Below are 287,402 nucleotides of genomic sequence, written 5' to 3' on the forward strand. Positions count from 1 at the left end.
ATAAATTTAGCCAATCTTGAGAAGGTAACTAGAGATCTTTAAGTAATAGTGATTATCTCAGACTTTTTTAGCTTTCTGTAGTAACTTAAAATGGATCAAATTATTCTTGGTGAAAATAGTTGGTTTTGTATTGAGCTTAAAGTACAATCGGTTCCATTATTTTGTGTCCAAGCCCCTTGCTCTATCTCTTGGAAAATGTACTTTTTTTTTTGCTTGCTCTTTCCACAGTAAATATTATTACATTTACAGTGTCAGAGTTTCTTTCCAGTCACGGAACATTACATCTGCTCGAGAACTCAGTAGCTCAATTTCTAGCATGCCAAGGACACCTCAAAGTAACATTTAACAGGTCTTATTACTCCAAAAACAAATCTTCATTTTAACATACAGTATAAGGCCTTTAAGTTCTTCCTTGGCCTCATCAACAGGGGGGTTACATTTCCGAAGTCAACGAATATGTTTAGGCAATTGTTTTTTTATTTTTTTTATTGACACAGGCTGACTTTTCCTTTTCTCAGAGTCTCTCATTGGCTAATTTGACCCACAAAGTGAGTCTCATAATTAATTATATGAAATGATAAGCATCTTATATTTTTCCAGTGTGTTTCAATCTGATAAAAAAATAAATAAAACAAAGCATTGATAATTCAATGCAAGAGTACTCTAATATTTAAGAAATGAAATTGCACTACACTATACCTTTGCAGAGTTCTTTCTGATGGAATCGGCGTTAAGTTACTGTGGCCTGCTGGCACTTCCATGTCACATGTAAAAGGATAGAAAGTGGAGCTGAAAATACAAAACAATGTACAGATTGTTGCAAAGAAGCCTGAGAAAGGACTCCCCACCTATATGCAAAGTCCACCAAAACCGGTTCCCTGTGTAGTACATTAACAATGGCAGCTTGTGGCTTAAACCTAAAACCATATACAGTACGTCTCGGGCATCATGTCACACCTTTTCACATCCTGAAGGCAGGTGCTTTTCTCTCTAGAAGCCCCCTGGATTCTGTTTTGATTGACATAGTGTTCTTATCTGGCTGGTTTCACCACAGGCCACTTTGCTCAGTAAGTACAGTGCATCACATGAACATACTGTAGAGCTGAGTGAAGTCTAGTCACATTAACAGCTAACATTTCTGCTGAACAGAATGTTTTATCAATCAACAGTGACTATTTGGTCTTCTAGGAGGGTCCATGTTTCGGTTGTAGAAAATAAACAGAAGTTTCTCTTTTTTTTTGTTGCTTACGGAGTCCTTGATGGTACAAGTGTGTATACCTGTGGGACAGTTCCCAGGACATTCAAGAAGTAGTGTGTTCTGGTGCTGCATGGTTAAAATTATTTTTCGAGAGGAAATATGTTCTTCAGATTCCTGTATGAGGTTTTCCCCTAAGAAACCGCCTAGTCTAAAGCAACTTTTTTAAATTTAATACACTCGACAATTGTAAAAGATGGACACCATTTAGACTTTAAACATTTGGAGGGCAAGTGACTCTGTCTGCTTCATTCCCACAGTACACGATAAAATAACCTTACCATATCTAGATTGCTAAAAGGATCAGATGTAATTTCCTCAGTATACTAGGAAAGAGAGGAAGGAAAATCAGTGTGCTCCCACGAGAAAACAGAAAAAGTCAATGACAAACTGCTCACTTTTACTTAACCAGTGTTTTATTTCTAAACAATACATAACAGGAAAAGTAACATTTTATTCCTTTTGCTAATCATTTTGAGGAACCTAAGAAAATATACAGTACACCAGATGTCTGTTTTGTGAAAAACCAGAGCACCAAAAATAACATATGCAGCTGTGAAAATAATAAAACAACATAATAATAAAAATAATAAAGTTAAAGTAAAAATACAAACACAAAACACGATTGTGGTAAGTGCCCAACACAGTGCATTGTGGGTATGGATTGAACAGAGTGGATTCCACAAGTTTAAACAGTGCGTGTGAATACCTTAACAGTGTAAAGGACAGATCTAACCCCCTGCCCAATCAAAAAGCAGGAATATTCCAGGACTGGAAACTTGTGTTATAAGGGGGATGTGGTGCTTGGAGGGAGTTGAGGCCTGGGTTGTGTACATTCAGTGCAGTTTCACAAAGCAAAAGGGGGAAAGACCATTTTAAAAAAGCAAAATATAACAGTTACTGTCAACAGCACAAAAGCAAAACGGGACAGCACAAAGATTCTAGAACATTCTACCAACACGTCCGGGGGAGGTAACTTTTTTTCAGTAACAATAAAGTGTTGACACTTTTCAGTACAATAAAAATCTTACCTTTCTGTTAAGGAAACTTCTTTTTTTAAAAATGGGAAATGCCTTTAATGGCTTGAAATAGCACGAACAATGGATGCATCAGTTCTGATGAGAGATCCATTAAATCGTAAACAAAAGGCCTCTGTGATTTTCTACAAAATATAACTATATTGAATTAAGATGACTAATTTGATACTTTTAAACTATTTTAATGTAATGAGAAATAATTTAAGTTAAATTCTTATTATTATGTTGGTGACCCATGTACAGTAAAATGTTGAACATGAAAATATTTATTTCTGAATAAATTACCAGAATTAACAGTGTTTTTATTCCAGTGATAAACAGAGCTTCTCCAATTTTGCTGTTACTTTGAAAGACAAGTTACACTGAACTGTTGTAATTATTTTTAATTTGTGTTTTTGTGCTAATCCAAGCAAAACATATGTGACTGCACTTTCATTTTTTAAAATAAAAACTGAGAGGCAAAACCTTTGAGACCACATAAACTGTTACATTTTACTAAGCTTGTTTAGTCTTATTTGATAGATTTAATTGTATTGACTGGTAGTGTGAAGTAACATTCTTAGGAAAAACACAAGAGACAATACATTCAAAAAGCATATTTTAAACTTTGTTCTGTGGAATTTCAATATTTTGCCATTGTTGTGAGAAGCCATTGCTCCTTCAGAGTACCTTTTTATCTTTACTGCCACAGCTCATCCAAGATAAGAACTTTCTGAGCAGCGAGTAGATTGAAATAATTTTTTGCTTGAATGGACAGAAATGAAGGAAATTAAAATCAATTGTCTGATTTGGGAAAATCTGTAATTGTACAATAACTTACAAATAAGCATTATCCTGTCTCCCTTTTCTACTCTAATTTTGAATGTATATATGTTTATGCTGTTACATTCGGATTTCGTATCTCAAGCAAATCGAATACTCGTATATTGCAAAGATCTTGACACATTAGAAACTGAAAACATCTAAATTGGCGCTAGGACTAGTACGTCGTATGAAAGTCAAATTAGGCAACCAGTTAAACAGATTGGTAGCATCTCTTTTTTTTCACAGAACAGGTGACTCCTCCAATGTCACTGAATCCAAACCATGAGGGGAAAAGCCTAGTAATTATGTCCTTCCTCTTCTGGGTTTCCCCTCAAAGAAAGCCCAGTTTAGTTAAATTAGTTTAGTGATGCCCAATTGCATTCCTCAGAGGGCAAAGGTGAGACCTCCAAACTCCTTTATTCTTTTGATTTCGGCTGCTTCAGAAGGTCTCCAAAACTTGACAAGCACTCTGAGACTCTGCAACTATTAAGCTAACACTACAGTAAGATAAATCTTTATAAAGCTTTTGCAATTAAGCAGAGGAACACCGTTTCACAACTGAAGAGACTGTGAATTTGGGCACTGAAACAGATGGATTCCTAGCTTGGAAACTATATTTTAGAATATATATATAATAAGACAGACCCTCCTAGGGGAACTTGAATTCCTAAATACTTGTTAAGATAATTATCAGGTTATGAAAAGTTAATTCAAATCTAAATCTGTTTTAAAAGCATAACACCTAATGTCATCAGAACAATAACTGCCTTGAAATACAATTATAATTTCTCAGACCACTAGTTTTAAATGTAGTCCTAATACAATTGTTCATGACCTTTTATTTCACCAAAAAAGACCTACATTTTGAGTACCATTAGTTTAACACTAATGGAAAAGCATGTAGCAATAGTTGTTACCTATTCAGTGAGACTATGCAGATCTACAGAGCTGGAAACAAAACACAGAGCTGTAAAATGGACTTGGGTTAGGGATATTGAGATGTGTGGACAAATATCCACATGGCCTCTGTGGGAGACAAGTCTATCCAGAAGACATCTGTAAACACAAAACACCGAAGACCTTTTTGGACAGAGTAAAAAAATGGGAAACTCCATCAGGAACAATATTAACAATCCATGAACACTGATCAACAACAGAAGAGATACAAGTGCCCCTACCTCTTTGCAATCTGCAGAAATTGAGAAACTTCCTAATTGGGAAGACATCTCACAGCACTTACTATTACACAAACTGTGTCATGTGTAAATAGAAATTAGTTCCGTCACAAACTTTGCATTTAAAGTATCATTCTCATGTACTTTTAACATAAATTTACAAGAAACTTAGGGTTTATATTGAGCGATTCTGTCAAGACCAAACCAATTTAATTTTTTGAACTGATTTTCTTGAAATAAATTGCACAGCATTTTTTATGAATTACTGTTTTTGCATAGATGCTGACATATGTTCTGATGTAGCCTGTGTATATATCAGATACTGTATTTTTTACATATGTGGAAAAGCTTTATATGGCTAAATAAGGAAAGAAATGATGGTTACACTCAAATACAAGTTCTAAAAGATATATATTTCTTTACTAATCTAAAACATAAACAGATACTGCTACATTCCATTAGGCCTCCATAAGATGAGGGGGCTGAGTGCTTTTAAACTTCATTTTAGGAAAGAGCAGTACACAACAGTGGCAAAACATTATGTTCTAATGTTAAAAATCCCATTTTTTGCAGTAAGGTTAGACCTGGAGTTTATGAGAAGAAAAAGCGAGGGAGATATGTCCAAAGAGAAACAGAAAGGATGGTTCTGAAATGCTCTCACACCAAGTAAGTCTGTTAACAAAGGCATTGTAAAAATAACTTAGATGAACATTGTGTAAATATAAATAAAAAAAACAACAAAAAGGATGACATTCTCAATAAATAATTCTACTATTTACACCATTATATATTGCTAGGAGACTTAAATTACTAAAATAGCTAAAACAGAAGCAGCACAAATTACAGGCATGAGGTACAGCAAAAAGGATACTGTGGTGATACAGTAGACTGTTACATTTTTTAAAACATTTAATCAGAACTTCATTTGATTTTAATTTGTTTTTCATGGCTTCTGTAAGGTGCCCCAAGTAGGATAAAAATAATAACAACAACATCAACAATAATGCTAATCATTAAAAAAAGCATTCTGATCAACAAAGTACAATGTGTTGTGTTTCACAAGAGCAGTCACATAGTGAGTACATTTCCACTCTGACAGATCACAGTTTTGGTTTGTAGATTTGCAGACAAGTTAAAGAACAGGGATCCTTGAAAAGACTGGACACCAAGAGGAAAACAAAGAGCTTGTTAGCAGACTGGTCCAGAATTAACACTTCTTCATGCGCATTCATGAAGGAATCCTGTATTTGCTGTCTCTTAAAACACTAAAAAAAGAATTTGATTTCCATCACTTAAAGAAAGAGCAGGTTGGTTGTGTGGCTGTTGTCCCAGAGTCCTTTCATTATTAAAAATGAGAATGCCTTTTGAATGCTTCTGTTCCAATGTAATGCAGCTGGTACTGTATAATGGTTATAGTTTATGTACTCCCTCCCCATTAATACTCGAGTAGAAAGCAGCAATAGTTTTGCATACAATTACATATAATTTGACAATATTAACAAAAAAGCACATATGGATTAACTATCACATAATACATTATTTTCAGAGCTAAATAACAAAAAAATAAGTTATTTGCAATTATTTGCCAAAGCTCTTGACCTACCAGTTTTACACAGTGTGAGAATCATGCATGAAAGAGATTTTTTGTTTGGGAAGTACTCCGTTTCAGATTTGAATTTTTACCCAAAGAGATAATGCATTTGTTGTATGTTGTCTTTTCATCTAGCCATCCATTTTCAGTCCACATGTCCTCGTTTTGCTGGCTTTCATTTGAAAAAAGCAGCTATTCCCATCTGATTGTTTCTTCTTTCTTTTATTGAGGTGGGGGGGAGGCACTACTCTTTTCTCCAAGTTTGATTGGTTTTTTCTCTCTAAACTATATTTTACGAGTGCAAAGCTTAGGGAAATAAAAGCAACATCAAAAGAAAAAAAATAAGTGAAAAAAAAATATAAAAAACTGTTTTTTCGTTTTAAAATTACCTGTCTGACTATAGCAGCTTTTTGTAAAGAATTTTTTTTTTCATTTTTTATGACTGTACAAAGAAAACAAGTGCAGTAACTGAGGTCATTACAAATACTGATTAAATATAAGTACAGTTTATAACAAAAAAACACTTCTGAAAACACATTTCACCTCATTTCTTCTGTCTGGACCTAATACTATGCACAAAACTGACATTACAAAATGTCTTTTACACCTATAGAAAACCACAAGTTTTCTGCCTACTCTCTATATTTTGTATTATTTTTTGCTTTCTTTATATTATTTATGAAGCATTTCTTAAAGATTCTCTCACTGGTCTATGCATCTCCTGCACAGCCTTGTTTTCAATGATAATATGTTGCAGCAAGAAGTTTTCTTAATAACACAGGTAAAAACCTACAAGAACCGACAGTTATAACCAGATTATAGAGAAGAGAGGAAGAGAGGTCGGAGGAGGCCAGCAATACTTGAAATTGTCCTGTTTGAAGCTTGTGGAAGGTGTGTAACAGCCCAAGAAGTGACACTGTTGAAAGAATTAGTTTCTGGTGGTCTCAAAGTGCATACAGCTGTGGTGCTGCAATTAACTACAAGTATAGCTCTGCAAACAGGGTGGGAGACCTTTGAGCGCATAAAAAAAAATAATACTCAACTAACTTCTAAAGTATGCTAGGCAGCAAAGCTCCGCAATGTAAAAAGCTGATCAATGGTTCTGTGTTGAGCAGTCCAACAGGTTCTTTACAAGAATGAATGTGGTGGGAGAGAGTCTTGAGGCTCTATGTGAATAATATAAGAGATGGCTGTTTCTTTTCAGAAACCTCTTAATCATCCTGCGATTCCTAAAAAAAAAACAACCAAACTGCATACCTTGCATCTACCAGCAATGAAGTACCCTAAAAAGCATTCACACTTGCCAGACGTCCGCAGAGCAATTGCTCAACGCCAAAGGATGGAGTACAGGCAAAGGGAAAGATCACATTCGCTGACACTACAGTAGCCTGTGAACAATGCATAGATGCTTTTTGATGACATTTCAGACTTGCTACAGTGCATAATTTGGAGGCTGAAACGAGGAATAGGAGTGTTTCTGCTTAACCAAAGTGAACGCATGTTAAGCCTGGCATAATAAAGATAATGGGGCTGATGCATAACATAATAACATGAAAATTCAGCCAGAAATACGGGAAATGTAGGATAAGTCAAAGGAAAAACTCAGAACTGCCATTGGGAAGCTGTGTTGCTATGTGCTACTGTGCTACAGGTTGGTGGCTCTGCTTTTTCCACACAACTGTATCTTCCTTCTTCTATCAAAGGTGCAGGTTCTGTCCGCTGCAATGATATAGTCTCCTTACTGCTGGATGTTGTCATCGCCTCATTTGCACACTTTTGATTTTCAATGCAGAAATGGAAGGGAAGTCAAAGTCGAGAAAGATGAAGAGAAGTATTGTTAACTGAGCAATAGATGCCATGTAAGAATTTGCTGCCTGACACATTCTCTAAACAGCATGTATGGTACCATAATGCACATAAGGACCCTTTCAACACTGCAGAGGGTTAGAAGGATGGCTTTCAGATATTGTGAATTGATTCCCCACAACTTTGAGGGATGTGGTTCTAAAACGTCAAGGCATTGTTGAAGCAGGAGCTATATTAATAGATTCATTACATGACAACAAGATGCAGTGCATTATTGAGCCAAGTACAAGAGTGACTGGAATACAACTTGTCTGAAATTCACGGTCACTTCATACAAGCATGAATGAGAGGAGAGATCATAGGCAGTATGAATTGCCCCAGGCTGTAAAGGAAACCTTTGCTGACATACACAGACACTGTTGAGAGAATCTGCTGCCTTTCCCCAATGAACCACTCATTAACAAGTGGGGGTGTGCCGAAACAAAAACGAAGCCAGAATCAGCGCGTAAAGTTTATATTACACTATCTACATTGAAGAGGTTACTGGTGTGCGTTGCAATTACATTCTTGAGGTCACAACGAATACGCAGACAAAAAAAAAAAGATGAAACCAATTTTAGCACCAAAGAAACAATGGTTTTTGGATATGCAATGTGATTAAACTAAAAAAATAGAAACAATAATAACAGCAATTATACAAAATAGAGATACAAACAGAATAACACTGATAAATGAGATGAGAAAACTCAAATGCTGAGGTGAAGGTCCACAATGCAGTTATCAGTGAGAGTCCAGCACTGTAAAATATGAGTTTGGATTCATATATGACTTTGGCTGCCATTAACCAAAGTAACCGTGGAATATGAAGATCCAGTAGCCCATTCTAAAAGGGATGATATAGCTCCCCCCCACACACACTACTTCCAGAACACTGCATCTGTTATCTTTTATGAGTCCCCTACGATCACTGAAATTCCCTCTGAGGCACCTTTCTACAGTCAAAAAGTTGAGTTATTGAATTTGAAGTTGTGACAGAACAATCTTCTGTTCTGTTTTCAAAATGATACCCTCAAAGCCATCTTGTTAATATGTTTCAGGTTTAAAAACTGCTCTATTTTTCAAAAATTTTGCATTTGTCATCAGAGTTGTAGTGACTGTATTGCCGTACTCTTTCAGTGTGTTCACTGGGAACATGGTTTTGGGGCCATTGTTTTATGGCTAACTCAATACTTGAGAGGAACTCAAGAGGGAACTCTTTTTAAGTATATACAGTATATTATTGAACTACACTCATCCATCAATTATCGATTTTCAAAGTTTAGTGAACACTTCATTCTATTCAGCAGAAGAAAAGGCTCCAGATGAATAAAAAGCTTCAAATAGAGCAAGCCACAACGTCACAATGCCACACACCCCTTGTTTGAACTTGGTTAATTCTCTTTGACGCTATACAGCTGTTGAAGCAGGTGAATCAGTGTTCAATAAACTTTGAGAAGATGTCTTCAATAAATGTTAGTAGTTTCATATAAAGGAATAACTGTCTCAAGTGAAGGGTGCCAATACTTTTGTATTATTTACATACACACTGTGTGTGCATATGAGAGGTTAGAGGTAAGCTTTAAGGCAGATCGTTCTGCAGTCTGGCGTTGTCGTCACCCTGTCCTAAAACGACCTGTAAAGTCAGAAGAGTTGGTCATATGGCAGATAGCAGCAAAGGTAGCAGCAGTAGCAGCAGCCATGCTTACACAGCTATTTCTCTTTTACAACCCCTATAATTCACTTTTTTAGCCTTTTATCCATTTCTTATTCTCATTCTTGACTATCATGATACCTTTCCTTTTTTTGTGTGTGTGTGGTTTCTGTTTTTTTCAGCTCAGCCAGACCAGACCGTGAGTCAGCTTTCCAGTGCCAGCAAAGGTGCCCTCTGACCCCACGGGCTCACACCCCTGACTTCCATCCCTGTTGGTGGGCCCCATGCAAGGCCAAGGGTCAAGGCAAAGTCCTTAAGAGGTAAGAGGCTGAACAAAATCACCCAAAGCAGCTCCCCTGCTATTAATCTTCTTGTGCTGAATTACATCTAGTGCCGGTTCGGTTAACGGATTTTTTTTTTCGTCCACTCGCGTGTGGGTTTTGGTCACGCCCAGCCATCAACAAAGGCTTCATCCGCTTTCAACGAAATCTGACCATTCCCTGTCAGCCCTGTCTCTCCTCGTTAACAAAACCTATTCCCACCCTACACAGACAGAGGGCACAGGAAGCTAAGGTGACCCCTGCGGAGTCACAGTGGATTCTAAACTTTGTAAAAGCGAGGAGTTCAGCAGCAGATTCTGAAACCCCCTTTCGGTTTGGCCTGCGGCTCTCTTTTCCTTATTGGGTCGTTTGCTGATTTATCCCGCCTTTGTCCTATCGAAAACCAGAATACCGATAAACAACCGCTTTCGGATGGGGCACAAAGGTTGTCATCTTTCGTGATGCTTTCTTTTCTTTCATCCGTCTTAAAATAAGAGATTATAGCACAGCCGACAATGGCTACTAGAAGAGGGCTCAAAACTAGGCGACAACATGCTATCCAGGCTTTGTATTGTTTGCTTCATTCATTAAAGTCTTTTTCATTCGTTTGTTTTTTTTCTCTTTTGTTCATACCCACTTAAGTCCTTTTGTTCTTTCCTGATGAGAAGGAGAAAGGCAGACCAGCGGAGGGGTGAGGGTGTGGTATGAGTGGAGAGGTCCTCCTGTAAGCAGCAATGTAGAAAGGAATGTTTGGCTCTCCCAATCTGCCTTCAACTGAGATCCGCCCTGTGTCGCTCACTCAGCCATGGGAATGCAGCCAGGCTCCTTTGCTGTTCTCCTGTGCATTGGGGTCCAGACACGCGCAGTCTTCTCGAACATCACAGGACATGGGAAAGGGGATCACCTGGAAGATCAACAGAAAATATCAAGACACGGTGTCAAGAGCCCATGTGCATTGTTGATCAGTCCAGTGTGAGTTCGCCGTGGTCTATAAGCTGTAAAGCCACAGCAGTGTTCCTCCCAGTTTTCCTGGGTCTCTCGGTTAAGTATAAAACCACACAATGACAAAAGGGGGGTAGGGGGGTCAATTTTTCTCCCTCTTGAAAAGCAAAGGATGCTAACTGTAAGGAGCAAACTCTGTAACATGAGAGGGATAAAGGGGGCTAGCACAGTTACAGTAATGAAAAAAAAACATCTCCATTTCCTGTGCAGTTGTGTCGTTCTCCTCAAGATGACACTAGCCTGTGGCAAAAGCTCACCTTTCTGCACTTAGCCACGCGCAACCCACAGAGAGCATTAGGGAAAACAGGAATGAGCTCATTTGATATGCATCCATTCAAAAGTGGAATAATAGTCTGCCTTTTAATAGGCTCTTAGTCTTTTTACTGCATCCCTACGTAACAGTGACAGAGATGGATTTCCAGTTCTTACTCAGGGATCTTTGTTCAGCTTTTTTCTCAGTGAATCCAACATCATGGTGCCATGCCTGTCTTGCAAAGCCATTAGTGCTTCCCTGTGCTCTACCACCTTTGATGATAGTTACCTGTTAAACTTTACATGACTGCCACCTTGTTAAATGCATCAGAATGTACGAAGAAATAACCCTTTTTGCCTGGGGATTTTGCCTTAATGCAACATCTGGAATATCTAATTTCAAAAGCGTACCTTACAGAAAACCTTCTTTAAACAGCTAATGGGTCAACACTTTGGTACAAAGGGCTCGACAGCATTTATTTGTAAAAGCTATGCTGTCAATAAAAACAAAGCATTGTAAACGTATACAGATCCCTTCCTTCTTGCGTAAACGCACGCTAGCATGTCCAGCAAACTGTAAACAAGTCTGGGTTAGTCATGACTAAAGCACAACAGAACTCCCTTCAAGACAAGAGGGAAGCAATATACAAGTGGCCTCTTGAAGCTGCTTTCAATGCATTGAGTACTGTAAACTGTGAAGAACTTAGCTGCCTAATGCAAACATGAAGGCTTTCCCTCCCTGTGCTTTACAGCTGCTATGCGGGATTTTCCCAGCTGTAAACAGACTCATTCATCTCTCTAAGGAGCTCTGGCTCGACATCATTTCCCTGTTCCCTCAGTGATTTCTCCCGTCTTTTATTAGAAGACTTCCACTACTCGTGAACTGTTTTTTTTTCCCCCCTCTTTAGTGTGTTTGTTTGCCAGAAACAACACATTGGCCCTTTTATAAGGTGTGAGCTTTGCCTCCTTGGCCAACTATGCAAAACGAAGACAAGTTCATGTAAGGCCATGCTTCTCCAGGACGTCTGTTTCACCTGTGAACTATGTGATGCATTCAGACATGCTTTCCTTCTTTCTAACTGCTTTCTCTTCTTTCTGCTTTTTGTTGTGAGACACCCTTTGCAGGAATGACACCGTTATTTTTATCTGTTGGCTATATTCCAAAAGAAATGAGAACCTATTTATTTTCTACAACTGTACCACTTCATTGTATTCAGTAGAATATGTATGACTTTGATTCACTGAGTTGCACTACCAAAAAGAGTAGATGTACCAATTTGAATTTTTTCACAATTTGTTCTGTGAAAAACTTCTACACAGAGGAGATGATGTTCTCAGATTTCAATCTATAAAAAAACAACATTCTGTGAAGTTCTGAAACTCTGCTCCTCTACTTTGATATATGATTATAGTGAGCCCTCCCTTTCGTAGAATGTTTATGTAGACATACATAGTTTCAGAGTAACATCATATACCTGTACCTGTAACAACAACACAACAGTGCCATTATATATCTTTGTCAACAACACTACAAACATGCTTGATACACAAGTAACACAAAAACTATAGCTATTGCAGATCACATCCATTCTTCAATTTTCGAACCTGGGTCGTGATGGAGCCAGAGCCTAGCCCAGCAAGCAATGGGCACAAGGCAGGGTACACTAGGGGTTGGACGCCAGTCCATTGCAGGGCAGAGATACAGACAGACACACTAACACCTAGAGCCGATTTTCCCAGAATTATCCTACCAATATGTCTGTGGACTGTGGCAGGAAATCAGAAGAAACCCTCACAAACACGGGGAAAACATAAAACTCCATATACAGTAGATAGAACCCCAGGTCTGGAACTGAGCCAAGGGTCTCGGCACTACAAGGCAGCAATGCTAATCACAGTGCCACTGCGCTGCTCTGCAGAACACATATAAAGCAAAAGCCCATAATCAAGCTAAATGCCTCATCAGGTTCGATTGTATTCAGATTTCTGTAGGATTTGGCATATTAAGGGTACCCTGGCATATTAAGGGTACATAACTCCCCAACCTTCCATCACCCATGTCACCCATGTACAGTATAATCTGCGCTGGAGCAATCAGGACAAAGTACCTTGCTGAAAAGTAAAACCTTTGCACAATGCGTCTGTCCTGGGGAAGTTTCACTTCTGCATGAGCTATTCTGATGCATAGAGGGTCTGAATGATGTAATGTTTTAATGTGAGTGAACCCTCTGTCCTTCACAAACATGAGATGCTGACTCTCATGGGGCTATGCCAGTGAGCAGCAGCATTTTAAATAAATAATGTATCTGAGTGGCTCTAGGTTTTAGAAACATAAACACTAAGCTTTTTGCCTGCCTGCCTCTTTAGATTAGAGGTTCCCTCTATGTTTAAGAGGCAGGTAAAACTGGAGAAGGGCATTTAAAGGATAAAGGACAATTTTATTCTCTTTTAAACGATCCACTTCTGTGTTTTAAGCAAATCTGGAAACCTATATAGTCAGAGATCAGTCTCCAAACAAGCCTAGGGCTGGTCAGGAGCTGGAAGAAACAGTTCAGAAGGTGAACAGATGTGTCCTGTGAATGCACCACACAGAGAGAGAAAGATCAGTTTAAGTCACTGCGAATCTGTTATGGACTTTGGCCCAGGCTGCAGGAGAATGTGCATTAGGAAACATCATGTGCTAAGTGATTCTTTAAAACTGTGGTCTGAACTTAATCTCCAGCTATGCAGGTCTTGTGTTTTTTGTTTTTTCGTTCCTAATGGGACTAAAGAGACTAATTTTTTTCCTGAAAGGAAAGTAACCTTATTTTTTTAAATATTCAACATTTCAAAATGTAAAATGTTCTTGCATGATCTAAAAATCAATGCCCGTTACCATTTTGTTACCTTATCCACCATTTTCAGTTTATTTTTAATTAAGTCCTATCCGTGAATATGCAGAATTGAATGGTTCATCCAAATGCAATAATATATTATTATAATTATTATTCCACCACATTTTTATTTACTGTATATTGCACTACACCAGTGTTTCCCAAACGTTCCATCTTGTGGCACATTTTAAATGTCCTGCTGCAGAACAAACAATTTTAAATATTGCAAGAAATAACATTAATTTCAAAGCAAAGCAAAACAAACTACACTTTTAATGAGAAGAATTAAACTTGTGCTTTTTTACTAGATTTTCAATTTGCCGTTACATCGAGCACCAGTGTGCTGTGGAACGCAGAGAAACACTGCCATACAATATTCTGCATTTTTGCTCATTGTTTATTTTTTATAAATCTCATTTTAGAAATATTTCTCGGGTTAATGATATCTGCCAAAAAAATGATCACAGATGATTGAGATTTTAATTAAAAAGGCCATAAAAAGACACAGTCAACCTTCTCAGATATTACCGATTAAAGGACAATGTTGTAGCACACAGTAAAAAGAAATGAATAGATTAGCAGACGGTACAAGAAGCAAGCACTTCATTCTCAGACACTCATTTCTTGCCAGGACAAATGTTTATACGGGTAACTTAACGAATCTATCACAGTTGCACTCTTAGACACCCCTTCTTATTTACAGTAGGTCTGACTTCTCTCAATGTTTTGGAATGCCTTCTTTTTAATCTAGTCTATGTTTTCACACTTGGATAAGTGTTTCATATAAACCTATTTATTTACTCCTTTCCACAGCCTCATTGTTTAACCAGATGGTGCCTTACTTGTTCAGAGGAAGATGGAGAATAGACAACATTTTACTATCTCAGGTTGTTAGAAAGCTGTCACAAGGGAAGGAGTAACTTGTGTGGAACATTGAGCACCATGGAAACACAATGGGAAAGAGAAAGAGATGTAAGAAGGGAGACCATGAGCTCATGCTGGTGGACTCCTGAGATTCAGTGAACAGAAGGAAATGGAAACAGGCATTATCCTGACAGCCACCTCACACCAGTCTATAGGGGCGCTGTGTACCTACTGTACAACATAATGGGAAACAGGAGGAGGATCTGAATCTAAAAGCAAAGCCGAGAGGGTCTTAACTTGTTTTTTTAATGGATTTCAAAATAATGGTATCTGAATACTGATTTTATCAATGTGCAGTCTCCAAGACTTTTCTTAATTCAATGTCTTTTGCATGTTGCGTCCTGAAAATTAATCCAGGAATCTCTAAGGATTCAATTGTGACAATTTGAATACCAACTTTGGCATTCAATCACAAGATCATTACATGTGTAATATGAAAATAATTGGCTTGGGGGAGAAAACAGGATATTTTAAGGTTTTGTTTTTTTCTAGGAGTCATGTTTAATGAGAATTATAGTTTAAATCCTACAAATTTCTCAGGTAGATTCATTCAGTTTAATGTGAACGCAGTCCTAGCAGTGTTCAGAGATTTCTTAAATAAGATAGACACTTGAATCTTCAGTTTTAAAGAACACTATTGAGAATTCAACAATCCCCTCTTTTATATAGTGAAAAATCGCTACGGTTCCTAAAAAGGATTGAACTATGCATCATCAGGTGGTGCTGCAACTGGTTAAGTAACATCTCTGCAATCTTATATTTCATTGCTCACATCCTGTCGTGTCTTCAAACTCATGTGCAGCGCCGTGACTCTCAAGATGTCATCTTGCGCTCCTGAAGGGTGGTGTCCTGGAGACTGCTGGACAGAGTCCAAGATACAGGCGTCTCCATCGCATCGAGGTTTGGAAAAGGGCGTTCTCCCTGCAGCCGCCAGTAACGTCAGACGGACAGACACCCAAGGAAACCGCCCAAAAAGAACGTAAGCTGACAACGTGAGAGCACAGGCAGCAGACATCTGAACTTTCGTTTGAAAACTTGTGAGGATGGAAAGAATGAAGCACACTTAATACCGTTGCTTTCAATCCCTTGATTAAAACGGGCTGTTGCTTCAATTAACAGTTTCATATTGGTAATTCATGATGATAATTGTTTTGGATTTCCACTACCTTGATCTTGGTCCATCGTGTTTTACGGAGTACACAGTCTTTCAGAGGTATTTACAAAGCATTAAGGTAATCACACATCAGCCTTTGGAAAGAAAAGAGTAAATCTTCTAAGAACAATATTGAACACATACACGTGTGTGTTAAGTACTTTGATAACTTACTCAAAGATGCTGCTAGTAATTACTACTATTGTACTACTGACAGCTATTAATACAGCTTGGCTGAAAAGAAACCAAATGTGTTACTCAGAAGGCTTTAATTTCCATTAACCAGGATCTTCAAAACCTGATCACATCAACTTATATTGACTCATTGTGAGGTGTTACTAAAATCTAATATAATTTTGGTGGTATCCAGACATCAGTAAATTCTTTCGCTACTTTTTATACTACAAATACAAATCGATCAGGATGAATTGTTAGCTTCAGTCTCCGGTTTGCCACCACCCTCACCAGGACAAGTGATACTGGGTGAGTTCAAAATTTCTCTAACAAGGCAGGGAGACATCTTGGCTCCAAAATACTTCTATAGGGAGCCAAAATGGCAACTTCCTCCTGAACTCTAAATGAGATGAGGTCCCCACATTTGATAAGAACAATTACACCCTACACATAAACCAAATATAAACAAAAAAAAAAACAATTTAAAGCTGTATAAAAATTCATAAAACTACACAAAGATGTTTTAGAAGGTACAACGAGCTATCACTAACTGACAGCACCAAAGTAAAGAGAAAACTAAAAATTAAATTTATTTTCAAGTAGAATGCTGCTGGGCATTTTTTGCAATGTCTTTCAGCTCAGCTTATTACAAAGGTGGTGGTGGTGGTATTGACAAAGATTCATTGACCTTGACCTATGGGCTGCTAGACTCAGCTGCCACATCTGGTCCTGATCGGAGCTCTCTGAAGGTGGCCACCCAACAGCCCTGGGAACTGAGGCTGGCCACACCCAGGGGGATCAGACATACGCTCATTAACCCTTTGTGACACCACCTATACTTAATTCTGGATTGAGAAAGGCCTCTGTTTGAAAAGTGTTAGCTTTACTCCTGATAGTTATCCAAAATAATATTACACCCATGCAAAGAAACATCTACAGTTGAATAACCAGCTTTCAGAAAGCACTTAATGGGCCATACTACATCCTGTGTTTCTGATTTGACCTTGTACTGCTTTTATTTACAAAGCCTGATTTAAAACACAAATCATAAGGGAGTTCATCCATCCATTACCAGAAAGCTACTTATTCCTGGTAAAGGCTGAGTCACAAGAACTAAATGAAAGGAATCTCACACTTTCATCCGCACTTTTGTAAGCAAATCTTGTTTTGTTATTATTCTTTAGCTGCATTTTCAAAGGAAGAATTGCATCTTCTCCTTGCTTTCTACATATTCCTCACATACCACTTAACCCCCTTTTATTACTTTGGTTAGTGGAAACTATTTGAATTGCTAAACATGTCATTAGGCATACGGGATTGTAGCTATAAACACTGCAGGCCACAAGGGCAGCTTAGGCACATGTGTCTTTAAAGGTATTAAATAAGTCCTCTATAAAGTCCATGTTAGCACTTGAACAAAGCTTTGGAACTTTATTCCACCTTTATTTTGGAATAAACTGAAAAGGTGATGATTTTTTCTCTTGTTGAACAGATATTTCTTTTACTATAACTATAAAGCTAGTCAATTCACTATTTGGGTTTTTGTTTCTGTGTTTCCTCAAATAAAGAAGAAAAGGAAGAAGTCCTCTCCCATATGAAGAGCATGTTCAAAGTCTAGAATCCAAGCCTAAGCCTAAAGTAGAGGGTTACATAGAGTGTAATTTGATATGCGTCATACCTGACCTTCAGTGTAAGCATCTGCCTGATGACAAGGCACTACCTGGCTCCACAGAGTGCAGATGCCTTTCTGCAGGCATCTGTTGGTTATAACATGCACAGATGGATTGCAATCTGCACAACATTAAGCGGTGCAAGTGTGAGGCTGGGGTTTTAAGTTAAAACAAATGCAACTACCTAAACCACAGCACAAGCTGCCTCTGGTTTTCCCACTGCACACAATTTGGGATCACGTGCGGTGGCTCTGTGGCTCAAGATCTGCGCCTGTGGCTGGAAGGTTGCCGGTTCGTATTCCGCGGCCGACAGGGGAATCCTACTCCGCTGGGCCCCTGAGCAAGGCCCTTAACTCCAACTGCACCAGGGGCGCCGTAGAAATGGCTGACCCTGCGCTCTGACCCCAAGCTTCTCTCCCTGTCCGTGTGCCTGTGTGTCTCATGGAGAGGAAGTTGGAGTATGCGAAAAGACAAATTGCTAATACAAGAAATTGTATATGGCCAATAAAGTGATCTTATCTTATCTCCCAAATTTGACAGCAACTTGACTACTGCCAAGGATAAAGACAAATCCTGACACCCTTACTTCATATTTAATTTCTAGTTGATGGTTAAATCATTTCCTAGGATTCCTTCTGATACTGTACACTACTGTAGAAGCAAAACAGAAGAATAAAAAATAAAATAAGCCTCCTAAAACTGCATTTGCTAGTGATGGAAACCAATCACATACACATGTATTTTTACAGTATTATGAGGGTAAACTCTTTGTGCTTTTCAGTCTGAAATGTGTAGAACGTCATTTCTCACACCTGCTAAACCATGGGGGATAGTCAGTCAATCTCCAATAGATGACATATCAGCCCTTCTGGGACGACTACTTCTCTTGTTGTCAGCTGTTGACAATCATCACTGTATAACCTTTGCCACTGGCCTCAGTTAATATTTACATTCATGGGATCATTCATTTTGCAGATGGAAATATTTTCCAGTAGACATTCCAGCCAAGACTACCTGAATGCATGGTGGTAACACTAGAGCTGCTGTATGTGCCTAATTATGTAAAATGAAAAAGATGGAGACCATTGAAACCTCAAAGCTTGCTACCTTTACACATACAGTATACTGTATAAGTATGTACATTCACTGACTGCTGTATATCACTGCTGTATACTGACTGCTGTATTTATCATCATACTTGTATGATACATCTGAAATTTCTTGCCACTATTCCTTATGGAAAAACCTATGTGGAGCAACACTAAGCAGATTTAAAGACTGGAATTACCAGAATTAGGCCATGAAACCTGTTTATTCAAGGCTATCACACAATGGTCCTTATTTCTCAAAAAACACTAGCCTCTATTTTTATTTCTACTTGAATATTAATGTCCATTCAATTCAGTCCTGTCCTGTTTTTGAGATCTCTTGAATGGATCAGCCAGAGCTGAGGAAAATCTGTTAAATTAGCCCAGTTAGGTCAATAATGAGATAATTTAAACCATTAAGAGCTGACTTGTAATGAGACTTACAGACATACCGACTCTCCAGCATCTACTATACATTGAAAACCTGATTTAGATTTTAAAAAATGCTTCTGGATACCATTTGACGTAGCTGGGCTTTGAGGTGAGAAGATCACTCTTATGTAAATATTCAGTGCTACAATTATATAGTACTGTAATAATTAGTGTACTGTCTGGATTGCTGCAAACACTTGCAGACAAAAAGTACACACAACTGGCACATCTGAATTCCGGGTTGTGTGTAATGCACATAAGGCCAGATGTGTTTTTGGCCACTTCTTGAAATTTCGCCATAATGAAAACACAGTTTTGCATTTCTCTGCAACAGATTAAAAATCCTTATGAGAATCATTTCCAAATGTGCTTTTCAGCAAGTGGGTGACAGCTCCGTACGTGCACAAGTGAGCTTGCGCTCTGAAACCCTGGCTCTGAGGAAATGCCTTGAAATACAAAATATCATATAGATGGCAGTGAACTAGAAACCAGGGGCAGGAAGGAAATTCAAAAATGATACAGCAAGCACCTAATCGTATAAGACTCCTTCTGAGGGGGCCCTGTGCTTTCTACCTACAACAGTTGTGCAATGAACCAACTTCCTCTGTGGGTCAGATCCCTTAACAACATAATTGTGCCTGTGACTGTGTGACACATCTAGGTCAATGGTGCAAGACACATACACTCAGAAGAGGAAAGCAGCACTGAAATCAACCTAAACCCTTTCTGAACATCACATTAGACGTTCTGTGAAATAAAAGTGCTCATGCAAGACTCAGTTTGTATGAATTCTTTTAGCAAAGCAGAGCTTAATGCAGGTTGTTTAATATGAAATGTATAAATATATATGATACTATATACAATGTGAATAACAAACACAGTACTTACCTAAAACATATACAATATTGGTGTCCAAATACACATATGTGTGTATGTATACATACAGTATAGTACACACACAAGAACTTGTAATCAACACCATGAAGAAATGTGAAAGAGAGCATTTAATTTACACTTCTAGGAAATCATAAGAACCGTCTAAACAATATCTGAATTAAATGAAACCGTCTGTGAAATTAATTAGAATTTATTATCTGCAGAAACTCTTCTTTAAATGACACCTAACTACTACATATGCAAAGGCAGACAAAATTGAAAACGCGTTTCATTTTTAAAGCTTCCCAAACATCTGTGACATGTGAGAGAAAATGGCAAAATTCCTGTGAATTTGTAGGGTGAAAGCAGCTCATTTCATTTCTGTTTCCAAACATGTTTTAAAAAATGCATCCATTCGTTTCGTTAATGAAGTCAGCAATGACAAACGAGGGCTGCATACGTGATCCCAAACATTACATGTGAACAGTTTAAATGCCCCTGCAATTTGAAACAGCCTCTCTGCCTTTGTTTAACCCATTTTGAACTGTAGCTTCAGAGATTAAAGGTGTACAGGAGCCAGTAAGCAGATTGATGTCAACATGACAAACCATCCAGACCTTTGAGCGCTATTTGATGAATGGCTTTTTCTCTCTTAATGGAAAGTACTGAAAAAGGGTGTGTCTTGTGGAAAACCCATGAAGCCAGAGTATATTCACAGAGCACCACAATGTGTTTTACAACATGTGCTAGACATTTTAAAGTCAGAACCTAACGCTGTCTATTAAAGTTCTTGAAAGGGATGCAATCACTTAACACAAGAGCCTTTCCATTACCTTACCCTTACAGAATGGAATCAAAATAAGATTTAACTAGCGATGAACTAAAGCGCTGGATATTATATTGTCCTTAACAGAATATTTTTATAAGGCAATAATTCACATTAAGAGGAACATCAAGAGATGTTGGACTTGTAAAAATGAGTATGAGCTTTTTAAAAATCAAGAATATGGGAGTTGGCCATTTTGATCAAAGAGATCATTAGAACAAAGCAATTTACGGCCTCTAAACAACACTACAGCAAGCAAGAAGCAGGTTTCCACGAATTAAATCTATAAGGGTTCCAATACACACTGAGTTTTGTGACTTACATATTAAAATCGCTACAGTTGTATTTCATTTCAATGATTCCTGATCATATTGAATGTCTACAAAATTCAGATTCAAATTCAGATGATCTATAGAAAACAAGGCAGAAACTATACAAATATTGAACAAAAATATGAATTTTAAGCAGGTCGAAGAAACTGAACTCTAGTTTTCCAAGGTTTTCAGTAAAAAAAAAAAAGATTTTCTATGATTTATTGGAAATCATTTAATAACAGATTTCTCAGTTTATCTTCCAAAAAATACTCCTCAGTACACCCGGACTGATTTCAAATAATAAGCTTTAATTGAGACTTTTGAAGCTGGATGTCTGTCTAAGCAATAATACTGTCTGAGATGCATAAGAAAAAATCGAAATCACAACTTACAGCACAAGATGCTGCACCAGAAGGTCCTACGCTATTATAAGCAGCTAATTATTTACTTCTAGTTTTCATTTATGTCTAAATAAAATATTCATTTTTTCCCAAATAGATTGGCAACTTCTGTAAATAATAGGACACAATTCTACATGAATGCAAATAATATCTTCACTGGTCAAATACATCTAAATACAGTCTAAAAAATCAGCCTCATGCTCTCTGAATGCTGATCTGCAACTTATCTATGAAAAGGTAGTGATAAACACAAAAACACTACTTTTATAAGCCCTCTGAGGATTTCAAAATGTTGTGTCCTCTCTGAACTGGAGAGGTTCAAATAGACTATCTTCCAAGTTCTGAGGAAACTGTCATTGTTCTTTCCTGAAGTTTATGACTTGTTCTTGGTTCAAACCTTCCAAAAAGAAGGTGTTAGAAACAATTGCTAGACCACAAGAGGGTAATTCAATCACTTTCCAGTGGGATCCGGCATAGTGTGCACATTTTGATAGGGAATGTCCAATAGTGTCTCAATCAAATGGAATGCTGTTTCTTCACTGCCATGGCCCAGAGGATCCAAGTAAAAATAATGCATTTGGTTACCAATTAATAATTGACGTAAAACAGTCTTGTTTCACTGTGGAGATGCAGATAGTAATTCCACCTCTCTTACGATCCCTGTCCACAGTGATAACAAGAAACCAATGTCAATTGATGAGGGTGCAACACAAATCCTAGAGTCTGTACTGTTCATGCAGCTGAGATGTCCCGTTATAGATGGCCTGACAGTGAGACTGTGACAGCAGTATAAAGGAACATGTTTTCTGACCCCAATTAAATCAAAAGGGAGGGAGGGCAACAAAGCCTGTCAGTTCCTAGTTCAAGAGAACTCACTCCACTCCATGTAAAGTCAACAGTGGAAGAAAAAACAGAAATCAAACAGGCTTTTTTGGGCAACTTGAGAATCAAGTGACTTTCAAGTGCTTTTTGCATCAAGAAAACTGTTAACAACTTAACTTTGCCAAACAAACTAGGATGGATAACTCACCTTCTCTCATTTGTAACTTTTGTTATGTACTGTACCAACTCCCATCTTTTCTGTTCTGTATGTATCAGTCAAATGAATTTTACATTTGTGATCTCAGAGAACCTGCTCTTGTTGGCATGATAGCCCCATACAGCCCAAATGCAGACACCATTACAGGCACCTGAACACTGCAGTTCAGGAAGCTGTTCATTTTGGAAAGTGCGAATGAATCATTTACAATATCTGAAGCTACAAAAGAAACAAAAACGTCTCCCCTGGAAAGCTCGTTAGTGTGCCTTTAGGGTGAAATCTGAACACATGGTGAAAACAGGTACAGCATACAGACTTTAAAGAAGAAAGGTGCACCAGTGATGGATATGAGTCAGTAGTGTGAACTGCTGTGCCTTGTCTTGTAACAAACACATCTGTTTAGTTTTGTTAAAGCGGATCTTTTTTTTTAAGAGTAGAAGTCTGTTTTTTTGCTTGTTCCCAATCGCATTTTTTCCTGCCTCTAAGCAGGAATTCTCTCAGGAAATACTGTGTAGATGTGGAAGATTTAAATCGAGTAACCTAAGGAAGGTAAAGTAGTTCTGCATAGATCTTGGGAGGCTCCTGCTGAAGTGATAAGCGAGGCAGAACATTGAGGGATGGTGTTGAGCAAAGACAATTCTTTAACAGTGGAAGAACAGCTGGTTCCATTTCCACAGATCTGACCAGTTCAAGAGGACCTGCAACGTTACCTAAGTACTGGAAAACTACAGTACACAGCGTGCACTCTCTTAATTAAAATAGTGCCACATTTCTTTCAATCTAATCACATGGTTGATTTAATCTGAGAAACATTCCACACTTTCCACAAATCAAATCTCAAACAGGGCTTCAGTGAGAACAAATGTATTTTTTTAACCTTAATTCCATTACAGAAGGAGGACTGGAAAACCCTGCAAGCTCCCACTTTAAATTAGACCATTTTAAAGCATTACGTACTGTTTTTTCTTTTAGGTTTTTAAAAATGTGACGCTGCCATGAAAAACTTTTATTCATGAACAAAAGTGACATTGTCAACTGTTTAAAACTGAAAACAATGCATTATTTTTAAATAGGTATTACTGAAGCACCATAAAGGGTTCAGGGCTTGCTGGAAATTACATGCAATGATACCACTGTGACACCATGGGCTAGCAGTCTAAGCCACTTTGATTGAAGTCGGTTTTAGATATACGTATAGGTTGAAGATAAAGGGTCTGATCTTGATGTTGAATGTAATTGATTTACTGTAAATGCAGGTAGCAAATACATTAACTACAAAAACATCAGTTCCATCTTCTAGACAAGTGTGGGTAATCAAAAAAGGCAAAAGAACATTAGGATTTACAGTCAAAGTTCAGAATTTAAATAATGATGTTAAAATGGTATAATAGAAAATTTATATTTACAATACCGTGTGTACCTTTGGTCAGCAGGTTACAAAAAAGCTACAGCTGCTCTAAAATCAGTTCAGAGAAGAGATCAATCCAGTACATATTTGGGGGCTGAAGGGAATGTCCTACACAGACAGACTAAAGGAACTAAATCATTTAGTTTTAAACATACAAAGGGAACCTGACACAAGTTTTCAAAATCCACAAAGGCACTGACAAGGTCAATTGTAGAAGTCATTTTTACAGAGAGCAAGCTACTCAGCCATGTTGTTAAAATCAGTACACTGGCCTTTTTCAAGAAATGACTGGATGAGATCTTTGTATCTATTAACTACTAACAACAAAACAGTCAAGATGGGCAGAATACCCTCCTCTTATTTGTAACCATGGTTATGTTCTAATCAGTAATGATGATAACTGTAATAGCTTGCATATTTTTAGTATTCTTGTCCCAAAGGATTCCAAAATGCCTGGCATATACTTAGGGATTCACTTCATCTACCATTCACAACCACCCTAGTCACAGCTAAAAGGTAAGCTTTCTATCTTATGACAGGGGTTGTATGCCTCGGTAATTCTAGAATTAGCCCATTGTTCCCAAGTGTCTCTCACTCAAAGAGTATTGAACTGAATCAAACACGTTGCCGGTTCTGTAGTACTCACAATCTAGGTTATGCATCAATGAAAAAAGTGGGCAAAAAGGTTAAGAAAACATAAAAGGTTTTAGAATGCAAAGACTTATTCTTTTTTTAGAAAAAGCAGAACAAGAATGTCAATTTTACAAAATACCAAAATAAACATTACTGTGAATGCTCGCCCATCCAAACTTTGAAGGGCAAAACAAAAGCTTATGTACTTAAGCACGGAACAGAAATTTACTAAGCAAATTTAGGTGCAGTTCTCTTCTCCAAGACAGTTGGAGTATAATAATTTGATCACAGAGCATTAAATATTGACCTGATGAGATAATCAAATTGTGAACCCTCCCGAATGAATCCTATAGCTGAATGGACTCTCTAAAGCATGTTCAGTCTTTATTAAAACGGAGGGAAACAGTGCAAACTTCCGGGGTAACAGATGCTAATGTGCTCTGGGGGAATGACGCAGCCCAGTGACACAGGTTCTTCAGTATAAGCCAAGGAAGGCCTCTCCTACCTCTCACCACAGGTATTGCTCTTGTGCAATAGGTAGGCTCAAGCCCTGCACCCTGTCTGTGAGATGAGAATGGTACTTGAGAGAAAACGAGGATAAGGGAGGGTGAGGGCGCTATTTCCACACAGTTTTCACTCACTGAGGCTCCCTTTAGGGAAACTGTTGGCAAAGTATTGGGTCCAGGCTGTTACCATAGGAGAGACGAGGCAGGGGAGAGCTCGTATACTGTATATGAGTGCAAAATAAAAAATAAAACGGTTTCCTGACTGATATTTTCAAACTGAAAGTCTATCAATTTATGATTCTTCTTCTCAACTGAACAAAAGGTATAGAAAATCGATGACAAATTCAATCTCCCTGTTGTGACATGATGTTCAGTTTAATTCTCTGTGTGATAGTACACAGTACGTTTTCTTTTCTGACTTTTTTCTACTGTTCTTCCCACGTTTAATGTGTACTGAGCTTTGCCTGAGTGCATCCTCACATTGCTTTATTCAGTCATTTTCCTGGTCCCAAATCATACAATGAGCTCATCAGCCCGACGTGGCGAGGGTCTGCACTCAAGCCAGTGCTGACCCTTTCCATGAAAAGGAAACAGAAGTGAGCTTTGAATCAAGTCAAACCTAGCTGACAAGATAGGCGAGCATGACAGGATTCATGAAGCAATAGAAGACCTTAATAATGAATAAATAAACACACATGATCTATTTTAGTTAACTGCTTCTTCAATTTGTAAAGAAAAACACTTCAGATTACATATCAAGGTTTTTTTTTTGCGTGGTTTGGGAAAAACAAACAGGTGCATTTTTATATTGTTATGAATAGTATCTTTTTCCCTTATTTCTTCCAATTTGCTTAAAAGTGCAAGTGTTAAGCAGCTACTCTTTACCCTTAGGACTCTTGGTCTCTGCATGCTTTCCTACAAAATATAGACTTCTCAGAACCATTCACATATTGCACATTTTGAGTTCATGGAAGTTCACAGTGACTATGGATTCTTCAAGCTCACAGGCACCCTTCAGGGATCATTTCTGTGCAGAAAGCTGATGACTCCCTCCAAACAACCCAAGCCTTACCATGCCTGATGTCACTCTGCTAACAGTGCATCACTGCCGGAAAATTCTGGTCAAAATCAGATTCAATCCAGTGATGTCTGGACTGTGGTGGGCACAATGTGATCTGAGCAAGCCTACTTTGTTGTTTGAGCCAGTAATGGCCCCCAATATTTGGACACCTTCACCTTCTTTGTATCCAAGCAGGCAGTAACATCAAACCGTATATACTGTTGTGTATACATTTGAAGAAAAGACACCAACAACTGATTTGGAATTTAAAAAAACCCCAAGTAAAAGCAATATAAAGACTAGGATTAAAATTCCTAACAAAGGTAGTCATGTTCCAAATCTAAAATAAACATGAATGATCCATTGTTATCACTTTTTTTTCCAGAATATATGAGTATCTACAGTACAACCATTTTGCCCAGTTACAGAAGGTTTAACAGGTAATGCCTAGAGTTATTGAGACTGAGTCATGACTGAAAACCTAAACAAGAACAAGCTTCAATATGCAGGTGTGTCAGAGTGTCCTCCTTGCAGTCATGGAGGAATCCAAGGTTTAGTTTGATTTAAAAAAAAAATTTTTACTTCAGTCTGAGGCACATTGTCAAGACTGCTTACAACACATTGCAATTTTAAACGTTGCTTTCCTGTTTCCTTGTAAATTAGAAAAGTTTTATGTGCATGCATATGTCATTCCTTTTGCGGTAGCCACGTCACAAAACTCCCAAGCCTGCCTCGTAAAAAAACAGTCATTTAGTAAATTCATTAGGGCAAGTTTCACTCAGAAGTTAATACAGTAATGCGTTTGCACACACTAAAGAAGCAGTGAAGTCGGAACAGCTGAGGAGACCCATAAAACCATGCTGATGTTCAACATAAAAAAGTTATTGTTAAAATAATTAGGATGTTTCTTAATGGGTTTACATTACTTAGAGCAACATTTACTTGAAATTTACTAAATGGAAAGATGAAAAAATAACCACAACTTGGCAAACATTCTGAGGAGCCCTGCTTTCCACACAGAAACGATGACAAGAAAAAATGAACAAAATAGGTTTGCAGGTGGTGTGTTTGTGCTTGAAGAGGAATGGAGGTGAATACTCTGGGGATCTCCTCCAGGGGTCATGGGGTCACAACCCTGTCACCATATAAAGGCTGGTATTGTCGCTGCCCCTGGGCTGTTCCTAGCTCCTCTGTGAGTGGTGTGTGCTTCCTTTCCTGTTTAGAATGACTCATGCGGAAAAAATACAACCATACAGCAGCCCTGTGCAAGGGGGTCCTTCTAACCAGCTCATGTTGAAACCGGGGTGGAGATGAGGTGTGGGTTGGCTTGGGCAGCCTTGCACTGGGAAGAATTTGGCCTGCCCAATTTCACTCCACTTTACCAGGGATACCTCCTGAAAAACACAGAGGGCTGGGCTTTCCTCTGAGGGAGACAACAGGGCAAGTGTATTCTAGTCTAGGTCTGAGGTGTCTAAAAACCACAAACTGCACCTTGGAATGTGCCCTTTTATGTGCAGTGGTAACAAGTACATCCTGGAGCAGGGTGTGGATGGAATTCCGATCCCACACAAGGCAAGCAAGGACTTCGGCGTAGAACATCCCGCTATGTACACCATCCATTTGTTTACCAGTTCTTGGAGAAACAGGGCATCGCTGCACAAACATTTATCTTCCCTGCCTTTTCTTTCTCCACTCCCTAAGGTTTTGCAAGCTTTTTCACTTGTCTTTTTGACTCCCTGTGTGACACAGAAACAGCAAGCGTTTTCCATTCAAAAGCAAACAAACAAAATTGCATCTCATTGCCTTTCAACGAAAAGGAATTCCTTGAAAACATCTGTGAAGGAGTCCTTTGTGGAGCTAATAGGACTTTGTACTCTCCAGCTTGCCAACAGCTTTAAGTTATTAAAGAGGATCCCATCACAACCCTACGTGCAGTCTGCTCTGCTTGTTCAAAGTAAAGCAAAAGAATAATACAGTACATGGCCATTCATCCATAACTTCAAAACACTCAATCAAAACCTAGATAAGAAACTAAAACAAACTGTGGAGGAGGAAAATGCTTTTGCTTCCTTCTTAATTGTTAAAGCAAGAAGTCATTGCTTTTGCGTGCTTCAACCATGTTGTTTTTTTTCTCCCTGATTTAATCTCTGGAACACTAGTAATGCATTTGTTTCAGTGTTTCACTGTGACAGGCGGAATTAGGCAACAGCTGAGCGAAAATCAAGTCAAGTCGCTCATCACCAATATGAGACATTTCAACACAGAGCTCTTCAGGGCTATCATGGAAAAACACACCAAAGCTTGCAGTGAAACTGTCTTCTGTGTCACTTGAATTTATTTTTGCTCCCCAACACATACACTAATGTATTCCATCTTAGCTTCCTTTTCTTTATCTAAGAAGGAGAATCGGCAATGATCATTTTTATTTTCTCTTGATATACAGTATAAAATCAAATTGCTAAATTAAATATTCTCATATCCATTAGTGACTTTCAACAAGTGTGTAAATGTACTTTTGTTGAAAAAAAACTAGAGACATTTCAGGAAACAGATTCAGCTGGATAAAAAAGAATAATTATTAAAAAGAATGTTGCGATGCTGAACATTTTTTAGTATTTACGGGAAAGAGCATTTAACCTGCTGGTAGTGAAAGGAGACTCAAACACATTTAATAAATTGTAGTGCATTTTCTAAAGGAGTAGGAATAAGATAGAAGGACTTCTATCTATATAGTAGACTCTACATACAGTTTTTTCTGTATGTTTGTTTCTGGGATTAGGGCAAATTGATGGCGTCCTCTGGTACCCAGGTTAAAGGGATGACACGTTGTTTTATTAAGGTTTACACATAGTGCAAATCAGGAATAGGCAATATGTGAGTGATTTAGTACAAGACCAAACAGCTTTGAAATTCATTACCCTAGACAGCACTGCGGGTTTTACATCTTTTATAGCTGAACTGCAACTTCACACCTTTTTTTTTTCCCTCACAAAATTGTCTTGTTCCAAATCTATATGATCACCCTTGCTAGTAACTCATCCCAATGACGACTCTGCTTTAAATTTTCCCCTGTTTGTAATTTTGGGAATTTTGATCACATAGTATTAATATATCAGACGGTATATGATCACAGCATCACCATAGCATCTCACAAAGGGGAAAAAATTCTGCCTGTGTGGCCTGACCAACAAGCCTTGGATAAAAAGGCTCAAATTTGACTATTGTAAATACTGTAGAACGCTCATTCTGTTTTTTGTTTTTTCCACTGCCACAACCTTACCATCCTGTCATGGTATGACCAGACTCAGATAATAACAGTGAGTTGTTCTTAATGTCCTGGTTTTTGTTTTTTCTTATTTGTTCTGTTTCATGTTAGTTTTGATTGGAGATAGCAGAAACCAAAAATGTGTCCGTGAAATTCATTTTATGGGAGTAGCGGTACTTAAAATGCCAAAGTCTGATGTGGAGATGTTTGGGAAAAAAAAAACAATGCATGTCTGAAGTTCATTTCCATTGTCCCCTTGTCCAGTGACTATCCTTTACACATGCAAGATATTCGAAGGAGGTGTTTAATCTATAATGTGAATGTATTGAGCCTTCAGAAGGTACTAAATTAAAAAAATTAAATACAAAAGGAACAAAGCTCTTTGTAAAAGCAAAACCCCAAACTGCAAATGAGCAGATAATGGACAAGTGAGCAAAAATATTTATCAGTTCTTGAAATTAGCTGTAATTCCTATAGAACAGGTCATGCTGACCTCATGACAGCTCTTTCTGTTTGTGCTCAGCTCGTTCCGCAAGACAAAAGCGGACGTTCACCCCAATACAATTATGCAGAAGTATGGTCTACCTTCTCCAAGAACACGCTTTTCCAACAGAAAGCAAAGGAACAACAAGACGAATTGGTCATCACATAACATAAGAGGAACACAACCAATTTTAAGAAAGAAGGGAATATGGATTGTCCGACTACAGAGGACAGAAGTGGATCATTATTTCCATCTCTTACCGGAAATTCACTCATTCCTGGTGAGGCTCTCAATAATTCAGAGCCTTTTCTGGAATCACTGGGTGCACACACGACTACCTGTACATCCTGAATGGGACGCCGATGCAGCAAAGCACACAAACACACACATAAGGGCAATTAAGAGACAACAATTAGAGAAGCAAGCATGTGATCGGGTGGTGAGAAAAAGCCAAAGAAAAACTGTGCAGGCACAAAGAGAACACAGAAAGTCCACACAGAAGCTGTCCCAGTCCAGGGTCGAACTCAGGATGCCAGAGGTTTGAGGCAGCAGGACTAACCACCACATTATTTACTTATTGTATTTGATATGTAATCCACAGTCAACTGGAAAAATTGCCGTAAAACAAAGGCCACAAGATAAGTTGGACTTTTGGACGAGCCCATGACAGAACAAGGATACAGCACTCATTTTTAACAGTTTGTTTTCTATTATACAATGTTTTTTTCAAAGTTTACAGCTCATCCATGAGCATGAAACATCAAGAACGTTTTCTTGTTGTTTTTGGCACCCGATGAATCACATTATGATTGGTTATTTTAGTGTAATTTTCAAAATCTTTCTTAACTCTGCATTATTTACAGAGCAATTGCTTTAAAAGGACCAGCTCAAATATGGACTTCAACAGCTGCCAGGAGGGACTGTCTGGATGTTGTGTTTTTTGTTAAGTGTGTTGGTTCCATGTGTACAGACAAGGGGACACAGAGATACACTAACAGTGGCGAGAATGATATACTATTCCCAAATTTAAGATAAATATTGTGTCTGTTATTTTAAGTATTTTATCCACTGCAAACGCAATACACTAATTTTAAAAGAGGTATAAAATTGTTAAGAACAATTATTAAATTATATTAATATAAATAAATTATATTATGTACCACAACAAAAAAGGTTTTTTCACCTTTCTAATGTTAGTGTTTAGTTTGATACTGAAGATGTATTTAAATGGCTGTGATGTCTTTACAACTACTTAGTCTTTCTTCTGTGTGTAATAATTTTACCTTTACCTGCATATATAACAGACAAGTATTCCTCTAAACTTCTAGTCCCCAATGTATCTTGAGTAATGGCAAGTTGTGTAATGCAATGGGAAAACTAATCCCGCCCCAAGACATCCTTTGATGTCTTTTTTTGTCAGTTTTGATTTATGATTTTTGATTTGGTTTACGGAGGTTGTGCCAAATCAATGACAACATATTCATTCATTGGTGTCAAACTGAACTCTGAATGGCACTCAGTCAAAACATTCACTCATCTGCCCAATTACAAATTACAAAACCCAGTACCAGAAAGCAGGTTTTATTTGGGTAGAAGGAAAAAGCTTCTTGCAAACTAAAAAAAGAAGCTTCAGGGTTTGACCTGATCCTTGGCCCGTGGTTCCAAGTATGAAAGACATTAAAAAGTGGACGTTTTAAATACGAAAGTGCATCTTTACTGAGAAGAGTTATCGGATAGTCAGTTGTTTCCCTCATGGGAGTAACCTCTGGAAGAAATCTCTGTATGTCTGCTCACTAAATGTTTAGGGTGTGCCTGTGAGACTTAATCTTCTGCAAGGTATTTCACTTGTCTGAGCTGAACCAAACCCCAAACTGAATGATCACCATCTGTTTCCACAACTGCACAGAACTTGTGCACAACTGGAGTGACAGCTGGATGGAACATAATCATGATATGATGACATGAAGTGGTTTCTTTATAACGTTCATGTGTCTGTGCCGCTCATAGACGGCAATGATGTAATCGCTTGGCAGGGCTCTCATGTCCTGCTGTGTGAGCCACTCTCCAGCTCATGTCTTGAGAGGGAGAACAGGGCGATGACCTGACTGGCCGAAAATCGACTGCACACAATCCACCACTCTTACTGCTTGAGGGATGACTGGTTCACAAAGGCGAGAAGGCCTTTCTGACTTGTGGGGAAAAAAACAACAACATACCAAAGCTGAACAGTGAGGGTAAACACATACAAACATGCTGAGGTTTTCACAGTAGTAAATCAAGAGGTAAAACCAATAGGGCCTCGGCTGGGTGGGGGTAGTCCAGTTAAATAAGCGCCAAAGGGGAAAGGGAAGTCTCATGGCTGGGTCATTAGATTTAGAGATGGACAAGAATCAGAAGGGGGAGATAGGATACCCGTCTCTCACAGAGAGGTGTGTCTTGGTCTTCTGTAAGAGGGAGGGTTGCATTCAGGGGCTGAGGCTGTGCTGGGGAAGGCTACATAGCGCCTAGATGTGAAACAAATACATTTCCACAGACATAAGGGTGCCAGATCCCAAGAGTAGGGTGGAGTACAAGGGGCAGAATGAGCTATCTTATATTCCAAATGAATATTACATGGAGTTTAAGGGCACCCTTAAAATAGCTGTCTCCAGTACTAGACTAAATGCTTGCAAAGTCTCATGGTTTTTCAGGTACTTCCTGTCCACTCTTTCTGAAAGGTAAGGACAAAATCACAAGGACCACAGCCTAGTAGGCCCACCACCCCCTAGGAGGCCTGTGGTTTTCCTTCTTCAGGGTGTTGTGGAATTTAAATAGTTGAAATGGAAAAGGGGAGTCACTGAAATGTGATGGTGCCGTTCACAACAAGGAAGAAATTCAACAGTGAAACGTGGACCAGGGTGTATAAATGCAAACTAAAAGAAAAAGCCCTTAAGACAGAGAACAAGAGACAGTTTACACAGAGAGATGTGGAACTTGGAAACAAATGACCTTGCTATGTTGCTGAAACAGATGTCCTAGGATACATTTAGGAATGCCTGGATGGGATCTTTGGATTTATAAACCTTGTTCTTGTGTTCTAAGATATGGTGATTCTTATGTGTGTATATTAACAGTTTAAGTACCATTAGGACCATGCCCAAATTAATATTATATATCTGTAAAGGAAAACAAAGTAACAATTCCTTTCTGAACCTCATCAGTACTGTGTAGTTTAAGAGTTTTCAATATAAAATAATCCAGACTCCTTCAAAGCTCCGATACCTTCTTAAGTTCTATAATAAGTGCTTTTCTTATAAATGACTTCTGCTACACATTCTTCCCTTACGAGGTTATTCACAACTACAGTTTATAATTATAATTTCCAACAACGTAAGCAGAAAAAACCTTGACAGAATAGTCAAACATTGTTTTGCAGTTTAGAAGGTTTTCACTCATAGGTTATAAAAACAAACAATTGCTGTTTCCACCGATTTGCTGCTATGTCTGAGGTTTGATTCCTGTCGACAAATGCCACATGCAGTTTATTTCACCAAAACCATTACTTATAGAGAGGGAAGGCTAGAGATTCTCCTGTATGATGGAAAACACACAATTGCCAGTGGTGTCATTCTGTCGAAATGGAAGCACTGACCCTAGGAGTTACAAATTGTTTTAAATAAGTAAAAAACAAATGGTCTATGAAAGACATCTTACAGTATGTGTCCATGGTCTCATGTGACATCCTGATTACAGAATTCCACTGACCTGCAGAACAGTGCTAGAGTGTAATATACAGTAGATTCCCCCTTTGTCTAGCTCTTAGCAAGTCATTTACATTTAAGATTTTGAAACTGCTGTGCTAGTAGATGCTAGGAGACATTTCTTTTTATGCCTCTAAGTGGCCTTTTAGTTGTCTTCCTGTCAATAGGGCCCTCCAGCTGCCTATTTATCATTTATTTATTATGGGATTTAAAATACTTCTGAGCATCCTCTTCCAGATAGATATTTCAATGCAGCTGCCAATAGAAAAATAAATCAACTGCCCTACCCTCCACACTTTCTTTTGCATCACATTAGTTTAATATCAAATACAGATGAGCTATTTAAAGACCATACCGAGCACAGTAAGAAATGGGGGTTTTTACATTGCGAGCTGAAAATACTGAATTCTTATTCAAAAGACAAATACTGTATAAAACTTTAAAAAGAAAACTCAATGGGTATTATCCAATATCTGAATTTTGTAAACCTGTCAGTCAATTACCTGAAGCAAAAGACTCCAGTAAAAAATAACTCGTAAAATTACTTAACACACAGCAACAAGCAACAATTGAATCACTGGCCTGCACAGTTGGGCTGCAAATGTTCATTTGCATATAGAAGCCATACTAAATTATACAAGTGAAAAATATGTAATAATATTTTGTAAACCAGTCAGGTAATGATCATGCTTGACCAGCCGTGTGCAGAACTAACAGCAAGCTGACATTTATCCTCCACATTACAGAACAGAACTGAAGTGGGGTTTGAAGAATGTGGAAAATGTGTGTGCATTTTATTTTACCAACATGCACTGTGTAGCACCTGTCTTGAGAACCAAAGCTTTCTTTTATGCACAATAAAGTCGGCTGAACTTAAAGTCAGCAAATTCTTTGAATCAAGTGAAATATAAATCAGGACATTCCTCACAAAATTACAGAGTTTGCAAGTGATGCAATGCAATGTAACATTTAGGCAGTGTTTGCTGCCAGCTGCTAAAGCAACTACACAATTTACACTTTCAGATAAAAACTTGGTTTTGGTCTTGAACTGTGCAAATGAGTAGTTTGAAAACAACAACTTCCAATTATTGTTTCGACGACTTCCAGCAAACATTTTTGTTTCCGTAAATTGATATGTGACTTTGCACGACTCGTAGAAAATCAATTATCTTTCATATTGGATATTCATCATGGACTTTCATGTCCATATGTGATAATATGTTGAACTAATCAGGTGAAACAACAAAAAAACAGAATTACAGATTAAAAATAGAGATTAAGCGATACTGGGGTTAGAAATGATCAGACAATTTTAAAAAGTTAAAATAAAAGCAGTCCGTATAAAACATTTGATTACTGACATCCTCTGTTTTGACTTATGTAATTGTCTGTTTTCAATGCCTTTTTTTCACCAAAACCATCAATGACTCTTCAGAAACAGGAGGCATTAATAAAGATTTTAAAAACCTTTATGAAAACAGAGCATGCTGGTTGATATTAATATGCTGAAAACATTCATTCGAATCATCTGCTCTTACATGACCCGAGGTGAGTAAGTACTTTGTTCTCCTGCCCATCAAGATAATGGAACTGCTCTTTGCAGAAGCTCACAGTTACCCTTCTGACTCACAGCGATATTTTAGTATCTGTACACTACTTTGGTGCAGTCCCTGTCTTGCATCAAGATGAAAACCTTTATTTGCACATTTTTAAAGAGATGTGACCCTGAAGTAACAGAAGAGTTTTCATATGAGACACTGGCAGGAAGCCAGTGTTATCTGTCTGTAATTCTCCTTTAAGCTGTGTCAGGAATGCACTTTTGATTTTGACTGATATTATAAAGACATATCTAGAACTGTTACTTTTTTGTTACAGCACTGGAAAGAGTTTTGTGTGACATCGAAGCTTCAGTATCTGCAGAAGTGATGTTTATCTTACATTTCCTCCTCGACATCTTGCAGCCTACAGTATATCCTTTTCTCCCCTAAGCAGAGTGGGAGTAATGCCATATTTCATTGTTCTTGTGCAATGGGCTAAGCTCAACTCTTACAATGTCAATTCCACTTTTAAACAGAAAAATTGTGTTTTTTCACATCTTTGCGTCAACCAATGTAAGCAAAACTTTGATGAAACAGAAAGGTCATAGCAGTGATGTGATTAACAGAACAGTAACAGGGGAGGTTTGGAAAGGGATGTGAGTTTGAGGAGGATTAGACATCTAGTAATACTGAAAAGATCTGCTTCTTTATCAAGGCATTTGCACTCAGATACTGTATACGTATACGTCCATCACAAAGAGTCACCAAGAGAAAAAGTCTGAAATGTAAACTGTAACAACCCTAAAGCATGGAAAATGTGCATGCAGAAAACAAGACAGGAGATGGTTCTTTATTGAATTATTATTCTTGTATTTAATATTATCTGAATCATGTCTATCTGTATGCCTTACTCTATAAAAGAACAGGAGAGAAAGCTGAGAAGAGAAAGAGAGGGAGGCAGGTAAGAAAGAAAGCAATAGGGGAAGGGAGATGAAAGACACAGAGTAACAGAGGAAGAAGATGAGAGATACAAAGATGGATGGGAAAGTGATGAAGATGAGAGAGTGGGAAAAGGAGCTACAGACAGAAAGTGTGGAAGATTGACAATATTGTAGCTAGGGTGCCTCAAGGGCAAAGTGTAAGCCTTTTCAAATGAACAAATAAGGAGAGACAGCAACAGAACAAGCCCATCATTTTCCATCACCACCCCCTTGTGAAAGGACAGTGGTGTCAAGGTTTGGCACACTTTGCATTAGTTTCTTTTTATTCTTCATGTTGATTTGAGACTAAACATCAAACCCGACTCCCCTGAAGACTGAAATCTTAAGAGTAAGAAATTAAATTTGTGGTGTCTGCTTTATTTTTTTATTTCTGCTAAAAAAGTCCCCCCCTTCAAAAACTTATCCAGGAATGACTATCACAGCCAAGGTTTCTGTAACATAGTAAATGATTTCAATGTCACAATACTTGCTACTAGACTACTTCTGCTTAGTGTTCAATTTGTTTTATGAGTCAATTTTAAAGAGTACCTAAGAATTTTATCTTTTCCTGTTACTTCATTTCGGCATATATTTTTATATGTGTGTGTTCAGCACGGTTCACTTGCAGTTTCATCTGCTTAAGTCATTAATTGACATGCTAACTAAATATCAATGCAGACGTAGTCTCTGCAAAGACATCTCAAAGTTTTAGCACAAAAAACATGAAGGGAGTGCATCTTAGTGTTGCATCATGAGTATACAACACATTATCAAGGGGCATCGGTGTTCTGAATAAAGTGATAGTGCTTTTTCATACATATACTGTACCTTGGCAAATACCTTTGAGAAGTATTTTCAGAAACTGTGATATTTTGGAAATAATAATTGCTTAGTATTGTAAATAGCAAAATGTAGGGAGAAACACAGAAAGTCAGGGTAATTATTGATTAAAGCCAACTCATGAGAAAAGATACTGTAAACTGTGGTAATGAAGATGAAGAGAATTTTAGCTCGGCTGTTGTAATATCTTCTGACTGGAGACCCTATTTTCACCTTCCAGTAATTTGACGTTAGGTCAACAAACAAAGTCTTCTAACAAAGGTCACAGGCAGGTCAGAGAGCAACTCATAAGGAAAAAACCGCATATATTCCTTTCAAAGTGACTAGTACAGGCCTTGCCTTCTTATCCCAAGCCAGGGTGTTAGGAAAAGCATTGCTGAACTGAACTAGCTCTGCTGAGCTCCTATAAAAGAAGTCTTTCTGGTTTTCATAAGCAAACAAAAGAACGACCCTGTGTCTCCCACCTTTGTCGGGATCATACAGCTATTTTTGTTTTAAATAATCAGCTTAAATCTCTGCCACAAGCACAGGAAGACTGATTTAATGGATTAAACACATATTTATACAGTCCACATCCAATTTCAAAACATTTCACTGATTTACCATTTAATATCCCTTCATGCATCCTCTGTAACATTTTTGCCTCAAGTTCTGGCATGAAGAGGAAATAAGCTTGAGCTGGACTCCCACACTAAAGATTAATAACTAGGGATCATGTACAGATGCCGATTTTGAGTCTGTGCAACTCATGACACATCGATGACAATACTGGAAGTGTGCACTGCCAGTTTGAATCCTCTGTTGTACATTCCTAGTAATGGAATTTGTTCACATACTAGACAACATTTCTTGATATGAAACAAATGGGGTTCACTTTGAGAATTCTGTTTTTCAAAATCTTAAAACAGAATTGTTTAAAAGTGGTCCTGACCTCTTCACATTCTTCTAGTTATTAAGCTATCTTTTATCTAAATCAGTACCTGGAGAAAACAGGAGTACTGCATCACTAAAGCACATTGGATTGTTCCAATTGACTGCACAGTATGGTTAAAAAAAATGAAGAAGCCTTCAAATATTAAAATTGAAAACTGATTTTTCACCTTAAGATGTCTCTGATCTTCACGGTATTCTTCTTCTTTCTACACCGAGACCATTCCAACTCTTTGCTCTTTCTTGTGTTTTTCATGATTTAATTTCATGAAGTACCAGGTATTTGAATAAATTTACACTGTTATGCAAAGGGAATGTCCAAGTGACTGTTAAGTCATTAAAAACACATTATGTAACACAGTTCAATAAGCCACTAGCATGTTGTTTTTTTGCCAAATCATTTCTGTAACTATTTCACAGACCAAAAACATTTGGCATGAGTGACAAGTATTTTGTTTACACCCTTATTGAGTAAGAACCATGGTTAGCTCTTTAACATCAGTATTTTCTGCATTGTTCATGAACCAGACCAGAAATCTGTATCCTGCTAAGGTGGAAGGAATAAAAAAAGGAATTCTTCAGATACATTTGTGCACTGGAGAGATCCCAGAGAGCCTGAGAACTGGCAAGGCCATTGGAAGCTGATGAAGGTATCCCATCAGAGTACCTAAATACTGTATATGGAGTCTCAAAAAGATCAGGAGGGATTTTCCATTTTATACGGTTGATTAATTAAGAAGGCAGGTGGATTAGGAAAAGCAGACAAAACGTTTCAATGCCTGGGTGAAATCATGAACCTTTGATATTGTCCAGCTCTCTGCAGAGACCTTCTCTATTTCTGCTCTAATTGACTTTTCACACAACTGTTTCCCTTTCAACTTTCTTGTATCCTGAACTGGCCCTTACTGAAAAAAAGCTACAATAGAGCTGAGTTTGATGTCCAGAGTAGGGAATTTAGGGGTCACACAATGTGTGCTTTGTCCAAGGCCCCCTATACATCAAGAACTGCCAGCTCAGCAATCAGGAATTTTAAATGTCCCTAGGGGTCAAATGTAGGTATTTTACAAAAAAACAAAAAACAAAAACAAAACACGAGAAACACATAGTGAGTTCCTCTGAAAAATATCACTGGGAAGTATGTGTAAAATAAATTTAAAACTATTCCCGAGACAGTTTTAAAAACTCTATTATAAAGTGGTTATTTATTTTGAAAATATTTCATTTTTCCCAGACTAAAATGATGCAAATCACACCTTAGGGAAATGTCCAAGATAAATGAGTTGCAGGATGATTTAAACACCAATCATTTGCAATTTACAGCACCCCTGTAACACAATACTGAATATCTGAAAAAGAATGCTCACTTTAAAGATGTATTTACTGTATGTGACCGAAACCACTAAAGTTTAGAACTAAAGAACCACAGCAATGTGGAATTCCTTTATATGTCACTGTCATTGAGAATGAACTAACATGTTGGCTAATTGCTCTAGAGAATTCAGGCAGCTCAGATTCTCGAGTTTTGGAAAAAATTACCGTGACTTTGATAAGACGTGGCAGACAGCCTATTCTGTGTTATGGACAAGCAGTTCGGGGAAACACTGACATGCAATTCAATCACCGTCGCCGAAGCATACAGTAGGACTTTTTAAAACGACACCCCCCAGTGCTCTGATCTTATTTGAAGGCTGTGTGCTTCAGGTACTGTATCAATGTGCCAGCTCTGCACTAGTCTGAGTGGAGACATGCCGCTTTCTGGCACAACAGGGCTGAGCACGGGCTAGGAGCTTGGAGGTTAGTCCTTCCTCACCTGGCTCCGTTCCATCTCCGTTTGCTCATTTTCCAGTAGGAACCCCCTTCTCTGCCATCCTTTCCGAATTAGCTCTTTTCCACTTAAACGGATAAACTGGATTCAGGGTCTATTTTACAGCTATTTACTGAGCTTTATTATTGCACACTCAAGCTGGGTATCTGGATTCCAGCCACGGAAAGGAAAACAATAGAGACTTGCCATTTCAGTAGCTAATTGCAATTACTGTGTTTATTTATTCAGATTCTCTTTTGAGGCTTATTAATCCACCACTACCACCCCAATTCTCTAGGCAGAGTTACCCCCTTAGATAGCAATGAATATCACAAACATTTGCTATCCCAGCCCTCTGTACGAGACAGGCACAGTGCGCTGGCAAGTGGGAGGATGTTCAATTTTGTTTTATTATTTGCTTAGGTAATCCTGCGGTGTGAAAGGACTAATGGCCCCTGGTTTATGTGTTCATATATGATTTATGACCGTATTTAATTTTTAACAGTCAGTCAAATGCAGTTACAAGATGTTTCACAACATGTTGTGTATTCCGACGGGATCTTTGTGAGCGCCAAAGAAAATGTTGACGGTCTTCTTGGTTACACAAAACCTGGAGCACCCCCCTTTCTCCCCGCCAGCAAAGACAGTAAAGAGCTGGAATATCTTAACCTCTTAGCTGCCACGAACTGTACCGCAGGCCCGCTGGCGAGCCACACAACCCGAACAGACAGCTACGTTTCTCAGCATCATCTCATTCTTTTGGAGTGCAGTATGATTTCAAATTTACGTTCACCCTTTGTTGTCCAAAAAAACGTTCAGCCCATTTCTTTGAAGGCAATGTGAAAATAACAGCAGCACGCTGAGGTAAAAACTATAGAACACGAAAGAAGTGACACGTAAGAAGAGGCTCATTGGCCCATGTTAGTCAAGCAGTAAATAGTAGGTAATGATGCATTGCTCTTTTTGTGTGCCCTCGAGATCCCACAGCAGTACTGGACTCCCACACTGAATATAGCATAATCAATGCAAAAGAGCAGTGCTCAGTTTGCACTGAAGCCCTCTGCTACTTGTTTCTCATGTGAATGTAATGCAAAAGATAGGGTCAAATTTCTCAAATCCCTTGCAGAGTTTTGTAATCTTTCGGTCAGGGCTCTCAGGCACATCCTTTGTTCCACAACAGAAATGTTGTCTCTTTTGCTCTATCTGTATATGGCATCTTTCAGTGCTCATACCACCCAACAGCGAGGATAGGTTTACACTGAAGGGAAGCCACAGTATATGCCAGTGGCTACACACTGTAATTCAGCTTAGGAATTATTGGTAAGCACTTTGATATCCTTAGCAGTACTGGAGAGTGTGATACAAGTCTAACGTACATGTCACTACAGTGCGTTTGGGTCTCTGTCCAACATTAACTTATTTGAATGCGTTGGCATTATGGTGAATCACTCATTCTTCTACTGGCGTAAGCAAAAATGTTCCCTTTTTCTATAATGAATCTACAGTAAGTCAGAAATGTGCTGACTGTAAAGAGTGCTGAAAAGGGGACTGGCTTTCAGTGCTGTCTCCCTGTTGCTTGTAATTCACTCACCTTGGTTGAAAAGCTCTTTTGTTTGTACGATTGTATTTTGTCTCTTTGTCAGAGGTCTCTTCAGACAATGCAGGAGATAAAAGCGGTCGAAGGAGCTAGTCTGACAAGCATTCTGTGCAGAAGCTCAGTTGTAGTGACAGGAGGAACACGTAAGGAGGTTCCAGGTGTCAGGCTTGCAATTCCATGACAGGTGCATCAGGATAACAGGATACAAACATCCAATCAAGCTGTCACATTTGGGCATATCATCATGTGTGCAGGAAAGAGACATTCTTCCTGAGAGATGTACATCCTTTCTTTTATATAATAAATGGCAATCTAGACACATTCCTCATTATAAATTATGTTTATCTTTCCCATCAGAATATATTTAGAACTCTTCAGCATTTACTATGATTTGTCAAATTTGAATAAAATCATATCAAATCAAGGTCTAGTTCAGGTGCTCCTCAGAGATTCAACCAGTTAAGGCATTTGTTTGGAATGCAGACCAGAGCTAGTCCAGATGTTAAAGGCTGAAGTCTGAGGCATATCATCGGTCAATGGGCTTTTGATAAGATTACCTAAGAGATGATGCATAATGCATTCATCCTAGCTGGAGTTTGATGGGATGGAATCATACTTCTCACTCAACATCATGTCTTCTTCCATGCTGAGCACCTGTCAGCTTGTACCGTTATACATAAGAGCCTCATCATGCCGCCAATAAGTGATCATACCACAGTAAAGCATTGTGGAAGAAATGGAATTACTTAAAGCTGGTTCTTACATTGTGAGTCTAGGAGGAAAGTCTGTATAGTCCTCGGGTGTCCCATTCATGTATAAGGGATATACCTTGGGGGGGGGGGTGTTATACACTGTAGAAAGCACATATTTAGTACAGAGAAGGTTGATACAATTTGTGGTATTATTAATTGATCTGCATTCTGTAGATTAACTGGCTTCTGGAACAACTGGCCCTGGTGTGAGTGTCTGTCTGTGTGTGCACTGAGATGGACTAGCGCCCTTGTCCATGATGTATCCTGACTCGTTGCTTTCCTGGATAGGCTCTGGCTCCCCCGGAACCCTGTATTGCTTAAAGTGGTCAGAAAAATGGATAGATGGAATTGTTTTGAAACTCCCAGAAACATCCACCATCTTTGAACAAATAGCATTTCGAGTTACGACTGCCAGTGACAGAAACAGTCTGCAGAGGAAACTGAAACCACCCACCTTTGCATGTGAAGGCACTTCCACTTCTCTATATACTAATAATAAATATATATATGAGACCCTTTCTGTCTGACATGCACACTTGCTATCATCATCCTGTTATACCATTAACTGTTATGTCACTTACATTTCACTAACTGTTGTTTATTTCCACTGCATTGTTTTCTGTGCATCAATTCTGATAGACCGTTGACGGGTTGTAAATAAGAAATAGAAATCAGAAAATCTCCATTGACTTATCTGGTTAAATAAAGGGTCCTACAGAGAATCTACAGTATCCACTCGTCAGACAGAGAATGCAAATGCCTTTGCAAACACATGAGCTCAGGCACCCAGGACCTCTTGTTTGCAACGTGCTGACCTCCTGCTCTGACAAGTCATGTTGCTTCAATATTCTACTGGTAGATCTGGTGTGACCATCGCAGTTCCGTGCGGGCTCGTGCCCTCCGCCACCCCGTTCCGTCCCGCAACACCTGGGGCACGAACCCGGGTCTCCGGCGTCACGCAACAGGGAACCAGCCGAGTGAGCTAAAGGAGACCTCCCTCAGCCCAGGCAGCTGAGGTCCCTGGTACGCGCAGTGAGGGCAATGACGTCACCGTATCCAAACTAGCTCCGCTACACCGGCATGCTTAACTTAGCTCAGGGATGTTCTTTCGCGTTTGGGTTTGAATCTGTGCTTGCTGCCTGGAGGAGGAAGAAGCTATTTATTCAGAGATTGTGGGGACAGCATGGGCACAGCAGGACTATAATTGTTCCTTCCTCAGATGCTTAAGCACTTGTCAGCTATACTTGCACACTTCGCTGCTGATCAGGAGCAGAAGCTAGTAGCTGTGATGTCAGCATAACAACATTCCCCTGCTGATGACAATGGAGGTCATGGACAGGAGAGCAAAGCAGCATGCAGCAATCCCATTTGGTATTAGACTTCTTATGCCTGCTGTTTTATACTGTATGTACAGTAAATCAGACTGGATGGCTTGGAATGGGATAACTAGGATGAGCTTCATTTAGATTGATAGGGGAGAGTTCCGCACTGATTTCTCTGGGTATAAATCATTCCAAATTGCACCATTAGTTCACATTAATTCATTTTATTAAAACACCCTTTGCCGATGATTAAGTCGGACCTGTAAAACGGCCATCTGCAAGGATCTTTAAGTTTGTTTTTTTTTATCTCTCACCAGGTGAAGAAACCTCTTCCAAGGGAAGAATGAACAATAAAAGGGCAACACATTTAATTATTCCATTTTCAGCTTTCAAACAGTTTCGATCTTCTTTTACATGATGCTGGTGTGAAGTATGCAATTCAAAGACTCAGTGCGTGGCATCGCAACTTCTCATTCAGGAGTTTCTTTTAAGACTTTTAAGAAAAGCTTACCAGAAAACAGGAACAATAAATCTACTTAGCAGCAGAATTCCAAAAAAACAGAAGGAGTCAAAGCCATTGAAAATAGATCTGCTGTGAGTGAGGGGTGAGCAGAGGTCAGCATGAGTATTTTTGGTAGATCCTAGTTATGAAATAAAGGGAAGTGATACTCCAATATCCCCCTCTCTTAAAAAAAAAACAAGGAAAAATGTATAAAAATGTGATCCCGGCTATAAAGCTGCAATTTTCCAAAGCAAACAGGCTCATGTTAGAATTTCAAAAATGGGGAGACTTAAAGACTTCCAACAACTTAAAAAAAATAAACAGAACCAAAATGCAAATAAAAACCAAGCAGTAGGAATCACTAAGTGTTTCTAGCCGTTTTCTCTGTTTGTTCCACATAGAATGTATGACCAGTGCAGAATTTCACTGATACCCACAGTTCCAAGGATAGCCTCTCTGTAGCTGTCCTGGAACAGGAGCTGCTAATGGTTACACCGGCTCTAAAATGTTTTTGCAATCTCTCCTTGATCTAAGGGCTGTGCAACAAGCTTTGACACTGTCATAAAACTGCTAATTTTTATAAAATATTACAGCTTTTAGCTTGATCGCGTCCTGCCAATACAGCAGCTGCAGTATGGCAAACCTAATAAAACACTGCGCAATTAAGACTATTTCCATTGTTCTCTCTGGACTTTTTTTTTTTGCAGAGCTTTTGATGAAATGGTTAGTTTTGCTTTATTAAAATCATCATAAATACACACTAGGTTCCGTGAGCTCATGTCATGAGACCTAATTAAGGAGAAAAAAACATGCAGAAAGGGGCTCTAGGCTCTCCAAAAATAGTCAATGAGTAAATGGAGTGTGGTGTAAGTATTCCACAAAGCAGCTCCAAACATACAGCTCACACAAAAGCCAGCATGCAGTACAATGCCTTTAGTGATAAAGAACAATCATTTCATTAATAAAAATAATGCAAGAAAAAATGGTATGAGAAGGCCTTTAACTTAAAATGTCTATAAATTCAGTCTGAAAAAAAAAACTCTCCACCTTAATAGTGATCTGGCAACTACACGTCCCACGTCCCATCTACAGCCTACATAACAGTATTTCATATGTGCAATTAGTATGTTGTTTTTTTTAATGTGGAATACCTGAGCAAAATTATCTGGAAGCACAAAAAAGAAGACATAAATCCTCAGAAAAGAAAGTCAGAGCATCAGATTTACATCAAACGCTTCGGGAGTCTCAGCTAATAATACCGTAGGTGTTTTGCCATTTTAAACCTGCCAGTATAGTTTTTCACTGGGGCCCTCTCCTGAGGCTAAACGTTCTGCTTATGAAATGCATACCTTTTCCAACAGGGTACCAACAGGGCTTGGAAAATGACAATACTTCACGGCTTTGTAGAGCAGACAAGAGGAACAAGAGGAAGGTTCTCTCTCTACCATTGAAAATCACCATCTGACAAAGCAGGTACTATCTTGTTATGATGCAACTACAATCATTCTTAAAAAAACGGGAAGAAGCTCAAATTCATGAAACCGATAAATTTCCTGCAATAAAAGGATGCAAGACCTTGGCCAAGATATCCACAGAACCAGATGCACACTCTGTACAGAACCGAATAATATCTCCCTTGTTTTGTGGGTTTCCAGGTTAAAGAGGACATTTTACTTTCAGAAAGAAAATAGGAGTTACAGCAGTATATATCAATTTTATTGCTGTTCCATATCCCCTTGCCTTTCATGTTGCCTGTTGTTCATGTCTGCTCTCGGGCTCCGTGCCACTACTCCGACTCGTTTTTCAATAATGGATAAAATTAGGAAAGCTGCATACATTTTGTTATGTACTGTAGAACAGGGAGAATGGGAATATAGACAACGGAAGACAGAGAAAGGGAAAGCAGATTCATATTTTCGTGTAGAAAAGAAAGATGTTTAGTCTACCTTTTTAGTCTTCACGGTGGAGTGGCAGCAGTCACCGCCATCATAGTTGCAGAACGCTCGGTTATTGACGGCATCACAGTAGTTGTCACCCATGAAGGGCTGTGGGACGAAAGACCAAAACAAGAGATGATGACAGCTTTCGAACCCGATGGCCTAATTGAGGACCTGTACAACTATTCGTGCCTGTCGCTCAGCACGCAAAAATCCCAATCCTCTTCGATTGCCGAGAGGTGAGTAAAAACATAAGCAAAACGATTTTATTAGGTATACTCTGTACTTGTCCTGGTTTTCACTTTTTGTTCTCATTAAAAGCAACAGCTATCAGGGTGATCACAAAAAAATAAAGATGCTTGTGTGAGTCTTCAATAGTGCAAGAGTACATACATACAGGAACATAATTCTGTTCCCTTTCTTGTCCTGGAGAAATTGAACAGGTGCTATGGGGGGTCAAAGAGGCTTCTTCTTAAGAGGAAACTAATGGCTAGTTCATTGTATGTGTGTCCTTGACAGGAACTGTCCATTTCCATTTAGGCAAACACACAAAAGAATGCCCAACGCACTTGCAGAGTTTTACTGGCTCAAACCACCATCATTATGACCTAAAATGGACTGAGAAAATCTTTCCAGAATCAGGATTTGGCTGAGGAAAAATGAGAACAATTTCATTCTGGATCCTGTGGCCAGCATGTGAGAAAGATTTTTTTTTCTCTTGAAAATACAACACAATAAAATGAGCCCCTTTTCATTTAAGAGTTTTCCAGTTTACTTCTGTTTCTTGATTTCTATCTCTTAAAGTGCTTCCACAATTAAATTTCACTCTGGGGTCAATAAGTCCAAATAAAGTGAAAGGCCAGGTTTGACTTATGGAATATGCACTGTACTGGTTAAGATAATTTATCAAACATTTTTTACTTCTTTTTTTTTATACTGGAATATTCATCAGTTCCAGTACTTTAAATGTGTATAAAAGATTTTATTTCTGAAAAATAATAATATGAAGAAACTAGTGATTAAAGTTAACTATTATTACTGACTAGTTATTATAAGAAGGTAAATATAGAATTACTGAATTATTTCACAGAAGTCTGCAAAACTAGACTAAGAAAACAATCAGCTGCCAATAGGGAATGAAATGAAAGAACGGAACACTAGATAAACCACCTCCTGATCCTCAGAATGTACTCCTGATTACACAATGTACAGAAAATATAAGATTTCACCACAGCTTAAGAACATGACCACAATAAAGATTACAAATGAGATGAGGCCATTAGGTTCCAACTGGTACAAGGAACTCATCCAGCCATTTCTTAAAATAAACCAGAGTATCAGCTTCAGCAACATGGCACAGCCCTACTCCCACAGTTTTTTTAAGAAAAAAAAAACATTCCTCCTTATTTTCACTGTAGCTGCTGTGCACTTTAAAATCCTCCCTGCTCTGCCTTTTGAGTCTTGGGATGCGATCTGTTTTGCCGCAAAGCGACTTGTGCCCGTTTGGTGTCAGCCTACCTGTTGTACTCTATACTACCTGCAGAGATCCTGACCGAACTAGGCCTCTCAGTAAGTAAACACTGAAGGGAATACACCATCTAAAACCAGCTTAAATTCCAGAAGTCAGACTTCACTGCCTCCTTGTACATTTTTAACAGTGTCACTCAAAAAAAATTGAAATCACTAACACTGGATTCCTTTTTTCCCCTCTCTTAAAGCAGGAGGCATTTTGATCTCATATAAAATTAATGCCACAGCAGGCCAGCCTTACCTCACAGCCTTTGATACAATGAAGTGCCTCAGGGTGTGGATACCACCTCAGTCCCATTGTGCAGACAATACTCTGGTAGGAGAGGAGAACAAAAAAAAAAAATCAGAACATTAAAAATCCCCCGAAAAACCCACACGCATACAACAAATATTACAAACAAAGGTCTCCTGTGAAGTTGGGATCCTGTCCCAAGTGTTAAAGGTAATCCAAGAAGAATCCGCAAGGAAAATATTTCATTTTTTCCTCTCTCTGTGTGCCCTATCATGTTATTTCTAGTTGAGCCCACAAAGATATAAACAAAGTCACACGGGCCATCCTCTGGAAGGGGAGTCACAGCAAACACAGGATGAAAGGAATGTTCACAAAACATTATAAACTTTCACTGGCTTTGTCTCTTTATTCCTGTGCCAAAGCATTGTTGTGCCTTCATATGATCGAAAAAAAAATCAAAACCTGTACTCTACATAACTTCAGCTTTGTGATAATCTCCTTGTACAAATACATACCTTCAACTTCACCTTTGACTTTGCATTCTTTAGATGGGAAGTGGTATTTTTCATGTATCTTTTTAATTCAACACATTGCGTGACTAAAAAGCTTTGTGGGGTGGTGAGGGCTTCAACAACAACAAAAAAAAGAGGCCAGTCCAAAGTCTCAATTAGATTTTTTTTTTTTTTAAAGATTTCATCAGAGCCACTTGTGAGAAGGCTGGAGGGCACTGGGCATGTTTTTGTTTAGCTCCATCTCACACATGCTGCCTCTCTTCCTGGTGATGTGGCTGTACAGCTGGCGTGAGGGAGTCCAGGCCAGCGAGTGAAATCAGCAGGACACGACCATTACTGCTGGGACGCGCAGGTAACAGGTCGCGTAACTGTTCAGGACTTTCACAGTTCCGGATGTTTGGAAATCATGTTAGAGCGATGGAGCACAAACCTGTTCTACATCTCTCGGTGAGACATTCATTCAGAAGTTTTGGAAGAAAGACCCCCTGGCACAGAGCGAACCAATCAGAAGATACTTTTGATTTTACTTCTGAAAAACCACAAACCCGTAGCCAGAGTGAACCTACACATTGTGTACTGTGCTGATTTCTCGAAATTCCATGCGGAAATTCTTATACAGATGATTCTTATTTTTCTATATTTTGTAGCTCAGTACATTCACTCCTATGTGATATTAACATATTGGACAGCTTGGGTCTCCTGCTGTAACAGTGCTAATGATAGTACTTCATTGTTTTTACTGCCACAAAACTCTGGCAGTAGTTCAAAACGAAACCTGTGAACAATCTATGTGCCTATCCTCCTCAAAAATATTTATATGGTAGTCTTCAACGCTTGTGTTTGCTCTCCAGCTGCTGGAAAGTTTAAAGGTGTCCTTTCTAACGTGGACAACACTAGTATGAAACAGAATTTTTTTTTTCTTGCACACATTTTTTGAGAATTGGCTGGAGATACTGTACAAAGCAGAGCAAATTTTGCCCCAGTGGAAATAGGTTTGAAAAACATGCGGTTAGCTGCTGGTTCCTGTAGTACAACACATTGATATCTAGTGAAGTAACTGCTTTGGGATGTATTTTTCAAAGTGACGTGCAGCCTACACTATCTTTTTTAAGGTTAAAAAAGTATTCTTCGGAAGTCCGAAATAGGTCTCGTATTAAATGCTACAACCTTTTACGGTCCCAGAGAGAAGGCACTACACCTCTCTCAATGTGCCCTGGTACACAGGTAGACTTTTCAGAGAGACTATGATGATGGGGATCAGAAATCCATAAGGCCATGAAATGAAAAGCTTAAACACTATATTTCCAAGAACTTCTTACGTCTTGGCTGTCGAGTCGTGGAAGAGAGCTGCCGAGCCCCCTGCTCAGGACATCCATACACAATTAGTGTTCAGTGTCGCACCGCTGCCTGCCCCATGTTTACATGAGGGCTAATTTAAACCGTCTGGTGGGGAGCCCCAGCTTGTTTTTATAGTTCCTGTAAAGTTCAGTGCTTTTTGAGGTTTACCTGACATTTATTAAAAAGACTTTTATACTATCTGTATCAGACTGTTTTTCTTTCCGACAGTTTCAGATTTTCCACCCTTAGTCAGGCCCAGGCTACCCCACCTGCACCTCTGTTGTGTGTGTGAAAGCACACAGGGAGAGGTGTGTGTATGTGTGTATTAGGGTCAGGGATACGGTGAAAATGTTCTTAACAACGACAGCCATAACTGCCTGGATATGTCTGCAAACACCTTCCTGGGAATCAAATTATGATGACTTCTGACAATATAACTACCCTGACTAACGCTCTTATTTCTATATACTACCGTTGAGAGGCAAATCATGGATACGTTCCTCATATGGTTTGCGATAATGCCTAAAATATTTCTTTAGCAATTAATTTAAGAAAATCGCTTTAATAAAATAAAATTTATTAAAAGTTCTTTCTGAAAGCTATGCTAGGGTCTGGTGATTCCAAAACTGAATACAAAAAAATCCACTTTCAATTTAATCAAAAGCTAACCAGAGCAGCAAAATGTAACACAATCAATACATAACTCAATATTATAACTTGAGGAGCAATTATAATTTACAGTGATTATGTGGATGGCCATTTACATATTAGAACACGCACTAGAGTCATTTGACAAAAGAACTGCGCACAAAGACAAAACAGCTATATCTTAAGAGCATTTAAATACATTACCCTTCTATCTGGAGCACAGAACCTTAAGCACTAAAGCCTAAAGAGCTCACACTGCACCTCAAGAACCTTCCTCCATATTTCAACTAATACTTGTTAACAGTCACTCCATTACCACCTCAATTCAGTTCAGATTTCTCATTGTTAACAAATCTGGGACTGCACCACAAAATGGCCAGGATCTAATAAATAATATCCAATAAAAAGTAAAGAATGAAGCAAATACTCCCCAAATTATATATCAGTGTCTGCTATAAGACTTTAGATTTGAAAGCTAATTTTATCAAGATCGCCCTTTAACGCATCATTGGCTTACCGAATTTAACAAAGGTAGGTTCATCATTCGTTTGCGTTATCAAAAATTTCCGAGCCACATCCTTTTGATAATGCCACTTCTGATCATGGCTAATCATACACTTAATTTAAACTGGGGTTTATGCTCTTTTCAAACATCTGCAACATGACAGTACTTTAGATTGTAGCTGAATGAAGCACACTTACTTATGCAGCTCATAGATACAGTATGTCTTAATTAGCATGCGCTGGTAAAAGACACATTTGTCCTCAGAGTGATTCACTACATGCAATGAGCCAGGCTCTCCTTGCACTGGCTGTGCCGTCAACTGAAATAACATGCTAAGGGATAAAATATCCTCATTAGACTGGGCCTGCCTGACCTCTGCAAACATTCCGTGTCTCAGGTGTCCAAATACTGCCAAAGTGCTCAATTTTGCAAACGGAGGTATTTCTTGATACAGTTCAGTCAGCAAAAAGTTAGAAAACGATTACCTGAGAAATTATTTGAGGCCGACACAAAGGACTTGCGGTAAAAGTCAAACAAAGTAATAATTTAAATTCAGTTAGCACCCACAGCGACAAGAGAGAAATGCACGTTACAAATGTAATGAATTGCCACCTCTGCTTCTGACATGCATTCAAAGTGTGGGAGAGGCGGAGGAAAAAAAACATGACATTTGAACTCTGACCTTGTCTAAATAATTTACAGTCCCATACTCTAGCACTGTTGATAATAGTACATTTAAAAAGTAAATTATATCAGTTGCTGTTTCTGATCTGGCCTATCTCTTTGGATTTTGTCAATCGGTTAAGACAAAACTTCTCCGAGACTGAGAATACAGGAAACAAATTCAGGATAATTGCTCATCCTTTACTTTCCCCAGATATCATAAGTCTGAATCATATTGCAGTGGTGTCTGTGGTAGCTACTGCCAGCAATACATACGCAAACAGGAACCTATCTAATGCAACAAACATGGACTTTTGCAGTACAAAGGGAGGGGTGTGAGGTAAGCTTAAAACAAATTCAGAGCCATATAAGTGTGTCTTATTAAGCGTATCCTTGAAAAGGAGTTGCCCCGTGACTCAGCCCTCATCTGCTGTGTGAGAAAACAATAACGGTTCGAATTCAGAAGCTGCCAGGGTCCGTAAATGAGGATTATAGACTTTTTCCACTGCTGATAATAAAAGCCCACTTCACAGAAATCCGAGTTCGTAATCGTAATTCCAGGTCCTGATTGTATTTTAACAATAAAACCAGTGAGTAACAATTGCCACAGCATGGCTTCGATTGCTGGGAACTGGGTTGTGGTCCAATGCTGTCAGCAATAGGGCAACGCCTGTAATCAACTAGGAGTGGATGAAGTGAGGTGCAGCTCCATTTCAAAGGGAAAATATAATAGTCATTCAGAAGTAGGTGTATATTTATTACTGTAGACCACATTTAAAACAACATTTTTTAGTCTTGTTTTGAACGTTTTTGTAGACACTTATATGATGTTACTGGGAATTTACATTACAAAGTAAAATGTAACCCCAGATAAATGTGGTGCCATGTTTGTCTCTTTTCAATTATTTTTAAACTGCGTCATAATTAAATCACACTGCATGGGTCTCTTACAGTGCTGAGCTCTCGTCGGAGTACAAGATGCGTATGGTGGGTGGCACAGGGGGTTACGTTAACCTGTAAGAAACTGGTGCTGTGGGATTGTAGTTCTAATATTTGTCCAAACAGATCCATCGATTGACACCAGTTGGCAAAATGCTAGAAGCTGGAGACACTGAACCACTATTGATTTCAGCTCGGCTAAAACTGCTGGACCATTTTAACTTCTCAGCTTACTATTGATCATTTTTTCATTTTTTGATCAAAATTACTTAATAAATAATATACATATATATATATATGTATAATATACATACAGTCATAACAAGGTCAAATGCATTTCTGATACCCAAGTCTTTTCTTTCTTGTTCATGGAGCACACATAATTGAGTGGCATGTCTTTCTTAAATGAAATTGGAAGTTGTATACTGTATGTAATCAATCAGGTTTATGTAATGTTTTCTGCACAAAAGTAAAGAAGAGTTGGTTACAGTGAAGTAATTTATTTTTTTCTCCTAGCCTATAAATGACTCATCATTGTAGGTGCACTTCAATAAATTTGTTATTTGAATTAAGATACAGAATGTTTAACTCCAAAGGCTACAGCACAAATTCATCATCAGTGAAAGAATGGGTACCAGTCAGCTCAGGCCAAAAACAATTTTGTAATTCTGAAGACTGGTAGCAGTGATGAATTAATTGACTTCGATGCTAATGAATGTCTGCTCTACCCGCTTGGCTGGAGCTCCACAGACACACCTCCTCACAGCTTTTTCAAGAGTCTGAAGAGCTCAGGACTGAAGGAACTATGAGGAACTATGCATGTCTTCAATTACTCCTGTTAGACATATAGTATTATAATATATCAACAGGATGCATGTACACTTTTTCTTGTGGACTCTTATTGTGGTATTTTTCAGCTTTTACATTTTTTTTTAATCTATACCAGGGCCAATCCTATACACATTCAGTGCAGGTGCCAAATGTGCAGCTACCACAGGCTGGTGGTGTTTCAACTCTAGGAAAGGGTGGTTCATTTTCATTTCTGACCAGAGGCAATTGGGCAAAAATTGGGCAATTGTGTATTGCTGAAGGAGTATACCAAATAGATTTAGATTCCATCTAAAATATTTTTTGTTGGCCACATTTATGTGGAGATGCACACAATTCCACCATGCTTTTAATTGGTTCAATGTAGAGGTTGTCAACAATAGTAGAGAATTTGGTGGAGACCAACAAAACGTTCTATTTATGATTTGTTTGCATAAGCTCTGGGTGCTCAAACTGGCTAGGCAAAAAGGATTTTTAAAACGTTACAAAATTTGGTATTTGCAGAAAATTCCAAAAAGTATTATCCCAGAAGGAAAGCAAAATACCCTTCGTAGGTAAAATGTATTGATGGTGTCAAAATTAAATATGATTCATTTGGAACATCACACCAAAGTCACTTAATACAATGAAATTTAAGTAGCAGTTCTCTACTATTGCTGTTGAAATTGCTATTAACATGGAAGCATATTAGCATGCCATACTTTCATTTACATTCTGAAAATCCTTACATTTAAATAGCAGTTTTTGCTGGATAACATATTTTCTTCTGCTTTGCAGAACTACTAGTGTCAGATTGATAAAATGGAATGGGTCGTTTTTATATTCTTTCTCATTTCGTAGTGCCTTTAAAAATCAAATGAATAATCCAAAGGACACTAACGCACCTTGACTTTAGACGGGTTCCTCCAGTGTTCCACTGTGTCCGCTGTCATATTGCGTGGCAAGATGATTACATTGCTGTTCCTGTCTTTGCAGGACAACTCGCACTCTGCCCCTGAGTGATAAGGGAAAAAATACCGCAAATTTCAAGGTGGGTAGAAAAGCCTGCAATGGAACTACAAATAAACACATCTGAGAATTGAGTAGTGATCAATTCTGCTCTAATCAGAGATAAAAAGTTTTCTTTTTTAGTTCATTACAATTCCCAATTACAGTACATCTGACAAGTGAATTCGCACGGCTGGTTATGGTATATATAATAGTCAGTCATATTTGCTGAAATAGATTGCCTGAGACCCTTCAACAAAGGAGATGCTTTGACCATTACATTGCTAGCAAACCAATCAACTACATACTCAATGACCAGTTTTAACTCGTATCGTTTCTTATAGTCGTGTTTGTGGAAAAGGCCAACTGTCAAGCTGTGGTACTGTAGTATACTTAATTACTCCACTACTTACCCTGTCCATTAAAATGTTTGAAAATGTGAAAACTGTTTAACCTCCTCAGGTCCTGCCTTCCATTTTGTTATTATTCAATGATTTTATTCAAGAATATCTACATTCCATTCTCACCTAGACCTCTTTATCTTTAGTCATTAAACAACACTTACATTATGCTGTACAGGAGACAGATTATACTGTACCTATAACCTGTAGGTCATGTCATGCATTTCTGAGCAGGTTGCAGACTTTTCTCAGTCAGGACCAAAGTTGCACTACCTTAAATTCCCACTGGAGGAAAGCTTTGCATTTCAAATCAACACCCTTAGTTAAAACACATGATTGTTGATAAGATCTTTCAAGTAAGCACAGACCCACCTGCAGCAATGCTATCAAAACAGCCCATCTCATGAGATCTCATGCATTAGTGTGGGCAGCCACACCCGTTTTCCTGTCATTACCCTTTCTCAAAGATCTATGCAGGTCAGGTGGGATCAGTGCTTGGGGAGGTGAGCTCGTTCCTGCACCTAAACTGTTCTGAGGAATGAATTTCCCACGAACAAATGAAGAGCAGGGCAAGACAACAACGCTGTAGGTGACCTTCCCCTTGGAACTACCTTAACTGAGATGAGATGAGCAAAACAGACTCTTGGCCTTCCAAGTAAAAATGTTCTGTACTCATACCTTGAGCTAAAATATACAAGTAAAAGAACTCTCCATACCCACCTATACTGTATCCTTTCTTGCAGCTAGCTCTGATGCTGGGGCTGAGATTCTGGGGTAATGCACACTGTCCCTTCACTTGTGGGCAGACACGGAACGAGCCCGTCCAATTGCCATCTTTCCTGCAGCGGATCACACTGGTAGGTGGCCCCTAAATTAATTCCCAAAGAGACACATTATTACACGATTACTGTGCAAAGCAAACTGTGATACAGTCTCCTTCTTCCCTTTTTGTGCTATTATGAGTTCTAACTGACCATATAAAAGTCTTTCGATTTATCTACATTACACCAATACTCTCCTTTGGAAATGACTGCTGAAGATTCATGGAAGATCACATCCACACATTTGGTCACTGCGGTTGGCAACACCAAATGATGAAATGCCACCCCTGAAAACGTTTTAATCAATTAAAAAATGGAGGCCCAATTAAGCACAGTTTTAATTGGGTCAGCCTGGTACGTATAATTTAGGTGCTTGACAGCAGCCACTTCAAAGCTATGCAATATTTAATTTTATTTAGAAAGTTAATTTGCTCTGGTGTCCTAATGCAGGAAAATCTCTATTAATCAGAGGCTACAGCCAAGGGTCCCTCTTAATTGCTCAAGTGCTGGGGACTTCAGCCATTAAGCTTATGATGTCATGGGTGCATTGACTGTCTGCCAGGAACACTCATAGTACAACATACTGTACTACTGCAGATTGTTATATTTGTTTTAATACACTGTAAGACGATCTGATGATCCATGAATCCATTTTCAGTAACAAAATTTCCCAAAGGAAACAGATTCCTAATTAGACACAGGAAAGTGCTACTAATGTTAGAAAACCTTGTTATGTTCACATAAGAAGGAATTTTCTTTTTGCATAAAAACCATGTATAATGCAAAATCATTATATTATACTTAACTGTAATTGTTCAGTAAGTTTTATATGGAGCCATTCATTCATTCATTTCCAAGGTCTAGAACAATTTAATTAATTTTGATCAGTTAAACAGATATGTTTTTTTAATTAAGAAATGCAGAGAACAATGTTGTTAGGACAAAACTCAGAAGATCATTCAGACCTCCACATCCAGCTTCCTTAATTACTTGCTTAATTGATCATTTACGTGTTCCTAATGTTTAAAAAAACATGATTACAGGTGACTTACTATATAAAACCCCTGCAGGGTAAAACATGAACTACTGACAAATCAGTCAAAAACAAAGGCTAAGACGCACTAGCCTTAATTGAAAATTTATTGAGCTTTTTAATCAAAATGCTGAATACAGAGGGAAATTCAATCCACACTGCTTGTTTAATCCTTAGACACTTGTTTCCACACCAAACCACATTAGTCATACAATGATCATTTGTGGCCAAACAGCCGAAACACTGTTTCTGATTACTATTCCTTACAGCTGCAAAAAAATCCAGTCGATGAACTAAAGTGGTCTGTGTTGGGGGAAAACAGAGATGAGAAATTAAGAGACTAATTTGGAACATTCATGCCTTTGTAAATCATTTGTTAAAAAGAAGTGTGTTTTATGATTTGAAACTGTGAGCTGAATTTAAGTGCCTGTCTGCTTGTAAATGGACACATCTAAGTATTCAGATGGTGGTCCGTGTCACAAGAGGAAACAAAAAATGAGGTCTTTTCTATCTTGTGCCCTTTTCGGTCACAGAATGATTTTTTTAACCTCAGAGTTAAACAGTAACAGATGCTTTGGGTTAGTTTCTGTTACCATTAAAAACAAAGCTATGATAGAAAGCTATGAAAGGGCAGCACTGAATTTCAGTATAACTCTCAGCTGTCATCTCGGCAGGTTTGCAGAATTACTGCTGGTTGCTTGATTATAGCAGGTTTTTTTTTTTACAATCAAATTAAAATGACATCTTCCTTTTCCACCAAAGAAACGCTGTTGGCAGCATGTTTGGCATGCCACTTCTCTTTTTCAGCAGGCTAAAGAGCTTCCAGCTGTGAGGTAAAGCAGGTAGGAGAAAATCTTGTGATGGGATTGACGAATCTGCTTGTTTGACAGATGCGTGGTATGTGGGAACTATAGGTGAAGCTGTCGGACACAGGCACTGGATTATTGTGGGCAATGGACTTGTATTATTGTAAATTTCCCAAATGCAGAATGAAAATGAAATCTATAGAGGTACACATATAAATATTACATAGGTCTTAGGTCATGTGTTCTTTATACCCTTTTTCCTCTATGTTCTAAAATAAATGGGATAATACTGTATATAAAGCTGTGATTTAACTGAAAGCTGGCAAAGAAAAGCTAAATAATGTAACAATCACAAAAGCTCTGGATGTCTGCAATGCTGAGGGTGCTGACTTACAGTATGGTTGGCTCCATTGCAGTTGATCCAGCAGTCACTGTTGAACTTGAACCCATTTGTACACTGATAGACACCGTGGAATATGGGAGGAGGGGGCTCGCACGTCACTGGCTCACAGGAACCTTCCTGCCAGCTCCCGTCCTCTGTACACTGCCTCTTAAATGCCCTCCTAAGAAACAAAAAAGGCAGCTCAGATTTCAGGCATGTTGGTGAACCTGGAGGTGACCCTCGCCTTTCTCTTTGGACTAGAAAACTTAAAACAATTGGACCACATGGATCTGTAGGAGATGCTTTCCTTCAGATGAGACATTCAGCTGACTACCTGAACATTAAAGGTTCCATGGCACTATTTGTAAGAATAGGAGTGTTGTTAAATCCCCAGTTTATACATTCTGTTTTTCCTCAATTTCCCTCTTAATTCAATTAATGAAGTACTTTCTCAATTTTCCACTTGATAGGGTGGCTGATATGGTTGCTGATGCAGAATGACTGCTATGTGTTGCTCAGGTACATATTGCATGCTAGTAGAAGATGAAATGGGGACCTTCCTATGTGTAAAGTGCTTTGATGTCCTTTGGGATTAATGCAAAAATGCAAGCAATTAATTAATCAAGAGTGCATTTTACTTGACAATTCCAGCTGCCAAAAGACAGAACAGTACTTATCAGTTTTAATGACTTTTTTGTTTTAATAGGGATAGTGAAGTCTTTTCCAGTAAACAGACCTTCAGCAAAGATTTATGGTGACACCTCAACACTTTAATCAAAGGATCATAGACTAGAAGCTTGTGGTCTACCATTCTAAAAAAAAAAGTCCTGCAACAGCACTGATTTACCAATCTCCAAAGACTAAAATCACAAACTTGCTAAGTACAAACACACCACAAATATCCTTCAGGCAGCATGTGGGTTCTATTATAGTGGGGTGATATTTACTCTTAATAATTATCAGGTGAAAAAATGCCCCTGAATTCAATATCAATCCTATATGTGATTCTTTGGAAAAGTTAGTTTTGAGTATATGAAAGAAATCTGGGGAGCTGTTCCTGCTTTGCAGGTTATCATTACATGCCTGATATATATCATACCCTACACATAAACTATCTTCAGAACTCAAGTGAAGTACAGAAAGCCTGACGTGCATTTAGTGTTTTGTTTCACTTTCTGTGTAATTTATTATCACAAGTCATTTCTGTTGAAATGATCTCAGGTCATGGAAGCAAGAAAATGTTTTTCTAGCAGTGTTCTGACCTTCCCAAACACTTTATAAGGCTTCCCTGACCCAATGCTTTTCACAGGATGCAAATAACACATTGTCTGCTTGAGTAACTATAAGGCAGTGTTACTGAGTGGGGACTTTACCTAGCAAAGGCTTACCGCAAAGACTTCATCACCACTGAATTTTACTATATTCAAGTCCTGTTCTTTTTCCATATAGTACATAGACTGTAAGAGCCTCAGATATTTTGTGACAAGAATGAATCGCACCACAGAGGATTCTGCAGCCTGAACTTTGATTACAATAGACACAATCCCTTTTCTGAATAATCTTAGAAGTCCGGTTCCCTGACTCGAAGACCCTGACTATTGTCTTTTTACAGATACAACTTTTGCTTCACTACCTCAGAGTGTTGTCCTATGTCATGCCATGGCAAACTGGTTTGTGAGGAAGGCCAGAGTCTACTTTATTTCATTTGTACAGAACCCTTCTACAAGGAAATTGGTGATGGTTTTCATCCCTGCCCTCACCTGCGCATATTGCAACATGCTACTGGGTGACTCTGGTATGAAATCAAAACCTGCTTTCATGCCCCTGAATTGAATACAAGTCTTCAAAGAGTAATAATACAGGCATAGGCACTACATCAAATAACTGAAAGAGTCATGTTTCGTCAAAGGGTGACAATCTCAAAAGATGAAAGTAACTGTGGAATTTACAGGAAGAGGTGAATTCCATTGTCTAGGAAACTCTTAGTTTCCCTAAAAACTGATGTTAGATTTCTGTTCTTCACACCTTTGATGTGATAACATCTCTACTACAGGTGTTACTTGGATTAAGAGCTCTTACCTTGACAGAGGACAATTTATTAAAAAGAGTGCTGCTTTGGAGGTAGTGTCAGTTATTCTAAAGCATTACCCAAGAAACAACTGGCAGAACTTTTGGGTAATGGTTAATATTGGCAAATACAGAAGTAATGCAAGATGACAGACTCGTTAACAGTGTAACTGAATGCTTAGAGTTTTGGCTGTAAGAGATTTTTCCTTCCTTTTCCATTTAGGGGGGCACTCCTTTGACTCGCTCCTGTTGACCCTCATTGTTCTGGTGAGAATTGATGATGTGACGACAGCTTGTGCTATAGTCTGTGGTAAGCCCGGCATTGCACCAGTTCAGCAGCAGACATATGATCATTCTTTACAAGCTACAGAAAGGAGTTTTATTTCTTCTCTTTTAATTCTTAGGAAACGTGGCAGTGGTTTAGGCCTTTATTAAACACTTACACAATTGGATTTCACTCTTTTTGGATCCCTAACAGCAGGAGACTGGTGCCCTACCCTTATAACTTTGTCTGGTTGAAAAGAATGAAACCAATCTGTTTTTCCATCTCTTGAGAAGGGACTTGATTGAAAAAAAAAGTCACAACTTATTAATCAGCTGGAAATAAACACTAAATTAGAAAATGACATATTCTGCAATTGTTTTAGCTAGTATCAGTTTACACAGACCTTCAGGGGAACCACTGCCAAGTGCCTGTGAAAATGTTTAATCATAGAATATGAAACTTCACAGTGAAGCTTATGAAATGTTCATTTTTATTGTACAGCAAGCTGATTTTTCCTACTGTGTATTATTTCTGGGGGATGGGTTGTAGAAGGGTGGATATGGATTGAACAGCAACAAGACAAAGCCAACAACTTGACAAGAAAAATCCTGGAACTTGCTAGCAACACTAGTGACAATGGTAGGCAAAACATTTGAGCGCGAGTTCATTGATATTTCCTTGTTAAGTGGTTTTGATAATGGCAGAAAGCACATTACTGTCTTGCATTTGCATTTTAAAAAGTCATCACAAGAAGGGCAATTCTCAGCACAACCCTTAGGGAAAACAGTTCTGCACACAACGAATGTTAAATAGAAGTGTTCGAATAATACAAATCTATAGGAAGCAAATGGAAAGAAAAACATGACTGAATATGTAATGAGGAGAGTAGAAAACATTAAGGGTGGATTGGATGTTTGAATGTGGGGTTATATACATGTACAAATATGTCAGCAATATTTTTACTTTAATGAACATCTATTGTATTATATATACTTTATGTACTGCATGTACACTCAATCCTTCCTAAAAATATTAGGACAGCCAAACAAAAAAGTTTCAGTCAAACAGTTTCTATTTATGAGATCACGAGATGAATGTGAATGACACTTCATAGTAAACTTTTACTTTGGTATTTTACTTCTGGATAATTCCATGTATACATCTGATCATTAACTCTCTTCTCAACAGGTTGCAATATGTTCAAAACTCTGCAGCTGGACTACTTACCCACACCAGAGCCTGGCAGCATATCACTCCTACAGTACACTTGAGTCTCTACATTGGTTGCCCGTGAAATCACATATTCAATACAAGATCTTGTTACTGACTTTAAAGGCTCTGAAACAATACAGTTTTGAACTCTTCCATGTTTACACTCCCCCTCCATAGGCTCTGTTCAGTTGAGACTGGTCCTCTTCTCATTGTCCCCAGGACTATATCATGGACTTTTTGTGACCATACCTTCTCTGTTGCTGTTACAGTGTTGTGGAATGATCTTCCTCAGACTTTACGAGAGACTCTCTTGAAATCTAAACTAAATAATACTTTGTGTGCAACAGATTTGTCTGGTTCACTTGATTTCAAGTGACCATGAGTATTAGGACAGGGTTCACTGTGACAACTGTCAAGGGTGATCAGGATCTACTGTCAAAGCTTGAGAAGCAAAATTACTGGAAAAAAAAAACACGGATTACTACTCTTTTACAGCAAATGTCACTTTTCTGAACCGTAGGCAGCAGCAAACATGGTCTTTACCTTTTGGGTTTGTCAGTGTTGGGGACGTGGTAGCCAGGCTTGCACTTGTACTTGCAAAACGAGCCAACCTTCAGTCCAGTGGCATTGCAGCGCTTGGTCTGCAGGACAGCGTTGGGCACTGGTGGAGGAGCTGGACAGCGCAGCTCACACAGGGCTTCGGGGAAAGACCACAGACCATCCTCCATGCAGGTCAAAGTGTTATTCATCCCTGAAAAAAAAAAAAAAAAGCAATAAAACCACAGAGTTGGCCCGCTCACACATGGTCCTCATTAACAAAGCACAATAACTACATTCAATAGTAATAATTGCATCTCTAAAGAGCTCTTCATTCCAAAGTGTCCCAAAGCACTTTATAGGCATTTTACAGCCCATGTAGGAGGGGATCCACTTCATCAATCACTGAAGCGCACTACCCACTTGGGTGAGACGCTGCTAACATTGTTCACCAGCAGATCAGGTAAAGAAGTGGGAACTAGCCATTTAAGAGGGAACTTTAAAGAGGCGACACTGTAACGTTTTGGAATTTAGCCAGGACACTATGGTTCGAACTTCTACGTTTACAAACAGTGCCATGGGATCTTTAACAATCAAAATATCGGGACCACAGTTTAATGGCTCATCTGAAGGATGGCACCGCCTACAGACACTGTACCGTGCACTCTGCACAATGGGAGAGGAGTTTGTAATCCTCAGGTGAGAAAAGTGCCACACCTGTACAAGTAGCAACTTTTTTTCTTTTGACATTCAGACACCCATTCTAGTACTGGTCAGAAGCCTTGCTTAGCTTCTTGAATTATAAGTCAGGATCTGTACAGTATAAACCACCCTATGCGTGCCAGAGGTGACTGGGTTTTCACTGTTTAGAGTCCTTTAAGTTAATGTGTTTCTTGTTTGTGTCTCATTGTGAGACACATACATTACCCTTTACATTTTGACTTTCTGAATTAATACTGGTAGTTGATAATGACATTTGGAAAGTGGTAATATGCACTTATTTACAAATATGAGTAGGCTCACATTAACCATGGTATACGATAAGTAAACATCAAACATCATAACTATTCAACAGCATTTATGTTTCCACGCTGTGTTGTGAGTATAGTTAACAATATTCTAAAAACTTCATATAAATGAAACAATTGCTAAAAATTCAGGACAGCATTTTATTGCATTTTGTCACCCCTAAGAAACAGCTTGATAAAGTATTATAACATACAGCACGCTTCCATTGAGTTGTTATTTTCTTACCTACTAGCTGAGCTGGCTCCTTACACTGGAATGTGCATTTCTTGCCATATGTAGTCCCATCAGGGAAGTGAAAGATGGCTGGGTGAACATGGTATTTGTCTGGCTTGCCACAGTCCACTGGCTCACAGCTCACTTGCTTGTTCCACTTGCCATCTGCGCAGGTGATTGTAGCAGTGGAATCTGACTGCAAAGCAGGAATGCACACAGACACAGGGCTTAGACAGCTGACTCCTTCTCCACGAACAGCTCTGTGCAGCGTGAAAACATTGTGTAATATGGATGGTAGAGCTCCAATGTTCTGCAACCTCCTCCTACAACACATTAAATGGGTTCTCTGATGCACATAGGAAATGCTTGTCAAGAGGAGATTTGCTGAGAATTCTAATGGGCTGAAAAACAAATTAATGTAAGAGAGTCATACTTGTGATGTGGTTATTATTTTATTTTTTCTTCCCAATATGGGAAAACTGGACATCAGAGAACATGCCATAGCATTTCTGAGAGGATCTGTAAGACTATAGTTCAACGCACTCCGTTTCATTGGGAATGTAAAATCAAAAACCATCTTGCAAATACTGCATTGTTTCGGATGACTTTATCATATTTCTGAGTCACATAACGGCTGTATTTCAACCCATGGAACTGTAGACCACAATGAAAGTGCTGTTGTTAGGCTTGACAAATCTCCCACTTGTTAGATAAAATCAAAAAGATAACATTACAGATCCCAGTTTAACTTGCTAGGTGCTACTGACAGTCAAAAAAAATTGTTCAATTGTTTGTGGCTCCCCATTACAGAGAAATACACTGTCCTGCAAAAAGCATTTTACTACCTTCCAATGATGTCTCAAATTTACTGAATTATAAATCTACAGTGTACTAATTATAAAGTCACCATTCTACACTTGTTCTTTTCTAATGCGTCAATTATAAATAATTGTCTTCATTATTAGGTACTAAACAAAACTCCAGCAATAAAATTTAAATGTATTTTGTGTATTAGTTCATAAGAATACCAGTTGTTCCTCCTTCCTCATTCAAAGACCACCATTAAAAACTTGCAGTGAAGTTCTAGTTGTAGACATCTCGTATTTACAGTTACAAGTGTCTTTCAGGTGGCCATCATTCCTAGTAAAATTGACGTCCTTTGCACAATACAAATATGGCAAATTTGTGGAAGAATTCATTACATACTGTACATCACGTTTTCAGTCTAACATCAAATGCAAACAGCTTGCCTTGTTATTATGAGATAAACAATCACAGAACATAGTCAACAAGTGAAAAAGAAACTATGTGCCTCACACACTGCTCTCACTTTGTCAGTCTGTTTCTTTGTTGAGGCATTACATTCTGCTATGTAAACTTTTTTTTTATGTTCAAAGAATAGCTTTGTAAGATCACGCAAGTTAAAAAGGAAAAAAAAAAGGCTTATGCATGTAATTGTATCTGCTTGACATGTTTTTACATCAGCAAATCTCTTCCTAATTGTCAACTTCCAGGAATGGATTAATTTACGCTATAATCCAATATTTTTGTATGATTAGTTTTTTGTTCTTGCACTGGCATGATCCTACAGGTGATCGTCTCCAAATAACAAACCCACAAAGGAAGTAGAAAGTGGAAAAAAATAGATGACGCTAAATGAGATACATTATGTAAAAAAAAGTCAGTGCAGTACCAATAGCTTGCGTTTCAATGAAACACTGCAAAGCTTTTCCATTCACAAAAATGCATTGTTCTGCACACGATAACAGATGCTAGGCTTCCATTCATTGACAGTATAATGGCTGAACCCTCCTATACTGTATATAATTAAAAGCTTCTGATATATGTGCTTGGGGTAGATATTACCCAATTTGTCAGCTCTAAAACCTACTTTTAGACTTTGCGCTTTGATCTGGTGTGGCACAAGCCTCTAATTCAGATTTTATATCACCTGCCAAACATAGCATGGACATGTCTTGTCCTTTACTCAAAAGCACTGCCTGTTTTGGCTACTCTGACCCAATATCATTGTCCTCTTTTGGCGTGGGTAGGTCAAAATAACAAATCTTGAGACTTGAGAATCTGAAACATACAGAAACCGAAAACCATTGTTTACGAAATACCATAACCCTTATAGGCAGGTATATTAATAGGTACGAAAAATCATTTTTGAATTTCTCCTGAACACAGGGGCTGAGGAAACATTCCAGATGAAATTGAAATGCTGTCGGCACTCAACAATTTACAGAAATAGCTTGAAATTGTGATGACTAATGTTTACAAGAGGAAATTAAAAAGTAAAAAAATAATTATTTTTTTCCATTTCTGATCAGTGTGTATTTTTCAAAGTTACTCATGTTTGAATATTTTTTTGTATAAGCACTTATTTCCAATATGAGCTGGATGCAGCTAAGATCAGAGCATATTCAAAACAGAGGAAGAAACCTTTCGGCATAGATAAAGTTTAAACCGGGATAAATTCCACATGTATGGAATCCTTATCTGATGTGCTGTGCCTTCCTAGGAAAAGGACTCCCAACACAATTCTGCAAACCAGCAGGAAACAGAATACAAAAAGGGATTCAGATTAGTTCCACTTTTAGTTGTTTTTTGGGGTTTACTTTACATCTTATTTTTAAGATATGGATTTGTTCAGAAAAATTGAAAAATTATGCAAGGTGTAACCAAGGCATTCACTTGGTCTGAATGCACTGCATCAAATGAACCATTTGTGATTGCTCACACTCCTTAGTGTCATGAGCAAAATACAATAGTAGAAGAAATATAAAACAGATTGATAAATTATCCCTAACTTTATTTTTCTTTATTCTCGTCATCTTGGTCTGATGTCAAAAGTTTCAAAGATATTTGCTTGTTAATCAACTCATATTTCCCCAATCATAACTATGAAAGCTAAATTTTAAATACAAAACTTATTGTATTCCTAATATAGTTTAAAGGCAAAGGATAGCAGGATACGTCCTTCGGATTCTAGAAGGCATTATCCAGTTATAATTTTCTAAAGTTCTTCACTTTTCAACTGTCCGCAAAACACGCTAATGGGGTGTATTCCCTCTGATCAGCAGAAGTATTTTAAAATCTACTGACTAAATACTTGCTTTAAAATTACTGATATGTTCCAAATAAAAATGGAAATGTTGCTTCTTTTAAGAAGTTGTTCATCAATGTAATCCAGGTTTCTGAAGGGCAAATATTGAATTTTACTCATGGATAATGCCGTCTTCCAGATGAGTAAACAATAACCATACCAGCAAAATTAGGCAGAAGACTGAATATGGTGCAGAAAAGCTTGTTAATTTGTTGTTTTTTTTAATTACAGAAAAAAACAATGAAATGCATTCATTTCCAGAAATCTGCCAAGTCACAGGAAAAATTTACAGATTACCAAGTGAGGCCCAGACACCCTGCGTGTGAAATGGACAGTGTTTTTGAAGTTCTCAGTCCTGCTTTAAAAATGAGTCTGAATGCTGTATTTTGTCTTTTCTTCACCAAGCATAGGTGCCATTTTACATTCTCCTCCAAGGGGCTCAGCAAAGAACTTCTACAAGTGAAAAGTCAACTCAGTTTGCCCTACTTTGCAAGCCAAGGACTTGATTACCAATTACTGCCTTCCACTTATTGTCAAGGTAGCTGTGATGAAAAGATACTTTGGTGGGCAGACATTCTGCCCCCAGCTCTGCCGCACGGAAACCATGCTTGCTGACCACAGACAGAAGCCAATCTCTTTACCACAGACCGCTCTTCATTTTTCCTGCTGCCCCCGCCAGCTTTTGGAGTAGCGTTGCCCTAGATTAATTGGATAACCGCACCTATTTATAGCAGGAAAAAATGCCACCAGCCCACAATGAAGAGACATAGCTAACCCATTCTGACCAGCTGGTGTGCTCTCGGAAAACCTTCCTCACTGGGCAGTGAAGGCTAGCTGCACTGGTGCTCCTTCACTTGTTTTCAGATCCGCGAGACAGAACGGAGTCAGGGATAGTGAAATCATACTGAATTCCGCATGCTTCAAGATTGTGTGGTATTAATTGCTGCACAGCTCTGTATTTTGGTCTTTTTAGATCAGCTAAATCAACTGTTGAGCTCTTTTTTTGCAAAGTTGTACAAGTAGTATATCATCACCTGCTAGAATGACCATAAAATCCTAACAATTCTAAGCTGTTCCCTGGATATAATAATAATAATAAAATAATAATAATTCCGTACACTTACAGTATATAGTTCTTTTCTGAAACTGTACTCAAAGCGCTTTACAGGTAATGGGGACTCTCCTCCATCACCACGAATGTGCAGCATCCACCCGGATGATGCAACAGCAGCCATAGTGTGCCAGAACACTCATCAGAGTGATGTAGCTAATTCATAGATGGGGATTATTAGGAGGCTATGATTGGTAAAGGCCAATGGAAAATTTAGCCAGGATGCCAGAGTAATACCCCTACTTTTTTCGAGAAACACCCTGGGATTTTTAATGACCACAGGGAGTCAGGAACTCAGTTTTACGTCTCAACCAAAGGACGGCGCCTGTTTACAGTATAGTGTCCCCGTCACTATACTGGGGCATTAGGACCCACACAGACTGCAGGGTGAGCGCCCCCTACTGGCCCCACTAACATCTCTTCCAGCAGCAACCTTAATTTTCTCCAGGAGTTCTCCCATGCAGGAAGTAACCAGGCTCACACCTGCTGAGCTTCAGTGGGTTGTCAGGGGTGAGTTGCAGGGATATAAGGCTGCTGGCGAGATGGATATACTGACTGGGGTAAGCCCATGGGGTCAAAATAATAGTTCATTATTGCCGTTATAAACTATCACATTAATATTTTAATTGTAACTTTTATTCCTACCACCTTTTTTTCCAAAGGGCTCACATTTTCAATATTTTAAGGTTATTTTTTCCGTCTGCTAAACCCAGTGCAGATCTGAACTGGATGTCAAAGAGCACTGTGAGAAAATTGGCGAGTCCACAGGGTGTTTTTGATCAAAAAGTAAAATGTCATTTACAATCCCTGTCCTAAACTGGGGAAGTAGATCCTGATGGCTGCCCCCCAACATACACATACCACAAAAAAAGCATACAGTATGTGACGTTAATTAAGGATAGCATTGTGAACAAACACATGTGGACTCAGTCATCTTTCGAGGGGATTTCCTTTCTATTGATGAAGACATGCTGAGACTGAATTTATCCTTCTGTTTCCTTACACTACACTTAGAGCATTCTGGGTTAACTGATATCTCTACAGGGACCCACTGTGTATTAAGAAGAGTGTGCCCCATTGTAGTTCCAGATAACATGCCAATCGCAGGGCTTTGGTGAAACACAGATGCTTGAAATGTACAATTCACTGGCAAAGGAATGAATTCACTCCGCAGCACAGAATCTGTGGTTGAATATGCGAAATACACACAATGTAGAAATTGCAAGTGAAACAGTTATTTTTTTCCTTATTTTTGATGGCACCTTCTTCCTAATTTATGATGTAGATATGTGCAATAATTGAAGCTTGCCATCCTCCACAATGGCCCATTGTCTTCAGTATGATATTTATAAATACAGGCAATCTCTTACTTCAAAAACAAGATCATTCTCAAAACAATTTTATATCCAACATTATTTCTATTAAATTTTAAATATACTGTACAGTAGTTGTCTAAAACAGGGTTGAGTATTGGTCCTGGGATGCTATCTGCATGGAGTCTCTATGTTCTTCCTGTTTTCTTGTGGGTTTCCTCCCACAGTTTAAAAACATACTGGTAGGATATTTGTCTAATGGGAACATTTGGTCCTGGTATGAGCCATGTAATGGACAGTCATCCTGTCCAGGGTGAATCCCACCTTGTGCCTGTCACTTGCTGTGACAGGCTCCAGCCCCTCCTGTGGCCTCATGCTGTATAAAGCAGTTAGACAATGGAGGGACTGATGGAAGTTTAGAACGGTAGAAGCTGTTAGGTCCAGTGAAACGTCGACAAAGGCAAATCACAAAGAGTCCAACATTCTGAAAACTTTACTTTTTATTACCCAGTTCGTCAAATTTCCTAGCTCTTTATAGGTTTTAAAAAGAAATAGCTTTTGTGATTCAATTGTTAGGGGGTACCAACTGAAAAGACACAGGTAAGTGTATATTCACCAATTAGTAAAAAAGAGGAATGTCATTCCTTTAAATAAGTACACATTTTAACCCTTTGCTGCTGAGTTCTGTATTTCTGGGAACCTTCAGATTTATTTGTAATAATAACAAACACACATTTCAAATCCTGTAGCCATAATCAGATCCAGTTACAATTTACAGTCTCCCTACTGCCAAGAAACCAGTTGGCTTATCCTAAATAAGGGTGTTACATGTTGAAATGTAATTTATCAACAGCAAGCAAAGCTTGAAAGTCACTGGCCTACAAACAGAGGGCGCTGCCCAGCTGGTTTTGAGCATCTCTGTTAGTGGCATTTGTCTGCCCGCCTTTGGTGTTGTGGAGAATACCACACAGGATAATAAATAACGCTGAAACAAACATCAATCTCAGTCCCCTGCTCCCACAAGGACACCAGCCCAGCTCCGTCAGGTAGAGATGAACCTTCAGTGCTGAGGCAATTATTACTGAACTGTGCGAGCTGTGCACCTATGGGAAGCATTTTGTTTGTCACTGGCAGAATCACATGGGATTCCTTCAGCCACTTTATTCTCAGACTATTTCAAAAGCAGCTTGATGACTTTCTGCCTTATTCCTACCATTCTACACGAAAAACAGAAATACAAGAGAGAGACAAAGAAATTTTAATAGCTTCTGCAGAACTATGTCTGTCATCCCTTGATATATTGTTAAAGTAAGAATCCAAATAGCAGGGGGTAGATGTGTTTGCTTGGAAGGAGGGTTTCACTGATATAGTGTTTTTGAGATATAACATAGGAAAGCAAATTTAACACTGACAGTGAGAGCATAGATTCTCAAGTAATGACATCACAGATATTCATGAAAAATTGCTCTCAAAATCCTACCCTCAAAAATGTAAGATGTTACTCAGCATAACACGCCAGTTGTGTCTGAAATAGAAGACTTTGATACAAACCTGCTTTTGCCTTTTTAATTAATACAACCTTCGACTGCACATATTGAAGTGAAGTCAAAGGAAAAGCTTTAAATAGTGAATTACCAAGGAATGTATTTTTTTAACTTTAGCAGGTCAGCTGAAAATACATGTACTGGATATACATACAACAAAATTCTAATCATGAGGAATCCCTTCTAAGAATTAGATGGAGTGTTTTCAATAACAGCACCCAAAAGCAATGAATGACCTCACTTCTGAATCCTCCTATAAGGCTGCCCAAGAAATGGCCACAAGTGTTTTGAAAGGACTGCCAAACAATGTGCATTGTGGTTAAAGAACAACAATAAGTATATGGCGAAGCTCTCAGATAAATCACTGTTGATACAAATACCTGTTGTACAGAGCCAGGAAGCTCATGTTCTAAAATTAATGACATACTGTACTAGGTCTGTGTCACTCATTGAATCTTTTAGTTGGGGATGAAAACATCATTAACCTCAAATGTCTGACAGCAGTGTTAATGATATCCTCTAATATATTAGCACTAAATAATGTTAGGATGCCAGGATTAGAAATTCTAAAGAGAAATGTACTGATTATCTGATGATGAAAGACGTGTGCTGGCATGGAATCTAAAAAACCAAACCAATCTTATCCACCTTTATATTCCATGTTTGATGGCTTTTGTCAAGAAAACAAATGTTCTATAGGAGCAGCTCATAGCCTACAGATTGGATTGATTTGTAATGTACAAGCAAGTCACCCTTCTTGAAATGCAAGACTTTTGTCAAGCAGCTTATACTTCAAAAGTGTTAACAGTTACAGAGAATAAAAAAGACAGGAAATATTCTTTAATGGGGGGGGGGGGGTTGGTTGAAAATCCCTTGAAGAAAACTGAAAAAATAGCTACTATTCAACGCATCCTAAATATATTTTCAGAATACTGTAATTGCATTTCCAGGGGAGAAAGAAAGATGTGGGAATGAGAGATTAGAAGATCTGATAGTGACAACAGGGCTAATTTATTATGTTTCCTGTTCAGCAGGCAGAAGTGTAATTCTCAACTTTTAACATTACCACATGCAGGCTTTAATTAGTGTATTACATTACGTTTTATTAACATGTCTAGGAGGGTTCACACCGCACTCTGCCAATAGATTTTCTCCCAACAGACACCCCCACCTCCCAGCAGTTGCTAATACCCCAGTGGCCGCCCCACCCCCACATGAAAACCACCTTGCCTATAAAAGCATTGGCTCTGTGTTGCTAGTGGGGATATAGGTACCCCAACGTTATTACTGCTCCTTTATTTCTCCATAATTTGACATTCTTCTGCAGCTTTGAGTAAATGAATTAATTTCAATGGCTTCATTTCATTCCTCTCTAACGGTTTCCCCACTTGTTAATGGCACTACAGTGCTTTTGAGTCTCACAGATTATCGCATTACCTCACAAGTGAGCAGTGACCTTGTGCAAACTTTTATCTTTGACAGATATTAGATAACACCCAGGAGGTTCCACTGTGATTAAGAATTTGCTCTGTATATAGGCTCCAACTTATTTTATACATAGAAAACAATCATGTAAATCATGATTGAAATAAGATTGAAACAACCAGTTCTTTGTGAATTCCAACTTGCTTTTGATAACAATATAACTTCAAGGTTGATCTCCTTTTTTGTCTCTATAATGTAATGTGTTTCATAATAATGCCATCTCCATGCCTATACAATGGATGATCTGTAGTTTTGCAATCATATTTTTTTCTAATTATTGTTAAAATGCAATAATTAGAAACATATTGACTACAGTGAGAATGCCAGTACATTCGTATCTTTTTATTGTGTCCTATAAAGCATTTATAGACTTTTTGATGGTCTCCCTTTTAAAGAAATACATTTCTTGTTATTAGATTAACTTGATGCAAAATGTAAGACAGATATATTAATTTCTCCATCTTTCCTCCTTCCTCCCCACCCACTCTCACACCTATCTCTCTCACTCACATAATATCATTTTGAAGTTAGAGTTTTTTTTTTTACCAGAGTTTGTATTCACTCACTGAGCAGTTCTAGAAAAAGAGCACAAGGTGAACTTAGCACTGCAGTAAACAGCCCCCATGTTAACGCACAGTAAGCGCTGACCAAACAGGAATAGGGAAGTTTACATTTCAGTAAGAAGACAGTAAAGGCATGTTCTTATGTCGATTAACAAAGGTCATCTGCTTTTGTCATCTTCAGCCTAAGCTTGTGTCACCTAAACTTTGTATTGTGTGTATAGGTTAAAAAAAGATTAATTTAAGACACAAGCCATTAACTATGCTTGGATAACAACAACAGTAGGCAAAGCATAAATGTTGTTGGTTTAATAATTGAGCTTTAATTAATAATCATTAGTAATTAATACAGAATAATTTAATTAATTATTTAAGATGCCGTTATGTTCCAGCAGACATTACACAGCAGATCAGGGAGAGAACTGACAAATTTCTTCACTTACTGAAGTAAGGGGGAACTTTAGGGAGACGAGATTGTGGAAGCATTTAGCCAGGTCACCATTTTGAGGCACATTGGTGTCTGGAAATTCTGACTGGGAAAAGTTGAACTTACTGACTCACCCAACACCTCTTACAACAGCAACCTGGTTTTCTTTAGAGGTTTCCCATCCCAGGACTGAATGCTTTTGATGTTGTGCTCCTCCCTTTTTTTTGCAGAAGAGGCAGCCTTTAACTGCTCGTTTTGCTAGGGGACAGCCTTCTTACTGGGGAGACACTGCGTGCAAGGAGTTTCCTTCTTTTAAAAATTTACAGCTGCCCATTCCACTTCAACAGCATTTTTAACTAGCAGTGGCTACTGTGCCTCTAATTGAACACAGATGCCTTTGTACAATTCTCTTCCTCACCCCCTGTACGAACCATATTCTACCTCACAGTGACTTCGGGACATGGACTGTTTTCAATAACACCTTGGCAAAAACAAACCCCAGTCAGCCAGCCAGAGTCCTAGAATCCACACAGACATGATAATGCAAAGGAAACAGAGGATTATAAAGAAGCGAGACACTTATCTAGAACATTTTTTCTTTGGCCCAGTGTTTGGGAAGACAATGCTGAATGAAGTTTATGTTGGACAGCAGCTTTGTTCTACAGTACATTACAGCAGAGAGGCAGGTTTAACCCTTTTCCCTGAATGTGTTCATCCCAATAAAAACTTTAAAATAAAGTTTGGGACAGTACTATAACCATGCTTGTCTAGACCTAAAAATATTCACTTCGTAAGTAATTTCAAAGAAAAACTAACCATTATGATGTGTAGTTCATGGTTATCAACTGCTATTTAAAAACTCTGTCAACTACACTTTGGTTATCTGTGTATATCAACTTGAAAAATGCAAGTCTCTATTAAAGACAGTATACTGGATGTTCCCCGATATACAGTGTATATATATAGAATTTTCTGTACAGGAATAGGCACTGACAAATTCCTTACCACCCCTGCTTGAACTAAGAATACACTCTGATCAAATGATCAAACAGATATACTGACCCATCTTAGTAGAGCTCTCTCATGTAATATGGAATTGAAAGCAATATGGAGCTAAAAGCAGATTTAAGAGATGAGTACCGAAATTCAAATTGAAGTCGAGCTCCTTTAAGTTCTTCAAATTTTTCAACCAACAATGCCAATGCTTTTTCTGTTAAAAATCGACTTGTTTCATCTCCTGAAGAATAAACGAGAAACTCTTTTAAGGATGTTACTGTTTGTGTTTATAGTATTTATTTTATTATCTAAAACTACAGTAAAGCTCAGCAAACCTGTTTATATAAAGACATGTTGATCTGAGGCTGGTCCCTAGGAATGATTACAAGTACCAAGCTTAACTTATTTTTTATTTTACAATTTGCATTTTTTCTTTCTACTCCTACTGTGTCTCAATGATCAAGCACAACTCAGGATACAGTCATGAAAAACAATTAGTTTTTGCCAAACTGGAGCCAGGCCCCATAGTAAGTGTTGTCGTGGAGGCCCCTTTAGGTGCAGCATGGCTGCATAGTGCAGAAGGCTAGTGCCTCGCGGCCCCTAGGATTAACTTCAGGTTGTGGTAACCGGCCTGGGTGGAGTTTGCATGTTTCCCCCATATTCACTTGGGCTTTCGCGAGGTGCTCCAGCTTTCTTGCCCCTCCTTACAACATACATGTTGAGTTTCATTAACTGATCAATCAATCAAATCAATCACTCCATCACTGAATCACCAAATCACCCAATCTAGTACAGCACCTTTTGCAACACTTTGCCGCAGAATGGCGGTTAACAATACAGTGTAATAACAGATGGCCAACTGGAAAGGATGAGAGGAACAGTGGGAGTAAATAAACTACAGGGAATCCCAGGCCCACTGGTTGTCCCCCTGCAGGCACATTAATTATAATTGATGATGCCCTGCCCTCCTGGGTCGGTCGTCATGGTAATCCAAGTGATTATAGGATGTAAATTTTCCCTTTCCAGGAGGGGTTACAAGAGGATGTCATACTTTGGGGCTTTGCCAGAACAGCCACTATTAGCTATTGTACTGTAAAAAAAAAATAGAACCAAATTAGCTCAATGAGTTGAATGGCTTCTCATTTGGGGCCATTTTGATGTTCTCCATGTCAAAGTTTCTCGTTTTATTAGAGGGAGACTGAGCAGTGGTCGACCATTCTGGGTTTCCTGACTGGGTTCCTGAACTCTCACTGGCTGGGATGTGGAGAAGTAGATCTCCCCCACCGTCTCCATCTAACTGAGCCAAACTCCAAAGCTCTTACAAGCTACATGAGCCCGGATCAGCCAAGGAGATACAGAGAGCATCGCCTGCCATTGTCAGGGCTTTCTCAGCTTGTCGCTCTATCAGCAGTAGGTGAGAGATTTACAGCTCCTGAAGTAATCCAAATTTTAAAACATTGGCTTACACAAAACAAAAACAGAAAATCTTTTGTGCTTGCTTCAGAAAACAGTTTTTTGTCCCTCCCTCGAGATAAATAGTTATTCTGTTTTTATGGATGCTTTTTCAGAAGTGGCTAGCACTAGAAGTTACACGTAAGACGCGCAAGAGACAAATCTGCAAAAAACTGTGTAAAATAAGACTATATATTACCTGTGCCCATCAATACTAAATGTACATACTGTATAGTTGCACAGTGGCTGGTATTTGTTTTTACAGCATTACGCTGTGTCCACAGTCCACAGGTTTTTATGAAATGTAAGCAAAGCCATTCATAAAACACTTTTTTATAATGACAGTACTCAAATAAAAACTATTTGGGGGTAATAATCGTAATTTCTTACTGGGTGTTCTCTAATTCAATATTTTATGATTAATTATAAATTAATGGTAATTCATTATCTCTATATATAAATAATTTAATTAATTATTGTATTTTTTGTTTTAGAACTGCATTCAATAATATATTGGTTTCTAACTTCAAGAATTTATAATGCTGTGATACAAAAAACAAGATCTTTATCTAGCACACACATATACTGTATATAAAGTATATATATATATTGTATATGGGAAGTTACTTTAAAATAGATCGTATTTTATATTTCTTATTTTTTAGACTGACATGGAAATCTCTCTCCTGGCTAACGTTGTTTAGATGTGCCATTTGTCTGTCCGTCCTATGTCGGGTAACTGAGTGCTTGCATCTAAATTCTAGGAGTATTGGAAACAAAATAGGCGAGATTGAAGTTACCACAAGAAGTGTAATTTCATCAAGAACAGGAAGAATGTCTTTACACAAAGTGTTGTGGGAGCCATTGGAGTCGATATCCTAGTTTCTTTTAAAAAAACAGCTGGATGAGATCCTTGAATCAGGTCATTACTAACTGCCAAATGGGCAACATCGGTTCAATTGGCTCCTCTTGCTTGTAAACTTTTTGCGTTCGATATGTTATTAAGCGCTTCCCTAGAAATAAAATATCCCACTGTGTGATACAATAAGACATACGGAAGCTTATTTATGCCACTGGGAAAAAACAAACAAACAAACGTTGTTTATACGAGATAGTATTGCGTTTGTAAGAGAAAATCATTACGTTTAAATGCAATAGTTAATTTGTGAACAATGCCCCCAACTATATGAATATACTGCATTATACTGTATATACAATAATATTGTCCCATGCAAAGTAGCATTGGCTTTAACAACAGTAGAATATTGTCACACTCTGATATTTGCAAAAAAAATCTAAAGGAACACAATGTTCTGTCTTTCATATACACGAGGTACAATGGTAAGCATTCCCGGGTTAAACGGGAATTGTTTTTGACCGCTTCTGTGACAAGCAGAAATGACACGGCTTTCCAAGCGCATGTTATTCTTGATGTGAAACTGCAAAAACATGTCCTGTACATAAAATTTGCCTGCTCTTTAAGCATTGAATGGATTACATTTGACGACTTGATAGTGAGATGAATAAGCTTCTGTCGAGACAGCCAAAAGACCACGCAATATTAAATTTAACATCATTTCTTTTCCATACAAGCATGTTATCCTCATTAGAAGAGACAAGAACCATCAGTTATATTGAGTACATGACAACTTAATCAGCATATCAATGTATGAAAGCATTTATGTGCATCAGAACTGAAAAAAAAATGTTTAGTCTGTTTGGTGGGTTCCAACATGTGCACCTGAGGGCATTGTTTCAAAGTCATTTTTATGTGGCCTTCGCCGAGTTCAAAGCAGCACCACCACAAGAAAAATGACATCTGTGCTTATTTTACTGAAGCCATGCAATGGCACATGGGAATGGACATGCCCCGAGTTAATGGCACATCTATAAGAAAGGTATAGGCATCTTTCAGGCCATTGAGGGTTCGGTTATTTGTCCTTGCCAATGTGCACAGTCTGTGGTTCGGTAAACGACAGGAGACATGTACGTTTCTGATCTGTATCTCAACCACAAATTGGACCCCAGGAGAGAGGCAGGCAGCACAAGGGTGGAAAAATGTTTAGATGTCAAATAGCCCTTAAAAAATTACATCCCTCCTGACGCTGATGCTTTCTTTACACATTAAAAGGACTCCAATTTTTCAGCTGAAATGAGCCTTAAAAACACACAGATCCGTGCTTTTCATTTATGTATAATTAATGGTTATTTTTTAACATACTTGGTAGTTGCTGACCTTGGATAACCTCCCTGAGGCACTGCATTTTTCTTCCTCCCCCCAAGAACTTTATCTGCCTTTTGTGGCGGTCTCTAATGGGGTTCATAACTGAAAAGTTGACTCTGGTGTTAACCTGATGATGTTATTCACTGTGAAAAGTGCTCAACAAAGCATAAACCATAAGAATTTTATGAAAAAGAAAGCCTGGTACTGTAGGATGAGATGCAGAAGCTTTTCTTAAGTCTGCCCTGCACAGAATCAACTGTTATTTCACACAGGGCTCAGTTTATTTGTGTTGTAAAAGGTCATTAACTGCAGCCATATTTTCCACAGCAACCACTGTGTAAAAGTGACTTAGGTGGTGCTCTATTAATGACAAACACAAATGTGTGGGCTACAGTCATTCCCATGAGACTTCTGTACACACTAGGAAACCAGTAAGCAAAAGAGACATTAAACAAGCACAAACCCAAGCCAATACCTCAGATCACCCCCAATTATTGTATAACATTAATTTATTCCCTCACAGCTTGGTTAACACAGCCCGTGAGTGCAATAAAACTTAACTGCTGCCTTCTTAGGCCTTTCTGTTAGCGTGTTTGTTGTGCAAGTGTGAGTATGAGCATTCAAGAGTAGGGGTGATGGTGCTCATATGGTGTTACCTTTTATGTGCGTTTGAGGATCTGGAAGAGTGGGGTATGTTTTGTGCAGAGCATAGGAGTGAAGGAGCCTGGCTGTGTCTGTATGAAGGGTGTGCCTGTGGTAGCAGTTTGCCTGTTTTTTTGTTTTGGCCTGGTCATGCGAGAAAATCTGGGGCTCCCGGGCTGTTCAACAATAAAGGCTTCTGATTTTGAAGGCAGGGCGGGTCCATTCGTACGAGATTCGACAAGTGAAGCCATATCCCAAGAGCTTCCGTTCTGACACCCTATGGAAGAGCTCCATTTGGGGGTACCTTTTGGGCTGATTCTATAGTCCGGCGGGACCCGAGCACAGCTGAAGTGTTTTTGTGACAAATGTATCTCTTTTTTTGGAGGGGCTCAAAGTGCAGAGAACAAGTGTTTAACCTGACAATGCACTTTTTGACTTTATCTGTCCTGTATGAAGGTTGTGGCAATGAGCCAAACCGATTAAGAATTCACTAGTTCAAACTAGACATTGGGTGGGTGGAAAGAGAGGTTGAAATGAATTGAGTCCAAATGAAAAAAATAAAGTTGAATCAGTCATGTATAGTAAGGATGTTGCGTTTGTAGTCTTCAAGCAATCTTCAAGTGAAAAAGGATACTGTAACTCGGTGCCCATTAAAAGCTAATAAAATCGCATAGCTGTTGTTTTGCCAGACCCTCAAGGGAAGGGAGGAGAAAATGGAGGAGAAGAAGCAGTCATACAGTACCTGGGTCTTTATGATGTCATCATCTCTGTGGATCTGCAGCACGTATCCACGGTTACAGGTCACTGTGCAGCGGGCTCCATTGATGTAGCTTGGGCTGCTGCAGTTGAGCTCTGCATTTCTGATAAGGGGTTCTTGGCAGTCAAAGGCTTCACAGACATAATGAACACAACTGGAAAAAAAAAAGAGACATTTTTTAGACAAAAAAAAGTATCTTAGTGGTTGAAAAATATAGGACACTATTAGGTGGCATTAAAATTGGACATTTCTAAGAGTAACTGCAATTATTTCTGAAGAAAAAAAGGAGAAAAAGGGTGTGCTGAGATTAGGGACATTATCATGCATGCTTCCTCTGTCTTCACAGTTGTATCTAGCTCATTGAGTTCACTATACTAGAAATAAACCATTTCTTAAAATTCAACAGTCAACATTTCACTTATTACGTCAGCAGGTTTATATCAATATAATGTCTAAAATGCTTTCAGTGATAATATTACATAATTGGTCATTTTCGAATTATTAAGACTGTTGCATATACTGTGTTGATGGTTGAATATTAAACTGTCTTGTCTTGTTGCCCAATCCAAGCTTTAATTTCAGGGCATCAAAATCCAGAACTTCTTGATCCCAGTTTCTGCTCCAGCTGAGGTCTTGATTATTTAATTGAAACCCACATTTAACTCACAATGTTTTAAAAGTAAATTTTTTCAGCTGTTTTCATCTCGGTGTCTGGGACACGTTTTAGATTTACCGATGCAAACGTGTAACTAGAAAGCTGCTGGTTGCAAAAACCAGAGAACAAAAAGATGTAATCAATCACTTTATTAGTTCATTTAGGGGCTCAAGGGATCATCTGAAAGTCCAAATGGTATGAAAACCAGCAGACTCTGTGTTCACAGGATTTAGGATTGGAACGCCTTCCCCGCAAGAAGAAATACCGGAATCCACTGGAATTCAAGCTGTTTTCGCAAAGTCCTACAGTGACATAAGTGTGTTATTTGAGTCGTGACTACAGTGACTACCAAATTTGCCAATGACAGCATTCATCTTCCAGGAAAAGGTCAGTTCGTTGATCAATTCCTTTCAACAACAAACATAACACCTGGGGAACCTGGGCATAACAAATCTAATAGATTACTGCCGCAAGCTATGGCCTGTTTATTTAATGTCTACTTTTCAATTAGTAAGCCTTTATATTTAAGTGTTCCAGCACAGGAATGTAAAGGGAAAAGCTGGTTTGAAACAAAAATGATTAAACTGTAGTTAATACCAAATTGCAGTTCAGCATATTAACATAACATATTATGATAATTTGTCCAAAACATCTTAATAATGTCACCAGTACTAATTATGCAACTTCATATTGCAACTACTAAGTGAAGACTCATAAGCCACTAAAGTTGCCTTCAGCAGATGCAGAGATGAATGAATCACATACTGTATTGCTTACAACAATAATCATGCTGTACAATGCTGGCTAACTTGCAGTAGCTAGCGCTATTTCTAATAATCTCTCCTACTCTTTATAGACAAATTTATGTATACCTGCTCAATGGTACACCATATTTAACAATCAGGTACGGAGGACCTGAAATTCTATTTGAGAAAGTAGACTCTTGTTGCCTACTGATCTTTTTTTTTTTCAGTTAATTCCAAGACCAAAATGTTTCTACACACACAGTCAGTCAAATAAGCACCCCTGCATTTGGCCCTAATGGATGGCATTTTTTGTGATTTAGACACTGAGAGGGGACTGATTTTTGAGACAGCTATAATTATTATAAAATGAATACAATGTGCTCTAAACCGTAGCTATCTCTAGTCTAATCTTTTCTCTTTGTATGTAGTTCAGAATGTGTATTATCGATGAATCGCTGACCTGTTGGTTTTTTTTAAAATGTGTCGAGATCTGTGTCCTTTAAATCAGAAAATCTTGCCTATTTCTATTTAGGAAGTGCTATTCTAGCATTTGGTATTCCATGCTCATTTGTGTCGCTTGTAGCTCTTGAACCACTGTTGCAATCGGAGTCCAGTTTTCACATCTGCATGTGAGCACAGGAAACATGCTTTGGCTGAACACCTTCTTACCACACAGTGGTAGTTTTCCTTTCAGGAATTTAATCCCTCTCTTTATTTCTGTAATGCATTTCATTCTATTTCAGCTCTCCTTTTCATTTTACACATCTGTTTTTCATGCTATAATCAAACTGTCCTATCCATACCTGTTAATATCTTCAAACTTAACACCATTACCTTCAATCTTCACACTGTAGATAATGTTACTTGTTAAACACATTTGTCATATAGTGTACTGTTTTTAGTAAATACTGTATAACATACTGTATATGAACAAACTGTTTAAGGATGGTCATTGAGGACCAGTATGTAGGGTTTCTTGGTCTATTTAAAACAGGAGCATCTGACAAATTGTGAGATAACTGCTTGAATAATAACCTGATTTGGGTAATTAAGAGGTGAGCTGGACTGAAAACCTGCAGATGCAATAGCACTGCAGGACCAGAATTTCCCAGGTCTGCTACAGTATATCTTTACACATACAGTATACCAAGAATAGCATATGGAAAGGGTAGTCCTGCTTTGTTTGGACATATACTGTACATGAAAAGCAGAAGGATACAACTGTTAGAGACAAAACGGTATGATGTGTGACAGAGACATGGGTAAAAAAAAAGCAGCATGAATTAATTGTGGATAAGTACTCAGTTCTGAGAGCTGTTGACAAGAGACTCCAAAGGCTTGTTGCTGTGTTACACCTCTCACCTGCTCTTACCTTGAAATTGGGATTAAAAGGTTTCATGTGTCTTAGCCTTATTTATGGCTGCGAACTCTGGAAGCAACTGGTATATAAATATGTATGTAATAATACTGTATATTATAGTTAAGTACTATACAATTTACATTAATCTCCGGATAAAATGTTTCTGGGAACCAAAATAGCTGGTATAAAATAGTGACCGCCTGACTTCATTCAGTTCCAAGAAAGGCTTTTCTGTGCTATTTTCGTTCTTTTTCTTTCTCTTGTGTTGCCAACATAAATATTGTTCAATGGCTATTGTACAGATACTTTTTTTTAATAAAGTTGTATTGGGCAGGGCAAGGGAAAACTAAGAAACTAAGGCTGGTTTGTGTGTGTGTACAAGATGACAGATCTTTTCACTGCAGAGCCATACACAGGCCTAGTCTGGATTACAAGTTGGTCATATGGTGGTCCCCACTCCTTTATCAGTTTCAATAAAATGTCTACAGATTAAACTAGGTGATGAAGGAGAATACTTAAGCCTCTAATGAAAGACCAAGACGGACTAAATGTTTTGTTCTTTTTTGATAAGTGTTTTAGACAGCTACAGCATTAATCAAAACAAAACATATTAGGGGCTGATACTGTCCTGAAGTGTTTACACTGAGGGGGAAATATTACAGCAAAAGACGCAATCTTATCCACTTCTATGGGAGGATTGGTCAGGGCTCGGGGCTGGAAGGTTATGGGTTCAACTTCCAAGTGGGGTAGGGCATTGTTGTTGTACCCTTGAGCAAAATTGCCATCTCCAGGAAACATGCCCCACTGTATAACAGGGTAAAAAATTAATAAAAGCACTGCTTCTGGTTTACAGCAAACATCTTATTTAGATACATCTATTAACCCGTGTTGCTCTCAATGAGAGTATGTATGTAATATTACATGCAGTTATACTTATCATGCATTTAAGAAACTTGATAAAATGCCTTGTGTTTTTTTCTGTTGAATACTAGCTGCAGAAGGTTATTAGTAATTTGTTTTCCCACTGTCCACAGTACAGCGTTGAACAACTTAGCTTTCACATATTAAGAGAATTTAGTGTAGTTCCAGGCACAAAACAGGGTTTAACATTATTACTGTGTTTCAAGACAAGAAACAGATGACGGGTTGGACGTTTTAAAGCTCCAGGTAACAGAGATTTAGCAGTATTTCTAAGAAATACCACGAGATCACTCAGCTCCAAAATGAGATGGATAATACTGGTTTAAAAAATGAAATCTGTTTGCTTGTCAAATTCTGTGAATGTTTCAATCTGTTTAGACAAAATGTAATAAACAACTGAAGTTTCTGAAGTCTTGAAAGAAACGAGCAAAAGCTACAAGAAATAATATTTACACAAAGGGCTTCAGGATGTGAAAAGACAAATGGGAAAGAGGCTGGGGGATGTTTCTGGACCAAGGTGAGGAGGAACAGCTGGCCAAAGGGAGGCAACAAATTAAAATCACACAATAGAAGGGAATTGTAAATGAAAATCATCTTTTGACTGCTGCAATGTTATAGCTGTGCTGCCCTCAGTTATCACACTGTCAGCAAAAATATAGTTTTATACTGCTTTAAGATGTTTTTATCAGCATATATCTGGGTAAGTAGGCATTGTACATCGTAGTTTAGCACTGACATCAAACAGCATGAATGTATCAGGACCAATCTATAGAATAAGCTTCTATTCCTACCTTATAATAAAGGGTCAACATACTAGTGAGTCATTACAGTCTGCAGTCCCCTGCTTTCACTACCTAAATACGTGGGACCTCAAGAGAACATGTGGGCTTTCTTCTGTCTAGTAAAGATAGGGTCTAACATATTAAGATCCATCTCAGTTAATTAGTCCACTGATCTAATACACATTCCTTGTGAAAGAGGTATGGAATGTAAAAGAAGCTAACAGATATACAGTACAGTACTATAAGCAATTTTATTTTAAAGGTGAGATGGTGTACCATGACATCTCCATCTTCTGAAGAGTTTGGTTACTCACGGTCTCATCATAGATGTTTTATTTTGTGTGGCACAAGGAGGAATATGAGTATTTTATCCTCTAGAAACAACTTCCAGAGTCTCTACAAATTGTATAAAATGTTCAGACCAGACTGCACCACAGCTTGGAAATTTCACATGTCTGAGCTTGGGCTGAGCCACACATTGAAAGATCCCTCGAAAGTAGTTATGGTTTGACTGAATGATTGACCAGACATGAGAATGTGGCTGAATGCCTTGCTCTCCCTGCAGTAATGGGGCTGGGAGGTGCTTCCTTCCTTTATAAAAGCCAGATAGTCAGAAACCTTTATAGTGCAGTAGGCACAAGATTCTGTCTTCACATTTGTAGTATTTCAAATATTTTGAAGCATGCATTATTCTCTGTTCTTAGTTGTTACTCTCTTAGTTGCTGTGCATAGTTCTATAAAGGTTTCTAATAGCATAATAACAATTGTATCTAGCGCTTTTCATGGTACTGTACATCACTGTATAATAAAACAAACAAAAGAAATAGGTTTGCATAATTTAACACGGTATGTCAGTATAAAAGTAAGTTTTAAGATTGGATATGAAAATGTTGACTGACTTGTAAGATTTGAGATTACTGGAAGATACATTTCTACAGACATAGACCAACAGAAAAGAAAACACCCAGTCTCCCAGTCTTTGCAGAATTGCTGAAGTAGTGAAAGAAGTCCATACTAATAGTATATTGAGTTAACATTTCATTATTTTAAAATCCAGTGCATTTCAGTGCAAGGATACAAAACAGGTGAAATGAGCATTTTAACATTCTGAGTTTTGAACATTCTGCGACACGTTAAGAAATTTTTTATTCTTCAGTGAGCACTGCATTACATAAATCAAGCCTGGAAGAGACAAAATCGTTTATTAACTGGGAATGACATGTAGAAGTATATTCAATATTACAAAGATGAAAAAATTATAACCTTCATAGTAGTGCAAAGATGACTTAGACAGGCTTAGGTCAATACAGACACCAAGATTCCTCACTTAAATACCTGGACTGAATTCAGTACTATCAACAGCAAAATAATGTCTGATGCATTTGCCAAGGTGATAATCAACCAATCGACATTTCTTCAGTATTCATCAGAGTTCAGATGTGTAATGTTTTGTTGCTTTTAGTTGTTTAATATGAATTATGCATTTAGCTTAGACCCTTTGATGTGTGAACCAAAGAGAGTCCCTAGTTTCATTCTGTCCAGGGCTTTGCCTGAACACTTACACTCCATCTTCCAGCCCCTTTGTTTGTTTTTAAAAGCTTAGATCAGTTTCAGTATTCCAAGACTTTCACCAAAGCAATGGCAACTAAAAACAAACAAGAACTGGATCTTAGTCCAGTCAAACCAATGAATGTTTATCCGTAAAAGGCAGAGTTAATCTTGATCATTAACTGCATTGCTGTTACAAGATGTCCAAACAAGGCTAGTTCCTACCACTGATTATTCCCCCTACCTAGCAGACTATACCTAGTATAGCTCTTCCTGTGATTTTCCTTAATCAACCTTTAAGTAAAGTTGATGTCTCTCATCAGCTTGTTACTTAATAAAATGCAGTGTGCGGTCCTGAAATTTTGGATTTTCACATTTTAATTTGTACTTTGCCTTTTGTAGTGTTTGTGCATAAACTGTTGAAAATAATTAACGTCTTCCAGGCCAGATGGAGTTGAACAACAACAATTTAAACCATTGAATCATCAAGGAAAAAAGCCAAGTAAACATAAGGCTATTCAGATTGAAGCAATATGTGGATATTTTATGAATGAAAGGAACTGTAATATTGAATTGCAGACTACAATGTGTGGTGTAGTCTCGCCAAGCTTTACATTACTAACAGTAAGTGAATCGTTTTTATGGTCTTGGAAAGCTAAAGAGCCCAGGGCCTATATTTTACAACAGTCTGACTAAGTTTCACTTCCATGCTATAATTATAAAACTTATATTAAAAAGTGAGATTACAATTAGAATAATGTATGAGAGGATTAATGTGTGGCAAGTACTTCTAAATTGTATATTGTACAACTCTGCAGCTCATAATATTCAGTCTGGAGAAGATTTTAAGACTTTTCTCTTCAAACAATGGAAACCACAAGAGACCCTTCTTGCAAACTTACAATTTTACAAACTGATAATAAATACACCTGAAGATTGAATGGTTAAATTTAAATTACATGCACTAATTTCACAGACATTTCATGAGTCCTTCATAGTACACAAACAAGATTTGTGGACCCAAGTGCTGTTTTGAACTTGATAAAACTTTCTGTCTAAGGCTATTTTTAGTTTCACGATTAATTTATTCTCTCCCCAACACATGCAGTTGTTAACACTGCCACATCCTGTTATGTTATTTACCGTTTATTGAGGCATCTTCTGCTTCACTGCATTATCTTCTTGGTGCAAGTCTTGCACCTAGTTATAATGCAAATCAGTGTTCATGTAAAGAATTTTATTGCCATTATGGCGAAGATAGTGACAATGACAATGCTTAAAGATGATGATTTCCAGAACGCTATTTGCTAATAAGTTCGTAGATAGAAGATAATGGAAAGATGGTTGTAACTGCTTTTTTCTAGAATTATCACCGTAGTAAATCTAAAGAGTTACTCTGCAGTTCCATGCATTGACTTTGCTAGTCCATAATCTTGATACTACACAGTGCTGATTTCGCCCTTCTGTACTGCCCTTTACATGTCTACCACATTAAAATAATATAAACCTCTAGAAGGTTATGATATTGGTGAAATACTTATTCCAGTAAGAGTACAAGCCTGCCATGTCATACATTTGTTCCTCTGGAAAAACACGTTCCCCAACATTGTATTTTATTCACATTGGACCATTGTACCTCCATCTTTTCATATTTCCTCTGTTCAAAAACACTTGGCTCCCATTTAAAACTACAGTACTTAATGGTACAGACTGAGAAAAATCTGTAAATGTAAAATAGTTTTATTAATCACATGATCATTTCAACATGAAATGAACTGTGATCATAATTGAGTAATTAGTGATGTCCTGCGTTATCTTACAACAGAACTCTAATTTGCATGTCATTTGTTTGGTTTGTGTTACAGAAGGTTATCACTTTGTACAAAAAAGTGTTGTCTATATGGGTTTATCATTTTTCCTTTAATATTAATCCAACAACGTCTCACCTTAATACAAGCCTGCACTCTATCAATCAGCCAGAACACAATTCTACTTTATGTCTGCCTTTATATTATGGTAGTCCTGCCTCCAAGATATCCTGATTACATTTCTGCTCACAGAAATCTTCAAATCCTTTTTCTTCCGACTGATCCCTTTTACCAGCAGGGAGAAGAGTGCAAAAGATCTTGCAGAAACAGAGCTCCATGCGCATTTTGATTTTGATGTTATCTGAGGGTAGCATAATGAGATGCATTGAAATGACAGCCGCCCATTATCTGATTGTTAGGAGCTCTAGAGGGATGTTACTAAATATTATTACACAACTATCTTGCTGCCACCATGTTATGGCAGGGTTTCTTTTCAAACATGGAGGCTTTTCTACCTTTGAAATTTAATATTTTTGCACGATACAGATCTACATTGAGATTTCAGGATGACAGTTAACAGAACATGTTTTGGATGTGAATGTTCTCCTTCATATTAATTATCATAGGTGATATGAGGTGCTAGCATTGCCTAGTATTTGCAAAAGGCAAGGGAATTCTCTCATTAGTTTTAAGCAACACTTATTTCTTGCAATTAAATATGCATTTAAAAACTGAAACTGAATATGAATGAACTAAGCTTTCATAATTCACTAGAAAATCTTCATAATAATCAAAATTACCACAGCAGGAGATGCTTTACAATCTCTAAATCCCAAGGCACAAGACGTAATCATTTTGAAATGATTGCCTAACTGACACACTGGGCTTCTTCTATACAACCCGCAAAGATACTTACAGTAGGTAGTGCAGTGACATACTGTATCTTTCCTAGTTTCCGTCACTAAGCTAAGTTCTGCCCCCCCTGCATTACTGAGATGTCCAGCATGGACCATTCCCTTACTCAATCATGACCCTACACAGATGGACAGGTCTGGAGGCAGATCTGGGATCTGAACAGCAGAAACCGGACCAAAGAGCAATAAATGTGTTCCATATGTGCACCAAAAAATACCGTAATGCACCCAAATATCCTCCTCTACAAGGAAAGAAAAAAAAAACTATTACCAAAAGTGGAACATGAAACTGGATTATGTTAATAGCTACGTTGTTAACAACTTTGGGGATCAGGGACTTGGTGTTTTGCTGAGCTGCGGAGAAGAATTACAGGAGACAGATTATTGGCACACGCATTTGTCAGGCCTGCAGCTGATTTTCTATTCACAAGCCTGGCTGTGGGGCCTCTTCCAGAAGATGTGGGAGCAGGAGGCAAAAAAAAGGGCATGAAGGAAACAGCATAAACCCCTACTGTGCTCGTCAGCAAAGAATCTCAGGTGAAAGTCTGGCCTGCCTGCTCGGAGAATGCCAGATCACGCGCGGCTTCAAAAATCGGGAACTTCTGCCGAAATTCAGATCCATTTTTGAAGAAAAAAAGAGTTCAGGGTTTGAAAATGGCAGTTTTGTTATGGAGCACTGCCACTGCACAGGAAAATACAAGAAAGACCATTTACAAATGTCACAAAAGCACAGCAGAGAAGGAACAATAAACTGACGGTTTCCAAAATGTTTTTTTTTTTGCCGCTGTTCCACTTTCTCCGTAGCACTCAGAAATAGTTTTAATGTTGCTAAACTGTCCAGGGACAAACCGTAGTGTGAGGATTTTGGATCTCTTTTGGTTACTTGGATTTGCTGTTGGAATACATGAGAGATATACAGATTGTTTAGAAGGAAAATACTTCCACTATAAGAAATCAAAAAATGAGACATTTTCAACTTTAATTTTAGTAGGTGAATTGAATGGTCAGTTATTGCATTAGTTCAATCTTAAGGCATTCTTTTTCATGTATAGCTGGAGGATGACAAAACTGACTTTGCTTTTACTACTTCTTAATGATGCCCTACAATACATGACAAATAAATTGTTGCAATCTAAAACGTAAGTTTACTGAGTGTTTCAAAATCTATTGCTTATTTATGTGCAAAAGCATCTTAACAGAATCAACTGGGATACTGAATGATCTTTGCTTATTCCTCAAATAAGAAATTCAGAGCTAGTTAGTTCCTTCCTAATTAAGACATACAGTAATGCTAAAAACTGCAAGTAAAAAACTCTCATTCACTTTACACTAAATTCTTCCTTTAATTTTTCTTCCATGTTCTAAACCATGGTTAGCAATTGACCGATTTATACAGCATGCATTGTTTAACAAATGTGAGTACTCGACTGTGTCAGTCGGAGTATATTGCTGTCTTTCCCTCTCTGTTTATCATAATCTGCATACTGTAAAGTACATATCATAATTCTAAGTCTGTGCTACCAGAAAAACAATATGTATGAAATGCAACTCTGAAGGCAAGTGGAAAATGAACAGAACTGGAAAAAAATGGTTCAAAAAAAGCTAAAAAGAAAAAAAAAATGAATAAAGAAAAAAAAAAACAACAGTTGGTCATTGTGAAATACCAGAGATCCCTTGAAAGCAGTTTGGCTCCCCTCTGATGCTGTTCCGTCCAGTGCTGAAACAGGGATTTGGCTTGGCTTCCTTCTCCAGGCTTTAATCCGAAACCTGATACTAAATACTCCTCAGTGCCAAATACGGTATTTGCAGAAAACTATTTAGAGTAATGACACTTCAATTATCATTATTATTAATATTATTTCTTGAATACTACTGCGCTCTGCCTGGGGCAAGAAGCTCTTACAAGACATGAATCAGACTGATTTGTTTGAAGCAGGATAGCTTCAAAGGGAACTCGGACACGGTATACAGTTCTACTGCTTGTGTGGATACTGTACTGCACTGTTGAGCCCCTCATTCCCTGACCTCACTTTCTCTTCATCAATACCTGCTTTCCTATCTTTTCTCCCCTCCATCACCCAACTTTGGAGGCCATCTTTATTTTTTAATTAATACATTTTTCTTTCCTCTTATTTTTCCTTTATACTTTATTCACCCTCTGTGCCTCACACAACTTTCAATACTTACAACTTTTATCTAATTTTGGTCCCATTAAGATAGGTGTCTAGAGGGCCCCATACTTGTTTAAACTGATTGATTTTACCTTCCAGACTATAAGTAATTTTTTCACACCGAATCTGTACAATAGCTTCATTGACCCTTTCTGTGTGGGTGGCCCCATATTGTCCACCCACAATGCAATAAGTAAAAAAATGTTCTTGTACTGGATTGATATTTTAAACTTCGATAGATCCCCCTAGATGCAACTAATAGTCATTAACAGGACTGATAATATATAACCAGGTGTCTGCTTATTCTCTCTACTGTAGCTGTCCAAAAGGACTGTATAAATGCTGGGAGAATACCTGCTTTGAAATATATGCACTTATTTTTCCCCAGAGTTTAACAAAACCTAAGAGAAGGCCACAATAAGGGCCTCGAGAGGACAGATGTCAATCCAAGCAAGATGATCACAGAAGGCTCCCTTAGCACCTTGTGCAAACTAAAATCATCAAGAGCTGGGAGTTTAAGAAGTTCAGGACACATACTGTACCACATCATGTCATACAGCTGTTTGCTGGTTCCATCGGGTGAGACACATAAACCCTCCAAAAGTACTTGCTAATTCTATGCTGCCACAGTGAAATCATGGGAAAAACAAAGTGAAGCACAGAGAAGCGTGATGAGGTGAGATACAAAATCCACGGACACAACAGCAATGCAAAAGAAAATACACGGACTAAGCCTGAGAAAAACCGAGAATGCAGAAAACGTACCACGGCCAACGTGTCATTCGTCTTCACAGTCTGGTAATGCATTTTTGGTGAAAGAAGGATGGGATCACAGCATGAACCTCAGGGCAGATGAAATGACATCAAGGGACCTCAGGGAGGTTATTCAGACAAAGCCAAGACTCCAGACAGGAAGGCTGTTCTCCCAAAACTCACCTTTGTCCCATAGGGTTGTAGATCTCATCGCTCTGACAGCCACTGATGGTGATGGGGTCGAAGTACTGGAAGGAACGGAGGCCCACCCCAGATATGGCCACGTAGATGGACCGGAACTTCACCAATATGGCTTTCGTGTGGTAAAAGGGCAGACTGAGGTCGTGGGTGACAGGGATAACAAGGGGGTTGTTTCTACAGCTCAGTCTCCAATCCCCTGTTGAGGAACACAGACGCACCGAGTATGTCCAGGTTACATTTTAAATTTGTAGCTTTCTGGTTCATCAGCCCTTGAGGGAATGTGAAAAACTAGAATTAAAGTTTCCGGTCAAGAGGTATGTCAAAATTTGGTTCGTTTTAACTATTTTAACAGAGATTTTCTCTTTATTTACAAATTGGCTGACATGATTTTTTTCTAAGCACTTAATCAGCATGCACTAAATGATAGAACTGAAGATAAAAACTTACCTAGGTGATGCCTGTCTTCTTTAGTGTCCACCAGAAGCACAGTAATATTGACTTGGTTTTGCTCAACATAGTCCGTGCCATCCGCAGCCAAGTGAATTATAACGGCAGCAGCTACCATTGGGTGAGAAAAGTACGCCTATGTGAAAGAGCATAATGAAACAAATCAGGGACATCGGCCTAAAGCAGGTGGTTTCTACAGGATACCAGCTTCAGGGCTAAATCTTAAAAGGAAAAGAAAAAAAACAGGTTGTATGTCTGTCTGTGCTTCTAGTGGCATGTTCTACAAAGGCAAGAGGCAGGCAGTTTCACATCACAAGGACAATATACAGGGTCATCTGCTTTATTTGTTTAATGAAAATTATTATTGTTACTATATATTTTCACTGATTTACCCTCAAAAGCTCAGAAAACTTGGAAGATCTTGAAAAATCACTGCAAATCCATGGCCCACGCTTTCAGAACATTTGTAAGTTATGGATATCTGAGAATAGCCAACCACCAGCAGTAACTTGGTATCACAGGTTGTCATGGGGACAATATCCCTTTAAGTTGATTTTAAGTCATCAGATCTCACTTAAACCCTTGAAAAATCTACTGTTACTAAGTGGAAGATGAGATTCTTTTCCTTTCCCCTGTACCTTTCAATTTTAAACATATTTCTTTAGTCTGAGATAACATGTTTCTTCTCATAGACCATTGAAAAATTCATCATTGGTCGTTTTTAAAAATACATTCTGTTGGGTTTTTTTTACCGTTATTACTAAAAAGTTGCCCATCTTAGGCAGATAGATATTTATATATAGAAGATATAGAAGATTGGTTGGCTGATTGATTGATTTATTGGTATGTTGCCAGAAGGCTCCGACTAGTCAAAGCCCTACATTGACTGTGCTCTTTCAATTATGATCTGTCACATGCTGGCTAGTGGCTAATGCTCAACATCCTCGTTTATTGGTTGAGCCACTTAAAAAGCCCTTACAGAGTTTGCAAGTCGTATTATGTGGATAACTAACACCAAGTAGTTTGGAGTTAGGGTTAGAGATGTTAACCCGTGTGGATACTGGTCACTCTGTGGACGCTCTTACCTTGAGCCAAAAATGTGGATTCCAGGAAGGCTGTTGGTGCTGTGCTTCCCGGCAAGGAAACCAAGCATATTGGGAAACTCCATCTGACAGGTCAAACACCTTTGACTGACAAGTCTGGAAAGACAACCCAAAGCACAAGGGCATTACATGGATGGCATGAAAATATGGCACCATGACCACAATAAGACCTGAACATTTCTCAGCTAGAAGTCCAAGCCCTTTCACACGGACCCCAGTCACAAGCTGTTTTCTCTCCTACCGTCCGGTAAATGGTATCAAAGCAGTCATTCAGACTAACAGATTACAGAACAGCTTTAACTCCAGGCATTAAGACTGCTAAATAGCCAAGCTGCAGTTCCTTCAGCAAATCACCTGTAATGGGTACATGGACATACAGTTTTCATTGTATTCGGCATACTGCACTACTTGGACGGAATATATTGCACACACCCTGGACACATTGCATCTCTATTTATCTTAATCTCTGTCTGAGTTTATTTTATTCTCATTTCTATTGCACTATTAAGTATTATGTAACTATTTTGTAACTTTAATTTTGTGATTTTTGCCCCCTCTCAGTGAGCTTGCAGAAAAGACGTTTCATTACCAGCAACTACTGCTGCACGCTGTATTGTTGTGCATTTGATAAATAAACTTTGATTGATTGATTGAGACGGGGTTGTGTTTGACTCGCGGGGGGTACGTCTGCAGTAGGCCTGTTACCAGGCTGAGGTGCTAGAGGCTGGGAGCTTGCTGTGTATTGTGGGAATGTGACGGGGATGGTGCCCTCCTGTGTGACAAGTGTACTGCAGTGATCCACATCTGTGCAGCAGATGGCAGACTGAGGTTTTCACGTCTCTCCCCAAGGATAGCACCTCAAACATCACCAAACAGCCGCAGACAGCAAGGAATTTGTAGGAGGCTATCCCCCAAAGCATGTGCACTTTCAGGTTCAGCAGAAATGAGGGAAGCTCAGCTGATTGATGTGCGCAAAATACTTGGCTTTTGCTTTAAGAAGATGTAAATGGAAGAAGGCTGTTTGGATTCTCTGCAGTTGTGAGCTCAAGATTGTAGCTCTTTTCTAGAAAACAGGGAGTGAAAACATCCCGTCTTTCAATGAAACACAAATCTGTATGCTATGACTTTGTTAGTTCAATATCTAGGATCTGTTTTTCCATTTCCAATTCATAGGTTTTCGGGTATTGATCAGAAGCGGATTCTAATTGTAAAGAATTCCGTTTGTCAACAGTTTTGAAATTATTCAAAGACTGGGAAAAAATGGGAGCTTCATACTAGACACATTTACTAGAACAGAAGAGATGTTCTGCATTTCTGATCCGGTGGCCTAACCTGCATGTTTGAAAACATTTTAAAAATATTTTTCTTATTCACCACTAAAAAGAATGAATTAAAATCTGGAAGAATGCACATCTGAAAAGGTGTTAGGTTTTATACTTTACACACCTAGACCTGCTATTATTGTTTGCTCAAATAATAATATCAATGGAATAGCTGAGTGAGCCAAACTGTCTTTTCTTTTTCTTTGTTAAGCCCATGTCACTAAATTAAAAAAAAGTTTAAAAATTGTTTGATCTTGAAACTGGTGCAGTAGGTATCATTCTAGCTTTTACGTTTACTTGAACAATATTCACACTGCAACAATAAGTCTCTTGAGACTTGCTTGGATGCCCTCAAAACTTATATTTATTTGATAATCACCAGCATCATTTTCCAAAATTATTCCACTTTTGAGGTTTGCGTACCTATAACTAAGCTAATCCAAGGTTTTCATTTTACCATTTCTCCAGAAATGGAAACACGGTTCACTTTGTTTTCTGTAGAAATTCACTTTTTTTTTTAAACTTTCCAGTCCATGATTGTGTTGTTTAATAATAAAATACACAATTGTTTCTGATTATGGTTTCTAGACTGAACATAAGCCACTGGGTTGATCTTGTTTAGTTTATTTGGGATGACAGAAATAATCTTAAATCAGCTGTGCTGCTAGAATCTTTAACTGATGACATTTTTTCATGTTCACTCCATGACAACAACATGTAGAATCCCCTCAGAGGCTTCCTACAATGACAGCTTTACCAACCCCCATCAGCTGGAGAGCACTGATATGAAGCACAGCAACCTGGTGAATGCTGACCTTTCACCTGGCTCATGAACCTCACAAGGTCATGTTGCTAATAGCCCCATTTTCAAGTCTACTAAACCACCAAGACAAACTTCAGTCTGCATGGATCAGGGAGCTCTGTCATTAACAAATCTTAGCCAGACCACAAGATTATTCCCTTTGTCTGGTGGTTCTGTACTCACTTGCTATAATATTATTCTTATCTAGCAATGGACATTGATCTTTTCATGGAAAACTGAACTGTACAAGAAAACAATCACAAATTCTACTTTTCTGGTGTCTAAAAAGGACATGTTAAAAGATTGTAAGTGAATCTGAAACTATTTATGTCATGAAAATAGTTCATTCTTCATTTGGTAGTTTATTTTTATGAACAGTTCATGGAAAGAGTATTTTTACACTTCCATATAGAAAATCCAACTGTTTTCTTCAGTCCTCCTAAAGTAAAGCCATATGGTAATTCCCTGTGTTATGTAATTCCAGCACGGGGTTGCTAGGGAAAACAGAATTGTGTGTTGATATGTTGCACATGGTGAGAGATTGTCCATTTATGCAGTGAAAGACTGGAAGTAAGAAGTTTGGGACCACTTTTTGATCTTGTCCAAGAAGTCTGTGAATCAAGCCATTTACCAGCAGCAAACAGATGTAAACTCATTAGGGACCCCCGATTCCATCAATTTATTTCTTATTTTGTGTTTTGTTAAAAGCACATTTTAATCCTTACCTCAAAAGAAAGTTCAATCAAAACAAAGAAACTCACTGAGTGATTGTGAAATAGCACTTATGCATTTGGGTTTATAATTGCCTTTAGCTGACTTGAGTCTGTGGCACGAGAAGAAAGAAGAAAATTGAACGGGAAATCCGGCAAAAAACAAAAATCAAACAAACTATCTCAAACTGCAGTTCAGAACATATTAGGTCATTGTATATTCACTGTGTACTTCAAAACATCTCAGTAGTGCTACACTGCCAATCCTTGTAGTCCTCTCCGTGTTTGAATCAGGCATACCAGGCAAAATGTCAACACTTACTAGGTTTGTCACACATGTTGAAGTTGACAACCCACTGTGGATGGTTAAACATTTCAGTATTCAAAGAATCTGAGTACTTAATCATTAAGTACTTCTGTTGAATCTTGAGTACTCTACAAGGTTTATATTTCTTTACCGATACCCATATTTTAAAATATTAGACTTAAGATACCAAGTACAGTAACAAAACGTTCCACTTGTACACTGTATATAATGTAAAAATAATACTAAACAATTTTATAATGTCCAAAACACTGAGGGGTTCTCCGAGATACTAAAAACCTTCACACAAAAAAACACATTTCTGCTGTTTGCATTCTGATGTGTGGAAAAGTTGAATTGTGGTTGAATTTGAGTCTACATCAGAACATGTTTGGTCCATATTTCCTTCTAGGGTCTTATATATATAAAAAAACTCAAATGCATTTAGATCTTCAGAAATGTCTTAATAAAACACGAAGGTATCCTGATTAAACATGTAATACAGTAACACAATATACACATACATTAGTTAATTAATAAAACAGATCCAACAGTAAATACCCTCAAGTGAATAAGTATTTGAACCCTTAGATTTAGTAACAGTTCATAGCTCCTTGAGCAGCAATGACTTCAACTAGACGTTTCCCGTTACTGTCTCTTGCATTGGTCTATTATTCCCTATAGAACGACTTCATGTTGGTGACATTTGAATGGGTTCCTTGTACAGTATGAACAGCTTGCTTTTTTTGCTTCTACAGACATTCTTTTATAAATCTGTTGCATGTTTAGGATTGTTGTCTTGCTGCATTATCCACTTTCTCAACTTCAACTGACAAATTGATGTCCAGAACAGAATTGGAAGAATTTTCTGATACAACATCACGTTTGTGATCCAAAAACGTTGACTCATGTGCCCAAAGACGATTCTTGCAGTTGTCTTGTTGATTGCCCACATGTTCTTTGATAAACGTGAGACAGGCAGCAATGCAGAGAGTAATGGTTTCTTCCTTGTTATCTTCCCATGAAAAACATTACCTCTTAGTCTTTTCCTGACTGGTGCATGAAAACTATGATATTAGCTGCAGCAAGAGTGGCCTACAGATCCTTAATGTGACTCTGGGTTTCTTGACTTCCAGGAGGGTATTTCAGTTTGCTCTTGGAGAGGCCTCATCAGGATGACCAGTCCTGGGAACTGTCACCGAGTTCTTGAATATTTGTTTCCATCTCTGTGGTTAATACCAAACCCAGAAAGTTTCTCCCCATAATTAAGGATAGGGCTGCCAAACTCTGTCCTTGTTTACTTATTATCCAATAATTTCACCACCTGATTCTAATTATCCATGTAATTGTGCTAAGTAACTAGGAGGTTACTTATTATTTTACATAGATTGATTCCTCATTATTAATTTTCTACTTCATAAACCACTGTCTTAATAAACACTTAATTGGTAAACTTTGATGGTTATTTAAGAAAGGAGGTTTCAATTAAACAAGGGAATCATGGTAAGACATTATAATTCCCATAATTATACTAAAAGTCCACTGAGTTTTTCTCTGTGCTGTATACAGTAGTAAACATCCAATGATGAAGAATTAACGAATATTTACAAATCTTAACTTAACTTCTGCCCTCGGCACTTCATAGCCCATGGCTGGTGTTTCCACATTAAACTTTAAGTGGGTTCTCAGTCACTGCATTTGGAATTTGTGAGATTAGTCAGTATAGCTATACTGTATTGCAGTCAAAGATAAAAGCATCCTTACTGGCTTAGGAGACTACTCTGAGAAGACATTTTGAGTGGGATTTTTATGACATAGTGGAACATGGGTAGAGTGGTGGCACTGTGGCTAAGGATCTGTGCCTGTGGCCGGAAGGTTACCGGTTCAAATCCCTTGGCAGGCAGAGGAATCCTACTCCGTTGGATCCCTGAGCAAGGCCTTTAACCCCAACTGTTCCAGGGGCGCTGTACAACGGCTGACCCTGCGCTCTGACCCTAAGCTTCTCTCTCTCTCTTCACTCTCTAAGTGTGTGTGTCTGTGCCTCATGGAGAGCAAGCTGGGGTATGCGAAAAGATGAATTCCTAATGCAAGAAATTGTATATGGCTAATAAAGTGATCTTATATATAGTAGATATTGTACAGTGAGCTAATATGTCTGAACTGCAGTTTAGGATTATTTGCATTTAATATTTTGTTTTCATCAGATGTCCCCTTTAATTAAGTTTACTCTTCGGTTATCTCGGATGAGTGTAAATTTGTTGTTCAAACACACGGAAAAGCTGGGAAGCAAACAGTAATGGAAATTGCCCATTACTAGAAGCTGCATGTGGTATATTTAAACAAGGGATGGAGGCAAGAGAGAAATATAAAATTGGTCAGATAAGAAATGTTTAATTTTAACTTCTAAAATATACTTTGTATTAATGAAATTCCAGTAGTTAAATAATGCCATAGGTGGTCTCAAGCTTTTTTAGTGTTTTTGTTTGCCATCGAAGACAGACGGATAAAAGCAGATGGATCTCCAGTTCTAAAGTTCCATTTCATCCACTTAAATGCTTTCAAGCAGTTTTCACAATGTCCTATCCTTTTCTTGAGCCGTTCCCAAAGATGTGTCAGGGCTACCACCAATACCGTTGAATAACAAGAATTTAAAGCTATAAAATGTGCAATAACTTGGTGCCAGCACGGTGAGATATTCTATAAAAAACTCTCATAAAAAATATTTAATTAAGAATTAATGACAATTAATAAGATGCACACATTCACACCTGCTGACACAGACACACACTGAAACCATTTCATCTATTCCTTTTCAGAGCCCAGTTGGATCAGAAATAAAGAGAATGCATGCTACATGCCGTCATTGGTTTGTATCAAAGAAGTAATGCATATTCCAATCTAAATATTATTTTGATCTTACACTACAGGCAGCATGGTACTAGCTGTGACTGTCAGTTTCATGTTGTTTATTAATAAGGACAGATTGAGCTATATAAGGAATTACAATGCAGGTACTGTATCAAAATGTGCCTTATGCAAACAGACGTCTGGTTATTTTGTTTCTTCAAGCAAAAGGCTCATTTCTAGCAGAAGATTCAGGGAAGGATGACAACTCAGCACAGATACTGTCCTTTAGCACACCACACAACTCACACAGGAACACACTCAGATCAAAACCAGTTTAGGAATGCAACCATAAGCTACTGTTAACTCAGAACCAGACCAGAGACGCTCTCCAAGCACATAGATTTGTCATTGCAGAGCTACTGTACTAACCACTGGCCCAACCTAACAAGCAGTGGAACAGATCAGCAGCATCACAAGTAGCAGCAAAATCGGCTCCATGCGTCTCCTCACCACAGGTGGACAGGCAGTCTACTTCACAGGAGCCAAGCCTTCTGAAAAGCAGGGGTCCCTTTGTAACCCATCAAAATGCAAATGTCCAGGAAAAACAAAAATCGGGGAAAACAACTAATGATATTAGCATAATACTCTACTTACCCAGCAGGGGAGGATGGTCTCCTCAAAATTAGAATGTTTATTCTTCAGACAACAAAAATTATGTGCAGGAGACTGAACAAAAGACACTTCTTTTTGTGTAGCAGACTTAACATTTGCCCGAGCTGCTTACTTAGTATCCCCAAGAGCATAGTTTAGATCCAGGAATTACAGTAACTTGCGATTTTAGAGCATGGTAACCTGCCCTGTCCAGGTTGGAAGATTAATAGAAACGGAGAGATAATGTACTTCTACATGCTGGGGTGACTCACGCACGATATTTCCATTTCACTCCACAAAAGCCCATTCTGTAAATTAAAACAATGGAAGTTGTTTGAAAGTTGTTTTTTTTTTATCAGATCCCTGAAGCAACTAAGACTTTTGAACAACATCATTCATCACAAAACAAGCATCTGGTTTAGGGAGTAATTTAGTCCGGAATACAAATTTCTTTTAATAGAATAAGATACAAGTTCCCCTTTTCTCTTCACTGTATATGTGCTTCTGTTATAGGGAAAGTTCTATTATCTATGTATGTAGACAGTAAGGAACATTGTATGTATTGTTGTACATAACTGGTTATCTTCTTGTTTTGGTTTTGTTTCTTGTCACCTGGTATGTGAATTTATTACCAAGCTGGGCTGGAGAATAAAACATGTGCTATGTGATATTTAATGTTTCCCCAACATGAAGGGGTGTGAAATTGATAACATTTATAATTTCCTTGCATACCAAAGTGGTGTCAGGGCCTGATACAATATTGATTTGATTTTGTAATTTTAACCTCCTTTCTTAAATTACTCACACACAAAACACACAATCTTTAACAGTACACTTTTTAGACAATAAAAATAAAAAGACAAGCAAAATTCATAAGAATAAAAGCAATTACACCAATTCACAAATTTATGTAAAAAACCAACACTCTCTCCTCATTTATATCACCCTGCAACTCACAACTGGCAGCCCACTGAAGCTAAGCAGGTGTGAGCCTGGTCAGTACCTGGATGGGAGACCTCCTGGGAAAAACTAAGGTTGCTGCTGGAAGAGGTGTTAGTGGGGCCAGCAGGGGGCGCTCACCCTGCGGTCCGTGTGGGTCCTAATGCCCCAGTATAGTGACGGGGACACTATACTGTAAACAGGCGCCGTCCTTCGGATGAGACGTAAAACCGAGGTCCTGACTCTCTGTGGTCATTAAAAATCCCAGGGCGCTTCTCGAAAAGAGTAGGGGTGTAACCCCGGTGTCCTGGCCAAATTTCCCCCCTGGCCTTTACCCCATCATGGCCTCCTAATAATCCCCCTCTATGAATTGGCTACATTACTCTGCTCTCCTCCCCACTGATAGCTGATGTGTGGTGAGCGTTCTGGCGCACTATGGCTGCCGTCGCATCATCCAGGTGGGTGCTGCACATTGGTGGTGGTGGAGGGGAGTCCCTATTACCTGTAAAGCGCTTTGAGTAGAGTGTCCAGAAAAGCGCTATATAAGTGTAAGCAATTATTATTATTATTATTATTATTATTTATGTGTGGATACTTGGTAGATCTGTAGCTAGAGACACAGATATCTTGTTCAGTGTTTCAGTTCAGTAGTTTGTGTGAGGTTCTGTTTTGTCCTGCATGTACCAAAGCATACTCAGTAGTTTGATTAAATCTTAATAAATGTGATGTAAAGACTGTATGCCTCCATATGCAAGACAGCAAAAAAGAAGAACTGTATTTGAAGTTTGTTCAGTGCAGCTCAATTGGCTGAGGGAGTGGCAGCCTGTTCACAAGGATGAAGCTCACAGTACTCCAAAAACAGTTGGTTAGGAGTGTGAGAAATATGTGGAGGTTTTCATAAAGAAAAAAATATTTATAACAGGAGGGTATACAGGAGAGTGGAGTGGGCAAGACTGGAATTTGATCATATCTCAAACTTCTGGTCACGTCCACTGATATTAGGCATGAAAGGAGTATTGAAACAGTGGCATTTTGATACAAATCAATTTAGGAAATGCAAAAGAATATCTGTGAATCAATAACAACATTTCAATGAATTATACACTGACACATAAATGTGCTACTGTATGTTTTATACTTGTTTTAAGAAGCGAATCAACTTTTGTTGGAAGCTTCTGCAATTTGAAATCAACATACTTTAAACATATTGTATCACATGTTGCTCTTAGTGATTGTAGGTCGCTGAAAATTAAAAAAAAGGCTGCAGTGTGTAGTAATAGTTAGAGACCTGGTGTAAAACCCCAGGTGGGAATCTGCTTTTGTAGTACTGAGAAAATACCTTTAAATCAGATTGCTGCCCTGCTTTATGCTGTATGGGTCTCCAGGTCATCACTGTAAATTAGAATTTCTTTCTCAATTGACTTAACCACTAAAATAAAGGAATACAAAATTAAGGACAATTAAGGGTTCCAGGAATACAGCATTTGTGAAACATCAGCGATCAAAAAATGAACCTGGCAGCCTTGAGCATTCTCATCATCTCACGCAGGGCTGAAGCAATGCCTTCATCCCTAGACACTGTTCAATCATGATGGATAACACATTGAATGAGTGTTAAAATAACATTCAAACATAACCACAACTGAATGTCTTGCTAGGTTTAGCACAAAAGTAAGCCAGTAAAACAAATCATGCTAAATAAATCTTTAAGAACCACAACCTGTCATCAAAACATGCATTGACATGGAAGACGGCAGGAATGATGTTGTAAATCACAACCTTGTAGATGCCTTGCGATGTGCTTTGATATGTTCTCCAAATCGGAGTATTTTACTTGTAAAGTAATTTGCTATTTCTTCTCGAGGCAGTTTTCCCATTTTTAATGGGAAGGTAATGCTATGTTTTAAAGTGATCCCTAGGAAAGTCTACTTCAGGCACAAATACTGTACATCATCAGCAGTAGAAATCTTTATTTTAATTTGTTTTAATTTCTCAATGGAAAACCACCCTTGGACTGCAACTTTGAGAATCAGAGGGAGGAGCTTTCTGTCTCTAAAGTGACTGCAGTCCGTTTTGAATTCCATTTAATGTAAAATAAAATAAAGTGCAATTTTTTCTGAGGCTTGTTACACATTTTGTAAATTAATTGGTCTAATTATTTCATTGGACAAAATTAAAATCCTTCAGATTTCATTGAGGAGAGCTTCAGGAGAATTGCTTCTTGAATCAACTACATATTTCAACAAAGACCTTAAAACATATCACATTTCCAATTAAGGTGATAATTTGTCAATTAGGTTGCAGCACTTGGGAACTGGAACAAATCTTAAAGATCCTGCTGCCTTTGAGATTTGCATTTTGGCTCACTTGAGTTCAACATGTTTCTTACCAGCTGTTTTCTTTTTCTGGCAAGAAAGCCATGGTTTGCAGCTAACTTCACAGTATTAGATCTCTTTATACAGTATGTTCATATTTTGCGCCAAGCAGCTGCAATCGTATTTAGTCATGGTCCGAGTTGGTGAATGAAGGTCACCATAGTTGTTCAATAACAAGTCACATAATGACTTTAAATATTTATTATTAATTGCTCTTCAGATTCCATTAACCTGGGCAAAATATTGATTTTTTTTTTCCCTTTCTTAATCTACTAAAGTAACCAGGGATGGTTTGATAGATGATGTCCGTGCCCTGTGCAGAGCTGTATAAACCAAATTTATACAGCCGAAGCCATGCCTTTGAATAATTATTTCTGCAGGCCATGCCAGCTACTGATAACTAGGGAAAGTTCCTCATGGTTCTATTTTTGGTCTCTTCATTTTATGTCCTGTAATGATGATTGATGATATCATGGTCTCTTAGGCATCTGATTCAATTTCTATCATTCATTAATTGATCAGGGGCATCCCGGACTGATTTTGCCTCATGAAATTGCTAGTTTTCCTAGAACTCTATACATTATATACAATGTACTCCTCCGTATAAATTAAATAAGAAATCAAAAACACAGAAATAACATTAAAATATCTACATGATTGGAGCTAAACAACTCTGAAATAAGTATTATATGATGCTTAGAAAATACTGTATGAAACTACAGATTGGAAAATTATGTAAATGCTGTACAGACATGTGGCAGACATTTTGGTTGCCATGGCTTCTAATTCATCACTGCATATGTTAAGCATTTTAATTTCTTAGAAATAATATTTTCAAACACCTGTCTAGGAGTGGTTTATGACTACAATTTTTTTTAAAGCTCAAAGAGTTTTAAAATGAGCCATGTTTTTTTTCTGGGAGATCCATTTTTCTATGTGTATTTGTATTCTTAAAATATATGATTAATCCATGGAATTTACTTTATTGTTGTTCATTTTAAAACCTGGAATTAGCCCGTGGCAGGCAGGTTAGCATAAAATTAATAATTGTCAGGGCCTGATGATATTTGTCCTGTAGTATTCCAGAAGATTGGAGAAATGTAATTGATTTAATTACCACCAAAACAAACCACAAAGCTGGACCAGGAAACTACAGACCAAACAGTCCTACTTCTGATTCTGGTATGTTATACTATAAAGTTAAATAAGAAAAATACTTGCAAAACAAGGGACAGCCAACACATTAATAAAGGTGAAGTGTTTAACTTCATTAAATGAGCAAAAAGTATAGCTGGTGGCATTAGAATACATATTATACAGTATATGCCACCTTTCAAATTCAGAAAGCTTTTGATAAGATCACATAAAAGGTTAATTTTAAAAATAAAAATCACTGGACTCCAAAGTAATGTACAGTATATGGATCATAAACTGATTAAAAACTGGAAGCAGTGTGTTATTTAAGGCAGAGTAGCCTCTAATCAGGAATTTATAAACAATGAGGTACCACAGGGATCTGTTTTAGGTCCATTCCTCTAACTGATCTACTGTATACAGTACCAATAATTTAAAGTAGATTCTGACTGTGAAACGAATGAAATTCACAGGTGCTACAAAACAGCAGGAGGGGTAAACACATAAAACAGCAACAAATATATTACAAAAATAATAAAATAATGTTTTGGGCAGATTCTTGAATATTAAATTGCCATAATAAAGTGCAACATTCCCTCAACCCCTTCTAGGGCAAGCAGACTGAAATAAAAAGCAGGATGTACAGTACTGTATACAGCATATTGTATGAGTAATACTGAACTACAGGAATCTACACATGAGAGGGGTCTGGGTAACAGAAGTTTTAGTTTTACAGCAAAAAAAAAATAAAAATAAAATGAAGGCTTTACAATGCACTAATAACAGCAATTTAGGATTAAAGATGGTGTATTTATTACTATTTATTCACCATATCATGAAAAGGATATTTTAGCCTCAGAAGAACTATGCTGCTTGAAGGAAATATTTGCACAGTTTTAAATGCTGATAAAGACAAACAGACGAGCAGAAAATCGAATTCAGTAAGCTACAAATTCTAAAAACTTTGTAGACATGAAGAAATCACAGCAGAGTACAGTGTTCTTCTGAAAGAAGATAATTACAAAAAGGCCCTCCTCAGAATTGAGTAGAGACACCAATGTACACGCATTCCCTCAATTTTCAAACACTGGCATTTCTGAGTGCCTTTATACCTTAAACCCAGACATGAGCAGCCTCCTGTGTTACCGTAAATGTTGCGACATATCAGGCACAAATATATTTAAATCTTAACACAGAATGCAAATTTCACAAAATGACTGTTCAGATGACAATCATTCTTTAGGCCCCAGGTCAGTCTAAATAAAGACTTTTCCTTACCACAAAGGCGTACAACAGTACCTGCTTTATAAAATATGAAGAAAAGCAAAATAAGTCTAATCTCTACATTTTAGACGTTAACAGTAACCCCATGCTAGCATAACACTAAATTATTTTTTCACCTCACAATCTGCAAAAACTCAAAAGTGAAAGAAAAATGGTCTGAAATCTTAAGGAACGGGTTTTGGACAATGCTTGGCTGCAATTAATACGGTAAACGTTCGCACAATTAAGTGTGAAAGTGTTTGTAAAAAGAACAGAAACCCAGAAAATCTCATTTAGTGACCAATAAAACCTTCATTGGCTCATCTGTAAATCAATGAAGTACATCTAAGAGAGAGATTCCAGCTCTTTGCTTCATGTAACAAAGCTCTGCAGACCCTGTCAGGCTTCAGAGTCAGTGCTGTGTTGCATTAGGAATGAAGCTAATGTGTAGCTTTCTAATGAAACACAGTATCACTCTAAGGACCTTCTTCAGGCATGTTATCCTAAAGCATGGATTATGTGGTCTAACGGAGGGAGCAGGCCGGATTAAAGGAAGTGTGGCAAAAGATTATCTACTGGATTGTTACCTTTGAATGGGCTAAACAAGGTAAGTGCAAACACTTGCGCTTAGATTTTCTTTTTGATTCAGACAGAACAGAATAAAACGCAGTTGTCATCAGAGAGGAATTGGTTTAAAAGCCAGGGCAGGATAAAGCTCAGCAGCACATCCTGTTTAAACAACACATTATAAATGATGAAGTGTTTCGGAAGGACTCCTATCCTGCTGTTTTGGATGATTGTGAAAAAGAGCATTCTTAGTGTGAATGTGTGGTGTGTTGCGATTCGAAGCCGACTCAGGATTTATAGATACAGCTGGGCGTGCGATATGACCTCGTCTATAACGTATTCTCTTTTAATGATCTACTTTTATAGGCACTCCATTTCGTAAGGGTGCCCCCATTATTGGCACTCCAAAAAGGAGGCAGAATTAATACAATCAACGGTTATGAAAAAAATGCTGGGGGCTCTTCACCATAGAGCATATTATGATATTATATGAAAATTGTGGTCTGTTGCCCTAACAGATGGATTGCACTGAACTTTTTAAGCATGCCATGGTCTAAAAATTATTACTACCACTGATTTTTTTCCATTTGTTCTTATTTTTTTATTATTTGAAACCCCAAAAATCTTTGATTCCTTCAGCTTTCATCACAGATGACATATTGACACACAAATCTAAACACATAGGCATTAGATTTAATAAATCGGCACTCCATTGGACCTGTTCAATCAGTTACAATAGTACTGAGGTCATGAAAATCGACACTTTATTGAGATTTTGGAAAACTATTTTAAGACGGAGAAAGACCAAGACATTGTGAATCTGTGCAACATGCAAATTATATTAAAAATAATTTGGAATCCAGTTAATTGTTGCTTGTCAACAGTTTTTTTTTTTAAAGCTTAAAGAGAGTGGAAACAGTGCTGGAAAGGTGACAATGAAGCTTCGGAAAAGGTGGAAAGAGCAAAATTTAATGTTGGAGACTGAAGGAGAAAGAAAAAACATTTGATGACTTTTTTTAGTCTGAGGAGGTGGTTTACTGCCTTAGTAGAAACATACAGTAAAAATACTAGCCTAGAAGATTGCAAACTTCCTATTGTGTAATACCACTGGAGCAATTTTTCACTTAAGGTTCATCTGGGAGCATGAAAGAATACCAGTTTCTCATGTTCAAAAGCCCTCCGTACCTGATTCGCTGCTGAATTCAAAAATGTTTTTAAGTTAATTACAAGCAAATTACCTGAAGCACTCACTACTAAAACACTGTAATCGGGGAGCCTGCAATTTACTATTGAGATGTAATTCAGACCATCTGGTAATTACATTCATCTAGAACACTGGCAAGCCGCTCTGCAAACACACGTTTGTTTGTAAGTGCCACTTAAGATAAAAGTAAACACAGTTAAATGCCAATCGACTTGTTGTGCCGGAGAACACAGCTAATAGGACTGTGGCTTCTGGCCTCCCGCATTGCCTTGCTTGGCGACTGAATTGGCGCATCATGGAGAGCAACGCACAAAGCAGATCTTTTCAAAATCAGCCGCCTTCAGGCTCTGTGTCTCATGCTCCAAAATCCGTGAGAAGCCTTCATTTGGCACATGACTGAGAAATGTTTAATGCTGGTTCAAAATGCACAATCAGGCTATTGGTTCCATTGAAATGCTACAAATGAGCCAACCTACGTAACAAGGCTCCTATAATTATCTTTCTAAATCATTAAATAATAATAATTGCCTCACTTGTTAATCTGCTTTACCACAGCATTTCCTGCTTCAGATGAAGACCAAGCCAGATTGAAGTCAGGTCAGAAACTACAGTAAAATTTTCTTGGAAGCAAGTATTTCCAAAGCTTTTCTTCTCCATAATGCTTCCACAGCTCCTGACTTGCAGAATAAACCACCCCCCCTTATCACTTCAACCCAGACATTTGGGTTTGTTTCCATCATTCTGATAATACCTTAAAAACTTTAAGAAATCAGATGGATTGCAATCACTGAAGAAAAAACGTGTCTTTTTAGTTCCATTCTCTTCATGAATATGGGTACTGATGAGGTTCTAATAACAATCCAGAAAAAAAAGCAATGCCAATTCTAAATATTTGATGGCAAAGTGCCTAGCTGGAGAAGACAGATTATGACTATTTAAAACTATATTGTGATCTGAGGACATTCCCTTCCATTACTAGCCTGTTTGACTTTGTACAGTATGTCCTGTGGATACAGGTCAGCACAACTAACGTCTGGGTGACTTCCAAGTGTGAAGCATCTGACTTGCTATCAGTCTCCAAGCAAGGCTACATCCAGCTAGAAAGCCAAACGTTAGGAGCAAGCAAGCTTATTTCTGCCAGTTAATACTACAGTGCTAGCGGGTAGAACTGAGAGATCAACATTGCTCTGGAAGACGTTTTTAATTGGCAACAGTTTAAATATTTGTTTATTTATGTTCTTTAATACATTAAACAAACAGCTGTTTGTACTTTTTAAAAGTTAAAATAAATGAGAAATCCATTTAGCTAGAAGCCTTACCATCTGTAAGACATTTGTGGCATATTTGTGAAGCCAAATTTCACTCCTCACGCGTCACTAGGCTCCCTGGCCCAAATGCTGCAGCCTGACACATCTGGTAGCACCTTTCTAAGCCTTTAGATGGTTGAAATTGTTTGTCACACCTTGCAGCCAGAGCTTCCGTTATGTAACTCTGGTCTTTCTGTAAGGTAGGGAGGAGGAAGAGAGAGCCTCCAAACTGAGCTCCCTGAGAATGTGATGCTAAGGTTTTGCACAGATCCCACTTAACCTTTGTAATCTAGTACAAACATTTTCTTAAGTAATACCTTCCTGAGATCTGTCAATTTGAGAAAATCTGCAGGTCAGACCAGGTACTGTGGCTTTTTTTCTTTCTTGTGATAGGAATAAAAGCAGGAAGGGGTTACTCTATCCCGTATGAACGTCACGACAAGAGTCCGTTAAAGTAACTGATTGATACAAAACTTCAAATCCTCTTAAACAAACAATGCACGTCTCAAGAAAAAAAAAATCACATTTCTTAAAATTGTTCAACGAACCTAAAAATATTTTTACATTGGCAAATGCCCGGAGTTGTTGTTTTTTTTGGGGGGGGGTTCTTCATGTTTTCCAAAAAAGTCGAAGAGAAAAAGTTCCCTGCCAGTTGCATGTGGCACCTGTTATTAATATCTAAACAAGGCACCTGACCCACAACCAGCTGTTTTCCCACAACAGCAAAGGTACACAAATCAGAAACAATCACAGCAAAACTTTATTTAAATGTAATTCTTCCACTTCAAATGTTCCTTAGGAGTAACGTCATAGACTGGTAGGTCAACGCGGACAAAACATTTATTGAATAATGCTAAAAAAAAAAACTTTTTTTTTTACTTTAAAAAATGGTTACTGTATCGGTCTTTGTTTGTGAGACCCATTGCTACTGGGACTGGTGACAAAAGAGTTGGTGATTGTTTCCATGTTTTCACCAGCATAACTTATTTTGCAATGCACTTTGCCTGCCAGTAACTCCTTCAATGGCCAAAATCTCTGAAATGACACTCTTTAGGATAATTTAGTTTGCAATGGACTTCCAAATAAAGTGTCTGCATATCCTTTTTATTTAAAGCTGCAGCAGGCATCATGTGCTAATAATTATTTGCAATTTGTAAGGAGGTGCTTACATGGTTATCTGCTCTGTCTGCGATTACTACCATGACATATATATTCAGCTGTTGTAGTGGTGACTTAAAGTCCCTAGATGACACAACTACTGTAATCTACAACCAAACTATGCAGTATGTAATCTTGATATCAAGCCTTTTAAATTAATTATTGCAGTTGAATTACTTTATTTATACTTCAAAGAATGAAAAGGAATGTGCCATTTGCGACTTATTCATTACTACATTTTAATGCTTCTTTTTCTAAGTATGTTTACCTTCAGCTTTCTTTACCTACTCAGTTAGTTTGTACGGGGCTTTTAGCCTGTCCACTGCCACTAGCACATCAAAGTCAATTCAAAGTTAATTCGGGAATCCTGTTCACATAACTGACCCTGTGTACATTAGCTCTTAGTCTTCCTGTAATGCCACTGAGTCACATGTAGTCTTCCTCTCCTTCTTCAAAAGTTATTTTTAAATTGGAAAACCATTCACATTTTAGTTAATATCCTGAAAGTGTGGTTTTTAAAACTGAAATTGTAAAAATGTGATCTCAGAACCACCTCCTACACTGTTTCTTAACCTGAAATTAAAAGCAATAAATCAACACCTACTGAACTATAATTTACAAGAGTCCTTGAAAAAGTGTGTGATTTACATCCTGTTTCATTATGTTTAATATCCTCTTCATTATAATGACGTTATATAGTAAACATCCACTGTATATATAATGTTAATTATATATGTGTAGTTTCAGGTAATATATAGTCTTTGTTTTGTTGTTGTAAAGTGTATAATCAGATGAGACTCAACTTTACAGAAACAGGACTGGGTCCTTTCTACTTAAACGTGTTCTGCTTACAGATTATAGAATTTCAATAGACACTGAACATTTGTTATCTGAAGTGCTTCCTACCATGTAAGCCTTTAATACAAATGCACAATTCCACCGACTGATATGTAGGGTATCTTTTACCAAAACCTTTGCAAACAGATTTACAATCATTGAGAGTAACAGAACCAATCTAAACTACTTAGGAGCTCCACTGACAGTGATGTCTGGTATCCCTGTGTTTAGTCATTAATTATATCAATATTCTATCTGTATTTAAACTAAAGAGTACAATTTCCTTCTGCCGAAGTTAAGAAACCGTGTGTTTTTAATAAAAACAGCACAAGTATGCCCTTCTGGAACGGCTGTACAGCCAATTAGTACATTAAAATGCAGAAAGATTGATTTGTTGGGGCTGAACTGCCAAAATCATCCACATAACTTATCCTGTCTTAATGCTTTCTTTTAGCCCTCTAAATCAATGCACTTCAGAGAAAAAGGCCTTTGAAGAAAAATTAATGGAAAGGCAATTGACAGCTAAAACTGCTATAAAGATATAATTTTTCAAGCCTTTTAAAAATACGCAATGCTGCTAACCAGTTTTTTTTTTTAAACTGGTCTTCAAAAAACCCTCTGATTACCCTTCAAGTTCTCTGTCAAATACCATATTCCAACCACAAAATGTTTATATCACAATTACAGAGCAAAATAGTGTGTGTAATTGTTTTACATATACTTAGCCCATCTCAGCCTATGTGGGGATTGGTAAATGACCAAAATTAGCCCCAAATCACGCAACAATCCTGCAAATCCGAAAGGGTAGATGAATGGAGTGTCTTTCTGGGTTGGGTAATTGCTACTTGGTTTACAAAAAGGTGACCACAGACACATCAGCTGTTACGTACAGTGCTTGTATGTATATTTTTCTTCTTGAGTACAAGGCTTGCATGATGCGTTACATAATTTTTACCCGATTAAGGGCTTGGCAGGGCAACTGTACATTATACTTTTCTTTAGCAGTAGGTTCAGAAAAGGCAGTAATCTCTGTGACCACAGGACCCATGAAGCGCTATATTTGTATCACATGACTATATTATTCCAATGACCAGAGAACAACCTGTTATAATTGATTTACTGACAATAACAGAAGAGAAGACATGGCATGCTGTACAATTAAATCTGGTTTGAGAGGCAGCAGAAAAATGTTGAGAATGTAGAGAAGGGGAGATGTTGTCTGTGATAATAACTAGCTATCCTTTTATAAAGCATATGCAGTGGTATACCACATTCAAAACAAAGTGTCACACACATAGCAAGCATGGCAAAGAGAAAGTGAGGGAATTCAGTTTTGCATAGGGGCGGCTGAGGTCACAACATTTTAAGAGCCTTGCAAAGACTTTATAATATTCCTACAGCACAACAGGCAGAGAAGCTCATTGAAGGAGTAAGGATTGTGCTGCTCTGAATGGAAAAGAATATGGGCTATAATACAGGTTTAAACTTTCAGTTTTCATGTAGGATGTGGTATGAAAAAGCTTAAGAGTGATTTAGACAACACAGTGTACAAGCTGCAGAAAACCGGGAGGATTAAATGTATTTTGAGCTTCAGTCAGTAGGCCCAGGTACAGTATTTGTACAGTCCTGCTCAGTTATTCAGCTGATGAAAACTACTTTCCTTTCCAGACTGAGCTACTTAGTTCCCTGAATCATACAAAAATAACATTTTTTTTTATTCCATTAATTTAATTACAATAATACAGTTAAGTCAAAGTGGGTGATTGACAAATGATAAAAGTAGTTCAGGTTTGTAGCTGTATCAGCATGCGGAGGCTGCAAAGGAACAAGTAAAGGTTTATTCCACGCTGAAAAGAGAAGAAAAGAAACAACGTTTCAGCTGCAGAGCCTTCTTAGGGTCTCCACATGCAAAGAAGGCTCCACAGCCAAAACGTTGTGTTTCTTTCCTCCTCTTTTCAGCGTGAAATAAACCTTTTACTTGTTCCTTTTGCAGCCTCCGCATGCGGACACAGCTCCCTACTTGAACTACTTATCCACACATTCTCTAACCGCTTCATCCAATTCAGGGTTGTGGGAGAGCCAGAGACTATCCTGGCAAGCAATGGGTGCAAGGCGGGTTACACCCTGGACAGGACGCCAGTCCACTGCAGAGCAGACAGACACACACACACCCACACAAGGGCCATTTTCCTAGAAGCCAATTACCCTACCAGTATGTTTTAGGACTGTGGGAGAACATCCCATTGAACACAGGGCCCAAGCTCTACGAGGCAGCAATGCTAGCCACTGCACCACCACACAACAGCAGAATTTAATTTCTAAATGGAAATTTTGACATTTAAATTTTACTCACAAACATTATTAGAAGCGTAACATTCGCAAATGATTTATCTGGGACATGCCATACAGAAAATGGACTGTCCAGCTACTGCCAGTGGACCAGAACTTCCTTGTGAGAGCTTCATTTTTGTGCTGCGCTTTTGTTTGGACAGTCAACAGAAACAAAATATTTCAAGTTCCTGAAATACATATGTTGGCAAAATGAATTGTTAATGTGGAATGTGCCAGGCTTCAGAAAATACAAACCACAAAGATACAGACTTTAATACATAATTTGTCTATAATGGTAGCAGGCATGGTGAATATTTCAAAGAACACATATGGAAAACACATTGTAGAACCAAAAGAAGGATATTAATTACCCTACAGTGATGATATAATTTCAGCACTGAAAATTTCCAGTCTCCTAAACTCTTACTGTGATTAATTATAATACACACTAGGCATGTGCTTTGCTTAAAGTAGGTGAACTATTTTAGAGCTCAGGTAATGCAGTAGGATAGTTCAGGAAATGCAGTAGATCTTGCTGAGGTGAATGTATGAATGCTGTATGCAAGAAACAAACAAAACAAACATATAAATATGGAGTAAACAATGTATATATCTAACCAAGAACATGTCCATTACACTTAACTGGTCTGTTATTTCAAATATGTACAGTAGAGAAACTACAGTGATACTACAGCTACACAATGTTTGTCCCTCTTAATAAGTTAGTCAAATATAAAGACTAACATTCCTGGAAAATATATCACAATATCCTGGTACAGAGCTGAAAAGGAATGCAAAACACTGAAACATAAAAACGACAATACTTTGACCAGGGAGAGACAGAGCCATAGGACTTCTTTCATGTTGACAGATTGCAGTTTAGTATGTTTTGGAGAAGAATAATCTTCACTTATAGAGATTCCACCCATCTTCTAACTGAAAGGGTGAGAGAATTCTGGGAAGCCACCTCCACCGAGTGAAGTTTAAGTTTAATGTCACTACAGGATCGATATCCACGGCCGCTCAACACCCAAAAGCCCTGGGTGTGTCAGGGTCTGAAGCACAGCTTGACCAAGACGGAAGGACTTGTCCCAGCTATTTAAGCACGCGCCGCACGTAGATGCCCCCCCCGTCTTTCAGCAGTCACAGAAACACTGGAACAAGCACGCCTTTCAGGGATCCATTAAAGGAAAGGCCAGCATTACCATAAGTAAACAAGGGTAGAAACATTACTTCTGGGGGATTCTTTGAAACGTGAGGGCTTGTAATGGGCTTTGGGTTGTCACAACATTAAACTACACCACACAGGCCTGGTGAAATTCTGAAATTGACAAAAAGACAACTTCTAGACTTCAACTTCTAGGTTTCGTTGAGTAAAAAGTTTTAATCAAAAAGGGATTCACAAGGAATCAAGTCAAGAAATATTATACGCAAATTATGTTTTTAAGCCTCCTCTCCTCCTATCTCGGTAGAAAGAGAAAAAAGCAGCTTGTGCAAGATGGACACTCACAAATGAGTGCTTTGAGAATGTAGCCTTGAAATCGCTTTAACCTTGAACATCAGAGTAAAAATAAAGGGCTGAAATGTTTGCACAGATTTACAGCTGTGAGTGTTTGCAGAGGCAATAAAGTTATGTCAGAGGAGGGGGGTGGCTATCGCATACAGTACACACCTGCATGGCCACTTCATTACCTCAGCTAGGAAGAAACACTGCCCTCTCCTCTTAACCGCTTCACAGCTATTTCAGCCAAGGAGACAGAGTGCCCAGTAGCAGCTTAAATCAGCACTTGTTAAATTGCCAGTTGTCCTGTCAATGTCCTTGCTATTGAAAGTGATCAAGAATAACAATTTAATTTAAAACTTAGGTAACAATTAAAAAAAAAGATGCATCAGAGATAACATGCAATACATTTAAATCATTTAGGTACAGTAAAAGACTTGTTCTTGAAATACTGTGATTTTTAACCTCTGAGACACAACTTCCAAGGTTCCAGTGTAAAATGGTCTTAGCATGGGATTCTTAGAAGGAGCTCTATACTGTTGAAAACATTTTGACCCAGGAATAAACTTTGAATTTCGCTCAAAGCAGTTAATGTAAATACAATGATTTATTAATATACACAGAAAAGGGCGCCATCTAATATTTTTAATTCAGATCATTCAGATTTATTACAGGCACATAAACAATTACAATCTTAAGTGCCAGGCCACCATGGCAAAATGCTCTGCTGACATGAACTTTGTGTTAATTCTGTACTTATATTTATATTAAAAATGAATAAATTACTCATCATAGTACATATTGCTTGGAATGGTGTATTTTAAAGAGCAATATTTTATGGTACTGCAAATTAATTAGCAGTATTCTTTTCAAATGCAGTAAGTTACAGGAGAAATACTGAATAACCCATAAAAATTGCAACTAAATTTAATGACACTTTATTTTGTAAATATACATTGTTCTTTTTTTCCCCCATCCCTACAAATCAGAATTTTTAAAGCAGACTACCGTTAAAAAAATGTTCTTTGGAAAGTAAACACTGGGATAGCTTTATGTCAGTACATTTTCTTCTCATCATGAGAAATTTAAAGTGAAATCATTTTGGTACAACTGAGTCAATCTAAAATAAGGAATAAGGAAGCCTTACTGAGAAAATAAATGTATTGAAATGAAGTACTGTCTTTGCTATAAGAATCACTGATATAAGAACAAACCAGTGCATTTTTGAGCTTGCATAGTAAACAAAAGCACTGGGATAAAACCATTCCCATACCTTGGTTTAAATACCCTTCTTAAAACATTTGGCTTAACCTCACTACTGTATACAGTGATATTCAAATGAGTTCAATGTCACAAAGTAAGCCAATGAAGCTGTTATGAGTCTGCTCATGCATGTACCTCATCTTAGCTCCTAGTATGTACAGTATAATCTGCATATAGGAAAAACATTATCCTATTCACGTGAAAGCAAACATGATGGTTAAAAACAAGATACTCCCTGCAGAAATGCAGCCTTCTTGAATCTCTCCAAGACCAGTTGAATAGATGCAGCTGAGAAACTGCACATTCCACTGCCTATGTTGCCCAAGACTCCACAGCCAGAGGAAGCATAATGAAAATCGAAGGAGACAGAAAAAGAATGCAGGCAGGCACTCAAGGCAGCACTTATAAAGGAGATCACAAACACCAGAACGAAATGCCTCCTCAGTGGACTGTGGTGTTGCAGAAAACAGAGGAACTGATGGTGGCCTGGATATGAGTGACTTAAAGGCCAGCACACAAATGCCAGCTTTAAAAACTTGAGGGGTTAGTTACAGGAAAATGCAGCCAAAGACAGAGATGCTCACGGTAGGGTAAGAAAAAGCAATGCATTTAAAAAAGATGCGACTTCAAGAAGATATCTGGACTGCCAAAGATAGTGGAATTTACTTTTAAACTAACATCATTCTCACATTTAAATCAGACAATAAAAAAGACAGGATGTAGTCCATAGAGATAGTTACTGTTACTATGATAGTTACTTTGTCTCCTCAATGCTTGTTAAGAAAAGGGAATTCTTCATCAACAGAAAAAGTCACAATCCAAAATGTAAAATGTTTTCCAGTTCACTGTGCTACAATTACTGTACTGTCCATCTACTGTAACTGTATTGCCTATGATAAAAATTAAATTATTACTGTACTATGATCACTGTGGTATGATTCTGTTCAATGTTAAACATTTAAACTTAAAAGCGTTTAGCAACAGTAAATAAGACATTTCTCAAAGGAAAAAAAGCCTGTTAGCATTTACACTTATTCTTTGAAAGGAGGCTTTATGAATCACCTGTTTAAAATAATTTGCCAAGGACCAATGTATTCTCATAAACATTGGTCCTTGGCAAATTATTTTCTCTGTGACACTGCCTTTGGTCAGCCAAAATATTCTTTTGAGAAATCCAAAACAATCCTTTCATTTCAAATATAATGGATTTTGATAAATGGGAGAAAGAGAAGACAGACTTCAGTCCACAGCAGAAGAAACCCTTTAAAAACTGGATACAATATATCTATCCACAGAACACGCATAATTCCTACATCACAGACCCAATGCAGGACATGAGGCGTCTGCGACCGTTTTCTCACAAGCACGAAAATGAAAAATCATGTCCACACCCCAGTTTATCATTAAAAACAGATGTCGGCAGAAGCTCTCACAATATTCTCCCCGAGCTCCTGAATGCAATTTATTGGGATACTGAGCTACTAACATCCCTGTGGCTTTAACATCCGGTGCTGTCACAGCTACCAATAACATACAAAGTGAAAGAACATCAAAGGAACAGAAGTAGTGTTTTTGAAGCCAGCTAGCTGACTACCACATTCCCAAACTGAAACACGTCCCATTTGATTGACAGAATACACGCAGGTTGCCCAATCTGAAAAACTTGAAGGAGGTGGGAAGCAAATCAAGAGGCAGAAGGCACAATTGCTCATTGATCTTGAGAAATATTATCACACGTCTCATGTCATTTGGTAGTAGTTCAAGATTTGCCCCCCAGCCACTCACTCACAAAATACCAGCTGTAGTGGTTTCGGCTCCGGCTTTCCAATAAGCCCCCTGACATGTTTTGATATCTTGTCCTCAAATGTCTCTGGTTGAAAAGCACCCCTCGTCTACTCCTAGAGAGCAGTAAATCTCTACATCAGAGAACTAAGTCGGTCTGAATAAAATGCCCAGTCATGATAATTGAGTCTGGCTGTTTATGGTGCTAGATTTACGACAAGGCTGTATCATGTAACAGAAACCTTTCACCCTGGGGCACGACATGATAACATTTACACAGAACTCTGTATAAGCTGAGGCACAACGAACTGCCTGGTCAGTCTCCCCTGCACTCAAAATGTTTCAGCTATTCCATGTATTTTCTATAATTATCTGATTTTTTCCATGCAGTCATCCTCACCAGATGCATGCCTATGTAACGTGACAGCCTAACAAAGCCCCACATTTTCCATTTGCAGAGGGAAATGACAGCACAATGTCACTTTTTCTCCAAGTCCTGCCAGATCACCATTCTCTAAATCCGGCCAGGTGAAGTAACCTGGCAGTCGGGAATGCACAGTGGCCATCAATCACAAACCATCAAGGATGTTGTCACAGGCATGAATACCACCTGCTTCCCATTAACTGGAACTGGAGCTGAAATATTTGCAGAAAATGGGGTGAAAGAAAGGTAGAAGGTTCATGTTCATGTTTTCTGGTTATGTAATTAAAACCAATGAAATAGCTATTAATAGACTGAAAGTTCTGGGACATGCCATTATAGAAAGACCACTCATTCACTCCTCCTTTCACATTGCCCAAACCAAAACCTGAGGTCTCAGCTCAACTCAAGCTTCAGGGTTAATAACAAGAAACAAAAAATGCAATTCTAGTTACAGTTGACCTTCTATATTCTGTATATTGGTATTATCTGCATGGTCAGTTGCTCTTACAATTTAAAAATTCCCATTGATACCTTGCGTCAGTCGTTGTTATTTTCAGGTCTGTACTCTGTGTGAAGCTGTTGCTTGTAACATTAATAAACGACCACAGTAAAATGTGGAAAGAGACTTCTTCATAAGTAAAATGTAGCAGTATTTTGTAATTGTATAAGAAGTGAACTGCTAAAATATGTTGTTATTTATACAAACATAATGTGAAACAAAATAACTTGTGTTTGATATCCAAATCATAATGCACTGAAACTCACATTTTTAAAAGTTTAATTAAATGCCACAGTGCACTACATTTAATTTTCAGTCCTTAACATATATTTTCCAACAGAGAGCATTATGGGTACTTCTTTGAACTCTTTGTCCACTTTAGATGTTTAAATGTGTAATGAAGGCCTATATTTTAATATTTAATCCATTTCTTAGTGGCTACAGTATATAATTTCAATTTGCAACCCATCTTAATTCATGAGTAAAGTTTTAATGCTGAGCTCTTACAGAAATGACCATCTATGTTACTATTTCAAATGGGACTAAGTTAAAGTGAGTTAAAAAGAATGCTAATGGTTAAACCTACTAATCTGTTCTATGGTCAGTCTGTGCCAGTCAGACTGTTGAATACCTGGTCTTCTACTCTTTCAGACAGCCTTTGTGAACAACATCAAGAACAGAAGAAACATCTGCCTCTAAATTATCCTTCTTAATACTGTAAAAAAACCTTTCCCTACAGATAAGCCTGCTATGGCTTACAGGTCTCGTCACTGCAAGTGGGGAAAACATTTCTCCTACACATTTCATAGCTTTGTAGAAGTGCTGCCTATCACAGACTGGAGGCCTGGCTGTCACCTGCAATACTGCTACGGTCTTTGACACTGCTTTCACTGCCTCATAATCAACACAAGGTCATCCTGTGTCAGGCGACTAAATACTGAGCATGTTTCTCTTGTCGACATCTGGTCCACATGTAAAGAACTGTACTTACAAAAAAAACGCAACAAATAATTCCTTTCAGGCCTTGATCCCCCTGCCCATGTGGTATTTCCCGTTTTGTAAACACGCACAGAACATTTCAGATTTTTTTTTTAAATTCACAGCCGACTATCACTTTTTATCTTTTGTTTTACTCCTCTTGTCTAAACATATTGAGATTGTAGTGCCCTGTTGTTTATGTGCTTTAGGTGAACAGAAAAAGAGTCAGCCAGCAGAAACACATGCACAATTGTGTTGTATTTGATAGAAACAATTCTATCAGCAGCCATTATCAGTATTTTTAACCAAATTAGTTGGATACTTCTGATGGTATTTGATTTCAAAATATTAAATTAAAGGAAGACAAATCCTATTTTGCTACATTTCGACTGTACATTTCGTTCTTCAGCTATAGCAAAGAAACTTCACTCCTCCTGGTAAAGAAATCTAATCACATACATCAAATGTTCTGTTTTTTTTTTACTATAGCCTACCAAGTTTTGTATTTTAAACCAAGCAGCTGTTGTAATGCCATAGAAGCTGGTAGTGCATGATTAATTCAGTGATGTACTCAATTTAAGTACCCAAGTGGCTTTCAGGAATAGAATCCATAAGGCGCCTGGAGACAGCGGGGTTAGAAAAACTATGAAATAATAAATAAATCAAATTGCAAAGTATACGTAAGGTGAAATGAATAGGTGGCATAGTGTATACATTTGGCACAGATATCTTACATTTTCTTTAATCATACCTCTAAATATTGCCCACATATTCAACATAGGCTTTCTGACTTTTTTAAGATACTATATGAAGCATTGTGACTTTGACCATTTGATGTGACTGCAACGGTGAAAAATGATTTGATTTCTTCTGTATAAATATTAAATTGTATAGTTGTAACATGTAGACACATTAGTCTTCAGCATATTTACCGCCTTGGTTATATTCTAAAACTGTGGAATTTAACGAGAAACGATGAGAGTGATTTAAATATTTAATCCAAATGTGTCCAGATTGCTAGCATTATTGCATGTTGCTTGGAAATCAAGCTGTGAAAAGGAAAGAATTTTATATGTTTTGAATTGTGCACCTGCACATAGAGGTTTTTATGCGTTCTCTTATTATTTATTGCAACTCCACATTTCTTTGAAAGAGAAATTACAGTGCTCAGAGAATTGTAGGATCAAGTCAGGACTAAAGTCAGCAGAACTGAGGATCCAATATTCAGAAGTGATGCCCAATATGACAAAACAAGAATGTGCTATTATGTAAACCACAGATGTCAATGCTGCATGCTTCCCAAGCCAGACAGACAGACCCCAGAGAGAAACATATCTTAACAAATTTTATGGTCTTGGTTTGAGTCACATTCACAAAGCATTAAACAATGTGCTGAGCTGGTACCCGACTTTTCCTAAGTAAGGCTAATGAAGAACTCATCTGCACTCATTAGCTCTTTCATACTTTTGGAGACATGGCAGAATGTTATCGTTTTCACACAAATTGGACACACAGAGGTCACAGTGCAAATGATAAACGATGGGCTTGAAAAGCACATGACAAAGTATGGACCTGACAACTACCTAAGCTATATAATAATAGTATAATAGTCGTTGCTATTTTCAGGTCTGTTCTCTGTGTGAAGCTGTTGCTTGTAACATTAATAAAGGACCACAGTAAAATGTGGAAAGAGACTTCTTCATAAGTAAAATGTAGCAGTATTTTGTAATTGTATGAGAAGTGAACTGCTATGAACTGATATGTGGGCAATATTTAGAGGTATGATTAAAGAAAATGTAAGATATCTGTGCCAAATGTATACACTAAGCCACCTATTCATTTAACCTTACGTATACTTTGCAATTACTACTACAACTAACAACTACCTAAGCTATATAATAATAGGAAAATAGCAGAAGCAATTACTGAGGCCAAGATAAAAAAAAACATGCACTCTGGATCTTACTTTGGTTGCCGCTGGGTAGCCCACAACTACATCTGCTGGGCAATGCATGGTTTCTTCATGGGAGACTTCCACAGCTGTGGCCCACTGATCCAGGAATCCGCTGGGAGTGTAGAGCCCACAATCCTGCACACTTTTTTCTCTCTCAAAGTCCTCGCAGACCCCATCTCCATCGTAGTAGTAGCACAGGCTGGGCTCGTCTGTGGGGAAACAAGAGAAAAACAACACTTTCAGACCTTGCTGGGAGTGAGTTACACTACGGCACACATGTGGCAGTAAGCACTACCTTCTGACAAAACCAAGAGATGACTTTTTCATTTGTCCAATTTGAAATCATAGACACTATAAAAAAAAAAACTCCATGAGTTATGAAGCTGTGACAAAGCACGATTAGTCAGAAGTGCAGTAATTTGGGTACCTCTGACCTAGGGAGCAGACGTACAGAGGAAGCTAGGCAGGAGCTTAGACTCATTGCAAACACTAACTTAGACTGCGGACACATGAACGATAATTTCTACACTGGTAACAGCCAAGTAGAAGCCTATTCTGAGTGAAACACCTCTTCATGTTCTGTGTCAGAGCAGCTGGAACTTAAAAGACGGAAACATCAGTCTCTGCTGGACTACAGTAAACAGGATCTATTCAAAATATTTCATTACAAACAGGTAACTAACTTCCAGGTAATTCTGAAGCCTTCATTTACAGAAGATATTAGTTGTAGTAAAGATAAAGTACTGTACATAGGGATCTGAGGATAGGAATCTTTCAAGAAAGCAGTTTGAAGGAGGAATAAAAAGCTGAAATAAATAAAACCCATTAAAAATGTGATTACTGTTCATTGTATCTTTTCTCAAAGAAGAAAAAACATGCACTCGGCATAAACTATACTTCGAACAATCCTGAAATTAATTGCCCATAGTTATTTTCACTCTTACCAGGACCAGAAATAAATGACAAAAAAAAGCATTGAGCCAAATATGGGTTACATGACAAAGAGCAAAAGCCGAAATTGTTCTAGACACACTGCATGGTGTTTTGCCCTGCTTTCCTAAAACATATTCAAACTTCATTGATTGTCTTCGAGTGGCTGTTCCAGTATTGAATAAAAAGTCTGTCTCCTTTGTGTGTAAATGTCTGTATTATCAATTTGCAGTCAGTATTCAGTGGCAGGCACTAGCTTCAGCATATGCTATTCCAGAGGACGCAGCCTTTCAACACAATGTTAAAGCCTTTAAAGATTTTATCTGTAACATCTGTTGTTTAATGGTCCTAACCATTCACATCCTTTTTTTTTTTTACAATACAGTGTTTTGCTGAACCAGCTTACTATATTGGGAGATCTACAGAGCTAAAGTTATTATTTACTTCAAAGCTTTACAATAACATTTGCACCAAATACAGTAAATATCATAGTCCACAGTATCCATTTAAAGGGTTAAATCAGGATATGGATTGTTTATGTAAGACACTTGTGTCTATTGATGCATAAATGAATGATAGGATTTGATACAATTAGCACGCAGGTAAAAAAACAACTGGAAATACAAACTGCAGGTTTGAGCTTACAACACCGATATACAATGCTAAAAGTACATAAGTAAATGTTAATTTGGGGAGGGGATGTATGTGAAGAAAAGGGAGAAGCAGTGGAGCTGCAGCTATTTTAAATGCCAAAGAAAGTTCAACCAGGTCAAAGCAGAAACATTCCTTGACAATGCTACTTTTGAGAGCGGTGGGTTCAATTAGCTTCCTTCACTTTAGGATTGTATGTATGAAGAAAAGGGCTATTTTTGACATACAGCAAAGAAAAAAAAAATATATCGATAAACCCTGTTTCCGGTGATGTGCTTATCTAAAGAGTTGCCAAGCAGCATGATAAACAGGCAAAAAAAAACCAACAACATGGGGGATAAAAAAAAATCCAGACATGTATTGTCCATCAACAAATTAATTTGGTTTGCAATTCTCTTTTTCATTTTTTATTCTGCAAATACCACCCAACAAATGACAGGTGACCAAATATCCCTTCTGTGCCTATGAAAAACACTGACCCCTAAAAAGAAACAAAACTGTCAGCAAAAAGGGAATTCCGGAAATGAGTCTTGTTAAAATTGATTTTAAACAGTATACAAATTGTTTTTGTCATTTATATAAACAGGTTTTCTAGAGCTGTATCTATTCAACAACTCATTCTTTATGATGACAGAACGTATCTGCTTCTACAAAGGCTAGAGACCTAAATGGATGTTTAGGATCATTCCACTAAGATTTGTCCACGAAGAAATGAAAAGCGAAAAACGCAAATGAAATGGAATTCTGTAAATCACCTACTGTATGATAATGAAGTGTTTTGATTCTTTTTCTTGAAAAAATAAGAAACGAAAGTGCATGACTTTGCAATCGCACGGTAGAGAACAGTAAAACAAAACAATGCCATTCCAGAAGCACAGTGCGAAGCATGAACAGCTTTATTTTTTCCTACTGCCGAGCTCCTGGATCCCGAGGTGTCAGCTATATATACACACATTGACAGTCAGTCAGCTTTCAAGGAAGAAGCTGCCAGGCAGCAGTGTGTTTTTTTTTTTAATCTAACAATGCCGTCACCTGCTGAGAAAGTGGACGCATCTCCCCCAAAAGCAAAAGAACCCATGAACTCCAGAGGACATGCAGGAAACATGTTAGCAGGATGTCAACTTATCAGAGACGGCAGTCTTTCCCCCCTGTGTAATGCACTGATACCTACCCACTGGTGTAAAAACAGGGTGCATCCTCTGAGCCCGACAATCTGGTTTAAATCAAAGGAAGAACGAGGCTCTTTCTGAGCCTGGAATGCTGATGAGTCGCTCTCCTCCTGCCTTCCTGTTTTTAAACACCTCGTGGTGATTGACACTTATTAAATTGCGTGTCTTGCAAAAAAAATAACTCAAGATAGCAAACAAAAAGAAAAGCCAAAAAGCGGGCTCTATTTGTGTCCGCGCGTGTTTGCTTAGGTATTCATCCAATGTCAATATGAACCCAGCAAAAACAGTTTGTGTCTAGATGACTACCAAAGAAGCTGCTTGCAAGCAGCTGTTGTGTCTCGTGTTGAGATATTTTGGTATTGTTTTCACGTTGAGGGTGGAGAACACAGGTTATGACAATCAGAATCAACAGCTGGCCCAGTACATGGAGTTAACCAAACTATTACCAACGATTAATCCTTCAATGTTTGCACAGCAGCTTGGAGATTCGATATTTGACTATTTTCTAAGCGATTTATGAAGTAATCTCTTCAAGATTCACCTCCTTGTTAGTGTTTATGTATTAAGTCAATGTGACAAAAGGGGGCAAAATTCACAGGGGATTTGTTTCTTTAAGCTGATAAGAAGCCTGGTGTGGGTTACTGAGAAGTACAGAAGAACTAGCAATTCTAAATAGCAATGGAACACACAAACTAAATCCTATCATGTTGAATTCTGGTCTGGTGAGGCTTTAGGAAGTGGGACCAGTTTAGTTATTAGATAAGAAATCAGATCTGAAGGCGTCTTCCCGAAAGGACTGATAGAAAAAACAGCTCCCAGCTGAAAAGGAAGGCCTTTCTGTACTTTAGGAAGTACTTCTCCACTTTCAAATTCTAAAACCTGCCTTCCTGAGGCCAGAGGCTTAACTCGTTTGTCACAGGCAAGTCTAGATCAAATTAAGAAAATGCCGTCAGCCATCATCACCTGCACCAGGTGTTATTTCGAAGATCCCAGTGTCATCACAGCTGCATCTGTTCCAATTTGTTCTCACACCGCTAAATTAATCGCTTGTGTGCAAAGACGACAAAGCAAGCGGGGAATTTATTTTACAAATACTGCACACGGATAACGTAACTGTCACAGCCAGCTCCCCCAGCTCCGAGTAGGAGAGCACAGTGGAGGAGCAGAGAGACAGAGTGTGTTGAAACACGTGAAGAGCTGCATCTCCTTTTTGCTTCAATTGCTGGTACATTAAGTGACTGAGGAAAAGACACATCCCTCTGGGCCAAGCATGTGACAGCACTGCCAGCCCCAACAGGCAATAAGACTGAAAAACACTAAACATAGCTCAGCCTTTCAGTCATTTAGAACTCACTGATGCATCCAAGTAGAAGACATGTGGGACTGGAAATAGCTCACACTCAGAAACAAATCCTGTTATTGTTGTTCTTGACTCCCATAGCAGACCCAGCCCTTCAAAAACATTGGTCCTGTTTTCTACAATTGGGAAAGAATTGTAGCACTACAAAATACTACAACTCATATGTACACTTTTGGAGGATCCAACACAATACAATCACATTTTGGAAGATAATCTGACCACATGTTTACAAATTCCACTAAAAGAAAAGAATGTATATTTTAAATTACAATATACAAATCTAATGTACATTTTTAAGACCTTTTCTCAGTCTTCAATAGTTAATGAAAATGGATAAATCAGACAATAACATAGTGGAAGCTGTAAAATTACTATCAGACTGACAGGTTTTTATTGTATATGAGCTCAGTTTTCCCAATGAAAAATGAAAACAAAGTATTAAATTTACTGAGTTTTTGTTTACAACATCATACTGGCAATAACACTACCATTATGCAGCCTGATCTGGTCAGGTCTCAGAAGCTAAACAAGGTTGGACCTCAACTTGGGATGGGAGATCCCCAAGCAAAACCAGGTTGCTGTTCTAAGTGGTATTCGTAGACTGCAGGAACTGTAGCACTCCTCCTTTTGGTCCACAATCTCAGAAGCCAAAACACCAAAATAGTGACTGGCATCATTGGTAACAAAATAGTGATTAGTGACATTGAAGGAAATGTGAAACCAAGGTCTTGTCTACGTGGTTATTAAAGATTCCATAGCAAAGTTCGGAAGATCAGGGGTTGTAACCCCAGTGTCCTTGCTAATTTCCACTATGGACTTACATCATCTGGCCTCCCCGATGTCCCCTCTTAATTCAATTTAGTGAAGTACTTTCTCACTTCTGTAAATTATATGAATGAGCAGCTGCTCTACACAAGCATAATACCTGCTGTCACACAGGTGTGTGCTATGCTTCAGTAGTGGATGAAGAGTGGGTTTCTCCTATATGTAAAGCACTTTGTGATTCTTTGGGACATAAATCACTCAACAGAAAGCCAGAAATTCAACTAATGACCACACAAAGTTCCTTAGACTGAAATTTGTACACCTGTATATACACACTTTTGCCCTCTGAGGTGTGTATAATGTTGTACAAATAATTTTAAATTAATGTCACAATTGTGTATTTCCTACCAATAACTTTCGAAGACTCTAAAATACTTCTGTCTGGGAAATCCGTTGACTTTCCTTTCAACCAAGTGATTACTCTAAACAAGATACTCTTGTTGTTCATTGTACTTTGGTACAACTCCTTTAAGACCACAGGCAATGTTATTATTAAGTATCATAACTGTAAACTGAATAAGTATATAGTAGACTTTTTAATACACAAGAAATGCTTCAATGCAAGTGTGGAAAAAAAAAACACATCATAACCTTTTTGATCAGGTTAAGACATGGCTCACCTATCTGAGAGTAAAAATGAGGTCATTTTGCCCATCTAGCTTATTTGGTTTCTAGTAGCTAAGGTTAGGTAAATGGAAGATCTCATTCAGTCCCGTCTGGGTATCAAGATCATGGCAAGTAGCTTGTTCAAGACACAACCCCTGCTTGGTGTAACAAATTCCCTCCAGGTCTCAGATCTAAACACACTTCTGTTTTAGTTCTATTACATCTGGCACACACCTCTAATGAGGATTCATAATTTCCAATTTGAAGATTTTAAGAAATCTTATGCCGTGCTGTGTCAAAGGCCAAACAGGATTAACATTTCCTATTAAACACCTGTCAATCAGAAGTGAAGCCATCTGGATATTTATATTACAGTTACAAAGGTGTGCAACATCAGATTCTTAATGTGGAAAGAATTATTTTAGTCAGAAACATGGCAAAAAAATTAGGAAGACAGTATTTCTGGTCTAAAGTTTAAAAATACCAAACACTGGCATGTGAAAATCTGTAAGGTGCATTTCAACTTAATAACCTTTTCTGTGTCTTCTGTACAGCAAATTGCTAAAACTGATGGATTACCAGAGGTATATAGGTAATGTGTAATTAGCTCCTTAGTAAGCGTACTGCCTAAATTGGCCAATGTGTCTGTCAAGCAGATCTCTAGGGAACATTGCTTGCAGTAAACAAACACTTGAAAGAATAACACTGGTAGCAAAGCAGAGATGCGAGATCTAGGCCGATGATGTAAATGATATGTCATGATGAGCAAGTCTCATGTAAAGACATTAATTACAGCAGCCTTCAACAATGAACAATACAGTAATTCATTTCTCACAGGATTCTGTGCAAGACAAAAATATACTGCAACCTTTTTTTAGACACAGTACTCTCTTTTTTTTTACATAATTTGAAAAACGGCCTAAAATTAACTTTGCTGTGCAAGTTGGATCGTGAATCATTTCTGCTCTCCCACTTGATCTTTCCTAAAGACATCATCCCCATTAGCGTGCAAGTATCTAATTTTACATTTATTTTCATCTTCTTCAGCTAATTTTCTCCTCCCTCTCCTTTATAGGAACAAAATAAAAATACCACAGATGAAGAAGCTGATGGAATGACCTAAATTCTGGCAGAACTAACGAAAAAAAAGCAACCTGCAAAGGTTAAAATCACTCTGAAACATAAAGGCAAACAAATAAAAATACAACATTTCAGTTGGAACCTTCTTCAAGAGCGACACCTCTTCAGAGATAAACATAGGCATAGGCCTACATCACATCACTCTGAGTGAGGCTTCCTCTAGCATGATTTCACTACAATAATGTGAACAAAGATTAAAAAAATTGATAACTAATTAATCTTCCAAAAGAGCACGTGGCTTGCATTCCCCAATCAAGAGTGTGCAACAGGCACATCCAATTCTTAATTTCCATTTCTGTGTATTGTATTTGTTTTACGCCTAGATGTTGACATTCTTGTAGTTCCACTGGCTAGCACTGTGTTTTTTTTTTTAAATGATTTCACTCCCACAAACATTAAAGCTACTTCAGCATATTTATAGCCAAAGCAGATCACTACACAGGGAACAGGCATAAGGAAAACTGGAAAAAGGGGGTGGAGCAGACACGGAATTCTCCTAGTTTTGTTTAACCATTATTTTTGGAACCACAATATTTCCTGAAGCGATGCAATAAAGCACTGCCCTGAGTACTTAAAAGAGGTAGCAGCTATGCTATGATATTCTGGTGGTTTCATAAATGGCCTCCATTATTTTTTACAATGTCTGCAGGCTCTCATGGTGGCATTTCTACTGTATTTCAACTGCTCTTCTTGTCTTCCCCTTTCCTAGTGTCTTCCAAGCTCTTGTCTGGTTTTATTTAACAAGACAGCAGGATTGTCCCACGGGCAAACTCTCCCGATTTGATTCTGTCTTTTGTAAAGCTTAGAACATAAGAATTAAAGAAGACCGACAGAAAGGAGATCAACTGGGCCACCTCGCTATCATTCCAGATACCCACAGCTCTTGATGTACTGTAAAGACATTTTTCTGTTCAAAATTAGTTTTATACTTCCAATTTATTCCATCTCTCAAGACAGGCTATGTACTTTTTGCATCTTCAAATATTTGGGTATTTTATGTAGTTTTTTGGAGCACTCAGTTCCATTTGATTTTTCTTCATTTAGCCCGCAGATCTTGACATACTACTGTACATACAGTTTGTTTTAAGAAAATAATGTGGCGTTGGGAGTCAAAATTGAATTTCAGAAGTATAGCCTGCCTTCATCCGTTTACTCAATGACTTCTTGAATTGAAATGTAAGATTTAAGGATGTGTTCAACGTCTAAGTTTCTTAAATTTATTTTAATTATATGGGTATTTTATTCCATTTATGCATTTTATTCCCTACCTGATAATGTTTAGAAAAATGTTTTTCCTGCACTTTCCTTCAGACTATACATTACAAGCCACTTCAAATCAATAAATCAATGAGAAAAGCACATACTGTATATAGTCTCCAATATCTTCTGCACCTGTAAAGGAGGGAACTGTGACATGAACCGATCACTCCTCCAGAGGGAGGAGCATAATTTCAAAGCCTGTTTTTAGCTCTTTGGTTAACCCAGTAGAACAGTTATGGAAACATTAGGACTGAACCATGAAATTGTAATGGGTACTTGTTGGTGTTAATGCTGGCTTTTGAAATCCAGCCCATTGGTATTTTCAGCAGGGTATCCTGTTTACACTGTACAGCTGATCTTAATCAGGCATTTGCACGGGCAATCAGATGGTTTCAAGCTTCGTTTTAGAATTCTTAAAAAAAAAAAGGACAGCTCTTTCAGTATATTGCTGAAGATGAACCACATTAATTGGATTTATTGATGGTGATGAACAGTTCTGTGTAGATCTGGGATAGAAAGTAACACTTAAGGACCAAAGAACGCCTTCTAACTTCATACTCAACATAACATCAATTACATTTCTATTTACTGTAGCTACTACCTCTATAAATGCCTTCCACGCAGTATGTGAGGCTTGTATAAGAAAAAAAATGCCATAATTTTATAATCAGATGTGTATAAATAAACAGCCTACTGTATGTCATCATCCACGACATTGTCCCTTGTCAGCAAAGAAAAAGCAGATGACAGACAATTTGGAGTTGCATAGCAGTGAAAACTCTTGGCAATCTGTTTTGGAGAAGGAATTCAAAATAAATTAACCATTTCTTTTTTTGCTATACAGCCCATTATTTAATCAAAGTACAATCTGACCAAAGGACTATTTGCAATATTGACAATAATAATATTAATCTGATGGTCGGGATGAAACTGATCCACTTTATGAAAAATGCACTGCTCATTCAATATCTGCTCAGTTGACCTGCAGGACTTATTTCATCTCTTTTAAAACAGCTGAAATACCAGCAGACTGCAAGTCTGCCTTTGCTCTTCCTGTTTTCAAATGGGGTGATCAGTCAGATCCTATCTATGTGCTATACACCTATATCCGTTTTGTCCTGCCTTTCTAAGATCATGAAAAGAAATGTTAACTACCAATTATGCTTTTTTCTAGATAATTATATTTTGTTTGTTTGGCATTTGTTCTTGGATGCATCACAGCAGTCTTAAAATTCTCTAATACTATTTTAACATCCCTCAACAGCATTCCTTTTGTGCAGCTATCTAAATATTTATCAATGGTTTTGATACTTATGACTAAAAAAAACTCCTTTCTTAGATAGCTATGAAAGATTCCACAAGAAAGTTCCACAAGATTCCATTCTTGGCCCTGATATTTTTATTTCCATGTTTTCTCCACTTAATTTAATACTATTGTTCAAGCAACAGGCCATCTCTGTACTGATTACACTTACTGGATACTTAACTGGTAATGACCAATCTGTAGTTTATTTTTTTTCCAAAATTAAACAGATCTTCTGTGCATTTTGTCTGTTTTGAGCCTCAGACAAAATAAAATGTAAGTTATTTAATAAAACATTACTTGAACTGCTCCATTAGTAACAATCATGTTTTTTGTACTTAATACAAAGTTGGAACATCTATTTATTTGCAAAAATTGCTTGAGCTAATTATGAGGTAAGGTGATCCAGACAATTTTAAATGTCTGTATTCTCTATGCTACTGTAGGTTATGCCATATAGAAGAATTTATAATTATAACATAACTTAACACAGTAAAATGATTAACAAGCACAAATAAAACACTTAAATTAAATTAAATTTTGCAACAAACATTCAGTATTATATATAAAATTATTTCAGTATTACACATGCAAGAGAAAGTTCACAATGGGAAATATTAATATGTGAACGGCAAAGCAAAATTAAGTCAATTTTTACCCTGGTATTTACTATGGAAAATATTGACTACATACCTTGAGGTGAGAAAAGACAAATTTCTATATTAATCAGCATTCGATTTGAAAAAGAAAAACAAATTTTCAAGGCCCAAAGTACGAATTGTGATGGAACATACTGAGACGTTGTTAAAGCCTCTTCCTTCTCTGCAGTAAATGGACACACCTGCCTTGATTGACTGATTGGACTTCTCTGGAATGGAATTCCACAGGCAGAAATGGGTTCAGCTGATTGGCCCTGTGCTGAATTGGACATTCCTCTGGAGCAGCAGCAGTCAGGCAGAAAGGGCAGGGGTGCTGTATCTAAGCTCCTGTAGCTCAGGTACTGTAGAATGCATGATTTCTGAATCGTAGAGATTTTAAGTAAGGCAGGAGTGTTTAATTCCTATGCTTTAACATCTAGCCAGCAGCCTTATGTCCAGTTCAGTTTTGGTAAATTGGAAAGAGATAAAGACTTGTAAGGACTTTGTTAGGCATGGGATTTAGTAAAGTTCAGTTTCTCTAGTGTATACTGTATTCCTGGATTAGTTTGTATTCTCTATGGTCTTTATAGTGTAGGAGGTTAGAGTTTATAGTTAGAAACTGGATACACCAGAAGGTGAAGTGTGCCAGTAGGTCTTGGAAGAGATGAGGAATCTTCCAGTGAAGGGGAGACTTGCCATGGAAGGGTGAGCCTGACTGAATGTGCCAGGGGTCCCAGAGTAGGGATTGGACAGGTTCTGTCAGTCAAGGGAAGACTGGCTATGGGTGGGAGAGCATGGCTGAGTGCCAGGGAATGAGTGAGTTCTAACATGTCAGAAGAGGAACTGGATCTTTTAGGGACTAATCTCTGTGAAGGACTTCTGGGATTGAGCAGACTTCTCCGAAAGGGGACCATGGGTATATTTTTAGGAGCCCGGAGGGGTTCTGCAAGCAATTGGTGACAGATCACTGAAATACACACTCTTAAAATTGGATGATATGCTGGTTCAGGGCTACAGTTTGTGGATCTGGAAGTGGCATTCATTACATCTGTTAAATAGGATTAAATACAGTACATAGGCTATTAACTAATAATGAAATGACAAATGGAATATTAGTATATAGTTTAAATTGTTTAAATTAAGACCAGTTAAAACTGGTACAATCCACTGCTCTGACCAGACCTTGATTGGAATATTATCCATTTAAGGTATATGGTATAAAAAAAGACATTGCTTATCTAAGTCACCCACATGACCTATTGAGAACCAACAGGGAAACAAAAGACAAAAGTAAAAATTTTTTTTTTTAATCTAAGAATAGGACTCTCTACAACATGGTTGGGTCGCTTGTTTTAAAGTGATACCCTATCTTTTATGAAATAACTTGATCAGTTAGCTACTGGGCCAGATATTTTCATGGTTACTGTACGTTTCTTACAGAGTGGCCACTGAAATGTACCACAGCTTGGTGTCTTCTATCATTCTGCCATAAGATTTATCACTGATGATCCCTGTGGCACTCATCAGTGTGATCTTTCTTTGGTGATTGATTAGCCTTCTCTGCATATAAGACAAATGCTCCACTGATTAAGTTAATTTACTTGGAAAAACACCTTTGTATTCTTGTAATTTATTGCAGTTTTCTGTGCCATTTTATAATTTCAGTATTTTTAGCAAATTGAACCTTCCAGGAGCACCTACTGTTTTTGGCTGCAAGTCATTTGAATTTGCTGCTAATTACTTTTTGAATAATGAATGAATAAAATGAATCATCTGCAGATTAAGCTGAAACTATCCATCTTTGTATCTGAGGGTGTACTATGTTAAAATCATTTCTGCTTGATTCTTGATTAAGTTAATACTATCACGTTCTTCTAAGTAATATAAATTATAAAAGGTTTTCTTTCTGTGCTGTAATACACTACATTTCTGCTCTACTGTAGGTCATTGCGAACTTGAATTGGTTCTCAGCCAGCTTAAATAGTTAAATTCAAATTACATAAATGCAGAATTTAAAGGATGTACCAGTTTTGCAAAGGATCTTAAAATAGGGTGAAAGGCTTCAGATGTGTAATATCATTTAGTCAAATTGTCAGCAGGTCTACAGAGAGCTAGCAGCTCAAACAGACACAAGGCAATGTGAAAATTCACACGTCTTATCAACCCTGCTTGTGAAAGAGTCAAGACTGAACAGCAGATGCTTTGCCTTTCTTCTGACAGTAGGGGAGTGTGCAAGAAAGGTGGGCTCTGTTCCACTTTGACACAGGGGAATGGACAGGGCAGGTTCTGAGACCTGCACAGAGGCCTCCATTGGTGCAGGTGCCTGACAAGTCACAAGGTCTGCGGCTGTGCAGTATACCAAAGATAACTAGCCTGATTCCAAGCCACCTGACCCCAGCAATGCTCAATCAATTTCTGCACTGTCACTTGGGCAATTCTGTTCACAGTAGGATTGTAGTAGGCCATTTGCATACGAACATAGCCCGGACTAGAGGACATGAATTTTAAATGATGGTTTTGCTGTCGCATTCCTTCTAAATCATGAAGTCTGAGACGGGATGGTAGAATCCTTTTGTGAGAAGTCAGCTTTGTGAAGGAAAAACTTGACCTATCATTGCATTGTACAGATTATACAAAAAGAATGCATCTATATTCAGAGATGTGTTCTCTAAGATCCCTACTGAGGAGTGAAAAAGCACAGCAGAAGAACGTTAATAAACCGCCACAGAATCTATGAGATAATCTTTTATGTTTATTCAGAACAGGTAGAGCTTTCACCTCGCTTGATTTCACAGGGTGACGTGAATGATTCTGATGACAAGGTGGAAATATGTTAAGCTGAATCCCCATGCAAGACATTTTAGATTGGAAGAAATTATATGTGATGCTCTATATCTTTGAGGTCTATCTCATATTTACTTGACATTTAAAATAAAAATTATGACCATGCTCAAACTTATCAAGTGTCCACTGCATTCTGTAGAACAGAAAATTAACAGTAGTGTTCTCTTCCATATGATTTTATTCATACAATCCTTGCGCAGCCAGTTCTGTTCTCTGTGCAGTTACAGTATACTACTGTTTATGCAGTGCAGGGCCAGACATGCACTAATTTAAAAAACACATCTAGCCTATGGTAGCAAAGCTTTCAACTTTTTTTTTGTTCCACACTTCCCTAGTTTTCAAAGTTCAGTTTTTAAAGTTTTAGTGTTCACAACTTAACTATAACTGCAAGGAAATGCTCCAAGAGGGCAAAGCATCTAAACAGTGAGAGAGAGAAGTCCTAATTAAATAAAACAGAACTTCAAACTATTCAGCAATCACCTGTTAAAAATCCTGCATTTGATTATGGTTTTCTGCAAGCACTGAACGTGTCAAAGTCATGTCAATGAAATAGCACACAGCTAACTGTAGGAGACTAAGTCAGGTACCAGATAGACAAGGTAGAGTAAACAAGCCTGCTCTGATATAATCTGTCAGGAGCTTATATGAATGAATTACTGGAAATGTTTGCACTGACAAAATCGTTTTAGTTTAATTTAATTTCTTCTATTTCATTCTTTTTTCTGTGCCTCAAAAAGAAACGTTTATTTAATCAAATTTGGGCTTTGAGCAAATGTGAACAACTTCAAAAGTGATAAGCACAATTCTTTGCAAGATTTCCATAACTGTGGAAATTCGGGATCTCTTAAATAAAAGAGGGCAGCAGTTTGCTTTGCTCAATATCTAAAAGCAAAACTGTGCTATGTGGTGAATGACATCGCTTTTTACAGTGCTTTTACTACAGTCTAGCTTCTATGTTATTTAATGAGGGGCTCTACAGGGATCTGGAATGAATTTTAATGGGTGAACATGCTGGGTCCTCTTGCAGGGGAGCAGCCAGGATAAAAAATATGTTCCCAGTTCTCTTTTGGATCTGATCACCAGTGGCCTACTAAAGCTGAAATTGGCAGAACAGGACCTAGTCTCTCCATCGCCCTCTAGTTAAGACACAATGTCTCTTGTATCGCACTGTCTAGGAGCTCGACACATTTTCATATACTATATCACTCACCATTCCCTTTCCACTTTGTCTCATGGAATATACAACGTAGCCGATTAATGCACGAAACCTCCTGCTGCCCAAACCCATGACAGCTTTCGAAAAAGCCACAACAATAAAATGTTTTTCTTCACAATGGGAGGAAAAAAAAAAGATTGGAAAGCACATTTCTTCATTATCCGCTAAATTTTTCAAGATGTTTCCAAACAAGTTTGGGATTTTCGTAAGCTTCTGATTTTTGAAGTGTGGTTACTACAAAAAAAAAGATGATCATACCGGTACATGCCATGGAAACTAAATCAATGCTAATGATAAATACGAGTTATAAGAAAATAACAGGAAAAAGTCAGGACAGCTTTTCATCAGAATTTTAAAAAATGAAAAACTTTCAACAGTGCCTAAAGATTGTGATTGCACGCAACAACTTAAAATGTTAGGGTGCCAGTAAAAACAATGAACACTATAACATTCTTGGAAGATAATTATTTCTGCTTTTTTGACAATGTGCTTTAGCTTATGACAGTGTACTGTATGACTAAACAGAAGAACACAGGGCTGAATGAGATAAGCTTAAAAGTAATGAGTATAGGCTTTCCTGATTTTTGCTCATGTTTAAATACCAGATGGGTTTTTTTTCAGTGTTAATCCAGGTGAATTTTGAAGAAGGCACTCAATCCATCAAAATCTGATCTTTTGTCATTTTATGTTTTCAGTGTTTTTTTAAAGTAGAAAATATTTAAGAACTCCCCTCATATTCTACTAGAAAAGTAGATCTATTCTACACAACGTAAATGTTGAAAGAATTGTTCTTTTAACTACTATTTTTGGACTGAAACAAGTATCAACAAGTATTTGAAAGTAAAACATAAATATAAAGGTAAAATGTAACAATATAAAATATTAAACATGTTATAAATTATTGTATATATTATCCAAAATATGTAAAATAATATACAGTTATTTCTAACACAAAAAACATCTGAGATTCTGAGATTCTGTGTTTACTGCTTGACAGTTTTAGAAAGATTCCCCATCCCATCCCATCCATATCTCCCTCAAGAAAAGTGATGAGATAAGGTACTGTATGTTTCTTCCCTTTGGTTTATGTCATAATGATCTCACCACATACAACAGGTCATCTGGAGAGTAAAGTTCACAAACCGTCCTTACTTTCTGCAGTAGCAGTGCACCATGAACAGAGAAATTCATGGTGTAGTTTTCACCATAGAATAACTGTACACAGTTTAAACTTGAGGGCTTCCTAGTCGTACTTCACTCATGTACTAGCTTCCTTGCTAAAACAGAGCAAGTGCATGACCATTGTGCATAATGCGATCACACATAATCCAGCTAATACGACGTTTTAAAATTGAAATGCTTTGTTTTTTTTAGCCACATGCATCAAATCAATGAGTGTTCTGAATTTCTGCGCATATATTTTCTGACAAGTGAAAAATGTACAGCACTCTTGTTTGAAGTGTTTAAGAACTGCATTAAGATGAATTTGGAATCCCTTTAAGTAGCTCAAATTTAGGATAATGAGTCACTCTGTGTTCTGGGGCAGGTGACCACAGCACTGAGTGAAATTAGTCCAAGCCAAACTGCAGTCTGCATTCCAGCAGCAGTGTCGGTTCTGCCAGACGAGTGTGACCCCTCGTCACCCCTCCTTTCTGTAGTTGGAGGCCAGAGAAATCGGCCTGCAAAGAACTCTAGGATTTAAGATTTCCTAAGAAAAGGAGTGACCTGAGAATCCTCATTGAAGATGTTTTCAAAGGGGAGACAGAATATAAGCATTTAATTTATTCAGCGTTCTTTGCTTCTCTCAAGGCTGAAATCATTCAGTTATAAGTTCCTTTATAGAATGTGTTCTGATTTGCTCAATGAAATTGCTGCCAATTAGAGCCATATGGGACTTTGATGACAAATCATCAAAAGACTGGAGGTTTCCACAGGTGTCTGAGGTCGGAAGAAAACAAGCATTCAGCTATTAGAATATTCATTCATGAACTTAGCTTCAAAGGCTAAGATTCTTACATCTCCTATTTTCTGGTCCTGCTCCTTGTTCTACATTGCTGTTCTTGAAGAAAATAAAAAATGATTTAAATAATGAAGCTAACAAGAAAATGGAGAACTATGCTAATATTCTCAACTGGACTATTGAAGGAAAAAGAAGCTGGTTTCTTTTCTAAAAAAAATACATTTTAGTCTTACAAGCAACCGAAATTACTAAATGGTAAACAATTACACTGATACCTCTGATAAAGAAAAAAAATCAATAGTAATGTGATAGAAACCTCATGAAACAATGATATGGTTTCTAGTTGCTTTCCGATTCTTTGAGCAACTCAAATCATCTAGTTTTCACAAAATATTAGTGTGATTCTGTCCTCAAATAGGACTACACAGTTCCTTTCATTCTTAAAAAAAATATTTAAATGTTACAATTACTTTTTAATGTCAAAATATTAGCTACATTGATTAGGAACTAGCCAAATTAAAATAGGTACATTTTGCTTTTGGTACTGTATAATATGTGGCTTTGTTGTTTGACTGTGGAGAAACAGAGGTGGCACTCATATTGTTTATAATTTATGTAAAAACTATATATATACATTATACACAGTTCTGGCATCGACTCCTGCACGTGCTCAAGACACAATGAAATTTGAAAACATGCTTTTCTGACACCCAACCCCTGAGCCTGATAGGAAAAGTGACAGGTCTTTGATTGATGTCACTGGTTAGAAGATATCACAGGAATTGCTGTTTATGGAAAGTTGACACAGTCTTGGCCCAGTAACCCCAATTCTACCCCACCACCACTTAGGGAATGCATTTCAAAGTTAACTAGTAACCTGAAAGGGGTGGCTCTTCTAACAATAACACTTCTATGTACTGTACATTATTAACAATAATGATGAAAACCAAGTGGAATCCCATACTTAAAATAATCCAAGTAAAAAAAGTTTAGATCACTTTCGTATATCAAATTCCTGGAATTAATTATACTCACGGGGACCAAAAGCTCTTTCTTCAACCCCCATGTCCAGCAATATCCTGAAGCACAGGGGTGGAAGTGCAGGATAGCTGCCCAACAAGCTAGCAATAGCATATTACTGAAATAGTGTGAATCTGATGAACCATGATTGCACTGTCTTTGGCTATAACTTTAAGGGGAGCTACAGGAATCTGTCTCACCTATTAACAATGTTATCAAAACACCACAACGGATATTAGAAAGAATATCATGGCTGTCAGTATGATGCAGTCTACATTCACAGAAGCTCCTGCCAATACCTGAGGCTTCTCCTCTGCTCACACACAAAAGCCAAATTATGTTTCCAAAGCCTGACCCTCAGGGACTTCTCCTTTTGTTCCAAACATTTTACTTTAGACCCTAAACTAATCATTTATTCAAGGGCACTTGCATTTTACCTCTGAGAAAGTATGTTTCACTTAAGCTCCAGGCTGGATCACCCCACCAGCCTCTTTCTATATACCTTTCTAATATACTGTAGGAAATTACTTAAAAGCATAATTTTAGCCAGAACATTTTTTAACAAAATTGTGCTGGGCACAGTCAGAATATTAAAATACTGTCTTCTTTTCTGAATCTGGCTTCTATGTGACATGAAATGTAATTCAGGGTTACGGTGTGTTTTAAGAGCAGGCATTTTTCTGAATCATGAGAAAGAGGAAAATTAATTGGCTCTAACGTTTGCACAAACACAACCTTCTACAGAGACTTCTTATTCTACATAAGTCAAAGCGGAACACTATGGATGGCTGTTCTGCCCTTATTACAGCTCATCAGCATGGTATAGCTGCAGTTTCATGGCTGGTATCCATTTCATACGGATCTTGCCAGAATCACTGGTGTATTTTAAAACCATTATGAATTCTCGGATAAATTAACAAGAGGTAATTCATATTCACAGGAACAAGTAATAGGTTTATTCCATGCTGAAAAAAAGAATAAAGAAAACATAACGTTTTGGCCTTGGAGCCTTCTTCAGGTGTGTGAAGAAGGCACACCTGAAGAAGGCTCCACGGCCGAAATGTTGTATTTTCTTTCTTCTTTTTTTCAGCATGGAATAAACCTATTACTTGCTCCTTTGCAGCCTGCGCATGCTGACGCAGCTACCCACCTGAACTACATTAATATTCATATACCTAAAATGAAAAATATACACATTTCATTGGTCACTGAATGGCTAAGCCACATTGGTAAGGGTAAAGCAGTTGTGCATGGTGGCGTACTATGAATATATGTGAAGCCGAATCAGAAGCCTCTATAGATCGTTCTCCTTTCCGATCTACTGTAGTGAAACAGTCACAGCCGTACGCATCTAAATCCACACTAAAACTTAAGAGCAGTAGGGAGTGACATACCGACACAGTTGAAAAAGAGCTCCTTTTTACACTTGCTGTTGCAGCCATCCCCATTTACAGAGTTCGTGTCGTCACACTCTTCGCCCATGTGCCTGAAATACAATGAAGAACAATTAGCCTGCATTGCATATCCTATAAAATTACTAAGGAAAACGAAATATTCTATCTATTCTATCTACCAAACTTCTATTTTAGTTTCAAGCCCCAGCAATTACTTCCCTGGTTTATTTCCTGAAACTATCCCCATGAAAAGCTATAACGTTTTGTGACGCTTTTGAAGACGCAACGCCTTCCAAATGAATCTGAAACTGAAGCATGGCAGTGCTGTCAATTTACCTCTGGATATGCCCGTCTCCACAGTAGGCTGAACCCAGCTGATGGGTGAGTGCTGGGGAGGGCTCACTCTCCGCTGTCCTCGAAACAGACAGCACTTGATACGTGTACACTGATCCAGACTCCACATCCCTGAAACACAAGTGTACACACAATTAGAGCATTTATACATAGTTCTGATGTGCAATCATACCACTATTTCTAATTAAAATGCTTTCCACATGTTCGTCAAGAATTCCTCCATGTGTGTGTTTTTGGTAACTGTTGCTGTTGCTGGACGTTTTTGGTCCTTTCTTTTTAAAGATCAGATACAGCCAGGGAATACTCAAGCCATGGCCATTAAAGCTAATGTTTTCCACTTTGCATTGTGGACCCTGTTAAACTAAAGGAATAGTGAGAATGTTATCCATGCAATCTTCACCATATTATCATCACAGTTGTATCACCGCCAACTGTGGAGTCTATATTGCCTTTGGACGCTGAGTTAGTTGATTTTGGTGCACATTATCAGAAATTCACACTGCAGTCCTCTAATTGATATCTTCTGCAGAATATGGAAGATTGGATGGAAGATGGAAGATTTTCTTATCACAAACATGAATTAATAACAACATAGACAGTTTTATTTTTATGTAGGTACACTCCTCTCACATCCCTGTCTTCATTATGGAGATGCAGGCAATAATACAAGCTGATACAAATATAATAAAAAAAGAAACCAAACTGCTAATGACTAAGAGAGATGTCAAAATAATTACTTCCACATGAAGTTTATACATCAGTGAATCCCATGTGTCTCACAGAAAGAAGTGCCAGGCCAATGAAGTGAACAGAAAGACTAGACTGCTGCTGCCCCCCCGAGTACCAACAACACTGGCCTGGTGCCCACATCAGAGAACAACAGCAGGTTCATAAGCCCCATCCTGTGTTTTCAAAGACAGAGTTCAGTTGTTTCAGCTGTGTCTGAGTCTTCCAATAGGATAACAACACAACAGAGATGAGTGTCAGAGCACACAACAGCAGAGTGCAAGTCTGGATGAGAGGCCAGAGGCCGTGTTGAGCTGTGGAATGTTGTAGCCTAAAACTGTGCTTTCTAGGAAGAAGTCTGTTATTAGTTCCGGCTGTTACTAATTGTACTCTACAAAATCTTTAATTCCTTGAGGAACACTTCTACCCTCCTCCCAGCTGCCTTTTATAAGAAAAGCAAATTAATCTAAAACAAATGACTGGATTAATAGTCACCTAAATGCAGGTTATTTGTAAAGATCAGATAAGGAGAGACCAGTTTACTTCAACTCTGCACTGTTCATGAAGGAAAAACTCTTCGTGATCTCCTACGTTCACAGGTGAGGAACATCTGTTCAGTGCTAAGTGTTTTTAACTGTTTTGAATGTGAGTGAACATAATCATAACTGATTCAATCACACACAAAATAAAGAATAGGGTCTGGCAACCAGCCTTGGTTACAAAGGAGAACTGTGATTCACTGTAGGAGGAAATGGGTTTAAATTCGTATCTTTTCTTTTATTTATCATCTGAAAGAAATTCGCATCAAGGTTGATCCTTCTGACCAGTTAACAGAGAATCTGAAGCAAACCTAAATTGGAGGAGTCAGAAATGGTGCCCAGATTGTCTTAAAGTTATATATTTCATCTCAGCTGGAGACCTCCAAGCTCTTTCCACTTGTGGCTACAGTTTTGTCAAATTGTTCCTAGGTCTTTTTCTTAATTACGTTATCCGTCTATATCATCTTGTTGATTATTGTGGGCCTTACAACCTTTTCTGTCTGAACAACGAATGGGACCCTTTTGTGACACCATTCACAAAAACCTGCTTCTGCAAGACCTTTTTCCTCCTGGAGAAGGCTGCATGAATACTCTGGGTTCATAGAGTTATAGTGAGGTGCAACATCCACCAGTAACTTATTACTTGTTTCTGGATCTTGCACAAGGAAGCAATAACATTTAATAAGTGGCAACATAAATAAAATTAGTCCCCAAAATGAATGCTAAACACCACGTTTTAAAGTACATCAATTTGTTTCTGTTTGTCCAGGCACACATTTAAAAACACAGTTGTTGCACTGTTCCAATAAAAACACAAAACATTAAGCCAGGCCTTGAAAACGTGTTTTAAGATTTACAACTGGAAAGTGTATTTTTACCATCTGACTATGAAAAGGGGGTTTGAGTATTAAAACTAGGGAAGTATTGCATGCCTTTGCTTCCTAAGGTAGAAATAATTATTTCTTTTTCCCATAAATTCTGAAAAAGAGACTACGGTACCCTTTACAGTTTTCAAAAACTGCCAAACCAATCAATTTTTTTACCTGGAAAAACCATATTGGAAGGATGTCAGTTTACAGTTGATTGTTAAAAAAATAAGCTTATGAAACACTGGAGATGACTGATTAGCGTAACACAGGACAAAGCATTTTGAACTAATATTGGTTTCACAAAATAATTTTATGATGATTTCAAGAAAAAGTACCAAAAAGTATTCATTTTGACTTAGCACATTGCCTTGAATATAATTGAGTCAGTGTTGTATAATGCTATATACCCATGTCTGTCATACTATAGAAACTTGCTAAACTTTTAAATTATGGTGTACATGGCTCAGATCCACTATTAGGACTCTTCCTCACCGGAGCAAAATTCCATGTAGATATCAATTCAGGTCCCCTAATCAAGACCAATAACAGACCTAAAGGAATATCTCAAACTGGGAAGCTCTCCAAATGAAAATGTCTTTCTTTTTTCTCTCTTTCTCACTTCATATAATGCCTCAGGAAACTCTACCACCAAGGACTACCAACATGCGCTTAAATCCCCACAGGAACTGACTGGGATTTAAGCACTTAACCGTTCAGAATATAGATCTTTTATGTTTTAGGCCTGATAGGAGGGGAACAGTTTGCGATCGACTGATGGACCCAAAAGTCAGGAACCACTCTTTCCCTTAGGAAGTAAAAGAATCTGCACAATCTGTATAGCTTGCCCATTACCTTTATATCTGATATGTTAAGCAGACTAATTCCCATAAATGGAGTCCACCTTAGGACTAGATTTCCTTTTCAGTATGAAAAAAGAAACCAAGTTACATTGGTGCAAGGACTAGGACACCATTAAACATTTGATGCTGTTTAATCAAATAAAAACTATTTTTGCCATGGACGATCTGGGAAAGTGCAAAAAAGAGTGACCAGAATGAACAAAATACCCTGAGCGGACGATTGAGAATTATAACGAGACTGTATGACCCAGACAGTATGTGAACTCGATGACAGTCAGAGGCACAGGAACTCCTGGTTTCAATCAAACATCATCCTGCGAAGAGATTTTTTGCTTTGCTGTATATAAAAAAAGATAGACTTGGAAAAGCAGCTCATGGGATGGAAATCTTCAATGGTATCATCATAGGCGAGAATAGCAGAGAAAGAGAGATGAAAAGATGTCAGATGTTAATAATGGGCAACATTATAGGGAAACATAAAAGGAGAATATGACACTATTATCATTAATACTTTTCCTGTTCTTGTTGTGTTGTAATTAATGCAGCGAACAGAACAATGCTGTCACTGTAGCATTTCTGTTTTTGAAAAAATATATAGCAACATTGATTTAAACAAAAATGAAATGACTTATTTAGCCATGAAAGAGTCCTACAAGACAGCACTGTGGTAAGTACACATCTCTACCTCATGATAGCACCTTTATATGACAATTTTAATGCTATTTTACATTTTGCTCAACAATGATTTGATGAAAATAGTGTTCCTCTGCATGTTCCAAATCTGTTTCTTTCTTGAACACCGCATTTTGAATCTATCTTACTGTACACTCGAGGCCTATAAGTGCTGCATATTTCAAACGCGTTTTTGATATGACATGATGATTACATATAGAATGGCTGGCCAAAAGGTTATGCCAAAACATACTTGGATTTATAAAACACTGGATTTGGATGAATGACTGAGTAAATAAATTAAATACAACAGCATTCTCTTAGGATAGAGCTTTTTTACACGGGGTTCATTTTATTTAGTTTTGCTAAAGTATTTGTGCTTGCGCACTATAAGATGCCAAACTAGATTAAAAAAAGAAAATGAAAAGATACCAAAAAAAGGACTGTCTTACTCTAGGAAAAGACTGCGACGGCACCATTAAAATCACAATTTGCGTCTCGTCTGTAAACCTTTTCTGTCAGTAGCACATGAGCAGGCCAGCTACATTATCTGAATAATATACATCTCATTCACAGATTGGTTCCAACTGACTTACAGTAAGTAGCTGTGCCACCCCAGCAACTGCTGAGCATCTTAACTTGACAGGACTCGCACAACCGCGGTTTAACAGCCTCTCCTCAATTTCAAACGCTTTTTGATCCAACCAGTAAAACCGTGTTGCGGCTTCTTTAACAGCAACTGTTAAAACCTATCAAATAGAGAGTAAATACCACCAAAACAATAAAAGGAAATGTGCTATCCCTCAGAACTGACTACGAGATGCAAAGAAGTCTGAATTACAAAATTCGCTCCCTGAGCAGTAGATAGAGACTCGTCAAAGGACACTTAACATCTCAGGAACTAAGGCAAGATCAAGGTAAGGGACACATCCTTGGCAGAGTCTTTCTGTGACACATGAAGGAAAGAGATGGAAATCCTTGCATCTCATCTATTTGATATTGCATGTAATTGATGGCACAAAGGGATGTCACAGTCATGTTTAAACTCGATCTCCATTTTTTATCATACAAGCTTAAGTTTCACCAGAAAGCTGTACAGATAACTGGCGCCTGGGTGAGGAAATGTCCTAGAATACGGTAATGAAAAAAGGTTATTGAGCTTCTGACCAATAACTTGGCATCACATTCACTGTATGAATTCCATTCTATGGTCCTGTTCCAGTTATTTACAGCACTCACTGGTATGCTACAGATATGCAGGACATGAGTGGATTTCTACTACGACTGTTAGCAAATGGTTGAAGAATGTTCTTTGCAAATGCCTGCAGATCCTCTTTCAAACAGCTCATCTCTATTTGTCCACCTCCCACAGTACCAGCCCCTCAGACTGGAACTGTAGCATCCATCAGCACAGACATTTTCATTTTACATATCTGTGTGATATATTCAAAACAAATAAACTGAAGAAACTGACCCTAAACTGAAGAAATGGTGGTTAACTGAACTTTCCTTGACCAATTTAAGTGGATCATTTTATTTTTGCCCATAATTATCCCAGCACTTGAAATGTGTCAGAAATTATTAAGTTGTGCACTATAGTATGTGTCAGCACTATACTGTAAATCACTCCAGGACTTTTGTCAACTAACAAGGAGTCCATCTCAGAAGTTAAAACGTTTTTATTTCATGCACATGGGAGCAAAATACACAGAGATGCTGGGTGTATTTTTCTCAAAGTGATTAAATTAGAACTGTCCTTAAATATTTTTCTGTTATCTCTCACACTTCCCTTGAAAACACGTTAAACCTGAAATGTTGGATTTCACAAAACTGTTACCCAATGAACTACCGTGGTTCTAGTCCAACACACAAATACATATAAAAGCACAAGAAAGAGCAGAGTGACAACAGAATGTTTCCTATTATTCATTATATATCAAAAACGCATCAGCCAAACCAAATACGTTTGTTTCTCTCTCCAACAGGGAATCATATGATTGAAAACAGATGGGACTACCTCAGGGGTAGTGACTTTTGATAAATTAATATGGCTTAATCCTTTAGTTAGCATTAATAAAAGGCTGTTTAGTCTGACACAGATAATAGGCCTTTGGCTAATTTTTGTGCATTGTATGATGAGGAGATAGGCGTGTCATAGCAAGAATCGTACCAGATATATTATATATAAATGCCTTATTTTACTTGGGGTTTTTTAAAAAATGTATTTTCCCCACAGATCACTATCTTTTTGGCTGAATTGTGACTAGAACATCTCAAAAGACAACATAAAACAGAGCGATATCCATTTTATTTTAGGGATTTATAAAACTGAAGCCTTTGTAACTCTTCCTCAAATATGGGATTTTGTTTGTTCATTTATTTTAGACTTGTTTTTTTTATTCCATGGGTTCTTTTAAGGGTGCCATTCTTAGTGTTTTATTGACCTCCACAACAAAGGGGGTAAAATCACGCATATTGCAGTCCTCATGCAAGTTCGTGGACTGGGCTTACAACCTTGTCCCAGAATGATCTCATTTGAAACCACTGGAATATTTTTCAACCACAAAGGGCCACACAGTTGGGTTTTACTGCTTTTCTGGTTGCAAAACCATTTCTACATGCACAGCAGAAACCCTAGCCTCCTGCAGTAGTTCTTCTGTATGGGTCTACAGGCACGCTGATGCTTGGAAAACTCCAGTCTTCTGACCATATGTAAAAATATTTTGATCCGATTAAAAGACTAATTAAAATATTCGGTTTCAGAGCAGCTATCCAGACAGACAGAGCAGCTATCCATCCTGTCACCCATCAGTTTCTTTGTTGTCGGGTGCTCACAAGTATCTAAACTATCTACAGTATGACGTCTCAATACTCAATGACCTTGATCTTCAGACTTATCTGCTCCCATATAAGCCATTTTTCCCCGATTTCTTTTTATCTTTACAAAGAACTTAAAACAAGGTAGCTGGCAGGTGACATTTCCAAGTCAAGACTGTTTTGATTTGGCCATGTGAACTATGCACCTGTATAGAAATGACTTGAAAATGTCACCTACTTCTATATCCTCAGTCTATTATCCTTTGTGTTTTTTTCTTTTTTGACATTTCCAAAGCATGTATTACTGTAATATAAACATAAAAAGGAGGAAAAAATGATCCTGTACCTGCAAATACTGTATGCATTATACTCTCTCATCCTAACTTTAAAAAAAAAAAATTTTCATCATGTTTTCTGAGATCATACATTAACATAATTTCAATGTATTATTTTGCCAGGAAGCACGATAAAATACAGGCTGAAGCATTAAGTACAGTAAACAATTCTGAATTTCTGAAGTGGAGAAAATTGTAAAGGGACTTGGTTATGTTTCATTCAGAACAATCTATAGATTAAATGATGATTAAATACAACAACGCTTGTAATACTGCAGATCATCTAACATATTCCTTTGTTGAGCTACAAGGTGAGCAAGTTGGGCTCATATTGTCACGTGAGACAGTTGTGGGTTTGGCACTTAACAGCAACCCTGCACAATCCTTCTCCAGAAATGGCATTTGTCTCTGTGTGGTAAAGTACACCATAGCAGGCAGAAACAAAGACATTTGCTCTTAAACTAATTGAGCTTGATCTCTCCAAAACCAGGGAATTATATGGAATAATTAACTGGTAGGTGTAGCTAAATAACATCTCTGCCTCCAACAGAACATACCAAGGGACACTTCATCTCACCAAAAGGAAAAATATGAAAAAAGTAAACAGTCGCATTGCTCATAATCATGGTGTAGCACAGAAGGAATAACTAAGCAGATGTAACACTGATTGACTGTGACACGTGGAGCACAGTCCTGTGGTCTCAGTGAGCTACTCAAGATAACTGATTCTTGAAACAAGACACTCTTACACAAACCTTCCAAATCGTTTATGCAGCTTTTTCATCTGGCATTTTGACACTTTTTCAGGGGATGGGTTGCTCAATTCAGAAGTGCTGCCACACGTTGTTAGCTCCTAAACCTCTGACATGTACCCTGGGCTGGCACGTTTGGCTCTGTAATACGCGTTTAATAAAAAGTCCTAGATTGCATTACTGGTAGTATGTAAATATTCCTCATGTGGGTAAACCAGGAATCTTTAAGAGCAGATTGAGATGTCTTGTTTGAACAGGAAGGAGAAGTAAGTGCCTGGTTTTCCTAACATTTCATATCAATTAAGCTGTTGCAGAAAATGCATTAACAGATCCACATCTGAATTCAACAGGGTGTTGTTTGTACTGTTTTATTATTATAGTGAAAATGTCTTAGTGAAACGTTTAAATACTCTGGGGCCCTGGGTTCAATTCCAGACCTGGGGTGCCCTGTGATAGACTGGCATCCCATCCAAGGTGTACCCTGCCGTGTGTCCACTGCTTGCTAGCATAGGCTCCATCTACCCTGCAACCCTGAATTGGAGGTCAGGGATGAACCTGAACCATCCATGAAATCAGATGGATGAACACCTTGTCATCTTTCAGCTGGATAACAGTGCAACCTTTGCATAGACATCAAGTTGATTTTAACAGGACTCTGTAACGCACAATTATTTAGTGGTTCCTGTACAAGATCGGATCTGTCATGAATGTCCATATTATTAGAGTGCATTGGGAGCCTTAAGTTGGCTACTTCCATATAGTGCCACAGGCAGTAGCAATAATAAAAATAGAAAAAAAGACAACCTACAAAAAAAGTTATTCTACAGTAAAATGGTCAGCATTAGATACAAAGGCAACGGCTCTCACAATGTAGAGATGTCCATCAATACTACCTGTCAATTCCTTGTAACAAAACAATAAGTATTGAAGTTTAAGAGGGGAATGACTGCTCTTCTAAATTATAAGGTGTAGATCTTACAGCTACAGTATCTCGGTATTCCATAGCTGTAAGAAAAGTAAATGAAATGTATATTTATTTTTGATGTGAATAACACACAAAATGAAATAAATTATATCTGTTAAATAACAAAGAACAGAATGCATTTAAACTCAGGTCACTTATCTTGAACTAGCTGTTCAATATCACGAGAGCATAGGCAATAGTTCTAATTAGAAAACACATTTAACATCTCCTCAAATATAGCACAGAGAGAATTCGAAATTCTGTCTATGTTCCATATTTAAGAACAAGAGTCAGAAATGAGAGGAGGCCAATTGCCTCTTGTACTTAACAGGCTGATATTAACAAGTATAGGTATTAGCTAACTGATCCAGGGATTCCATTAGCTTCAACAACATGATTGGGCAGCTTAATCCAGACCCTTTCGCTAAAAAAGTGCCCCCTGTTTGCAGTTTTTAATGCACTTCCTCTTAGTTGATTGATTCAGAAGAAGACCTTGGGTTCTACACAGTACAGGTTTCAAGGTTTGAAGGGGGTGATGGCAGCTTTTGTAACAGGCTCAGTGCTCCACTAGTGGATAGCTCAATTTTAAGAAAATATATCTTGCTGTAGATTCAAATTCTGTTCAATTATATCTGCTAACATTGTTTGCCTTTCTAATAGCTTCCGTGCTGTTTATAAAGATTTCTTCAAGCTCAGTGTTTTGCCAACTTAAAGGTACAGTGCAGATTTTTATGACATGTATGCAATACTATGCAATTCTTGCCCAGTGTTGAATTTGTGTCTCTTTGGATTTTTAGCCAATGTGTGCTAATCCTCCTCTTTTGAGATCAAATGCTTATGTCACTAGTTTATTGAGTGTACGTGTAAGAATCTGTATAATTGATAATTAACCTTGAATAGTAGTGGCACTAAAACAGACTCTTGTGGTACTCCTTTAAAGAATAGAATCTAGAATTTCATTCTATACCATTTTTTTGTGGTGGTGGATCTAGACACCCATATACAGTAGTTGGAGCGCGAGGCTGAAGTCTACATTGGTCAAAGATCACTATTAATTTAATTCATAGATCAATACATCTCCAACAATCACATGTAAACGGATCTTAAAATAAGACAGTGAAAACAAGGTTTTCACAAAATCCATCAATATTTTAGTAAATTCCAGATGAAAAAAATAGAGAAAATCTCTCTGTTTACGTCCTCTAGCTGCAACAGTTAAAAGTACCAATAGCTTTGTGTGTGCATCTATATACTGTATAAAGAGATATTCTGTGGCAGCCTGTACTTTCAAAGTGAGTGCTGCATGTCACCGATTTTGCTTTTAAACAAAAAGCATTTTTTTTAAGCCAACCAAAACATTTCCCATTGGAACTTCATGTCCTTTTTCTAAGATGGAAACAATTTTAGTTGGTCTTAGCTTTTCGCCTCCAACCACTAACACAGCACGGGATGATGTCAGATGGGATTTTATACGGTGTACCCACTCAGTGCCCAATTAGATGTGAAAGTGTTCACTTCAGCTTGCTTCAGTACTTTGTGAGCTCTTCCAAAAGCTGTTCTTGAAGGCTGTAACAGCTGTGCTGATATTTATTTTGCCAATTGTCAATGGGCCTTGATACAGGTGTTTTGAAACAGACAATTAGTACACAAATGAAAAAAAGTCTAAAGAGCAAGGTAGAAAATTGTGTGTTTTAATTTCAATGCATTTCCTATGGAGCCTTTAAGTACTTCCTGACCAAATATGTGGGATTCTCAGGAAAGAAGGTGCTTATCAGATTGAAAAATGTCATGACATCATTTATCACTTTCATAGATACCAGATATACCAGATACCAGACAAGTCTTAAGAAAATATACCCCTCTCCCTTCCATCAGAACTGGAAGCTCTGTTACATTCTGTGCATTTATGTATATATTCCAAAGTCGATTTCAGATGATACCATATGCTGTTTAATGGTACAAAACATTGTACAAATAAAAGTTTATGAATATAAGTTGGTCAGTATTCAAAACATGATTATTTTGTGCATGTAATGATGGACTAAGAGATATATGTGAATCCTACAAAGAACAGGATTTACATGCCACAAGATACTAAATATTAATATATATATATATAAATGTGTATTGATACTGTAAGAGAAAATGTATACAACCAGTTATGGAAATCTAAGGTATGTGTATTGAGAAAAAGACCAGCAACTGTTCTTGGGTTTGATAAATTGATGATTGACAATAGCTGAACACTAATGTTATAACAGTCAGACCTACATCATATACAGCTCACTTCTGTCTGCTCTCAAACTGAGCCAAGTCATTTTGTCCTATTAAGCCAACTGTACCAAATGGAGTGGCAATGATTTGTTGCAGATATCCTACAATCCGTGTTCTCTTTATGCCTTCTTCACATCTTCAGAACAGTCATTCCAACCACATGACCTAGCTCTGCAAAGTGTTCTGAAGCACTTCATCTCTTCTGACAAGAGAGCATACAGGCCATCTATCACACACTTAAGCTCCTGTTTTTGCAATGGAGATCAGATTATGCATTTCCTCATTTCTGAAACCTGTGTTTAAAGTTAATACACTGTCGCTGTTTTTCATGCTACTCATTGGGAACAGAGTGCACGCAGAGCCAGGTTTGTCCTACTGAGCTCTGCAAACCAGTGTGTGAAGAATTCAGTTAGACATACTAAGTACTATCTCACTATTTCAAGAAGACATCAATTTTTTTTCCATCAAATCATCAAACATTTATCATTATTTTGTGGAAGTATTTCCCATTCTAGTCAGAAGCAACCAAATTTAATACATATTTTCCTTAAGTACACAAAGACTGAACCAGTGCCAATAAGAAAATGAAGGATTATTGAATGAACTCCCACAGGGATATATACACAAAGCAAGAACGGCAAATCTGACACAAACAGAACAAGAAAATTTTAAATGTTTGGGTCTACTTGGTCCTGTTACAGCAGGTGAAAAAGTAAATCCTTAACTAAACAAAATAGGGTAATGGAAGAATGTATTTCTTTGACTGGTTTTATAATAAGTATCAGATGTATTGCCTTATGACTGTGCTGATACTAAAGTAAACACGCATGAAACAGAACGTCAAAAGGTTAAAAGAATAAAAGCTTTAAAATGGGAATCTTACTTCAATATAAGACAATCATGATATAACTATCAATTAACCAAGGAATAGAGGACAAATCCAGAACATTAAAACAATTAATCAGCCATACTGTCCACCTGAGAAATGAAGGAGAGAAAATGAAGAAGCTAATGTTGAAGCTAAGCTCAGCAGGTGTGAGCCTGGCCAGTACCTGGATGGGAGACCTGAGAAAGCTAAGGTTGCTGCTGGAAGAGTTCACTCTGCTGTCTAAGTGGGTCTTAATGCCCCAGTTTAGGTTGGGGTTGGGGACTCTTTACTTTAAAAAAAAAGGTGTTGTCCTTCGGATGAGACGTAAAACCAAGGGCTTGACTCTCCATGGTAATTAAAAATCCCAGACCATTTCTCGAAAAGAGTAGGGGTGTTACCTCTGGTCCTAGCTAAATCCCCCCTGGCCATTACCAATTATAGCCTCCAAATAGTCCCAATCTGTGCATTGGCTTCATAACTCTGTTTATCCTCCCCACTGATAGCTGGTGTGTGGTAAGTATACTGGCAAACTTAGGCTGCTGTTGCATCATCCAGGTGGGAGCTACACATTGGTGAAGGGGAGTCCCCATTACCTGTAAAGAGCTTTGACTAGCATGTTAAGAGAAGTGAAATAAATTATTTATTTGTTATTATTAAGAAATTATATTTGCGGAAAGACATGCACAGTTTATAGGCCAACACCTGCATGGCACTAACAGAATGTAGCTTGCTAACACGAATATGAGCAACAGAAATGTGAAAGTGAACTAAGGAAATGTAGGTAGTCATGGTAGCTGGTTGAAGCTCAATGATTCCCTCTACCTCAAATACAGATACAGATTTGATTTGATGATGTTTGATGGTTAAGAATGTAGCTATGCTGATCAGCAGTTTAAATACACGCAGATTAGACTGATCTCCAAGAAATGTTGCAACTGATGGTGACCTCTGTAGATGCAACTACTACTGTTAGATATAGAGACAAAATGAAAGCCAGAAAGTAGATTATAAAAAGAAGAATCTATGTTGAGCATTTAAATAAGGTGTAACAGACTAGGGTTGTCTATCAGTTTGCAGAGTAGGACAGAGTAAAGTTGTTATTGCTAACTTTGCCAAACCACCTATGGGCAGTTCTGACTCCTGGATGTGGAAGTCTTCACTGGTCTGAGAGTCACGTTGGTCATAAACTGTAGCTTGATGCAATCAGACAGCAGATTAAGAAAAATATTCAACAATGAAATTAATTATATAGATATAATAGGTGAAATACAGAAGACAATAAGTCAAGAAGTATGAAGGAGCTAAAGACAGTAGAAATAATGCAAGACCTTCTTCAAGTATTACTGGAAGGGAATATTCTTCTTGTAGTAAAACTCTGTGCAGCAATATTATGAGAAATTTGTGAAAGTGATCTATGCTCTCTTTTTGCGAGAATCAATGACAAGTGGTCTGTTTCTGTTTAAAGTTAATACATAAGAAAGAAACTGCAAGGAAATCTACGAACGTCACATTGGGGGCTCAGCTGATGATGGAAATGTTGCAGACCTTTGGAAACACAATCTGAGATTGAACTTGTCTGTTTATGTTTTCCAGTAATGAACGTTCTAGATATTATAAGATTATACCAATGTATAAATGGCATAGCAGATAATCACATGTTTAAACAGGAGACTACAGCATGTCTGGAGGACCCTTGCTGCTTCTGTTTCCAGGAAAGGTAAATCTGTTCTTGTTTAATTAAGGCTGTGGTCAGCAAGGTAGTGTTCAGCGTTCCCGCACATTTTTAATTAACCCAACTCAAGGGCCTCCGACTCCATCTCCAACAGGGAGAGGTCAGGTGCCCGGGCTTCCTGCTCTTCTGAGAAGTTTTATTTAAAGAGTCTTTTTTACATTAGCAAAATTTTAAATGGATAAATTTAACCCTTTTTTCAGTCTCTTCGTGGGTTATAAAATTTCATTAAATCTACTCAGAGCTCTTACAAGCATTCATATGAAATGATACATAAAACCATCACAGACTTTAGAAACAGCCTGGAGAAGCAAAGTTAGACCCGGTAATTGAAAAGCAAAGACAGCACAAATTCTGACAGAACATGCTTCATTAGCTATATGTTTCTGGTTTGTCAAGGAAGAAGTAAAGGTTTATTCTATGCTGAAACGTTGTGTTTCTTTTTTATTTTTCAGCATGGGAAAAACCTTCACTTAGCCTACACATACTGATGCAGCTACCTACTTTAACTGTTTCTGGTTTGTTCTCACCTGGGGTGAAGGTATTCCCTTTCAGAAAAATGCAGAAGTAAACATACAGTAATCCCCTGCTCATGAAGAAAAATAAAACCCCACCAAAATGCAGAGTCAAAAAGACTCTACCACAAAAAAAGAACTACTGCCTAATGATTATGCCTTACAAATTATAACATTATTTATTTCCACATTGTTGGGATTCTAAAGGCAAGGCTAGCCAGGAATAAGTAATGGAAGTACATTAAGTCCTGTAAGACATTTTGAGGTCAAGCCCTGATTTTGTCTGCTCACTCACTTTCATGCTTTAACAAATTAAAAACAAATCAAAGCAATCTTTCAGTCTGCACTGCATTGCCAGGGTCAAAATTAGAAATATTCTCATGATGCTTTTAAACCCCAAACTAGCCTTATCAACTAAACATGAATTAGGTAATTCTGTTTGTTAAACCCATGGCTTCAGGGAGGCATTTGTTCTTTCAAAAGAAAAACTTGAAGGGGTGGAGTGGGGGCTCTGTGGCTCAGGATCTGCGCCTGTGGCTGGAAGGTTGCTGGGTCGTATCTCGCGGCCGGTAGAGGAATCCTACTCCGTCGGGCCCCTGAGCAAGGCCCTTAACCTAATTATATCCAATCCTATATAGTATATCCTAACCCTAACCCCAACAGCTCCAGGAGTGCTGTAATGTGGGCTCTCTGACCCCAAGCTTCTCTCCCTGTCTGTGTGTCTCATGGAGAGCAAGCTGGGGTATGCGAAAAGCCAAATTCCTAATACAAGAAATTGTATATGGCCAACAAAGTCATCTTATAAAATGTTTTTTTGGAATGTAAGACTACTTCACCCACAGAGAAAAAAACAACAACAACTACTGCATAATTCTAAACAGTTGTTGATGGGCTCCCCTGGCACACCGTGGGGACTCTGCACAAACACTCTCTCACCCCATAACGTGGTGGTTGTTTCACATCAGCATTAAAGTGCCTTTTAAAGGATGGCAGCCTGTGTGTGGTAGGTGTCCAGGTAGATCTTTATGGGGAAAAAAGAGGTGCTGTGTCATCACTTCAAGAAATTTTAAGGAGATGTTTTAGAAAGATGGAAGAATCAAACAGTACAATACTGGCTTTCATGCAGGTCAACAGGCGATGATGCTGTAAGTATAAAACAGCATGGCCTGTGACTGGAAGTAAAGGTGACCATTGTCAATATGTGCAGTAATTTCTGCAGTCCATTGCCAGGGAAGTAACAGTGTACACTTCACCATAATTAGAGGTCATAGTTTTCTGCTGTTTTGGCAATAATGACATGTACTTTACCATGCCTGTCTTTAGAATTTTACTTTTAGCTGTTGTTAGCTGAACGGTCTAGCGGGCCTTGTTTACGTTGATCGTATAATAATCAAATCCTTTTTGTCAGAGATCCCGGTGGTTTGCCAATCTGTGCCACCAACAAGGATGTGAGCCAGGTGATAGTTTTTTTTTTTTCGTTGTTCTTTTTGTTCCAAGGTTTTAATATGATATACCTGAAGGTGCTATACCTTTGTGAGCACTGTATCGTATAGAGTTAAATGTCAGCTTGTTCAACTGGAAAAAGGTTGATTTATGCAAAGTATCATTACTTCTGAAAAACAAATTCACAGAAATTTAACATTTTTAAAGATGAAAATGAAGAAACTATCTTAATATGTATGAAGGCAGTAACCTGAACAATACTGGAGGTCTTCTCTATCTATGTTATGCACCTGTGGCACAATTCATAATCTTCACTGGTTTACACTACCAGCCTGCTACATGCAGACTTTTATACAGTACATTGGCTACCCTGGCACCTCTTAACAGTAACGTTCCCAGTAAAAATCATATTGACTGCTAATTGAAAGAGACGTACGGGGTCCTTCATGACACAGAGACTGCTGCTGTTCAGCTCTCCAGCTGTATTGAAAACAGCTGTGAGGAGCCGGGCAGGTTCATATTAATGTGGTGTTGGAGCTCCTTCAATCTGCCTTGCGTTCAAAAGTAACAAAGCAATGAAGATTCTTTATTTTAACTGCTGGCAAAGCCAGCACTGTCATTAGTCTATAGAGTACCATATATTTAAAATTGTTGGCTAGACTACTCAAAGAGAAAATAGCAGAAGCTTAAAAATGAATGAACAAGCTACAGGAGAAAGTCTGCATCAGACACATTCGGGGCACATTCCAAAATCGGCAAAATCAAAAATCGGCATCATATTTTCTGGGATTTGGCAATGTATCACATTACTAGCATTCATCCTCAGGAGTATTGCTCAGGTGCAGTTTATAGTTTGTGTTCACTGCAATCACTCAATCCCTTTCTCTTTCGCTCTAAATGATCCTGTTGTTTCTTAATAATTGCTTGACTGGCACATCATTCATCATTGCTGTGTGGCCGTTTTCATAAACAAATGTAAGCATTCCACTCAAGGCTGAGAATCTATCTTTAAATATTGGATTGGTAAAATCAAATTAACTGGTTTATTAGGTGATGAGAACATAAAAAAAATATATATTCTCAACCTTAAGAACAAAGCTCTGGTTTTAAAATAACTCCTGACGTTTTAGAATAAGCACAGGACACTCATTTTCTGCTGTAGGAAAAAAATGAAATCTGTTTTGATGGGATATGTCAGTTTTTCCAGAATTTATATCTTTCTCCAAAACTCATTTTGTCTCTGATGGCAGATATTTAGCCAATATATAGTGCTTTGTAAAAGAAAAAGTATTCAGAACTTGCACAGTTTTCACATTTTTTGCTTTAAATCTTGCAGTCATGCCATTTTGAAGTAGCAATTAATATTTGTTCAAAGTAAAATAAATAAAGAAGGAAGTAGACAATATGAAAGAAAACTCCTGATTGTATACTGTATGTATTCAAACATTTTTGCCATGGCAAACCTAAATTAAAATACTGTAGGTATACAAAATTACCTTACCGAGCCACAACATTATTTGAGTGGCTTCTGTCTGTATGCAATACTAGTGTTTTCCTTTATTTCTGAATTAAAATACCTGTCTCTGTGAGGTTTCTTGGTCAGGCAGTGAATTTCTTGCAGAGGCTCATCCATGTAGACTAAGGAGCTTCCAAAGCAAGTCAGGGATAAAGTAACTGAAAAGCACTGATCAGGAGAAGGGCATAAAACATATCTATGTCATCTCGCTTTCTGCAAATAATGTGAACAGAGCTAAAATACTGAACATATTAAAGATTGAGCCCAGTCTCCTGAATACTATAAATAAGGTTACAAGTTTTAACAGCCTGATAATGACCATCTCAACTAGTAATCAATTTGTCCATATTGACTACCTATGGCACATGTGGCATACTATCTCTAAAGGATTCTTCACCCAGATGGATAAAGCCATGCCTATTCAAAGCTCAAACTGAGATTTAAAGATTAGTGAAGTCCATTAAAGCAAATACTGGGCCATTCAATAGAGTAAACCTACTCTACTGGACATTTAGCACAGGCTTGATAACTGGTTATTGCATATTTTTGCATCATGACCACACTCACAGAATGTATATTAAGGAAGGATACTAATCTGCAAAAATCCCAAAATGAGCAATGTTTTTTATAAACACTTTTAATGTTTGATCTTGGGGCCACAACCATGCTCCTAATAGGCTGAAGGTTCCAAAAGTAATAAGAAACATCTTAAACAGCTTGTCGGAAAACTGTAATTATTATTGTGGCTTTTCTCTTTTAAAGTTTAACTAGCATTTCAGCCTCAGAAAACAAAAGCACATCCACGTGCAGCTGAAATTCGGAGAGGAATCTGAAGCCTGTTAATTTTTCCACACACGGTTTTAGTGCGTGTGACTGTGTGTCTTGAGCTCAGTTTGCAAAGATTGCCATATTAACAGGTGCTTTCTAAAAAAAATTTAAACCAACAGCGGTGAAATTTAGCCCTCTACTCATTGTTTATTTCTTTTGATGCCAATTTTTTCAGAGGTGCAGATGTTGTTTTTGTACTGTGGTGGAACCTCCAGTTTTATATATATAGGTGTATATATATACAAGTCATTGGTCATGTTTCTTTTTATATGTGTCAATTACCACACTTCACAGTTTATTTAATTCCTCTGTCTGACATCCCACCAGCTATCTATACAGTATGTAGATCCTAAGAGTGACTCAAGAAAAAAAATCCTCTGTGATACATTGTTCCACACAAGAAATATACATTAAAAAAGAATCATTACTTTGACATTACTCATGACTGAAATTAACTAATTTAACTTTCTCTCATGATCTGTCGAGTCACGATACCCAGTTGGACACAATTTGGTCGAATAACGCATGATTTTTAAGTTGCAGGAGTTGTGATTACACCCATATTCAGATATCAGATTCCTTTTGCAGTCCTTTGTTACAAAGCGAATTCCTACCAGTTTATATCAAATAAAAGAGAATTAGCCTTCTAAATTAAATAAAAAAGATTACATATAAAAGATTAGTACAGTAGCTTTAAAAAATCTTACTGGCTCATTGGCAGCCTCCCACTTTACAGCCTCCTAAAGTGACAGTCATATCAGTTCGATCAGTCTGCTGCTGTGGCATCCTTAAATTTATTTTCCTTGGATCCATGCCACTGAGATTAAAAAGTTTATTGGAGAAACAGAACTCTTCCTGAAAGAAAAATAAGATTTTCTGCCGCAGTTGAAGGAGTTGGGGGGTGGGGGGGGGGGGTATATTTCCAGTATGACCCAGTTCAGAACTTGTACACGTGCCAGTTTATTCAATATGGAAAAAATGTGTATTTTAAAAAAGAGGTTTTTTTTAACTAAACTGTTTTTGAGGGGGTTTACGTCTGAAATTACAACACGATAAGGACTAACGCAGTACCTTATTTAAAAGGAATGTGAACATTTCACTAAATGTATTATGAAAACACAAAATCTGTAACTCATTTGTTGCTATTTTTTTACCTCAAATAATACACAGGGCTGAAAATATGATAACTGCAAACCACTTGTTGGTGAACATTTTGCTTAGATTAATGTGGTCTCTCAGGAATATTACTCCACATTGTTACCAGCAACTGTTTCTTGTCACATCCAAGCTTGAGAGTATGCAGTATAATTAAAACAATACTATACTGATTGTTTGTGTGTGTGTCGCTCCCTGGCAGTATTAACTGCTTCCTGCTCAGGAGAGGGCAAGAGTGATGTTTAGATCTTCAGAGTTGATAGAGAAGATGACAAAAGTAAAGAATGAAGGAGAAAAAGAATGGCCGCACTGAGAATTCTCCTGCTGCAACGGGGTTTCACCCAAAGTAGAAAAGAAAAATGTTTGTAATCTCACAAATCTTTCAGCATATTAACGTAAGAGGCTCTGCTTGCAGTTTAAACATTTCTTTATGAGTTTCGTTTCTCCCCCTTCCTGCTAATCGAAGACGCTCAGAACAAGCACAACATACAGTAATTAACGAACCCCAGCTATTCGGAGGCTGTGTGTCAGAGTGTGGGCGGTACTCACCGGTCCACATATCTCCGGCTGGGGTCCGAGATGATCACTCCTTGCGATGCGTGAGAGAACGGGGGCTCGCGCAGCAGCTTGTATCTCAGCGGCCGGCACTGCCCGCAGGGCGGGCTCTCGGGCTTGGATGTGAGCAGGGTGGCATCGATCTCCAGGTGCTGCTCGGAGGTGAAGACCTGCACGCCGTACACCTCCTCCTGGATGTTGAGCTTGATGGTCAGGGGGATGTCACAGAAGGCGCTGCTGGGCCCCAGGGACATGTTGTTGCCGCTCGTCGTCAGGAGCACGATGTTGTGGATGGCGGGCGGGGCTGTCTCCTCAAAGGAGAAGAAGGTCACCCAGAAGGTGATAGAGTCGGGCACCAGTGGGTAGAGGAACTCCAGCTGGAGCATGCAGCCCTGAAGGGGGCAGGGAGGCCCAACGCTGCTGGACTCCATCCCTGAGTTGGGGCTCCAGGTCCGGACGCTCGGCTCGCAAGCCTGCTCTACATCCGGGGGGCCTAAGGGAAACACAGGGGACCCCGATGTCAAGCAGTGAAGGGTTCTCTGGAAACAGCATTGAAACAATGCCCCTGGAATGCCATCTGATAACAAAAAAAACTCCATATAATGCAGGTTTCTGCACATAAGAGACCACAGGAAAACAAAAGGAAGCACGAAATACAAGTACGGGTATTAAGAAAACATCAATTACCGCTGAGAATGAAAGTTCAGCCAATTGCACAAAATGGATATATGATTATATACCGGGGTGGTTCAGAAAGGTGTGAGCCTGATACTGCGCACTGCAGCTACTTCATCCCATAAGGAGCAAAGCGTAACGGCATGTCTCAGCACTTCCTACAGGCAAGGGCACAGAAGCACAGCAGGGGCCAGTGGAGGACGATTAAGGAAAACATACAGGTTTCCCATGAAGATGAGAAATACTCTGCTGTCTGATCAAAATGAAACCTGTCTGTTTGATGAAGGAGGAGGACTGTTTCCCCCCACCTGAATATGAGAAACATCATCAGACAACTGGATGGCTTTTACACGTCCTGAGCACCTCTGATTCAGGTTCCTCTTCTTTCCGACATTGGCAGTAGACACCAGTTTAAAAACAAACTGTACCCTAGTTTATATAATAAAGGTAAACACATGTAGCTGAAAAAATGCAGTATGCCAAAGCAAAAAACGCACCAGAACACTGAAGCAAAATAAACATCCTGCAGTATGGGGATGAACCAAAAAGGAGTTAAAAAAAGACTCCCGTGACTTAAGGATGCATTTTTGGCTTTTGTTTTTCGACAGCAAAATTTCAGAGAGTTCCCTACAAATGATTTCAAAATCCCGTTCTGTCCATGCAGTGTTTTCATCGCCTAGCTGCTGTCTTAGGTATCTTCATTTCTGAAAGAAGCTTGCCCTTTCTAAAGCTTGTAAGTTAGACATACTGTAAATCTATAAGTAGTATCTGTAGCACACAACTGTATATCCATAACTAGATATCTATACATATATCCATATCTATATATCACTATATCCAACAACTATATGGTAAAATTTAATTTGAACCTTTTTTATTATTGTTTTTGAACTAAAATGACAAACAAGATGCAGCCTTTTCAAAATGCTGCCGCCAAGTTGCAAAGACATAACCATCACTCCAGTACTAAGGTTTGTGCATCGGTTGCTTGTGCATTATCAAGGAATCTAAATTCTAATTCTCAAGTGCCAGCTTTCTGCAGTTTTTAGAGACGCCTTTCAATTAGCGTCTGATTAAAACCTGGAAAACACAGCTGATCTGACTTCCTATCCCCTGAATTGATTGAATGAAGTCAGTAACGTCTGAGATGGAATTATAACTAGAAACAATCACAGTGCTCGGGAGCAGAGTTTACCTTCCTAGCTCAACTCCTGACCTAGATCAACTGATGCTGACAGCAGCTTTCCACTTTGTAGTCTGAACATGTCATATCTCAATCCAATTAGCGTTATGCTGTTTCCAGTCCAGGGCTAAAGTTGCTAAACCCTGAGCTATAACATATAAAGGCCTTCATGGGTCAGGACCCATCTATCTGCTTGCTATACAGTATATGTACCAGATTGTTCAGTGAGATCTGAGAAAGTACAGTAGGACCCAGGAACCCCATAAATCTGGCAAGAAATTTAGTTTTTCACAGGCCTTTCAGCTTCTAGTCTTCCAATTTTTGAAACTGTCCCAACTAACATCAGAAACTTCAGAACACTAGATTGTTTTATAGGCAATGGAAAATGTATGTTTTAGATGTTCCATTTGTAATGAAGTGTAACTGGATTTTGCTTCCGAATACACCTTGAATTAATTTTAGCAAAAGCATGCCAAGGTGTGACGAATACTACATAAGAGTACACTGTATTTGTATTGTACTGTATCTAAAAAATTAAGGCAGGTGAGATGAATTACAAAACTGCTGAATTTCAGTGGGATTTTTAAGTGAGATGGCACCACAGGCAAAGTAAATTCAGCAATGTACTTGTTCCCTGGTGAAGCCACAAGATGAAATGAGTTTGTTGCTTTTGGTTAGGTCTGAATGGAAGCAAAACCACAGCTAGCTGGGCACTCCTTTTCGAAAGAGGCCCAGCATTCAACAGGAGGGGTGCTATTTCAGATTACATTATAGCAATAGCTCTGTGAAGTTGTCCAATTAGTTAACTGAAAAAACATTTCATCATGCGTATAAAAAACAAAACAGTGACAGCAATCACAAAACAACCTCCAGAAAAAAAAACATATTCTGAGCAAGACTTAAGTCATAAGATTCGCTAAAGGTAGCAGTGGTCAGAATTGGTTAGGGCTTTAAAAGGGAGGGTTGGGAGTTCAATACTGTGTGGGGCACTCGTGTTATACCCCTGAACTCCAGTTTCCTCAGGTTACTCTAGTAAAATACCCAGCTGCATAATTGGGTACAAATGTAAGTCACTTTGAATAAAAGTTTCAGCCAAATAAGCAATAATATGAAGGCCTGCAGAACTACACGTCCTGGGATGGAGACATGAATGTAAGAACTCTTTGACGCCCAGGGTTTATTTGCAATAGAAGAAACATTAATAAAAAAAGGTCATTTAAAAGCACAATCAATGTCATTTCCAAAAAATGATGTGGTCATTTTCTTATTTTTGGCCAGATCCCAAGCCATTCTTTCTAAAGTTCCTGGTAGGTCAGTGTGCGTGTGATTGGGGAGGGGAGGGTGAGGGGAGAAGAGGAGGCGGGGGGCAGAGGGGAGCAGGGGGGCTATCAGGGAGACCTAAGAGGCCCAGAGAGATGGAGATCCTTTCCAATCGTGATGTACGCCAGGGGAAACTGCTGCAATTGCTCTTTTTGAAGCTTTAATAAATGTCATCCTTGTTCCACAAGGAAAAGCATACATTTTTCATGCATGTGGTTCCCTCAGTGAACGAGCCCTCATAGAGGGCTCCGTTGTCGGAGTGCAGGAGATCTAAAGAGCCGCTCACATGTTAAAAGCCAGAGCATAGTGGCGCATATTTTAAAGTTCCCGGGAGGCCCCTGCACAAGGCTTTCAAGTCAGAGGGGCAATTAGACCCCAAACAGTACAGTCCTGCCATATTTGGGTCGGCAGAAACCCACATTATTCACGGTGACGTACTTAACATTCATCAAGTGCTCAGAGGTGCCAGAGTCTGGTTGACACTGTGTTCTTGCGATTTTCTTTTGTACAATTCCAAACTGGCAACCACAAAACACATTTGCTAACCTCATTTCTGGGCTGCTCACAAAAATTCAATGTTTAATCAATTGAGCACTGAATTAAGTTTCCAGCTCACATTATCTCAGCACATTTATTACCATACGTGTGTGGCCAGGGATACGTAACCATGTACTGTAAATGATACTCTCGGCTGCTTGACACCTTTTTTGTCTTCAGATTTTTCATTGTGTTTGTCTTTTGTTGTTCTATCCATCAGCGTATTTTTTGTTCTCTAGTAATGTTTTGTAACATTAGTAATTGGACACAAGAATGGTATGTTGTTGTCGTTCATCTTTTTTTCTTAAGCTCCTGCCAAATGGTGTAGTAACAAATGAAAATAAAGGTTGTATTCACAAATCCTTCAGAAAAAAAAACACTTGATTTTGGCAAATGCAGTCTAACCCAGTGGTGGTTTGGCACTAAATAATGAATATGTAAGCATGAATGTGTACCAGCCATGTCCAACATGAATGTAATTTTACCATAATCTAATTTATAATCTTCGTGATAACATACAGAACACATAAGTAGGGTGTTTATTTAAAACCCCTTTTATTGATGGGTTTCCCAATCCAAAGCCAGAAAAGAAATTGCTGTAGCAAGTAGTATGCAAAAATATTCAGTTTAAAATAAGTTACTTTTGCTAATGCACTGAAATTTTAGCTCGCAGAGCAAGATCTCACTTTTTGCGAATGTCATCTTTGGTTATGACAAGGCTCCATCTGGGCATTCGTTTTAATGGTTAGAAACAACCCAGCCACACAGTGAATAAACAGAAGTTGAGTATTAAAAGCACTGTTGTTGTGGTGGGTAAAGGGAATGACTGCCACCCTAAGGAAAACATAACGGTTGAGGAATAAACAAACTTTATAAAAAGACAGGCACTTACTTTATTACCTAAGTAGTGCACGGACTTTACAGACCAAAATACTGGGGAGTACAGTATGTAATATATACCTATTCTTCATTTTACAAAAGTAATCTAGCAACAGGGGAACCAGTTTGCCTTATAGTTTTATTGAATGTCTATGCTAGTTAGTGGCAAAACTAATAAATAAATGAAGCTTCATTGGAACATTTCATTAAAAAAACATTTTGCCTTCGATAAAAAGTACCGTCCTTTTGTGCATTCAATTTTTGTTGCTTCATAGTCTTTAGGGGGAGTTTATGAACCTGGTAATTTACATTTTAAGAAGAAAACGAAATATTGCCATTTCTGTCTATTAGATAATCCCTATAGAGATACCGGCCTCTCTAGAAAAGTCCTCTCTCTATGAAACACTAGAGATGAGAATCAAGTTAATTGGACTCATCTGAATATTTAAAATTAACTAAGTATGTCTTTACCACAAAGAGCTATGCAGGGATAATGCCATTCTGGTTTTTTTTTACTCTTAGAGGGCTCTATTCTAGTCTCTCTAAATCAACCAAAACAGGAGGGAATATGTCCAGGCATGCAGTCCACTTACTGGAAAGTGCTGACTTGTGCCACAATGCGTGCAACACACACACAAACCCACACACACGCACACGCACTCGCACTCATTCATAGAGCAGGCAAAAATAACAACAGTGTTAAACACCGAAAAATGTGACCAAACAAAAACCACTTGCCTGCATGTAAAAATGACTGTTGAGTAAAAACACAACAGCTAGCTGTGCCAAGTGTGTGTGTGTGTCTGTGGGTGTGTGTGGGGAGGGTGGTGGTGGGATTTGAAGGGGAGGCATTCAGTTGTAAACATTTGCTTAAGATCACTCTCTCAGCCTGGCATAGTTTACCTTTCATTATACACTCCTGAACATTGCCTGCACTGAAAGCGAGTTACTGTACCCAACTTTGCCCTGTTTCCCTGGGATAACCTTGTCTTCTTGCGCTGTGCTGCTCCTTTGCTCCCTTGCTTGCCATTGGACTGTGTAAAACTAAAAGCGACCGCTCTGTTTTTCAGCAGTTACGTGGCCTCCTCAAATAACGAGACGCCGTGAATGCTGAAGAGGTCACCCGTTCTCTTTTTGCTGCGTTCCGAGTGCTATACTATCACTGTTTAATCTCTGCTGCTTTCTATCCCATTAGGAGGCCCCTCACTCCTACGCAAACACTCTGTGTAGGATCCAAGAGGAGAGATGAGCAGAGCCAGGCTTACACCACTGCTATCCCTGTTGCAATAGCATGTGTACCACACAGGGCTCTCTCTGGGAGGCCCAGAAGCAGTCTTTTGCTGAGCCTGGGTCATCATAAGCTAACCAGAGGAGAGATTAAACCAGATATACAATACTTACAAACTATACAGCTCCAGCATACAAATATAAACCAAGACGAACGGTGCATTGCACCCTCCATCTTCATTCACAAATACAGTAAATGCCCACATACCCCAAACTACAGAAACCAGGGTCCTTTGATGGAATCCAGAATTGTTTTTTTTTTCCATTCTGTTTTTTGACAAATATAAAACAAGAAAAGTGAATGGGTTTGTCCACAGTTCACTTTCTTTGGTCCCCAGGTAATTCTCTGCATTTTTCAGGACTGAAATAGATGTGGGTCACTCTGCAGAGATGGGAAACCAGGGTTGAAGGCGATATTAGTTGAAAAACCAGACCAGAGGTCGCAAGTTGATGAAAATTTAAAAAAGCAAAAGTTTAACAAACGACTTGACTTAATTACAAAACAGTAAAAGTTTTCAGTCGTGCCTTTACTGTTCAAGCAATAGGGGATTTCATATTCCTTCCATCAGCATAATAAGATAAAACTTGCATAAAGCATATAGTGACTATAAAAGGCAAAGCTCCTCATTTGAAACCTACTCCTATTATATATTGCATTTCTTTCCAACTGCAAAAGCTGAGAAGTTTAATTTGATACTTCAGTGTGATTTGTGCTGTTATCACGCAGTGATAGGTTCTCAGCACAGGTTCAAGGATTTTAGTAAATGCTACAATATAGGAACATACATTAATTATATCACCAAGAGGAATCGTGTGACACTGACAGCATTGCTCCATTCCCCCATCATCTCACTTGGGGTTTCTGCATATTTTCTTCCAAAATATTCCACTGCTTTTTATTTTCAGTCTGCTTTTTGACCTTTCTGGCTCTGCAACAAGATCTCAGGCTTTCCCAAACTAATATTCCCAGTCTTGTGAACAGTATGCATGTACTGTACATTGTTTGGACATAATTCAGAAGATCTGAAGGAATTCCTGTAATATTATACTCTGCAATTTGCTCCCATGATTTAAAAGAGGAACGACTACTGAGCAGCAAACCCAATTTAAATCTTTTAAACTTTATTTTCTTTACATACATGCATTCATCTGCATGTGTGCATATTTATACTGTATATATATAGAGACAGAGCTGGAAATTAATGACTGGGTTTAAAGGTTCTTAAAAACATCTGCCACACAAGCATTGACACAGTCAACAAACACATACATATCCATAAAATGTAATACAAATATTGTAACATTGTATAAAATTGTATATTGTAAGAAATAACTGACTTTAAACAAAGAGGAACTCTGACAATTAGATGGCTCTAAAATTGTGAAATGTTGACAGGTAATGAAGATTTATTCACAAACTTCACAGGAACTCCTTGCTTTTAAAGACACCATAAACCTGAAAGGTATCCTTGTACAGTATGATATACTGTCTTCAGACCTGTATCCCTGGTCTAAGTTGCTATTACCTGATCCTGAGTGCTAATAAGGGCTGCTAAATTTGATTTCTGTGTTTTGAATAGAGCTAAATTAATTTCACTGTCATAATTAACAGGAAATACTAAACAAGGGCGCAGTGTACCATAGCAGGTAAGTCTCTGGACACAAGACTGGCTGTGGGTTCAAGTTCTCACTGCAGACCTTGAGAAGACTGCTTCACCCCATCCAGGGGGTTGCCTTGTACTCTCTGTGTGTGCTTAACACAATGGAAACCAGGACAGAAACTACACCAACAAGATGTTCCAATATGGAAGTACTTACTATATATACAAGTAACCACAAACAGCATATTGATATTAAATTTAAACATTATAGATATAGTTAAATCCTCAGAAGGTTTTTATGTTATAGCATCATCTGTGAATGCATCTTCATAAACCCACTTTCTATTATTGAGATACAAACATTCCAAAAACCGCTTTTCAAAAAACGTAGTTATATAGTGTATCCATTTTGATCCCACTGTTTCCTAATATGCCATACAAAAGCATTTCCAGAAACTGATTGATTTGGAGTACTTGTGTATGACAGCACAATGCAAAAATGAGCTCTTCGCTAAATATGAGACTCTGCAGACAAAGCCCCAAACATTGCTCATTGCAGGAGACCTCACAGGAGATCACAGAGAGAAAGTCAAAATGCTGACAAGTTTTCAGAGTAGCTACTCAAAACAAGCCAAGGGGTCATTGTAATCAGCCCTGCTAACTAGGTTTGGAATTAGGATCTCTGAAAAATTCACAAACACATGGATTTTTTTTTATTCATATACAAATGCTCTGTTAAGCAAGAAGCTACTTTTTCAGAACAACCTACCAGAGAATCAAATTTAACTTGGGCTAGAAAGCCACACAGCCAGTAAAGGAGCCATGTATGTATGTAAAATTACCACTGCTCAATACCCAAATTGGAGTGTCCATACTGTAGCGTCCTTTGCCATCTGTACAACAGAAAAACCCTTTAAACGTACTGGCCATTTCTGAGTTTTCAGTGGTATCAATGTTAGACCCACCATTTCTTCAGTCGATATTAGACCAATTGTAGGCCACAGTTGGATTTGCAGCGGGTAATAAGGTAATTGGTGAGACAATCACAACTTTCAGAGAAAAGTGTGCACAGTTCGAGCCAACCTGATTAACAAATGATGATACCCAACTGTTTACATTTGTTTTCTAATGAAATAGAAAAAAATAAGAATCTAACATGTTGTTTCAACACACGTTATCTTTTAAAATTTCCTCAGTAGGGCTTTACCAACCAGTTGTTTTCTGGTTATTGTCTTTTATTGGCCTAAGGAAGAAAACTGTATTTGGTAATATTGCTCGCCTTACAGCATTAAAGACACAAATCTTTTTTTTTAAGAAGAAAATTTTTAGAACGTATTCACCAGCTTGGTTAGGTTAAGACTGTACTTAACTGTAAAAATCTGTGACCACAACAATAAACAGGTCTATGAAATCACTGAAGGGTTGAATATAAAGCAACAAAATTAAAAACATAGGATCTCCGTTCTGACACATTACATTCCTAGCTTTTTGATGTCTATTTCCTAAGCTGCTGGTTTGTATTGGTCTTGCTACAGTATGCCTTTCATGCTTGTCATGCCCTTTAGAGTGCTTCAGGAATTTTGGAAACTATGACAATAATGCAATTTAATTACAGAAAGAAGAAATGACCGTTGGTTTTGTTTTTGTTTGAAGTGTTTGCCTTTACAGGAAACATGCTGCATTCTGACTGAGCAGAGAAACCTGTCCCTTCTCCTCCAGAATGTCTTTCTCTTCTTCTCAGTCAATACCTGAGACACTAATATTCTAGTAATGTGGATCTGCTCTACGGTTGTATTCAAAATGAGTTGTGCTGGTCCCCTTCCTTGGTTACTTTCCTAAATATAGATTATTAGAAACACTTGATTTGCAATCCTCAGAATTGCTGTTCATAGTCCCTAATCTTAAAATCCATAATAGCTCTTATGCTGCATAGTGACTGTAGTGTTGTACCATTCTTAGAAAGATCGACTCACCAGCAATTTAATTTAATTTAAGTGGAGCAACAATGAACAAACATTTTTTTGAGTTGGGTTAAATATTATTTCCCACACAGCACTAGGAAAATGGAAGTAAGGCAGTTTTCTGGACTTGCATTCATGTTTTTTTTGTTTGGTTTTTAATTAAAATTCTTTTTCAATGGGAAGCCTGGCTTCTCTTAACTGTATTATATATGGCATTGACAATCCCCCTTAAAGCCTGTCTGCACCCTTCACATGACCAGCAGCTTCATTTGTCTTCCTGAAGGAAATAATGGTAACTTTTCTTAACATCACAAAGATGTCGGGCATTAGGTTTGGACCCATACCTGCTGGAATACCAACAAAGTTCCTTTCATCTTAAATGAAGTACTGACTTCTTCAAAGTTATGGGCAGTCCGATACATTTTAACAGACAGGTTAAATTAATAGAATTGTAAGCGAGGATGAAAACTGTTAAGGTATAAGGCAAAAGAACCACGTGCATCGCAAATGTATGGTTTTGCCAGTCAAGCCAACACCGCTTAAATTTGAAAAACATGTTAAGGAAATTCCTTCACCACCTGTTGATAGCCCATGTATTGTTAATACAGGCACCGATGCAGTGGGACCTGTTGTAATGCATCCCATGAATACTGATCACAACTGTCAACCATCAGCTGCAAGTACAGATTCTGGTATTCAATTAGGTTTTTGACTTTTCGGCGACTTTACATGAAGCAAACTCTTGAATTTACACTAGTCTTGAAAAGAACACACATCTGCATCTTTAAAAGCAGAATCAATGTTATTTTTTTTATGTATAAGAATCCATCACAAAACATAAATGAAATACTGATTATAATCTAGCTGGTGTTTAAGTGGTATTTGATATTAATGGTAAGACATTGTGAGGTATTAGTAATCTAGATGATATCCTAATGCTTGTCCCAGAACTTGAAAAAGAAGTCATGGCTGATATGAACTGTAGTGTGTATATTGTTTTCATCCTTGTCAACTCCCTGAGAAAATACACAACACATTTTGCCGTGCTTTGCTATACAATAGCTAATTAATACAACAATAATTTTCATTCTTCTAAATAAAATGGAAACTCGTTTCCCAGATGTAAAATTCAATGTTTTCAAGTTAAAATACACTGTTCACAATTTGTTTTTAACAACTGTAAAAAAAATGTTCATGTGTGGAAATAAAACAGAATGTGTTGCTCTGTTCTTACAGTTAAACCTCCTTGCACTCATATGAAGTTTTAAAATAGAAATATCAGCATTTTGTGTCCTTAAAGTAACGAAAATGTACCTTAATTTTTTGTACTCCAAAAGTACAAAGAGAAAAGAACAAAACTCAATGCAGGCAAAAAATTCAATTTTACACGCGATCACCATGGGCTACACTCTTGCTCAGCTGGTTAGGTTCCGTCTAAACTGCTCAGACAAACAAATCATATCCAATTAAGAAATCTATACATTTCCCTTGTTCTTGGTACTAGAAACATGGTGGATGGTGTCACATCTTGGGAGTATGGCTCGTGTGCCTAATATATAACATATACAAGGTGTTCTTACTTCTTTTTTTCAAAGGCTAAAATGCTTGACAGTTTACATCTCATAAAGGTGTTCCAAATCTCACCTGGGAAAAAAAGACATTTAGCTAAAACAGCAAAATAAAATATGCTCTAAAAATGGTAAATTCTGTAGAAGTGAATTCAATTGGTATATTGGTATTGGTGTTTAAACATACTCAGGACTATACAGGGTTAAAAACCTCCAAGAACGCAGAAAGGAGATTCCTAAATCGTTTCTGATTATCATATACTTTTACCTCCAGAACAAACTGGAGACTGGAGCCAGATGGAAAAATATGGGGACAGCCAACAGTAGCTCACAAAACTGATAAGCTGAAATAAGTAAGTCGAGCAGGCAGAGGCCTCCGCTGTGAATTTGTGCCCAGTAATGAAGAGTACAAGAGGCCAATTGATAATGGGGAATTCCGGGCGGTGAAAAACAGCATCAGCTTACAAGACAGGCGTGACAAGCCCAGGCATGTATCACTAGCTCTTCTACTCTCACACAGAGAGTTTTCTTGTTGCGGATACCATTAGGTGAAATTTTCTATCCAGCATGCTCTCACTTTCCTTCATTACACAATTCATTAACAGATTTTAACTCTTGTTAGTACACAATGTCAGATGATAACTTCTTGATCTGTGTTACTTCCTGACATACTTGCAGGAGCAGAGCTGAACTGTAGTGTACCGTAAAGTGTGGAAGCATACCGGAATGGTTTATCAGATTTCTACTTGGTGTTCCTTTACAGTGATCTTAGGGGCTGCAAATGCTTCTCATAACAATTTGTCAAGTCAAATGGATTAATAAAGTACTAAAAGATTACATAATCACCATAATAGTCAGCCTCTGCTGTAGACTAATTGCATATTAGTAACAAAACCCCAATAGTGAAATACAGTACAAACAGGGGGCTAAGATTATTATGTGTAACATATTATTTGTCACTGTGTTGCTTTACATTTTTGCATATCTCTTGGCATGGTAGCCTGTATGTCTGATCAGATGCTGTTGAGAGGATTGTGCCAGTCCTGAAAATGCAATGTGGTCACTGTGCATCTCTCAGCCAAGCTTGGCATCTCAGGCAGGTTTCCTTCATTGTACTTTTATGGTAAGGAGTCCAAAGGGGACCCCATGTTCTCCAGTATTGTGAAGACGAGAACAGTCAAGAGGGCTGGGAAGGAAATATTGAGAGGAAAGTTGCAGGGTTCAAAGAGAGAGTGATGCCGACACTGAAGGGAAAAACTGAGTCAGACTGATTATGAGAAAAGTTTTGATGGTTTTTTAAATGCATATGTACAAAGCCCTATGGACCTTTATGGGGCCATTAATGCTTATTCCTTAAAAATAAACCCAGGAGAGGTCAAGCTTTAACAGCAGTCCGATGACTAAAATTCTCCACTTTTGAGTTCTAAAACGTGACCCGTTCTTCTCAGGCAGGTAGTTGGGCTCTCTATATCCAGGCCTTCTCTGTTTTGGTCTCTTCCATTGGTTTGGCAGCAGGTAGACACTGACACCAAGGCTTTATACATGAGGCTACCCATGCTGGGACCTGGACTTGGTCTTTCAAATCCAGAGTGTGATGGGAAGAGTGGACTGTGATCATTCTGCCAAAGAAACTGGTCTGGGACTATTCTGCTTTGCCAAGTAAGTCACAGTCACAAGAAGTGATTCAAGTCACAAGAAGATCAAGAACTGTTCTGAGTGTAACCCTTCAGAAAACAGTACGCAAGAAAAGTATGCACATAAGAAGGATGCAAAGACCAGAAATAATGGTGGACACATAGTCTTACACACACAGAATAGGCTCCTATGGGCAGTATTGAGAGGTTCCAATGCATTATTAGAAAGAGGCAATTAATAATAATTAATAAATAATTAATAATCTGTTATTAATCCGGTGTCTGCAGTTGTCCCAAAATACAGCACACCACAGTGATCTGGACTCTTTATCTAACAAATCCTTCCATCTCCTGCCTGGTGTTTGTTGTACATTGGCGAGTCTGCGAGCCAAAATGGAATAGGCATTAAATACATCCTATTTTAGGAATGAATCTAATTTGGCTTTGTAAACATGTCCCTTTTAACAGAGGAGTAAACTTTGTGAAATTTAATCATAATGTAAATGTTTGCGCTACAAGTGTGGAGCCATTACTTCTGCGGCACATAATTAAACAGCAACAAGCTAAGTTTGTTTATATTTTGTCATTCAGTTGTAATAAATTGATGTGGAGACAATTCTTTCCTATCCTCGCTGTCTGTTGAACAGAAACAATACAAAAACCACACACCAAAAAGTCTGTAACGCCCCGTTAAATGAAGGTGATTTTCTTTTTTATTACGACATCCGTCCATTTTCGAACCTTCTAACTTAGGGTCCCGCGGAAACCGATGCCCACTCCAGCAAGCAACGGGCACAAGACAGGATACACCCTGGGTGGCATGCCAGTTCATTGCAGGACACATCCAGACACAAACACATCCAAACCAGGCTTGATTTTCCCAGAAGCCAATTAACCCCTCTAGTATGTTGTCTGAAAGTGGGAGCAAACCCACAGGAGAACACAGGAAGAATAGTGTCCACATACAGTGCCCTAGGAATTGAACCCGCGGTCGCAGAACTGTAAGGCAGCTGTGCTAATCAACGCACCACGGTGCCACCCTTCATTAGAACACAGCACTGATAAACATCATTTCCTGACGTGTCCGTCGAAAAAAACCCCAACATTTTTTAAAGACAACAGCACAATCTCACAGGGAAACAAAATAAAAATACCTCCAAAAGATGAAGGCATCATAATTGAACACAGAAAGGCATAACAGACGGGCATGAGCATCACTTATAGCTGCTTCTCTTACCTTCAGCCTCACGGGGGCTCCAGTGTCCAGAAGGGGCACAGGGGCGAGGAGAGGAGGCGTTTGATGCATACTGGATCAGAACCCCACCTTCCTGGCACTTATCACACACCGATCCCCCTTCTCTAGTAGAACCAACAGATCAGACCGTTACCAACTTATATTCCTGTCATAAATACATGTTTTCATATAACAGGGGGCTTCCATTAACTGTTTGGCACAGGGAAATTCATATCCCATTAATCTGGGGAAAATGGGCAAGGATTTGTTTCCAAATAAGGGTATTGGGGATATTAATATCATGGTTTCTATTACTTCTCCCATATATTCCTAAAGAATAAGGCTGGTGATCTGAGTCCGCGTCAATCACCAACTCCCTTTCTGCAGGGGAGTTTATGACAGCATAACTATTAATACAAAGAATGGGAACAAGGAGGAAATCACAACAGAAATCAGTGAATAATCCTCTTTTTATTGGTCCTTTACTGCATCCTTCATTGTTGACTGACACGTTTCAGCCAGCATTGCTGATTATGTCAGCTCCGGGCATATGCTGTTCCTGACAGGAAACAGACCCTGCATTTCAAATGTACATGTTTTTGGTGGGAGGGAAGATAAAAAAGTACCTCTATTTTAATGTTGTAGCTAAGGATTAGAACAAGTGCTTCTTTTTTTTTTGACAAGACACAGTACAGTATATTTAAAAAAAAAATGTTAATCATATCTCATATTCCATTGCCCATTCCAAAATGCACACCTGTGCTCCTAAAAAAAATATTTACGAAACAGGAAAAACAAAGGGACCTGTTAGTGAAAACTGGAAATTCTTTGGGATTCTCAAAAGGCCTAAGCTTCTACATTTTCACCTGTCGTAAAAGTGCCCGTTGACGGGAGAGAACCATTCGAGTGTGAGGGCATCAGCCGTCTGGTCTACCACTTGGGGCGCCAGAGGGACAGGAGCAGGCTTGCTGTCTGGCTGCCAGGACTGGTAGATAAGATCCAAGTAGCAGTGCATTCTTGCAACTTGATTGAGCGTGAAGGAATCAGTACAGTCATCATCTTGGGGGTGAAGAAAAACAAGAGAAGAAACATCAACAAGACAGTGAGAAAGATGATGCGTGAAAGATAGGGCAGGTCATGTTGTACCTCTGTTGACCTCAACGCACGCCACACACTCCTACTTGATAATTAGGCAAGGTAGGGGTTGGATATGTTATTCAATGAGGCTGACAATCTGTGGTAAATAACTTTCACAGGTGTCAGAATCACTTATAATATGGGAAATATGACAGGAAAGCCCTTGTTATTGATGGCACTTAATAAAACATGCAGCTCTGCAACCAAATTTATTACATGGGATTCATGTAAGAAATAGGATAAAAAGAGTTTGAGGCTTAGCATACAGTATGCAAGGAATCAGAATTGATCACCGGTGTCTGGTTTCCTTGATATAGTGCTAGAAGTAATTAGGGTTTCAGCACAAACTGCTACACTCCAACTCGACTCCTAAATAACTTGTATCACCAAGTGTAGTCTGGAGCACAGAGCTGGAGCTTTTCTGCTGAACCAAGCCGATATGTACAGAGGTGACATTCAGCCAGTGCTTCACCTTGGGTTCTTGGAAGATCAGATTCTTACGAAATCACATGAGAACAGCAATAACAAGTAACAACAAACTCCTTTCCCATGACAATGTAATCTCCTTCACACACCACTGCTACTATTTTTCCATGAAGGGCCCAAAGACGGAACAGGGACATTTCAGGTGAGTATTAATATTTGCGTAATATTATGTACCTCTGTCTGAACCATGAGTTTAGCTTTCAATGTGCATGCTTAGACAATTAATTCTCGCACTGCAAAGTTTTATCAAAAGGCTTATGCCTCTGCAGTTTTAAAAGGTACTGTAATGTAGGATTCTTTTAGGAGTTTTAGAATTGCTTTCTTAGTACTGGGTCTGAGGTGAGACTTGAGCTGCAAAACATAAGTTTCACAATTGCCTTACTTGCCTTTCATTTGTAATTACAAATTGTCCACAGAATGCAAAACCTAGAATTTATTATGCAAAATGTACTATAGTATAACTTCAGTTTGAGACAGATCTAAAATTAATATAGTACACTTTTTGTAGGAGTGGTTTACAGCTTATGTCTTAGACTTTTTTTTTTACTTCAAGGCAGGGCCTACACCTTGATATCAGTCTTGGATATGGATTTAAAGACAGTGGCTACTGGCCTTAGAAATTTCCTCAACTGCAAATGATTCTCCTCGTGAGCCACAGGGATGCTTATTGGACATGTATCTTCTGAAGCTACAGACAGCCGGTCTGCTTGCCCCATCAGGTTTTTCTTTGCCTGTGATCACTTGCATTGTCTGTCTCAAGTTTTCACCAGATGGAAGCAGGACCTGATGAAGCATCTAATCCATGCCTGCCTTGAAGAGCCTCAAAGGTAGTGTTATACCAACCATAACCAAATAAATCAATTCAATAGTTGGGCGTATTTAGCCAAAATGTTATGCACCAGGACTGTGGCAGTAGATGAATCAGAATTCTTATAGAAGCTGGAGAAATAAGACCCTCCAGAAACGAGAGTGGTCACCACTGAACCACCCAAAAGGTTGTTAACTCATCTTCGATCTTCCTGTGCCAATGGCAGCAGAGGGCTTTTGCACTGGGTATCCCGAATTGAGAAGAATAAAGTATACTGAAACACGGTACTTATGTTCAATGTTCATTTGCATTGACATTAAAAACAATCTAAAAGTACCAAATGCCACCCTCAGCCTCAGCTATTCTCTATACTGTAAGAAGTAGTGCCAAACACCCCCTTGCTATTCATGGAATTCCAATAAAACAGATAACTCACCCAAGATCATGGTGGTCTTACTTTAAATCTTTCTTTTTATCTTCCTTTTTATACACTGTTCTGTTTCACATTTTACCTAAAACACAGCACTGTTATGGCATAATTAAAGCCCCAACATGTTTGAAAAGTGTATTTATGAAAAGGGAGGTGAAAATAAAATTGCTTGCGTGTGTGAGAGAGTGTTGAAGAGAATGGGATGCTCTTCTGGGGGATCTTTCGAAAATGTGAGTTACTTATTCACAGTGGTTCACCCTACAAGGGGGAAGTCCCAGGAACAATATGCTTTTTCCTTTCAAAAGACATAACACTGTCTGAATTGGACCACATTTAAAAAAAAACATTTCTGAAGATGCTCAGACAAAATGCATTTATCTGTGTGAACAAGCAGGAGAGCCCCTTAACTGTGGCTGTCAACTGCCTGCTTACACTAACTCCTTTATAAAGAAAGAAAAACTGGCTGTTATAAATTCAGCACTGACTAAAAAACAAACCGTAAGGATTATTATTTATGACGTACAGTACTTTATTCAGGATACATACTGTTCAGTGAAATATTTTTGTGTTTTCAAAGTATATTTTGCTTTTGCGTCCGGAATAAGATTTATTAGAGTTAAGGATTTCAAAACGTGTCAGTTTCTCTGAAAAGCTTTCACTCTCTCCTGTCTCTTCTGGGAGATGAAACCAGGGAAACCTGTTGACATGGCTAACATGACTAATTGTTCAATCCTCAAGTGGCTCGGATCACACACAAGGATTAGACTGAGATTCAGAGCGCTCTTCACTCACCAGCGTAGCTCATGTAGTTGTTGAAGGGGGTGTTTGTGAAGTGTTTGGAGCCACAGGTTTCGTTTCCTGGCTCGGGGTCATGGCAGTGCTTGTATTTGGGGGTGGGGTTGGTATCAGCACAGAGGTCCCCCATCTCTAAGGACGGTTCCACCTCCAGGCAGGGGTCGTTGCAGGACTCGATCTCAGAAATGCCCCGGAAAACATGGTAAAGTCCCAGGCTGTGTCCAATCTCATGGATCATAGTGTTGGTGTGGCCAAAAGTACCATAGAATGAAGGATTCAGCACAATTCCCCCTACAATGACAGTGCATAGAGAACACATTTACCTTCTCATACAAAACATGTATCAACCAATCACAAAAAGCTCAATAAGAAAACCAGCATCAACATCATTCTGGTGATGGGTAGTCACAGGGTAAAAGTACAAGGTCACACCCTCTGAACTAATTCATCAAACAAATAGAATAACAATGAAATGACCATACACCTGGCATTTTTGCATAAGAATCTTAAACCCTTTTAAAGGTGCAATCAATACTTTGGTAGCAGGCCATCCAGTATGAACATATCATGCACAATTATAGCTCAAAATACTTGTTATTCCCAAAACAAAGTTGACAGTACTTTTCAGAGCAGCATAGTTCTAAAATAAACAGATACTATTATCCACAAAAATGTTTCAAGTTGTGGTCAATTTATATTTCAGTATTTAGCTTCTGACATTTGGAGGATGTTGAGGGGTACACTACAATTGTTCAGCTTGCAAACACAAAAAATGAACAACAAAACAAATGCTCCGAGTTTGTTACCTAAATGCGTTAACGCCTCTTTATCCCAAGGCCAAGTGGCAACTCCAGCCAGATCTTCATCAGAGGAGTTGGCAAAGAAGATATTCAGATGGGTGGAGCCATCCAGATTGAGTATTTCTTTTAGCTCCTTCACATCCAAGTAGGCCCTAGAGTAGAGACAAAATCCATTACATGGGTAGCATGCACATACCATAATGGGTCAGTCTAGGGCAACTTTGTCATTATACAATGTAAATGGTTCCTGCCCAGTGCTATATTTGCAATAGACAAAAAAACAGTTTCCCTCTCTCCCCCTTCTAATGCAGAGTTTACATATCCCCAGGGAGGAAATCAGTGGTCTTGGCACATTCTGTCCACATGCTAAACTACTCAATTAAACCTCTACACATGAAAGTGAAACATTTTCATAATGAATTAGATGCAAATGTTCAGTCTCCAGCAAGGAGCCTGACCACATTGGCAGTGTGTTTTACAACAGCCACAGGGCAGTGGGGCACATGGCCTCACGCTATTTACCCTGACTGGAAAGTCACCCATAAAATTCTGGACAGGGCAAATTCTGTAGAGCATATGGAAACTGTTTCACAACTCCTCTCCCAAAGTCCTAAAGGCACAGAAAGTTGGTACTATATGAATGTTGGCATTATGAGGCCCAAATTAAGTTCTTGAATTTACGTTATGATCAACAACTCTTAATTTATAGGACTGGTGTAAGGAAAATCCAAACATTTCCTCCTTTTTTACAATGAGCTACAAGAGCTATCATACTAATGGCATGCAGCTTACTGTTTAAAGTGGATCTGTAGGCAGGATTTAATCGCAATCAACAAAATTGCTTTTATCAGTCTCTGCATTGCAGTAGTAAACAATCATGGTAGATTCATTTCACTGGTTGTAATTCACATTTTTTTTCCCCACACTCACCTAGAGTTCACGTTTTTGCTGCACCGATTTTATGACTGAGAGATACTGCTGGTGTAACACTGCTCGCAATATAGAGCTACAACTGCAGTTTATTAAGAACAAAATGGAAACTAGCATGACGGCATACTGAATATAATAGGAAGATGAATGGCATCATCATCTCATAATCAGAAACACGCAGAAGACAACGTTCAAAGCATATTGCTCCAGGGCACAATTTTCTCCACTTTTTTACTCCTTAGAAAGTAGTGACAGACAGTTATTGCAATTGCTTTCCACGTTTATATTGTCGCCAGCTTGATTGCCATCTTCATATTAAAATTGAGATCAAATTTATATATCGGTAGAAAAAATATTGAATTATGTGCCTTTAACTTCAAACGTCAAATTCACACAGGTTTCTTTCAAATTAAATAATTAAATAAAAACATTCTTTCTAAGAGAGGCTGGAAGAGATGTGTGAGCATTTTCCAGACACAGGAAAATCTTCCTTTTTACCAACCAGTTCATAAAGTTTATTGCAGTCTGTTTCACTTTCAGGAAAAGCATTTTGGAATGAATAACTTGAGCTTAATCAAAATCTGTCACCTTTCTCTGCGACTCTTCTTTTCCCTCTTGTTTACACGCTACAGCTGTGAAATTGTCACTCATCCTTTGTGAAACGGTGCTGACGTAATCGCCCGTGACCGAGGAGAACAGAGTAAGCATGGTCCTTCACCAGTGCTAAGGTCACTGTCATACAGGAAGACTTACTGCAGATGAAATTTGAGCTGCCTTCTGAAGTAAAGACTTGTTTGTGGAAGGTCATTGCCCTTATCTGGCTAGGAATGTTGTGTGTCATCAAGTACAGTACCTTCAAACTGCTGCCTTCTAGTATGCTAATTATTCCATTTCAAAGATTCAGTTCCATATTAAAAAATTCTGTCTTTGGTATGCCACATAACCCAGACATTGTCTAAGGACTACCCTTTTACCTTCACAGAACATTCATCATAGTTCAGAAGAAATCTCTTTGGCCACATGCTGCTCTGAAAATGCTCGTCTGAAGCATTTTGCCGTCCAGAAAATATAACTACTGTTAAAGAATACTCTTTCCACCAAAAAAACAAATTTCACTGTAACATTCCTAAATCAGAGCTTTCCGTTTTGGTACGACTGAAGTAGAGACAAAATCTTTGCACAAAATGAATGTGCATTTTAATGCCCTATTTCATAATTTACTATCTTTAAAATGGATCAAAACATCTGTTTGTGTTACGAAACTCGCACTAAGGCAGTTGCATAGTTAAGATCAAGGGCTCTTGAGTCATCCTGAGCTATTTTATTATGAATTTGTAACAACAGCAGGTGCATCTCTCCTTTTATAAAACCAGTCGGTGCTACAGATATGACTGTTGGAAATTATGTATGATTTATAGTTATAAAATTATTTTCTTTTTCATTTTTTACAGTGCCAGCTCCGAGGGTGACTGCTTTACTCTTTAGCAGAACAGCATAAAGTATAAATATAAAAAGGGTAACAAATAGCAAAAGAAGAGAAAATGATACCCTTATGATATTGGCTTTTTAATATAAATAACTTCAAAACATTTGTCTACTTACAGTATCATTACACCAAAACCGTCTGAACTGTCCCGCTATAGGAAAATGCTTTTATGCCATTCTTTTCCATGAAAAAATACTGTAAGTAGACCATAGAGTTGTAAGACTAATAAAGTACATACAGTATGTCTGCTGTAGAATAAAGAGGAGGTACAGTACTTGTTTACACCAAGGGTTGTAATTTAAGAATTTACACAGTTTTTTCTCCAGATTTATGGAGAGGAATCTCTTGGTACCTTCAAGAAACAGGTCCTTGGATCAGTATCCTACTAGCAATTACATTAAGAAGATGGTAAAAACATCCTTCTTAGATTTGTAACCTGTAGTCTTATTCTATACCTCTCCTGGCAAAGATGAAACTCATAGGCTTATATTTATTTCTCAGGTGCCACACTGAAACCACAAGACCACACTTGTACGGTACATGCCAGGTATTAAGATCTTACTTGAAAACCAGCTTCACAATCGACACCATAACATCCGCATCCAGAATTAAATGCTGGTATTGTACGACCATTGTTCAAATCAGCAGAAGATGCATATTAAAAGGACTCCTGGGTTGGTAAGTTGTATAGTATCTTTACATTGCTTTTCTTGAAACAGCAGAAATTTATTATTCAATTATTGATCAAAAGCTGGACTTCCAGTGCGTTCTCTGTGGATAGTGCATTAAGAACCCATGTTCTTAAAATGTGTAATATTTAATGGATGGCTTGTTCTGACCTGGTTTTTCCCATTAATACAGCATTCAAGCCACTCTTAAGTTCCCACTGGAGGAAAGGGACACAACAGTGGTGCTATCTGAATCATCCACAGATAAAGTAATAATAAATGTACAGAAGACACTTAGGGTGATTACATGGGAATGTATTAAACAGGATTCAATCCACACCAAAAGAATAAAATGGAAACGTCATGGAAGTGCTGAGCTTCCTAAAATTCAGGTTTGAGGCTTTAATTTGTGCTGCCTGCACTCAAGGCCAAAGGTCTGTGGTCACCTCCTCAGAAGACTATAAAGTGCAGTAGAAGTGCAATTCTTCACAAGAAGATAGGCTGACTTGCAGTACCTCAAGTGTTTATTGTACAAATATTAACATGAATTGCAAACACACCCTGTTGCTTTTAGATATTGTTGTAGAGATATGTTTATCATAATAGGGCAAAGGCAGGAGTTTTTTACAAAAATATCAAATTAGGGGTTTAGCCCTTAAGAGGTAATAGACAAAGAACATGAACTGAGAGTTAAAATGTTACTTTAATCTTTGCATTGGAGAGCTGTTTGAGAATGTAATTAACACTGTACAACCTTGAAATTAATAATTACCTCTTGCTATTGCACAACACTAGGGTATGGGAGGAACTGTGTGATGATACATTTTTAGATAGTCTGTAGTCTAGCTTTGACTTTATATGTGCAAAAGCCAGAATCAGACATCTCTTTAATTCCACCTCCCTCTGTGCTCTATAAGTAAAAGTTAATTAATATTAAATCCCATTATTCCTAGTGACTGCATGCTCCTAAAACACTCCATACAACTTAAAGGTGCTCCTTTTGAGATTTATGGATGGCAAGCTTTAAGGTTACTTATTTAGATGTTGTCTCATTACAATAGCTTTTTGTTCATGCCTCTTGTGCTCAGAACCCCTGGGAGGACAACTTCAACCCAATTAGCTTCCCTACACAGCCCTCTCCCCCCTGTTTTTAACCCCTTCTCCTCTTAAAAGTTGCTCAAACAAAAAATAAAGACACACCACCATCCCCCCCTTCTTTTCCTTTGAAAAAAACATCTGTTGGCCAGGCAGCTGTCCAGAGTATGGAATCCAAACACACCAGCACTGCTATAGTACCTAAAGTAAATGGCATGGGATTACCAGTATTTCCTACTGCTCTTTTGTGTTTTCTTTCTTCTTTTTTTTTAAGCATGGAATAAACCTTTTACTTGTTCCTTTACATTAAATAATGTTTCTCTTTTAGAACTTCTCTAAACCAGGGTTTGCTAGCTTTGGGCTTTGAGACCTAATCTGATGGTTTTCATTCCAGTTGATTTATTTACTGTTATTTACTTAAACTTTAATTGAACTAATTGCCTACCTAATTAGATATTTGTCATAATTTTCAGATGCCTAAAATTTAAAGGTTCTAGAGTCCCTTGTAAAGGCTAGTAATAAACCTAAAAGGTCTCGCAATAATATGGAGAACTGACATATTTATTGTTAAAATATATCAATAAAATAGTTCTAATTAAATGAGTAGTTCAATAAAAGGTTCAATTAAGTACTGTACAGTTCAGTTGAACTGAAGACTATTAGACTGCATGATTCACAGAAACAGCAGCAAGACATTCTGTAACAAAGTGATAGCAAATATGTGCTATGGTCCAATGTGCTTTGACTGCTGATGTACAGTCGTATCAATTAGTAAGCCAGTACAGATGGTCATCTCTCTCTCTATATATATACTATACTTTATATCATATATCAGGGTTAGGAACCAGAAGGTTGAGACTTACTGTTTCATGAAAAGCCATACTGTATATAGGGGACTTTTCCTCGATAAGAACAGCTTAAATATACAGTAGGGTACTGGGGACTGTAAGACCATTAACTTTGTGACTTCAAGTGGGGGAGTTTCCCCATAAAAATGAATGGAACTGATTGGGGTGGGGGCATATGTTAGACTTCAATTGTAGCTATCCAAGGATAGTACTCTACATACTGTATACACAAACATTAAGCAATTTTAACTCTAACCTATCACTCACATATATCTTGATATTCCAAATAATAATATTTTTTTACACTAATACAGTGCTTTTCTGGAAACTCAACTCAAAGCGCTTTACAGGTAATGGGGATCCCCTCCACCACCAATGTGCAGCCCCACCTGGAAGATGCGACGGCCGCCATAGTGCGCCAAATAATTTGAACATAATAAGTGACATTTTAAACAAATACTTGACTGTTAATGCTACAGCGCCGCTGGCCTTCAGGGCTTGAACTATGCTTAGAGCTCAACTTTGCTAGGATGTAAAGGTAAAATCTAATGAGAGTCATCACTGCTCATGTTCCCCACCAGCTACACCGAGTGCAAGAAAGAGGACTCTTTCTAGACAAAAATGTATTCAAATGCAAGGAATTTATGCGTCGCATAACAATATCTTGATGACGTTAGTGTGAAGAAAAGTATCTTGGTCAGACATATAACGAGGGATCATTTTGTTTTAACCACACTTTTGATCCAAAACCGTTTTAAATATTATTTTCTCCTTTAGTTCAATATTGACAATGACATTTGCTATAAAAGGAAACAGATACATATACGGGGATAGTATCACTAGGACCCCTACATTTACAACCGAGAAAAAAAAATCCAGTCTAATATTGATCTTGGCCAAGAACTTTGAGACCATACCCATCCCGAAACCCACTGTGCTAGAGACTGAGAGCTCTGTGAAATGTTTTGTTAAAAAGATTGAAACCGCTTTAAGCTGTGGGATCTTAGTGATGGTATTAAGACAATGATGGCATTTTCACTAGAACGTTTCAAGCAAGAGCTCATTAAACGAGGGAGGTATTATTGAGACGCAGTGGAGGTCATCCTATGGAAACTGTGAAGCTCAGTCTGAAGCCAAGCCTATGAAGAACAGATGATAAAAGGTTCCCCTCCTAATAATTTCAGGAATTTCATTATTTCCTATGAAAATATTTGGCAGTGCAAAAGGGGAAAAAGGGTCAGAGGGTTTAATGGAAAGATGAATAAGTCAGCTATGGACCAGGCAGAAAGCTGCTGTTTTCAAACAGGATCTGGTTTAATAAGAAGCAGCATAACTGTAGGTCAAAGCCACCTAATCTGAGTTCAATTAAGCCTGATCCAGTGGCTCAGTTGCAAAAACAGACCAGACGTCAACTGTGGACACAAATATAGAATGAAAACAGACGACTGTTATATACTATATGTTTTGCATCAATATTTTTGTGTGTAGTTATCCAGATAACAAAATGACATTCAGGACTGATAACTTATGTTGCTAATCCTTAAACTGTTGAGTGCCTATTGTAAAAAAAATGCAGTAAATATGTTTTGCTTTATGTATCATTATTTTTGTTAGATCTTGAGTTGCAAGTTTTTCTTTTGTTTTTCCTCTTTTATACTAATCAATTTTGAATTGTGGATAACTTGCCAAGCCAAACTCTCTCTCTCAAGACAATGACAACATGCTTAGGCAAGACACGTGTTTCCTTGACAGTGGAAGAGCGCAAACAGCAGTTTAGACTGGTAACAGTTCTCACTGAGCTCGTCTTGCTTGCAGGCAGTGAAAGCACGGCACAGCCACACTATTCCCTGAGAGGTCTCAAGACCTGTACTAGAACCTGCAATCCCATAGTCCACATTGAAGCTTTTACGAGGAGAACCACTCAGGAGCCTCTGTAATGTCTCAATTCATAACAGTTCTGCTATTTCCACAAGCACCAAGAACTTCATTTAATCATCATAAATGCACACATCACTGGCAATTTGTTTCATGTGGGTGAGCACGGAGTGGTCTAATTGGCCTGTTGATGCATTTATATTTAGTGCATATTAGTACACTGCACTGCTGTGTGGGAAGCGCTGTGCAGCATGTTGGCACGGCTATGCTCTTTCATTAAGAGAGACCCCTGTAATGCTGTGGCCACAGTGGTTATTCTCTGATTCTGTCACCGTCTCTGTGAGAACTGTTATTCTCTAGCCATTATTCACTGGAATCCCACTACTGCGTCTCTTCTCTGAACGAGCCCCTGGAAAAAGTTGTAGCTATTGCCCTGATAGTACTCTAGTGATTGAGAAAAAGAGGTTACTGTCAAATTTGATTTACCCTTTTTTCCTAATTCCCTCTCTCTCAGAATAATAGAGATACGCTCCCAGAGGATTACAAATATCTTGTCCTGCCTTTCTCTCATGCCATGATTAACCATAAATCCCCCCCCTAAACATTTCCACTGGTGAGTCTGCTCAGTGAAGTGTACCCATATTGTACTTTTTAGCTTTTGCCTTTGCTTACAAATTATCCCCCTCTGACAGGCTCAGTGCAGAGAGAGTGCAGGAGCCTGACTTTACAGGATTGACATATTTAACAGATGTAATGGTAAAGCAAAACAAAAAAGCATCTTAACCTGTGAATCTAGGTATCAAATTTCATTAATGGCAGAGATTATTCCAACTTCTAGGCTTTTCTGCATGGACTAGAACAATTGTACAGTACCCTATCAAAAGCACAACAACACCATAGAACTATAGCAGGAACTTGAACCCACTCTTAATCTGCCAGTTAAGAGTCCAGAGACCTAATGACTGCCCACAACAGTTTAAAGTAATGTAGAAAGAAAAAGACAGATTTTGGATTAAATCACTTACAAGGGACTTTTCAAAGCATGTTGCTGCAGAGTACAATTTCCTCTTATTTTTACCAAAATAATCAAATAAGTGTAAAGGTGGAAATCATGGAAAAGATCAAAGAGGTATAAGGGTATACTTTTCTCTGGAAAATTGGTTGAAGTCTGTTTAATCTAAAAAAAAAGCAGAGGAACATTTTGAATAAATCAGACAAGCTATGATCATCCAGTGAGCTGTTGGCCTGATCACCTTTGAATTACATTTCTAACATTTTCTGAAAACCGCCAGAGCCAGAACATGATACTTCTATGATAAAGGCAAGATGCCACAGCAATGCCTGGTTTGGAATTATGGTTTGGAATTTCAATCTGTTCCTACTGTAACAGGCTTTGATGTGTTGGTATAACTTCACTTTCTGCACTCCAAGTGATTTTGTTTGCTGTCCTTCATGATTGAATGATTGAGAGCTGGCTCCCATTAACCTGGAGGTGAGTGATAAGGCCAACTCTCTGGGAGGTTGAAGAGGTGTTGCCTCAATATCTGTGTATGAAACTGAGCAATCTGGTCATGGTGAGCTCTCTTTAATGCTCTTTCTTTGCTGACTCAGAGTTACATCTTTGGACCTATACGAGCTGGGCTCTTTCTTCCTCCTCCAACTCCAAGGGCTACAATCTGCCAGGAGCTGACATCAATGTTGAATTTCTTCATGTTTTTTACCATGTAATTGAAAGGCCTCTGGTTCAATTCCCTTGACCTTGCTAGGAGAAGAAGACCTTTTCTGGGAGATTGGAGTCAAGCATTCAGATAACATGATCAAACCAACACACTCATGGTAGATGATAGCTTTAATACTTGTGGTACCTACTTGTAAGAGAAAAATACTGTTGGTGTCTGTGTTCACCCACTTGATATGTTTAAATCTCTGCATACAGCATTGGCAATGAGACTATAATCCTTTTAAGTGTGCTGTTAATGAAGACAGCACTGTAAACCATCAGTCTGATTTCAGTTTTAATGCTGCAATCCTCAAACACCTGCTTACTCAAGTGTCCATAAGGCTGCACTTGCAGACTTAAGGTAATGCTGGATTGTTTTTTATATCAACCTTTTTTGAAAGACTACACCCAAAGTATGGGAAGTGCTCTCTATTCTTCAAACAGTCTAGGAATCTAAACTGAGGGCACTGGGGTGTGTGCATTCGGAACTTGGTGATGGAGAATGGTGGTATTCTGAATGCTAAGCCTAGTCCCATTTTCTCATATGTCTGACAATTGTCTGAATATCCATTTATATCAAGGCACATTACTGCAGAATCATCGGCCAATACTGGATTTCAATGTCTGAACTTTGGCTGGTTTTAGTTTTGTATCAGAGTCATTGGTGATTAAATAAATTTAAATTAAAGGCTTTTTATTAACTGCAAATCTTTCTGAATTTAGCTCTTAAAGATGGGAAAGCACAGCATGAAACTGACTATTTTCTGCTTGAGGGACAAAGTTTGAAAACAACTGACAAAGTAAGGTGGTGATAAATTGCAGTTAACAAATGCAAGTAAACCATTCACATAGTGTTGCAAGGTCATAATTCCCTTTTATCACAGTAACAACATAAAAGACTTGCAAGAGGTTGGGAAAAAGTACATTTTGGTAGGTAGATTTCTTTGGCTTGACCTTTAGGCCTTTTCTTGTTATCATGTGAAATTTTTAAAGCACGAGCATGTGGAGCCACAGGTAGCAGGTGTTTTTACAAGGCTGTCGAACTGTTGAAAGAGAGGTGCTAAAAGCAGGTTTGTACTGAAATCCTCCATTAGGTAAATCCATTAACATCGTCAAGTTTACGAGGTCAGAGTCTTAGAAGCAGGCTATGGGCTGTCAAGTACCCAACTGAAGAGCCCTTTATGAAAACACTAGTAAGGAAAGAGGAAGCGCTTGTATGGGATTTTGTGCAGAAGATATATTGACATGTCCTGGTGGAATAAGAATACAGGAAAAGAAGATTAAATGCACAGCATGGAACATAGAAAATAATATATATATATATTGCAATAGACTTACTGCAAGCTTTGGAGTCTTATGAACAGAATCTTACCACATTTGGAAAGTTGTTTGTTTATAGCAACAGAAAAATGAAAGAGTCCCAATTTTAGATTTTTTTTTTCACTCTAAGGGACCAGTTGTAAGCCAGTAGTTACCGCAGATTCATAATCAACATCAGTTTTTGATGATGCGGTATTTGAAACTGAAAGTCTTTCATCTGTATCTTTCAATAATAAAATAAATTCCAATATATTCCTTAACCAGAACAATGAACTCATGAAATCAGTCTCCTGGTATTCAGACAGGAATTATTAACAATGCATACACAGACTACATTGTATCCATGTTACTTATACAAAAATTAAACTTTATCAAATGGTTTGAGATCAAAATTGCATCAGGTGTTTTTAAATATAGGAATACTGAACATTTTTATACCTGAATACAATAAATCCTGACATTCCTTAAATAAGAATAAAACATATATTGTGTTATATTCAAACCAAGACAACTCATTTAATTCTAAATGCTTCAGGAGAGTTGCTCACAGCAAAAACCTACTGGCGAACAGCTAAGCATTCAAACTAAAGCAGGGCCAAGAGAATGTGCGCAAAACAAACGTGCATGTACACAAGTTCTTAACATTAAATCCAAACCACTGATAGAGATAAGAGACTATTTGAATATAACCAAAGCTCCAAGCCTGACAGATACTTTAGCTTGCTAAGTGGTAACAGGCTCTGGGCTAACAAAATAAACTCCCCTTTCTTATAAAGTCATTGTTCTCAATGCTGTAGCTTTTTGTTTGTGCAGGATTCCGCAATCAACAAGGAATGTAAAATAATGTTTGTTATGCAGCCTCCGGCAATGCACTCCAGACGTACCATAATCAAATGCAAGTAATCATACAGCTGGAGAGCTGATCTTCAGAACTGACACATATATTGGTTCGCTCAGTCATTCATTCACACACTCACATAAACCCATTCCTCATCTGTCAGGTTTGAAGTTTAAATATATAGCCTCACACCAGTGCCAATAATTAATTTCCAAATGTAATCTACCATGCCAGGTCTGCAATTAGAAATAGCCTGGAGCTGAAACTCAGAATGACAGACAGCAGTAACAATGGCTCCCAAATGACAACTGTGAATACTAGTAATCAGTGTTAAGTAGATGGGAGAGGAAGACATTTATGACTTTCTCTTGCCAGACTGAGAGCAATCAGAGGCCGAAGTCATGACCTTTTGGAAACTGCCCGTTTTTGTAGGTGCTGTATTACGTAGTTGGCTGTCTATACCTTGCTTGTTAATCCTGTGGGATGCTTAAAAAAAACTTGGACCCATTTGGATCAATACACTTACTGTAGGAAAGTGAGAGTTGCCATTTACCTTATGTACTCCCCTGCCATGGCACAGTGTTTCAGTGGTTAGCACTGCTGCCTTGCAGTGCCGGGACCCTATTCAATTCAATTCCAAAATGTAGAATGGAGGTGCTACCTGCATGGAGTTTGTATGCGTTTCTCGTGTACATCTGCTTTTCCTCCAGATGTTCCAGTTTCCCCACAGTCCAGAAACATACTGGTAGGTTAATTGGCTTCTCGGAAAATCAGCTCTGGTGTGAGTGTATCTGTGCATATTTGTGTCTGTGTTTGTCTGCCCTGCGATGGACTGGCATCCCATCCAGGGTGTACCCTGCCTTACTCCTGTGCTTGCTGGAATGGGCTCTGGCTCGCTCCCCCATGACCCCAAATCATTAAATGTAATTGCCTGGGTTTCAGTTTACTTGGGTCACGTGTAAAATGGTGTTTTTGGTTGCAGTGTGCCCCCAAAAAAAGCATCCTAACACTAAATCTTCTGTATTATTTTTTCTACCACAGACCCTAGACCAAATGTCAGAAAGTGTCCCAGCAGGACTATAAGACATTCTCAGGTGCACATTGTCAACAGGCCTAACGATGACCGGTCTCCTTTTTGTATGCTCTTCACTAAACCTGAAGTGTAGCAAACTCTAAAAAGCAAGCTTAAATATTTCATTTTCAGTTGCTAGACTTTTTTTAAGGGGAAATTTTTATGGATAGTCTTCCCCTGGGTGCCATTAATGTTCAAACCCAGAAGAATAATTACCTTGATTATAGTGTACTTACTCCATGACCAAATGTGGAATTCTTCCAATAATTTCAATCTGCATTATTATTATGATTATTGTATTTGAGCTAACTGCAGATAGCATTACTGTACAGTAAAAGATTTATATCTGCTGCCAATAATAATTTAAGAACAGATTTCTTTTGCATCTACATTTACTAATCACACACATTTCAAATTTCACATTTGTGCAGAAAGGAAAATATTATTCTTCGAAATGCTAAGAACGACACAAGCAGCTACAGTATATGACATTTTAACAGAAATGCATACAAGTTGTCAGTAGAGAAATAAGTAGCAAATCACGATAACATATAAACCCATCATAAGAAAAGCTGTTACTGCTGTTCCTATCCTATTAGAATGATCACATTCCTCTATTGGTTTTCTGGTATCACATGGGTACTTTCTTGCTACAGCCCTGCAGGGGGCACTATGTTGCTGCACTTTGCTTTTCTAAAGAAGAATTGTTTCCTCCTTGTTTTTGCTGAAACGGGAAACCTTTCATGAAGGTTCACCTGATTACACAAATCCATCGGAAGTAATTTCACAGTATTGTCAAAAACAGCAACGCTAACATGCACAGTAAGAGTCTGGTCACCATGTTTCCAAATACAACAGTAAGACAACAGAAGCAATAACATATCCCAAAGCACCACCCAGATAAGATTATTATCCATCAATCTACTATATTTCCTTGAATAGCTAGAGAATCTCTGCAAAATAATGAAGTCTCCTCTCATGCGCTTGTCAGTATCACTTTACATGAAGCACAGCATGTATTGGAGAACAAAACTCAGCAATTTAAAGATCTGTCTTTCATTTAATTATGGATATCCTCTCCTTCGGTCTCCCCTTAGACTACCCTTCCAAAGTACCTGCAGTTATACACTGCTTACTTACATTCAGGGCTGGAGGCTGCAAAGGCATATTTTACAGCTAGCAAACATCTCGGCAGTGATCATCATTACAGACTTTCAACAGCTAAGAGCTCAATGTCAGTTTAATTGAATGATCATAGTGTTGCTACATTATTCATATTTTTTGTTTTTTAGACACAAACTACTTGAATACAATTACTTACTGTGGCTGTAGAAGATGTCAAGACTTGCACTGTGGGTAAGTATAAACAGATGTCCAATGCTGGAAAGGACCAGTTACTTTGCAAAGCTATCAATGATGTAATACAGAAATTAGTAGTTCACAATTTGCTAACCTTCCACATGACCTCAAATCCACTCACACATTTTGTGGATGAGACCACAATCCCAGTCAGGGCAGGTGCAGTCCATTCCTGCTGTACAATCTCAAAACAGTCCCAGCAAGGAGGTTTACTGAATGCTACTGCATGGGTCAGTCAAGGACAGACCACACACGCTCACAAAGATTTCCATACAATACACGGCCATGTGATGTGTTGACCCTCTAGCTTCTACAAACGCATCTATCATAAATACATTTTCTCTTTTTTTTATTGAACTTGTGCTGCAGAAAATGTGCCAATCTAGTGTTCAAATTGTACTGAACAGAGTATCACACTTCTGCCAGGCCTGGATAAGTGGATATAAACTCTACTGAGCTTGTTTGTGCTATCCTCTGTTACTTAATTCTAAAGTACAATTGTTAACCTTCATTCTGTGGGTTCCTCTTGCAAAAGACAGGAATAGGCAACACTTCCTTAGAACATGAGACTACAGCCACTTTCAGATATAGTGAAGTGGCTTCATTTCAGATCATCAACAGCCTGAGGGTATGTAGAACAAATACATTTGTCCAGTTATAGAAAGCTTGTTAGATTTCAGCAGACACCAAGGGCAAAGGCTGGAAATGTCTAATGTAGGGCATATTAAGTCAACACATCACTGTGAAGAGTAACCATAAAGCCAGACTTGACTGACAGTCTAATAGGAGACCAGAAAACAGAGAGCAAGTCTGTGGTGAAGAGAAATGTAAAACATCACTTGTACGGACATTTTGACCAAAGTAACAGCATAAAAAAAAATTTCCAACAGAACCTTGGTGGGTCTCCTTACTTCTATGCATGTGTATTATCATTGCAATATTATCATCACAGAATTCTGGTGCTTTTGAACAATTCTAGAATAATTATCTTTTATGACCTATTATAGGTTCCCTTTTTAACGTGGAATTGAAAATTCCTGAAAGAAGTGTTAAGCAGTTTTCTTTGAGGACCTGGATATAGCATGATCTATTTCTCTAGCTGGACTTTTCATGTTGCGTCATGAGAGGGAATTGTAAACACACAGAAAACCTGCAGGAACTGATTTAATCTAAACACTGAAAAACAAACTGTGATTGGTAACAAAAGATGATTGAAAAGGTGTACATAGCATTTGTGAACCAATTAATTGTATCTTTTTATTCATTCATTCGTTTGAATAGATCTCTTCTGGCTGTTGTTATTAACCTACACTAGGTGTGTTTGTTCATTTTCTTAGATGTTATTATGGGCAATACATCGAAACCTACTGTAGTGAAAGTTGGGTCACTAGAGCACACAAACAAAATTCTACACTCAAACTTTGATGGTGTGATGCATTGTTCCTGGATAGACTCATGCCTATCTCCCAGACTGGAATCCTGTTTAATCAAGTTTAGTGTCTTCTCATTTTATGGTCATTCGTAAATAGTAAAGATAAAAAAAAACAGTCCTTCCCTACATTTCTGCAGAGAGGATTCCTTTATTTCCAGCTGCTTGCTCCATGTTTGCCAATGACACAAAGACATTCTTTTTCAATTTTTAAAGAGATGAGTATGTAGAAAAGACACAGGACAGAAGCAGAAAAGTGCATGGCACATTTTACTCCCCCAGAATATTTTTTGGATAGCTCCCTTTGTCAAAGCACTTTACAATGTGCTCACACTAAGCCATCACATTGCAAACCCTGTGCTGAACTTTAATTGCCTTCCTCAGCTGTCTGGGGGCTCAAGGTTTCCATTCTCACTCACTTTCTATCAATCCACTTTTATAAGCACGAAATAAATCTAAAAAAGGAAAAAATATTTAAGAAATTTGCAGGGAAAGATCTCTCTTTTTCCCCCCTTTCAGCTACCAAGAGAGTAGTTTGTTTCTGCTTTGGCGCTGTGGGTTTTGAATACGCTTGTACGATTGCCAGAGTGAAGCCTTCATCCAAAGGATGCAATCCAAAGGCATCAAACAAGAAATCACAAAGGCTCAGAGGTGGAACTCAACTCTCGGTCAGTGCCAGATAACTGGATCTATTATAGGCTTAAAATCAAGAAGTATAGACTTGCTTAGCTTGTAAAACAGGATTTTACAGACAATATAGTCATTAATCTTCACAAATAGCACTAAATAAAGTGCATTTTGGAATATCATCAGTAAAAAATAATACCACACTTTTTACAATTCTATGTTAATGTTCTGATATCCTGATTCTAAACTGTTTTTCTTCTTTTGCACTTGAGTAAATCTAAACTGAACTTTGTAGACAGAGTCAGAAAGTGGAATTCAACTTTTAAATATACTGTAGAAAAGAGCAATTTAACATATTTATAGAAATACTAAATAAATTTTAAAATACTGGGTGATACTGTATTTGTTACATCATTCAAAGGACATTAGGCTTTTATCTTGAATTATGAATGACTACACTCAGTTGTAACCATGCAATTCTTGGTTCCATTCCTATAAAGTTTAATGTTCTGTCAGAAATTATTTGACAAAACTAACATGTTGAAAAGAGGTATAGAAAGCTGGTGCATATTCCATAGGAAATTATCATTCTTAAGAGTCTTATAGTCATAGTGTTTTCAAAACAGACACCAGTCCCTGTTGGACTATCTAACCAGTCCAATTTAATGATTAGTCAGGTGTATTAATCAATCAGAAAATCAAGTCAAACCTTGATCTTTATCAATGGGCAAACATACTACAGCATCATGCACAGGATATTGTGCCAAGAAATGTTTGCGTGGAGAAAAAAAGTTTGGAGCTGCTGAGTGCTAGGTGATTTTTCAATGATCAGTATGTCATGCAAACAAAATCAATAACAGAATAAGCAATAACTAAATGAACCAACAGGAAAGTCTAAGAGTTACATCCCAAAGAAAAATGCAACAGTCATTTCTTGTAGAAGTACCAGTTGCAATCAAATCCTGGAAACATATGGGTGTTGCCAGAAATTATTCTATTTTTTTACACAGTTTATCAGGTGGTATTCCATAAAATAGTTTAATGGGATTTTCTTGCAGAATACCATATAAACCTGGTTTCCCTTTCCCTTTTTTCAGGCATGAGATGTTTTAACATTCGGGGTGATGCACAAAGATGAAGAAAAAAAACTTATCCTGGTTTTCAAGTAGATGACAGAGATGATGTCCAGGAAAAACACTGGATGGAATGCCAGTCCATTGCAAGAATTACCCTAAGCAATACTGGTTCCCATTTATACAGTAGGGTGGACAGGAGCAATTGGGGTGAAGAATCTTATTCAGTGTACAGTAGAACAGCAAATCTGCAGCAGAGACCTAAAACCACATCCTTCCAGTTAGACCAGAGACCTACCCACTGTTCCATGCTTCCCTCATACAGTACCTTGACAGTACTTTGTATAAATTCAACACAAACTTTGTAATTTGTAGGGTTACCACTATCAGCACGCATTTGGTCTGCTTGACCCTGCTTTACAGACCTTAATATTTCCAACACTTCTATATTCTACCAGCATTTATTGAACCTAAAAAACACCTTACATACACCAACCCCTTACAAACCACATTCCATTCAATTACAATTATACAATTAAAGTCAAGCAATTGTCATTGTCAGCCTTTAATGGTGCCCCTAGTTCAGAGAGCCATCCACCACATTCTGAAACTAGTGCATACTCTTTAGTAAATCCCTGTTAGGGTAATTCTCTGTAATTCACTTAATCTGCTCTGTTTAGTTTCAGGGCTTTTAAACTTGTAAATATAAGAATAATCAATTGTTTCAGCTCTACTGTTACAATAATTATTTCTAGTTTCTCATCTTGCTACACCCATGCCATATTCCACATACAAAAAGTCTGGGTCTGGTCTGTAACCAGACAAATACAGACATCAACAAAAGTCAACACAATCAATACAAACTCTTTGACAATTTACCTGAGTGGTGATGTAGGATCAAAGCATGTCTTGGTGACATCCGTGATGTTGGGGTTGCAGCAATCTCCATTGTCGTAGTTATGACTATCCACGTTGCACTCTGGATTGCAAACCCCATTTCCCTGCCTATGCTCTGGACAATGGGTCTTCTGCTTCTTGCAATCACCAGCATCAAGCCCAGTCAGGGTATGGTCACATTCTGGGTCACATTCCTCATCGCCAACTTTGCTGATGTCGCAGTTGGCCAAAATGAGGCGATGCCTCAGGGAGGAGTTCCTGACATTGAGGACGGAGAGCTCCCAGCTGATATTGTACACGTTGAAGGCGTCATTCAGGCGCCGGTGCTGCAGACGGATCTGCTCTTCACTGACAGTGGGCTTTCTGTGTTCATCATCATAGACGTTCACCACACGGTAACGGACTACCTTCCTCTTCCGGAAGGTCCAGTATTTGTTGTAGCTGGTGATGACATCCACATTGTCGCAGACGGTCTGGCCACAGACAGGGGGCTCGAGGACAGTGTCCAGCATTCCTCCGCTGACTCGGCTCACTTCTGCCTGTGGGAAAGAGCCATCCTTGACAGTCAGCCACTTTCTCGATGCGTTCTCAAAGTTTTCGTGAATAACCAGGTGTGACAGGTCATCCAGTTGCTCTCGGCTATGACTCTTCATGTCATGCATAATCTCCTGCTGGGTGCGAGCCCTCTTCCACAAGATGAAGTGCTCCACGTAGCCCCGATAGTTATGGTTTAAGGCATTGCCCCCGATCATGAGCACTTTGCACTTCTTTGTCAGGGGGCTGAAGATTTCCCCAGACTGTTCACGACTCACAGCCACTTGGGCCCCATTGACAAAGAGCTTCATGTGCAGGCCATTGAAAGTCACTGCGACGTGAGTCCACTGGTTTGGCATGTATCTCTGGTTAGAGGTTATGGAAGTCACCTTGTGGGCTCGATCTGTCTTCATAGAAAAGAAGAAACGTGGATCTCTGTTCCCCTGCTCTCTGATGGCTTTTATTCCAAGGAGCCATCCTCGGTCACTGGAGGCATAGAAGCATTTGTCGTATAGACCTGCATCCAAAATAAAACACAAGTGTTAGTGAACAAGACAGGAAAATTGCGTTTTTGATGATTTTGTCAGCTTAACTGCTATCAAGCAAGTCTAGTCCCTTAGTAATTTCTCGGCACTGGGCTTCACTTCATCCAGGGTTCATGATTGTATCTGAAACTGCTATTCCCCTGTAATGATCAATTCAGCAGTTATTATCCTTGCTGGCTGAGAGAACTATGTTGGAAAAGCTCATGGGGAGGGTAATTGAGCTGAGCATTTAAGTCTCCGATTTTCTTTTCTTGTGTTTCTGCTTCATTTAAAGATTATAGTAACTCACTTTCTAGTCAGATATGACCTGCTTCTTTTCCAATTTTTTTTTACTATAGCAGTCGTGTTAATATCATTTATATTTTTAAAACAATAAAGTCTGAAAATGCTTCTATGAGACTGCAGTGACACTCTTGCACAGATTTGATTCTTAGTTTTTTTTTTCCTGTCTTCAGGAAGATTCCAACATCTTTTGGATAATATGGTGATGATTTTTGCAATAGTATCACCACAGTACTGGACCACTCTATCACGTTTGCCTATCGTTAAGGTCTGAATGTTAAACTCAGACTTTAAAAAGAAGAAACATGTTGTGCAGAACAAACTTTTTTTTAATTAACTATTCTAGACATTCTTTACATATAGCAGGGAAATACAATAATTGCCCACACAAATCATGTTTTTTTCTGATAATGTGATGGCGCATATTATATGTTTTGCTGTAGTAGACAGTGTCTGATTGTACAGCTACACATCATGTGTGACGTTCTTTAACAATGGATTGATTTTACCTATAAACCTTCTCACTAACTGATGGGCTCAGCATCAAACATAATCAAAGAATAACAACAAAAGACAAATGAATTTGAGTAACTATAAAAATCACATCATAACTTTAGCAGTAGTTCATGCAATGTCTTTTTATGGAGACAACAAAACCCTTTTTATGACATATAATCTAAAATGTTTATGTTGTTTAGGCTTTCATTAATATATGTTGCATATACAATATTTGTATTATAATGTGCACCTCTGTTTCTCCAAAATATACCAAAAATATCTCCCCCAGAAGTAGAGTGTTATACAGTACGTACTTCATAGTCATATCGTGACAAATTATTCCCGTTATATTTATTTCACTGTGCATTGAACTCTAAATAGATGTTTAACAACATCATCAAAGCTGTTGGACCTGTTGGATTCTGACATAAATGTAATCAGTTATAATAACACAGATTGTAGCTTCACACCATTGGTGCATAGACTTTCCAGTCTAAAAAATAATTTAAACGTACATCAAGTGTACAACCAATAACAGCAGGCAATTCATTTCACATGTGGATTGAAAGCTATCAGGATGGAAACATTTTTAATCTCATGCAAACAAAATGGTCAAATCTGCCCTTGACGTAGTTATGTAAATATGAGGCCTCTTCTTCAGCACATTCACTAACAGGGATCTTCTCTCTGCCTTCAGAGAGCTACAGTGAGGCATCTGCTAACAATCAACCTCTAACAGTGTGGTCTTGTACCAACAGACCAAAGGTTACATGAACATTCAGTCTATTTTCTTGAAATGCACCTCACCAGTGGGGAACTTAAAAATCAGAAATGGTACTTTTCTGCAAAACTTATTTTGCTAGGGGCTCCGAAATCCCCTTTTCCTGTTTCGCTTGGAAAGCATATGTTAAGATCAGGAAGGTAATGTGTTTTTACTTCTGAAGGGATCTTTCTGGGTAATAACTGGACACAGAGAAAGAGTGAGAGCCTTCTACATTCTACCACCCTTAGCATGACCAAGGAAACAAAATAAAACATCCAAGAACTGAACCACACACTCTTATATAATACACAAATGTGTATAGTAAACACTTTTAAAAAAACGAGTGCTGCACTGTGTTATCTTTAAAAGCATTGAGCAGCTTTCAAAAGGCCGTGTGGACTGAGTGGCTGGCCTGCAGTGGGCTGAACTCCATCAGTCTATGGAGGAGCACCAAATAGAGAATGCATTCAGAGGTTTCCATGAAGTGAGATAGTAGAGTGATTTATAGCTGGTAAAGGGCAGGTGTCCAGGGGGGAAAGGGGTGTGTGTAGTTACAGTTGGTCTCGTCAAGGGATAAACGCAGGCTGCTACTCCTTTCCGAAGTGCTGCGTTTGCACCCAAAATGCTGTGAACAATCAGACTTGCTCAATAGTGACAGAACTGCCCCCACTTTAGATTGAGCCTGTTTTTGAATGATATTTTACCCCGCGTGCTCTTGGCAGCATTTTCCATTGCTCTTTTTATACATTGCTTTCTATCACTCATACAATGCACAGATCATGAACTCCATGATCATGAGCCTGTGTCATGTTATTAGCCGACTGTGACTGGGATTCCCCAACTCACGGCATATAACTGGCTGAGCGTTACTGAGTGTAGCGGGGGTGCAGTGTACAAAGGGATCTCTTGGCTATCAGTGACACGGCAACCCCTGCAGGTTCCTAGGCTTTGTTACCCTTCAGTGCTTCTTAATATGCTTCTCTTTCAATGCTGACCTCTGGCTGCAATGCCTGTTAAGTGCAAACAAATGAGTGGCTTAAAGGTGAGAGGGTTAAAGACATCTGCCTATACTTTCTCATGTACCCCTGTGTGAGGACGCAGGTTTCATAGCCGCTAGCTGAGATAGGAAAAACACAGTTGGCTCTTCCCAATCAGATGACTACAGCAAACCTTATCAGCAATTCTAAAACAATGCAAACGTTTAAAGTAAACAGATACGAAACAGTTTTAAAGTTCTGTTTAGCACTTTAGAAACTATTCTGTAACACTTTTTTTTTACCACTGCAATGCTGGTAACCATTTATGCGGCTGTGTGGTTTAGAACGGCTAAAGTAGAGTCAAGCACGCTGCTCAAGCACAGAGCAGCAGCGTCAGCAGTGCGGACAAACAACGGTACAGCTGACAACGGAGGGGTCAAGCCATCAATTAAATCTGCAGTCAAAGAATCTAAAACAACACACATTTCTTTCTGTTCTATAACCATCACTGTGAGAAACACCACATGCTATTCCTTCCAGTTCATGGCATTAATTCCAGCACTCTCCTGGAAGGTAATATTAAAATGCGCCTACATCACAAAAACTTGCTTCTCTAACCCCCACATTCTATGGTGTCCACACAGCACAATCAGCTGTCCCAAGATGATCCATCAGGTGCTTCTCCAGCTGACCTCAACCCACTGAGGAGACCAGTGCTCATGAAATTGGGAATTATCTTAGGTTAGAACCTAACTAAAGTCAGCAGCAGCATAGTCTGGATTTAGACCAGTAAACTCCAGACTTGGGTTGGTTGTGTTAGATGATGGCATTACCCATCAGTTCAATGCCAATTGACCCATTCCATGCACTCCTGTAGCAGTTTGCAGCACGTAAAGTTGTGATTAGAGAGATGATGAGCATATTGGAGAAGAGCATGCACAGCCCTTACTCAGTTTGCCCAATTTGATTCACAACTGAATCGTATCAAACACCTAGTCTTCCAATTACATCAATTGTTTTACACTTCACACAATCCATTCATCCATTTTCTATAACCACTTAATCAGATACAGTCATTGTTGGCCAGATACAGTCACTGTTAGCCTTTTTGGCATGCAAAGAGCAGAAGGCAGGATACACCCAGGCAGAACACACATGCAGGAGCAATTTAAAGATGGCAACTAACTTTTGCACTAGTGCTTTTGCACTATGGGTATGTACATAGGTCCCCATGGGGGAATGGGGGGTTAGGACTTGGTGAGGGACCATCCAACACTGGAGGTGGAGGTGATGTGGTCAGCATCATGCTCCGGCCGGCCTATTACCCCCCAGAAGGATTAACCCCCAGTACTCACTTGGAAAGCAGGCTGAGTGGACATGGGAGCCATCTGGAAAGAATTAGAGCTCCATCGCTTGCCCCTACCTGGGATTGAACCCGGGACTTTCCAGTCAGGAGCTCTATGCCCTTGCCGTCTGAGCTACCCAAGCTCCTTTGCAATATGTGTGGAAACGTCAATATCTGGCAAATAACTATTAGGGCACAAGTAAATATGCAAGCTCCATATAGAACCTGCTCCAGGCTGCTTCACATAACAATGTACATATAATTATATTATACTCCTGTATTATGATGCCCAGTGATCTACGTCAGCTGTAATTAACATAAAACTACATAAAATCTCAATAAAATTATTACGATGCTTGCAATGGATACCACCGACAAAATGAAATTCTTCTAACACATCTCTTTCTAGAGAGCTTTTTTATTCCCACAAGACAAGTATTGCTGGGTTCCGATCTGCTGCAGTTCATCCTGAAAACATGAAGCCAGAGTTGCAAACCGAGACCTTTTCCCTTCCATTCTGGTTCCCTTTTGTTTGATGGAAAAACGTATTTGTTTGGCAAACAGTCTGCTCAAGTGGGAGGTACACTGAAATGCCTTACAACCCATCATGTAAACACCTGTCATCATTCTGCCCAGCTCAAGAAATGTAACACATTTAATCACCCTAGACTAAATAAGCCTCGAAGTCAAGAATGACAAAAATAGCTTAGGTGCTTTGCATAAACACTGTTAAGAATGATTACATTACTATTACGGTTCAAAAATAAGATTCCTTGCACCAGCATGCATTTATCCTGATCCGTCTTCTTTACATGTTCTTGTCACAGATTTGACTCTGTGTCATTAGAAAAAAGCCACAGCAGCAACTTTTACATTGTCTACCCTGTCACATTCCTATGAAACTACGAATTCTGCAGTAAACCTCTTCTCACTAACAAGGACAAATCATACAACATAGACAAGAACCTGATCTGAGAACAACCCAGACAGGTTATCTTAGAGCAGAGTGTGACTGATGCATAATGAAATATAGAAAATATGCAGAAAATAATGGCAATGTCATTCAAAAACACTGATAATTATAAAGGAGCAAGCAAATGAAGTTTCTGAATGGAATAACATATTTTTAAATGAGGAAATCAGCTAATATCTACCATCTTTGATAATGTAAAGTGATATCTTCTGACACAGAGAGCCCAGTTATAACAATAAATAATAATAATACACTGTATTTTATATACAGTAGCACTTCAGAACACTATTATAAAGGTTAGTTAAAAGTTGGTAAGGCTGGGTAAGATCAGTACTGAGAGGGGAAACCTTGAAGAAAAAACAGGTTTCTGTAGTGGTGCTAGTGGACCAGTAGGTGGTGTTCATGGCATTTCTAACTGCTTTATGCAATACAGGGTCGCAGGGGAGCTGGAGGCTAATCTGGCAAGCAACAATGGGGATACGGCCAATTTTCCAAGTAGCCAATTAACCTACCAGTATGGCTTTGGTCTGAGAAAGGAAACTGGAGCGCCCAGGCCAAACCCACACAAGCGTGAGAACTGGTACAACAATATTAAATGTGTCCATGCAGACAGCTCCCCGAGAATTCAGGCCAGGGCTGCAATGCTGCGAGGCAGCATTTCTATCACTGGGCCACCATGGTACCCACCCCCTGGACCACCAATTCAAAAAACAATGTCCCAGTCTGGACATTGCTATAACATCTGCCATCCTTCAGATTAGATGTTGAATTGAGGGCCTGCCTACTTAATCATTAAAAACCCAATGGAAATGTAGGTAATCATTTAGCGTCCTTGTTAAATTTCACTTTGGGTTCCAATAATCTGCCCTCTCTAAATTTCCTTCTTAATTCAAGAAGTAAAGTAATTTAGCACCTGTCCTCCTGTGGCCTCTGGCACATAAATGTATCACCTGTGTGAGTGCTGCACTGTATTATTGGATGAAGTGTATTCCCTCCTATAAATGTTCTCATTGTGTATGAGAACTATCAGGTGTTCTGGTATACCCATGCTTCTTAATGTAGCCCAGAGTTCTTCATGATTTACACAGTCAAAGGCCTTGCTGTAGTCAATGAAACCCATGTAGATATCCTTTTGATATTCTTTTGTCTTATCAAGGATCCATCTCCCATCCGCAATGATATCTCTCATTCTTCACCCTTTTCTGAATCCTGCTTGCACTTCAGGCAATTCTGGTTCCAAGTACGGTTCTATTCTCCACTGCGCCTTGATCTTGAGTAGAACCTTGCCGGCATCTGAGATCAAAGCGATTGTGTGATAATTTCCATAGTTAGTCGGATCACCTTTCTTCAGGATCGCTATGAACACAGCTCTTTTCCAGTCAGTCAGTGACAATGTTGTCTTCCAAATGTCCTGGCAGAGCCTTAAGTATTGAAAAGTGCTTTAGAAATGTACAAATCCAAGGTATTGTACTAGATACCTTGGCAAATAATATAATAATAATTATAATAATAATAATAATAATAATAATAATAATAATTGCTTACACTTATATAGCGCTTTTCTGGACACTCCACTCAAAGCGCTTTACAGGTAATGGGGACTCCCCTTCACCACCACCAATGTGCAGCATCCACCTGGATGATGCGACGGCAGCCATAGTGCGCCAGAACGCTCTCCACACATCAGCTATCAGTGGGGAGGAGAGCAGAGTAATGAAGCCAATTCATAGATGGGGATTATTAGGAGGCCATGATTGGTAAGGGCCAATGGGAAATTTGGCCAGGACGCCGGGGTTACACCCCTACTTCTTCCATAAAACTTCTTCCTTCTGCAGTAAAGATTATACAGTACCTAACTACAAACACACTTGCTAAAGTTTGAGCATATATGAAATTGGCTTATATACACTCATTTGTTTTTAGGTTTATTTCTTTAGGCTTCTCTTAGTAATAACATAACCGTCTCTATAATTGACTGCAAATAACACAATAAAAGCGAAAGCGCTAAAAGCAAAGGATAGTTTATTTTGCCAGTGATTCTAAGTTGTCAGGCTAGTGTTACCAGTAGCTTCTCTCTTTTAAACAAGATGGGATTCCCCAGAAAATTGGCAAACAGCGCTAAGAGTGACCGCAAGTACACACAACATCAGCTGTGTGAGGAATCCTTTTTCACACAGACGTGAGAAGTGGGTTTATGATAGGGGAACCCTACGTTGACAATGCTAGAAGCAGAAAAGAAAACGCTTTAACTGTGCTATAAGCCCACTCTATTGCAAGGTTTGTGAAGGCAGAAAAGACCATCATTTAGTGTGGAAATCAGTGTGACATGGCACAACAGCGTTAAGAGGCTGCTTTTGAAAAGCAGAAAACCTATTTCAGCCTGCTGTAAAAGCACGAGTGAACTATCCTCATTATTGAAACAGTTTACTCAAGGTGGCCAAATCAGACTCATAATTTGCAACTGAATTTTATCACCGCTGAAAACATCTAAACATTATGTTACAGGGAAAAAAAACTGTTTATTAACATGTGCAGAACAGAAATGAGCGGATTTTCTTTTTCCACATAAGGGATACATCTTCAGGAGTTGTGAAATCACATGGTAGCATCAACAAAGTTAATTTAGTACTTGGACACAAACATCCTGCTGGTAAGAAGAATGTCTTTTGGGTAATAAAGAATTCAGCGTCAACCTATTTCAAAACACTATTTGACAGTCTAGACTTCGAATTTTGGCACATTATGTGATTTTAAAGTCATTTATTTAATTGAGCCATATAGCTTCTAATACCCAATACACATAGTAGCTGAGCTGAGATTAAAAGATAATCAATAAAGATACAATAATGTGCAAAGTAAAAAAATTGTTGTTGGTGTGATTTTTAATAAGAACTGAGAATTTCTTCTACTGGAACAGAGTTATTTGTATATATCTGTCTCTATGTGTGGCTCATTTGAAAGTTGCAGATTGCTTATGTTAAAGACTGTTTTGTTTGGGACCATTCACTTGAAAATCACTTTTAGTAACGCAGTCCGACACAGATATAGGGAAACAGCTTCAAACAACCCACTTGATGTGGTTCAGCTAACCTACTGATCAAATCCAGCAGTGCTCTTTCTTTGAAGTTAAGAGAAACTCCCTAGAATTTACAGGTATGGGATTAGGAAGACACTTTGTATAAAATATATAGATGAAGCTTAAATTCCTTCCATGTTAACCACTACAGCTTCCAGCTTGTTCTAATGTAAAACATCTTGGATTCATGCTTCCCGAAGACATGAACAGCTGAGTGCCAGAACTAACAGCAGCACTTCGAAAGGAAATCTGCCTCTGTTTTTTTTTTTTGTTTTAAGGTCAAAGATCTTCAGGTTACTATAGCTTTTACAATACATCAGTATCACATACATTCTCAGTTGTCAGTGTAACCAGAAAGAAAAAAAAACACACACACACACACAAATTGGATCTACAGTGGATCCACATACAATATCTGAATTTAGGTCAGAAAGCAAATGCGTGAACACAAGCATCCAAATGGGAGACAACAGGCCAATCTGCCTTTTCATTTGAGACTTCTGCATTAGTTCAGTATCACTGGAAAGAAAAAAAAAGTGTTCAAAGGGTCAAATATTTAAAAGAAGCATATAGGATGCTTTAATCTGCCAGGCAGAAGTAATCAAGGTTGACAGATTTAGGTTAAGTAAATTTTATTAGCTATGACAAGAGATTCCTTCAATGCAGCTATGCAAAATAATGTTGCTTTAGTGTAGAAATTAAAGCCAGTTCATTAGCTGGTCAAGTAGGCTGGCTTCCAGGAGGGAAAAGTAAAAGGAGGGGAATTAAAAAGTAGTAAAAGATGGGGGGGTTTGCACAATCACATACAAATATTCTTTCACTGCTGCCTTGCTCAGATGGGAAAAGCTCAGTATAAAAGCTCAAAGCCCTTCCTGAATTTTGGTCTCTTTCAAACAATGATTTTGCATCTTTCTGTTTCGACTCAGGGTCATAAATTCATTCCCTTAGCGCTGTTCAAGGTCCTGAATTTCATCATAGCTAAACGTACGGATTCTGCCTCCAGTTCTTCTGTGAAATTATCTAGTGTATACCTGTTGGAACTGAATACACTTTGATACTACTAGAATATGTGCATCTTTCACTATGGCTTCTGTAACCTGAGAAATCCAAACTGTCGGCAGCTCAATGAAATTCTTTTGGCCACGTGTTTTCCAGGTGTTAAACAATTCACTGCTGTAAATGCTGGAATATTAGAACAAGCTGTCAGTTTAATACAAGTCCTAATGAACAGATAAACAAAAGAAGGAACAAATGAATTAAACTGGTGACACTGGATTACTCGTGTCTTGCATCACATTAATTCCTAGCCTTTGAGAGGTAGAAAAAGAAGGGATGATGCACATTGAAACCATCAGGGACTGTTTTTTTCCCCATTTTATCAGAAGAGCAGTGCATTCTGAGACTGAGGAGAAAAATATACTGTAAGTTCAAAAGATGATACACTTAAACTTCCAATTTTTCAGCCCTTTTCAACCCCTGAGCGCTCTTTGGGTTGAAATTGGTTAGTTTACTTTGCACAGTTCTAACAGTACAATAAGTTGCATTGTACATTTGGTACCAGAGTTTGGGTGAGGATTCTGCACAAACACAGCAGACTAACCAGATACGAGAGAGATACTAGCAACTGCTCCTCGGAGATCGGCAGACCATACCAGGCTGCAGAAACCTTGCCAGTTTCTATAAAAACAAATTGTGCCATAAAGTCACGCAAATTACAATTCGCAATATCCTCGAATGGGACTGCCGAGTGGTGAATAGCAAACCGATAAATATTATGCTAGATTAGGCCTGCAAAAATTACAGGAGTTCCCAACTTTTTGTCTTCTTCATCCACAACAGGGATTAGGTTTCAGACCCACAGTGCAAAGTTGTAAAATCCCACTTTACCAGAGATGCTGTGCTGTCTGACAGCAAACCCACCACAAAAGTAAGCTCTAGAGGGCAGGGTACAGTGGCACCATGCAGCAATAATACAAGGGGCCACATTTTCAGTGGGGTGAACGTCTAATTGTCACTTTCTTTTAATATCTATGACTCCATCATCTATCAGCAACAGGATCATCTATACCTCAATATCTACAGGGATAGAGGGATAAAAGTAATTTCTTATTTTAAAGAGGTTTTCATATTTAAAAAGTAGTCTAAAAAACTACAGATTTTTAATCAATATTAGAAAACTTTTTTTACACCTACAATATAAAAACCTATGCTATGGAAAATTTACTCAGTTTAGCTAGGATTTATTTTTAACAGCCATTTCAAAAATGATTCCTTATATAATTATAAACGTCAAATGTCAAACAAACGATTACAAACGTCAAAGCACAGTCAGGAAAAGCAACTCCTTCACTAGACATGAACCTATTCTTCTCTTTTTGTTTTTCATCTTACCCTCGCCTGGTTACCGATTACATTATCTCAGCACAATATGAACCAAGAAAATCGTATACAATTTAATTCACAAGGCCAGAATGATAAAATACTTTTAGGATTGTATAAACATCGTACAGTAGCCAGCATTCAGCAGCAAGTAAAAAAAAAAGGATATTTGAGGGAACAACATGAGGTGTTTAATGAAATATATTTAAGTTAACACACAGAAGCATTTGCAGATTTCAGTTAGCAATGGTTTTGGATTGGTTTATCTAAATCAGCATTGGACAATTAAAATTTGAATATGTGAAACCACTGGCAAATAATAAACTGAACTATAAAGAACTTTATCAAAGTATTGTGAGTTTGGTCAACTGTAAATAATACAGTAGTTCGCAGTTATCCCCAGTTCATCATCGTGTGGTCTATTAAGGAAAATGATTTCCAACCCTGGAGAGCTGAGAGCATAATTTACAATTACTACTTTCACATTTAAATCCTGCGGCTGTTTTTTTTTTTATTACTGTAGCTTTCTTGTTTAAAACAACAGTGAAGAAAAATGTCTGTGGAACAAACATATGCCTCAGACACAAAACTAGATACAGAGCTTCCAAATGAAAATATTGCAAAAAGGAGACGTGGGTACAGAGAGATTACATCTACATTTCTGGCTTTTGTATTACAATCAGGTGTTGTAAGAGAAGTGGTTTCATCTGAAACAGAATTCACAGAGTCCTCGATTGATAGCACACAAACAGGAAAGAAGAGCTGGGTTTGGATCCTTAAGAGATGAGTTACTGTAGTTTTAGTCAACTCATGATGGCCTGCTATAACCGTATTCCTCTTCTGTGCAAGAGGAACCATACAGTAGGTTCAGAAGTTTGGTGTATGTACTTGACTAAAGAACCAGTGCTGTGAACCTGTGGGATTATGACTGAATGCCTCTATATCAGCCCCCCCCCCCAAAAGGGAAGAACATGTGCAAGGTTAACATAAGAGGAATTACTACCAATAAATCTTAATAAATTCCATTGTTAACTAGAACATTGTGTACAGGCTTATCCCTCCTTAGCACAGTAAAAGGCCTGAAAAAATGCTTAGTCAATTACAGGGAAACAGGGAAAGCGTATGTACAGAGGATCCTGGGGCTATAAGTGATTTTGGAGAGGGAAGAGGAATTCTGACTGCTAATAAAAACTGCACAGGAGTGCAGGTGGATACAGTGGAGAAAACCTACGTGTTTCATAATGACTTGCAACCACATTCATTCTACAGGGAAGAAAGCAGAGACGTTACATTAGTTTGATAATGCTCTTCTACAAACAAAATGACAGTTTTTGTTCAGTCTTTTGGACTCAAATGAAAGAGGCTGTAAGAGCAGAAGCTTGTGGTGACAAAATAAAGTGCCATCGGGTGGTTGAAATAGATAGGATTAAATTGAACATTTAATCATTACATTGAATTAATTTGTCTTCATCCTCCAGAACTGTCTGAATGTTGCTGGTCTTAGCCTGGTTTGCGTCATATTCTGACAGTGATCACTGCAGGGTTGAACAGACCTGAACTGGAGAAGGTATCCTCAGCTTAAGGGGTAGCATTGACCCTCTCCTGTCAGACACCTGGGAAATACATTACTCCTCTGCCAATGTTATGTACAGTATCTTTTAAGCAATATGCAAACTGTCACATTGGTCTGGGAAGGGCGCACTTTGAATTAAAGTGTTCACATCGCTCATTCCCAGATTTCCAGAGCAGGAGATTTTAAAAAGAACAAGAGAAACGAAACAGAAAATCTCATACTAATCAAAATGATTTTTCAACCTGTGCTTTTCTTTATGAACGACTGCATATCTCAGAAAAATGTGTTTTGTGTGACATGGTGTATGTTGTATATGTCTCAGAGTAAAATATGACAGCAAAACAGACGGAAATACGCAGTGACTACTTACCTGTTTACTGCCTTGCAGTGCAGAAAGTTATTTCCACATAACCAAATTGAGGTGTGCCAGACAGTTTAGGCCCAGAAAACAAGTTTTGCCTTGCAATGAAAGGATGTTGTCAAATGTTCCTTCTAGGTATGTTTTTTTATAGGCGTGTTTTATGTTCACTAGCATTTTTAAGCAGTAAGATTTAATACCATTAGTAAAGGTGTTAACATTTATACTGTAATTACCTGTGTCAGTTAACTAAAGAGTGACCAGACTGCCTCTGTGGCTCCACTTCCAACGAGAGAGGCAGCTCACAGACTGACAGCTGTTTCCATTCACTTACGAACTCTGTGACTTGTACTGAAATGTATCCAAGGAACAGGGGACAAAACCTTTGTATTCTGAACTAAGACCACATGTGTAAGAGTCAACAGGACCTCACTTCACCATTGTCCATTTCCATTTAATCACTTTTGCACAGTAATAATGCTCATACAATATAATTGCACTGTTACCCCCTTTTCATACGCTAAAGGTCTAGGCCCAAGAGGCTGGGTATGTGGAAAAAAATAGAAGAAACCTTAGAAGTAGTATCTATACAGTATCTATGACATATGGAGTAACAATTAGGTGAAGTCATCGGGCCAAGCTCCATCAGAAGCTAATCCTCATCTTTTAGGCTTTGTTTTCATTTTTGCAAAAGGCAAAATATTATTTTCAGTTCAGTGTGACTTGGGGAGCCCTTCTCAACCCAATAACCTTTGACATTTTGAGGAATTCCACTAAAGTAATCCATATGTGTACAAGGATATTGCTTTATATTATGTGGTTTTGCTGTGTGCAACGGCTGCACAGTGCTTTCAGCTATAGACTGTAATGCTTTCAGGATGCTGCAGCCTCACCTTTGAGACTTACACTTCTGATAACATTTGAAAACAAAGAGGGGTCAGCGTTAAGATGTACTGATATGTACTGTAGCTACCGATTTCGTAAAGCTGATTTGTTCAAGGAATTGTACACGCACTGCCCTTTCTGCGATGTAGTGGGTAGGGCAGCTGTCAAATAGAAGACAATAAGCCTTACAACAACAGATGAGCACGCCAGACTGTCACAACAAACTCAAAGTTATTCCCTCACGGTGACGAAAATCGTTGCCTACGCACAATTAGTAAAAGATGCCGTTTTAATAAAGATACTTCTAGCATTTTTTTTTTACAAATTTAGTGCGACGGAGCGTTTGACCTGAGAAAACCCTGTTACTGTTGGCAAAGAATCCCAATAATTTCTCTACGTAATAACAAACCCGCTCTCTAACAGCTGAAAACATCCGCACGATAATCGGGGATGTGGGAAAATTACACTCCCTGACCGAAAGTAAAAATCTTGATCTTTACTCAGCACCGCACTTCTAATGGAGCTCTACATACTCAAAACAACTAAAAAATATATCGCGTCTTTCAAATGACAAAATTACATGCAGTACACTAGTGCACTGCCCATCTTCCAGCACATTGCCTTCGCTTTTACAAGCAGATAAAGCTAAGCAAAATGAACGTTATGTTTATTTTACGTTGAAAAGGGTATAAAGGTGACAAACAGCGTGTCGGGAGCCGATCTTGTCAGGCTGTTAGAAATAACATTTAAGGATGATGTAACCACATCTGCCAGCAGTCCAGTAAATACCGTCCAGCCTCTGCGAACCTCCGCAGCCTCTTCCCCAAACATTACCCTTTGGGTTCTCCCCAAATAACAAAAACACGTTCGCGGAAGCTGACTTCTATAAAATATCCTGCTAAGCATTTGTCATCTGTTCCATTCATTTGGCTTCACAACGAGTAAAAAGACCACATTTCAATAAACGTGATGCTTACAACTGCGTGTTGTTGTTGTTGTTGTTTTTAGATATTCCCCATCAACAACCAAAATGTTTACAAAAAATCCAGAACTGTCTAAAACACCACACGGTAAAAACAAATTAAATGTATTATTTTTATTTTCTCGACCGCCCGAGATTTGGGTTGTCATACGAGCTGGAGACGTGACGCACGACTACAGAGGATTTTCAACTCTTTTGGACAGTCAGACTTCTGAGAGGATCCCTAAATGCGGAGTCTACAACACGCAGTGTCTGCTAAATGAGCATTACGCTCTCTGTTGGCAGCCGGAGGGATCAAAAGGGAAAACCAAATAACTTTCACTCTTTAAAAACCAAAACGACACGCCCTTTTACTCCAAGCCCCACTTACTGATCATTCATATAACTTCTCTTAAAGACGCCCTGTCCGTTTCCACCACTTCATCGCTACGCGGAACCACAGACAATAAAAGAGCGCTCGCAAAATTGTAGACCACTTTAAATTATTTTGAAGAACGCTCGCTTAAGTAACCGAGCCCCTGACCTGGAGAAATCATTACTTTGCGCATTTTAAACAGCTTTCTAAAACGGTAAAACACCTCCTTATAAATAAAGTCGTTTCCACTGGATGTATTAAAAGAAACGTGTATAAACGTGCAAAATGTTTTGGAGAAGCCAATTACTGGTGTGTTCATTCAAATTAAACAATTCACAATTGTGTGATAATATTGTAACAATGCACGTAAAAGTAGAGATAACCGGCACATCTTCGCGGTGGTGCACAACACCAAACTTCCTTCCCTAACAGTTCTTTAAAAGAAAAAACGCACTGAGATGCTCTCGTAATCTGAAATCAATTAGAGGAGCGGCGGAATTCGTGGCAGCCCACCCATTCAATCGCACCGTAATGAGAGATCCCTTTGGAAAACAACTAGGGTTTAGCTCCAGTCCCTTTAAATACTACGCTGTCAAGTTGTTTGCGGGGGATCTGTGGCCGTTACAGCTTTTAATTCGGGGGCGGTGCCGTCGCGTTAAGACTTTGCAATGCCTCAGCGAGCAAAACACTCGCTCGGAGTTAAGGCGAGCAGGGCAAAGTCACTGAACCAGCGCCTCCGCTTAGAGTATCCAGAAGACTCGCTTACCTTGGCACATCAGCACAGAGCATTCAACACCCTCCACACAAATACGTGATTTTATATTGACTACATCTACACATTGCAACATAGACTTGCAACTGTAGGCTGCCTCACAAACCACAACAAAGATGATGGTTTTAATGGATGCGAATATAGATGTACTGTAGGTTATATGGCATGTCTCCATGGAATATTTCGTCGCGTAGTCAACAGCAATACTTGCAGCTCACCTTAATATGTTCAGAAAAGCAATGAATCATCCAGCAGACGAATAACGCCACAGGTAAAAAGCACGGGTTTCAACAATAGTCCCACAACAACAACACGGGGTGTCAATCCTCTTTTTCTTGTCTAAACGCATTCTGAACAGCTCTTAACGTTTCCAGAGATGCAGCTGCGAAACAGGAAAGTCGATAACTTAAATCTGCGCCTTTTGCTTTAGAGATCATCCCATCCAGGGTAAAGATTTGCCTTCACTCTTGACGAAAGCATCACTTTGCACTCTGCTCCTAACAAGCGTATCGCCATTGTTTCCAAAAGACTCGGACAATTTGTGGTCCCCAAGCTTTTCGGTATTAACAGTCTATCAGCCGTTCAAAGATGCTTCACGACAAACACATTTACTCAAATGATTATGTGCAGAATGAAAGACAAATGGATAAATGCGTATCCTCTTAATTTAACGGACCACCGAATCAAGAGACTGGTCCTACAGGTACTATAGACATAGAAAATATGAGGTACTGTAATGTTTCGAAATACTACAGTGTACCAACAGCAACAGTCACTAGTCACCGGTCACGATAATTGGTTATATAATTTGACCAACAATATAAATCCCATGTTTTTTATTTTATTTCATAAAGCTCCTCCATTATCATAATATACTGTACAAATTCGATGTGTTGAAAAGACCTTGACGTAATTCTTAAGCATGTACCTGCCAGATAAAATTACTATTATTTTAGGAAGTTCTCTAACTTCTAACTAACTGCAGACATGTTCTTCCTAATGCAAAGTATTTTGTTTTGGCAACATCTGTCTTAACGATGTCAAAAGACGGTTTCGCAAATGCAGCCTTCACCTTAAAAACCGCCACTACTACAATATTGTTCTAAGTTGACAACATGGCATGTTTTCAATTAATACCACACCACTCTATTAGAGTGACTGCAAAAACACGGGAACTTAACGGAAACTAGGATATCATTTTATAGTTTGCTGCCTTGAATGTAAATGTAAAAAATGAAAACAAAAGTTCAAACAAGACTTCATTTGCCGAAACTACTTTAAGGATTACAACCTCGCTGGCACTTTGGGGTTAAACCCATTCATTCACTCATAAAAACGGGAATAAATCACATTTTTTTTTTAAATGGTGCTTTTCACGGCACTCGAACAGCACATACCTGCAATTACAGTAGGGGATCGCTGACCTCCCTCTGGCTTGATCCACATTTCTAGGGTAAAATTTCCTTTGGGCACCTCCACACCCGGCTTTAGTCGCAGCTGATCTCCTCTCCCGGTAAAATAAACAGCCTTTCCCCGTCCAGGAGAGCTGTCCTCCGCCTGGGAGGAGCGACGGTGCTGGCGAGACGATCGCCGATCCATCCCGGGCACGGACCGCTTGCCCCGAGGCAAGCGGGTGGCACATGCCCCTGGGAAAGTACTGCTAGCTTCCCTTAAGCGCACCAAGTCTCTTTTAGACCTTCCCTTTCTCGGAACTGTCCCGCACTCGGATCCTGAAAAAAGGATGAAAATCAAAAGCCAGGAAAGCAAGAGGAGAAAAGTCCAAAGTTTCATTTTCAAGAAGAAAAAAAAAAAGGGGGAAATAAATAAATAAGTCTCTTCAAAATCTGATTTCCAAAACAAAAAGCTTCTTGAGGTCTTCACCGGTCTTCCTTCAGATTTTATAACAGCTTGTCAAGACACTGATTCTACACAAACCAAGAAGGCGATGCTGTTATTTTTTCCTTTATAATGTAAGCCACGACCCCCTCTCCTTGCCCCTTCTTTAAGCAAAAAGTAAGACACTTGAACACAGATTGAGGGGGAAAAGGAATATGTTAATTCATGCAAGTGCTCCACCTTCTCAATTGAATGGATCCCATTAAACTAGAGGGATGACTAAGAAAGTAATCAATCAGTTTGGAGAGAGCTCAGAATAATTTCCTTTCCAGTTTTTTTTCCAAAACCCTTATAGATTTACTTGCAGCACCTAGAACACTCTTTACATTTGTCAGAGCTTTTTTCTCTTCCACATCGTAAAACATTAAAATACATTTAAAAAAAAAAAGATCACTGAAAAAAAAAAACCCAGATGAGCCACATTTTACAAGCCGGGATGTATTTCCTAAAGTTGATTCTGAGATTAAAAGTTGAAATGCACAAAATTATCTTGCAGTAATGCAAGAGCAGTTTCAGCATCGGCAATCTTCATTAAACTACCTCAAACAGAAAACACTTCGAGAGCTCTGTAGGGCGCCAGCTTTTGAAGCAGATTGCTTTTGGATGTCTTTGTAGATTCTAGCAAGGCATTTTGAAGTTTAGACCGTTTGGGTTTCTTGGCTGAATGGGAAATCACAGGTAACCCTGACGGCTGTTTTCTTTCTCTGTACGTTTCTGAGTCGGGACGGTGTTTTTGGTTATTTTCTGAAGAGCCGCGAAGAGCCCTCTAGCGGTTACAAAGCGAACAGTTTCACAGACACCCAGACCAAAGCTCACGTTGGACCGGGTTGCCAGGTATTACAAAACTGATCTACCAAAAGCATTTGTACAGTACCGAAACGTGTTTTCTGTATGTGCTTGCCAGTATAAACTTGAATGCTCTTTCTCTCATTGTAGTTTTGTGATAAACTCTTTTTAAGTTATGTCATGCAAATTCAAGGGCTACGTGAAATAGACTTCTAAACTTTGGAAATGACAAAAACAGCCACAACGCTATTTTTAACATCTTAAATATTCTACGTATTCAAAAGAATAATGTCAACATCCAAATAACCAACACATTAGTAATATTTACTCGTTCTCTCTACTGTATTACTTTAATCAACAACGTGCTAGTAACGTTGATGTTGCGATACTGATGTGTTTTTGAGGAAAGGGAAAAAAAACGTGTCAAACTTGATGATCGCTGCAGGTAAATGTTATAACGCTGCATTTCTGCTTTATTTTAACAACGTTGATTATGTTTTTTCACAGGTCTGGAACTTGAAAAACAAAAATGACTAATAATAAACACCTCAAACATCTAAACTGCTACATACAGTACGCGTTACATGCACACAGGCGCACACATATTTAGACAGAGTGTAGGTAAAGATCTAAGTTCCTATTTATTAGTGAGGTAATAATATTATCTTACATAATAGTATTATCTTACATTTATAAAACGGATGCTTAAGTATCAAAAACATATACTGTAGGAAGGTGAAGAGAGGCCACTTCCTTGAAAATATATGGTAGCCATTATACACCAGCAGCCTTCCTACAATACACAAGGAATCAGGCAGATCAGTGAGAACTATCCGCACAAATTGAACTAAGCAATAGCGTTAGGAAGACTGGATTGTGTAAAACCCTGAGGGGATATTGGCCAGGACAGCAGGTCTAATACTCAAACTGGCATTGATTTAGGATATTTCGTGACATCTTATTTGAAGGACAGCACCTCTCAAAGTCAAAGTGTGTTATATCACCATATATACAGATATATAATGTATAATCACACTGGGATATTGGTTTGGAAATGTCAGAACTGGGAAGAGCACCATCTACTGGTCCACCTACACCAGTTACAGCAGCAACCTGGTTTGGTAGCATTTGTGTGTGCATGAATTCATTCATATCCAAAATTCATTGCAAATGCAGTTCTCCCTCCCACCTGAGGCTGAACGTGTGTTCCTTGCAATAACATATAGTTAAGTTAGGCTCCAAGATTACAACGGACTTATTGCAGGCATCTTACCGACACTGCTTCTGTATACAGAATTAATTTTACAATGGCAACATTTTACTTTCCTTTAAACTTTCCTTTAAAAACCAAAACCCAACAATCAAATGCAATACACTGTATACTGTGGAATGAAGCAAGAGATATAAAGCAGCAGTAGCTGTTGTTTCAGCCTTGGAAGAGGCAGCACAGGTGTCAGCAGCGTGCTCAGTAGTAAAAGACGTAGTTGTAGTTGTGGCAGTGACAATACTAGCAGCAGCAGGAGTACCAGGATCAACAGCTGTCTTCATAGTACCGCTCTTTATAGCTGTAGCATTAGTGACAGTAGCATTAGTCATCGTGTTTCTAGCAACAGTGTGTGTAGCAACAGTAGTAGCAGTACTGGAGGTAAGAAATATTAACTTGTAGGGAACTCCACAATGCCATCTGCTCTCTGATCTCCCCTGTAGCCTCTGAATGAATACAAGTGATACAGGTAACAGACCACCATAATAGTTTCAACTATGTCTGCAGACATCCATGAGAAGCAACTGCCAAATAAAGCAAAATTATGACATTTTGGCCAGGAAAAAAAGCTTATTTTGGTGTTGTTGTGTTAGTTTCCCAATATGACACTTTTTCACTTGGTCAATGAAGAATACAATTTTAACACACTATCTACAGTATAAACACATATGGTGTTTATACTCGATCAATGTTCTTTATCAATGTTATATGGAAGGGTATGGAAACTAAACATTACCAATGCACAAATCAACAGGGACAGAAAGAGCAAAAAAAAAAGACACATTTACAAATGTGTGTAGTGCAGAAGGGGATTCTAACATGTTCGAACCTTGTCACTCAAGGTGATACGCTGGAAACTCTTCACAGATGTCTGAAGTTAGCAGTGGCTAAAATAAGCATAATTATGCTAAAGTAGCAGACGTGCAAAAAATGTGCACAGATGTCACAGAAGCCAATATGGAAAATGCAGCACGTGAACCTTTAAAGATGGGAGAATCGAGGTGTTGTTCTGAATGGTGTTGAAAACTCCATGCTCTTTTTTTAGAGCAGCTTATGTAGGGTGTTGTGTTTTTCTTGTTATATTTTCTAGCTACTAAAAAAAAAAAAGCTGGCTTATTTTTCTGGCTTTTCATTTGCCTTTGACCGACTTCTTGGGATACTGTTTAAAGTTCGATTTCAAGGTAATATTCAGTGTTGTACAGTACTTACTGTAGGTCGGTTGTGATTAGTGTGGTTGTGATGATTTCTAATGTATGTAAATATAAAAAAGGCTACAAATTAGAGGAAGCCATTCACCCCAACTAGTTTGTTAGGTTCCTAGTAGCTCATCAGGGGATCTCATTGACCTACACATTCAAACCAACATTGTATATAATAATAAGAAGAATTACATGTCAGTACTATATTAATGTTTTCCACTGCTTAGCCATCAGATATTTAGGTCAGGCTGATAATGCTTCCCATACAAATATACATATACACACCTGAATACATAGACACACCTGAAGAAGGCTCCACGGCCAAAACGTTGTGTTTTCTTTCTTCTCTTTTTACCATTGAATAAACCATATATTTTTATAAACTGATTACCATCTGAAAACTTTACATTGGAACAGTTTACATCATCTAACCCCAGTAAATACTTTATACATAGAAAGGGAATTTAAAACTAACATCATAACACACTCAAAGCACACTTTTTTCTTAGTAGCGTAGTTTCTTTGATTTTAAGACAGTTGCCGGCTGATTTTTCCAGACTAAATCTTTAGTGTATTCAAATAGAAGTTGCATATTGATTATTACCGGCATACAAATGTAGATGTTAAATAATGTGCTAATTTCCTTCTAGATATCTGCAAAACACTATACATTTTTGGGGAACTCTGAAATAGACTGATTAAGAGAAAAAAACTCTCAAAGGTAACATTCTGGAATGCTTTTATTGTTACTTTGTTATAATAAAAGATTTAGCACATGCTACCTGTTGCACAAGCTCTTAACACATTTATCTTTCTCAAAAATCACAAAGTAAAGCCTATCTGCGTGTTTGGGTGTTGATGTGGCAAAAGCAACTAAGACTGGAAAAAAAAAGTCTGAAGATCCACATCATTCAACTTGTTTTCACAGAAGGTACATTTGTAAATATACTGAGTGCAGAACATTTCCCAGGCATTTCCAGCACTGCCAAAAGCAAACATACTCAGCATTACTGTCTTTCACACAGGATGTAGATTGACTGTATTTGGGAAAAGTACTGACAATGCTTCCTCCTTGTAATTCTTATTCTGAGTGCACCGAAAGGGTTTATTTTTCTCAGAGCAGTCGAGGAAACATATGAAGAGCAAGCAATAATCTGACAGCAATGCTTGGGACAATAAAATGACAGCTGTGGGCTATATACCATAATATATCGTACGCTGCCCTAGCAAAATATTAGAACTCATAAAACAAGTGACCCGTTCAATCCAAAAGAGTGGGAATGGACTAATATGGTCTATTCCATGATTCCTGAGAATGGTCAAATTGAAAAGAAGTGGGGAAAGGAGACTGATACAAGTTACCTCAGACTAGCATTATAGATAGTGCATATGCCTCTGGGAAATCAAATATTAATTGATGTCTTTTTTAAAAATTCAATTAAAATGCATTGTGGGGGGCTTCTGAGTGGTTAATACAGTAGAAACCGCTGCTCAGAGCACACCCAGGAAAGGGGCTAGATCATCACGGCTGCCATTTGTTATACTCTGTATTTCTGCAGTGAGATTACAGACCCTGGTGCCTTCTGTACCTCAGCTATCTCACTGGGATCAGTTGGAGGGTCACAATTGAAGGCAACATAGATTTCCACGCTGGCTGCTGCATACAGAAGGTCAGCTGATGGAAGAGCAGCAGACTACTCAAAAGACCCGAGGCTTTTCCACGCCGGAGTCTTTTCGTCACAGGCAGGAGGCAAAGATTCAACACAGTCGGTGAACTTGACTGGAGCTTTTCCCGCTCTGGCTGTTTTTATTGGCCCGTTTTTTCTTATCAGCGTAGTTCTGAGCTCTGCAACACTTGGACACGGTCTTATCCTCCATGAACTAATGGTTTCTACTTATTTCTGTTTGATAAGATTGATCTGTGGCCTCATCTACGTCTCCTTTCTATGTGGCATAGATCACAGAAAGATATAGCATCCATCTACTGGCTCACCAGTGAATACAATCCCCTTTGAAAAGTCAGGTGCCAGTCTTGACACAGATCAGCTTCTTCGCCATTACTGTTATGACATTCAAGGTCCGAACCCTTACTAGTAAACATGCTAACTATCCTTCTGCTTCCATAACTTCACTTGCCAAGGTTGCTTTGGCAGAAATCAGGCAGTGTGTTCCCTGGTAATCCATGCATTGACTGATGCCGCACTAAAGGATGTATGGTTTTACTCATGAAGAGCTCACTGGAAAAAAAAAGTCCACCTGGTAGCTTGCCAGACATACACAGTGCAGAAAGATGACTATCCTGATCTCTATGTACTGCCTTGCCATGTCTTTTTTCACCAGCTGCAATAAAGGTGCCCAGTTCTAGCTGAATCACCCTCTATCACAATCACAAGAGGTTTTCACCCTTAGCTCTAGACCAAACTGTTACCTGTGGTACTGGTCTTGACAAGATTTAACTACTAATAAACAGTACCTCCCCCTCTGCAACATGGAGACACCTGCCACTTTCCAGCTGTGCATGGAACATACGTATGAAACTCTGAGCACCAATAATTAAATTAATAGTGCTCCTTGCTCACAACACTAAAGGCAATATTACAATAAAACCTTAAATATAGTAAGCAGGGCTAACAGGGAATAGAACACCAGTCGCTATTTTCTAAGGCAGGTAAATTACCTCATTGCTGAAAAGGTCCAGACCTCTTGATGACCTCTTGATGATGATGCTCTTGCCCTGGAAGCCAGCAAGCAGGGTTCGATTCCTCATCAGACCTGCCTACATCCTCAGATCATGACCATTAACGCTTACACAAAAGACTCCCCCGAAAAATAAAGGAGCCTATTGTATTAATATGACAGGTGTCTGATGGGGCTACAGTGGTTCTTCAACATGGGTTTTCTAGTGGTGTCCCTCTTTGTGGGCTGACTGCCACCATTACATTAGTTCTGAATACTTTCCACCAATTTTTATTTTACACTAAATACTGTTAAATTCCTACTCAAATTCAAAGAGCCTGACCACCCGGTTTACACTCAAAGTCCTCAAGGATATGAAACAAGCCCCTGCATTGAAGTGGAACTGAAAGCATAATTAATTATTCAGCTTATCAACAATGGGCTAGTTACAAAATATCATCTAATTGTGAAGGAAAATGATGTCCTTTATACCACTGATGAACCTGATGGTAAAACCAACCTAGAGTAGAATTACTGTATAATCAAGCATAAAGAGTCCCATGATTTCTCTGGTAGATTGATAATTACAATAATTAGACAAATAAATAGAAGAGGAGAATAGAGTGTAGTTAGTTCCAGTTTGACAGAAATATTTTTCTGTGTTAGTATGTCTCTGAAATGAATGTATAAATAAACTCAAGCCAGGTGAGTTCCTCAGTAATACAGTTTGTTTATTTAACCCATGTGAAACTAATTCACGAAGTACATGGGGGCCTAAGCTTTGATAAACTAGTTGTTCAGCTGTATCAGATCTAGACACACTTTACAGTACATTTTAAATCAGTCAATCTTTTAAACTGTAAATCTTTCAACATTTTTCATCACACAGCCAGGACTGTTATGGGTGTAACATGTCAACTGCTATTCTGTCCTGTTTCAATGGAGTGGCTTGATTGACACGTCCAAACGTTTTCTATATTAATATGAACATATTCAGACTTTAAAGTTAAACGACAAATGGACCAATTCCTCCTTGGTACGTGTATATGCTTCAATATACTAGCAAAAGGGGTGGGGGGTCTTCTCACTGCTAGACTTTAAGAATGAAAAACAATTGTTTTTAGTACTTTGAGTAGTACACCAGTTAAATTCCCTTTTATAAACAACTAATTTAACACTTTTCTAACCCTTTATCCACTCTGCTTCCAATGATAAAGCACTTTTCTCAGTTCACCCAGTCACAGGTAGACTAAGGCGACAGGCTGAGGGTCTGTGTACTCTTAAATGTTCAGCTACATAAACATTATAATGAAACAAATATTCTGTAAATGAGAATATATTAATTGCAGAATTCAATACACATTGTTACTGTTAACTATTCTATGTTCAATGCAAGTAGGGAAAAATCTAGTAAGAGTTGCCACATTAATTTTAAATTTTTGCTGTTCCCACAGATTTTTTTTCTGCTGAGATGCTCATGAGAGGAGATGGAAGATTAAACTTTAATATCTGCAGTGTCCGGGACAATCTAGAGGGATTGGCAACCAGAAACTCAGAGCACAGAGGCAGGGCTTGGAAAGATTGGGATGATCTCTCCTGCATGGGCTTATCCTCCTAATCCCATATCATATGATATCTACTCATGTGGAAGAGTTTTGATTTATTCCGAGAGACAAATGTCCTGAATCCATCGATGCATTTTGTCTTAATCCATCATATTTGTTCCATTAATAAATAAAGAAAATGTTTTGTTAATTCAAAAAGGCATGTTTATTAAAACCTTAGTGTAAGTGGAAGACCTGTATCCATATTTGCCAATGTTTTACATACTAATGCCACAGACACAAGCCAGCTATTTTAATTATAAGCACATACATAAAAGATACAATTAAGAAGGTATAAATTTGTCATGTTTGGGATGGTGTATTGAAAAGAACCCTCAAGCCTTAAGAACAGTTAGAAATGAGAGGACATGCTGCCCATCTAGTTGTAGTTGTACAAATTAGTTTTGTACCTCTGTTTATCTGAAAACAGTTGTTGGTGCACCATGGAATTGAGAAAACTGTCAGAATTTAACTCGAGTAGAATTGATATCTGTAGCTTGCAGCTGAATAATTAAGCTACCAAGTGTGCCGTAATACTTAGTATTGGTTTCTCATACAATACGTGTGTGGGCAAAACCTGATCACAAAAATGCCCATGCTCTATTGTGTATTTACTCCTTCTCTACAGTATCAAAAATATTTAACAGGGGGTAAAGGTATTATATAATATAAAGCAGACAGAATTAATAGAATATTTGTAGTACAATAATGTATTTAGCAGAATTATGGTATCATGTAACAGTGGGACTGTTTGCTTTACAATTAATTGAACTATGCCAAATGACCACAAGGCCTATATAACTACATGAAGTGATGTAATTTGGTAATTTAAAGTGTGTAGTTAACATGTTGACTTCTGGATGGAAACTCACATGTGACAAAGAGAAATCTTTGTTAATGAATGTTAACAAACATTATAACATTATATAAATGTTATATAATGTTAATGAATAAAACTAAAGTCAAAGATTTTGCTAAAGGTGAAGGTTATTATTGACAGATTGCAGCCTGAAGTCACGTCTCACCCAGTGACACATACGAGACCCTGAAGGAACTGGTACTGCCAACAGGGGAACTGGTTGAGAAAGAAAATCCAAACAAAATCCAAAAGTGATGTAAAACTCCTCAGAGGACAGTTGCTAATGTTTCTTCAAGATCAGTAAGATACACATTCGAGGAAAAAATCATCTCAAGGCTGAGTAGCAGCTCAGAAATGTTTGCTGAGAACGGGCTACAAAGCAAAGACTGAAAGGGGCAACAGATACTGTAAGAAACACTTAGGTTATCAACCTGGAAGAAAATGTTCTGTTCAGACAAGTTCAAGTCTGAGCTGTTTGACATTTATCAATGGTAGTTTGTTTGAGGCTGACTGGAGAGCAGTATAACAATCAAGGTATGACAGCTACAGTAAAGCACAGTGGTGGATCAATACAAGTGCGGAGCTGTATCTCAGCCAAGGGTGTCAAGGATTTGCATAAAATTGAAGGTACCTGATTTACCATGCCTATTCCTCAGGAGCACATCTTGCAGAGAAGAGAAACATCTTTCAGCATAACAGGAACAGTCAATGTACTGAAAGTCGGAATTTACAAAGGCTGAGGTAGAAATGCCATGACCTTCATAGAGTAATGATATGGACATCTAGCCCTTACGTGATTGCACGGATGATAAGAAAAGTGATCAGTGCATTTTTGCATTAATGTGTGTGATAGGGCCCATTCCACAGCCTGCAGTGTGTGGCAGGCCCATAAAACAAAGGGAAAAAAACTAACTGAATTAGTACTTACCTTTTTGTTTATAGCATACATCATGGCAGTAGGCTGGGAGTATCATGTTAGGGAAGATGGAAATTAGATAGGTAGGTGAATAACAAATTGTTTGGTAGCTGCAGCTACTCATTAGTTTCACAAACCTGGTTTAACAGTCAAAACCACATTCAGCATCAGGGCCAAGTTTACACCCTGGGAAACAGCCACCAGGTGGCTGCCAGCCTGTTTCTACAGTGCCCTCTTCTGGACTGGAGGGGAGCTGGTCTCCCCATCCCTATAGTAACACCAGTCCAAATTACCCAAAACTTACAATAATTAATAATAATTAGTAATAATAATAATTGCTAACACTTATATAGCGCTTTTCTGGACACTCCACTCAAAGCGCTTTACAGGTAATGGGGACTCCCCTCCACCACCACCAATGTGCAGCATCCACCTGGATGATGCGACGGCAGCCATAGTGCGCCAGAACGCTCACCACACATCAGATAGCAGTGGGGAGGAGAGCAGAGTAACGAAGCCAATTCATAGATGGAGACTATTAGGAGGCCATGATTGGTAAGGGCCATTGGGAAATGTGGCCAGGACGATAAAACGATAGTATCATTTTTAAGGAAAGATATATTTAAGAAAAATAAACACTTTTTGTGGGGAACTAGTGTATTGTGTTTTCTTGTATACCCAATCCTGCTGTCGCAGAAAGAAATTAGGACCTTTTTATGTCATCCTTTTTGATTGTGGACTGGCTCAATTTGACATCAACCCAAAACTTGGCCCAGAGAGAGCCCTGTGATATAGTGCAGTCTACAAAGGAGTAAGCCGGGGTTAATTCAGCACTGAAAAGTAGAATTTCTTGAAAATAAAATGAAACATTTCTGCTGGGAGGCCTTCTTCAGGCATGGGGGCGAATGAAGATGAAGAGCAGGAATAAGAGATAAAGGGGTGGGCAAGGAGGACAAAAGGAAGTTATGGAGGAGGAGAAAGGATGTCTAAAGAGTTGGAAATCTGGGAGAAGAATTCCAGGTTTAATGTGAAAAGCCAGATGACATGGATGAACTATTTGAAGTGATACAAGAAAAGGGGAAGAACATTCCACAGTCCTTCACTAACAAGCACAGAAAAAGAAAAAAATAACTGTATTTTCTAATAATATTATAATGTAGCTTTTCTTGAAGCCACAGTTTTTAAAGGGTACATTTTTCTATGCATATAACTTTATTTTAAACATCGTTTTAACTTTCCAAAATGACCCCCCCCTGAGCTGAATCACTGCAATCTTTTTCATCAACAATGGCCAAAAAAATAAAAATTAATTAAAGCATTAAACTAATTTGGTGACCTTAGCTTCTTCATATGAGTCACTACCCCAGAACACTGATGCATTTATTTGGGGGGGGGCAGAAATAAATGATGGTGATTTGGTTATGAAGACTTCAGCTAATTCATATTTCAGGGACTGAACAATGACGTGTTCAGGAGGCTGGAGAGCAAGCTGGCAGGACTAGGTCTGACACCATCCACTTTGGCAAGCACTTAAAAAGACACATCTTTTAATCAGCAAGTGGGTGATGCGCCCATTTCTTTACCCAATAAAGCTAGATTACTTGTACAAAACCTCTGCAAGAGAGTTGTTGGTTTAATCACTCTCTTTTATCCAAAGGGTAGTAAAAAAAAACACAGACTTGCTGTTTTTTTCTCTTCTGAAATGCATCTACACTTTGCATTTCCTTTGTTGCAAATGGGATTTTGTAGATGGCTATGTGATTTTGCTTCATTAGCAACTGAAGTGAAATCCTTCAGAATGAACACAATTTATCAACTTTTGCTTTTGTCATTTGACATTTGCTTTTGAACTGTCTGGATTCATTACAAAAGAGAAGGTTACTTCCATTCCTGGAAATACCCAATTTGCAGATATACAGTACCTGGATTAAACGTCATGTTGGCCTCCTACAACGTCATGACATTGTCTATGGTCTGTTTCTAAAGATCAGTGAAAATCATTCTCAGCAGGGTCACAAGGACCTATAAGTGTCACTAATAAAGATAAACGAAGTACTAAGTTTTAAATGTGTCCAGGTGGAACTTCACATTAGAAGCATAAACAAATATGCCTGCATTATGAATTGCACTGTTCAGTTTTGAGAAACATTTCTCCCTGATGGTCAGACAAACCTTCAAAGACAGTTTTGTTTTAAGGATTTTTTGTTGTTGTAACAGAATTATATTGGCTCCTAGATAGCACTGTATTGGAAGTGAATTTTTCAGAGATTTCACTTCTTGTTTTCTTCCTACTTTCAATAGTGCTAGGCATTAATCCCTTCTCCAGAAAGTGATGAACAACTATTTTTTCTATCAGGGCTCTCACAGTGCCTGCAGCTGAGTTAACATCAAGTGTGGAGTGATGCAGCTCTAACACACAGCACACAGGCATCTAGAAAATGCTAAGGTCATTGTTACATATCGAGCTGAGAATTCAATGGGCAACACAATTGCTGTGGGATTTGTCCAGTTGTGCAATGCTTCCTAGGGAACCCCAGATTTAACTGGTTGAGGACACACTTCAGATGTGAACCAACCATGTGTGGTACTGTACATATTGTATATACAGTAAGTCAACTTGTAGTCCAGAGAAGAACCTTTTCATGCTGGGGCTCTTGTGAGCCCCAGACAGCTTTTGTTTTCATTTGCATATACTGTAGTCCCGATGCAGACCACCAATGTACAGTATGGTGCAAAAAGCTCCACCTTCCTAATGTTATCACTATTCTCTACCATAGACTTGCCACAACGTGAACTGAATGATGACATGTACTGACATAATAAGACAGCTGAAACAGGTCCAATGCAATTTTAAACAAATTTCTACAGGCCCTACGGCCTTGTGTGTAAAAATAACCCGGAAATACAAGTCCAATGGAGTCTGTATTTTCTCCCCATTGCTGCCTTAGGCTTTTTCTCCCAATTTCCAAAGACATAATTCCCTAGATTAGCCGTTCCAGTAGGCAGGAAAGGGTCATTCTGTGCTGAAAGGTAAAGAAAAGAAAGACTGTTGACTCTGAATTGCCCCTGGGAGTGTGTGTGAGAAAGCCCTGTCTTGCATCCTGTGCCTTTGGGATAAACTCCAGGTTGTGTTATAAATAATTTTCTGATAAAACATGTATACACTCTTAATTCTGACATGTTTAACTTTGTCCTTTTCGGTGTTCATTTGCTGAAAAGCAATGATACTGTATATACATGCATGTAAACTGAATACAACAAGAGATTGAATACCATTAAATTATTATATAGTATATGTAATACTGCATTAACTCCATACGTTAATACAGAAATACATATTTATAGTTGTATTTATTAAAAGTAACAACTACAATAATAGTACTGTCTAGAACAGATCAAATTTTGACCATAAACAAGAATCAAGACAGAGATAGATCTAAGATATACTTACAATACTGAATTACAGCAAAGGTAGAGGTATTTTCATGTACAGTTATTTTGACTTCAGAAATTTAGGATTTTTATTGAAAGTTAATAAAGGTTTCCATCTATCAAATGCTTAGTGTTGCAGATATAGGATGATCTAACGAAGTGCATGTTATTTCCGTCAGCACAGATCCTGAAAAGATTGATCTGAAAGATAGACCGGATCCCACGCACTTTTTAACAGCACAATATCGAAAGCTGATTTTTTACCTCCTGCCTACAGTATGAGTCACAAACTTATTCAGCACTTCCAATAGGAAGCCCATTGCTGAATGCAGGACAGGAAGCACATTAAAGAAATTAAACTTTGCAAATCACTGGAGACAAGATGAAGGGATCTCTCACAACCCACTCCTAGTGTTAATCTAATCAAAACTGACAATTGCCTTAATGTACTGGTTTGTATCTCTCCAGATTTTTGCATTATTCAAATACTTTAAAAACACAGACAGAAAAATAAATACACAAATATGCATGTGAGCAGCATTTCTGAAGGGGACAGCACACCATATTTGTAAAATATCACATTTTAATTTTGTTTTCTTCACGTAAAGGACAGTTACAGTTTTTGTGAGAGGCACTTTATTTATTTTTTATATAATAAGGTTTTCAGAAAGGATAATTACTGTATGTGTGTCTTAACAATTATGTGTGTTAAAATGGTGTGTTCAATATACCACTAAATTACTACATTTAGGCTTAAAATACACTTTTTGTTGAACAACTATGAAAAAAGTTATTTATATTTACCTGTAATTCCACTTACAAGTTTAGTTTCCATAGACAGCTATGGAAATGTGCTCCACCAATGGAATACAGTTTTTAGGATGACACTGTTAGCCAGTCACCTCATCTTTGAAGTCTTACCCTATAATACATGGAGTCTTCAATCGGCAAACTAAGAGTTGGCATCTGTGCTAGCAGACATGCAGAAGACAAAGAGAACTCATCCCCGCCACCCCAAAAACTCCATCAAAGAAGAATTTAAGCTTATGGGGTATTTGAGGTCCTTTCAGAACAAATGGGACACATAGAAGCAGACAAGGATTTCAACACAGAATTACTGCATTGCACCTCCCAGTATCTATCAACAGGGCATACTCTCTATATAAAGAGATCAAGAAGGTATTACTAAAGGTAACATTGTTTTAATGGGAGATTTCAACTTCTCACACATAAACTGTGATATTGCAATGGGAAATACACAGGCTGATATTGATATGGTTAAAATAGTGATTCATTGTTTTCCAGTTTGTAAAAGCAACTACTAGGGGACATTCTTGAATGAATCTAGTCTTTTCTAAACCCCAGGACAAATAAAAAGGATAGCTATTATACAGTAGAACCACAATAGTCACCATAATATCAATATTTGTTTAAGTTGTGTTTAAAAGTAAGATGTATATGTTTAGAAGAGCAGACTAAGAGGGAATGAGGATGAAATGAGAATGAAAACAGTGAACTGAGAAGAGAATCAGAAGTGAATGGATACAGAGATAGTAGAAGAAGAAGACTATATTAAAAGGGGTTCAACATGATTTATTCATAAAACTAATAAGTCCCTGGAAATTATGGCCTTAATGATTTAATGAATAATCAATAAGGAAAGAAGAAAGAAGAGACCACTCTACAGATTGTGTAATAGGGCCTAACATTCCATTCAATTCAAACAATTAAGTTTCTGGCATTGTTAGCAAAAATAGTTAAATTTCTGGATGTTATGAGAACAAGGAGTGTCAGAGGCAGAAACAGCAGCGAAGGAATTACAAAAGGACAAAGACAAAATCATTGACTGGGCAGGCAAGTGGTAAATGAGGTTTCATGTTGACAAGAGCAAAGTGATCCACACAATAAGTAGGACCATACACTGTACATATCATATGGGTGCCCAGTGTTGGTAATCATAACAGAAGAGGATATTACAGCCTTAGAAAGAGTTCAGAGCACTAAGAATAACGTTTGGTATCAGGTATTGTCATGCAGTATACATACTGTATGGGGAAAAGGAACTACATCTATTCAGCCTAGAACAAAAGAGGTTGAGATGATATTCACATACTGTATTCAGAAGCCTAAAGCATATTTAGGGTCATCCCTGGGGACTCCAATAGACTCAGCATCAAAACAATGATATGGGATTACAATTAGAAAACCAAAAGGGAATTTTAGTTAGAACAGAGATAGGACATTATACATTATAAACATTATACAATCTATATAACATTATAAAATGTTATAAAATGTTGCAGGTCACTCAAACAACCACCCCATCCAAGTGTTTGAAGCCCAAACTCTGGGTTCCTTTAAGAAGCAGCTAGATTAAGTTTAAAACAATTAAATGGGCTGGATGGCCCATATAGTCTCCACTCATATGCACCTTTTCTTATATTCTAGATTTCTTAAATCCCATACAGAAAGTAGGTGTGTCTGCTTTCAAAAGTTCTGCAAAAATAGTTGCTGGTATTAAACAGATAGAGGTGCCGTCTCAGATGTATGCAATTTAACTGCATTTTATCAGTACCATGTGGCTTAGGGAGCAAGCCAAAGAATTTATCGCTCTGATCTAGTGATACCACCTGCATTAGGTAAGTCACCAGGAAGGTCATACTAGATCTACAGAAAGGGAGGAAACCAGCAAGATATTATCTCATACATTTTCAAACAAATCAATCAATCTACAGTATCAGGGTTACAATGGCCCAGAATGTACCTCATTTCTGATATACACCTAAGTAGTTGATATCTACAGTTCTTATAGTATTTGGCAGATGACAGATTACAGATTCAACACTGGAATCAACACTGTTGTGGAGCTGTGGACTATCTCAGACATAAACCTGCTTGTGGTCACACAGACCACCATAAAGTGGACCTGTTAATGGCTCTTTGTTTATACTCCAATCTGCACCCTGTGAAGAGGCAGAGGCTGGCTCCACTGGAATAAACAGCATATAAAATAAGCTTTCTGATATTGCCAACAGGAATCAAGAGGGGAAAAAATGCAGGATTTAATTTACTACTAGTCATTAGTTTTTCAGTGCTAACCAATTATCTTGTTTGATTTCATGAGAAGTTGTTATATACTGCATCCCTGTAGATTATTTTAGAAGACGTCACCTCCTTGTTAACCCTTGTTATCTCCTGAAAACGAATGACAAAAAGTGATAAAAGTTAGTAAAACTGTTGTCTTATGCAAAGGTAATGACTGTATACCTTAAAGCTACTAACAAACAAAAAAAAAAGCACTCCAGGAAATTATTGAAAAGAAGCACCTGCGGTTGACTCAGACCCGATTAGACACAAAGTTGTGATTCTGCGACAAAGGTATCAGATACAGAATTTTACAACAAACTGTAATAGTAATTTTGAGCTATCAATAATCCTCTCAGAATGTGAAGTGGAATCAAGTGTTTTAGAATTCATCCTCTTATGTTTTTTATCCAGCTACTGTATGTCTAAGTGTGAAGGATGGTTCTTTCGCTGTAAAATGCAGATATATAGTATATACTGTATATAAATATATAGTTGACACAAAATAATTGAATAAGGCATATCCTCACCCAAATTAGTTTACTTTGTCCCACTCACCATTGCTAAAATAGGACTTTCTCCTCACCACAGTCCTCCTATCTAAACCTAAAGGGAAGCCAGTATCACATATTGGCTTTGAAATTTCCAAATGAGGTAAATTGAGAAATTGCTTGAATCTTCATCAAGAAGAATAATTAAACACTACACTGCATGGTGAATGTGTTTTAAGAAAACTAGCAGCAGAGAAAGCCACAGAGCTCCAGGCATATACTGTACAATGGCTTCAAATAATTTTTCAACAGGAACAAATGCTTGGAACTTCATGTGATGAAGAACCTTTATAAACTGGATAGTCCAATCCACACGATTCACAGCTGAAATCAAACAGCAATAAAAGTATTGACATACTGTATAGCAACCAAACTAAGAGACAGGACCCTTTGTGAGATTCATATACTGTAAGACTTTAGAAAGTTGTCTGGAAATAACCAATTGATAAATCCAACCCAGTGGAGACAATGACAATAAGTATTAAACAAATAATACTCAAAATCAAAGAGGAAGTATAACAAAAAGGAAAAAGAACATACAGTATACTGTATTTTCACAATATGACAATATAATTCATCAGGCAAAAAATACAGAGGGAAGATAAATATAAAGATTTTTCATTTATTTACAAACACCTGACACTTGGCACTAGAAGGGTGATATTAGTGAGAGGTGGCACAGTAAAGATTATTTCCATACATTAGCAGGAGCTGTCCCTGACTTTTTCTCCAAATCCACATGACGCGGCAACGCCGTTCTTTTTTAATACAATACATCTCTTTGTATATATCTGTTTTTCATAAGCCTTTATGAATAATGGAGTGTTTTAGAAGAAAGCATGATCCGCATTTATGGGCCGTGTTATAAATGACCTATTTCATGAGTAATCGTTTTAAACTCGGCATCTAAATCTACAGGAAAATGTTTTAGACCAACAGAATTTCACTGCTGGACGCAGACAAATAAATAGCTATGACAAGCGCAGTTTCAGATTATTGACTTTTGTGCACAAAGGCTCAAAGCACAACTAGGGCACAGATTTCCTCTCTATTTGATATGATCCACCCACCAATGCAGAACACTTGAATCGAACCAGGGCTGTTTCCTCCATTCATTTCTTTACCACCTTAAGGACCATATAATGAATGGCATGGTCCAGCAAATTTTAAGATGCCTGCATTCCCAGTCAGTAAGGTGCTGCCACAAACCTGTGATAAAACGTTCACAGGTTTATCATGGCAACCGTGAAGCTGATTAAGATCTTTGTCTGAAGAGAGGGGTATATGTTTTCTGCTTTACCTCATTCTAGCAATTGTAATCACTGTGCTACAGTACTGTATGTGATATGTGTAAATGAAAATCTTGGCATATGGAAGAATGTTGAGTGCTGTGCCCCATGTCAGGAAATCCTAATGACGCCAATGATTCCTGATGCTTTATAGCAAAAGGAACCCATTATTTAATGATACTCATATGTCAGCACTTGGAGTACAAAGATTTATGACAATTACACATGTACTCAATGGGCCTGACTCATACCTGTCCACTATGCCAGACTTTTTGCTCATTAGGAAAATACATTCATCAAATTGTATGGATGAACTGTTAACACCGAGTTCCTCTATTTACTAAGTGCAACACTGCAGATTACTTTTATCTCAAACACGCCAGAACACAGAGCATTCGCAGACTCTAACGTGAAGATGAGTCTTTTTAAACTTACATTTATCTGTCTCCAAAGAGGGTGTAACCATTCAGATTAATATATGTATATATATTGCCAGTGCCTCATTTGAAGGAACTGTTACTTAAGTCAATAAAAGCAAAGCTACAATATTAAACCCTAAACACTTCATTACACTCATATAAAGGTTAGTAGAAATTAAGTAGCTAGTGTTTCCCCTGAGACAATCAGAGTTTCACTACCATTGAGTACAGATGGTTAAGCCTTTAATTAATGGAGCAGCACAAGCACAATGCCCATATATATTTTGTCTGGCTCATGTGCTTGCACTTTAGTTTCCAATGAGAATATGCCAGCCACGAAATTAAGCATCTTTGACAAAAAGCATAAAATGTTACGAAACACAGCTTTTCCTGCTTAAGTAGAGCATTCATCAAGTCTGCTTGAGTCTGTGTGTCTTTTTGTGTGTCTTCCTTGAAGCTAATTGGCTCAGCATCTTTTGAAGCTTTAATGTTCCTGAGCTAAAGATGCTTTTCTAAAATACAGCCATAGTAAAGGCACTATAGAATAGGTTGGCTTCAGTTGAAAATGTTTTCTCTTCTTGGCCACTCTCCTTACCAATTTTTAAGCATACAGTAGGTCACGTGTCTTCCACTATGTGGAAGTGTCTTTAAAACCAGCAACAAAAGGGACCATTTAAGCAAAGCTACCCAGCTATGTGGCTCAGGCTGAGCAGGGATACCCTGGCTTCTTTCAAGAAATGGTTGGATCCTTGGATCAATAAGCTACTAATTACCAAACAGATTGGATAGGCTGAATCTCTTCTGTTACCATTCAAATGTCCATATGTTTTTTCTTTGAATTACTTTATTCACACAGCTCTTCAAAACTTCAAGAGTTTTTGCAATAAATGTACAGTATGTCTCACAAAAGTGGTTTTGTGATGATCTCCACATCACTCCTGTCTTTTTTCTGAAGTTCTCAACACACATCATGGCTCTGAATGTCCAGAGTGTTACCAAAAGTGCATACCACCACAGAAATTACTACAAACATTTTACTGAAACACTGTTTCATTATGGATTAATTATGGACAAACGCATTTGCATGTTCACCCTGAACTATGCACTAAAACATGAGATTTAACAAAATAGGTTAGGTGGCAAAAGACATGAAACACATGTAGAAACTACTATAAAATTCACATTTCTCTGGACTCATTAGATATTGCTTTAGGATATAAAGCATTGAGCTTCAGCAATCTGTACACAGTAACGGGAATACAGAAAATTGGTTCAATGCGCACAATTATGAAAGGGGATTAAGCAGGAGAGAGAGATTTTGAAATGAAGTGAAAATTCTTTATTTTTTATACTTCAATGTTCTTTCACAACAATTGTTTTTTTTTTTTAAATGAAGTCTTAAATGCATTTCTGGGAATTCTTTGGGTTTAACCCAGACTATAGTAGTGTATTAAAGTTAATAGGGTGAGTTTAAACTCTAGGGAACCGCTGGCTGAATACTAGAGAGTTGTTTTATTTTGTTAAACTCTGAAATACTTTGTTCAATTGTTGTTGTGAGGGGAGTCACATAAATCATACTCAAATGCTTTTGTGATACAAATAAATTACTTTCACTATATCCAGTCAGATTTTGCGTTCAGTTGACAAACAACTGAAAAAGCTCTTTGCATTCTCTTACAGAAAGGTAGCCAATGAATCGAAAGAGAGAATTCCAAAATATATATTTTTTGTTTTGTTATATATTTTTTCTGTTTACATTTTAAAAATAGACAAACAACTTTGACCAAATGTGCTATACAAAATATGCAACTGGAAAAGTCCGGGGCAAACAATCCAGAGGTAATCCAGACGGGGAATCCAAATAACAGGCAAAGTCCAAAACCGGGCGGTCCATCCGAGCACAGACAGGTTAAAAAGAGGAACTGGGTCGGAACCGACAGGGGGAATAGGAACAGAAACTTAAAAACATAACAGAGCCAGGTGATGACAGGTCCCGGGCTCGCACGATATGGGAATCAGTGCAGAGCCCCAAACTGAGTGGGTGTCTGGCTTTTAAAGGGGGCAGGAAGGAGGCTGGAATAAGGGGCAGGTGCACAAAATCAGGTCCGAAGTGAAAGAGCCAGAGTGCCCTTAAGGAGGAGGGACTACAATCGTGACAGGAATGTTTTGTGCAGGTTGTTGTACAGATTATATCCATAAGGAACAAGGGTATGGGACACAATCAAAGAACTGCTGATTGAGGATAAATTGCTGGCGAAATTAAATTTTGGAATGCAACAAATTATTTTTCTCAGAAGATAACTGAAGCAGAAACTCTTTTTACTGTGGTTCTAGTTCAGCACATACTGTCTTTAGTAGCCACAGTCCAGACAGGTCCACATTTTATAAGGATGTTCCATGATTGTACAAGCCCATCCTGCCACCTATGATTGGAAAATTGCTTAATCCTGCTAAGAGTCATGGCAAAAGCCTACGTCTATCACAGGACACACACAGGCACAATTTAGAAATATCAAATAACATAACAAGCATGTCTTTAGGAGGTAGAAAAGAAATGGAAAACAGAGAAAACATCTGTGAACAAAGAGAGAACAGCCAATCTCTAAACAACTGGTTCCAATCTTTATATCGAACACAGGCTTTAGTCACGTTGCTCTTAAAAACTTCAAGAGTTTGTGCAAATAAATGTTTGTACAATGTTTTAGTGCACTGCTGTGAGACAGCAGTACTAACCACCATAACAACATATAGCCCTGATTCAAGTGTTTAATGTTTTAGTCATAATGAAGCCACAGCTATAACAAGACACTCATACCACAGTGCATCAATGCAATAGCTATGCTGGTTTTAACCAAGCCCTTTACATTATACCTTGACAGTGGCAATGGCATGTATGCTGTTTTGACCCTTTATTTGGAGAAATTTCACTGAAAATACTGGATATGCTTGTTTGTAATAATTTGTCTATCAAAGGAATTGTTAACATGGCCAACAAAGTTCTGTGAGCAAAGAAATTCCTTGGGAAAACTTTTTGGGATTATCCATAATTATTGCCAGAGTGAATGGCTGGAGAATTACAGGTCTCCTGATTTTTTAGTAAAACTGATTTTACTAAAAATCTGAAATTTGTATAGAAGTGTTGACCACGCTATTTTTGCTGGGAATGGATTATCCTCTCTGATCACAGTTACTAGTTATGTTGTGTATAACTACTTTTTGAAAAGCCCAGAGAATGGCACAGTTAAACAAGTAGAAATTCCAGCACATGAAAAGTTAAGAAATTCCTTCATAAGAAAAGTTAAAATATGCAGCTAGTCTTGCTGTCACTGGAGTAATAGCTTTGGAATCAGCTGCCAGTTCCCAAATATATGCAGCATGCAAGAACAGAGTGCTCTCCCCAAAGTGATTCCAACTTTCATAGAAATATTCATAAGCTTGTTGAGCAGATTCAGAAAACAAGATGTTCTTTCGACACTGGCAGTAATAGATATAGCTGTATGATATCCTTCAAACTACTGTAGATGAACAAAAAAACAAATCTGCTCGCCTGTTTCACAACAGTTCATCAGCTCACCTGCATTGACTCCAACTTGTTTTACTTGGATATTTTAGATTTCTACTATATGTGACAGCTGTGTCTTACTGATTCAAAGACTAACTGTCTTTGAATCACCTTCAAGGATTAGGAAGCCTTTATTACAGCTTTCTTCATCAGTGATAGCTGCTGACACACTGGTCCAGCATTTGTTAGTTGTCAGACCCTGTAGGACAGGGAAAAGCCTGGATTCCAACCAGAAGGCCTGTCACCATTGTTGGAAAAACTGTGGTTTGAAAATTTTCAAATGAAATTGGCTCTAACTGGTTCTGAACATTTTCTCTTTTTTATGGAAAACTGTTAACCATTTGTTAGTGCTGCAGCATAGTCATGCTTACATCCAAGGTATATTTTTTCATCAAAAGAAAACTTAATGCAGAGCTGCACTGTGTTGTAAATCTAACACAGATAACACCATGTTGTGGAATCTCTAAGTAAATGAAAAATCAGCACATGAATATTGACAGATGTTTTCCTATTCAATATGGACATATCCCTCAATAGCCAAAACAAGTAGCATATACTGTACAGCCACAGCTATAGTGCCACTACTATGGAAAGATACCATCTCAAGGCCATGTTCCACAGCAAAACTAAGCATTATAGATTTTGCAGATGCCTCTTTCCAAGTAAAATGGTTGGGAGATTCTTTTTCAAGGGTCTCACTTTCAGCTACATCAACAAGTTCCCAAGTAAGCTTACATGACTATACAGTATTTAAGAATACAAGCATTGAATCGGAAGCTTTCCATTCATATATATAAAGATTTTGTCTTAGTTTTACTATCTATTAAAACTCACAGAAGTAAGAACGTCTCTCTGCTTAGGAGTGATTTGCACATCATCAAATGGAAATAAATCTCTGAGCTGTGGAAGATGGCAGTTCATTGCCTGCACTGGTATAGCCTATTTATCCTGCCACGTGCTGGCCTTAGTCTAGTCAATAGGTATGTCCATATGGAGATTGTTAATGCGCTCAACAGTGCACTGGAAGCAGACCTTTTGAAATATAGTCCTGATATATGATGTGGCGTCACAAAACTATGAAGTGGATCTCATCTGCAGTTTTAGCTGGAACTTTAACTGGTGTACACATAAAAACTGCCTTTACTGTCACGAAAAGAAACTAAGACTATAGTGTGGACCCATTTTGATCACAAAGAGAGAAAATAAACATATGCAACATTTAAAATATTTAACATATTAAGTATTAAGTGTTACATACACCTGGCAGGATTTCAAGGTGCAGAATACACGATGATATATACTAAATAAAGTGCTAACCATTTTCAGAAGGCATTACATAATGTTTCACATTACCCATTAATTCAAGGCTAATCCATGTAAATGGATTAAGAACTGGATAATTGATGGGAAGCAGCACACTGTCACGATCGTCATCCCTTCTCCTAAGGGCACTCCAACCCTTTTGTATTTTAGTTTATTGCACCTGACCCCGGTTTTGCCTGTTGTTATTTAAGCCGGGTGCTCCTGCTATGCCTGGCTCAGCATTGGAAGATGGACGCCCGGAAGCCCGCCTACCAGCGGGTCCAGGAGAGACCTGACAGCATAGGCTTCGCCACGGCGTCCTGACCGTCTGAGACTGGGGCTCAGAGCGCCTGGCCTCGTTATCTTGTTTTTAACTCCCTGTTCCCTGTTAACTTCATCTGCCTCGGTTGGGTCTCCCAGTATCTGGACCCTGGACTGTGCCCTGGATTTCCCCCTTGGACTCTTTGGACTTGTTTGCCTGCACCATGCCCTCTGAGCACCGGATCACGCCCCCCTGTCTGTCATCCCGTCCTGATCCTCATCGTGTTTTCCCTGTTGTCCTTCGCCACTTACTTCCGGATTATACCGTCTGCACAGGGTCCTAAACTACGCTTCACGGGAGCCTGGACAGGCTTCCGTTATACATACAGTATAAGGTGTACAAGCTCAAACTGTAATGGTATAATAAGTGGAGTACCACAGGGATCTAACTAGAACCACTGCTCTTACCAATTTATATTGACAGCACAGATTCCAGTACAGTTAATAAACTAGTCACATTCACAGAAAAGAAAATGCAACTGTAAGCAAATACTGTAGAAGCAACAAAAACAATTCAAAAATAGTGAAAAGGTTTGTTTAAAGTCATCTTAAAAATGCTGCAAGTGGCTCTAATTTTTATAGTAGGTATGTCTGAGCTACTCAGTTAATTGTATAGAGCTTAGCATTAATATAATTAAGAAAGCCATATTTCTGTGAAGCTTTATAAGTAATCTATGGGATTTATCTACTGTGAATTTACTTATTTCACATTTTATTACAGAAACATTGGCAGTTTGAGACCACCCAAATAATAGTAGATCCATTTTCTAACCACTTCATCCAATTCAGGGTTGGGGAGAAGCCGGAGCTGATCCTGGCAAGCAACAGAAGAAAAAAGGGATATACGTTGGATGGGATGCCGGTCCTTTACTGGGAACACACAGACACACTCACACACTCACACCAGGGCCAGTTTTCTCAGAAGCCAATTAATCTCACAGCGTGTCTTAGAACCGTGGAAAGATACTGGAGCACCCTGTGCAAACTCACATTAACAGGGACAACATATAAACTCCATGCAGACAGCACTCCTGGTCCAGAATTAAGCCTAGAAACCCAAGGCCACAACACTGTGTGGCAGCAATGTTAACCACTGCCGCCCACATCGGAGAGAGGAAGTCTAGTAAAAACTCCTCTTATAGGCCCATCTTCACAACACTTGTCTTGTCACAAATCAACCAAGTACCACAGATTCAGGATTGACTGCAGGAGAGGCTGGCCCCCTAACCTACTAGTTCCTGGGAGGCTGCAGGGATCATTGTGTTGCCAAGAGAGTTTGGCTGGCCTAACCTTGAAAGTCCTCAGCCAGTTGTGCTCTTGGGAAATCCAAGTCACACTCAGTTAGTGACATGGCCAGCTACACGCAGTGAGCACCTTTCCCAGATGAGCCATTTCAGAGGCTCACATTTCCACAATTTTTAATCCAAATGTAGACCCACACATACAGTATATACATGTACTGTATAAGTAATGTGTATGGAGTTTTCAGTCCTGATCAACTAGGAATTAGATTAATTTTCACAGGGGAATTTCAGATTCTGTTATGTCAATTAAACTGTATATGTAAAAAGCAATATTTTTCTCAAAGTTCTCATTCAATCAGTCGGTCAGTCAATCAATCAATCAATCAATCAATCAGTCAAACAATTATACATCCTGGCCGAAAAGTCAGAAACAATAAGTCAATAAGACGTTTCAAAAATCCCAAATTAGAGATCTATGCTTCTGCCCATCTGCGATTGATGTGTGTTTAAGCTATCCTCGCAGTAGTGTTATTTATGGATTTTTCCTTTGATATCTTTGAATCTGAAACACATCACATAAAACTGGAATTTGGAAAATGTGTTAATTGTTGCAGTTGAGATTGTTCCCTCTTTCAGATTATTTTCAGCCTGTCAGAACCAACAACAATGAGAAAACTTCACACACCATCTTACCTATTTCTTAAATTGTGTGCATTTCCACAAATGTGTGTATTTAAACAAGTAACAGTGTTTAATTTGATTCCCAAAGTGTTCTTTACTATTTGTGCACAGTTTAGCTCAGGAGTCAGTCTGCAATGAAACTGAGGAATCGTGACATCCAGAAAAAAGCTGAAATTGGAAAGTCACTGCTGGCAGGAGCTAATATCATGCTCTACTCAAAATACTGTAAACACTAAGAAACCCAAAGGAAGAATACCAAAGTAAGCTTTTCATCGTTTAAACTTTCATCGGGTTATATGAGGATCTGTCAACAATATTCAAAATTTCACTGTAGATTGTTCAAACCGAATCTGAATTCGGCACTGAATTATGGCACTTACAAAACATTTTGTAAACTAAATTAGATTTTGATTAATGGAACAGCATGAATTTCATTATTTTGGTATCGAATCAAATCATACAAACAGCATTCCATTGTTAAAAAAGGGATTTTTATTTCGTTATGCTTTCTTAACATGGACCTGAAAGTTTAAAACAATTTTGGGAGAAGAAAATCACGATGCCCAATATGACATCTGATGTCCTTCAATGCCCAGAGGCCATGCCCCAGGAGCAGTCACTGCTGTCACGGGAGCCGGTCCAGAATCCCGTGTAGTGCGTATTTAGGACCCTAAGCAGATGGTAAAATCTGGAAGAGACAGGAGAAGGGCAACAGGGAAAGACGACAGGATCAGGACGGGATGACTGACGGGGAGGCGTGGCTGCAGTGTTCCGGTGCTTGGGGGATGGGGCGCAGGCAAATAAGTCCAAATATGGCAACTATGTTGATGTAGCTGAAGGGGGAAACCAGGAAGCCGTCCAAAAGTCCATAGCCCGGAGATCCATCCAAAGAGAGACAGGAGCGGGGAGGTGGAATCAGAAACACAGAAGTAAAATCATAACGGGATGCTCCAAGCCCCGGACCCAGATGGTCAGGACGCCGGGGAATAAGACCTGCCCTTGGGCTACCCACGAGCCCAGGGGATAGACAGGGCTTGTGGCGTCCATCTTCCAAGGCTGAGCCCTGAAGCCCGGAGACGCCAAACTTAAGTAGGGACTGGAAAATAGGAAACAGGTGCACGTAACGATGAAACTAAAATCCAAAATGTTTGGAGCGCCCTCTAGAGGAGGGATGATGACTGTGACAACTGCCCAGGCTGTACACTACACCACAGCCACTGGGGAATGATCAGACCACCTTCCTGTCTTGCTGTTCATGAGACACACCTGCTGCCAGTTATACTGTACATCTGGAGCTTCCTGGCTAACTACCATCTCTTAAAAAAGCGATACAGAATACTCCAGTCTGGAATCACATCCCCCTCTGGACAGCACACTGACAAGTCTTCTTCCACAGATTGTATTGGTATTTGTACCAGCTTAACATTTGTTGTCTGAAGCCTGAAGTGGTTTGAAGACTAGACTGAAACAGAGCTTTCCATGCCAACTCTTTTCTTTCTTAGCCCATTTACAGCCTCATTGACCCAGATGGTCATCATGACCTTTCTCACTGCCGTCACTAGGGAAACCCCTGCCTTCACAATTAAGCGGGAGCAGTAGAAATCTGGTCAAAGATCAGCTGGATTTCCATGTGCTGTGACATCACATACTATACAAAAAATGAAATATCTCTGCTCTGGCTCCTGGCATATAAAGTCCCACATACCACTGCCACTGTTACCCTGCTCTTTGGTCCTGACTCTTCCTCCTCAAAGTGCCTTCTGCTCACCAATTCCCAGATCTCACCTCACTCACACCCAGGCACAGGACTGATCACTACTTCTTATGCAGTTCTGTCCCTGGCTGTGCCTTTCTGGCATCCAGGAAAAAGGTCTTCATCATCCTTCCTGTATCCTGATAACAATGCAGCAGTTAAGAAGTGTTTACACTAGCATTACAAATTTCAGCATAATTATGAATTAATGCAAAAATCAGGAGTTATTTTCTAGATTACCCAGTGGCACTTATACCCGGAGGAATAATTTACCACTGTTTCCACCGAGGGTCAACATTGGGTTTCTAGTCCCCCCCAACTCTACAGAACCCCACGTAAAGGTAGAGGGACCACTAATTTATTTTCACACATGGTCTTTAACAATTCTAACACAAACAACAGCACTATCAACAGAACGAGGAGCATGCATAACAGCAAAACTCCCACCACTAGAACAGATCACTCACAGCTTGGACCTCATGTCCATATGGTAATGAAGTCTACAGAAGTCTTTTTAATTGTACAGGATTACTTCTGTACTTATAAAATTTAATGAAAAGAGTATAAATATGACAAAATATTCCAATAGATGAATAATCACCAAAAGCATGTTTTAAGACATTAACTGTGCTGATGAAAATGTACCAGTCAAACTGTATTATGTTATTGGTAGGGTTGTGCATTTTCATTCCCTGTTTTTTAAACATTGCAATTAATCTTCTAGAGGTCTTTGTAGGCATTCAGGTTTCACTCATCCAAAAAATAATCATCTGGTCAACCTATTGAGATGTCTTTTTAGAAAATACTCCTTCCCTAATGAAGGGCTCTGCAGTGGCTCAACCAACAGTGGTACTCACTCACGGTGCAGACATCTAGAGGTCAAGCACGGATCATGCCACTATCTGGATTTGACCATGATTCTCCAAACAGCCATGTACAAACTGCACAGTGCCATCAAGGGGGAGTATTACTCTCTTAACTTCTGGTCACACAGTGACTCCTATGACCTCTTCTGTACCTGCGGGCTTGTATGATTTCAGTGATAGATGTGCCAGTCCTCCGATCATTAAACCACCTGTACAACACTAAGTGCCAGAAAACGAACAGCTAGCCTGTCTGAATTTCCTCATTCTCCCCATTGGGATGCAGAGGTAGTCACTCTGTTCCAAGGTACAACTGGCTATTCCAAACTGGACAGCATAATAAAAAAAATCAAGAGATTCTAACTTTACATATAAAAAAGAAAATTGCCCATTTCACAGCTATTTGAAACATATGATGCTTTTAATTCTGGCTAACCACAGTTTGGTCATGGGGCAATTTGTGTGGTCATGGGGCAATGGCCTGTCCAGGGATGGAATAAGCTGCGGAGAAAGTTAACTAACTGCATGTGTGGACTTGGAATACATACGGCATACAGTTTCCGCACTGAGAGGTTTTTTAGGCTTCCGTGAGAGGGAGAGATAGACTGCTGTAGCCCTCCAGAGAGCCAAGAGTAAGGAAGGAGCAGTTGGGAGCCCCCCTACTGTGTGGAGCCTTCCGGAGCCAGCAAGAGTGGTCAGCCTGTGTCGGCGTCTGGAGCGGAGCGCTGGGTTTGGAGCCGGGCGACCGGAGTAGAGCTGACTGACAGAGGGAGGCTAAATCCAGCCCTTGAAAGCCGAAACCCAGAACACCATGAGAAGATGTCTGGCAGGGGGTGAGCTCTGGCTTCCCCCTGCATACAGATGAGTGTCTGGGTTTAGAGTGTGGGAGAGACTGAAGGAGTGCTGGACAGCAGTCCTTGGCACAGGAAGAATGAGAGAAGCTACTGATTATTGGCTTATACAGGGTGAGGACTGTAATAGCTGTAAAAGCATTTGGTGTACTCTCAGACAATTCAAGTACAGAGACTTTAATCAGAATCTGAAATAGTTCTTTTTGTTTCTGTTGATGGTGAATTGTCTGGATTGGATGTAGGATCCCCCCCGAGTTGCTTGTTTCCCCAATAGTTCCAGGGTCGTGACAGGAACCTGGATAAAGGGGCTACTGTTTGCCTGAGGAGAAGAAGAATGAAGGCATAGTTCCCAAAATGGACATCATTCACATCTTTTTTTGTGTGTAATCATTCCTTTCTAGTTTATGTTTTTTTTTTACTGTATGTAGAGTACCTACCCCTTCTGATGCAGTAAAGTTAACATCATTTTATCTCTGTTGTGCTGACAGCATTTGGGGGGCTGAAAGGGGGTCATACACTACCCTAAGGTCACAAAACTGCAGGTGACTGACAGTCCCCTGTCCACTGTGAACAATAGGGTCCCCTAGTGTGAGTAATGGGGTAGTGGGTCTGATCCAGTGGATTGAAAGCCTTACACCCAACAGGCCTATAATAAATTGCAGAATTAATAAATGCATACCAAGTCCTAATGGATATCACAATAAACAGCAACAGTAATAATAAGTTAGATTTATAAAGTTTTTTTTTACTCTAGAATAATTCACACATAGGAGATTGACTTTATCCCCCGCTGAGTCTCTTGTAGAAACAAGTGCGGTTTCCACCTGGCAGCATAGCAGCAGTTTTAATGAAAAAAATAATAATTAGATGAAATTAAGGGGGAACACATAGTACAGGAACAGAGTTGAATCAAGCCAGGACACTAGGATTAACAACCCTACTCTTACAAACAGTGCCAATGGATCATTAATGATCAAGCAGGAGCTCTGTTTAACATCTTATCCAAATGAAAGGACAGCACCTCCTACTCCATACTTGGGCAACAGTTTTCAAAAATCTGGTCCAAAGATAAGACTGCCACCTACTGGTCCACTAACACTACTGACAGCAGCAACATGGTTTCCTTTCTCACATGCCAACGCTAGTCTTGTTTCTGAGATCTAATATGATTAGAAGAGAGGATGATAACTGTTGTAGTAAAACTTTCCATGAAATTGCTGACAAAATATATATTAATACATTTTAGTCAACCGATTTCTTCCCTTCTTTTGAACATATCACTGGCTAACAAATTTGTCAAAGTTAAAAGAAATGTTTCTACAAATGGACACATTTTGACAGAATTTGTCAAACACAGACAGAACATGGTTAAACTAAATTTTAATACTACAATATGATGGGGCGGAGGGGCGGAGCGGTGGCTCTGTGACTAAGGATCTGCACCTGTGGCTGGAAGGTTGCCGGTTAATATCCTGCAGCCGGCAGAGGAATCCTACTCCGTTGGGCCCCTGAGCAAGGCCCTTAACCCCACCTGCTCCAGGGGTGCTGTATCAATGGCCGATCCTGGGCTCTGACCCCAAGCTTCTCTCCCTGTCTGTGTCTCTCATGGAGAGCAAGTTGGGCAATGTGAAAAGGCAAGTTTCTAATACAAGAAATTGTGTATGGTCAATAAAGTGAGTTGATCTTACATGTAAGAAGATGTCTATGCAAACATACTGTATGTAACACTCATGTGCTCTCAATTGAGTTCATAATTAAATCTAAGAAATCACATAATGTGTCAAATAATCTATTAGATGCCCTGATTGCAGTTTATTATGAAATATTATGTTCAGGGATCAGTGCCAGAAACTTACCCTGGTATTGAAATTGATGATGACAACCATGTTGATGATAGCGATTTTATTATTAAAGGTCTTCTCTACCATAACATTATAATTGTTTATATACTGTATATTTGACTACAGTTATTTACAAATTGTTTCAGTAACAATTCATTAATAGAAATATTTTAAAATAATAATAATTCTGTAAAATAGAAACACACAAAATACCCATTAAAATGTTCTACTGTTTAATTGCAGGAATTCACAAGAAACTAAAGGCTGAATACATATCCATAGATAACTACAGAAATCTTAATCTGCTAATTAAATACAGTGCAGTAAAGGGAAGTGATTTAACCAGAACAATTAAAGGTTTAATGATTACCCATTAAGTGACATGATTCAAGCTGTCTTAGTGCCTCGAGGGCAGTGGATTGAATTATAGGATAAAAAAAACAGATTGTAAAAAATGCACTGCCTTAGTTATCAGCCACGATTGGCTTCAACAGTATCTCACTTGAAAAGAAGAGGAGTGTTTGCGTTTCTTTGAAATTTTGAATTCAAAGATGAGTACAATCTTCACATTTGAGGGCTAAAATATTTAATATGAGTGACTGCAAACACTGTGATTAAGTAAATATTGATAATTAACATGAGTTTAAAAGCTTTACTATTCCTTTAAAGCAAACTCTCTCTTACTGTATCATGACAGTGCTTTAGTGCAAAACCGATCAGCATTTGACTTTGAGGACCACAGTGTATACTGCCAAGCCTTCATTTAATTCTAATGGCTACTAACCCACACAAGACAATTATTCATCTTACCTACGTCTCAGTTTCATTGTTTCCAGAAACGTGCATCGACTGTGTGTCGTGTCATTCTTACCTAACTGTAACTCTACACAACACTGTGGTGACATATCATGACACAAATTCTCCCTCAGGGAAAGGTAGCCTTTTTTGTTGCAAAATTTTCAAATTTGTATATGATAAATGAAAAAAAAAATACAGATGAAGTACACAAGCAATATGGATTGCATGAACAAATTCTAAGAAAGTGAGACATCAGTAATATTTTTTAGCCTTCGTATTGTTTTGGGGAATGCTTAAATATAATGTATTAATGTCAAGGTTACCCCATTTTCCTTTTTCCCTTTAGGAAGCTGGTATTTAAGATGTATTAACCCCAAGTTTTTCTCTCAATAATTTTATGTCGTAGATTCAGCACCTTCTCAGACGCGTGACACCCTGTCATACTATAAGAATGGCCAAGTCTTGGTTGCCTTCCATCCGTTTTCTCATATTGTTTATTAAGCTATTTCCTGCACTTGTTTTATTTTATTCTTAAACACAAACATAGCAATAAAGAACTACATAGAGCTCAAAAACAGTGCCTGGAGTGGCCAAACGTTTTGACAGGCATCTTTCTATTGCAAATGTTTGAATGTTTTCCTCATCAATTTGTTGGAAAGAAAGGGAGTACAGAATGTGCAGACCATCAGTGGCTTGCACCACCACGCTGTGGATCAATTCTAGAAGCATTTCGTCTACATGAGTTGTATTTTTTGTTGTTGTGATTATTTCAGTGTCTGCGATTTGTACAAGGGCACCTATTAAAGATGTATAGTTAACAGGATTTTATCTGTAAGATTAAATAGGCTCCAGCTATTTATACTAACAAAAAGATCTCATCAAGCCATTGGTGTCAACTGAAAGTGTTCACTCTTGTACAGTACAGAGTGCCTCAGCACAGTAATCTTAAATCTATAATGAAACTATCATATGACAATCGATACCCAATAGGCTATAAGAAACCAAACAAAACTAAAGTATTGTCTTTCCAACCATGAAAACAGAAATTTGAAACGATGCCCTTAAAGTATCAGCCTGCATTTTGTACACACATTCAACCTGTCAGCTGTTATACACCTAAAAAGTGATTTGCAGGAAAACAGAAGAGGCCTACTGGGAGAAAGTGTCTGGCTGTCACTCTCATTCATTCTCTTGTGTCAGGGAACCTTTGCCTTTCAAGTCCCTGCCACCTAAGTCTCTGTGTGACAGAGAGCCAAATCAAATAATCCCATTTGGTTTAAAACTTACGACCTAATTTACTTGATTTACTTGTGTGGTAAAGTGGAGGGTCAGCATCCCGTTCCTTCCAATTGATTTAAAAGGTGTTTTATAGGTCATAACGAGTTTTACTTTTTAGTTTAATAAAGTGTGTGGCATGGAGGAGGGGTGGGGGAAGGGAAGTGAAGATTGAGATACAAAACCTGGTTGCTTGCTCAGTGTGAGGGAGGAAATCCACTAAAGCTTTCTGAAAGATGTTACTCAGCATTTAAAGGCTCCAATTCTTTGAGTGTCTTCCCTTGAGCCCAGTAAAAGCTGTTAGCCTTTTTAACAGGTGTGTAAACTCCGTTATGGTCTTTCTGAACCCTAGAGATCAGCAAAACATAAAGCAAGGATCCCATCTGACTGTAGGCGTCAAGGCCCTCACAACTGGTTTGAGCGATGTTGCAGACTCTGCCACTATAGGGAAGCTTGTTATTGAGATATCGCAGGCCAGCAGAGCTGTTAATATTATGTAAGCCATTCAGCCCGGTCTTAACCTCCAGAAATCAAAGCAAGGTCAATCAAAAGTAGTCAAAGGATTCTGCTCCTAAATAATGTAGTATTTAGACATTTTCTATCAGACTCTGGGTAATTTTATTACACACTTATCATCAATATCATATGCTTTTGACACTATATCTACTCTGCAGATAATGTATTATAATGTGTTCATCTTTTATTTCACCACAGCACCAAAGAACATGTTGTATGATAAGCCCAATTAAGAATCAATATTTTAATTTTGGTGTATGTAGTTTTACACAAGTTCAATAAAAACAGGGATGGACATGACTCTTAGTTGTTCTGTTGCACTGTGGGGAGTAAGGTTCACTTTTTAATAGAGAAGTGTATAATAAACCTTTTAAGATTAACGGACCCTCCCCTGATTCCTGCCATAGGATGTTTTAGTGCAGATAACACAGTTGTTTGAGTGGTAATTTGTCTCGGTTAAGCTACATATCAATGCATTTATCTTCAACTATTTTTATCACGTTTAGCCTTGCAGGTTCCAATGTCACTATAAAAAACATTTAAATCTATGGCTTCTATATTTCCCTATGCTGTTCAACTGTTTAACAACTTTTCTGCCCAATATTGAGTTTACTGTATTATAAGATTCTACATTTGAAGACATACAAGTAGGTTTTCAAAGCTTTTTTCTCCATAGCAAAATTCCTAACTTTCTAAAAAATATTATAACAATGACACCCTTAACCTACAGAAGACAAAGAGGACATAAAATAAGCATAGTGTTTGTTTTTTTTTTACCATAAATATAATTTGTGGATTCAATGGCTTCTATTTTGAAACTTTGCACTGAAACAAAACTTTCAAAGTTGTTTTGTTTTTGTTCATGAAAGGTGAGAGATAACTACACCTTTCAAATAATCAGGCACAATGCCTGACAGGATCTTGAACGCGTTCTTCTTTATGTAACGGCACCATTTTGTGCCAAAGTTGCTGACTTCTCTGGTACTGTAAGACAGGAAACAAACTGGAACTAAATGAGCCTGGTGGGTTGAATTCAGTGGTGAGCTAAGGCAGATCTGACCCTGGCCAAGTTAAGCGGAAGGCTTATAACGCTAGCTAACGTAACTAGTTGTCAGCAAGTCTATGGTAAACACCTAGTCCAACACATACAAATCTTCAACATCACACGTAATTGTGTGAGCTGACATGAATGTGCAAATTAAACATGTTCTATTCAACAAATAATAGAAGGGTTTATTAACAACTCAATTCTTTTGCTCATTTCAATAATAAACAGACTGAGCCAACAGTTCCAACAGGAGGCCCCTGTCCAGAACTCCACTGACAGAAACATTCACTCGAATACAAAGAGAAGAACAACTCTGGATTATGGAATATGAATATTAATTTTCTCATTAATATCATCAGTTAAATCTTCTAGACACTGTCAGGATGCCATAAAGAGGCAAACAGAATGACAGGGTAAATAAGTAGAAGTGTGGAGTTTATGATGTTATGTTACAATTGCATGCATATTAAATATGTTATCTCATTTAGAATATTGTGTACAATTTTGGTCATCAAGTTACAAAAAAGATATTGCTGCACTGGAATCAGTCCAGGTGGGAGCAACCAGACACATTCCTGGGCTCAAAGGACTGCCTTTCACTTACAGATTAAATTAACCTTTTTAGTTTTGAACAGAGAAGACTAAGAGGGGACCTGATTCAAGTATTCAAGACCTTCAAAGGCGTCAACAAAATTAACCAAATGGGACTTTTTCAACTGTCAACTGTGAAGCATAAGCCAGAAGATACAAGTGTAATTAAAACAGAGAATGGGGTCTAAACAATACAAACAATTTTGGAAGTATGGAACAAGCAACACAACCATGTTGCTAAGGCTGACATCCTAGATTAATTCAAGAAATAACGGAGAGAGACCTTGGAATCGATTAGCTATTAGTGGTCAAACAATCTATATGAGAATGTCCTTTCCTTTGTGTCTACTTGTACTATTATCACTAGAACTAATATCAGAAAAATTCAATAAGACTGCAGGTTTAAGAAATACCAACAAATACCAGAACAGTGTATTTTACAACATGTATATCAGGCCCATCACATTGTTTAAAATGTGATTATATAGTACCAAGCAGTCTTCCTTAGCTGAACTATGCAAAGCAAAATTAGCAGCCTCCTTAGGCACGTTTGCTTTCTAGTCATGAGAAATTGCCATAAGAGCTTTTCATATAATTTCAGAATCGCCAATTATTTTGGTATTATTTACCCATCCACCCTGGAATCTCCAGTTGTGTCTTTATATCTCAGATCACAGTGACTAACCCTGAACGTACAGTACATGGGGAAAATAAGGAAGTGCAGACAGGGTCCTCCAATTCTGCCCAGACATCAAATAGAAATTGGATCCTTTGGCACACATCTTCCACAACAACCCACAGGATGTTCATCCAACACTTGTGCTCTAAGGTCCCCGATAATGTCCTTAACCACTAATTGAAAAGAACTATAAAATCTGAGAGACTAGACTCTTTAAAGAACCAAGGTGTGAGACCAACAAATCTGAGTTTCTGCCACATCATGTCCTTTAACTACCAAGTTAGTATGTAATGTAATTCTGGGAAGCCAATATAATAGGAGCAGTGGTGATTAAGTTTACCATTCTCTATAGTTTTTTTCATCACTATTCTCTGCAGTTTTTTTACCATGATATGTAATACTTTTTTGCGGCAAAAAACATGACTCATGCCTGAATGTGGCTTATACACAGATCTGGGGAAAGATATCTATACAAATGTAGGTGCTCTGTGAGATAACGCTCACCTTTTTTCTTGAACCTTTACTTATTTAGACAAAATATGAATGGATGTAAAAGCTCACTTTTGATGATATTGCACTGTATGAAATTTGCAAACGTGATAAAAGCCTTCCAGAACGAGAGAACATTGTTGTTGTTTTTTACCAACAATCTCCTGTTTTCTAAAGCTGGCTACTCCCTGGAGAAACTCAACAAAATTGATAATGAACAGCCTCCACAGGATCATGACTTGGCTCCTCTCATCCTCTGAATACTTACAATAGAAGTTTATGATTACTTAGTGAAATCTTCAAATATTTGAAGAGACATACCACTGCAAAATACCTAAAGTCCATCCAAAACTGCAAGTTCACCCTTTCTCACTAATGTAAAATCAATATTGATCTTTCTTTTACATTGTACAGTTGATGCAGAATATTCAGTTACCACTGTTCCAAAGATTTTGCAAAAGAGGCAGCTGGCAGGACTATTCCACATTTAGCCTTCTGTCATACCTAGCAGTGTAGCTATTGAAAAATAGTTTGTAAGTTTCAGACAAATGTGGGACTGCATACAATGTGAATTTGTGATCATGAGATTAATATGAATGATAAGTACAACAAAATATACCTTTTTCTGGGGGTAATCCCTTGCTTACGTGTGAATATTTTAGGACAAAGAGCATACTATGTGTTCAACACTAATTTCAAGTGACCATAAACACTGAGACATTTTTAAGTCATCTCCAGAATGTAAAAGACTGTATTGGATTGTACAGTATGTCCCTGTGAGGCAATAACTGCATCAAGTCTGTGACCCACTGAACTCATCAGAATCAATTCAGATGTTTTGCCAAGAATTTGCTGGAACCAATTTGAGTTCCCGCCTTTTCTTGGGATTTCTGACTTTACTCTTCAACACGTATTGTACATACGCAATTGAATTTAACTTCATTTTTTCCACTTTTTTCTCTCTTCATGAACTCCAAACACATGTTTCCATTGGTCATGCTGGGGTTCACTGTCAAACTTTAGGTGGTGTAGCACCATCCAATATGTAGGAAAGCAGCTTCTTCTGCATAAGCAGGCAATATGTTTCTTAAAACCTCAGAATTCATTTTGCTGCTTCAATTAGTAGTTATATACCCAGCCTATGACATTACCTCCAACATGTTTCAGAGATGAGGTGGTATATTTTAGAGCATCTGTAGTGCCTTTCTTTCTCCATACTTCAATATTTCCAAAACCCTGGTAAAGGTTGCAGTTTCAAGTGAATTCTAAGATAGCTTTCGTACTCTTGGTGCTGATGAGACCTGCAATACAGCTTCTGTATTTCTGATGTCTCAAGTTTTTTACAAATTGTGGACTTTTATACCTTGCACAATTGTTTGCAAATGACAGTTGTTTTTGTATTTTTCTTGACAGCTCTGATAATATTGTTGTCATTCAACGCAAATGTTTTCCTCGGTCAACCTATTCCTGGTTGATTGGTAATTATACCTTTTGTTTCATTTTTCTATATTCCAAATTGATAACTTCAGTATGCCCAATTTGTGTGCTACAGTCCTGATAGAGTTATTCATTTAGCTACATAATTGTCTGCTTTTCTTTAAAAAAAAGTTATGTGGTTTTCATTTTGACTCCAATCACAGACTCCAAACATTGAAGTAAGGCAGGTTGATGGAATGTATACAAATCTTTTTATGAATGAATCGGAGCTGTTAGTTATACCAATACATTTGCTCCTTCAACACTATTAATTTGTTAACTTGACACAACAAAGTGAAATAGAATTAACTTTTTAAAATAAAATACATATTGTAGGAGTTGTTCTAAATTGTCATGTTACTTTTTCCTGAGAAATTATTATTTTTGGAGTTCATAGTGAAAATTCCAGTTTAGACTTCACTGTCCCAAACTTTAGCAGGGCATGTTATGTATCATAGAGAGAACATACACATAAGAGTATATTTTTTTCTGGTAGCTTATGTTACACATTTATGTTTTCAAAAAACATCGTGAAGGAGCGAGTTTCAATGTATTTACATTATATTCATTCATATACAGTAAGGTCTGCAAGGAAAATGAAGAAGAAGAGAAAAAACAGAGCACAGAAGGAGTACGTAATTAAATGTATATACTGTACAGTACCTTAATGCTGGGAGTATTAAGAACAAAATGCAAGACATAGAATCTACTGCATTAGCATGCAATTATAATCTAATTGGAGTAACTGAAACCTGGTGAGATGTGGAGACAAAAACAACATCAGTGGAAACCCAACATCCCAGAGAGACAGAGAAGATGGAAGAGGAACAGCAGTAACACCAGTTAAAAAAAAAGAGAAGAAAGGCTGTGTTTCTTTTCTTCTCTTTTCAGCATGGAATAAACCTTAACTTGTTCCTTTGTAGCAGTGACACTAACCATCCAAAAGAGCGTTCAGTTCAGGCAGAAGTTAAATGAATTCATGAAAATACTTCAAAGGGTATAGTGTTAGGTGTTGGTACTGTATGCAATGGAGCACCTAACTGAGATGTCAGTTACACCCTCCAAGAAAAAAACTCACCGTCAGAAGAAGAGGGCAGAAGGATGAGGCAAAATGGTGTGGAAATAATGTGAAATTCTTGAGGAGGAAGGTGAGAAGGGGGCTAAAAATTTAAACCTGGGCAACAAGTTCCAGGGGAAATGAAATAGCTGGTTACTTCCAGCCAGAAATACATAGTGTCGTTACAAAAAAAGTGCCCTGCAGAAAGTTTCTGTTTCACCAAAGCAAAGGGGTGGGGCGCTTCATTTTTTTAATAGAAATGCAATGTAGTTCTTTCAGAATACGAATAGGAAGAAGACTGTCTGAAAGCTTCCAGGACAGTCTCAGAGAAGTGTGGATCTAATTGTTTCCTTTGTCCAACTATGATACTACTATGACCATTCAGAGACTCTTTAGAAAGACATCAGAAGGCATAACCCTGTTTCTACAGATTCCTTATTATACCTGCAAGTGCTTTCCTGCCTCCCTACCTGTCTGTGAACTAATTTGGGTACCATCTTCGACTTAATTCAGCAATAGAGTTTCAATAATCAGTTTTCCTGATTTAAGGCCTATAAGACTCTTTCCAAAGTTATTGAGTCCAGTACATGTGTGGCATTGCACTATTATAAATTGTGTCTGGACAACTAGTGTACCTTGTGTACTTTTGAAAATGACCCCTATGGATACAGTGCTTATAATAAGTACTTACAATAATACTCATTTATTCTAATAATATAATAACATCAGTGTGGTTCAGAGTATGTCATTAATTTCCCAAATGGCCCCATCTTCATTAAAGACAAAGTTATAAGTCATTTCAGATGCATGCACGTTCATTTCGAATTACTCATACATTTATATTTATAAATACAAGAAAATGACTCCTTCTATGGCTCCCATATATCATCAATGGTATCACAATTCTAAAATAAAAGGAGTAAATTAGATGGAAAATTGGTTTTCTCTATATGTTCTAACGTAAAGTAGTGAGCATATTAACAAGCTTCCCTGGAAGTCATTATATTTACCTACATCAAAGGCAGAATGAACGTATTTGGATGACTATGCTAGCAAAGATTGTAGTGAGTTGTGCTACGTGGCGTCACCATGTAAGGACTTGTCTTCAGAAACTCACCACAGAGGCCAGGCAGAGGGAATCCAGTAGCAGTTCGCACATCTGGATTTTTAGCACTGAGAAACACATTAGTCAAACAGAATTGCAAACTCAAAGATTGCTCACGGAAGATCAAATTGTCTTCTGGGTTTATTTGACATTAAAAACACAAGGGCCCGTCTATATATCAGCAGTCAGCTGAGCTTTTGTTCTCTTTGGATTTATTGCCCAGGTTAAGTCCTATAAATTCAATTAGGAAAACACACTCCTCAGGGGGACTGGCTGGTGTACCCCAAAGGGGAAGGTCAAGAAAGAGACGAGAGAGTTGGATCATATGGAACAGTCTCTTGTGGGCTCTGTTCCGACCACACATGCATCCACAGCACGTGAGATGAAGAAACCATCGATAGCTCAGCAAGAGGACACATAACAGCCCTCAGCTGTTTCAACATCTGGATTTTTCAAGACAGGGGTACTTCAATCAAAGTGTCATCTGAACCTAAAAATGATTCACAGAAGATTGAATCCCTTCTCAGCTTGACAAGACTGCAGTTACTTTGTGGCATTCAACTTGAAAGGGAAGGCACTGCAGTGATATCTTGTGCTGATGCAGTAAAATGCCTCAGACCTGAGATCAGCAAAACACAAGGCTAAAAGAATACATTCTGTGCTGGGAAAAAAGCTAAACCTTTTCCATCTTAGCTATTCTTCTGTGTAGCCCTTTAACCTCTACCTGTTCCACAGATTGCTCATGTGACAAAGGGAGAAAACAAAATATAATTTGTATTTTTTTCACTTCTTCAGTAAGCTACAATACTCAAACATTTACTGTACATACAATAGCTTACCAAAGGATTCCTTTTAAAAGTAAAAAAAGAACAAAATTAGGAAAGTATATTCATTAATTGATTTTAAAAACTAGCAGGACCTAAAAAATAGGACACAAAATTCCATATTATGTGAAAAAACTAGTTTGTCTCATGCACAAATCTGCTTTCTTTTACTCAGGGTAAATAGACTAGGATTCATACAAATGGCAGTGGCTGTTTGTTATAGAAAACAGTGGCAACTCGCTGTTACGTTACTTCCCGTTATCACTAACAGCTTATGAATTTTCATGGCTCTTGTCGCTCTGAAGTTGTCTTTTGGTGATGGCAAGCATGACCTCTGCTGTGAACCACGCTGTGATGTCAGCTGTTCTTCTGTGAAACGTGTTCTTGGTGAGAGATCAGGTTTGAGAAGAAATGCTTTGAGCAAAAAATTTGAAAGATTTGTAATACTAGCAATCCAATTCCATGACCTCTATTCATTTTCACAGAAAATACTTCTAACAAACTCAGATACACTTAAGATTTATTCTAGTTTGTGACTGTATTGTTTTACAGATTCCTGATCTCTGTGACTGATAAACTGTTATGAGACACCTCTTCCTTTTTAAAAACCTTGGCACTGAGTTGGGGATCCACTTGATATTTCATTACCTGGATGTGCACTGTAGGTTTGGGTTGATAGTACAGCTACTTACTGCCATCTCTTGGAACAACCAGAGAGAGCAAAAAGAAAGAAATACCTTTTCAAGAAGCAATATTTCCCTACATGACAATAACAGATCATTATTAATTAGGGTATCATATAAATATGTAAAAATGTATGATTTAAAAACACAGCAGTTCCACTATACAGTATGTGATCGGGAGCATTTTACACAAGTGACATGAAGTACATTCCTTACGCATGCTGTACTGAAGAAGCTTGGTTTTTTTTTAATTTTGCCAGTGTCAGTTGATATTGTTTGGCTTAGTTGAAAACTAATCACAATTGAGAGCACTCTCTCCAGCTGCATACGATCCTATTTGTGTTGAATATTACTGTCAAGGGAAAAAAAACAAAACGTGGAAGATATTAAGGCATCTGTGATGGTGAGCCCTTGTAAGAGGAAAATAATTTTACACGACGTGGTATTCGTTCTGCAGTGCAAAGAGAAGCTAGATTTTGAATAAAAAAAGAAATCTGAGATACAAAGTTTTTTTTGGACGTCACATTATAAATACAGTGCTGTGGCACAAAATACTCTCCAAGTGCTGAAGCCAGTAACTCAGAGTGAAAGCCAAGTTTTGCATTGGTTGAATGCATTTGTTGTTGAACTTGGAAGGTGATCATTAGGAACATTTGTTTTTTTTTTCTTGGGGGGGGGGAGGATAATCTGAAGATGTTGGATTTGGGAGTGCCAGTAGTTCCACTTCTTTTGTAAAATACTTCTTTACTTTCTCAAAATTCATTTTGTGGTCTAACTTGTTGCATCCAGCACAAACCTAAGGTCTTCAGTATATACAAAGGGATCTATTATTCTAATCTAGTACAGTAACTTACAACTCTATTAGCCTGTTAGCTTACAGACTGGAAGGAGACAGTTGTTGAGTAACTGTTAATAGCATAGTTAACATGATTAGCCCAGTGCTAAATATTCTACAACTTATTTTTTTTCCAAATCTTTCCATTACTTCCTTTCCCTCTACGTACAGTAAAACAGTAAGGGAGCACAATTTCATATTTGAAAATATACTGCTGAGAGAATGCTGACTTCATTATTTCTGGAAGGAAAGTAATCTCAAGTGTTGCACAGAAAGTAATTAAAAGTGTGTTAAAAAATACAGCATAGAGGTGCTTGGACACATATGCAATACAAACTGTTGGAGACCATAACACAAAGAAGAAAAAGCAAAGTATAAGCATAGTAATAAGACCATGGTCACCTGCTACAATACCTTACAAACTGCTTCTGTAAATTAACATCTGGGGCAAACAATAAAACGGTGAAGGATTAATGACAATTATGAAAACACAAATAGCACATAAAACAGTTATTACTATTGGAATTAAAAATCACTATGATTGTGACAGCTCACAGTAAAACCAACTCTTTTTCATTGTACAACATCTCAAAAGTAACACAAAGTGAGGGATTTCTATCAGCAAACACATATCTCAGTGATAGACCCTTCGACATGACATGCACAGATTGAGTATTCACAGATCTTTGAAAAATCACAAAGGCTGAATTGTAATCAAGTAAGCACTTTCTACAAATGCCACATAACGTGTGCTGTGTGTGATGTATAATAGCCACACCATAATTTCTTAGCAGTTTTTTTTCTTCAGTTTTTCTCTTTGCCAAGTGCCTTTCACTCAGGCTTTCCTTACAGGATATTCCATTACCACAGGAGGGATTTGATGTTATCAGTAACAAGCTCAGAAGCTTGTTTAAAATCAAATAAACAAAAAAGATCCTATTCTTGCAAACAGGAAAAAGATGACATCATGAGTGTTTATGAAGTAAATGAAATCTTTTATTTCCCATCATGTGGGTTAAAGAAAATGTACTAATTTAAACTTTGAAATACTTCTCTGCAGCATCAATAGTCTCAACAGTGTTTCCAAGCCAATCCCCCTAACAAAAGACTATACATGAGAATTACGTGGATTACATTAGCTACATATGGAGTATTATCACCAGTTTACCATCATCTGTAGAGACTGAACTTTGTATTTCTCTAATCTGCACTTTGAGGACAAAAACCTTTTAAAGTTAAAAGTGCAAATTTTGCTCTGCTTTCTGAGCATGTATAGGTTGGACCTTGTAACTTTAGATTCAGAAATATCTGATTTAAAAAGAACAAGGAAAAAACACCCTGAAAAAGCACAAAGACCAGCTGAATCAGCAAGGTGAGGTAATATTCTAAGATGATCACAGGAAGCAATAACAGGGTGTAGGCCATCATAAAATATAATTGTTTTATCTATTCAATTTTCTTAATGTGCTTGGAAACACACTGCACTGTGGTGGAAAACTACTAGTTAAATTTTTATATCTCTTTCAGGAAATGAGGGTGGTCTGAGTTAGAATAAACTAACATGAAGACAATATTAAAACATAAATGCAGTCACAGCAAAGAACACTATGTTTACCTTTTCAAAGTTTAGAAAACACCAGTTCCTCCTTGCGAGTAGTATAAAAGGCCTGACATGCATTAACTTAAGTTCTAAAAAAGGGATGGCGATATTTAAAGTACAGTATGGCTGCAGCTTCCTAAATATCAATGATTTGCCACAACCTCATGAAGAGAGAGTCTACTATCCACCAAGACACAATCTCAAGATTTTGGGAATGTTGGAATGTTTTCCCAGAAACTGGAGATGTTCAGAGATATGGAAGGCAATCTTTAACCACAGCAGCTGTTGAGTGCTATGAATCAGGAAAAGGTCTCATCTTTGTGACGCTTGTGGCCAACAACCAGCTTTTCACACTTGTACAATGCTCTGTTGTGGAGAAAGCTCTGACATTGCTGTGCTGCCCATGGAAGAACTCAGTCATCCCCAAGTAAACTGGACACACAGAAAAATTACCGGTTTCTGAAACAGATAGTTTATGTTTTAGGCCCTCTATAATATAGCCATTCTTGGTATCTTTGGTTTTTAAGTATTGATAATTGTTGATAATTTTTGTTTTCCAAATCAAATTATTATTCAAGGGCTTGATTCACTGGAAACTCTTTAGTTTGGGTGTAAATATACCTGCAATATAGTGAATCTGAGAGCCAAATAGACATTTTTATTTATCCTGCATCACAAGGGGGATCAAGAATAAGATCATTTGCAGTTACTGTACCATTTACTACTGTTCTAATGACACCAAAACTGAGGTGTCATATTAAACCACACAAAGTAAAACAAAATTGAAATTGCTGTTTTGTTTGTTCATGATACTGATATCTGGTATTTACCCTAATTGTTCCCACAACAAATACATAATGTAATGTTTTTTAGGCGTACTAACAAAACCGTAAAGGCTGTTCCATTGATTGCATTGTCCATAAAGTCATACAGTATATGTGGTATGTCTCAGTGTTATTTTATGATTTCAGCAATTGCAGTCATTAAGCAAGGTTCTACCATGTAACTATCATCAAAAACATTCATGATAACCTACCTTCCTGTAAGCTTTTGATTACACTGTACACAAGGAACTTCATGCTGGAGTGGTATTGTCAAGCTTGAAGAAGAGAGGAAGTCCAGAGCTCCCTTAATTATTTGTTGTCTCTGAAGCTGTGAAGCAGCAACAATTATATTAATTATTGATGGTTAAGGTGGAACTTCCTTAATCCAATAAAGGTTATAATTTCCAAAAGTCTTTCTGATTCTTCAGTAGATTGGCTGGGAATTCACTTCATACTCTGATTTTAACCTTGGGGAAAACTACCAGATCCAACAAGACATGACTGTTTTTGCTCAGTGACTGCTTTTTCTCCCCTGATTTATTAGAATAAAACAATTTCTGACAGAGCAGTGGAGCTGGCAATTGCCAGACTGAAATGGAAGAAAGTGCTAGGCAATTAACTGTTTTCTTAGAAGTAATGTTATCATTTTATTTTAGCATTACTGCTCAGTTCAGAGCATCTATTGCAAAAGTGAAAATGCAGACAGCAAGAAGGATTTGTTGTCTTAAGATACAATGACAAAAACTCTCCTGCTGACTCATACAGCAAAACACTTTTACAGTAAATTCTCATAATAAGAGAGTGAAACATGACATGAGCCATCAACGACACTTGCTTTTTTCCTCAACCTAACCAATGGAGAGCCATCTCCTTTGGTTTTTCCTGACCAATTGGTCCAATCAGGGGAGAGATCAAGATGGGCTTTAATCATGTACAACAGCCCAATCCATTACATAGAGATTCTTTGGCAGTTTACAGACCACATGTTTTTCCTGTGACAACATGAAGGAGTTAAACTGTTAAGCATATTATAAAGTCCTGCACTCCTCTGTAGAGCCTGCATTTAATCTTCTCTGTGAAATCAAATACTAGAATGCAACTGCAATACCAGCAGAATATAATCTTACAATACATAAACTGCATGATATATTGATGAATTTATTTAAAATGTCCTTTGAATGCTAACTCAGCCCAAAAAATGTTTACTGTAGAGTGTATTTTTATATTATTCTTATGGTAGTCCAAGGAAATTTATTAATGAGGTAGAGTTATCACTTTTATAAGAAATGAATTCACTTAAGCTTTACCTTGAAGGAATATTTTCTTTCACTTTACGCCTTGCATATGATAAAGACTTGATGATGATAACTACATTCTAAAAGCTTGTCTTTTTCAAATAATTGTCAATCTTAGCATAAGGGCATTTTATTGTTCCCAGTCATGTGATAGTAATGTATGCATTAGCTACACAAATACTGATTAAGAAAGCTTTCCAATTATAAAGAGGCAGAGCAGAAATGTCAAGTATGAGGTGAAATAGACCAATCAACAACAGATTATGAAGAAATTTATGTTCTGTTCCATGCAGGTCCTCTGATTTTGCAATTCTGGAGGTCTTACTGAATGTAGTTATGTCTTTTTGTTGTTTTATATACTGTTTTTATTTTTATACTTGTAATGCGTGATTTATAATATTTTGATAATATTGAAGGCATTTGGGGGGCTTTAACTTCAAATGCTAAACACAGAGATCAAGATGGGGTGCCAGCATATTTGATAGATGCAAGTCTGATCTGAATATTCTGACAAAAGGTTAGTAATTTCTTGACTCATCTGGAGACAAAAAAAAGAGTTAAATTCCCACCTTCAAATTCTTCTACACATCACTAGTGTCTCTCAATTTCCTTCATGACAATGAATAAACTATACTTCTTTGACAGCAATGCTTCCATTTTTTTTCCAAAAGCCTGGAGTAAAAGCTTTAAAGCAGAGATCCAAAGTATAATCTTCCTGGCTCCAAGCATCAATTAACCCAAAACATGTACAGTTTCATTTCAAAAGAAAAGGGAAATTCCTTTCAATGTTTACTGTATTCAGCTTCTCAATGATAACCATCAATGAAGGAGGGAATCTGCATGTTTTGCCCATGATTTACATCTGTAAATGTAAGATGACTAGACAGTTTTTTAATACAGGCAAGTCCTGAAATCCAAATGGCAAATCTTAAATAGGATTTTCTGAAAGAGTTCAAGTACTCCTGAAAGGATTTTCATCTTTTAAATCTTGCCAAGGAGTTATCAGAGACCAATTTGTTTTTCCTATGTTATTAAAAATAAATTCAGCTTGTAACGTCTGTTTAATACCTATATGCACATGTATTAGCACAGTACACACACATACAGTATAGTATAGACTGAAGTAGTTCAAGTAGGTAGCTGCGTCAGCATGTGTAGGCTGCGAAGGAACAAGTAAAGGTTTATTCCATGCTGAAAGGAGAAGAAAAGATACACAACGTTCCAGCTGTGGAGCCCAGAAGAAGGCTCCATAGCTGAAACGTTGTTTCTTTTCTTCTCTTTTCAGCATAGTACAGACTGCTCTAGCATATTATTAGAGAATGGTGCCTTCAATCAGAGAGACCCATCCTGTCTGAAGTTCTGATAAAGGTCCAAGACATGGCATTCTCCATGATTCCTAAGAACAGTAAACCAGGGCTTTTTCTCGGTGCTCTACAGTGTGGAAAGGAATTAATGCATATGACTGTTTTCTTACCTGGTTTGTCACATCATTTACTATAGGATGCCTTTCCTGACCTAGTCTTTCCAGACAATCATTATAGATTAAGGATAACAAAAGGTGAAGTAACCATTTAGCAACTACATCAACTTTGCATTCGACAGTCATGCATTTAACCTTAGGTTTTGAATCTAATGTTAAACAAATTACTAATGTATCCTTTTATTATCTGAGAAACACTACGGAAATCAATTTCGGCATTAGATCACACCAATTCTGTTGTAATGCTCTGTTTTCTGTTATTGCATGTCTTGCTCTGCCAGGTCTACAGGCTGTGCAGAATGCAGCTGCGTACAAAAACAAAGAAAAGCTCACTTATGACTCCTGTGTCGGCATCAATGCACTGGCTTCCAGTAATTATAGGACCGATTCTAAAATTCTATTACTGACATATGAAGAGCAGACTGGAAAGCCCCATGATAATTTCACTGAGATTTTAGATTAACCTGTCCACTCACTAAGGTCAGCTCAAAGTGGTCTAATCTGTATGCAAAGAATGAAGTACAAAACAAGAAGGCTGTGTTTTGTTATAATGCAGTGGAACCAGTGGAATATGCTGCCATGTTATATTAGAGATGGTTCACTGCTTCTACATCAAGACTTCTCTTGCTTATGCTATTTTCGAAGTAATCTGAAAATTGTCTTTTAACGCTAATGTTGTTTTTATTCTTTTTTTAAGTTTTAAACAAACAAAATAGTTAAATGTTATTTATCCCCTTTTTGATGTTTATTTTTTATTCCTCACTGTATTTCCAATAATCACTTTGACCTGCTTTTGGCGTGAAAGGCACTATATAAAGTTTATTTTTAGAAACTGTGATTATGTGTTATGCATTTAAGTATATTTAGTGAGTGTATAAATACTGCCACGATCATCAACCCTCCTCTATACGGCGCTCCGACCCTTTTGTATTTTAGTTTCCCTGGTTTCCCTTTAATTATTAAAATCCCGTGCCACTGAAGCTCAGCGCTCAGCATTGGGATATGGACGCCCAGGAGCCCGCCTACCAGCGGGTCTTTCCTGGAAGAAGGCATAGGCTTCAGACATGTGTCCTGACCAACTGAGTCTGGGGCTTGGAGCGCCTGGCTCCATTATGGTTTTATCTTCTGTGTTCCTGGTTTCCTGTTCCCTGTGTTTGTCTTTGGCTTTGGATCTCCTGGTATTGGATTTTGGACTGCGCCCTGTTTTTTCCCAATTGGACTACCCTTGGACTCGTTCGCCTTTGCCATGCCCCCCGAGCACCAGATCACTGCCGTCACCACCCTCCTGTCTGTCATCCCGTCCTGTTCCAGCTGTGTTTTCCCTGTTGTCCTTCTCCAGTCTTTTCCGGATTATACCGTCCACATAGGGTCCTAAACCATGCACTTTACGGGAGTCAGGACTGACTCTCGTGATGGATACAGTCCAAAATAAATGCTTTAAATTTCTGGAAAGCAGAAAATCAAGGAATGAGCACTTACAAGAAGAAGAATGGGACAGTATTAATTGGGGTCCACAGTTTAAAGACATTCTGTTTGAAACATGGGATAGCTTCATCCAAAAGCTAGAGAGTGGCCCAAAATGGATTCATACATCAATGAATAAAACCATAAGCAGAAAGAAAACAAAACATGCTAGAAACAAGACATCAACCCATCCATTTTCTAACCACTTTATCCAATACACAGTCACAGGTGTAGCCAGAGCCTATCCCAGCAAGAAACAGGAGCAACATGGGATACACCTTGTACTGAACACCTGTACATCACAGGGCAAACACGGACAAACAATAACATGCACACACTCACACCAGGGCCAATTTTCCAATTAACCCACCAGCATGTCCTTGTACAGCTGGAGGACACCAGAGCACTTGCTGAAATCCTAAATACAAACTCGATGCAGAAAGCAACCCAGGGCCCAAGCCCCAGGAGACAGCAATGCTAACCACGGCAGAATATTTTAAACCTAACACCTTATAACGAAATTGGAAGCCGTGGCAGAAAAAGTATATTGGAAAGTCCAAAAAAAGATAGAAAAAATATATTGCTGTGGAGACTAAAATAAATTAAACTGATTTTACGTACTACAACAGCAGAAGAATCAAGACCGGTTGGCATAAAACATCTCAGGAAATAATTTTGCAATATCACAGGAACCTTTGACACTGCAATCGACATGGCTGGTGTGTTGTATGACCATTTCAGTCAGGTGCACCATATGTCACAGCCTAAGAAAAGAGAGTTCCATATTAAATCATTTTAACATAGAAGAGACAGAAGTGTTACTCACACTAGAAGTACTTGACATTAAAGATTAAAATAAGTACTGTATACTGTATCTCCAGGGCCCGATGCTATTCATTAACACAACTCTTCCAGTCGTTCTTCAAGACATGAGTAATGCAAATTGATTGGAAAACTGATAATGTATCAAGTAATAACAGAGCAATATGTCTTATTTCCATTACACGCACAGTTATGGAAACAATAACCAAAACCCTCTAGTTTAAATGATCTATATTGCACTAGTGCCCTACAGGTAATTTACCCTCATGCTGACTTTTTGTTCCACAAGCCAATCTCCCTGCAAACCCCTGTGGAGATAGGTTAGTGGTGACGGGGACAGGCGAAGTGCCACTGAAATTCCTTAGCCACAAGCCTGCACACAGGTGCTGCTTGCAAGAAGGTTGTTAATAACCCAGAAACAGGATGGGAGAGGTTTTTGTTTTTGTAGCTACTGTACAAACATGACTTAACAGTCTTCTTTTAGGAAACCCTCTGCTAACCCCTAGTTTTGGGGAAAAGACTGGGAAAGGTGTCCCAAACATAGCCCTGTCTCTAAACTCCTGGCTGGATAACCTCATCCAGCAGGGCTCCCCACCTACATTCAGAAGATGAAGAAAATAAAAATTAACCTTGCACCCTGGAATAGATACTGTACCCTAATGGAAGAGCCATACAGCAAAAGACCCCGCCACAGAAAAGCTATTGTATCTTGCAAGCTCTTGAAACAAAACATTGACATAGCTGCCCTCAGCAAAGCCCTCCAGGCAGAAGGCAGAGGCTGAGGCAAAACACACTAATCAATAGCGTGACTGAATCCCCCACTGGAATTCAAAATATAATAGACCACTGGTCACAGTGTGTATGTTTTCTTAATATGAGCTCGAAAAACTTCAGATTTCTTATGATCAATAATCAGGGCTCCAATTATAAATTCAGATGTACCCTGACAACTTCTAGTTGCCTTTTTTGTGATTTTCAATTTGTTGCCTCCTTATATATTTCAATGTGATTCACCCCAGAGAGACATGGAACATTGGCAGGTGTCTATGTAGTTCCATTCCACTTCCAAAGAACAGAATGTTATTGATTTGTTTTTGTTGAGATGTATTTTAAGGAGTGAATGTCTGACTGTTGTTTTGTGTTATTCAACTGATTAATTATGACGATATTATAATATCTTTATTTTGTATTGCTATTAATATTGCTTTGTGCAATGCTATTATCATTACAGCATAACATTTTTAGAATTGTTTTAAGCAAAACATGTTATCCAATCCATGTTCCCATCTCATCAGGGTATAAATAAATGGAGGGCACTGAGTATATAATATCTTTGCGATTTTTAGTCCTGGGGTAAAGTATGTTTAGTAGGGATGAGATGAACTATCAACAGAACAGCACACATGTGGAAAAGGGAATCTGTGTGCAAGTTCCTAAAAAAATAAACTTAAGACATATATTTGGGTTGAAATAAAAGATTTTCAGCTACACAAGATACAACTCTATTTGAGTGTTGTTATTTCTCTAAACATTTTGGTTGCATTTTTCATCCTTTGCTAAATCAGTATAAAAACAAAAGAAGAACTGTACAAAAGAGATCTTTAGTCAAAACAACTATCAATTAGCAAAACTATTAAGCATGTGTTAAGAAGTTGTTCTTGTAAAATACAAAGGCCATTGTGGAAAGCCCCGATATTGCATTTCAACTTTTTTTTTAACTCAAACAATAGACAAAGATAAAATAGATAGGGGTTCAGATAAGGACATCTGGACAAGTTTTTATTGTGGTTAAATACACAGTAATCTCTTTAAAAGAACTGTGGATAGATGCTTGAGGCTGGAACACCCCACTGTGTTAGCAAATGTGTATTATTTAACAGTAAGCACAAATTTAGAAGAACTAGTAGAATTGTCCCATTGTTCAAAGCTGCAGCTTTCATGCATTTAGTTCCTGTAACTTACCTGTTCTGACTGAGCGTCTGGGTCAGTTAAAAGACAATCAATCAATATTTTCATAGACAGTGCCTTTCAAACACAAGTCACTTCTATGGCATAAAGATGCATAATGCACTTAGCTCTGCCCTACTTTTGGGTGATGTCCTTCTAGCTCTGCAGAATTCTACTGTACATTGGCTAGGTTTCAAAGGGTGATGTCACTTTTGTCACCTGCTCAGTGCTACTGAGCTCTGCATGTAGTCTTACCCACTGAATTTTTATGCAGTCTGTTTTGTAGCATAGGATCACAGCTTTGCTAAACACCTTACCTCTAGCAATTAAACTTTTAGATTTTTTTTACTCATTGGGTAACTGATGTTAAAACAGTAAATTAATCAATAAAAATACAGATACAAATCCAAAACTTAAACTGAGAATACCTATAATAAAACAGACAAACTAGCATGATTTATTATAATAATGTTTTAATATTGTTTTCCATGTAAACAATCCCTATTTAAAATGCATGTTAATCAGAATGTTATTCTCAATAGCTGGAATAGCATACACTCAGTATATTTAAAGCTCCTATCTGCTACAGTACATGGTGAACTTTGCTAATACTAATAATGTTTATTGTTGTAGTTCAATTATACTGTAGGTTATTTTTTAAAAATAAGAAATACTTCTTGTAATAAGTGCTGCTTTATTATAAGATGCTGTGTTGATTACATCTAAATTAAACTGCTTCAAAATGTATAAATTAAAACCCGATTAGGTCTGAAACAAATTGGGCTGTAAAAATCTCTGTGATTTTTTAAAAATAAAATGGAGAAGTTCTAATTCATTTTTTTATATGTAGCCAAAGCACTTTGTAGCCTGTTTTTGCCAGGTCTCAGAAACAAGTAGAACTGTTTCTGTTTAGTACTGGGAGACCGGTACATACAGTAGCTGGGTGATGAATTTCAGTTTTCGATGAAGTAGGTCCACTCCTATCTAAGTATGACTGAAAGCCATTAAAAATGAAACAAATAAGAACTGGAACCAACTACTGAACATTGTATTAGAATTCTCAGTGTAAAATGTGCTTTTACTCTCACTCTCACTCTCAATAAAAATATAATATAAATTCAAAGAATAATTATTTTTAAACCAAGTAGTATTATTTGATTTGCTCCTGTGTGTGTAATTTATTTTAAGAAATTATGAGTTATTGGAATGTCATTAATGTGGAGACACGGATGCCAACTTACAAAAGAACTGTTGTGGTTGACTCTCAAACAACAAGAAACAATTTTAAATGTAAAGCCTAAATCAACAAAGTAGAAATTAGTTGGCTGTTATGAAGTTGGACTACATCACTACTTACTGATGGTGTAGATTAAATATCTTCAATGCTCACCAATCCCGATGTGACCATTTCATACAGTGTGGTACTAATTTTAAAATGCAGTTACAATTACAACACAGACTGAGCAGTGCTTAACTTTCTTAAATGATGGGAATGTATTCATTTGTTCAACACTGTTGCACAAGGAACTTTCTAAAGGAATTGTTTCATTTGTATGCTCATTAGAAACTTTCTTGTGCTTAATGCAGCGAATTAATGCAACTGGAATTATATTTCAACATTGATCATTTACTTGTTGTGATTAGCTATACTGTATGTACAGTATTTCAACTCAGAAAGGTATAAATACTCAGTTTCACAGGAAATACAATTTCACTTTGAAATATTTCAACAAAAGAAGTACTACTTTCATTCAGGTTAAGATAAAGAACAGTTGTCTCCCTGTTTTGATTAAGATCAGGTAAAGCATTACAATGGAAACCATTGTGAAGTCACTCAAAGTTTCAGATCCTAGTTTAAGGTCTACATTATCATTACAAATGAGTTGAATTTGGCGGTCTCCACCCAGGCTCAAGAGAATGTAATATACTGTACCTTTCACACTGGCAATCAAAGCCAAGTAGCAGCCTCCTGGGCCTGAATTTTCTGTAGTGTGAATGCAGCCAGAATAGAATTGACCTGGGATGTCAGTGACCCACCTCAGAACACGGTTCAGCCTTATTTGACCCAAATCGAAGGAGAAAAAAAAGCATTGTTTCTTCTAGCTGAGGAGTGCAAATAGTCACGTCATTTAAAAGAAATCTGGTAGCAATTTACAATCTGCTAGGTTAACAGCGGGAAAGGTACACTTTCTCTTTCAACGTGTCTCGCAATACTGCAACACTATTTTTTTTCTCTTTTTTAACGTTTAAAGTGGCCATGCGTGCAAAACACCTGCAGGAGCTCTCAATGCTTTAACTGAAACATGATTTCTGGTTTGTGCATTTTTCAGTGAATGGCTTGTCCCGATAACCAGGGCTGAAACTGGTGAAGCCATGGTCCTAAAAAAAATCAATGTCATGTATTTGCTTATGTAAATGTATCATTAACTTTGCTCATCTATGGAAACACTTTGATGATCATGCATGAAATTGAGACCGTTTCATACGGGAGAAAACTTTTGCATGCTGTTTTTACTCAGAATGAGGCAACTTACTGCAAGGATGCAAAAGAGAATCTACTTATTAAAATGGAGGTTGAACATTTCAGAGTTGGCTCATCCAAATCACATGGGATGTGTCAGCATGAAAAAGGCAGGCGACTACCTCAGGAAAGCAATGTTTGCTTTAACTGGCCTTCAAGAAAGACAGTGTTGAGATGAGGGACTATGTGAGACTCTCCTGCACTCACTTTCTGCTAAATATAATAATGTACAGTATATTAGTTATATACTGTACTGTATACTGAAAAGTGTAGGATTTAAGTATTCTGACTTGAACATTAAATTATGAGGCAGCAGGATACATCCATCAAAATATGGAACAAAGATACTGATCATTTCAACTGAAAGGAGTACACAGTCTAATAGCAAAAGAAAGATCTCAGAACAGATGTGAGAAGTCAGTGGATAAGCATTTTGGACTGAAAACAGTTGGGATGTGTGGAAAAAGATACCCAGCCATGTTGTTAAAATGAATTACCTGGACATTTGCAGAAAATGGCACATTGTGATAACTGAATTATAATCTTTTTAGCAACCAAACCAGCAAGGTCTGTAGCATGGCTTACTATCATTTGAAAGCCTTTCAGTATAAAAAAATACTATGCATTAACTAGACATTTTTACTGGACTCCGCTCAGTCAATAGGAGTTCAATTTGAACACAAAGCTAAAATGAACTAATAATAGAGAAGTAAGCTGGATACAAATTCACATTTACAACAGCATCCTGGTGGCTAAATTATACAGTAGGTCATTGTACTGGTGCAATCTGCATGAAGTACCTTGCTCAAGGGCATGATAACAATGTCCCCATCAGGAATCTGAACTCTAAACCCTCCAATGAAGAATCTACAGTCCTATTCATTGCTCCACGCTGGTAGAAAGACAAACAGAAAGATCAGCAAATCAAAGAGACAGAAAATAGGTTAAAGAAAAATGAACAATGCAAAAATAAGAGTCCTGACCTCTCTCAAATATCTTTGTCATGTGACATCTATGCTGCACAACACTACGTAGCTGCAGCAGACTCACCTTAACAATTTAAGGTGAAACAATAATTTCTCCATACATATTATTTCCTAACAGCTATGTAGTTTTTTTTTATAATGATCTTTTATGCAAGAACTCTCCCATCTTTTATGCAGCGGTCTCTCTTGGGTGGTGGGCTGTGTCTTCGTGTGGGCTGACACACTTAATAAGTACTTGTCACTACCTCTGTTGTCAGCTCTTTTTCCCAATTTAACATTGTGCGGATCAGCAGCTTCTTAAGTGTTACTGAGGTCAGGATTTTTTAATGTCATCGTATGAATTTTTAAAAGCAAACTCCCAAGAAAGGAAGGTAATGACACCTGGAAAATCAGAGGATTTTCATTGGCCTAGCACAGAAATGGGACGCTAACTATCTTTCAAAGCACTCATTTTTAAGGAACGGAAGAGTAAATATAAGTGATTTATATTCTATCTATTCATGTTACTGCTCATGTCTTTAATCCACTATCCTTAACCAATGCTTGTCCGATTATATTTAGCAATGTAATGTAAATAATGCACTATTTGAAAGCAGATGGTTATAATCGGCAACAATTCTACTAATTATTACATCCTGAGATAATTTCTTTGTTTCAAAGGATAAAGAGAAAAATATAAAGAATACATGTGAATCCCAACAAATGTTTCAAAGAGACAAACATTATTTGCATTTTACAGGAAACCAGAGGAGGAGACAGTCAGTATACAGTATACATAGAGGACAGCTTTGCCCAGATTGAATATCACATTTTGTACTGCAGCTTTGTTAAAAAAAATGAACAAAAGCACACAGCAATATTATTTATATTGAATAAAAGAACACAGTGTTAGTCAACACCACAACATATTCTATATTAGAATGTCTATATTGTAGAGTTTCCTCCATTCCTCTTCCTTTGAGCCAGGCCACTTCTTCTGAAATAATCTTTAAGGGATCAAATTAAAAGGTTAATTCCGATTCATGCAGGGAAGCTGGAAGAACTCCTGAATGTCAGGAGGAGACATTCAGTTTTAAATCAAGATCATTGTTGTGTTAAATGAGGATTCCCATACAGTACACTAAAGGTGGGGGAGAGCACAGAAATGATCCTCTGTCATCATTTTGGAAATACCCTTTGTAAACATTAATTGTGGGAGTGAGGGGCACATAAATCAAATTACATGCACAAAAAGGGGAGAAAAGTGATATTTCATACAGATTATTGTTCTTGGAACCCAATGGCCGAAATCCGACCTATGTAGCAAAACTAAAGCTTAGAAAATCTATGCTTTCATTCCAGATTTTTATACCAGCAGTCCTGCATTATAAGGTTTTTTACACTCTGATATGCTTCTTTACCACAGAAAACGCCTTTATTTTGCACAGCAACTGCCTCCACTACAACCAGGTTAATTTACATCATATGTTCACCATTTTCTTGGTACGGCAGCAATCAGTAAGCATTGTTCTTTGTGAATCATAAATCACAGGCGTGTCTTGAAGACTGGGTGAACGATGAATGCGTGAGCTGAAAACTGGGTGGATGTCCTAAAAACCCACATTCCAAACACTGAGAATTGGCTGAGGTGAGTCAAGATTGCACCTTGCATCAGCCTGATTCCCCAGAGCTGACCCCAGCCTTGAATGCTGTCTTGCCTCGGCATTGCTCGGCATTGCTCGGCATTGCTGAGAGTCAACCTGAGAGGGAAAACTCACTAGAATCAATGCCAGAACTCTCACTGGTTGCTATCGTATACTGGGCTCAGTAGTGCAGTTACAACTTAAAATCAAGCTGATCACAATGAAAGGGGATCAAAAAACTTGTGTGGCATTTGTAAATCTTTGCCCATATGATGCATTATTAAAACAATGAAAAAGAAAATAAACAGATCAACACCACAGTCTTTTAATATTCTGCAATATTGTAAACAATATAATCAAGTAAACATACCACATGATAACACTCCAGATCACCAAACCTACAATCTGACAAGCATGTGTGTGTTTTCCCCTTAGTGCCTCAATGTGTTTTTTTACAAAAAGAACTTAATGTACTTTTCAAGATTGGCAGCATGCCGTATATTTTCCAGCCTGACAACCAAGAAAATCTAATTAGACGTCTTTATGATTTTCCAGCAATACACCTTTGTCTCTAGAATCTGACATTTAAGACATAAAAAAAAACTAAGAAGCTCAAGGGCATTTGTCAGGTCTTTGCAAATTGTGGTGAGGTTCTGCTAATTATTCCAAGATCAAATAAGATGATAATTTTCAAGAAGTTTAATCAGAAATATAAGTGTAGTTATAAAGGTAAAGAAAACATGTCTTGATATGTCAAGTAGATTTATTTGGACAATTTATATAAGATTTCATTTTGGCATAAGGGTACCTACAGTATGTTCACTTAGAGCAGTTTAACACTGTTAATTGTTCATATTCAAGTAATAAAGTCTTTTTTTAATGTCATCCAATTCGTATAATTTTTCTACACCCAAAAAAGAGCTTAGTGTGTGTTTTCTGTGGATAAGGTGCAGTAGTGTGTCTCGTCCATGCTAATTACAATTTGTTCAAAATAAAAAAAAGGAATCAGGTGCCAGAACAGTGGCCTGGAGATAAGATGCTCTCGTCAGCTCTTCCTTTTTTATGTTTTATGTTACAGTACAGTATACCCCTCATGCTTCTGAGATGTCAGGAATGTGGATTAAGTTAGACTCTCCTGTTTGTTAAGAAAATGAAATAATTATTTTCTTCTGCACCCGCCACATTTGCTGATTTGCTGGAGAACTTAAATTAAAAGCAAGTGCAGCTTGTGAAACTAGCATGGAGGTGGTGAGCTCCCAGATTGCTCCTGCAATTTATTAGTTTAACACTCCACAGCAATGATCATTTTGCAGATGTCCCTGCCGTTAGACTGGCACATAGACTATTCCTGTTAGAACCTGCACTCACAAACTCCTCATTTGATTTGATCTGGGAACACGCAGGAGGTTTCCACAAACTATTTATTTGGTCTTTCTTCCTCCAGATGGAGCTGTGCTGGAGACATCTCTATCCTTGTTTGAGCTAAAGGAGGCGTTGCAGGACATGACAAAGGGTAAAACTCCCAGCATTGTTGGCACCCTTCCAGAATTTTATTCACTTTATTTTGGCACCAATTAGGCTCTCATTTGCTTAACATTTTATGCATGCCAATTAAGAGGCTTGGACGAATGTTAACACTGCTTTAAGATCTCTATTATTAAACACAATTTCGCTCTTTGTGCAAGTTAGTTTCACTGCTTTGCTTGGGAGCCAATCTGTTGGCTAAAGTTCTATGAATGAATACACATACGAAGTAGCTCACCACATACAAAAAGGCTTTAGTAAATGAAATCTTGTATCCTGGTTTGTCATCTCTTCTACATTAGATCCACAGAAACCATAGTAATTAAATGGCACTCTTTTATCAGATGCCAAGAATGTGTTTGATTGCCATGTTTGGTAATACTTATGATCAATTCTGGATTATATTCTGTATGTTTGGAATCATGAATACAGTTAAATATCATACACTATATGTATATAAATTTGCTGATGATTAACAATATCAATCCTAAACAGAGCTCTTGGACTCCCCCTGCTGGCTGTTTTCCACCAGTTGATTACTTTATTAACCAATGCAACATTCAAGTTTCCAGTACCCTTTCCACACCCAGGAAACAGAGGTCTAACCTCACCCAAGGAGAAACTCAGGCACTCCAATCACTCCGCAACAGGGATTATACTGTCATCAAACCAGTGGACAAAGGAGGAGCTGATGCGGTGTGGCAAAAAGACCTGTACATCAAGGAAGCCTCCAGAGAATTAACCGATACTTCTGCCTACTGTCCTCTCCAACAGGACCCTACTACTGACTACCAGAAGGAAGTGGTGTCCACTATCTCTCTTCTTATCAGCAACTAGCAGCTCCCCCAAGAGGCGAACCGACTCACCATCAAACATCCCCAGGTATCCCCAATTCTTTCTCCTTCCCAAAACCCACAAACCGGACACCCCTGGACGCCCCACTGTCTCAGCATGCCACTGTCCAACCACACTCATCTCTGCTTTTCTCGACAGCCTTATGAGACCTTTTGTTGAAATGCTTCCTTCATATATCAAGGATACTAACCACACCCTCCAATTTTTCAATGATTTCCAATTTCAGTGTCTAAAATGCTACATTTGTACCATAGATATCATGTCTCTCTACACCATCATTCCCCACAATGACGGTCTTACAGTCCTCAATCATGCTAGACAAACACACAGTGCTTGATCCACCCACCTACACTCTAGTGCGTCTTGTGGAATTGGTTCTCACGCTCAATTAATAACCTTTTTTATCAGCAGGTTACTGGAGTCGCCGTGGGCACCAGGATGGGACCCTGCTATGCCAATATTTTTGTTGGCTGGGTAGAAGAATGCTTCTTTGCTTCCTATACTGGCTTTGTCCCTGACCTCTACAAGCGATACATCGATGACTGTGTCGGTGCTGCAACATGATCTAATAACCAGCTAGAGCACTTCCAATCCACTAACTCTCACCCGTCCCTCAAATATACAGTTAACATATCTTACACTACTTTTCTGTTTCTAGACATAAGTTTATCTGTTACCATCCACGACTCTCATCCTTGGTCTATTACAAACCCACAGATTCACACAGCTATCGGTACAGCAAGAAGACAGATGAGACCTACATACAACATATAAAGTACAAATTTAAATAGGACAGAAGACAGACAAACACCGTCACATACCTATGTAAACAACTTTCCATGTAGCAGCATAAATTACACAATGGAATTCAGAGTTTGTACGGCAGTGGGGAACAATGGTAGTCTCATCTGCACATTTGAAAATCTTGACAGAGTCATCCCGAGATGTGAGGTTGTTTGTGAAAAGGGAAAAGAGCCATGGAAATAGGACACAGCTTTTTGAAGCACCAGTATTCTGTATTCTGCTGTATTAAATAACTGTGTTTAACTTTACCCAACTTTAAATTGTATTATTTTTTTTAAATCCTTAATTTTGTAGACAACATCAGTTTAATTTACTCCTGACTGCCTATATTTTGGGATCCGCTTGAACGAGATCTTGTCTCATCTTTCCATATAGCCATCAAGATTTAATTTACTGTGGGCTTCTCTCTTAAAACATTGTAGACTGCATTTTGACCTCACAATTATGCAAAATTTGGTGTTCAGTTGAAAGATTTTTACAATCACAGAGGACATGACATTCCTCTTTTCTTATTTTCCATAGTAATAAACTTCTTAGAAGAACTCTTTTTTATACTCCTTACAATCCCTTTTCTTTTTCACACTGAAGAAAACAAATTGGTTCACATTCTAGCAATACATTTTAACGAAGAGTTTCCTTATTTGTTCTAGAACTTGCAATCACATTACAGGCTTCCTGGCTTCTCTTTCTTTTTTGCTTACCGTTTCTTTCTCTAACGTTTGTCTATAGTATCTCCTAGAAAAAAGGGGATGATGTTGTTTACAATTCCAATGTATAACCATTTTACAATAGGAGCAAAACAAAGGAATGGATCCCTCTATTTCTTTCAATACAGAACTCATTCAAACCAAACAGTTTCTATTTGAAATAGGAGCTTGAATGTTGCACATGGTACTACTTCCTTGGTTAATATTTGGAATCATGTGAATTCTGCTCCCTACATACTAGTAACTGAATTGAATAGCTGTGAGTGTGTCTTTCCACATGTTTTAGCAATGCTGGGAAGCGTTGGAAATAGGTCTCTTCTTCTTTTTCTATTTTTCTAAATAGGGTTATTCCCTGTTCTATCTTGGCACCGTTGCTAGATTTTGATTATAAAACTGGTCTTTTATAGCAGCAGAAATAGATCTAATTGATTGGTCTAATCAGAGCTACAAAAATGCAGGCACAGTTTCTAGTGCTCCTAGTCCATAGTGCCGGATTGGTCTGTCTTTGGTTTGGTTTATCTTTGATCACTCTTGTAGTAGGAAACTAGGAATTGGAAAAATGCTAGGGAGATTTCAAAAGCTGCAGAAATTCCTGATGAATATTTAAACCAATGACCAGCAGCTTACAATGCAAGTCTTAAAGACATAGTAAGATGCAAAATAAGAATGATCTGGTGTAATAAGGGTTCTGTGCTGTACAGTACAGGGCAGAGGTAGCTATCAATTAACAAAATAAAATAAAGCAAATCAACTTACAATCAGACCTGTTATGGGACACACCTGAAGTCTTTGAAACCAACAGTAATGCAGAATTCACTTTATCTAAGACTCTATCAAAACTAGATCAAATTGAAATGCTGTGCTGTCTGCCTCACACAGACACAATTGACCATCAGACACCCAAAAGGAAGAATAGAAAGAGAATACTGCCACACAGCTCTCAGGTTACCACTTCAATTGTCCACTGTTGCCTAAGCAACAAAAGCTTTTAATGAATCAAATGATTTCCTCAGACATACTGAATCAATAATTCCCGATCGATTGGTGACACAGGTCAGGTTGACTCTCATTTTAGTGAGAAATTGTTGTTTTCTTGTAGCAAGCTGTCATCTGTGAAAAAAGATGAAGGAGGAGGGGAGACCTAATGAATTCAGAGAAAGTGTATTTTTAAGCAGACGTCCTGTGTTCACTCGACAGCAAACAGGACCCAGACGAAGCTGCAGGCTTTGTTAACCTGTTTGCTTATCTGTCAAGAAAGTCTACATAATGTCCGCAAATTCACAAAGAATGAAACTTAGTGGCATACAAAATAACAATTGAGATGATGTAAACACTGAAAAACTGAAAACTGATCATTAGACTTAAGCCTGCATTTAAGTATTTACATTTACAAATCACACGGCTTGGTTTGTGAAAATAATACCCCTGGAGGCAAAGATGTTATTTACACAACAACAACAATAATAATAATAATAATAATAATAATAATAATAATAATAATAATTGTTGTAATAGTAGTAGTAATAATAGTACTACTATAATAGTATTAGTCAGTTTAAAGTCACTGCCCTTTCTTGCTCCACCCCTTTATGAGCATTTACTGAGTTTACTCAATTGAAATCTCAGTTGTAATTTTTATTCTGCCTAACACTCCTTAATATCAAGTTCTCTAGAGAAAATTCAGTAAAAAACATCACAATAACGACCTTTCTTCACCTCCTCTGCATCCTGAACCCACATGCCAGTAGGCTATTCCAAGTTAAAGACTGGACTTCATCATTTAAAAAAAAAAAATTAAAATAATAAAAAAATACAAAAATAACATTTACTCAACTCTTAGACTTGATCTCGCAAAAATAAGCCATTTATCAAAATGGAAGACATCTAGAAAAGTATACTAGATTACACATCTTAATTATGACCTTTTGATAACTGTAGTTCTCAAGGTCTGCAGCTTTGCACAATTTAATGAAGCAATATCTATTTTAAAACTTAGATAGATTATTGGTTGTGATATTATACTGTATGTATTACTGGACTATATACTGTAATATACACCTGACCCTCAGGATTTTAACATGAAGACCAAATCAGAGACTGAAAAGTCTGCAGAAATTCAAAGGATGGTAATACTCTGCAAATACTCACATACTTTCATACTGTATGTACAAGAAGAAAGGAGTCATTTGTTTCGGATTACAAAAAGCTGTTATTTGACCTATTACAAAGCAAAAATAGAAAGGACACTCAAATTTTGTGGTTTGGTTAATTTTACTTAACTATGTATCAGTATATTAGCTGTTTACACTATTCAACTGTACTGAGTTTGTTTGCAAGTGGATTTGAATTTGCTTTATTGGTTTACTTCATTTATATATTTGAGTATTAAGATTTTTTTCTGTTCATGCTGCAATAATGAGGTGAAGTCTATTCAGACCCAATATATACATTAGACACATCATGAGTGTCAGACTCATCTACTATAGTGGATCAGATTTACTGTAAATGTACTTCAAATCAGCTCTACATCCCATAATATTATAATAGTGTTGTAATCATATATTCATTAACACTATGTTAAGTAGATTATATAATATTATTTGTACTATTACAAATGTGTATTACATATAATACACATTTTAACATTACACAGACATTTTTTATAGTCTTGCATTTACTGTAGGTATTTATTTTAAAACAAAATAGGTCTATTTATAAGGGAGTCTTTGTATAAATGTCAATTCAGCACAACTAATGTTTGGGAATTTTTTAGCATTAGCAACCAAAAATAATTAAAAATGGTATAGTAATAATAACGCAACATAAATCTCTGATCTGCTATAATTCAGCAACCCATTAAAAAATGTTGTTTAGATTTGGTTAATTTTCACAATAACAAAATGTGTACTTTTACTTGTATTTTGTTGTACTAAGTAAGTTTACTACAAAACATGTCCCTTCCCTTGAAATTTCACTTATATATTGGTTTTTATCATTGAACATTCTCCTTGCTTTAACATCAGCTCACCAAAAGGTGATGTGAGCTCTTCAGGTGTTTCAAAAGCTGAAAAAATAAAGCAAAGAAAATATGGAAAGAATTTGGCTGAAAAACATGAAAAGACTGAAAAGAGATATTGCTGTTGTCAATACTACTAGTAATAATAAATGTTGTCGGCTCTTAAGCTCATTTATAAAATGGTTTAATACTCCTCAGGGGATGTAGTAAAAAACTATTTAAGATAATAAATATTCATTTAAATTTGTGTTCTGTAGTAGATGCCATTTTGCTTACTCTTTGCATGCAATTCACTGGAAGCTTTTCATAATCAATAACCTGAAGATATGCTGTACTTGGTTTATAGCTGAATATAAATGCCTTTGTGGGTGTGTTGCTGTGTTAGAACACGCCATATATGAAAACTCAATTCTGACAACGTATTTTAAATTTCTACAAAGATGGAAATACCCTATGCAGGATATTTTTGCAAAAGCATTCCCTGGTGCTTTGAAGTATGAAGACCTACTGTAACGGACACGGACTAGAATCCATGTCGGATCTTGTAGAAGACCCTATGCGATGCGGTAAGAGCTGGAGAAAACAGGAGGCGTGGTAAAAAGGAACACACAGGGGTTTAATGGTGCACAAAATAATAGTGACCGTCCGTGAGACAGTGTACGGGAAAGACAAAACGGCATCCAAATCCAAACGGGTCCAAGGGCAGGTCAAAGCACGGTCCGAAAGTCCAGAAACTGGAAATCCATCCTGGAACACGACAAAGTTAAAATCCCCGGAAGGGGGGAGCACACAGACAAACGAAACATGGAGGTCCAAGGGTGACGGGGCGAGATCCTCCAGACCCCGGGCTCAGGAAACGGGAGGTGTCGGGGATGAGGCCTATGCCCTCAGGAGACGGACGTAGGGTTTCCTGGTGCTAGGCGGGCCTCGCGACATCTTTCCCTAATGATGAGCCCCGAGGACTGGAAGAGCTGGTCTTTAAATAATAACACTAAAAGGGTACACCTGGAGAGCTAAATGACACGAACAATAATGAGAGCAGTGGAGCGCCCTCTAGGCAGGGATGTCGGGCGTGACACCTACATGTATGGAGTTCCAATGTGTCATTCCAAAAATGCCATGTACTAATCATACTTAAAGAGGATTTATTGTGAGCTTATTATGAAGGAGAATCTATGCATGGCCCTTGCCGTATTCTGTGTTAAAGCTTCATCTAGAGTAATTTTGGTTTAAGAAAAGTGATCCTGGCATTAACAAAATTTATTTTTTAACGATATGTCATGAAATGCCTATGTCTATATCAGAATCGTTTACGCTGATTTTAACCATACTAAGATTACTAAATTGTAATCTCAGTTGTAAGCTTTCTTCTGCTTAACACTCCTTAATATCAAACTCTCTAGTGAAAATTCAGTAAAAGACATCTCAATGGTGCATTTCTTCACCTCCAGTTCTGACAGCACTCTGTGTTTCAAACATTGAGAGTTTTAAAACTGGCAGCCTTCTCAGATGTATAATTTACAAGACATCAGTGTGTTTATTTTTACTCTATGAAACAATTATGATGATTGCTCTTGAAACTCAACTGTGTTTTTTCTGAACAGACATTATCAACACTGAATTAATTTAAGTTAAATGAACACACACTTTTGGAAGACTCCAAACAGAATTGCCAATGTAACATTACCAAAATATGGTAGATGTTATGAGTTCATTAAAATATTTAAAATATGTTCAGTATTACAGTCTAGCATTTCCAGACAAAACAAAAAGAGCACACCTTTCTGCTCACTACACTATTTTAACAAGACAAGCTAGTTGTACTTTCAGTAAACTACTGCACCTGTTTGGTAACGCCAGTGTTTTAGTCAATCCCTAAAAGCATCGTTAGGTTTGCGTGGAGAGGCCTACCAGGAAGAACCGCTCAAGAAATTGATCAACACTCGAGCTATAGTTTGCTTCCTCTATGTAAATGGTCCAAGCACTAAAATGATGTAATTGCCCAGGCCTCTTAACAGTGTTCAAACTGCCCCAACTGAAGAGAAGGACTTTTATTCTAAAGACTTGTCCACTGCTTGTGTGGGGAGTTTGGGTTGAGGCAGTTGGAATCTGGGGTCTCCAAATGCAAACCATACAGATGGCAGAATAAACTTGCCACAAGTTGACAGTGTGAACAAGCCATGCAATATATTTTTGTACTTTTTTTTAAATACTCCAGTTTCTTCCTTCACCAGGACTGAGTGGCTTTCTGATGACGAATGAAACATAAAACACAGTTCTAAAAACATTTGCTAAAGGAAGATGTTCATAGGCAATGTAAACTACATTATGAAGTGAAAATTGCCAGACAACCTTCGGAAAAACAATAACAGATAATCAGAATGCCTGTGACAGAGAAGACAGGGCATTTGGAAAGTGATAAAAAGAAAACGGAAACTTTTAATAAGTCTGAAACCAATTACCTATGGGAATATTTACAAAGCACAAAATATGTGTTACAACAGGTAGAAATATCTTGGAAGTGCCTAAAAGAAATCAGAGCGAACAATAAATCTCAGTGCAGGCTGTTGCTCCTGCACTGCGTTGTGGCCTTCTGACAGTAAGGAACACTAGTTGCCCCTTCACACTTGCTATTTGACTACAAATGCATTTGTGTGTGCTTCACGGAAGGTAAAAGTGTAACGTGTTTGAGTTGTAGACACTGGCCAGCCAGACGTACCCATCCATAAAATGATGCTGGACTGTGGATTGTATTTTTTACGCTTTCCTGATTCCACCCCTGACGCAGTGCCTGCCATTATGTCATCTGGCACGGAACAGCTTGAAGGAGGGAGGGTGGGTCTCTTCTTGCCATATACCAGCTGCCCTTGGGGCTTGCCCTTTACTGAGCTAGTAATCTTGTTTGATTTTCCAGCAGTACACGGCTGGTTTACCTTTATGATTAATGGATGCGTATAGAACAACATAGGAATTAGGGTTGCAACTCAGATGGTGGAAAGCTTGGGCTGCTTTTGAAACTTTTATTCCTTTTCTTTCATGTTTTTTTTTCACTTCTCCATCAGAGAAATAACCCATTTCACATTTCCATACATGTAAGGCGTAAGGCAAAGGGATGTACTCATCCCAATGAGGTTGGGAATTCTGAGATGGAGACAGGGTTGTCATTTAGCGCACATCGCCTCTGCATCATTCATTCAGAAGGTTTTTATTCAGCAATTGACCTAACAAAAACATGCACTTGCTGTAGTTTATGAGTTGTAAGTGCTTGATATTCCCTGAAAAGTTGTTTTGTTTTCTTAGATGCATTACCTGATGTTTCTCGTACCTCAGTTCTACAAAGTATTTTTCAGGTCCAGTAAAAAAAAGAATCAGACCAATGAATATTTCAGTCCTTCGCTTTTAATGAGAGGAGGCTCTGCTAAACTGTTCGATGAAATAACAAGAACAAAATGTCAAGGCACAGCAGAACAAGTGCTGTTGTTGTTTGGTCCCAGAGGTCTTTCTTCAGTCCTCCTAAACATATTCTACAAAAAATATTGCAATTAAACACACCAGGGAATTTGCTTTGTTCAGACAGCAATCCCCACTGTCAGAAGCTGAACAAGGAAAAAGTCTGATCTGTTCTTGAACATATGGCTTCATATGTGCTGTCCTCTAGGACTAATGAACTGACTGTAATGGGAGCCGGTCCAGGCTCACGTGAAGCATAGTTCTGGACCCTATGCAGACAGTATAATCCAGATGTAAGTGGAAAAGGACGATGGGGAGGAGATGGGGAGGAGCAGGGCAGGTTGACAGACAGGGGGGCGTGGCGATGGTGATCTGGTGCTCAGGGGGCGTGACCAAGGCAACTAGTCCAAGTAGTCCAGGGGGGAAATCCGGGGCGAAGTCCAAAAGTCCAAATCCGGGTGATCCAAACGAGACAAACAAGATGAGGTTACAAACTGGAACGGGATCCGGTGCAGGAGCAGGGAATAAAAACGGGATGAGTAGGCCAGGCGCTCTGAGCCCCGGACTCAGCTGGGTCAGGGCGCCGATAGGAGACCTACTGTATGCCCTCAAGCTTCGGATGTAGAGCGACTTGATGGTAGGCAGGCCTTCGGGTGTCTTTCTTCCAATCCAGAGCCCAGAGTAGCGGGAGCACCAGACTTAAATAAGGAAGGGAAGGATTGGGAGCAGGTGCACGTAATTAGCAAAATGTGAAAGAGCTGGAGCGCCCTTAAGAGGAGGGATTACGATCATGACACCTGCCTTATGATTATCTTTAAACCCTGCCAATTGCCACCATTTTTCCTTTTAATAGACTATTTGACTGGGGAATCTTTCTCATTTGAAGTCAGTCTTCCCAAGCAACAGGTGGCGCTAACCAAACCAAGAATTCAGGCCCTGATGATACCATTTAAGGTCTTTGCAGTGGTGAAGGAAAGCAAAACATCACGAATCATGTGGTTTCATTCAATCTTCTTAGAAAAGCTGGTACCACTGACCTACCAATTGAATATGAGTATAGAGACTGTTCTGGCCTGAGCTGGGGAAGGCAAAACACCTGGAGTTTGGTCTGAATTAAAAAAGTTAACCTTAAAGTTATTGAGGAATGAACCTTCTTAAGATGAGCAATTCTATGTTACAAAACAGTGACTGACCACCAACACAGAAAATCAGCTTCAGGCCAAAGAGAGAAACAGGAAAAAAGAATGTATCATTCCAGACTGTTATTTATATTGAGTTTATAGTTTCCTGCAGTGTTTTGGAGACAGTAGGTTTTGTGGGATAAAAGAGCTATGTTACCATCTTCATCTGAAACAGAAGTGCTCATTACATGATACTCAGTTTCTGTTTTTATTGTACAGGGCTTGTGGTATTGATGTAAAAATAAAATATAATCCCAATCACATATTAAAATACCAAATTAAATGCCCCCTGCACTCAGGAATAAGAACCGCCCAAGCATATCACATGCTTTCTTTTCCCCTGGCATAGTGTGATGACATTGGAATGAGAAGGCACAAAAAGGCAAAGCATTACATACAGCACTTAAATAAAAACTAACAACCGCACAAAGTACTATTTCCAAATTAGGTATTTGTAAATAATAATAATTCCTCCAATATAAAAAAAAACCCACTACGACCCTCGTCCCTACATTTACTTAAATAAAGTCTTCAAAGGACTAAAATTCCTGGACTTTCACTCTGTAGGAAGCAAGTTCTTACAGTATCTTTCACATTCAATTCTGGCAGAGGAAAGAGAGGACAGATTTACCAAGCCTGGCCTCCCGCACTCGTAGCTTGCTATTTCATTCCCTTCTTTGGGCATCTTTCTCAGACTGCAGCTCATGTCACCTCAAGGGATGACACTGAGCGTATGCGGTTGGGGAGCATCTACTCCAGTGTTCTGGTCTTAATCCAATTTCAACTGACCTATTACACCAACCCATGTTCAAGTTCAGCCCACGTGACAAATTGTCCAAATGGTGGGTATATGCATAGAACACCATAAACAATCCCTAGCTTGACATGGAGGTTTTTTAGGCTGCATAGCCCTCTAGACATAATAGAACCACTCGAAAAGTGGCTTGTGTGAAACATCTACAGTAGGTTTGACCCCGTTGACTGGCCCCTATGGGTTAAATAGTTCACAATTCTCAATGGCTTTAATATTACCTACAGTATATAGGAACAGTATGAGTATTCCCTGTAACAACAATATGCTATACCACTAAGCAGATGTCATGTTTCATACAATAACCATTCTTTTCTACAATGGGAGCTGTGTTTAGGTCAACGTGATGTTTTTGAACTAAAACCACTGACCCAGTTTGTAAAAGATAACAGCTCACTTTTCAAATTTCTAACACTTCTGTTTTGTTCAAAAGCAGCAGGGACACCACCATCCACCAGGTGAGAGGGCAGAATGAGCTCGTAAAATACTGAGGGAGCACTCAAGGTCATACTGTTTTACTTTTCAAATGGTTTTGTCAGCTTACCCTCCAGCCAAAGGTCTGGGGTGGTAGGGGAAATGTTGATAAAATCCAAAATTTGACATTTCAGGGAGGTAATCTTTACTACTTGCCTCTTTTGTGTTATACCACTTCAATACTGAATAACAGGTGCTTTAAGTCATACAAAATCGTGCACAGTTTTTCACAATGTCCTACTTCTAGGCCTTCTTCTGCAAAAATACAAGGTCATCTTACAAAAGCAAAAGTCGGATTCTCTTTCCTGCAATAATTAGAGTACATTTTTATTATTAATTTTTTTATTACCAATGGCCAAATGGTTCTGTAGTTTTGGTGCTCCTAGAAACTGCTTTGATTAACCTGTCAGTAAAAGTAATTGTATTCCCATCCTTTCATATGGTTTGAATATTTTGGTGTGAAATATGTTGAACTGTGAAAACAAATTATCAAAACAATGTATTACTGTGCTGGTAAGGCTTATATTTCTTTTAATATCTTGGAGAGCTAAATTGCAAACTATCCCAGAAGTTGTTTTTTTTTTGTGGCCCAGAATATTTCTTGCCATAGGAAAGCATCCACAGGTCGGACAGTCATTTGCTGAACCATGACTATATCAGTCAAGTCAAACCCTGTTATGACAGATCTGTGTTATGCCTACTTGGCTTGAATTAACAACTTTAAAGTTCACTTTCACCCCAGCTATTACTGTAAGTGCATCTTCCAATTAAACAGAGCTATCCTCTGCGGGACAGTAATGAACAATTCACTCATGTCTTTATTTCTTGATAGACGCTTATACTGTACCTGCTAAAGGTAGGATGCATATTTAACCTCTCCACCTACATTATGTAGACTTCACCAGCTCCAGCATTCTTCCAGGTTTCAAAATGGAATTCTTTTTCTCTCTACAGGGAGTACTATAGTATGAATACAGTTATTGAGTACTGTATATATATGTGCATAGTATGGTAGAAAATATAATTGTGTGTTTATCATAGCAGGTTTGTGCATGACACGCAATTATTGCTATATTTTGGAAGGCAAAATAAAGTGTCTGTTTTCAGTTTTGGAGCAGCGGGTGGTGGGTTGCCAAGCCTGGAACCAGACCTTTAAAAATGATTTTACATCAGTCAAACCCGTGACTTTGAGAAGAAAACTGGCGCCTATAGCAGTCAAAGAATTTCTCAGGAGGTAATGGCTAATTCAACCAAGGTGGCATACAGCCTGTACCTGTAGAATATGCTAGATAAGCTTTAATTAATTCCATGGCTAAGTACTACTTGTTACCAAATACACTGAATGCCATGTATCCACACTCTACGCGATCAATAGGAAATTATTATTTTAAAAGCTTAAACTATAATAACTTTATAAATGTCTGCTTATTATATATAACGCCACATGTCACAAATTAACTGGGGAAAAGTCAGAGCACCAGACAGAAATCATTATCCATTCCAAATATGGGATCTTATCTTTATTTTGGTATGTACTTATACTGGGGCTTCAAAAAGGCGGTCGTATTATAAGAGCTGTTATTTCACATCCTCCCAGAAGGAAACAGGTTCCTCTGACTGCCGAAACCACCCTTTCTCTGTGATCTTTCATCATTAGGGTGGCAGACAAGAAAGATTACCACTGGGGGATGGAGACCATTTCTAAATCAGAAAAAAAAATGCAGAGACAACATGGATCTGAAGCAAGGTTATCATCCTGTTATCAAATAACAGGAACACTTGATAGATATCCATCGTAATAGAGAGGAATTGTGCAGTGGAAATTTCCTCCAATATGAACACTTATAGCCATACACATTGTAAACGTAAGAGCAACTGAGTCATGTTGTAAACTTTGATATGAATATCTATCTGCTGAGAAACTCCTTTTAAAATCCCAAAGTGCCAGATTTCACTCAGGTCATCTGAAGGGCAAATCTAATTAAGAATTACACTGACTTTCAATTCTAAGAATCTGCGAAGAAAAATAATTTCCAAAAAGCGCTGATCCCTTTGCTTAGTAATTTCTACAATTTAGAATTGTGCTTAATCATCGTGTTTTTAAATGCTATTCAATATGGTTGAGCTGTGTAAACTGCCACACTAAATACAACTGCTAAATTTATAAATAATAACTGATAATTACTTCTAAAGTTCTGGGTTCCTCTAAATTAATGCAATTAGTCAGACATGCTTTTCAGGTAAAGTTCAGATTGGAACATCATAAGAAAAGGGCATGCAATTTATGTCAGAGGGTACACTTTCCAATATAGATGTTTATAATCAACAATTGAAATTTATAAAATCTGTTTAAGAAGTATCATATATCAGTCATACTGTACTTCAGGTCTCAATTAAAACTACTTATAAATAAACTATTGTCATGATGTTAATGATGTTAATATGATGTTAATAATACAGTTATTAAAAAGACTAATCTAAGGTACTGTTGGTAGGTGGTCAAGATTGGAGATAAGAGTTTTGTTATTAGCATGTAATTTATACAGTAGAGGTTAGCTATAATCACATTTAGAAAAAATATATTAATGCTGTATTATTTTATATCTAGAGTATTTACAAATACCACTTGAAATTCCATCAACATTAGATGTCATTACAGCAACTAAGATTGCTACAACAAAAATGTTTACAACAATCGCTTCTTTTAGCTGTAAGAAAAGATTTTTAGATGGCAAATACAGTATGGTAAGAAACCATTGATTTTCATGTTTAGCACTTCTCTACAGCATCAACCAGAGCAATAAGCAATAGCTTCACCTTTATGTTTAAGCTTCATTAGTAGACCTTAAGTTTCAGTTTCTTAAGTATAACCTCTGGAACACTGCGGAAAAGATATTTGATAACCTTAAAGATTCTGATGATTAGTGCAATTACGATACTTTTTGGAGGATGCAATCAGGATAACAGAAGCAATTATAAAGGAGGGTTGATTTATGATTAATTGTTTGTTTGATTAATATTTGAAATATTTATGAATATTGTGTTTTCCGGTTGTTGGTTAGACCTGAATAGGTTGAGCCAATGAAATCTAAATTTTTAATCACTAAGCAATCTTACTGAGACATAACTCATAGCATCCAATGTTTTGGCAGACATTCTTTGCCTCAAAGAGAAGTCAGCTTCTTACTCTGGAAGAAATATTGATATTAGAATAAATTAAGCTTAACGACATTAAATATATTGTTGGCATTATTGACCCACTCTTCAGGGCATGACACCATTAACTTTTCTTCAGTTTAAACCATGAAAAAATATGAAGAGTGAAACAGCTGTATGTGACAGTTGCAAAATTAACAAGCTTTAATTTTATATATGGATATAAAGGGTGAATTTAATTAGAAAAAAGTAAAATGTTTTCTAATCCTAATATATCAGCATCTTAAATACATGACATTTGAGTGTTTACCAACTGGTTATACATTACCACTTTCTCAGGTTTAAATTTGTACTGTAAATTCAATTTTACAGGTAATGGGGATCCCCTCCACCACCACCAATGTGCAGCATCCACCATAGCTCCCCTCATGCTCACCTATAAGGCTTTACATGGCTTGGCTACTCAATACCTGTCTGAACTTTTATCGCCCTACTCCCCACCTCGCAACCTCCGCTCTTCAAATTCTGCCCTCCTTACTGTCCCCCAAGCCCGTCTACATTGTATGGGCGACAGGGCCTTCTCCTGCTATGCCCCCAAGCTCTGGAACTCTTTGCCCATATTAGAGAGTCACCTTCTAACTCCTTCAAATCCAGACTCAAAACCTTCTTCTTCAGAAAAGCCTTTACTTAACTAGTTCCATTCTTCATCCCTCTGCTCTTCTTAGTACCACCTTCCACGGTCTCCTCTATTGTTATTGTTGTAATTGTAATTGTGTCTTATCTTGTGAAATTTTCCTATTTATTGTTGTAGTCTTCTTATTTATTGTTATTGTCATCCTGTAAAGTGCTTCGAGAAGCCACATTTAAAGGCTCTATATAAAATAAAGTTTATTATTATTATATTAGCAATATTCAGGCCACAATCTGGCCATCCTCTAATGAAGTCTATGTATTTCCCACACAATTGCGCCATGGACCTAAACTGCTATTTATATATTCAGACAAAAACACAGAGATTGCTTCAAACCTTAGCTCAGAAAATAAATAAAATGATCTCTTTAACACCATACCAACTGCACTTTCACAATCTTTCACTGGTGGCCCTTGAACCAGCAATTTGATTACAATCAGTCCAGCTATGAAAACAGATGGATTACAGCCATTTCAGGCTACAGTATGTCTGTCATTAAGTTTGCCTTACTTAGTACTCACTCTTTGACCAGGAAAGCAGTTTTAATAAACAACCTTGTAACTAACAAGAATATAGGTGTTTTTGTGTTAACCAAAGTCCTGATGACTCTAAACCACTAGTATAGAATGGTTTTCTTAATTTCCTTAGTGCAACTCTTTTACTACTTTAATTTCAGAGATAAAGCTGCATTCTCATGAAGTTTCAATTAACTTAAAAAATGATATGCCAGCTTATGACCACTGAAGATCAAGGTTTCTGCATAGCACCATCCTAGGAAGTGTATATTTTGCAGAATACATGTAATTCAGATCAATCTATTGCACATTACTATAATCTGGAATGATAATGAGTACAGCATGAGACTGGCAGTGCTTGGGAGTTTGCTACAGTGGTCAGGACCTAATGCAGAGTAAGTCTTTGAAAGACAGGACTTGAGCCTAAAGCTGTCATATTAACTCCCAAGTGTTTCCTACAGATCACATCCCCCAGTCTGAAAGGTCTATGTGGCATTATTAAGAGGTGTATGTCTATCAAGGATAAGAGATCGCACTGCAGCAGCAGTCCGGATCAATAATTCCTACCTGATCAATCAAGCTGCCTTTTCATCAGAGCATCTGACTGACAACAGGAGAGACAAACAGAAAACACCTCCTTTTCAGCTGACTGGCTTGTCATTGCCTGACATTTCCAAGGACTAACAATTGATGAGCCGGCTTGCACAGCAACAAAACCGCTGGTGGCCTACTTTATTTTTTTTCTATTTTTCTCAATGACAAATATCTGTTCTGGCAAGTAATCTGTAACTAGACATATATTTCTTCTTAACCACTTGAATTTGAAGAGAATGAAAATTAGATACCCACTGAGAGCTAGCAAGCTGTGTAGCAGGATACTAATTGCCTCAGGTCTCAGGTAAAGGATGGGTTCTTACCGGCTTTCTACTTCTAACAGTAAATAAATACATTTTCTCTGCAACTGGAAGGACAAAAAGCTAAACATGTAATTCAGATCATAGTAAAAGGTTACAAAGAATAGAGGCCATTTTAGCTTATTTAAATATTAGTACACGGTTGATTCTTGCCCAAATGTTTCCTGAAATACCAGTTTCAAGAACGGAATGGGTAGTTTGCTCCAGACTCTCAAGTCCACTTTTTTTGAAGACATATCTTCCTGTTTCTGTTAAATGTTCTCTCTCTTATTGTCCACTTACAGTATATTCTTTGGTATGTGCTGGTACTGTCTGTCCTTTGGAATATTAGGTATGTCAGTCTAAAATGTGGGTACTTGAGTGGGGATTCTTTGTGTGCTGTGGACTGGATCACTCCAGGCTCCACGATGAACAGGTAGTTCCCTTTTGAAGCAGCCTGAATAGTCTGCTGTCCATCCCACAGAGACTTTCAGCGGCATGGGCACTTTAATTCTCTTTCCACGTTTTTAGATAATGTTTTTCCATCTTCAGTCAATCTATGGAAGTCAGAAATGGGACAATTCCTCTTAATTACTCCATGCCTCTCTATTATAATAATCACAATCTTGTCCCATTTATACAGAGACAACCTGGTGTGGCATAACTCAGCCTTATAAACTAACTTCTTGAATGTTCTACCCAAGTGACTGAGCTGCAAAATCACTCTGTACATTTCTTTCACTAATTATCATTTACTAGTTATAAACTTTTTTAAAGCAGAGACTACAAACCTGTCTAAGACTTCACCCGTGCTATCTTGAGTCTATACATTCAAATCTGAGGGATTTTTATTTTTTAAGAACTTTAATTTATTGTCACAAAGACATACAGAATAGATACAAAACCTTTA

At 38.1% G+C, this 287,402-nt stretch overlaps 1 protein-coding gene across 1 annotated transcript; it reads right to left on the reverse strand.

Moving 5' to 3' along the window:
- Positions 1-1,649: 1,649 nt before the first annotated feature.
- On the reverse strand, positions 1,650-212,667 carry pappaa (pregnancy-associated plasma protein A, pappalysin 1a). Its single transcript, XM_015367158.2, has 22 exons — positions 211,483-212,667; positions 193,771-194,839; positions 176,558-176,703; positions 175,749-176,042; positions 172,962-173,154; positions 172,099-172,220; positions 158,211-158,709; positions 138,782-138,910; positions 138,446-138,537; positions 120,142-120,338; positions 91,960-92,073; positions 90,875-91,010; positions 90,410-90,623; positions 78,554-78,722; positions 62,961-63,144; positions 61,713-61,920; positions 57,638-57,806; positions 55,304-55,451; positions 54,080-54,189; positions 47,772-47,843; positions 46,010-46,108; positions 1,650-10,582 (listed from the first exon to the last, which is right to left on the reverse strand). Exons 1-22 carry the CDS (start codon positions 211,874-211,876, stop codon positions 10,478-10,480), a joined length of 4,863 nt encoding a protein of 1,620 aa, XP_015222644.2. The 5' UTR covers positions 211,877-212,667; the 3' UTR covers positions 1,650-10,477.
- Between the last annotated feature and the right edge of the window lie 74,735 nt (positions 212,668-287,402).

The sequence above is a fragment of the Lepisosteus oculatus genome, chromosome 24 (assembly GCF_040954835.1).
Source record: "Lepisosteus oculatus isolate fLepOcu1 chromosome 24, fLepOcu1.hap2, whole genome shotgun sequence".
In the NCBI taxonomy this organism is placed as follows: domain Eukaryota; kingdom Metazoa; phylum Chordata; class Actinopteri; order Semionotiformes; family Lepisosteidae; genus Lepisosteus; species Lepisosteus oculatus.

What these genes read in the sequence shown, in the direction of transcription:
- pappaa (XM_015367158.2), bottom strand. Translation starts at nt 211,876, where the DNA reads ATGAAACTTTGGACTTTTCTCCTCTTGCTTTCCTGGCTTTTGATTTTC. An exon ending in GCAATGGAGCCAACCATACT is followed by an intron (nt 55,452 to 57,637) that starts GTAAGTCAGCAC and finishes GAATTAATTTAG; the next exon opens with GGGCCACCTACCAGTGTGAT. An exon ending in CCACCGTGAAGACTAAAAAG is followed by an intron (nt 10,583 to 46,009) that starts GTAGACTAAACA and finishes TTGATCTTCCAG; the next exon opens with GTGATCCCCTTTCCCATGTC.